Here is a 243,793-nt window from a genome sequence, read left to right as displayed (position 1 = left end):
TGCAATGAGTATCTTACTCTGAATGTTAACATTGTAACTGTAACTGTAATTTTTAAAAAAAAAATTCTTACCTGCAATCCTGTTTTCGGGGGGGTCTCGTGTCAGTTTCAGGGGGTCTCGGATCCCCCGAGTCCCCTGTAGTTCGAACACTGCCTAATTGTGATAGTTTCAGTGGAGTGGTGAGTGTGTATTTGTGCACTACTTACGCATTCAGGCGGTCAGCAATGGTTTGCCACGCTTGCTCCCTTTGTTTTTTAACTGTGGCAGTATTTCCTTTTTGTTTTATTTTCTCCTTCACCTCTTCATATGCTTCCATTAATAATTATTGCTCCGCTGGGGAGAAATACGCCGCCCTTGTTGCCATGGTGAATCAGTGAATCTATGATCGATCGTGGGGTCTATTTAAGAAAGCCGTGTGCAGCACTTATCCAGGATCGCTTTCACCTGGCTTAATGAATCCGTGTCTGCTCATCCTGGATTGGCCTTTGTGCAACCAACTAAGCCTGGGCGCCCATGTTTTGGATTGCTTGAACCTGGCTAAGTAATTCATCCTGGATGACTAAATCCTACTTTTGTGCAACGGGCCCCAGCTACCATGATAAGTAAATGTGTCAGTGAAGTAATGTCGTATTTCAAATAATCCAGTTTTTCACGACACTGCTGAGAGCTCCTGCAAAATCTGCCATGTGATTTGTCTCCAAACTCGGGAACTTCTTTGCTCAACACAGCATCCTGATGGCAAGTAATTAAACTGTTACAACTGAATGGTATTAGCTGACTGATCTGTGATTATTTTCATTTAAAACGTCTTCAGGAATCTAAAAATAAAATGTCCATCGCTTAGAATTCTAGAGACACATAGAAAAGTAAAACTTTAAACCCTTTTAAGCACTGAAGTACTTATTTTAGTTACCACAGAGGAGAATATTAATTTTCCTGCCACTATATATTTCTCACTTCCTGTAACTCAAAGTGATACAAGACTGCTGTCTCAGCTTGTTTTAAAAAGACTGCATGAAAATGTCCCAACGGGCTATTGCTGTTGGTTACTATGATTTCAAAAACAAGCTCACTGCAAAGAGAGGAAATATTCCATTGCAAAGTGCAAAGTACATCTTAGAATGAAAATATTTGCTAAATCCAATGACTGTAACGACTCCCAACACATGTGATTTGTATCATATTTATCCTCTTCTCCTTATCTACTCATTGGATTCATGTAAATAAACCCAATCTGCCAAGCAAGCCGTGCATTTTCCTTTAACACCTACAAACTGACTCATGCCTGCAGGCCCTGGAGCACCATGTCAGGTGGCGTCAGTGTTATGCGATGTTCACCCAGCATGAAAATGAATTGCAGTTACACTAGATTTTCAAAGCACTAAAAAACCTGCTCTAGACTGCCTTTAGTCCAACATGAAGAATCATCTCACTGAAACCCGCTCTCAGGTAATGGCATAACCACATAATTTCCAAAGCATTGCTATTTACTGCTCACCCATGAGTGGACCACATTACAGAGATAATCATACGGTGACTGCCATCTATTACCCACATGAAGAATGCACTGGCAGATTGACCTTAATTGACTTTGAGTGTAGCATCTTGTGGTAGCGTTCATCAGAAGCAACTCAATGGGTTTAGTGGTCTGTGACGAGATCTTTTCTTCCCGTTGCCCCTAATTATGAACACTGCAAAGGCCGACAGTCTGTGGAGGACTGCAGGAGGACACAAATCAAGCTCTAGACTCGTCATAAAAGCTGTTTAGGATAGACCGCGAATAACTCAATGCTCTTGTTACATTTTTGTGTGTGTAGTACTGCCGCTGAAAACCTTAAATCCACTTGTGTATTTACTCCAGTTAATCTCCGGCATGGATTCAAACTTGTGTGACCACCCTGAAGTTACAGATATCCTTTGTTTTCTCATATCAAAGCAGTTCAGAGAGCTGTACTGCTTTGTAGATGGAATACGGCAGAAGAAAATGGAATAATATGATTACAGTGTTGAAGTCTCACAGATTTAGAGTTCTTTTCTGCTGCTTTTGGCCAACATATGATTTTTTGATCAAAAATGATTGTGAAACTAATTTCAACCAGTAAATTAGAATTGAAAAAAAAACAACAACAATGTCTTTAGTAAGGCAAGGCAAGACAAGCGTATTTGTATAGCACAATTCAACAACAAGGTGATTCAAAGTGCTTTACAGACACATTAAAACAGTAGAAATAAAAAGCATAATTTAAAATTTAAATAAAAAAGAAAGAGACAAGAACGATAGATAAAATCAGATAAAATTAGTAGTTCAAATATGATTAAGTTTAGGATGTCATTTTGTAAGTGTTAAACTCACTAAACTTCCTAGTTTCAGATTATTATACGGTAATAGCTTTCATAAAATGTATTTATTTATTTAAATGTACATTTAAATTACAGCAATATGAGAAATGCAAAAATATGCAAACAATTAGTGTCAAGTTTGAATAAAAAAAATTGTTTAAAACATTGAATACAATATAAGGAAACAGTTACATAAAACAATAATAAATACATATTCGGAGGTTTATAATCACACATCTAGAAGGTCCAAAATAGATTAGAAATCTATTGATATTGGAGGGGTGACATCATTTTTGTCAGGGGTCTGGTATGCTTGATTCAAGGTAAACACAAGAAACTTGCTCAAGTGCTCAAGAAAAAATGGACCAGGCTCAGTGAATTATTCCCTATACTCCCTATGATATAGACCAGTGAGCAGTTCTAACCAACATGTCATCGGGGTCATCAGGTGGGAACGTCCTTTCATCAGTGTTTCGTCCAGTTGGGCCCACGACACCTCCAGGAGGCTAGACAGTGATCACTAGCGTCCCAGAGTCACTCCCCTAAAGCCAGCCACTGCTCCTCACACCACAACAACCATCTTTTTTTCCACAACAACAAGCTACCCCAGCCTCTCACCAACTGCACACCAGTCGGGGTGGGGATACAAACCCTAGTTTGGATAGGGGGTAGAAATAGAATAGGTAAAGATAAGCAGGAATGGGATTCAAACCCTGGTTCGGGTAGGGGTTAATGAAAGTATAGAGGGTGCCAGAGGTGGAGGAAGGACAAGAGATAAAAAACAGTTATTCCAAATTCAGACATGACTTGCATATGAAGTGAAAGCTACTTATAAAAATCTAACTATTAAATCTAGCTATACTTCTAAAAGGAAACAAAATAATTTTCAAGTAAAGGCTTTACAGATAACGGGTGTTACATTATATTGAGGACAGAACCCCATCCTGACTTCATGAATCATCACAATGATGTCACAATAAGTATCACCCCATCTCAGAGCAACCTGATATGGTAGTCCAAATTTGAAAGACTACTGAGGAAGTCTTACTGATCTTTGTTAAACTGAAGTGAAACATAATCAACTTGTTTGTGGCCTTGTACAAAATGTTCTTCTAATGTACATGGAAATGGGAAATAAATTACAAGCTAGCCTGTTTAGTTTTAAGAGGCATAAAAGTACATATTAGAAGACTAGATGAGTGGGTGATTGTGCGACATGTTTACGCATTCAGAAACAACATATTTTACCTGCAATGTTAAGTGCTTGTAAGTAACTTAGTATGACCAAATATTTTTCAATCCTTGTAGCTCTCACCAGGCTCAAGTAATGTTCATGTCTAATCCCAACCAAGAAGAGACAATGTTTCCTAGAAACGTATTGTTGGGTTTATGCGTCCATGAAGGAGATGGCAGAGTTGTAACAGTGATGTATTTTAGTCCCAACCATGACTGTTTTCTAACCCTAACCAAGTAAGGTTATTGCCTAAACCCAACCAAGAAGTGACTAAAGTGTTTTAGTAAATTGTTGTTGAGTTGCTGACTGAAAGAGAAAAAAAAGGTTGCCATATCTCGGTTTTGAACACGCATTCCACATGAAGGTTGCATGATTGAAAACGCTACAGGTCTATGCCCCGTGTCACTCCACACGCCTTGCACAGGACAAAATGGGTTTAGAAAATGGATGGATAGATAGATGAAAATGTCTTTGTTTGTTACACATTCCTCTTAATGTGACCCTGATCCATTATATTTTGAGCTACGACTCACCGATGTCAGTTAAATGACTTATTTCACTTGATGCCTGATCAGCAATGTAATGGCTCATTCTGTGAGGTTTTTGGTCACCATTTGAGAGCTGAAAAGCATGAAGTCTTCTGGGTTTATTTAGTCAGAATCTCATCTCAGTGGTTGTTTAACTTGTGATGCAGACCCCTGCTACACCCAGTTTCTATGGATACCCTGTGCTGTGCAAGTGATCTCAGCTGCCAGAGAGTCTTCAAGAGAACCACACATGTATTATCTTTTACGCTGACAAATAGGTGAGGCAAGGTGAGTCTCGTGCCTTTTTTTAAAAAAAGAGGAAAGACCAGGGAGTTCATGCAGCTGAATTAAATTGTTCTCCCTCCAGAGCCAGTAACCTGTTGTCCTTTGTCTATACATCCTGTCCTCTCCATTAGTTAATTGTGCAAAAATTAGCATACTAAACCTGTTATGTGAGAATAGGACTCACTGGAAGACGGAGCTCAGGAGTTAAATCGCTGATAAAAACGCATGCCCTCATGTGCACTTGAGACTCACTCTTTAGGTATTGCATACATCTGCCGAGCTCCTCCAGTAACCTGTGGGATGCATAGACCACTTTCTCAGCATCTTTGGCCCTCTCCTCTATGGGTAGCCATTCCCCACTGGGTCAACCTCAGAGCAGATGCTTGCTTATATGTCTCAAAGGTTAAATGTCATCTGCTTAGCACAAGGTTAGGTTCACTGAGACGGCTTCAAAGGAAAACCATTGTTGCTTGCTGAGAGGATAACATGGCGTTTATAATGCAAAAAAAAAAAAAAAAAAAGCAAATACAGACAAAACGTATGCAGGTATTTAATTAGGTAAAAAAAAAAAAGTCAAATTTATTTATCTGTAATATTTGATAGAAGCATTTATTTGGCTCTACCCCCTCGATTATGGGCTACACAATCAGGAACCTGGTCTAATTTGACCAAAGGTGTGTGTGTGTGTGTGTGTCCTCCTCGGCGAGCATGAGCTGGAGGAGAGAAGGGAAAAAAGACAATCCCTGGAGCAGTGTGTGACATCCAAACGCGCTGCCGCCGATGACCTAGAAATGGAGCGTGCGTTGCCCATCCCGTGTGCGTAAGCAGCAGCGGAGGCACTGGCTGGTGTTTACGATGCTTATTGCGTGTCAAAAGGAGAGAAGGCAATTGGATGGCTTTTTAATAAAAAGTCGACACCAGTTCCATTATCGCAAGCGATTAAAGGGGAAACCATCAAATGGAATAAATAAATAAATGCGTGGTACGTGGTGTCCTCGCGCTCATTCAAGCTCTCTCTGTCTGCGCGCGCTAAAGCACGACAAAGAATGAATAAGCTCCATATAACCCGCCACCGACGTGTGAAAAAAAAAACAGTCCCATTTCCAGCATATTGAATCGGTGGGCATGATCTTTTAACCGACCGATGCTACGGATTTAGTGCTGGTCATCAGGTCCAAAAGATTAGACAAGCGCGTGCCAAATCGGGGGGCACTCGCTCTCCTGCGCGCTCTGGCATGCAACAGACACAGCACAGCAATTTCCTTTTAGTCTCTGACAGTGCGTGCGGTAGGCGGAACCCGAACACTCCTCACATCCCACTTTTGAGAAGATTACTAGGACAATTTACTGGGAAACGCATGACAGTTACACAGCTGGGAGGGAAGGCGGACGGACGTGCAGCGAGACTGAAGAGGCAGGACAACACGCCGAGGGTCGAGACAGAGACGAACAGCGGGCGGAGGCGAGATCTGTTTGGAGATATTTGGAGTTGGAGGAGGGCACTGACACTTGGCCTGGTAAGGCACCGAGACACAGACAGCTGCTCAACGTGTTAACCTTGATGTGTATCCCCCGTGAACGTGATGTCGCCCATTGAACTTGTCGACGTTGTTCACGTAGAGTTCATTTTTAAAATCCAAAACGACGCACTTCATGCGTGCACGTTCAGCCTCAACCTCTGCGTGTATGCAAAGCAGAGGTCCAGTTAGATCGTGTTGCTTTGGTTATTTAAGTTGCAGATGATAGACCTCGTGTTTCTACCACAATATTCGGGTCCTTCTTTGGACTGCATATATAGGCTCCTTTTTGTAAGTGCTTTATTCCTTGGGGCTTATCTGTAAATCTCTAGGAATGGTTTGTTTCAGAAGTGAATAAATGTTTACTCTGCGTCCAAGAGGATCACTGTTGGAAATTCTGATGATGAGTTGTCACAGTGCGATGCTGTGCTTTAGCTGAGTGAGAGCAAACTTGGGCATAGCGTGGAATAGCTCTTCAGTGTGTCGGTCTACTCGTGAATCAGAGCTTTTCATGTGATTTTTTTTTTATTTTGACATCATAGTGACATAGCCACTGCAGACAGCCCTATCCACTTTTGTATTTTACTGCATGTATGACACTCAGGGTTAGGGATGGCATTATTTGATTGGATGCAATTTGATAACATGGATGCCTGGATTTGACAGGATCTCACAGGTTAATTTTGGAACATCACATTTTAAGTCTCACTGGAAAGGCATGCACAGCTGGCCCATACTGCTTCACAGGGTGGCTACAGGTGCCATCTGCTCTTTCTGTTTGGTCACCTTTCACTGCCTGAGGGACAAATTCCCACATTTGGTCATATGCCAATTCTAATTCAATACTAAGACGGGTGCAGGATGGCAGTTTGCACGTCATATGACGGTATAGATTTCTTACAGTGACTCCCAGAATTAATGCATTTCACAAACATCTTCATAAATCCTGCTTCGCCGGGTGTATAAAAACACTCTCAGACTGAAACACTCAGCATCAGCAGAGTTTCTGTGACCTCCAGCAGGCAGTCCTCAGTTGTTCTCTCATCCTTGATGAGTCACTTCAGGGAATTTTCTGGCCGCAGGTGAGGCTGTGACTGCTGGACTTGACAGGCTGGGGCAGAATGAGAGCTTGTGTCTGACCTGCTTGGCCTCTGCTGTTACATCTGACCGACTCCTCTCTCTGGCCCGCGTGGGGTCAATCTCTGCCCCCATCCCAGAATGAAATCAGTGTTAACGGATTCATAAAGCGTCTGCTGGCATTGCGTGTGTTGAGCTTTTGATCTGCTGAGCGATTAAAGCCGCCACTTGTCTGTGTATAAAATTTTTTACACATATACGAATGTGATTATGCTAATACGCACGCACGCTTGCTCAGTGCTGATCATTGGAATGTAGATTTAAAAGGTTGATTTAACTCACGACTACTGTAAAAATGATTGTCTTCTGAAATGTTTGCAGGGATTTTTATCATAGCGTATGCCAGTCGCCATATGTCTGTTCAACGGGAAAGTAGTATCTTCAGTTTACGACTCCTTGTCCCGCCGCCTCTCTTCTTGATTGTTAGAGCAGACATAAACATGGGGATTCCCTAAGTTCTTTTTTGATTTGATCAAAGTTTTGTGTCCCCAAGAAATTCATTCTGAGTAATGGTTTATGTCTGAGGGAATGAAAAGAAAACATGAGGGGATTTCTCAGTCTTAGATTTCCATGTAGTTGTGTGTGAGAAGAAAGAGGCGCCCCGCTGTGACTTTGTCAGTGGTATTAAACAATGAAAATGCCTGAGCCACTGTCTGGTCAAGGGGTTTAAGAGAGATCTTTGAAAACAAAAGGGAGTTCGTTTAACCCTTTCCACTATATTTGCAAATGGGCTTGTCTGGGTTTTTCTGTTGCGTTTACATTGTTAAGATAGACAGACAAGGAGGTGCAGTATCTAGGTCATGTCTGATGGTGATGAGTTCTTGTACTTTTCAACTCAAGCCGCGACACAAATAATCTTCAAAAAGTTTTTTAACATTAGTGCTGTCACAATGATTAATGACTACTTACCTGGCACCTTCCCAAAGGGGAAGGCTTGGACAGTAATAGCACATTTCTATATAATCTCTGTGAAATTTAAACACGTTATAAAATGAAAACTTGCAAAAATGTTCGATTAATTAACATTAAAAATGTATACACTGACATTATGACCCCAGTAAGTCCCCCTTTTACTGCCAGAACAGCTCTGACCAGTAAGGGTGTGTACGAAGAGCATCTGAGGGCAGGGCCGTGGGAAGTAGTTTTTAACAGGGGGTGCGGTTTTAAAAAAAAAAAAAAAAAAAAGGGGGGGGTTCTCAAACTTGTAGAATATTATGTAAATACAATAAATAGCTGTATATATCTCCTTCAATGAAATATTTTAATGAGCAAAAAACGGAGCCTTTCCTGCAATCTGACCGTGGAAATCTATCCGTGCTCGTCAACGCAAACACCCATACCATTCCAAAAAAAAGTATGCAGCCTCATCAACTGGTAAAATATTGCATTTTATTAAAGCACTAAAAATTCATGGCAACAAGGGTAGCCTATACATTAGGCCTACTGAACTCGTGTGTGATGTGTCCCACGTCAGCTCACACAGCACCAGTCGAAAGTAATCACTAACAGAACTAATTAAGAATTAACTACATGCTGCGTGGTGGTAGCTGCAATAACAGCATCGTCGAAAATAACTCAAAACTCAAAAAAATAACTATGCGTACAATACTGCTCGGCGGCAGCTGGCTTAACAGCATTTTAAAAAAAATAGGCTATATAGAGAACAGAATGTTGCTGGGCTGAACTTGTTGGCCACACCTCCATCGAGGGTCTCTGTGGATGACGAGCACAGACAGACAGACAGACAGTGGACATTAAACCAGAGGTCCCATAATATCATAAACCACGTCTCAGTCTCAGCCTCCTCATGGAATGAGCCTACACGCAGGAGCAGGACTCGCGTGCGGCACGCGAGTCCTGAGTCTTAACTTTATTTTTGTTTAACCTTTTTTTTTACTATTTTATTATGTTTATCGATGCATTTGTAATGGATGCAAACTAGCAGAGAACAGTCGAGTCTAGGCATAGGCTACATAAGTAAACCGCGCTGTCTCGCATTACGGAGTTGCTACAGATGTCAATAGCAACTTTGTAACGGTAGCCCGGAGCAGTGGCTCAGTTGGTAAGAGACGTGTTTCCGTTGCTTGAGTCGGAACGTTTGTGTTTTGAGACGCGTGTTCGAATCCCGATCGGAGGAGACTGTACAATAGGTTTTCATGAAATATATTTTTGTTAGCTCCCCACCATCTCGCAATGCACATTCAGCAGGGGGCAGCCGCACCCCCTGCACCCCTAGTTCCCACGGCTATGTCTGAGGGTGTCCTGGAGTGTCGATAGGTCTATCAAAACCTGTGAGTTGGCGTCTCTGGATTGAGCTTGCGTCCCTTAGGCTCCTTTCGGTTGCTATCTAGGAAGTTTAGAGGCCAGGTGAACCCTTTGGACATTCTTTTGTGTTCTTTGAACCCTTCCTAAGCAGTTTTTGTGGGGCCCACTGCTGCCCTGCTGGGGGGGAACTGCTACTGTAGAGGCAACCCAAACTTATGACGGCATGTGAAACAGCTACATTGGTTCACAGCACAAAACAATGCAGTTCCACAATAAAAGCTGAAAAGCTGCACAGTTTCTTTGTTTTCCTAACTCTGTCCTCTGCAGAGATGCAGCTTAAGTTTTGCTCAAGTTTCTCACTTGAGTTTACTTGGCCACGGATGCTTAGAAGGAGGAAGGAGGCGATGGCAAGCGACTTTAATTCACAGACCTTTTAAACACTCTTATCATATGTGTAAAAGCGATCTCTCGCTCAAGACTCATCATGTAAAATGTTTTCAGCACTCACTGTACTTTTGTTCTTACTCTGGGACGCCAGTGGTCATTGTCTAGCCTCCTGGAGGTGTCGTGGGCCCAACTAGACGAAACATTGATGAAAGGAGGTTCCCACCTGATGACCCCAATGACATGTTGGTCAGCACTGCTCACTGGTCTATATAGGGAGTATAGGGAATTATTCACTGAGTCTGGTCCTTATTTTTATTTTTATTTTTTCCGTTAGCACAAGTTTTTTGTGTTTACCTTGAAGCAATTCTTTACTCTTTGTAGATCATTTGCCGAAATTATATTTCTGTTGTCCCTAATGAGCCACCGTGATAGCTGAAGATAGCAACCTGGTCTTCTTGTTATTATGGGATATCACAGTGTGCGCCTCTCTGGTGTTCATGTGCACTGCATGTCTCATTAAAAGAAGGCGTCTACTCTTTTCTACTATTCTCTCACCTATGATGGGTTTTGGGTTAGATGTTAAAAGTACACGGTTGGATTAGTTTTTCATGGTGAGGTCTATATGTTGCAAAATACAGGATTAAACAGTGACAAAAAAACCACATGGTAACGGCTTACACATTTTCATGCATTCACAGTTCCCCTCTTGTCACATGAACTCGAACTGACAGAAAACAACAACCTAGGTATACGTTACCATCTCCTAATTGACAGACATAGATTGTGGCACTATTAGATTTTGGACAAGCGGACAAATATATGTTATACATGTTTTCGAGTAAAAAAAATTGTCCCTAGGAGTGAGTGTAAGTGTGTGTGTGGTCGTTTGTCTTGTTTGTCTCTGTGTGGCCCTGTGATGGATTGGCCCAGGGTGTACCCCGCCTCTCGCCCCCCCCCCCCCGGCGAACCGACAGTTGGATTAAGCGGGTATAGAAAATGGATGGATGGATGTTTTCGAGTGAGACTGGACTTTTAGGGGAATGCTGTTGCTATGTAGAGGATGTGTATGACCTAAATGTTTAGGTCGATGGCAGGTGTCAAAGTAATATCTATATGAGTGCCACGATGCTGTTTGTCCTGCAGAACTTTGCATTTTAACAAGATTAGCTGTATACTCAATGTACCTGTCAGCGGTCTTAATGTTATGGCTGATAGGCTTGGAAGCCCAATTTGAAAAAAAAACAAAAAAAAAACACTTCAGTATATAAATAGGGTACAAGTGGTTGTCAGCAGTCTTGTCACACCACTTCTACATTTTCTAAGAGCAGGAAGGTTTATCAAAGGCTCGTGGTGTGGAGAACGCGTTGAGCAATGCAATTAATGATTTGCTGCCTGAATAAGGTCGAAACCACTTAAATGCAATGAGTGTTGTATCGAGGAGTATTGGAAAATTATTACACCTTCAGAACTGAGCTGCTCAAGAATCAGAAGCAGATCAGCGTGTGTCAGGTCGGTGATGCGAGCAGGTTCCTGGATAATTGAAATTTTATTACATGCCCTGAAATTTCTACCTTGTATTACTTAGGTGTGAGTGCATATATTATTGGTTGCAATTATGCACTGCTTCCCATATTTCAACCTTCAGGTTGAGAGGCTTTTTCTAGAGGCGAGAGCATTGGTTCCAGGTGTGTGTAGAGCTGTATCAAATTACTGAGGACATGTCAGAAGGACTTAAGACTGAACAAGACCATAAAGTCTAAACAAGTTACTCCTGAGCTTCAGTTAGAGCTTTATTTTCACTCATTATTCATTGCTAGCTGTTGTTCTCTGCACAATTCTTCAGTCTAAAAGGGATTTGACTTTAAAGTCTTACACTGATCTGCTTACATTGGATGCCTGCTGTACTCAGGAGTTCTATGTCAGTAAATTTGGATTTGGACTGCCACGGTGCTGCAGCATGTGACAGAGTCAGCAGTACAATATCCACCGTGGTGGTCACACACCGAGTGGGTTGTCCTTCGAGCTGAATGAATGCATTCGTCCCTACGATGCACTCTCTTCCCCCAGCTCCATCCCCATGTGACGAGGAGCAAGCCGGAGAGAGAAGGGTAACAGAAGCCAGCAGCAGAGTGTGGCACTTTGTTTTGGTCTACATGATTGAGGGGAGACAGAGCTGGCATTGAGGAGTGTTTTGATTAGGACGGACTGTCCGGGTGGAAAGCTACTTTCTGTCTTCTTGTTCAAATTCATATACAGTTCTTTTGCGGATGCAGTATCCATAGGTGTTGGTGTTGTCCTCTGTGTTCTGTCTGCTTTTGGAGCCTTGATGCACCCACAGGTGACTGGAGGGGACCGAATGACAGATGCCGTATCATCACATGCATTGGCCGAAAGTGATCCTTATGTTATCATTTAAATTTGCAGTGTGTAACCATAAGAAAGCTCTATGACAAAAATCATATTGTTAAAAACTAGCAACTAAGTATCAATTAGTTTCTAATTGCTTTACTTAATCAATTTTGTTTTTAATACTTTGAAATGAAGCATTTATATGTATGGTTGCACCGCTGTATGGAACAACATCCATAAAAGAGACGTGGAAGAGGGGTACTGTTTAGAGGGTAATAAAGAAGAAGAAAGCGCATGAATCAGTGGTTTGTGTGATGTTTGGGTGTAAACAATTGTAATAAGGAAGATTATTCTCATTATGTCATGCTGGAACAAGCCACTGAATGCAAATCTATCTCGGCAAAGAAACAAAAACACGAAGAGGTGAAGCAAGTTTTGGACACAACCCCCCCAAGAATAAACTTTTTTTTTTCCAGTGAAGATATTGCTGTTAAAGGCCTTTGTACTGATGCCAAAGTGACTTGTTTTTCTCCTCGGCAGGTTATTTAGCCCACTGACATAGATGAAATGTGTTGCTCGGTAGTGGGTGGATGACTTCTGAGGTGGTTGCTCTCTCCAATGTGACTGCTAAAGTTCAGGAATTACAAATTTGACAAATGATGAACATTCGGTGAGTCAAAGTCAATGTGAGAATTTGTTACTTTGCTTTGTACATCACAGGAAATAAGTCGGAATTTGGAACTTTGGTTTTATTTTATTTGGGCTAATAACTGCATGTTGTATTTGCACAAAGTTTTAGAAAATACAGTGTTCTGAGCAACAGAACCAAATACTCTCCGAAGCTACAGTTTTTAGGGAATGTGCTGCTGTATGAAATCTTTTCCTCTGCAGTGTTAAGTGGCTTTTTTTGTTCATGTAAATGTTTTGCAACGTTACAAAACTCAAAGGAAGTTATTCTCTCCCACTGAAAATGCTGCTCCTGAGCTGACGGAAAAAAAAAGTTTTGTTTTTGTTCCATTCTTTACTGTGTGAGACATTTACATAATGTCTGTCTAGTGACTAATTGGGCTCACCCTCAAACAAAGAGTGAGCAGCTGACTATAAGCTCCCCCAATCAGATGATCGTTTCAAGCAGAACAGGGCTCTTGGATAGTGAGGCTGTGAAACAGGAGCTGGAACGAAGCCAAAACAAAAATATTGCAGGATGTGCAGTAGCAACATACAGTTAAAGAGAAATTGTGTTTGTTGGTTTTTTTTCTCCAAACTTTAAGGTATGTTAACAGTTAATGTAAAGATTAACAAACACAAACCAGGAGCTGATTTTGATGTCAATGATTTGACATTTAAAATTCTATTGAGTTTAGCTGTAGATCTTACACAGAGCTGCTGCAAACTGGTAATAATGTATGAGTTTGAACACAACTCTAAAATTGTATTAGCAGGCTGATATGTTCAGATCTATTGGTGGAAGTAATATCAACACTGATCATCATTTCATTTACCTAAACAAATTCAACATGTTGGACCAGTGAAGCCGACATGGTTCATGAAGCGCCATCAAAGTCAGATTTTATAATAGGGATGGTCTGTTGATCACTGAATAAGTCTCGGAGCAGTACAACAGATCTAAAAAAAATCCCCTAGAAATATGATGATCGTACAATAGGCACCACTAAGGACCACGCAAGAAAAAGAAATAAATTTTGAAGACTTTTTTCAAACCCCAACTCCAGACCCTTGAGGTCAAAGGTAACTACGGCATCTATTTCTCATTTTGTTGCTGACGACGAGCAAATTTACAATGTGACTGAGAATAAGATTTTCAAATTCAACAAATAGGTGCCAGAGGTTTTTTGTCAAGTGAAAGAACAAAGTGAGATTCGAACTATCAACTGCATAAGTAAATACATTTCTTCTGTTTTGTTAAGTACCAAACAAATGTTGTAACTGCCCACGCTTTGGTTGGATATACAGCATCTAACCTGAAGGTAGCAAGGTAGCTAACCAATGTCACAGAATATGCTTGTTTTCATTGAGAAAAGAAATGAATGTCTTGGTTAAACAAGTGTTTGGAACTAGAATGAATTGATTTTTTCCGTTTGAAAAATGTATCATCCTGAATCGTATAACACTCCGTAAATATTGGTATTGGTTCAACATAAGGCCAAGATACCAAGTTTTTTTTTTTTAATGTGTTTGCAGATTAGTGATGGATGATGTTTTTTTTGGAGGTTTCCATTGGAGACAGGCAGCTATTTTTACCCATCATAGCTCACTGCAGATTTCTCTGACTTATAAATTACCAGAAACTGAAGCAAAGAGAGGAGAGGAAATTGATTTATTTCTTGGTTGTTTTGTTTTTTTTCAGTATGGAGAAGTTACGATTTATACGTTTACGTTTCAGATTCTTAACCTATCCAATTGTGCTGCTGTTTTGTATGGATTGGGTTATTGTTATGATACTGGTAATTTATTTGTTTTAATATTCAAAGAGAGACCACAGAGCGAAGGAGGAAGGCAGACAGTGAGCAGAATTCAAATGCTAGGTTTTATGTAATACTGTTGTCTATGTTATGGTTGGGAATATTCATAGAAAACGCAGAAATATATTTTGTGTATTGTGACTGTCGAAATAAAAACCCAAAAACAACAGAAATGGCGTTTTAAGTAAGTACATATTAGAGCAAATAGGGTGGTTCAAGGATCCAAACACATACACAGAGTTAATGAAAAATTGAGAAATTAATATATAAATCACAATAGTTTTATTAATTTATCATGACGATTAATTATACTCTGTCTTTATTGGTGTTTGGGGAAATACAACAAGGCAATAAATGATTGAATATAGTGTAAATGACAAGCAAACAGCAATTGCAAGTCGTTGACATGACATCAGTGAACCACAGCCAAGTTTTTAAAAATGTCCCCAGTGTTCACCTCCAAACAACAGCACCTGCTATCTGTCAGCCTTCTCATTTTTTGTCAAATGTCTCAGTTCAGCGTGTGGACATGTTCAAATTATTTTGTTGAGAGTGCAAACCGTGTTTGCTCTTACCAGACTGACAAGCTGTCTCTTCCTGAGAGTGAGAATTTTGGCGTACACTTCTGGTGCTGCGGCAGTCTCGCAGGCCAAATCTGATTTAGCTTGGAGGACAGCATCACCATGCCAGCATTATGTCATTGACCAGGCCAGCACTCATCACCCCGTCATTATCACTGAGACAAAAGTAAAAAATGAATAGAGGACGTTTGGCATGCCAAGGTCTAAATCAAAATCATCTAAATCAACATTTTGTGTTACAAGATACTGTTGAAAAACATGCCCACATAGAATCTTATTAACGTGTCAAACATATAAAGTAACTCATAAACACCTTGATAATACCACGGCACTTAAAAAACTGATTAATGATATCGTAAATGATTGCCTTTTGGACTCCTTAGTTCTTATTCATTGGTTTTATTTAGGTACACCTCTGATGTGGTTTCTCTGTTGTCCCGCCAAGAAGTTACTATGCTTTTATCAACTAATTATAGCTAGCTGTATTTCTCACCAGCTGCAGTGTGTGTGTGTGTATGTGTGTTTGTGGTTTACACTAAGCATCAGATTTGCATGTCAGCCTCCTAGAGACACAATGTAACTCTCAACTTGGGCAAATGGAGATGCCTTCTCATAGAAGACTCGAGCAAATAAGTGGGGGAGGTCTTCGTCAGCACGGATTATGCGGATTACAGATTTGATAACACCTCTGCAATTTGAAATGGCTTTTTTTTTACACCTTTATTTTTATAGTAAAAAAAAAAAGCACGGGGGTGCTAAAATCAAGATTTCTTTAGGATCTGTAGTAAAATACAGAAACGAACAGAGAAAATAAGTGCATGAATACAAAGTAATATACTGTATTTACAGTTATGTTACCCAATCAAATTGATCGAGTAATTTGTGCTTTATAAGGCTTAAATTGTGCCACTAATACTTTAATGAGACATTTGCAGCGTGCGTTTCGTCACTTTTTTCTGCTGATGTCTTTATGGGGATATCAGCAGATAAAGGATGCTGTCAGTCTGAACATCTCCTCAACAAGACACCCCATACGTTTTCTTGTGGAAGGCTGTATTTGCATGCGCATGTGTAATAGAATCTTGTTTTCTTACATGAAGTAAAGAGTAAGCAAGACTAATCTGTGGTGGAGGTTTGTCCATTTGTCTGTTTGTTAACAGGATTATGCAAAAACAGAAAAGCATATCTTTCATGTTGACAAAGGAAGAAACCGATAACTTTTTGGTGCAAATTGCAATCACTCTTATTAGTTTTGCCAAGTATGGTGTTGACTCAGTGCTAATGTTTCTTGAAGCCGTATTTCAAGCAAAGAAACTTTTCCCAGGGATTCGTTACTTTTAGAAGGAGTGTTTTTCTGATACTCTTTTCATAGCTGGAACCATTTCCGAAAGAAAGTATCAGGGAAATAATCCAGATCCCAAAACTTTGTTGATCGGTAAGTAATGCTTTTGAGAATAACGGGACTCTTGGGGTGACAGCATTTCAAATTGATTGTGTACTCCCAGCCTCTTCTTTTTCTCTTTCTATCTCAGTCGTCAGCGTTTGATCCTTTCCATTGCTCATACATGTGATTTACTTGTACCGCACAACGTTGAAATTCAAGCATTAATATCTCTTTAATTATTGTGGGGAAGGACGGTGTGTTGCATAAGCATGATAAAAAATGAGGAGAGAGAAGTATGGTCATGAGAACACAGCAGTGAGACAGAGAAGTTAAATGTTCCCTTTTGATAGTGTCAGTCAAACAAAAACACTCACACCTCAGCACAACCCATGAGGTGTGTGCAGCATTGCCAGATTTCGATAGATGCAGCTAAAGCACTCTCTCTCTTCTCACTTCTAGTGGTGGTGATGTGTCCTTTATCTGTATTTACAGTGAATGCCTTAAACTCCTCCCTGTGACTATTTACACTTAACCACTGCCCCTCCTGCCTGTTTTGAAGCTCAGTGAGCACATTTTTCTGTGTGCTGATCGAGGTTTACTCATGTGTGTCGGGTGGCAGTATTAGAGTTAAGCCAGATTGACATAAACTGCTGTGTGATTCTATAAATAAATCTAGTTTTCAATAAGTCACAAGGCTGGTGTTCTCATGCAGGGAGTCCACGAGACACTAAAGATAATGCATCGTGCTTCATGCCCGGACAGCTGCCATCCTTGAGGTGCTGCAGTCTTGGTCACTTCTAGATGACTCACAAATTTTTTGTCATTAGAACTTTTGAATAGAAAACGTGGAAAATATTTCTATGGGTGGACCGCATATGTTAGGTTAAGGTTTGGCTTAAGCTTTGCCTTTAAAGTAAAAGTTTCAGCTCTCAAAATTTGGTGCCTGCAACATCAGTTAGGTGGTACCCGGTAAATCTGACCCAAATGTAATACATAGCTGTGTCTCTTCTAGGGTTACATCAATCTCAATGTCTACGATGTTTGTTATGATTGTCACTTCTAGTCTAATGTGATAAGATTTCCCCATTTAAACAGCTGACTTGGAGCTGAATGTTTCATGTGACAGGGCGGCCGTGGCTTAGTGGTTAGAGTTGGTCGTCCAATAACCGGAAGGTTGGTGGTTCAATTCCCACTCATTACTCATTTCACCATGCTCCCCAGGCGCTTCATGGCTGCCCACTGCTCCAGGTTGGCATCTGAGTGTGTGACCATGTGCATGTCAAACAGGTGCCAACCTGGATGGGTTAAAAGCAGAGGACAAATTTCATGTGTATGCATGACAATAAATCTTAATCTTTAAAGTGATAGTTCGGAGTAGGTTCACCCTATAATCATTTGAACCGTGACATCCAGCCAAGTAGCCCACCCAAAGTTTTTTCGATCTTGGCTGAACATCAGCTGAGTTACTGAGTTATCCCGAATAGCGCTAATGGAACCTGGCAGTATCTCCAAAATTACCACACTAAAATCAAATGGCATGACACCAAACTTCTACAGTAGTACAAATATGGTCTATCTGATCTACTACTGTAGACAACAAAGCAAGGCTGCTCAATTTCTCCATTGATAAAAATTCATAAAAAATCATGTAGAATATAGCATATACTTTGTAGTCTACAGAAGTAGATCAACCCTCATCTTACTTTGAAGCTCCCAGATCAAGGAAGTGACGTCGACGCAGCTTTAGCAGCAGAAAAGCTATCAGGCTTGTGTTGATAATAATAAACTCCTGGACTATGTACAAACTTCCAAATGCATCGTTTTGTGAGTACAGACCATATTTGTACTACTGTAGAAGTTTGGTGTCATGGCATGTGATTTTAGTGTGGTAATTTTGGAGATACTGCCAGGTTCCATTAGCGCTTGTACTAAGCTATTCGGAATAACTCAGTAACTTAGCTGATGTTCAGCTAAGATCGAAATAACTCCGGGTGGGCTACTTGGCTGGATGTCACGGTTCAAATGACCCCAGGGTGAATCTACTCCGAACTATCACTTTAAGGGAACATATTAGGGCATCAACACTGGGGGCTATTCACAGCTATAGATTTCAGTTTTGTGTTTAATCGAAGCTGGTTATGAAGCTATGGAAAAGAAATAATGAGTTTGGAAAAACTGAACAATCCCTGAACCACTTTCACCGGCTTACTTCGAACACAAACAGTTTATAATCATTTCACCAGTGGAGAGATTGTTTCTTTGACCTTGCTTGATAGTGAACATATGATGATGTGATTTAGGATTATTTGCGTGGGTGTGAAGCAAGGTTATCTTTTCACTTCCTTACATGCACCATCACCAGCTGTCCAGAGAAGTGTTACATACAAAATTACAGAGAGCAAATTATTGCGATCCTGCTTTAAACATCCAGGATGCACTGCCATGCTGACATCGCATCCTGTATAGCATTATGATCTGCGTGCATCTCACGGCAGCTTAAAGGAATCCCAGTGATGAGGAACATCTCAGAGGCTGACATACAAATCCACCAGTGAGAAGTTAATCTGGTATTCTTCCTGCTGTCTAATCACAGGGGTTCTTCATGGCCTGCAGCAGAGAAGGATATGGAATGATTGAGATGGGAGGACGGCTCTGTAAGGACTGAGAGACAGGCTCCGGGGGCAAGCAAAGTCTAATGACAGAGCTGAAGACAGCTAAAGGGTCATATTACTCCCATGTTCTGCTGTACACATTTATTTACATATTTATTCAAATGTTCAGGCTGTACGGAAAAATGGAAAAAAGAGTAAACTTTCTAATGCTTATATCTTTCTGGATGTATTTTCAGGTCCATCGCCCTCTAAAAACCATACCAACAAAATGTGCTTTTTGAGCTTTGGTATCCAGGTGGACGAGTTGGTTTAAGAATGGATATTTGGAAGTATAAATGATTCTTTTGCAGATAACAACAAAGTCAAAACAACAGTGTAGGAGATTAAATTTAGCATGGGATAGCTTGGGATTTTAATAATGCTCTAGTACACTATATTTTTGGGCCATTTGCAGTGTTACTAAGTGGTAAATGGAGGTTGATATGTTCAGGAGACACACTGCTGAGCATGACATGCTAGCATGGTGCGACTCTTGATAAGTGATAAAGTTTAAATATTGCCTTGTTAATTCAAAACCATTTTTACACTGATCAAAATCCAAGTAACACCTGCTAAACATCTGGCTTTTTAGTGCGGCGGGAACGTGTTTGATTGACATTCAGTCCCAGTAGTGGCAGGTGTTTATCGGCTTCACCTCCTATCATTATTGAGGGAAACAAAACACCCAGGTATACACACCAAATTTCAGCTGGGTTGCTGCGCTCAGGATTGCGGGTGTGGCAGAGCGTATTTTTACACAAACATACGTCTACCGACAGTAACATCTCACATACAGACTTTCAAAATGACAGTAGCAACTCTGGAACAAAAAGAGAGTAGATTGATGGATTTTACTCATCTGCAATGCAGCTGGCAGCTCACCTAAGTCTGACTGTGTGGGACTGACATCCACGATCTAGTGAAGAATCAAAAACTCGTCTAATTATTTGAGAAAGTTGTGATTGTCAAAAGGTTGTGGTCCTACACAGCCTTCAGGACACACTATAGCCTCTTTCTCATATGCTTTCTCAGGCCAGGACTGATGCACCTTCACTGCGCGTTGCTTCACACGTGGAAGTACAGAAACAGCACGGAGGAGCCAGCAAACGAGGTATTAACAGAGGTGAAGAGCTGATTCCGCAATGTCGGCTTGATGTGTGTAAATGCGCAGCGATGCTGGGCTGATCATGCCTCTGTTCTGGTTGCTGAAAGCACATGGACTGAAACACAAACAACATCTGAGTATTTACCAAGTTATCATCATTTTCAAGCAGGACCTGGAACAACCCGAGAGATCACACAGCTGCAGGTGCATAGATAGTATGTGACTCAAAATGAGATCAGTGTTTGCATACTTGTACCAATAAGATGGACAGACACTTTGGGTGTCCTTATTCTGTTTAATCTCATATGTAAAGCCAATAAAGTTGTGGCCAATTATAAAAGATTAACAAACTTCAGGAGTTTGATCAAATATTTTTGATTTTTGACAAAGCTCGATGGGCACAGGCTTTTGTATTCCTAACGAGACTAGGCTACATGGTGTGACTTCTTTTTTTTATATCTACTTTTGATATCTCTGTTTCACATTTGTCTTCCACACTTTTTGTGATGTTCACAGCTCTATTTTCTGCCTGCAGATGTTTTAGTGTTTCATTCATTAAACAACAGCATGGCATTTTCCCATAATTACACTGCATATGTCTGTGGGTGTGTGTGTGTGTGTGTGTGCGTGTGTGTGCGTGTCCTCATGTGTCTGTTCACTCTGGTGTGAAGAACCAGGACACAGGCAGATGGTTGTTCAGCACATTCAGTGAGTGTTTACTGCTTATTTCCGGCAGATGCTATGTTCAGTTGCACACGTGAAAAGTACTCAAACACAGCTTTGTGTGTGGCACGATGTGGGGTTACTCTGAGGCTTTTCACTCCTCGGTAGCTATTTTTATGCAGGAATAGTGCATGAAGTGACCTGAGCAGGTTTTGATCCTTATTTCCTGCTTCAGCGGGATGGGCCTTAATCCGATCTCCTCTTTCATCCTGATTATCAGAGGTCCCAAGCCTGAAGGTTTACGATAAAATGTCCCCTCGTGGACTTATTAGCCAGTCATCATTGATAAATATTGGCATATGTAATCTCTTATGCTGCAGAAAATCTCTTTTCATTCATGGACAGAGAGGAAGGATGACGAAATTGCTCTCTCATATTTTTCAGTACAATGAATATTGAAAAATGGCCGTGATTTGCAAAGAATGTAACAAGGGAATTTTTATTTAATATATATATATATATATATATAATGTAGCAAAGAATGTAGCAAGTGAATTCTTTGCAATTGTCTAGTTATCAAAAGCATCATGGCCATTTTTCAATATTCATTGTAGTGAAAAATATGAGAGAGCAATTTCGTCATCCTTCCTCTATGTCCATGAATGAAAAGAGATTTTCTGCAGCATAAGAGATTACACATGCCAATATTTATATATATATATATATATATATATATATATATATATATAACTACAGGCTTTGAAATTAATTAATCAAAATTAATTGCATTTTAATCGCATATACTTTATCCTTTAGAAAATTAACATTTTCAACAATATTTCAAACACAGAACATATCCCTATTTGAAATCTGAATGTAGCATGCATGAAAACACAGTATATAGAATCTTGGATGTTAAGCTGCGTTGGGCCCCCGTTAGCTTCCACGCTAGCTGCTACATGTTTAGCGTTGAGGTGATATTTGAGGCTTGATACGCTGCGGTGATACGCTAATTCCTTGTTGCATAATCTGCACACAACCACGCACTTGTCGACGCTTCCATCCGTCTGTATTTAAAAAAAAAATAATAATTATAGTGTGCGATTAAAATGCGTTATTTTTTTAACGCGCTAATATGTGTGTAGTTAATTAATCGAAATTAACGCGCTAAAGTCACAGCCCTAATATATACACATATATATATATATATATGTAAATATATACATATATATATATATATATATATATTTACACAATAAATAAACTGACAGTGATTGTAACACACACTGCAGATTGAAAGTCTGTAAATTACACTGGAGACTCAATTAGGAAAGCCTTTAAGACCACAAGCCTATTGAAATGTCATCAAGTAGAGGCAGAGGAGGCAGTATTTCAGAGTACTTGCTGTATTACATAAGCTGTATACCCCCGCTCCACACACAAACACAAAGCTTCACATTTAATTACAGAATCAAACTACACGAAAGAACAACAAGGACAAGTGCAAACAAGCACAGGAGTAAGTGGGGATGAATCGAGACGAACGATGTTATGTGGTTGGGGTATCAATTTAGGAATAACAATGAGAGAAGCTGGCTGGCTCTGGTTCCCTCCTTGTGGGATGACGTCTCTGCAGAGCTGCTTACGTCAGAGCCAGAGAACTGAGCCCCACACACTCCCTCTGTGCTGGCAAACGGATGTGATGTTTTGGACGAGGACTTGAATAAACATAGCCTCTGCTGTTGCTGTGAAAAGAATCATTTACTCCCACCAAGAGCATCACGATGTGGTATTAAGTCTTGCGTAGGATTTGGAAGTTTGGATACAAGTGGGGGGATAATTTTTTCCAAAGATAATCTTCCTTTTTTTTTTTGTCATCTGGTCCTTCTGTTGTTCAGATGTATATTTTTTTCTCTCCTCTTTTTTAGTTAGGCTCTGTAAAACTATGCACATATTTCCAGTAGCAGTTTAACTGCTGCAGTTGTAGCATCTGCTCTTGAGAAAAATGCGATTCTTTTCTTGTATGTGGAACATAATGTTCCATCGGGAAAATCAGGCTGAAGACGAAAAGACTAAATATCCTCCTATCAACCTGTTTATGCCGTGCATGATATGGAGAAAGATAACCACCAAATTAACAATGCGGAAAATTATTGGGAAACTCTGCCCTTGCTTTCTTGGACATGAACTGTTTTGAAATGAGGGAACGCAGTGTTTACTCTTGCAGGCAGATTATCACATGTTTTTACATGACATAGTGTCTAGAGACGACAGAGCGCTTCAGTTCACCCACACAACCCTACTTCCCTTTCACACCACAATGACAGCGACAGATGTTGGCTTAAAAATCAACTGTCTTTGTACTGATCCTTCTTTTCCCTCATTTTCTTGCCTTTAATTACTTTTTTTGGCTTTTCTCTAACATCTTTGACTTGACAACTGTGTTCCAATACATTCGTGAAATGGGCACAAAACAAAGATGCTTGTATTTGGGGAGATTAGCATGAACACTCTCCACAAATGAGTTTCGGCGGGTCACTTTTCCGTCGACACCACATTTTTTAATTGGGCCGTACTCTTCACCTCTGACATGCCTTATGTTGGGATTTGGTGCATTTTAAAGCAAGCCATGATGTTTTCCAAATACTTACCAAGTAGGTTTTAATTGCTTAAATCTTTTTAATCTACCAGCTTCTTTAGGACAGTTGATGTCTTTGGTTTGAAGTAAATCTTAGAAAATGGATGTTCAATAAAATAATTCTTTAGGTATGAATAATTTTTCTCTGCAGCTAAACCTGTTATTCTATTCAAAGTATTTCTTCCCCGTAGTATCCCTGCTCCCTCTTGTTCACCATTCTACAAATCCCCCCTATGAATAAGAAGTTCTGACCGAATGAGTAGATTTTCACTCAATTGTCATGTACTTCCCTTTCTGTTGCACATAATGAGTGTAGAGGACACAACTCAGGCCAATCATGTCTGCTGTTTCAAGCTCCACTGCTCAGGGCCATTGAGGAGGACCCCATGTAGCTGGACAGCCCAAGGTTGGAGTAGCCAAAGGCTACTCCAACCTCTTCGTGATTTGTAGACTCTCTGAGTGGCAGTACATTTCTGTGCAGTGATTTGTCCCACGAGGCTGGCCTTGCCTCTGCCATTGCCATCGTCAGCAGCTCTGCTACAACTGTGCATACACACAGGATACTGGCATTTGCTGAATTCAAGGTGGCATCTTTTCAATTAGAGAGTGAAATACCTTTTCAGCCTCTCGAGTGGCCTGGCAAACTAGAGCCAAGGGGGCCCGGGCAGTATAATGATGCCTGGCACAATAGTACCACTGTTCCCTAACCCGTTCCCAGGAAACCACACAACATATGCCATTGTGCACTGTGCTTTGCTGCCCAACCACGTTGCCTGGCTTTAGCCAGAGACACAGAGAGGCCTGGCTATGCAGTGAAGCTTTCACTATTGTGGTTGGTAGGTTCAGAAGACTGCTAGGTGAGGACCAGGGGTTTTTCACCTCACACTGTATTTGATGTGTTGAAATATTTTCTTCCACAAAAAGCTACCTTTAAAAGAGCATACTGTGAAGCGGAAGAGGCCTGGGGGAACAAAGGCAGCTGCGCGGCTGCCAGGAATGGTAGTACAGAAAACCCTGAGCATTGTGGCGATGTTGAACCCTTCTCAATAAAAGAGGAAACCAAGAGAAAAGTGACAAGCAGAGAAATGGAGGCACAAAGACAGCTAGAACTGGTTCGAAGCTGGTCCTGGCTGGTTCTTCTCTCTTTGTTTCAATGCTGGGTGTTCAACCATTTGTGTGTTCCTCCTTTATAGATCCCAACATGGTCACTATTATAGCTGCTGTTTATGCAGCAGAGCAAAGGAGATCATTCAGGGCTAGCCAGATAGGGGGGCTTTGGTCAACAGCATGTAGGAGATACATGTCACAGGGGCCCTTCTGGGCCCCACAAGCCAGCTGGTCAGCTAATACAACACAACAGGATACCCAGGAAATGGAGGCCTGCAGCAAAGCTGACTGTGTCATGGCAAACTAAAAAGCTCTGTTTCCTCTGAAGGAGGACCTGTCAGTTAATGTGTCAATTATTCATTGGATATGCCAAAACATCTTTTCAATGTCAACTCAGTATTTTGGGTTGGAGTTACTGTGTTTTTGTTGTGGTTACAGGAGAAGATATTGCCAGATCTCACAGTCACTCTGTTTTATATATATCTATATATATCTATATATAAGATATATATATCCATATATATCTTATATATATGGATATATATAGCTTATATATGTTCTTTTTCTTTTTTGTTGTACTCAGTACTTCTTTATTAAAAACAGCATTAGAAAAAATATGATAATGTTAAAGATAAGATAAAGTTGATTTAGTCATAGCATGTCATGCCAGTGGTCATTTAAGATCCTCCTTTTTTTTATTTTATTATTGAATCAGCATTAATAGGAAGAGCTTCTGAGTTCAATTATTGTAAAGTAATGTGAATAATCACCTGAGTACCCATAGTCCATTTAGTCATTTACCTTCCCATGTCTTTTCCTTTGTCTGACAGTTTCTTTATGGTGTTATTCAGCAAAAATTCATATCTTAAGCCTAAAGAGACATTTATGATGTCTTGCTGTCTTATGAAAACCGCAAATTTCCAATTTGTCAACTTTTTGTTAGCTATGTGCTCCGTCGTCAGCTCAGATAATCCAGTGAATTTTTGAAGGGTTTGCTGATTTTAACTGAAAATTTGAACCAATTTTCTTTCAGCATGAATTATCCCTCTTTTAATGGGATCAAGTTCAGATGACTAAAAATGTTTGTTTTCATTTGACATCAGAAATATGTCATTTTGCCATTGAATTATTGCGCAGTTTGTCCTCAGCTGTCTTTCCATTTGAAAAATGCTAATACTTTTTCTCAGATCTCCACTCCACATTTACTTATTCAGTGCACCCATGTGTCTAATGCTATTGGATTTTTATTTTGTTTCTCGCGCAGATCCCAAAAGGAAACATTCACATTCACACAGACTCCAGCACATCACTGACAGATTATTATTCACCTGATCAGATATGAGTGAGGATAAACCAACTGAGACTGTGGAAACCTCCCAGGCGGAGGTGAATGCTATTCCTAATGGGAAAGGCCACGAGCCTGGGGAGGAGATCACAGCATCAGCCAAAACACCACCTGCAGAGGATTGTGAAAAGTGAGTACTACAGATTATTACAGTGTTTGCTAATCTCATATATTCAGGGTAATCCTTTGTTTGTTTTCAATGGAAATATATTATAAATGCTGCTATGAAGGTCTTTGCTAAAAGCTCAAGCTCTGATTTTGAAGTGACGTTTTATAATAAACTTCATACAAAAAGCAGAGTGATCATTAATCAAGGCAGTAGTTAAGAGACTGTGGAAAAAGCCCCAGCTAAAGTGATATTTGACTTCCCTCTGCCTTTAAAGCAGTTGCAGTCCTCACTCCCACATTTTCCCAGGTATTAAGCCACTTGGCAGGTTATTCAGAGCATCTTGAAGAACTTTAACTCAATTTAACCTGACTTAATGAGATTGGGATGTCATCTGTTTCATGAATTCCTGTTGCTGAAGATATTATATTTGTTAAGGATTCTAGATGCATGATATGCGTAGATTTTGTGTTGATCAGATGCCTTCCTCCTGGTTGTGTGTGATGGACAATAATTAAAACATTCTAAGTGCCTTTAATTTTGCACAGTGTTGAACCGATAATCATTCTGTTTTCACGGAAAAAAAAAAAAAAATCAAGGTGCCCGTTTCTCCAGCAACCAAGAGAATCAATACACCTGATCTTCAATTCAGTCAATTCTAATTTTTCTTTGCCAAACAACACCTTAAGACACCTTAGGGCTCTTTCCGCCGTAATGTAATCACTTTGTTTTATGCTGCCTTGAAAATACTGACATGCTTACAACAAATTAAGGAAAGATATAGTATAGCAGAAAATGTATGAGTGCTGTAGTGTGACCGATTATGAGACTGATTAGGTTATCTTGCTGCCCTGGGGGGTACCTTTTATTAAAGCATCTAAAGCATAATAATTGAAGTACGGCCCACACAGCAAATTCTGGTATAAGAATAAGCTTCCAAAGAGTAAAAATCTACTCACATTGGTTGTACATGTGTGACAGACGATTAGAATCCTGCTCAGACTTGCTTGACGCACCAAAAAATATTGTTTCATGTGAAAATTACTATGCTAAACACCAATCTGACTGCTTTACATTATCTGCTTTTATTAAACAAATGCATACAGTTTAATAAATCCACAGCAGCTAGCCTTGTGCTTGGAACAATCAAGGAGCAGTTGGCTACACATCAACTCCAGAAACAGAGTTTTACCCACGAAATTAAATTTCAAACACAATTTCAGTATGTTTAACACGTTGTTCAGGAATGCTCCCTGGACAAAGGAATTAAAAAAAATAAATGAGGTGGGAAGGTACAAAATCATCATACATACATCATGCATACATATGTACCTGCTGAGCAATACAAACCACCACACTAGTGTGCAGCCCACAGTTATCAGTAAAGAATTTAGCATAAATTTGCTTACACCTTAAGGCAGGAATGTCAAACTCTGGTCCTTCAGGGCCACTGTGCTGCAGGTTTTAGATGCCCCCCTGCTTCACACCTGATTCAGATTAAATGGATCTCCTCAAAAGATTGTTAAATTTTGCACAAACAAGCCAACGAGGCATCGATCTGGATCAGGTGTGTTGAAGCATGGAAACAGCTTAAAACCCTCAGGGCAGTGGCCCTCGAGGACCGGAGTTTGACATCCCTGGCTTAAGGTATACGCAAATAAATGCTAAATTCTTGACAGATAACTGTGGGCTGCACACTATTGTGGTGGTTTGTACTGTTGCTCAGCAACGAAAGGTTTCGCTGTTTGAATGTTGGCTGTGGACATATCGTTTTCACCTTCTCCCAACCCCAACATGGAGTTTCTCAGGCTACTCTGGCCCCCTCAGTCCGGTCCAAAACATGCATGTTTAGGATTGTGAATTTACTGTAGGTGTGACAAGTTTTTCCAATGGATACAAATTATGTACCAGGACAAAAAGTTACATTTCTATTACAAGGGGTGCTGAATACTTTTTTATTGGTTCAGTTAAGCAGGTGCAAAAATGAACCAATTTTTAAAATCCAGTTCTTGTACCCTTTTAGGGTAGAGCTTTGGCAACAAAGCATATATATCTTTTGTAGGAACCATTCCTGAAGCTTGATATCTCAGTGTGTAAAGCTAGTGCTGGATAATAGAGTGATCTCAGTGCCTAATTATCATGTCAGATTGCCTAGCACTTTTTTTCTGTTAGCAGTGTTGGTGTAATAGATGCTTTGATTAAAGCTTCTCTCTCCAGCATAGAGATGATTATTTATAGATGTCCTTGTTGATGCTGTTATTATATTATGACTCTGGTTGCTGTTTTTTCCACTTTGTGCTCTCGTTGGGTGATGGATGACCTCTCTCTACACTGCTTGTAGGGAAACAGTAGCCAATAGTGCCCAGAATGCTAGGTATGTATGACACAATGATGAGGAGACTAAACACAGACATATTTTAAATGAGCTTGTATTGGTAAGAAAAAGAAAAAGGAAGAGATGGACCTTGAGTGTTTGTTTCTTCATGTGTGGTAAAACTGTTTTTAACTGTTAGTCCCCACAGAACTGAAAATACAGAATCCAACCTTCCAGCGAGCCAGGAATTCTTATCAGGCGTGGAGGACAAGAAGACGACACGCTTTACTGATGTGAGTTTACACACCACTCGGTTACATCCTATTTAAACACCACATTCTGAGGTGTTCACTGAAGACTTAACCTGTTTGCAATTCTCCACTGTCTTTGGCTGCAGTTTGAAGGAAAAACCTCATTTGGGATGTCTGTCTTTAACCTGGGTAATGCGATTATGGGAAGTGGAATTCTTGGACTTGCATATGCCATGGCCAACACAGGGATTGTCCTGTTTCTGTAAGTCACTCATTAATATCTGATACAATGAACACATGAAACTCTGATTGCATTAGAAATCTGTTTTTTCATTAGAACTCTGTATCACTCATAAGCACCTAGTTGGACAGGGATTGTCTTGCATCAGCCCTGCAGCAGACCCTCTTTATGATGCAGAAACTAATGACGCTGGGTGCATTTGATTGATAAATAATGACTCATGTTTATAGCAATCTGGAAATAATTCACCAAGTGCAATTCCAATTACAGAGGCAGAAAATAACTCCATCGTTTCTTTGTGACTGATTCTCTGCTTTCAACGAGTGGGTATGTGCATACTGTACGAGCAGTATAACATTTAAAAGCCTCCCCTGACGACTTATATGTCAATTTAATGACTCCAGGTCTTTTTAACCTTTCAGTAAAAGAGAACTGTCATACCTTATCAGCAGCATCTATTCGTTGTTAAATTGAGCCTTTTTTTTTAATCTATTTGATGAAAAGATTAAAGACACAAAACATCACCAGCATTAACATTATTAACTTGACAATTTGAAAATGGCCAGATAGTGCTCTGTGTATCATGTCCGAATCTCCTGCCTTCGAGGGCATGTCTAGGCTGCTAGCTAATACCCATGCATCCTCTTGGAATTGCAGCAAAAGGATATAGATGTGATTAATGGCATCTGGATCCCAGAAGGACACACCGGAAGCTTTGTGGCGCAAAACCACAGCTTGAAAGCCAAGACAGTGACAGGATATTAGGTTGACAAGCGTGCCCATGTAGGTCTTAACTTAGGTCTTAACTTGTTTATTTGTTCATGAGGTTTGTAGCTGTAAGACTGATCGATGTTCCTGCACGGGTCTCAGAAATAATCCGAGTTGTTTCACTAGAGGGAAATTTCTCTCCATGTCTCTGGCAGCACGAACAGTCATTCGTCTCCTTGTCTTCGTGCTGTTTTGACACCTCTTCATGATGCTGCTAAACTTAAAGGTGGCGGATGCTGAATCTTGTTGAGCTTTTCCTAAGAGATTAGAGAGCAATGGTTAAGTCTTACCTGTACATCTCTTGCCAAAATGGAAGCCATGCAGTTGGAAAAACTAAAAATACATCCATGCATAAAATTTCAATGAAAATTTGAAAACTTATGTAACTAGCCCGTTGAGAGGAGTGGCTGTTTGTGATTTAGGATTAAAGTAAGCAAGAGGGAAGATTTACCTCTTCTTCCCAGCAGTGGTGTCTGACGGATTTTTTCCCTCGTGGTAGAAAAAGCTCCTTATTTTGATCTGAGTTGTGTGACTGAGGTTTTCCAAGCTGTTTGCCATCTGAACTCACTGAACCTTCTGCCTCTAAACAGTCAGTGTCTGTGACACTGTGCCAGACAGGAGCTGACATTAACACTGCGGTCGATCAGGAGGCCTCATGTATTCACGCAGTCACATGTAAATTGGTTGTACGTGACTAAGTGCAACAGATAGGGAGCATTTATCCACCCTGTGTCTTTGTATATGTCTCCGATCTTGTATCAAACAATAGGGTAGTAGCTGATCAACACAGGCAGGGTCAGTGACATATTTGGCAAAGAAATATTGGCAATTTTTCCGTGTTCCACATTGGACTCCGGGCTTATCATCGTCCCCTTTCCTTTTTGCCACCATACTGAGTCATTCTGTCCCCCAGGCATGCTCCTGCCAGAAATATGTTTGCTCAAACAATGATAGTACAGTACATGTAACAGAAAAAGAAATACCATAGATAAAAAAAAAAGGTCAGTGTTTTGTAATATAGGTTTTTTTCTGTTTTTTTTTCAGTTTCTTTGAGCCTTTGGCTCTGATGCTGCTGCCCCAACTGATGGCTGCAAAGCAGGCCACAGATTGATAGAAGATATGTAACATCTTGGTCCAGACCCTAAAGGACCTTCTTTATGAGGACAGTCTGTTATGTCCCTTTTTGTAGACAGCCTCAGTGTTGCATTTCCAGTCTCTGTAGTCTGTATCCATCTCCCAGGTATCTGTAGTCCTCCACTTCTTCCCACAGAATGGGGATAATCTTTGGCTTATCCCCGGTCCTCCTAAAATCCAATCTTCTCGTTTTGTTTTGTTCGCCTTTAAGGAAGTTGGCCGCCCTATTTCCCCTAAAAATTGTCAAGAAAATGGGAAAATCCAGAATGTGTTTAAACACATAATTAAACCCCCCCCCCCCCCAACAAAAAAAAACAGGGCTGTATGCAGATAAAATAATTCAAATATATGTTCGCTACTGCGTTGTTTCTGTTTCCATGTGGCCTGATCCTCACGTCGCTTATATTTTCATTTGTGGGTGCAGATCAGCGGGTCGGTCGTCCGGGTCTGAATAAGAATGTTGTTGGGTGGAAATCTGTGAGCGTAGAGCTATAGTGACCCAAGTGTGTCAGTCGGTCTGACTGTCAGCAATTCTGTCCTCCTACTGCCACTTGACAAACTCCTCACTCGTAGATGTGAGCCAGACATTCTTTCACATACTTTGTAGGGAGGAAAAAAGCCAAAGAGGAAAATAAAACAAAAAAAAACTGTTACGTGGTCAAAAGTTGAAGCCGAGGTGAAAGACGGACTGCCCGGCCTTTTAAAAAGGGGAGTCAGATGGTGAGAGTGAGTGTGAGAGAGCAAAAGTTAATGTTGCTAATGGTAACAACAAATGAGTAAATAGTTGGAAAGGGACAGACTGGGAGAAAGTCATTAGATCAGTGGTCCATTCACAAAACTCTCTCGGGCCCAGGATTTGCTGCGGGGGTGAAATTCTATACCAGTCTTCAAGATAATTCTCCGAAATTTCTTTGAAAAAAAATGCAAAAATGAATCCTGCTGAAAATTTTACAATATACTCCCGAGAGGTGCAGGTGTAAAAAATCTGAACAAAAAAACAGAAAGGCCTCGTAATTTTTGTTTATGCGGGGCCGGGGAGCGTATATATGGCAAATCAAAATGAGTGAGGTTCTCTCAGGATGCGTCTCTAAACTCAGACCTGTCCAAATGGTTTGGCATTCTCACGTAGAAGGCTTTTGAGCCGATAAGAGACAGCAACCAGGTAGAGGAATCTGATTATCAAAGAAAAGATGGAGACTTACTGCTGCAGCAGAATGCCTGAAGAGGAACTGTATGTAAAAGCTGAGTTTGAGTAAGTGGAGAGATGCAAGTTCCTCTAGAGGAAAAAACAGAAAATGGTGTGAATGACTTGTGACTAAAGTGGATCATTCCACAGTGGATGAGTGGAGGAACAAAGAGGAAGATGGTTACTTCGCAAAAGGACTTTTCCTCTTTCGGTCAATCTCAGCATTGTGTTTTTCTTTTTTCTTTTATCGGCCTGTCTGGGGTGTTTGTGTGTTAGTTACTGTGACAGAGGGCAGTGGGGCTAACAGGACAACCCCTGTGGCTCAGCTGGACTAACAATCTGGTGTGAGGTGGAGCCACAGGATTTTCCAATGCGATCTATATAACGAAAACATATGCCTGCCACGTCTGCAGCTGTATAAATAGCTCACAGGGTAATATACAGTGTAAAAACTGAACCACAGGGTTTTATGTAGGAGTTTAATGTGGTCTTTGATGGGGAGGGCCGCAGTAATATCTGTCTCTTTTATGCTTGTTTCAGGTCACTCCTTACAGTGGTAGCGGTCCTTTCATCATATTCCATCCATTTACTGTTAAAGTCATCAGGTATTGTAGGTATGTAAGCAACTTGCTTGAATAACAAACATTTCAAATTTCCTTGAATGTCAGCTGATCACTGTACTCTCTGATCTGAACCACATCACCAGCATTGCTAATTTAAAGTCACTTCACAGCACAGGTGCCGGACAGTATGGACTCAGTTCATGAATAATATTCTTTTATCTTGTGGTGCTTGTGGCACAGGTATTCGTGCATATGAGCAGCTCGGCTACAGGGCTTTTGGGACCCCGGGGAAGATGGCAGCAGGTATTGCCATCACGCTGCAGAACATTGGAGGTGAGGTCACACATTATATATTTTTTTTCATAAATTCCACTGACTTTTCTGGCATAATGCTTCTAGTATTCTCTGATTTGCTTGATATATGCTATATGTATTCATTTTCTGTATTTTATTTACAGCCATCTTTATTTATGCTACACTGTACATGTATTTTTCCTCCACAGCTATGTCCAGTTATCTTTACATAGTCAAGTATGAGTTTCCTCTGGTCATCCAGGCATTTCTGAAGGTGGACAACCCTGCAGGGTGAGTGGCTATAACATAATACTCTGTGTCATGGGCAAAGTGGTACAACACACATCTTTAATATGAGACGAGAGTTTTCCACTATCGTCACGGGTAAAAACTATCCATTTAACTAGCTGTGGCCTCTTAACTTCCTGTAAGTGATCATAAATAACTTCAGCTTGTAGTGTGAAAATGCGCTGGACACTGATCATCGGATTGACCAACAAACCAAGAAGGTTTGATAAAATAACTCAAACTGTCTTGTTCAACTAAGTTGGGATGGTCTGGGACAATCTGGGAAACACCAAGACAGATCTACCACAAACTAGAAATTACTGGAACACCGGTTTCATCATCTACTTTTAACCCCTTAACGCCTATTGTCGCATATATGCTACAAACCGTTTGACTCAATCAACCAGCTGAGATAGCATCTTTATTCCCCCAATACCGGTTAGTCCATATTCACTACGACCGCAAAGTGACGGACTTATTTCCTGTTGCAGATTTATATGAATAAATATGTAAAAAAAAAAAAAGGGTGAATAAAAAAACATTGTTTTTTCACTGTTATATTACTGTGTTGTTGTTATCTTATTATTGACCATTATGCCTGGTGTTGCAAATAAGCAACATACCAAATTACGTGCCAAAAATACCAAATTGACTCCAAATTGACCAGGATACCTGTTGTCGCAAATTTGCAACATACCTAAAACGCACACAAAACATTTTTTTTTATATACAGCTATATAAATTCAGGCGTGAAGGGAGTTCCGGACCAAAGTTTAGACAAAAAAAACTATTTGGAGGAAAATTGTACACCCAGATGAATGACTTTTTTGGCCATAAACACCAGAGCCGTGTGTGAAGGAGTAAAGGTAAGGCATTCAGCACCAAGAATGTTGCCCGAGCTGGTAATTGTGGTAGTGGTAGCATCATGCTCGGGGACTGTTTTGATGCCACTGAAAATTTCAGGCTCCACAAAGCGGATGAAATAATGACGAAGAAGAACTACCTTTAGAAATGTTCAGCACATCTTCAAACCATCAGCTAGGCTATGAAACTTAGACATAATATGCCAACAGAACAGTTATCCATATCATTTTACAGCTGGTTGTGGAATGAAGAGAACAAACCTACGTTAAGTTTTTGGAATGGCCTGTGCGAACTCATGATATTAATCCTAAGTCTGATCGGTGCCGGGAAACCAAAAACGTTAACTGAGAAAGGCAAACTGCCAAGAAGAGAGGTCTCATATCCAACCAAAATACCTGCCAGAAAACCTGACAAGGACATCAAAGGTCAAGGTTCACCTTCTTAACAGAGTCAGCCATATGTTAGATGTGCTGTGTTTTCACTTTTGAGCGTGTGTATCATTTTTACCCAGTGTTGATGTTACTAAAACCCACAATTAATTCAAACTCGTGCACAAAGTTTTATTTTTATTTTGGAGGTATTATGAAAAATACTTCTGTCCCCAAAACAGAACATTTTTAAGAAATAATTGTCAAGGCATTCGTGTCCATGATGAGTAAGTGTGTAAGTATCTGATCAGAACTGTGTATATTAACTGTAAGAGACTTCCGATCCACTGAACACACATACATCATGTGGACATTTCTGCCTTTTAGTTAAAAGGAAAATACCCTCTTGCCTTTACTAATACTTGTGGTATAAGATAATTATGATGCTTTTCATTTAAAAATTATGCTAAAATGTTAAAGCTTATCATAAAGATGTCACCATGAAACACAATAGGTGTAACTTATGTTGATGAGGACACATTTACTGTTTTGCATGAAACTTTGCAGAAATTTAAAAACTATTATCCTGGAGAAAAAGTCAATGGCTCATTAAAAACATGCTAAGACCCCTTTTCCTCAAATTCTACATGCAGCTGCAAAAATATATAAGCTACATTTGGTCCGGCATCACATATGCAAACATTGCCTCCTAGAAATGAAAGAGAAAAATCGACTCATGGTACCAAAAAGTACATCATCCCATCACTCCCCAGTGGGACCTCATCCAGCCATCACCCATGCATGTCTAAAGGTTTAAGTGTCTGCAGAAGAGTCCTGTCAAGCTGTGCCAGTTGTCAGGTCTGGTGCTGTTCCGAGCAGCTGGTGTGAGAGCAGCTGCGATAGTGACCTCAGAGGAGGAGAGCCACCAAGAACGCTCGCATCAAAACACAGCTAGACTCCACAGCTGAAAATGTAAGCCGTGGGATATCAGCACCCTGTGCAGGTGGCCTCAGAGATAAACAGCACTCACTATCTTGGGTGGATTGTGAGTGTGATTTTACCCCAGTTAGAGTCTCTTCACCGACTTTTTGTTTTTCAAGGGTGATTGGGGAGGAGGAAGAGAAGGGGAGGGCTCAGTCACACAGCCCTGTGTAAAACAGGCAAATAATTTAATGCAAACTTGAGAGAAGAGTTTTGCCTCCTTCGTATTACGATGTAAAAATTGGCTTGCCTGCGAGAGTTCTGTCATACCGAGACCAGCGCTGAGATACTTCACTTGTTGCCATCAATAAAGACTTCATTTTCACTTGAATTACTCCGGTCCGTTCTTGAGCTTCCAACTAAAAGAACCGAATCTAACAACGACAAATAAAACACAAGTTCATGCACTGTGCAGGTGCGACCTGAATGGACTAGAATCAGAGCTGTTGTTGCTACCGCATTCTGCTCATAAATGTTGGTACTGATGAGCTGCCCCTGTAAGAGAAATGATAAACTGCGACAACATGCGCACATTGTGTTCTGGTTTCAGCCTGATTTCCCCCGTGCAGCAGTGTCAGATGCAGTGGGTCACAGTCAACAATCGGTGTTTATTTGAAATGACAAACTGGGCTGTCCCAGTGGCATCTCACCCTCCCAGTGTATGTGATTGTGTTGCTGAATCACCATCAATTATCCTAAAACAAATACAACCACATGCTGTAAAAAAGAATAGAAAAGAATGATACCATGATAACAGAGCAGTAGAGCGTGTATCTGTGTGTATCTATTTGGGCCTTTAGTTCAGTTGGTTTTACTGTTACTCTGTCACGCAAATAGATTTTGTTGTCTTGTATTGATTTGAGTTGAATAATACTCTATTGATACAAAAAAAATGAATATATATTTTATACGGTTTTCCTGTTGTTTTGTCCACTTTCTGCAGGAGTAATCACATGCGTCTGCTTTTGTTTATGGATGTGTGTTGTCTTTATCAAGTCTGACCCTGGTCAGCTCATTAATTACACAACACCCAAGGCTCTGTCTGTGTTTGCTCAACCATTCAGGGCACGAGAGAGTGACTAGTATGTTAATGTTGACAGTGCTGTACTGTATGTGCATCCGTTTATGAAAGTTTTTGTAGTGATTATTTGTGATTGCACATTTGTGTATCTCTCCCTGTGTGTGTGTGTGTGTGTGTGTGTGTGAGACAGTGTCCATGTGCCAGATGGCCACAGGATAGATGACCTTCCTACTTTTACATTTTTTCATTTGTATGTGTGTTCGTTGCAATAGGTTCTGCTTCACTCTGTGCCTCCCACCTGACAGAGGACAAGAAATGAATCACCCCTGCTACTCTGTTCTAAAAATAACTCCTCGGGGTTCCTTTCCTAGACATCGTTACAAGTGCATGTGGCCGTAACCGTGTGGTTGATTGTGTCAGTGGAGATTGTGTGTCATATGTTTTTTCTGAACTTCTCATACTAATCTCTTCCACTCGGGGAAAAAGTGTGATATCTTAGTTTGGCATTGGAATGTAATAACACTGTGCTTACACAATAATTACTCATAAACCAGATTTAAAGGTCCTATGGCATGAAAATAAATGGAGGCTTTTATATATTTTTATAGGCTTTAGTGGTCCCCTAATTCTGTATCTGAGTTTTTTTCCCCAAAATTCTGCCTTGGTGCAGAATTACAGCCAGTCCCAAAAATGAGCTTTCCTTAGGATCCTCAGAATGAGCTGTTTAGTGGGGGTGTGGCCTTACTTACGCCCGTGGTACCTTGCGCAAATGTTTTGTGAATCGCTATGGCACGTAGATGGCACGGCAGCCCTATGCCGTAAAACTAGCGAAACTTGTTGATATGAGCTTACTTTGACAATATGACGAACTAGTTACTGAACAACTCTCCTAACACAGTCAAACATCAAGCAAGTGCTACACAAGACACAGCAAAAAAGGCGTGCGTGAAGGGGAAAGCAGGAGTGAGGATTTTGACATTCTCATCTGATTGCTCTGGTTTGCAAAGATGCACGTAGCGCGAGTCATTTCAATCAGGGGAAAGGCAGATATCGTGCACGCCATAACACCAACAGCAGGACGGCTATCAAAACAACAAATAAGTACACAACACTCGCGTTACAGTAAATGAGGTGTCCACTCGCATACCTCATGCTATTTACCGTTACATTAGCGACAGTGACCGAGCTATTAGCTGCAGAGCTAATGACACAGACAGACTGACCGTTTTGACTCTGGAACCATGAAGGAATCATTATCCTGATGAAATGCACTGAATTTGCGGATTCATTCTTCTTCAGGAAGCTTGAAGTAGGGGGTTTTGGTCTAAAATGAGCGAGCTAACTATCTCATGGGCATGCATACACCTCCAACAGCCCAGTTGACAGAGATAAGAGTTTGCAGATGCTATTAACTGCATAGCTAACCGTTAGCTAACGTTAGCTGCTAACGATACAAACCCTTTCCTCTGGTAACAAGCTATGTAACTATACTGTACATACAGGAAAGCAACACAATAATAGAGCGTTAAATTACTTACTCTCTGGAATGAGATCCTTCCCCAAGTAAGGGGTCGAATGGAGCAGGAGATTGAAATGCGGATCGGTGCGGTGTCTGCAGTGATGCGAGCTCTGTACCAGCCCGTCGTGGTGAAGAAGGAGCTGAGCCAGAAGGCGAAGCTCTCGATTTACCGGTAAATCTATGTTCCTACCCTCACCTATGGTCACAAGCTGTGGGTAGTGACCGAAAGAATGAGATCGCGAATACAAGCGGCTGAAATGAGTTTCCTCCGCAGGGTGTCTGGGCTCTCCCTTGGGCTCAGTATTGGCCCAAGTTCTGGAAACATTCGTAGGTGAAATATTTGGCGCACACATACACAAATCTCTTTGGTTCTGTCGTCACTTTCCCAGAAAAAAACTAAATCTGTCCACTGGCTCTTTAGAGGTTCTGATGCAGGAGCTCTAAACAGATTTTTTACATCCATGTAGGCTACAGCGCAATGAGCTGGCCAAAGAGCTGTGGGCGGGGAAAGGCAGTTTTGGCATAGCCATATATGGGCTCTGGGAGGAAACAACCTCCACGTCATAAGCGGCGGCTTTCCCGATCAAGCCATCTGCATGGTCACATTTCCAAAGGCGGAGAATAATTTCCAGTGCATGGTTTAGGTCTATCGTTATTTTGAGCCACTGGGGGACCGCAGGCAGGCTAGAGGAACTCATATTAATGTTAAACAACCTTAAAAAGTGAAAATGTCATGCCATAGGACCTTTAAAATGTGTGCCACTTCCCACCAAAGAGTTGAGGTTTTCCTCACTGACCCTCACCTTCAGGGGAACAGCAGCAGGCCACGAATCTACTCATTCCAATAGTAGAAGTAATTGCGAGGGCAGATTTTTCCACCCTAAAACAGGGAAATATAGGACTCATTTCATATCGATCACACCTTATGAATATTCTGTCATTCCTCTGGCTTTTTTTTTTTTTTTTAAATAATTTCAAACTGATAAATGTGGAGGAAATGAAGGACGAGGTCTGTCTGTACGTCTGTCACGTCCATGATATCTGGTAACCCAGATGTATCTTAGCAAAGGAAAATATCGATAGCCAGTGGTGTATGTAAGCATCAATATTTACTCGTTATCCCCCTATCATCTGCCGATAAACTCAAGCAAGGCAGATCCATATTGACTCTAATTCATCCACATAATGTTCCCAATGTTTAAACTAAACCCACGTAGAAACTGGAGGAATACGTGGTGCATAATGTTACAAAAACACCAAATATGGAACATTTTAGAGAAAGCAACAACATTTAACAAAACAAAAAAAACTTTAAAATGCACTGCTATGATTCACAAAACACAACAAAGCCACAAAATGAACATTTTAAAAAGGTTGTTGGGTTCTTCAAGATGTGTGTTTTCTGATTTTTAAAAAAAAAAAAAAGTTTGGTTTACTGTGTTCTGTTCATGCTGTCGTGTTTCTGATGACGATGTTGTGTTTTCATTTTGCAGTTTTTTACCAACTGTTCTGTTTTGTGCGATGCATAATTTTCAAAAAATGTTGTTTTATCTTTAATTACTTTGTTTTCCAAAGTGTTGTGTTTTTGGTTTTGTCCAAAAATTGTTATGTTTTACACCCTAAGACCGTAAGAATTGTGTAATTGAATAATGTAAATGATAAATTGTTGAAAGAATATCATTTTGTTGGAGAATTTAGATTGTGAGCTGTTAGCAATATTGTAGATACTTTTTAATGTATGACTGATATGATTGCTGTCATCTTAAAGAGATTTTTTAATTTTATTTTTTGCTCTTTGGGTTTTTTCCCTTACTTTAAGTGTGTTTTGTGTAAAAGGTCTACAAGATTTGAAATCCACACCGAAGCAATTTATTGACTCCCACAAAACCCACTTCTCCTGACCCGAACCTCATTGCTGGCAGGCAAACTGCTTTCTTCTTTTGCTGATTTGCATCACTATGTAACTTACTTGCATTAAGCTTGCCTATCTGTTAGTTTGTCGTGCAGGTAAACAACGTAAGTTGAAAGAGGGAGGGGGCTAAAACTTAAACAATATGAACTTTTTTTAAATCCAAAGAATAGAAATCTATTCTATTGGACCCATCAGTATAACATCCCATTCCCTTAAATGAACAAAATACGGCAGCTTTAATATTTCAGGTCATTTAGGGCTATTGTGGGCTAATCAACAGGGAGGGCTGATTAAGCAAACCTTCATTGACACGACAACAGTATGGCAGTTTGTCCTGGAGAGCTTCTCCATGTCAAATCCAGTTTAATGTGCCATGTGCGCGCTGACGTGTTGCACTTTTAAGGTTCTCCTCAAAAGGTGGAGTTGAAATGTGTGCTGCACATCATCATCTTTGCTGATGGTGACTGCGGCTGATCTGCTCCATCAAAGCCTTCTACCAAATGCAAGTAGATTATGACAGCAGTACACGGTAAATAACTAATCAAGTTAGAGCGAGGCAGCAGACAGTCATCCTGGTATGTGCTGTAATATTAGCCGTTCACTTTCGATTGTAAGGTTTTGGACATTTGTAGTCTTTTTTTTTTTTTCTTCCACTTCTGACATTGTGAACGTGGGACTATTGATGCACAGCAACCTACGAAGCTAAATTCTGTTTAAATACCATTTTACAACTATGCTGTTCAGGCTCTGATCTAAAAGTGTATCATGTTTAGAAACAACAGCAGCAACTTTTTTTCTTCTTCTTAGAATGAAATAAGTTACTCAGTTTGCAACTATAAAGTGACGCCTTTTGGTCTCCTTTTGTGTATTATAGTATTTACCACAAAAACAGCCCCATAAACTATCCTAATGGCCCCCAGACTTCAGCTGCAGTTCTTTGTGTCCCGTGCTACTGTGAGCAAAGAGGCTTATTCTTATCAACTACATATTTGATTGCCTGCCAGCTGGGTTTGATTTGGCATAGTTGTGGAGATATAAAATAATCCATTTTCCAACCTTGAATTATGAGCCTTATTCCCTGTGTCCCTAATTTTCTAGTTTTTCTGTATGCTTTTCCCCTGCAGGTGCCCAGGCAATGCTCAACAGAGTGTAGATACTAAACAGAGGGGGAAATGAGCGGGGTGTTAATGATGAGTGACTTCAAATCAATACATTAATTTCTTTGTGTCTGTCTACCTCTCTGCAGTGAATGGTTCCTGAATGGAAACTATCTGATCATCATTGTTTCTGTGGCAGTAATATTACCGCTGGCTCTCATGAAACAGTTAGGTGAGTGTGTGTTCTTGTTTTAGGGGCTGCATGGAATATTAGTTCACTCTAGCCACCACAAGAGGGGGATTATACATACACCACAAAAACATTATATTTATAACTTCTGGATTTAGTCTTTTTTCATTTTTCTTTAAAAGATGGTATGCTCACGTTGATGAATTATATTGCTGTTGCAATTAAAGTGTGTAATATTGAAGGACAGACTGACGGAAATGCAACATAACATTCATATTAATGTTTTTGTTCGTGCGGAATCAAGTGAAAATAAGTAGCCGTGTGCTATTGTCAGCTTAGATTGAGCTATTTCCAGATGGCCCGGGTCCACTTCTTCCACTGCTGTGTTTCTCCAGAAGAAGGGAAGGAACAAACCAAACTCTGGCTGTAGAAAGGGCCTGTTTTGTGTTTGAAACTAATGTTCAGCCACATTAGTTTCTAATGTGGTGGTGGAAGGTGAGGCAGAGCATATTCAGGCGGCTGTAATCTGGAATTTCACTGCTAGATGTCAAGTTTCACATATTTCTCCTTTAATTCCAAAACTGAAGCCCTTAGTTTGCAAATATCAAATTAAAGTCAGGAATGTCATTTCCAAAATGCGATAAATCACGGGACACCGAGTTGAAATTCTTTGCCTCTCTTGGCTTGTTAGCATACTGCTTCACAGCATCCAGCGGCTATAGGCAGACAGGGTCTGATGAAGCCAAAGGGTTTAGCATACTGAGTTGCTGAAGGACACTTGATCTAAAAAGATGTTAGTCCCTGCCAGGGCTTCAACCTTGGCCTTTTGCTTAAGTAATAATGTCTAATTCATATGCAAGCTTTATAGGCCTTCTTGTCATCCTTTCAGTTTAAATTGATCCTTGATTTTTTTTTTTTTTTGGGGGGGGGCAGCTTCAGAAGGGGGTTTGCCGATATTTTAAACGTGCGTGTTGTTATTTGACAGCTTATTGATTTCTGTCTTTACTAACATGTTCCCTGGCAGAAGGAGAATTTTCAAAGTCAAGTCCGCTCCGCCTTTTTGCTGCCTTCTTTTGTTATTCCTTGATGACAGTTTCACTTCCTGAGATGTTCCCCGATATGTGACTTCAACTATCAACACTGAAAGACTGATAAGAGTTCACTTATCGTGCCCATGTAACTCTCTTCATTGCTCGTGTGACACGCAGAATATGTTTCACAAGGTGGATGGAGTGTCATGCAAAACAAAATAAATGAAAGGGAAATAAAAAAGAGCAGGGAATGAACAGGGTGTCAGAAAAAGGAGGCATACTGGCTGACCTTTTGCAAGAAGTCTGTCTCCTGCTGAGACGCAAAGAGCAGCAGAGCCAGTCGATGCAGTCAGGGTCCAGTAATGAGCCCCCTGCACATTAAGTCAGTTTAGTCTTTCAAACAGTAAGGTACATTTTAACAGTAAAATGCTGATTTATCTCAGTATTAAATACCTTTAAGAGGTAGCAGGTATTACATTTAGAATAAACCTGAGCGTGCAATCTGTGACGGAATGCTAATGAAGTGTTTATATTTCAGGATACCTGGGATATACCAGTGGCTTCTCACTGAGCTGCATGGTTTTTTTCCTCATTTCTGTAAGTCCTCTAATCTTTTTATGTACATATAGTGAGTGAAAACTACACATCACATCTTTTGGTTGACGGCATATTAAAATGCAATGGGACCTTCTCACCGCCTTTTTAGTATTCCCCACTCTGTCTATTCATTGCCATGGCCTAATGTTTGCATGCTGCAGTTCCAGGCTGTGCTGGTTCTCTGTCTTTCTGTGACCTAGTTTTGGCTGCATGAGCTGTAATCCATCATTGCTCTCCCTCTCTCTCTCTTGTTTCTTTTTCTTTTTTGCCCTGGCTTTCTCAGTGGCATATTTATGCCTGTCTGCATATTAATGGCGTCCCATAGCCTTTGCTTTGGTAAAACGCCTCTCATCTCTGCACTTCATAGGTCATCTACAAGAAGTTCAATATCCCTTGCCCGTTTGTGGACTTTGCATTAAACAGCACTGCCAGCGTGATGAATATCAGTGTCACAGACCCTGGTGGGAAGGATAATCCCGCCTGCATTCCCAAGATGGCCAACCTCAACTCACAGGTAGGTTTTTATAGGTCACTGTAAAAATGCAAGACCACCTGCACTGCTATGGCCACTGACAGCCCACCACTTATGTCATCAGCATGCTGCCAGAGCCTCTTCACAATCCAAGCATGGTAATCTTGGTTTGAAGCACTCAGTTGCAGTAATGCGCGGATCAGGACCGTTAATGATGTGCTCTGTGATTAAAGCATAGCTCAGAGATGGACACTGGCCCTCGCTTTGTCTGAAAAAGTTTAAAAATGACTTTGGCACTTGATTTACCCAGTGAGACTTTTAAGTTTGAACATTCTAAGTACCTTTGTCTTTAGAACACAGCAAAAACCTTGTCAGCAAGGTGATTCTGAGTGACCCTTAATCAATGCTGGATAAACTAGGACGTTACTTATTTTTTAAGCAATATCCCCTCTCAGAGCAAAAGCAAATATTCACTCCTCGTTCCTGATTTTTATGAAATCCTATCAAGTTTTGATCAGCATCCCTCTGAGATGTACTTTTCCTATACAAGCTAGTAGGACCAATCCCTGCTGCTTAGCATCTTACAAGCAAGGCATTCTTTAATAGGCTCAAGCTGGTTTGCTGCCAGGCCCAAGTTAATCACAGGAAAACAATTAGCTCTCTGTGATGTGTCTGAGGAAGTAATGGGCAGTAAAGCGTGAAGTTGGTGGTAAGACATCTGGGATGGCGCTGCTGTATCTATGGTGACCTGTTGGGGTTCATTTGCAGACGGCCTACACCATCCCCATCCTGGCGTTCGCCTTTGTGTGCCACCCAGAGGTCCTCCCCATCTACACAGAACTGCGCAAGTATGTTCTCATAATGGAAACCTCCCGCTAACTTTAAGAAGATAAGAAATCAGCTGCATAACAAAGAGGAAAGCTACTGTGTCTGCTTTGTGCTTTGCTGGTCACAACCTGGTCACACGCACTGCTTTCACTTTTTTTTAAGTGCGTTTGCATTGCTTGTGTTGTGTAGCATGTGATTAACTTAAATGCATCATCCTGCTTTGAACCACCATTGTTTTTGTGAGCTTAATTTTGGATTTGTAGTTGAAACTTTGGATATTTGTGAAAGAAAAGTAGCCGCACAGCGGAGGATGGCATTAATAGTAACTGGGCTTCAGGCTTTCTATAGAGGCATCATTGTCATTTGATGCCATGATATTCTATTTGTTTGTGTTTGTGACATCACATGGCAATATTTTCTGATTTCAGTGCCACCAAGAAAAAGATGCAGCATGTGTCCAACATCTCCATTGCAGTTATGTACATCATGTACTTCCTGGCTGCTCTTTTTGGATACCTAACTTTCTATGGTGAGGCCTGGTCCTCCTCCCATCTCTCTCTCTCTCTCTCTCTCACTCTATCTATCAACTATCATTATTCATGTGCAATTAATTTTGTTTTCATATCTACATATTACGGTTTTCCTCAGTTACTTTGGTACATTTTCTTGCAAAACAGGAAGTGTATTCCTTGAAAAGAAATGACAAACGACACCACACAATGGATTGCATAAAAAAACCTGTAACTGAATCAAAATCCCTCATCTCTCTCTCTTTGTCAGTACAAATTATTTCTGACAATGAGCATGTCAGTCCCATCAGAATGACAAGTCAGTGGGTTTATTGTTTACCAACAATCACGATCAGTCAAAATGTTTTGCCATGCTTTTAATGTAACAACGTACTTGGTATTCCCTGATGTTAAATATTAGGATATAAACGAGCAGTTTGATGTATGATATACAGTACTGCTCAGAGGAGTAGTTATTGGCCCCTGCACCTTGACTACCTTGAAGAAAAAAAGAAAAGAGAAGGAATAAATAGATACATTGACATTAACGTTAGCCCATTTAAAAGTTACCACCTTGATTTAACTAAGCAAATCAGTTCACTAAGCAATAATCTTTGGTGACTGTAGTTGGTTAGGTCAACATTTCTGAAAGATTAATACAACTCTGGACAGAACTACATGTTTTGACATATGCTTATAGAAAATATGCCATGGCAGATCTATGCTACAGTCAAAATACCATAAAGGTGGTCCAACAAAATATTAGTGTTAGAATTTCTTTTTACCCAGGTAGTGTACACCATCTTTGAAATTTAAGAGTTATTTGGCATTGTATCACACTGACCAATGCTAATTTTTCTATGTATTTGCACCTATAGTCCACGTGCAAGTACAGTTTTTGGGCCCTTAAAAAATGAATTGTTCTAAAAAATACTGGCCAGGATGAAGATATTTACAGACTCTGGTTACGGTGTCAGATTGTTTATTGCTATGTCCTTGGTTTGAAGTCAGCTTATGTCCCCCACCCTTTTGTTGACATAGCAACAGGAGATGCCAGCAAGATAGTGCTAATCTTGCCAACTGGACTTTATACATGCTTGCACAGAAATGTACAGTTACTAAAGGAGAATCAGCATGACTTATGGAGGTAAAAGGTAAGTGGTCACTGGGTTTGGACAAGACCCAATCAGACCTCCAGATGGTGAGACCGGTTTGGGAATGAAGAGGTTGTTGCAGCATAATAACATGAGACTGTAATAAGATCACCTATCAGTGCTGTTAGAGAAGTTGCTCACACACTGACTATTTAGGAGATGAGGGATGTGATGGGATTTTTTCTCTTTTTACATTTTTTGGGGGGGAAATGAAGGAGGGGAACATCCATTTGCCAAAATAACTGGCTTCATACGGACAAGGCCTTGATGCACCTCAGAAAAATGGCAAGTCATTGGTTGGTCTAACATCTGACATGTTCTCCTTCATTGTTGAAAGAGAGAATTTTTTATCAATTCAGGACTCAGGTTAATATAAAAAAAGTAATCTATAGAAATGTGCAGAAAAAACAGGCTTAATGCAGTGAACATATTCCAAGATATTTTGGTGGGTGAGAGTATTTAGCAGAGAACCAGTTTAATACCTTTTGATCAACATGCAGGTAACCGTAATCATTTTCATGAATGTGAAAGAATTTCACGAAGGAATGCATGAAGTGCACACATGACGAAGTGATGTGGAGGCTGAAGAAATCAAATTTGAGGATTCTCATTCCCTCATTTCCCCGACTGAGAAATGTACCAAAGTTAGTGGGTAAAAGTGTACTAAAACCAGACTCTTACAGACTGCGAGTGTTTAAGGTTAACCTTCACGGTACACTCTGCCCTCTAGTGGCCATTTTGTAAATGTAAATGGGCATAATTCAAAAAGCTGTAGTTACACATTATAGATAATTAATCTAACACTTTATTAAATACTTGTGCATTATTTTGTTCTTTTCCTGGTTGTTTATAATCCTCACACCTACATCTATTTCCTTGTTTTCCTCTCTTCCAGGTGAAGTGGAAGCAGAGCTGCTTCACACCTACAGCCGTATTGATCCATATGACACTTTAATTTTGTGTGTGCGTGTGGCTGTGCTCACCGCTGTTACACTTACAGTACCAATCGTGCTCTTTCCTGTAAGTAAAATTTCAACACTTATCATGCTAACTTATCATGTCCCTGTGAAGTTTTAAAATGCAGTGAAAATGTATTCTTTCATTCCAATAGGTACGGAGAGCAATCCAGCAGATGATGTTTCCCAACAAAACCTTCAACTGGCCTCGCCACATTGCCATTGCCATCGTTCTCCTCACTGCCATCAACTTGCTGGTGATCTTTGCCCCCAACATCCTTGGCATTTTTGGGATCATTGGTAGGTTGAAACTTTGAGAATAAAGGGGTTTAAACAGTTTAGACCTCCTGTATTTACAAGCTTGGTTACATTTTAAGATGAACTGAAAAACAGGAAGAAGTGTTGACTAATCTAAATGATGCTTTTACAATAATCGAGTGAGGTTTAGTCAAATGAAAAATGCACTGAAAAAACTGCTCCAGTTACCAACTGAAAGAAAAAAACCAAAAACTGAGAGGTTGCTCTTTGTCCTGCATAATTCTTGTTGTGCATATGTTCAGATTAGGGACTAGGAAACAGAATTAAGTAGTTGAACAGTGTGACAAGTGCAAAACTGGATGTGGTAACGCAGTATTTGATGATTAGGAAAGTAGATGCTGGTGTTCTGATGATGAGCAAAGACCGCGGCATGTATGTGACGTGTATCAGACTGACCTCGTATACGCCTTTCACTGTAGTTCCAGTGTGTAGGCAGTTCTGAAGAGACACTGAAAATACATCTTAGCTGCTGCGATGATGACAATGAAGGATTTTCTGTTCATTTCTGCAACTGAACGTGAGTTATAGCTGGATAACTTTCATGTCTTCCCTTTTCGAAAGAGGAGAAAGAGATATCAATCAGAGGTTCTTAGATTTGTCATGTCAAAGTCATATGCAAGATACTGAAACACAAATGTCCACTGATGCATTTATTTGTGTGTGAGAAGTGAGTGAATGGATCAATGTGAATTTTACTGTAAACCTCTTTGAGTGGTCAAGACAAGTACGAAACGTGCTATATAAATGCAGTCTATTTCCCCAAGTTCTCATTTTCGGCTGATTTACCACGATATGACCGCGTTGTGTATATTGCTCACAAACGGCAAAGGGCTGCTCTACATGTCCACGTGCATAATTTTTTTTGTATTTAGAAAATTTGGCACAATTTATATACAACAATTCTTTCTCCTTTCTGCTGTAGTGGTGCACATTTTACCATCTCAAAGGACAGATTACTTGAAAACAAAGTAGTTTATTTCTGGACAAAAAGTAATAAATGACCAAAGATGACTGAACCTACATGGAAGAAATATCCAAGACAAGCCAAATGACAAAACCCTCTGGTAAAGTGTGCACGTGTGGTTGCACATTAGACATGGTTTTTCAAACACCTGAAAAAGATAATTGCACTGTAAAGCTGTTGAGTTGCAGAGGATTAACATGGCTCAACGGTCACGTGAAGAAACCAGGCAGAGCATTATTATACATCACTTCTTTATTTTGAAATATTTCTTTAATCACTGTCTGTGTGTACTTAGTTCTATGTGGAAAAGCTTTCTGTCAGTATTCGTTAATAAATCTATTCTCCATATTTTCACCACGGTGCCAGCACACTAGCTGCGGGACATACTGAGAACTGAAGGGAGTGAGGATTAAAGAAGAATTGTTTCTTGCATAATTTAGTGCTTTGTAAATGTACTTTCCAGGTGCCACGTCTGCCCCCTGTCTCATATTCATCTTCCCTGCTGTCTTCTACATCCGTATTGTACCCAAAGAAGAGGAGCCACTGCGCTCGGTTCCTAAAATCCTGGTGAGCATCATTTGAAAATAACTGAAAAGTTTTGTATTTTCGATTAGTTCAGTTTATTCAATGGTATGAACATAGATCAAGTATCTGTAAAAGTTGCAGCTTCAGTTTATCGTACATGCTTTGTCCTGTTCATAGCTTTAGCATGTGTCTCAAAGGACCACGTGGGATCAGATCTCTCTTTCCTGCTCTATATTCAAATGAATGCATAGCCAACTAAATTCAAATAAAAAAAAAAAATGCATGGGTCCAATTTTTCAAACCTACATTTGCCTGCACCCGCAAATATCAGAATTGGAACCGACCATTTACCTGAAATTACCACATGTGACTAGCCAACAACCTCACATGAAACAAATAGTCAGTAATAGCCAGTTGTTCAAGATATAGCCACGAAACAATAGTATTGTAGTTTCCCATTACCGGCTCATGCATTACATTAATTAGACAAAACCATATAAAATATTAGAAATGATTTATTAGGTTAGTCTAGTTCCCATCTGTCAGTCATGTGGTTAAATGTTTTTTTCCAGTTTCGATTGTCTTGTCTTTGTGAGTTGTTTTGCACTCAGCTCAGGACTGAAAATGCAGAGCTTTTTTTTTTTTAAACAAATGGCATACAGATCAGTTGAGTGGGCGGCCACTGAATGTGGCTCAAGACATATTAGTGTTGACACTGCTGAATGTGGTCTGAGGGACGAGATCTCAATGTGCCATCAGCGTGTCCCTGGTGCATTTACGCCATTGCTTAGAGCAGTCCACTTAGGCTGAAATAAATGTACAAATGGTACATTTGAACAAAAACGGGGAGGATGAGGCTGAACAAAACTCACCTGACCTTGGCGATAGCGACATCAAAAATTCAACGGAAAGAATATGGCAAGAAATAAAAAGTATAGATTCATGGATGCGTTTTTTAATTTATATTTAACAGCTGTGTAGCCATGAATTAGTCGATCTGTTAGAGTTCAGAATGTAACATGTTTTCAGCTGTAGAACATCTAAATCAGTATCTCACACAATTCTGTAGAAAAAAAAATAGTATTCATCTGTACATTGTCATTGTTTTTTTTGAATTCTTAAATATTGATAGCAGCATCGGGGACAACACCAAAAATCCTTTCTTTGCCAAATTTCTCATCCTCACGAGGAAGAACCGGATATGAATGATGGGTCACCAGTCTTGATTTCACATGCATCCACATAATATTCCTCCACCCTTCTCTCCCCTCGTCCTCTGTCGCTCACTTGATCTCGTTTCTCTTGCAGGCCGCCTGTTTCGCTGGGATTGGCTTCCTGTTTATGACGATGAGTCTCAGCTTTATCATCATCGATTGGACATCGGGCAACAGTAAAGCCAGTAGTGGTCATTAAGCACCTTCCATTTGTTTGTTTTTTCAGGTTTTATATTGTTGATTTGCATCTGTGTTGTAATGTTACTGTTTTTACGTTCAATCATCTACGTTGAAGATGCCCTGTCTTTTCCATTAGAGAATATCAGCCACGGATACTAGAGTTCGTCGTGGCTCTCTAGGTTATTATAGGTCGAGGTTATTATACAGGTCACTGTACATCCTGCCAAACAACGACTGCCAATGCAGGCCAGTAAACTTTCTCGAGGAGCTGATAGTGAATTCACTCAGAGACCAGGCGTGTTGAGATTGACGGGGACGCTTGGAGGCTGTGCCTTGTGAGAAGAAAAATTCAAAACTGAAAAGCAACAATGTAGAAAGCTGCTTTCTCGACACTACCTGTGTTAAGCACGTGGCTGCTCTCACTTTCTGGGTTTTGTTCTAAGATAATCTACCATCTGCAAATTACTGCTTAGATTGTAACACACAGTCTGAGGCACCTACCTTTCAACCTCAGAATGAAATGTATCGATAAATTCTTTTAAGAGTTTTATGTCTATTACAATTATGATTATTATTCTAAGTTATTCGAGTAACTACATATTTTTCCACAATTTGCAGCTGCAGAGGAGAGCGATAATACAAGCTACTGCAAAGATGGAGGGATATGTTACAGGAGCAGTTCAGCATTTTGGGCGCTGCACTTACTTGCTTCCTCGGCGAGAGCTAAACGAGGAGATTGACGGCACACTTGTGTCACTAAATACAGTATGTGGCCAGTTAGTTCAGCTTAAAAGGCTAAATAAAATGTGAACTATTCCTTTAGGTGCGCCACCCTATCGGCCCTTTTCCACAAACTTGCGCTGCTGCTGTTTATTTTATGTCTTGGAGGTGTCAGCATCCTCACTTCTCAGTGAGCAGGGTGTAAACCCACACAGTGTGGAGCACAGTGACTACTTTTAGCATAACATTCCTGCCAGATAAAATGTAGGTGTATATTTTCTATCCTTACTTGATGAAAACCTCAGATGATGCAGCATAGACTGATTAGCTGCTCTCCAGCTCATGCTAAATGTGGCAGTCGATAGGTGATCGGCAGGTTTGAGTCAGGAACATCTTAAATCCTGTGCAGATACCACATCATGTGTAGAGTTGCATGTGTGGTGCAAAGAGTGTTTCCTTTTTCAGTATTACCACGTGAATGACAGTTGGGAATGGTACTGAAGACCACATCCATTGGATTGTACGGATGGAAGCGATAACTGCGAATAATGCTCAGTGTTTCTGATAACTGAGGCATGATGATTTGTTCCTGGAAGATTTAAAGTGTTGTTTCTGATCATTTACTGGGAGATGGATAACCAAAACACGTATGAAACGACGACGACAACAACAGGGTCACTTTCTGAGGTGCTTGGTATCAATTTGGCGACTGTAAATATTGCTGAGTCTAGCACAAACGTAAATCCTAACATTAATGGCACACACGAGATATCTGTCTCTTTAACAATCTTTAGAAGTTAGCAATAGCACTTTCTTTAGATAAGCACAACAATATATATCCATATATCCAGGTGAAATGCAACAGATTGATGTGACTATAGGGCATGCCCCGTCTGTATGACTTCTTGGCTCAGTTATTCAACCCAAGGTAGTGAGTTAGTAACGTATCAGTGGTTGTCAGACATTACTTGAAATGATTCCATTAAAGTTAGCTTCCCTGGGAGCCTCTGTGTTCATTAGTATACTCCTGGTTTGCTCCTAAGATACAGTGACTAAGTTATTGGATGTACTGTTGGAGGTCTTAAAGTGTCCGTGTTGTTTAAAAAAAAAAGAAGAAAACCCTGACTCCACTGTATTTGAACTATCGTACCGTTCTGCATTTGTGTTGTTTAACCTGCACCTATGCTCTGATCAGAAGTATAATTCTAGTGTTCGTCGTCCTCTACCATTGATAGATTAACTGTTTTTAAACTTCATGTTTAATGTGCGTGTGTCAGGTGAATCTGATTCAGTGATGAAAATGCAAGACGATTGTTTTTTCTTACATTTGTCTTTTATAATCAGTGATTTATCATCGGTGGTATGTTTTGGTTATGTCCGTCTTCCTCGCTGCTTCGGCAGACAGTAACCTACTAACTCAGAGGCGTTAATGAGCTTGCCTGCATTTCATAATTTCTAATGATAAACTCTCTTACACCAGACTACTATAAGTGCGGTATGGATAACTGAATACCGTCCTATTTGTTACTCGACGAACCTCTTTTAATCCATGTTTTATTTCATTATATCTATATATTTGGTTGTCTTTATGTATCCGTGTGCAGAGAAATCATCTGAATCAGCCACTGATGCATATATCAGTGTTTAGTGATATTCAACTGAAGTGAAGGCTGCATTTATCCCCTACTTCCTGTTCCCAGGTTGCCCCTTATTTTTTTGGTTGTATGCATCATCAAGCCATCAGGTGGATGAAATACCATGTGCTGCACGCACAAAAAAAAAAAAATCACCTCACAACATCCAAAAAAACTAGCGAGGCAACAGCATACAGGGACACGCTGTGTTAGTGGCTGATCCAAAATGATCTCTGAGGACCTCTGTTTAGATCTCAGTCCTACTAGCCTCCCTGTTCATGTGATTTCTGAAAAAGCCTATGATTGAATAGTGACATATTAAATATTGACATCGGCCAGGATTTATAAATAATGTATATATTATAAATGTATACCCTTTATATTCATATCTAGTTTATATATTGTAAATAGCAATCAAAGATTTAGTCAAATTAAATATATAAATGTAATCATTTTCAAAGTGCTTTTAAACCTTGTTGTCCTTCAATTCATGTCTATTTTCTTGTATCTCTATATATTTTAATATGTTGCTGGCAGTTATTGTACTGTAAACAATGTTGCAATAAAGATAATGGGGTAACATAACTTTGATTTATTTGATGTCTCTGATGTGACGAGCAGTGTTTGCTTAATTTACTTTATTACTTATTTGCAATTTAAATGCTAAAATAGTTTATTCCAATCTATAATTCATACACAAGTCTCATACACTCGTGTGACTGTGAAATTAATTAATTTTTTACTCGGGTCAAAGATAAGCAAACGGGCTATTGTCTGGTCGTTAGACAGCAACAGTCCACAAGGTGTCACTATAGAGCCGTGAAAAAAAAAAAGACTCGTGAGGCTCATCGAGCAACGCGATTTACTGTTAGGGTTTCACTAACAACCTAATTCAGGAATTAATGATGCAGTTTGGCTTTTGATACATGTTGAGTGTTGGTTTTGGCTTCATTCTTTCCAACTTAATTCTTTTTTTACTTTACATGTTCAAGATCGGCTGCTTTTCTCACACAATTCTATTCTCAAATAACAATCCTGACCTTAATTACTTCCATGAGCCAATTTAGACCACCATTTTCGACGTCATTTATCAGCCTAAAGCATAATTAAGTGTTGAGCAAAATTGGAGGTCACATGTACCCCCATGATTTGTGTTATTTCATATTTAATTGTTATTGTTTTTTTCTTCCTCGCTGCCTTTAAGTGCTGTTTTAAGATTGAAACTCTTACATAATACTCTCGTATTCAGCCAACCTAACACTTCCACCGCTTTGAATAAGAAATGGGTATAATCCAATGACATAACGGTGCTTAAATGACGTAAACTACTGTCATTTTTGTTTTGTACCATTGTCAAATCCTTCACTCGATGATTTTCAGTTGCTGCCACGTTCGTCTTCTTCACTTACAACATTTACTCTTTACAGAGTACTATGTATACAGTTTTGGTTATAGATCATTATGTTGGTAGAAATGATGTGTAAGGTTAAATACAGAGAAAAATGTGTTGTCTTATCATATGAAGCAGTGTTTAAAGTATTTCCGATAGATTTCAAACAGCCAAGAAATACACAGAAATACAAATTTATCTATATTAACATGCTGTCATATAATATCATTTCAAACATTATGCAATTTTTTTCTGCCAGCTGGCACTATCATGTATGACCGCTTATGTCATTTGTCAATCCATCATCTAAAAATCTTACCCCCAAATCATCAGTAAATGCACATATTTCCACCCCGAGAGCAACCGCTGGCAACCATTTTGACTACATTTCCCAAGAAACACCGGGGGTAGGCGTTTTTTTGTGTGTGTATGTTTTTTTTTCTTCCCCTTTTTCTTTTTAACTGGTGAAGGTTGGCCCTGCAGCTGCTGGGTTGGGAAGTGACGGCGCTGTCTCTCTGTTTTTGTCGGTTCGAGGGGAACTTCACGGCGGCTACGGGTGTGGCTTCAAACGTGATAAATCTCTACGCGGGGGGAAGAATGCGCAACGGCAGCTCGGATTAAGACAATATTTATATATTTATATATATATATATAGAAATGTGTGTATGAGATAGCTACTGAAGATTGAAAAAAAAAAAAAAAAAAAACCTTTGAAAAGTGTTGAGTGAGCGTCCGACAGCGTAAGTGGCAGCAGGGGGATCTGTGCGCTCGCTTTTCAACAGCTGGAATACTTTTCAACGCTGAACTTCGTTTTCGTGCGTTTAACCCGCTCTAATGATCCGCTGTGAGGACTAGCTCAAAGTCAGTCAAGAAAAGTTAGTCGTGCTTTGTTTCGGACTGATTTAAGCTCGCAAAAAAAGAAGGGAAAAAAAAGTACAAATGCTGACCGACTGACCGACCAGCCAAACGAGTTTTGGGGGATTTTCAAACGACTGCCAGGTATCAAACACCGTTCAAGGAAATTTCTCGTTTCTCATGATTTTCGTTCCCTCTCGCGGATGAACGGACTCCGTCACGTTTGTCGCAACTCGCCAAAAAGGGAAGTCGCCTTACTTCGTCGTTGAATATATATATATATATTTATATATATATATATATCTTTTTTTTTCCTGGTGATATTTTCCCACTAAACAGCAGACCTGAAGCGTGCACTGGGAACCATGGGCTGCACAGTTAGTCAGGAAGATAAAGCCGCGGCCGAGAGGTCCAAAATGATTGACAAAAACCTGCGAGAAGATGGAGAGAAGGCGGCGAGGGAAGTGAAACTGCTACTTCTGGGTGAGTTGTTTGTCACAACACCGACTCTGGTCGGCAAAAAAAGTACCTCGAATTGTGCAACATTAACATTTGAACAGAGTAGCACGCAGAAAAGTTCTCGTGCAGGTTGGGGTTTTTGTAGCCTGTGCTCAGTGTAGTATGACTTCTATATTTTCTTAAACGTGGTCTTCAGTCCCACCCAAAACGGCCAAGAGCAAGACTTTTTTTTCTCTCTTTCTTTCTTCTAAATATCTTCTAAATTATTATTTTTTTTTTAGCCCGAAGAGATAAACGTGTCACTGACACCGCAGAAATTCACATGTCAGCATGTCCTTGTGTGCTTTTGACTTAAGTCTGAGAAGTGCTTGGACACAAACACGAGGGCTGCACCGACGATGCCTGGGAAAGTTTGGAGTGGAAACAGCACCTCTGGAGTCCTGTCCAGCGAGGCTGCTTGGAAAATATAACAGCCGGTTTCATAACATGCTCAGTTTTCTTTTTTTCTTTTTTGTAAGCTTATTGGAAAGACAGTTTTTTTTTTTTTTTTTTTTAAAAGGGAGGTTAGGCAGGCAGATTTGTGAGTGTGGTTTTCTCACAGCAGGACTGAACTAAGGGGTCAGGCTTGGCAGGATCTGGTTGATAATGAGTGGGCTGGCGTTTGGATAGAGGGTGAACAGCCCTGACTGTTCCCAGCACTGGCTAGAACACACACACACACACACACACACACACACACACACAGCAGGAAGGACTGAGAAAAGGACTTTTTTTTTTTTTAGCCAGGCTTTATTGTGTCTCCCTGGTTCCTTTAATTTTCTGTTTGAGGAGTTTTTCATGTTGTTGCACACCGTACCAGCACTGAACCTGACGCTCTTTGATAGTTTAACTTTCCTGTTGGGGTTTATTTTGCTGTACGCTTGCTCGTGTCATTTTTAAAAAAAAATTTTTTTTTGTTTTCTTTTCTTCTTGCACTCATGTGAATCTTACAGAGTAAGCGGTGCAAAGAAGCGGAAAGAAAGGTTGCAGCGGTTCTCAAAGGGCCAGGATGAGCAGTCGTCATTTCACGTGGATGAAAAGTCTGCAGCGTTTTTTCTCATCTCGACTTATTTGCACTGCAAACACACCAGCCACTGCCTCGGGGGTACTCGGGTGCAGTTTATCATACTAACAAAGAGTTTGATTTTTAGATAAGTTGTTGAGGAAAAAAAAAAAAAGAAATTGTGATTTTTTTTTTTTTTTTTGTTTGTTTTTTTTTTTTTTTTTTTTTTTTTTTATTGAGCGCCTCCAGCTGAGCATAAAAACTGATTCTGATCTTGTCAACAGAGGAGTCAGTGACAACAAGGAAGCGGCTCATTTCTAGAAACGAGAAAAAGTTTGGACATCTCTCCACTTATTTCCGTTCTATAGCTCATTTATATCTTAAATGATACGGTATGTTAAGTGCGTAGATGTTTGGGGGAAACGCAGCTGCGTGTAGAAGACGGATGCAGTCACACTCTCTGGTATTTGGGTACGTTGCGTCTCCAGCCCCAGAGTCTTCCATTTTGAAGCTCAGGTTGTGAACAGCAGAGAAGTATAGACCAAACCGTCCACACATTCTCCAGAAATGGGTGAAATGGCCGTAGATTGTGTAGAACAGTGGAACGAAGTCGGTGGAACGAAGTCTGTGTCTCGCAGGCGAAAGCCCTTTAGTGGAAGCACCTGTGAGCAGCACTGCTGATGGCTGATGACTCCAGTAGATTCAAGTATTCTAAAATTGTCAACTTCTTTTGTAAGCTACTAAGTCATTATGTTTTTTTTTTATTTTTCCCAGGCCACTCAAAGATATGTACTTTTCACCAGTGAGTTTAAAGTGTGGCACCAGCTTCGTGCACTTGTCCAAATGTGGCCGCTTCTGGCTCCAAAAATTGCCCGATGGTGGTGGCCCAAAGCTAAAGCGAAGGCATCAAAATGATGGCTCACAAACAAGTGGGTGTGTTTACTGTTGCTAGGTTCAGTTTTTTGTTTTTGATAGTCTCATTAGGACAGACCTGCTTTTTTTTTTTTTTTTTATAAAAGCTTGTCCCAAGCAACAACTTGAGGAACGGCCATCTTTGGCACTTCAATGTTCTTCATTTAACGTATGAAAGCACTTAGTGCAGCTCGTGCATTTGGAAACCGTTTCTCAGGTCACCGAAGTGCGAATGAATTTGTTGTCGTGCCCCCGCTGACGAATGCAGAAAAGTAATCTTCAGTTGATACGCAACTCGCACTTTGTCTTTTGCTTTTGGCTCTTTGAAGAGGTGGCTGGCAAAGTTGTGCCCCGGGCTCGAAAGCTAATTACATACTCTGCCCTGTTGAGCAGGTTTCACGTCAGTAATTACCAATCTGGTGCGGTGAGTGACGGGTTGAGACAATTACAGGAGAGGTCTGAACCTGAACTAGGGGGGGTGTGTTTGTAAATTTGTGCTTTTTAAGACTGTGTCACCCAGGTAAGGGTTTTCCCTTCACGCATGCAGTTTGTAAAACGTGCTGCAGCCTGTGAAGCCTGCACCCACGCCGAGCGGTGACATCTGCATTCCAGTTATCTGAATGCGCTAATGGTACTCGAAAAAGTGAACGAAACAAAAATTTGCATGTGGATTTTGAACCCTCGCATGGTGTTTATATTTCCTTATGATTAGTGTATCATTTCGACCGAATAGGCTTTCATGGAGCATTGACTGAAGGATGCCTTGTTAAAGCCTACAGCTGCAGCTGAAATAACAGTCAGTTTCTTGACTGGAAGGATGTGTGATAGAGGTGTGACATCCTTCCAGGTGTGGCACAGCACACCTCCATGTGTGGCTTTCTTAGCTGTCAGCTGAAACATTGTCTCACAGCTTCCCTCATGTTAGTCGGGCGATTTTTGTCTAGTAAACCATGAATTGAACGACCCGAAGAGGGGTTAAGAATAAGCTTTCTTTTTTCATTTTTTTTTTTTTTTTTTTTTTTTTTTTTTTACGGGCAGGCACAGATGGAAATGAAAGGCCTCTGTTTGAATCAATCGTGACTGCTGTTGTTCAGCAACTTTCAGAAAGCCTGACCACAAAAAGGCTAATCAAAGTATTGGCCCTTTTAATATTTTAAAGGCTGTAAACAACCAAATGTAATTAGACATTTCCATGGTAACTGCTCAGGTTGATTGTTCCTCACTGAAAAGAAAGCTGTGTGAGATTGTTTTGTCTTGTTAGCTGTCCCCAGAGAAAGCCATTGGTTAATGTAGCAGCGAGGGATTCATGCCGTTGAGGCCCGAGCCCTCATTAACAGGAAGGAAGCGCTCGCTCACAGCCTTCCCTGCTGATTCTGGTCTTTGATTGACATCTAATATCCTCTCCGTAGGGGTAGGCGATATGGGCAAAAAAAAAAATCTCGATATTTTTTAGGATTTTCACGATAAAGATATTTTGACGATATTTTAAAAAAAATTCAAACTTGCGTTAAGATCACAATAAAATGAACATAAGCATGCAAGTCTAAGTACACACGCCTGGTACAGTGAAACTGCGAATGGCTCATTAAATCAGTTATGGTTCCTTTGATCGCTCTACTGTTACTTGGATAACTGTGGCAATTCTAGAGCTAATACATGCAAAATGAGCGCTGACCTTCGGGGATGCATGCATTTATCAGACCCAAAACCCATGCGGGGTGCCTCTCGGGGTGCCCCTGCCGCTTTGGTGACTGATAACCTCGAGCCGATTCTCAGGCTACTTCTCCCTCCGGAGAGGGAGCCTGAGAAACGGCTACCACATCCAAGGAAGGCAGCAGGCGCGCAAATTACCCACTCGGGGAGGTAGTGACGAAAAATAACAATACAGGACACTTTAAATCCTTTAACGGGGATCAATTGAAGGGCAAGTCTGGTGCCAGCAGCCGCGGTAATTCCAGCTCCAATAGCGTATCTTAAAGTTGCTGCAGTTAAAAAGCTCGTAGTTGGATCTCGGGATCGAGCTGACGGTCCGCCGCGAGGCGAGCTACCGTCTGTCCCAGCCCCGGCCTCTCGCTGTCCCAGCCCCGGCCTCTCGCTGGCCTCTCGCTGTCCCAGCCCCTGCCTCTCGGCCCCCCCTCGATGCTCTTAGCTGAGTGTCCCGCGGGGTCCGAAGCGTTTACTTTGAAAAAACTAGAGCGTTCAAAGCAGGGCGTGGTAAGGGCAGAGGACCACTGGCGCCGCACTTTATTGATTTTTGGCGATTGAAAAAAAAAAACAAAAAAAAAAACATTTTTTTTTTTTTTTTTTGCCTATATCTCGATATTGCAAAATTACTCATAGTCAAAACAACATTCACGATAATTTCGCAAACGATACATATCGCCCACCCCTACCTCTCCGTCTTCCAAAGAACACTCGAGTTTATCTCCTCTGTTCTTTGCTGTCTTAACCTTTTATTCTTTTTCAGCTTAAAAAAAATAAAAAATAAATAAATAAATAATTTTGTTAATGCTCGGCACAAACGAATGTCCTGTTGACAGCATGTAGCGTTTTAGCCGTAGTAGTAGGACGCGTCTCGGCATGATTCACTGTAAGCGCTTTAAACACACAGCGCACACGCCTCACGCTAGGCGTCCACTATTCCGGCACGTCAAGCCGTATCCAACGCATTCAATTAATTTTCAATGAAATCCGGCCGATCGTTGTCGCCGTGCTCGCAAAGCATGCTGGGATTCCGGCACGGCGAGCGGGGGACTTGCGGCACGTCAAAAAGTTGGGCTCGCTCGAAGTTTATGCAAATTTGCCACGGCAGCCGTAGTGCGTTATCCAATGACTGTAGATCATGTGATCTCCTGTGTCGGCTCAGCAGCAGCAGCACAGCAGCTCTCCTCGCTCGCAGATCCACAGCCATGGTGAAATACGAAATAATTTTCCATTGCTGACGATTTATACACATTAATTTCCCTCCAAAACTCAAATTTTTAGAGGGAGAAACTTCGGTTGGTTAAAATCACAAGTTATTTACTTTCCCCCGGAGCCCGTATGTTCTATCTACAACTTCGTATACAGGCCCCTCTGTACACACCCACTGCAGTAGCAACACGGCGAGACTAGGCATCCAATCCGGCGAGTTGCGTTGACGTGCCGGAATAGTGGACGCCTAGCCTCAGTTGTACACGGACGCATTCGCTCTGAGGCTTGACAGGCAGAGCCGTTATGTAAATACGTCGGCATACTGACTGGATGCGTGCATGCTGCCTCTGGACACGGTCAAGAAGCATCGACAGCCACCACTAATCTATAGGCACTTTACTTTAAAAAAACAAACAAAAACTGTTCATTGTGTGTGTGCATACAAACGAGTGTGAAGTGGAACGCATGCCCTTTCCTTAGACCTGTCGGCTTGACGAAGCAGAGCTGAAAAATAAAGCGAACACGCTTATTAGGACGTATTGCGACGCGCAAAGCACGTTCCGCACGACGTGTTTCAGATTCAGTTTATGACTTGGTCACCCCTCGGCCTGGATTCCACAACACGGCTCTTCGTGGTCACAGCCGAGCAGCTGCCATGTTTGCCGACGTCGGTTTCGCAAGGAGTTGCATTCGCAGCTGCTGTGATTCGCGATCAACTTGTCAAATCGGAAATGGGGCTGTTGTGATTCGTAAAGCTTTAGTACACGATTATTTGTTTGCAGGACGGGTCCACAGGAGCTACAGCCTTTTTAAAAGAAATAAATTATTCTAGATTTTTAATTTTTAATTTTTTTTTTTTAAATCAAATTTTTTTCCCCCAAATAAATGTTTTCCATCGTTTGAATATATTCAGTAAACTTGAAATAAAAGCTCAACGATACCATTCAGAGCGCCTTGTTTCAAATAATTTTTAAATTGTTTTAGGTATTTGGCTACTTTACAAAGGCTTTTCACAAAATTTCCCTTTGCAAATTTGTCTGTTGTGTGTCAGTAATTTTTAGCTGTATTTGCATGTCACTGATGAAATGCACAGTTTTAACTTTCCTCACAGGAAACACATTAAAATTCATGTAAACCCTTGGAACAATGGGGCGCGGTATAAATTGAAGGCTTCAGAATGCACCATGTGGTTGATGATCGGTATCATCGATTGGCTGATCCTGCTTCATAAAACAAATCTCTGAAATGCTACACTTGCACTTTAAATGCTTCGATTGAGCAATTTTCCCAAAGCTTGGCATCGAAGACACGGCATCGATTGTGAAGTGAGGCTACCATTTGTGAACGGCAATCATTGTGTTTGACTGCGCTTCGAAAAGGAGGGAACGATCCTCCGTCAAAACCAATTTCTCACGCCTCATCGGGTTAAAGTGATGCCATTTGAGACAGAGGAAATACACACACTGAAACACAGTGAAACGTTTTTTCTTTAAATGGGCAAACTTAAATGGTTACACCTCTTTCTGTCAGACTGCTGTGGCAGCGTTCGCTTTAAGAGTGGAGTTGCAGCGGCACGACCTTAAGTCTGCACCACAGTAATCTGTTTACTGTAGATGGTCATGTTGGATGACTGCACAAGGTGACACATTTTGTTGCCGGCCAGCCCGTGTGGTCAGCACCTCCCTCTTATTAAAGCTGGTAGCAGAGCTTAGTGAGTGTCAGGTGTAATTACAGTCGGCTCATTATGCAGAACTTGATTTGGATGGAGAAAACTATCTTGACTGACCTGTTCCCTGGGGGGGACAGCTCTGTGCGGTCAGTACTTCTTTGACAGCAGGGGACACTTTTGCACGTTCCCTCCAAAAAAACAAAAAAAAAATTCTAATTTGAAGCACACTTACTTAGCAGTTTGGATTTAACAAAACTATTAAAAGAATGAGCTGCTGCCTTGTGTTTTTGGACGACCTTGTTTACTCGACAGTCTGCACCACAGTGCTGCCCAATTAGCCGTATGACGTTCTGGATGTCAGTTCTGTGAATGTGTCTGAAGGGGCTGAATATCCTGCAATTACAGGGAGAGCTCTGAAGATAAGACCCGCTCCTACAGACTGCTAGTCTCAGCGCGGGTCCACGGAGACCGTGCTACAATATTCTCTCTTGCTCTGGAAATAGCGATATCTTAGACCGACCCCCCCCCCCCTCCACCGCTGCCTCGAGCGCACATCTCCGTCTAACTCTTACACTTCTCCTGACATTCCAGAGAAACGCTATAGCAGCGTACAAGAGAGCATGTGTAGTCTTTGTATGCAGGGTATCTGCTTTGGGTGCATCTCCCCGAATTCAACTTATTTACGGACTCCACGGGGTGTGAAGACAGGCAACCAGATTACAATCCTGCGTGCCCTTTCCTCCTGATTTGTCGGGGGGGGGGTGTTAGTAGATACTGCAGCATGTGGGCCTGCAGACTCCAGTACAGAAAGAGGAATTTGGCCATTTGCAACAGTCCACAAAAGACTGAAAAGGATGTTTTATGGATTTAAGGATCCATTCAAAGAAAATTTCAATGTAATCTAAAGGTCTTCTAGCCATGCAGATGTTTTTTTTTCTTTCATCTGCTGTGCACCCTCATAAAATATTTGATACAATGTTAGATTAGTCCATTGCAAAAGCATGCAGTGTAATTGTTGGTGCATAATACATTAAATATAGACAAATCATAGGCTGTCACCTTCTGATTAACAGATAAAAGTTGTTGGGCAGTTTCTTACGTGCGAGTCAATACAAGTGCAGTTAAAGAATTCAGGTCTTGTGACTGATAACAGCAGACCTAGACAGACCAGCAGCATTGTTTCCAGTAAATTCAGTACAAACGGGAGAAATGGTGACATGGCTGGCATCAGAGATGGAGAATCGACACATGTCGCTCAGATCACAGATTTCAGATCGGAGAAATGACTTAAGGTACCACTGATTTTTGCACAAGAACATGCAGATGTGTCCTTTTCGGTTGGCTGAAAATCTGATGGGTGAAAGTTTGTGTGGAAGTGGGAACGTCCCGACCTGTCGGGGAGTTGATTTTCCTGTAATAATGTTGGGGAATTGGTTGTTGAAATTCAAAAGGTGAGTTTTTGTTGCAAACACAGCTTAATAGAAAAGAATAAAAGTGATTGAAAATGTGGAAGTGACATAAGTTGAGCAGCATAATGATTCAAAGCATCCTGCTAAAAAGGATATTTTGCCCAGACGGCAGTCGGTCTTAGAATGCCTCCAAGTGTCCTGACCTAAATCCCAGAGAGTATCTACTTCTTTGGAGTACATCGTGGGGGATTTGAGAGGGAAAAAGTGTTGATGTGCTGAAAACTTGGCTTCTTTTCTTTTAAGTTTTAATTGATTTCTTTCCCATTTTTGCTGAAGAAGCATTTTTTCCACTAATAGTTGCCTTCTGCTTTGACATACTGTTATCTTTACTGGAAACGTCCTGGTATCTTTTGGAGCCACTGTATATTTTTCCCCTCAGGCTAGAGAAACCTTTTCACCCTTAACCGTTAATGTCCAAACATGATCGACATTGTTGTGTCAGTCTGTACAGTGCTCGCTGCAATGCTGCTTGTTTTGTCGGAGTCTTAAAGAAACACGGCTCACTCCCCAAGTTCATGACCCGTTTTCGTAGCATCACCACTGTTGTCGAAGTTGCCCTCTCGCTGACGTCCCCACGTGCCTTTGGGCGGTGGGGAGTTCGGCCTTTGGGGCTTTCTTTGCCTGACCATGCCATTAAGCACACACAGAATAAACCATTATACCCTCTTTCCCCTCCCACAATCCATTTCCTTTTTCGTTCCATGATAGGAAATGAGCTCACTTCAATTCTCCTCCATGCTCGTCGGGTTATCCTGTCATTTGTCTGTGCTGGAAGGCCCAGTGTTCCTGGCTCCCCCGGGGACCAGCCTCTACTCACAGCTCTGAGCCTATATGTGAAGGGACAGCTGAAGCACACTTTAACATAGAAAATTGCTCTGGTTTTCAGTGGAAACATTTGGTACCTAATAGAAATGTCATGGAGAACTGGATCGAACACGGACGGATGGTGAGGTCGGAATGGAAAAAAAGATGGCTGAGCGGTTGCTTTGATAATAAAGGACAAAATCATTACGGGGGAAGCTCATAAAATGCTGTGGGAAGATGGAACCAGAAGGTGGTCCATAGTTCATATTTAATGGAGCAGATTGAGCATGTATGTATGATCAGCCAGGCGGCCTCATTCAAGCACAAATGTCAGCGCTGTGCTTGTTCATGGCGCAGCAATGATTTGATCCTTTCAAACACCTCCTATCTTTTTGAATTAAGTCGTGATCTGGACTGTAGAGGACAAGCAGTGGAATTCAGGAAAGGGAACGCTGGTGACGAGTTAAGCTACATCAGTTATTTCCTCTGGCCAAAAGTCATCAATGATAGCCATGATTGTTTTTTTTAAGAACTCGATGGTTTGCTCTTGTGGTGTAAATATTAGTTTGTCAGGGAGGTTCCACTCTGCCAGATGCAAGTTCAAACTGCTCGTCGTCTCTCTCCAGAGTGCTACAGTTGTGCCTCATTTCTGTAAAAGATTTGTAGCAACCAAGTCAGGTTTTTTTTTTTTTTTTTTTTTACTGACTACTTTCACTTGATCTCACCCTTTAAATGCTTTCAACTACTGTTGGCCTTTGCTAGTCTTGTGGGCTCATCTGTGTCCGTGCTGTGGAGAAAGTCAACCAAAGTGAGGTGCCTAACATAACTTAGAACAGCAGGAATCAGTGGGAGGGGGACAGATGTCAGGTGTAGTTTCCGTGTCACATTGATTCAGGGCATGCCCCCCCCCCCCCCCGGCTTCCCCTCCATCGGGGCTCAGAGTGATAATGTTGTCACAGCTGTACTGTAAGTGAAAGGATAATTCATGACTTTATTGTTGCTCACACCTCACTGACAAATGAACAAATACATGTATTGTAATTTCTGCTCTTTCATTTTTCACAAAGTTTCAATATTTGCTTTAGTCTGTAATAAGGCGTTTATTCTTCAGTTATTTTCCCCCTGTCAAACCGAAACTACATGTTTCTGACACGACTCAACTATGATTGACCATTCATTTTAATGCAAGTCTAGCTTTGACCTCAGTGGATATTTCTCAGAGTCGGACTACATGGAGGGTTTCCATCATTAACTTATATATGATTATTTTTTGTTACTCCCTTAATTCTCAATGAACTCGAGCTCTATTAGGTTAATGGTAGACATCCATATAGTCATATTACCGGAACGAAACAATTGTGTTGCCACTCTCATGGTTTGGCTTTCAGATCACCTCAGCAGGTAGTTGTTAGGGCTGCTGAGCTCTCTTAATGGATTTGGCTTATATCGTTTTCACTGCGAAATAACTCCAGGAATGTAATAACGATTGCACAAAGACTCAAGCTGGTTGAAAAAGATTTGTCAAGAAACTCGAGTTATGATTCGGATAAAAACTAAGGATTCCCTCTTTGCAAATGACTTTGTACATCAGAGAGACTGCGCTCACTTTCCAAAACTAATCAAAATTTCCTTCTGTTCTTCTAATTATTTCCTCTGTGGGTGAAAGTTATTTCAGTTATCAAAAAAGAGCTGCGCATACGGAGAGGTAGATGAGGCAAGAACTATCACTCTTAGATCTTGTGTAAATCTTCTTATGTTCATGTTGAATTTTCATAAAGGCGCTTCATGATGTGTGTGCTGCACTTTATACTTAAGCATGTGTTGGATTCCTGTATCGGATTGCATGTATCTGATGAATTTCCCCCCGCAAGGCTTTTTCTCCATCTAAGTCCTCCCTTTTTCTTTTTTTCTTTTTTTTTTTTTTGTTACCATTTTTGATCATGATTGCAGACTGTGCCGCAGATGTAGCTGATGTCATTTCCTGTTTCTGCGCCCCCCCTCACTTCCTCTTTCAGCTGGCTGCATGTAAGAGAAGTAAATATGAGTCTTTTGTTTGACTGGTTGAGGAAACCAGCACACCCATCCTGTCAGTTGCCTGGTTCTGGTCTACAGATTGTCAACGAGGCTTTAACAAGTAACAGTGAAGATCACTTAAATAAGTCTAGTACAGACTTTTTTTTTTTCCTGAAAGTAAAAGTCCTGAAAGTAACAGGACTTTTAAAAGGTGTTTGCTATGATGCACGAGGACTGTTCTTGCTTTACTTCTCCACATACTGTATTCATCAGTGTTGTGACTTAAAGCTGGAGCATTTTTTTACATATTGCTTGAAATACTCTTCACACCCCCATTGCAACCAATTAATTAAAAGTTTTGACACAAATGTGAAAAGTTTTAGTGGCCTCTAGAATGTACAATCCAGGAAAAACACTATCCAATCATACTGAACTGCAATCTGCTCCTCCCTCCCCCTCCTTCCCCCTGTGCGCGTACCCTGCTCTGTGAACGAATTACGCGTCCAGAAGCTTGGCAGGAAGCTAAACTAGAGCCAGCTTGGCTAGCACCTAGCATTATTAAACGTATAGTTAGCATATACTAAATACTAAATACGGCAACGATCGATGCTTGCTGTCAGAACAGCGCTCGTGCACCTTCGTGCTCGTTCATGTACTCTAGAGGCGTGCCTTCGGGGGGAAAGTGAAGAAAAGGGTTGGGACTTTTGACCTGTGTATTTTCAAAATGCAGCTTCGCTGGACTCAAAATCCAGGATCTCCTACCCTACCTTTAACACACTCCTCAAGCCAAAATGATAAAAATAAGCGATAAGGATGATAATGAAAACAATAACGGTTATAAACACTCTTTAAAGAAGCAAGGCCCAGTTGAGAAATGTCAGCAAGTCCCGGGCTACACAAGCTCAGTCGTGCCGTGTTGTTGCGTATGTGGATGTGTACATTATTATTGAGTGTTTTAGTGTGGCGTATATAGATTTTTATTTTATTTTTTTTACATCTGGGATCCGGACCGGCATGTCGTCAAGTGCGACACATGAACAAGCACTAAAATGAAAGATCAATATGGTTGTAGCCAGGGGGTTTTAAACACCAGCACTTATTGAAATGCACAGGGAAGACTAGACTGCAGCAGAGCCGTCTAATAGCTCTGCCTTGTAGATCATGTTCTCCGTGGCTGTGACACTTTCTGTTATGAAATGGTGTTTTATTAGTTTTGCATGTCGAGGCCTGCTGCCGCGTCATCTCCCTGTGAAGAGTCTGCATTTGGAGACATTACAGTAATAGAACTTTTGTTGACGTGCCTATTAAAAGCCTAAAGTGGTTGTTAAAATGCTTTTCAAGTTAAATAAGTGGTGAAGGTTCTGTTGTGTTGTACAGCGCTATGCAAAGTACACACTGGAGCGCAGTATCGGGAAAGGGAGTTATTCACAAGACTAAATGTGCTCTGAATATTAAAGTAGTGGCTATTTTCTGCATAGTCATAATTGGGTTTTATAGGAAACGTTTCACAGCATAGCGATATTGATAATTGTTTTTGGTTTTTTTTTTAGACCATGGATTCTTATGACCTATTGAGAGACCCATACATATAATCTATGTTGATACATCTGGCTTTCAGTGACAATTTTTGTCTAAATGTAGAGAGAATAGAGGCTTTATGCAGGCAGAAATGCTCGTCTCACACAAGTTTTCACCTGAAATTTCCTCTTCAAGGTAGGCAGAAAATGCTGACACTGCTGCTGCTTTTCAGAGGCTCTCTCACTGAGGGGGATTATATCTCCCAGGAAGGTTCTAATCAAACCTGCTGGCAACTCTGTGGCTGCTCTCAATCTGATGCTGCTGAGTGTGCATGCGTTAGTGTGCATGCGTTAGTGCCCATGAAGTGCGTTTCATGACGCCAGCTCATGTTACTGCTTTTTGTTTTTTGGGGATCTTGAAATGAACACAACAGCGTGTATGCATACAGTTCACTGTAGTTGTGCATATATGTATGTATACTACGTACTAACAAGACTCATGGTGGATATACCTTGGTTAAAAAGCTCAGTAGCACCTCAGGGCTCTAGAGTGCGACCAATTTGGTCGCATGTGCGACCTATTTTCTCAATGGTGCAACTAAAAAAAAAATGTGTGTGCGTGTAGGTTTGAACACGAGGATCCTGTAGTCAGACAGAGAGGTGATGAACCCGTCAGATAAACAGTGGATGATGTATAGTGGGTGATAAGATGAAAAGAACGATTGACAACTTTTTCGTTAAGTTAAGGACTGATTCGTCCGAAAATAACCACAACCAATGCTCTGACACGGAGCCATCAACCTCCCACGTTATGTCAGGCCCTGGTCCGGAGCTAGCATCAGATAATGAGCCACATGCGATCGACTCTGAGCCAGAACCAACCGAAATTAAAAGGGGTAAAGTGTATACATTTCGAAGAGAGTGGCTCGACCAGATTCCCTGGTTAAGATGCAGTAAAACCGATAATATAATGCACTGCATTTACTGTAAAGTGTGGCAATAGTGCATTTGTGACTGGTTCTGATACATTTCGAATTGAAACGCTGAAAAAGCACAACGTATCTATGAAACACATTACCTGCTCAGTGTCCCCTCTCCCCGCTGCCTTTCAGCGGCAGGCAGCAGCAAACACATCATCGGACGAGGCCGAGATGATAATCAAGTTTAACGTTGCCTACCATATTGCAAAAGTTCCCTTCACTAAGTTCAAGTCCGAAATAATTCTTTAGAAGAAAAATGGCTTGAACATAAACCCGACGTACAGCAATGATGTCGCGTGCGCGCAATTTATAGGAGTCATCGCAGATACGTTGAAAAAAAAAAACGGCGTATGTGCTAATTGTGAACAGTGAGTACATGATCAGGAATGCGTCAGTGTGTACGGCCGTATCTTGAGGAGAGGAAGACCGGTGAATATACTTATATATATATATATATATATATATATATATATATATATATATATATTTAACCCAAGTACAGGAGTTGGCCATCCGAGGGGCATGTGACTGCAATGGAGGATAGTCCATAAGACATTGAGCCATGAGATGTTCAGTTTGAACTCTTAAAACACTTCAATCCAATCAATTTTAATTTAGATTTTCTTTTTATTTAATTTATCTTGAGATGTTTTAAGTTTAAATTTCCAGTCAGTGAAGCACTTTAAGCACCAACACTTTTTCAGTAAGTTTCAATAAGTAGTTTGTAAGTTAAGTTCAGTAAGTTTGTAGAATTGGGCTTCAAATAAAGAACTTTATTTTGACCAGATTGCTAGTTGATCGTTTACAAGTCAATATTGCCTATATGGACAACGATTTAAAAATAAATAAATAAAAAAAGTGAACCTGTAAAACTGCGGTGTTAAATGCAATGCGTTTGAAAATTTGGGTGCACCTAACTTTTGTGCTAGTGCACCTAAGAAAAAAAAGTTGGGTGCAACCAGTGCAAAAAGTTAGTCTAGAGCCCTGCACCTTTTTTTTTTCCTTTTTATTTTTCTAGTTCCACTTAGCATTTCATCTGAAAGCAACTGGTCTAACATTAGCGGTGATTTGGATGTAAGGAGAGTGACTGTGGGGAAATTCCCAGGGGGATTAGTTCATTGGTTCCTCTCAAACAAGGTTGGTTTCCTTGAAATGATCCAATCAGTATTGTTAAATATGTGTCAACATGCTTTCTCATACATGGTATCACTCCCAGACTTCTGAGATATCACGATCCAGAGAGTTATTCATTTCACCAGCGCGCAGCAAGGATGCAGATGTTAGGACTTTAAGTGTAAAGAGTACTTACTTTTGTTACTTTTGTAAATCCATAGTAGAATAACAAACCGCACGTCAGGCCTAACTTTTGGATCTTCGCTAGTAAATTCCATTTTAATGGCCAATATGGAAATCAGTCTTTCTATACTCTTTTTTTTTTTTTTTTTTTTTTTTTTTATTATTATTATTAATTTTTTCTTTAAAAAGTAAAATGCAACATCTGTGCCACAGGCTTGAAAAGCTCTCTTCCGTGCTCTGTTGAGTTGTCGAATGTCAGTTAGCCGGAGGTTAGGAAAACTAATAAGTTGGAAATATTATGGTCTTATCCACGTTATTAAGAATTCTTTCCCACCGACAGCAGAGCTCATTGTGGTTCGGACGATGCCTGTTCATGTAATCATTGTGATTGCGCTTTGGCAAAAATGAGAATAAGAACCCAGTGGATGCCATTTGTTGTGGGCCTTGTGCTACAGAGAAGGTGAGCAATAGAAAAGGTGTTTGAAACCAGTGAATTATTTATCCCTGCTGCAAACACAAACAGTGGCCAACTAAACAGGGCTTTTTAAAGTAACTCTTAACCTTGGTGTGGGTATCCAAAAAGATTATCACCTTTTTATCTCTTTCACTTTGATCTATCAACCTTTGAACCTTTTGAGGAAAGACTCATAGGCAGTAGCCATGCACATTATTGCTGGGTAATGACACAGAACAGTGACTGGTTATGGTAAGAAGATGATTTTACTCATGTGTGTGGTAATAAACTGTCACATTTTCACCAAAACCATCCAGTACTTTTAAGCCCGAAGACTTTTTTAAAGGAACTAAAAAGATAGTTTAAAGCAGACGGGGGGCTTCGGTCGCAGTTGCAATGCAGCACTTTCTCACCGGAGAGGTGTGGCTGTTTTTTGTTTCATTTGTCTTTTGAAATATATGCCCTCCAGAGGTGTGGGGGAATATGGCCTTGATCCAGTCATTTTGATTCTTATTTTACAAGATTCAGAATTGATTCAGAAAGTCAAAAAGTCCTTAGTCCTTTTAGCTAAGCTGAGTTGGTGTATGCTCCTTCTGACTCTCATACTAGATGGATAGGTAGACGGATGGATACTTTATTAATCCCGAGGGAAATTCAAAGTATTCAGCAGCTACATAGATGCCAGAACGCAGGTTAGTATCGACAACAAACAAAAACTATAAGTATATAAATATAGAAATGTGCTCATGTGCAAACAGTTCTGATATCCTGATATGAGTATGGGTTTAATCATGATCCTGCCTGGCCATCCAGTGAAGAGTCTGTTTGTGGAGCAGCTCAGGCACGGCAACCTGCTGCTGAACATGCTGCTCCGTCTCATCAGAGGAGTGCAAACACTCTACAGTGCGTTCACATTGTCATGTTGGCGTCATGCAAGTGAGGTGCTGCCAAAACTAGCTCTGAGTCGGTAGCTGAATTAATGTGCAGCAGGAAGACATTAAACAGGAAATGCAGCCATTGCGTCACGTTTCATTGCAAGAGAACCATGCAGTGCAGTCGACAGAAAAGTCTTTCGAATTATTATACAATTAAGACAAAAGACCCCATACCTTTCCCTTTTTTTTAAAAAAAAGAGAAATATTTTTCTCAGCTTTTACTACGGATGCAAAGGTAAAGTTATTGGTCTGCCCTGCCCCATTTTAAGTTTAACTTTCTTTGCATGCAGTGGACTCGAATAGTTTCTGAAATTAGTCTGTTTTGGACTTAAAGGGATAGTTCGCCTCTTTTGACATGACACTGTATGACATTCCATATTAGCAATATCATTCATGAACATTGACTTACCCCCTGCTGCGTCCTGTGAGCGGAGTCCCAGCTGAGTTTTGGAGTTGACAAAGGTAGTCCGGCTAGTTGGCTGGGGACACAAAAATAAAGCGTCTTGCTTCTCAAAAAATATGCGTTCAAAAGAGTAATACATTTGCATCACAAAATCGTTGTCCAGGAAAAAGTCAGACCTCACATCGCTTGGCACTATTTTTGCCTCTCTTGATATCAAGGCATCCAATGTAAACTGTGCAGACCGAAGTGCAGACCGAGCAGTAAACACCGTAACAGGTGCGGCTAGTGCTAGGTGGCTGGACGCATTGATATCAAGGGAGGCAAAAATAGCGCCAAGCGATGTGAGGTCTGACTTTTTCCTGGACAACGATTTTGTGATGCAAATGTATTACTCTTTTGAACGCATATTGTTTTGAGAAGCAAGACGCTTTATTTTTGTGTCCCCAGCCAACTAGCCGGACTGCTTTCGTCAACTCCAAAACTCAGCTGGGACTCCGCTCACAGGAGGTAAGTCAATGTTCATAAATGATATTGCTAATATGGGATGTCATACAGCTTCATGTCAAAAGAGGCGAACTATCCCTTTAAAGAGACGTTTTGAATTGAGAAATTGATTTAAGCTCAAATCATGCGATATATAAGGACACACTCCTCAGTGGCTGCTGATATTTTTATATTAGCACAAAGTCTCTATTTATGTATTCAGAACTGGATTCGAGGCCTTCATGGTGCAGATTGGCATTCATTTTAAAAGGGAAATGTCAGGACTCAATCCTGTTCTCTGCTCAGCTTACCTCTCCTCTTGTTTAACAAACAAAAATCCGTCTGATGTGTTCTTGTGGGATCGGGGACTATAAGATGAAAAAGAATAAAAAAAAAAAAAAGATCAAACTATTTTGAATGACCATTAGCTGATAACTGATGGTGGTTTAGGCTGCCATACACCTTTTCATCAGATCAACACTGTCCTGTAACCAAAATCATTTTTTTCATTTCATTCAAGCGATTTTTTTTTTTTTCTCTTTTCTTTTTTTTTCCCCCCGTCTTGCATTAATATAGCTCGATGAGTGGCTTAGATTTGAGTGCTTAAAGCCAGAGCTTCAGCTCTGTGTTAGACTGAATTAAGTTTTTATTGATATGGCATCAATCCTTGGCCAGCACAGGAACTCTTTTGTTTTTCAATTTGTGCTCACTCAGAGTGTAAGCTTGAACTCTGCCAGTGTGCATGGTCCTTTGTATTGAAACCATCTTCTGCTTTAAACAAACCCTTTTACTCTAAACAGTGCAGTTTTCAGCAGATGAGCTCAGCAAGGATTTTTCACACAAGTGCCCCAAGTAATCGTTGAAAAGTCAGATTTTAGTGTAAACTATCATGGGATGATTTATTTATCCCCACCACGATTTTAATCAGAGGTCAAGGTAGACATCGGCCACAGATTAATACGTCCACATCCAGTGGGCATTTATCCCTCAAGACGTCTGGCAACAAGCCAGGAGCCACAGTACTGATGTCCTGCTTAAAGATTCCTAAAGTGCATCCTGAATAAATGAGAAAGGAAAGCTGAGGTCCCAGAAGTCAGATGAAAGCACAAGAACACCGTCTTTGTGCTAGAGGGGAGATGACTTGAGTTTGAATAGTCTAAGCTGACTGAGGGTTGATATGTCTCTGTCAGCTAGACTTACAGTCACTGAATTAATAAAAGAATTTCAACTAGCAGTGTAGAATTTTAGCGACAGTCTGGACATGCTTTATTGTTTTCACCAAAAGATGTAGATAGGTGGAACCTTGTTTACAGAGCAAATGGAAACGAGTCGCGTTCAAGTCATACACGTGCACCCTTATCTGGGTTAATTAGTAGTGGTTTGAAAAGTGCTATTTTGACACCATTTGGTCGGACTAACATGTTTGCGTGCATTTTAAGTCTGTTTTGTTGTTGTTTTAGTGTCATGGTAACATTCTTACTTATTTCTCATAAGTGCACACAACCCCAGTCCATTTAAATCGAAACACCTCCACAGTTACAGACCCATGAGAACTCAAATACCAATGCCAGCTTTCTTGTATCTGTGCATGTGAAACATAGCAGGGACAAGAGAACAAGAGGGGTGAAGGAGGAAGGGGCCAATGGGGGTATCGGTCCTAGAAGAAGTACAGAAGGTGGTGGTGGTGGGGGGTTAGCCTTGTGTTGGAGCTGAGCAGGGTGCAGCTGAGCTCCTGGCAGGGACACAGCACTGAGGGCTTTATTGTGATTTGTAATTATGTGGTTTTCTGTGGGGCCTCAGTTTCGTGTGCTCCCACACTGAGGCTCCTTTTAGCCTTGGAATACTGAGCAGGAGAACAGAGAGAGAGGGTGGGACCAGGACCACTGCTAACTATTTTTGTTAAACCAGGAATGGGCAGGCATGCGCTTCGGAGAATCTTGAGTATTGAGCTGGAGACACAGAAGAATGCAGACTTTGAAATGGTCATTGATATTCATATGCAGACCAGACGTGTTTGAAAGAGAAAGACTGCTTGCCTCGTCTTTCCTGTCTGGAATCAATTTGTGTATGGCTAGAATGATGTTTGGACTGGAAATCCTTGCATTTGTCGACTCAAAAATTATAAGCGAGGACAAGAATGTCAAATATACATGGCTTGGGCCTACATGCATGCCTTATTCAGCAACTGAACTTCATTCCAGATATATTAGAGATGACACAACACTGGGAATTTAAGTCCAAATGTATTTAAAAGTAAACGGACACTTTAGCAGAGTTCATAAGAGAACCCGGCTCTTTGTGTCAAATGAAACATATTAGCCTTTGCAAAGCACTGTAAGGTACGGTGTGTGGAACTGTAAGTAGCTACCATAGTTTTGGATTGTTTTTAGATGGGTCGATGTTAACCAGTAGAATACCTAGAGGAATCAGCCAATTGTATTTTTTATTTATTTTATTTTTTTAAGTGGCAGAAAAACAAATGCGGTAACACACAAAACGAGAGACTCAAAGTCACTCGTACAGGTATCACCGTCTTAGACATGAATAGAAATTAAGTAACTGATGGACAGGGTGGTGAAGGAAGGAGCTTTAGGAGAGCAGAGGTGATAACACAGTGTTGATGTGTTGAGTGGATGTGCTGCATGTTTCCCCGTCAGTGGCTGAGCCCTGCCAGTTAGGTTTCAGACGGCAGACAGCTGCACTGAGATGAGGTTGGGAAATGGGTAGGAGGAGTGTGGCTGTAATGTCGGCATTTCACCCTGGTGTTACGCCTGGATACCACTTTAATTGTCGTGCCTGCGGTGCTATATTTATTAGACTCCAGATTTAGAATAGAATTTGATGTTTGTTGAGAGTTGGGAAGACTGTGTATTTTAACAGTGAATTCTTTTGAAGAAACGTTTCTAGTGTGATGTCAACCATTCTTTGTGTAGACTTGGGATTCTCTGTGTTGCTTACTCTGCCTTGTTTAAAGCGGGCTGAGCTGGAGGCAGAAGCCCGAGCACTGACTCAAACCTGCCCACAGCAGCTGCCAGTTGCAGCGGGTTGATTTCCTGTTTTTCTGCTTTTTTTTGTGTGTGTGTGTGTGTGTGTGTGTGTGTGTGTGTGTGTGTGTGTGTGTGTGTGTGTGTGTGTGTGTGTGTGTGTGTGTGTGTGTGTGTGTGTGTGTGTGTGTGTTTGTGTAACACTGCACACATTAAGCCCCACTACTCCGGATTCTCTTGCAGAGAAATCGGATCAGATCGAAGGCATAAGGGAAAGGTAAAACTTAGCCTTTGATGTGGCCAGTTAAAAAAGGATGTTTGACTAGATTTTCGCATTTTCACACCATCTGTTGTAGATCTACATTGTTTTAGCAGTTTCAGTGGCAGACCAAGGTGGTGAAAATATCTGCACTTTCCGCTCCAGTTTTAGTTGAAGACTGGGGAAATGAGGTCTTGAGACAATGGAGTCTTCTGGGGAGGGCCTCCTTGTGTTCTCTGGGGGGGCCATAAATACATCCTTTCCTATCTTTACAGGAGGACTGTTTGGTTAACATTGTAACTTCTCAATTAGAGTCTGACTCAGGCCAGGCACATGTGTAATCCTGCTGTTTTCCAAGCTGTGTGTCTCAGCGTTTTCATTGGCTCAGTCTCATGTTGTGGTTCGGGAGCAAAGACGTGGTAGGTTGGATTTGCAGTCTGGGAAGCAGAAGACTGGCCGGCATTTTTTATTTATTTTTTTTTTTTAAATTTAAATTTTTTTTTATGTATGTTGTAAAGTCTGATTCGGTGCTTTTATCAATGTGGATTTTAAGGCTTGTTTTCTCAACTGTTGTATGCTGTTAGATAAAAGAGCTCCAGTGCAGTGTGGCATTCTCTTTATGTATGAAATAATTACTTGGGTGAATCACTTTCAAAAAAAGAGAAGAAGAAATGGACCAGTTACAAAGTATGTGCAAGTACAGGCTTGGGGAACAGGAAGGGCGGGGCGGAGCTCTGCAGTGCGTTTCCTGTGAGGCAGGAAGTGAGCAGGGTCAAACTGCAGAAGCACTGTGAGTTATTGCTCTGAGCTTCTGCTGCCAAAGTCCAAAACAAACAGCTCGTTGGTGCCACACTCTTTTGTCTGATTTGATCCTTCATTCTAATTAGGCCGCTACATTCAGTTTTGTGGTTCTGGTCAGTCAGCAATGATGCTATACAGTACAAAGAAACAGTCCAACTGCTGTTTCCTAAAGAGACATTATGCAATTTACAAGCAACAGCAGGTGCTGTTAAAACCACCACAAATGTCAGCTGGCTACGTTGAGTCTTGCATCATTCTCTGTTTCCTCTCTGGCTGTTTCAGGGTCTTTAAATTGAAAAAGTTAACACACGGTCTCGGTCCCGAACACTTTTCAACACCTGTGTTGGGAAAGGTTTCCTGAAGGTTGGTGTGCAAAGTAGCTTTATCAGTATAAGGACTCAGCGTCCGTTTGTGGATCAAACTGTGACCTTTTGCATAAAAAGAGAAGAGAATTAAAGCAGCGCAGATATGGATGACTCAGCTGTTTGGTTCCAGTCTTTTCATTTTGACATTAAGTACAGGATTGGATATGAGCTATGCTTCACTTTTCTGTTTGTGTTCAGATGCGAACACACATTTACTCCCACAAAGTAATTGGAGCACACATGAAAGAACCACCAAACATTTATTCTGTTGGGCAATAACTTTTATTCAACCTTTAGATTCATATTTTAACTGTTTGACCACAGCTACAGATGGCAAGGTTCCATTACAAAAAATACACACACGGTATGAACTCAATCAGAGACACCAGACGTTGTTACAGACTTTCATGACATTCCTTTAAAGTTTAAACTAAGCTTTGTTCCAGTTCCCTTTTTCAGACTCTTACAAACTGGTGGCCAAAATGACATAACAGATTGTTTCAATAACTTGGCTGATAAGTCATCTGAACTCACGTTAAACATTTACTTATTCTAGAAATGTTGGACCTTAACAGTAACCTACTAAACCTACCTTGAGTTATTGTTTCTTTAACAGAAAAATGAAATCTGACTGAGTTGGGAGCCTCTTAATTCTGTTAGCAAGGAATAAACTGCGGTCAGACAAAGGTACAGGCTGGAGCCCTTTTCATAAATACCTGACCTAGTGGACCATTACAACAAAGATGGCTTTATTACGTTGAACAGATATTCTGAGAGATATTCCATTCTCCTTTCTGTAAAGATTTTGCCGCTCAGCTTTATTCTTTTTATTATAAATCATTCTGTTACATGAGTCACTGCCATATTTAACAGCTTACGCCTGACTACATCTAATATGACGGTGTTTCCTTCAAATCCAAACTATTTAGATGGTGTTCATTTTTCTTCATTTACAACAAGTTGGTTCACATATTAGGAAGTTTACATTACAAAGTTAGAGCAATTTAAAAAAAAAAAAAAAAGAAGCAACCTCTCAAACTAATGTAACATATCCTCCATTTGCTGTAGAATCAGCAGGATTTTCTTATTTGGCAACTCAAGTGTCCATACCAAGACACAACCTAATGGCAGCTGGGTTCTCTCCCCCACCACCACCACTACACACACAGTTTCTGCCTTAAAGCGCTCCTACATAGATCAGACTCTAAAAGAAAATGGTGCCCTCAACAGACCTCCATTCAGTCTCAGAATGAAAAGGAAAATCTATATAAAAGCTGTGAGTGACATCTAAGTTCATTAAACACAACTACAATAAATACTACACAATACCAATACAGCAGATATTAATCGGGAAATGCCATGTTGTTATTAATAGTATTGACCTACTTAAGGATCTGAAGACGCTTTTGCCCCACAGTTTGCTAGATGTACTTCTACATTTTGTAGATTGCAATTTGTGGCATATGCTGCTAAATTGGAAGGCAGGTTTGATTTGGACATATATTTATATATAGCCTATCTGTGTATATATATATTTGTCCTGTGTAGGATTTGTCATCATTACATTGTGGCATCAATTAATTTTCTGCTTCTAGCTATTCTGTTGATGTCTCTTCGGAGTGCATCATGCACAATGCACACCAACTCGGTGACCATTTCTGAAGAGCTTAAACTGCAGAACTGAAGCGTGCATGGCTACAGAGTTGCATTTTTTGTTTATCTGTTTTACTATTACCTTTTTGCCATCTAATTTTCACGTGATGATTGTGTTTTGTTTGCATTTCCTGTGATGTAGGCTAATGTCAAGGCTCTGTGTCAGCTTTCTGGCCTGTTAAAGAGCAAACTGGTTTCTAAACCTGAACCAGTTCTTAACCGCTTCTGCCGCTTGGTTCAAGTTTGTTGAATGTATTAAAAATGAACCAAAAACGGAAGAGAAAATGGATGATTGTAACCTTTTGTGAAAAAATTGATTTTAAAAGAAAAGAAAAATTGGATTTGAATACACAATAATACACACTAGAGATTTGGACTCTGCAAAATAAATATTCAGAAAGATGAAGGACTTTATCGGGTCTCTGTGAAGGCGTGGGGGGTGTTGTTCCCTTTCCTCTATTTCTTGGTTTTTCCTTTGACACTGACTTCCCTTTAAGCATTGAGTCGATTTGTGTTATTGCCCTCTTCAAGGGCGAGCTGACGATGAACATAATTGAAAATTATTTAAAGGTACTTGCTATGACTATCAGACTGATGCTCATTTTCTTCACATAATATCACAGGCACCAGCGGCAAAAAGAGACCTTATAATGGAAATGTTGTAATAGATCTGGGTGCTTCTTTTCTTTTTTTTTTTTTTAAAACTTATTACCACTGTGAAGGTGCCCTTGAGCAAAACACACAATCCCTGTTGTAGGGGCACACCAGTGCTGCTTAGTGATCATTAGATTAGCCTGTGGCTGTGCGGCGTGACCTTTTGTCACGGAGCAGCACGTTCCTGCAAAAGAGGCCTCGTGTTCTGTGACTTTGCGCTGCTTAATTCTGAGTGAGAAATTGTGGAGACGGCTACACGCTCTCAGCAGGGACGCTTCACCTCCACCTTGTGTTTATGCCATCCCTCAGATAAAGTCATAGCTCTCTGTCGCCAGGGTGCGTTGTCAAGGAAATGCTTTCATTGTTGAGAGTGTACTCTACGGCTTTGCTTTCGGGGGTAACGGTGTTAATTAATGAATCCATGTTGTCTGGTCATCTTTGAGCCAATGTTTGATGACCTGTTTGTGCATCTCTGGTTCAGCGACCTTTGATTGCCCACGTATGGATAGCGTAGGGTTTGAGCTCTCTGAGTTACTATGGCAATTATCTGTGAAGCCGAGTGTGTTTTGAAAGCAAACAGGTCTGTTTTGGCACAATAACAGGCTGGAAGGATGTGACTGACGGCATGAAGGTGAACCCACGCACGTCTTTTACATGTAGAAAAACAAACCGTTCTAACCTGGTGGTGTTGTTTTTTTTTTTTTTTTTTTTTAAAGGTTTGACCATCTGTCCCCTCTGCTATGATTATTTATAGATGTGATATTAACTATGATACTTAATTTGTTCATTTCTTTTCTTACTAATTTCACAGCTTGATGGGTTTCAGCTTATTCTATCATGCTGAGTGTTAGGGGTGGGCAAAAAAATCGATTCATGTACATATCGCGATTTTTTAATGGGATGATTTTAAAAATCGATTTTTCTCCCGAATCGATTATAATACGTCATATCCGTGTCCAGAAAAACTTCATCAATTCATTACATTAAGTTATGTTAAAAATAGCCTACATTTGTGCTGTGTGGACATTTGAATTCATTTTGTAACTGTAAACTTTAAAAAATGCTGTACATGTTAAGTACCTCTTTTTGTCTGAGTTGAAATAAATGTCAGCTGCTGGATTGACTGACACAGACTGATGTGTATCAGGGAACGACATTCATTCTAGGAGTGTATGATTCGACTTGTTTGTTTTTTAAGGAGGAAGAAAATTGCAATAACTAATTATATCGAATCGCAATACTTGTAGAATTGCAATTATCAAGAATCGGGACACAATCGAATCGTGACCAAAGCATACATATTGTCCCACCCCTACTGAGTGTGTGTGTGTTTTTTTTCTTTTTTTTCTTTTTTCTGGTCACCAGTATCACATTTTCAGTTGTTCCCAAAGTAAGGAGAGCCCAATAAAGAAAAAAGAGCTTCGCCCAGTTTTCTCTTAAGCGGTCGCTGCCGATTCTCCTAGTTGAAATCCTTGAACTTCTTGGAAAGGAGCCGGTTTTCTTACTATTGCTAATTGAAACCATGACATTTCAGAAAGAAATTGTCACAAACACAGAAAACCCCAATTGTGCAAGCTTGTGTAGTCAACACTGCACAAGGAGGCGTTGAGAGAAAGTGCCTTCTTGTGTCCTTGCCAGTGCTGTTTATCCAGCAAAACAGTGAGTGGACATGTACCTTTTATAAAGTAGGAACAAGTTCTAGTGAGAATATATATGCTGGGCGGGTTAAACAGTCGAGTCATTGCGACAGAAAGTCTTTTGCGGCCCTTTCATTCTTTGGTGGAAAAACATGGGCTATTTCCTGAATTGTGCTTTTATTCACTCTCATACTGCTTTTATTATAAAATACACATAGTAGCTGACATGTTACCACAGAACTGAGACACTGCTTTAAGGTTTCTTGTGCGTATTTATGCACGAGACCATAGAAATCTGTCCTCCTATTAAACTCTCCTCCCGATTACCATTTCTCGTCTGAAGCCAATTTTTTACAATAGAAGAAAAATAATTTTATTTCTTAAAGTACCGCATTGGTTTGTTGGCTTAATAAATTGAAAATACAGTTTTCAGAGTCGTTTTGAGGTTGAACTCGGTTCCAGCTGCCGACACTGGTAGCAACACCAGCTCTGTGCTTTACCACACACCCTCCAGAAAACATTTCAGCAAGTTTCAGCGTCTCTTTCTAACCGAGCCTCTTTTGCTCCGTCTTTTGGAGTCCGTGACGACAACTCTGGTCAGCTGCAGGGAGGAACCTGAAAGGAAGCGGGATAAACAAAAGGAAAGCGAGCTGGACAAAGCTTCAACAAGGCTTTGGTAGACATGCTGGTTTGGGGGCAATGTGCCCAAACAAAGAGCTCTCTGTGAAAGTGGCAGTGCTCCGTATTCCTGTGGAGTTCTCGTTCTGCCACACAAACACAGATTAAATCTGCACACAGAGTGTAGTACGCAGGGATGGATTCAACTTGACACATTTTCTTTTCCTCAGTCTCCTTTTCTATTTGTTTTCTTTTTTTTTTTTAAATGAGTCATCCCTCCGATATCTGTAGTCAGAGCCAAGCCCAAACAACACTCTTCATATCTAAATGCTTATGCTGCGTGTACACCAAGAGCGACCTACGCTACCTGAGCGCCGGAAATCATTATTTCTCTATGGAGGGTGAGCTACCTGCGCTACCAAAGCGGATTCTCCAGTGGCGAAGCTTCCTGAGCGACCAGAGCGGATTCGAGCGATTAAACTCCAGCTAACTTTATGGTAATGAGCTATGACGCGTTTCGGCGAAAACCAATGACAATCCACAGATTGTAGTGGTCCGACAATCCGCGGGGTTCGCGGAAACAGATGTGTAAACTTTAGTTCCTATCCAAACAATAGTCGTTTAATCCTGAGACTGTTGCAATTGCCGTGTCGAGTGCTTCAATACAATAGTGTAGTAACCCCACGTATACCTTTCTCACTGCAATTAAGTTTTATTTCGGATTTATTGCGGATTTTATTTCGAATTTAGTTTCTTTTTCACAGCTGCCTCTGCTATTCCTGCTCTTCTCAGGTGTACCTAATGTAGTTTTACATTATTTGTAATGTGATGTATATTTTGTATAACAAATTGTAAATTACAACACGTTTCTTTGTGTCCCTGGCCTCACTTTCCTCATTTTTTTTTTTTTCCGCGGGGGTGCTGCACAGCCGCGGGGCCTTTAAGAATTGAACATTCTAAATGTGACGTCACGAGCTACCAAAGCTACCAAAGCAAATTCACAAGAGAAGCTTCTCCAGCGACCTCCGCTACCAGGTAGCAGAGGTCGCTCTTGGTGTACACGCAGCATTAGTGTTAAGAGCACTCATTGATTTAAAAACTGAATCACTGCAAGTATGTATTCAAAAACAAGTGAAGTACTTTATACTTACCTACTGGCTGAGGGAAAAGGTGCTGGTTCTTTAAACTGCATCTTTTTCCAATTGGCACGTCTATAATGTCAGAACAGTCTACTTTGATTGATTGCTTTTTGTTGGTCAGTCAGTACATAATTGTTTTTTAAATGTCAAAAAATGGGGAGAAAAAAAAAACGTGTCAGTGACCGAGACTTCCCTCAGATGACTGAATTGGTACTTTTCTTTTTCTTCTCCTTAATGATGCAGCAAACTCAGTTTTCTAAGCTCATTTCGGTCTGCAGCCTGCACCTATAAATCTCCACCTTAGCCCAAAATGTCACCATTAGGCTGCCGCAGACATTAAAGCTGCCGTCGGCAGGTTTTCAAAATTGCGAGTCTAAAGTCGGAAAATTCGAACTGACACAACTTTCAGGTCCCTCCCCCAACCTCTAACAAGCTCCGAATCGCCCCCCAAACCCCTCCCCCTCTGTGGACGAGGTTGTGCACGTGAGTTCATACCAGTGTGAGCGCACACAAGCTGGGGCAGACTCACGCTCAGCAGCGTGTGCACAAGCTGTGATTGACAGGTAGGATTCCTCCACCCTAACGTGATTGGTTAAAAACAGCCGGGAGCGCTCGGTTTTTGCAAGCATGATTACAGGCTTCAGAGGGAGCTACAGATTTCGATATTTTTCCTAAACAGCCTATTTAATATTCTACTTCCAGAATCCCATGACAGTTCAAGCTAATATGACTAAAAAAAAGTTGCCGACCGCAGCTTTAACACATAGACAAACCTCTCTTTAACTTCAGCTTTAAACGTGGATTTGTGCATTGCCCTCTTAACACATTGACTCCCAAGTCACGTAAAACTACGTTTTTACTGCCCATGCGTTGGCTCCCACATGGTAAAAATTCGTTCTTACGTTTTTTTTTTATGGATTCTGAATCTATACATTCTAATGCACATTCTGTGTGATTTTTGTAATTATGTGATGAACAGAACTGACATAGATGGCAGTCAAAAACTGGTGTCATCATCTGGACATTTTGATCATTACGCCAATGGCTTTGCGTCAACTCAAGAACAAATTTGATAACGCTGCATTGATTGTTGTGCATTTCCGCATTTTGTCCAATCGCACATAGGGCTGTCGCGATAACCGCAAAATGCAATCACCGCGGTGCTGAGAGGACCTCCGCGGTGCGTGTCCAGGCCACCGCCACCACCGCCCACCGCACGCCCGCTTGCACGCGCAGAACAACTCGAGAAACTAAAAGAGTTTTTAAGACTGCACAGTAGATACAAAGCGACTGACAGAACTGATACTCTTTTTAAGCCAGCACAGTAATAATGATACATTGTATATTCCCCGCAAGGCAGGAGAAACACATTAACACAGCTAGGTGCCGCGTTTCTGTCGTCATCTTTGCATATAGGCACCGCACACGCACACACGTCTGCATGCTACTCGTTGTGGTCTCATTCTCCCTCAGCAGCTGATATTACAAGAATATGCCTACTCAGTGTCGTAGCAATAGAAGTTAAAATAAAATGCAGTGGCCTACCTTTATCTCGGCTTTACTCCTCTGCCTAGTCCGGACACTTTATGGCTTTGAATCTTCCCTTATTATCCATGTTTAACGTTGTAAATGCGACCGTCTAATATCAACAATAAACTAGCTTCCAAAGAAACACAGCTTGGTGTGCACATTTGCTGTTGGTCTGTAGGCCTATTTAAAAAAAAAAAAAAAAAAAAAAACATTAAAAAAATGTGCCGTGCCAGAAATAAGCTCTAACAACTTCGCGGAAACAGTTAAAGTTCAGCTTGGGTTGGTTGGTCGGCGGCAGTCTGTTTAAAAAAAACTGTATCCCGGACACGTGAGCTCAACTGCTGCACTGATCTGCTTCGTTTTTCTCCGTCATTACTAAACGAAACGTGTGCAGGTCTGCAACAATGTTGATATTTGCCATGTGGCACTGGCAACAATGTTGCAGAACTGGGGTATGCGCTGCTTGATCTCCGCTATGTTGGTCTGTGAGCGAGTAAATGACAGGCAAAGCAAAGTGAAATGTCAGAATCGCTGGGGAAAAAAGCCGGATTATGCGCTCGATTTTCATCTAACATTGCATGTCGTGGAAAGTAGCCTAATGAACAAAAATGCGATATCACCGCATACCGCGCTGTTGAGTGGCAATGAGTCACCGCGGTGGGAATTCCCTCACCGCGACAGCCCTAATCGCACGTGTCGGTTTCCAGAGGGTGACGGTAAAGTAACATAAACAAACAACAAGAAGGAGAAGAAGACACGCGACAAGTCTAAGGAGGCGGTCTTATGAACAGGTTAGCTTTGCAACATGCGACACGACGCAAATCCTCTGACCCGGATAGTATCTAAAGTGCGACAGGCTGAAAGAGCGCACGTTTCACAAAAGCCCCGATATCTCAGTTTGTTGTTGATTTTGGTGGATACCCGCCTTGGTTTAGCTAAGGATAGCTCGCTAATGGCGGCACCTAGAGACACGCAGTTTTGACCCACAAAGAGTTTAAAGTCTCAGCTTTCAAACGAGCCATAACAAGTGGCCCTATCACATAATATGCTGTGACTGTACAAAAAACGTCAAAAAAAATGGTTTAGGACGCTGGGATTCTACGACATAATCCTGTAAAAACCGCCGGTATTCAATGTGTTAAGAGGCTAGAGTTTTGAGATTTAGCAAAAGTTGATGGTGCTAAAGAAATAGTTTATCAGCCCACGCACTTGCTAAAAGTTGGCCGTCTTGTGGAGGCGCACCGTAAAACTGTTCCGTCCATTTTTAGGTTATTTTTTCAGATGCCTCGTATCAATTAAGTGTGCAGCTGTTGAAAACGCAGTGGTAGAAAAGGCTGTTCACTGAAATGCGGGATGCTGCAAGCTAATTTCTTTCATCGTGTACTGGCATAACGTACACATGCCTGCATGATGTCTGAAATGATGGCATACGAGGAATATTGATGTGAAAAAAGTCTTAAAAAAAGTTTCTTATTTTTTAACATTACCCTAAACAATGCATTGCCACTTAATACCTAAATCAACACTGAAATTCCCTTTTTTTTTTTTCGTGTCTTAATGCACCAAATTACACGATTGCGTTAAGGATAAAGCTTTGAGCACAGATGTTTGACAGCTGCATACCTTGCAGAATATACGTGCATATTTCCTATATGTTCTTTTTCGTGTCATGGCACTATAATGTTTGACTTAAGGAGGCCATGAAGCAGCAGATCGGCAGAAACGCCTCAAAAAATGTCTGTTCCAGTAGTTGGAGGATAAAGAGTCCCTGAAGTCCTGACGAGTGGCAGAGGAATGGCAGATGTTGCTAAGAAGATTTTCTATAGCGGCTTACATGTATTTAAAGACAATCATATAAGAGTGGTGAGCTAAATCAAAGGTTATTTTGGTTTCAGTCGGAGAAATGACAGAGAAATTTGTCATTATTTGCTTTTTGGCTTAGTACATTTGCCATTTTATTTGTTTTAGATCGCTTATTTTATGAGCAAGTGACTGAGAATCCACGACACTGTGCACCCAAAGTGGCTGTATGAGCACTGTATGATTGTCAGTGGCTGAGGTGGTACTATGCATTAAAAACTAACCACAGGATTTCCTGTTCAGTCACCATGAAAGCAGTGCAGGTAGCGCCGTTACTTTACTTCCTTTTTTTGGGGGGGAGGAGATGTTGCTTTTCTTCAGTCGCTTTGCAGCTTGATAAAACGAGGCGTGTTGATTAATTGGCAGTTGATTTGTATTTGCTACACGACAATTATCTGGGAATTATTTGGTGGCGTACAACAGAATCAATTTCAAAATGATTCGATAAGCGTGCAAGAGAATATGACCCAATGAATGTTTGTATTTAGAAATTTGTGTGTAATGGAATTTTGAAAATGTGTGAGAACCCTGTCAGCGGTAGTTCATCACACCTCAGGCTGACACAAATTCAGTTATTTGTTCCTTCATGTTTCGTCATTATTGATGAGTGTGGTTTTTGGCCGGACAGCTTCCTGTTAAGTGAGACTTACTGTGCTCTGGAAGACGAGTTCAGACCAGTTTCTTTCCCTCCTCGTTTTCCTGGTTGCTGTATCGGTGAATGTAATTGAGCATTTATCTACAGTGAAGGCCAAAACGAGCACAGAACGCACTCTGTGCCGTTGAAAAACGACAATTAGATTAGAGCTAAAATTGTATAAAAAGACTAATCAGTCCGCACTTCCTCTGCACACTTTTCACAGTAAAAGCCTTCCTAATAAAGGAGAAAATCTCCGCTTAAAGTGACCCGTAAGATTCAAGCAGTGCGATTCGATTCAAACGTTTAAAAGCATTTTTTTTTCAGCACAGAAAACCTGTAGCTGGAGATGAAAATGATTTCTTATGACTCAACTTGGGCTTTAAGATTTAGCTTGATTGAGACCTGAATGATTGAAGGTTTTCTTGACATTTGAGGGCAAAAAAGAGTGGAGACGTTACTTTGTTTCCCAATACGAAATTATTAGAATAATGCACATAAGAATATGTTTTGCTTTGCCACATTTTCACAAATAATTAATTTAACCGGAACACATGCAAAAAGTCCACACTTTCAGTTTCAGCTCCTGCATTACAATTACAGTCAGCAGAGATGTATTGAGATTATCTGATTAAGAAATACACCATAGAGACACTGTCATTCACATTTAACTTAGTATTCTGGACTTCATGCTGTTGTGCATGACTCTAAGACTGTTAAGATGATGATTTGAACTTCAGATATGTCCCACTGGCTTCCTGACAACCCTAGATCTTGCCTCAGATTCATTTGCATAAGTGTTTATTTGACATTTCAGAAATAATCACAACCACGTTGTTGAAGAGAATTGGTAGGACACAATTTCAGCTGTTCTTCCATCATTATCGGGTGCGAATGATTTGTCTAAATCAGAAAGGAACTAGTTTGGGACCTGGTTAGGCTGTGTCACCAGCAGTCGTTGCTTGTTAGTTAGTTTAGGGCTGCCGTGGCTCAGTGGTTAGAGTCGGTCGTCCAATAACCGGAAGATTGGCAGGTTCGATTCCTACTCTCGCCACTCATGTGATGTCCGTCCACCTCCTTGTCGCGGCTGAGGTGCCCTTGAGCAAAGCACCGTACCCCCATACTCCCCGGGCGCTGTGAATGGCTGCCCACCGCTCCAGGATGACAAATTTCGTGTGTATGCATGACAAATTAATGGCAGTTTGACCGGAGGGGACGTCCAGTGATGAACTTTGAGAGAAATCAAGAATCTTTTTGGATTTAAATGGTTCAGCAGGTGAGCCTGCAAACCAGGGTTGCATCCTCAAAGGACATGAGCAGTCTCAATGTACTTTTATCGATAACTTTTAGTCAAAATTTAGACAAAACATGCTTATTTTGATATTGCAAATTAAGCTTCTAGCATGGTTGCCCACGTCGCGGTTTCGTGCCGGCAATTTATAGTGGCGCGAGTCGATGCGCCAGTAGTTGCAATTTTCTCCATCACAGAGGTGTCGCTGCTATGTAAAGGTTACCGCTAACTACTCTTCAACGACTAAAGTGGAGAAGAAAACAATGCCACTGTCATCAATGATACTGCTGCAGTATCTGGAAGATGAAATGCTGCTTAGAAGCCGGCGAAAAGGCGACAAAAGAGAAAGATTACTTGCATAATAGCTAATTAGCCTGCAGAAGCTGAAATTTCAATAGGTGTGTTCTCACCATTATAGTCTGATATAGTACTTAGAATATTGTTATAGGACTTTTAAGTGTATTGTGTTACCTTTTCTTTGTTTGTTTGTTATGAAATAGTGTGCTTCTATGGGCACACTTCGGAATTATCGTTACCTTTCAGGATGCTATAATAATAATAATAATAATAATAATAGATCGGTTTTATTTAGAGCTTAATACTCAAAGCTGCTTCCAATGAATACCAGTGAATGAAACTACGGCAAATTCCTAACGACATCATTTATTTACAAATGATTGCACAAAGTATTTTAAATGTCAACCGTGAGCCTGTTTTTGAGTTGGTCCATCTGGTTTGTCGTTCTCAGCGAGCCCCAAGTTACAAATTTCGAATGGTGCACGACAACGCGCCGCACCGCCTTTTCAAGCCGCGCGCCAGGCGGAAATACCATGTGCCGTGAGCGACGCATCAGCTATAAATCTAGCTTTAAGCCTGGTTTATAGTCGGTGACGCAACGCAAGACGCAACGCAAGCCCTTGCGCGGTTGCAAGCCCCCCCTTGCGTGCTTGCGTGTGTCACCTCAATTTTCTAAACTTTACGCAAGACGCAAGCACAAGCCACTGGCTGTGTTCGAAACCGCCTACTACTTGAAAACGGCATACTCATCGATCAGACAGTATGCAGAGCGTTTACACACAGTGCACTTCACTCCTGTCCGAGCCCAAATCAGCCGGCCTGAAAAGCTGATTTCCCTTAAGCTATAAACTCTGTAAATATATAACTTTAGCAACATTTGAAACATTTTCAGGCGAGAAAGTAGTCGTTTAGACCCCCAAGGTGTTGAAAATCTGACAAAATACCGGCTATTTACAAGAAGAAGAAGCATGAATCCACTCGAAGAGGTCCTGGCGGTGAATTTGCTTTCATCGTAGTAGGCTTGTCATTGAAAAAACCCGCTACTCCACCTACTGTCCTGGCGGTGAATCGCCACGCAGCACACGCAACCGCCGACAAAGCAAAATGAAGTATAAACGTCTCGAGCCATTAACATACGCGCAAGACGCAAGCGCAAGGGCAGTTAAAAGAAGTATAACTCAGCCTTTAGTAGTTAGAAGGCTTAAGTTTCAGTGATGCTGTTCGTGGTGTAGAGCTGCTCAATCAGTGCAGTATTTTGAAATGTACAAGTTCTGGTCAGAGAAATCTCAGGTGTGACTCAACCATGTATGCTTTGCTTTCTGCTGTCCAAACCTGCAGAATGAGTGTAGGAAACGGTACGGTATAGCTTTTTTTTCTTTAGGCTTCACCATTTTGGTTTGTGATGGAGTATCTTAAGATGCTTACAGACATTTCACTTGCAAGCTTTTTTTTTTTTTTCTTCTTCTTTCCCCTGTTGTTTAGGAGCACTGCATCCACACCTGAGCCACACGTAAAGGGTTTTTTCTTTAATGTTTGGACAGAATCGCAAGGTCATTTAATTTATTTGTTCCATTTTTTTTCTCTAACCTGCTGATGAGCTCCATTCTTATGCCATGAGTTTAATACCCTGCAGTTTTTTTTCAGTGGCTGCAGTGGGAACTGGATGCCTGTCAACATTGTCAGTACTGTAGAGCTGCATTAAAAAACTTTTAGTTCAGTTTATGTTAAATGTGTTGCACTTAAAGGAAGTAACTAGTATTTTAGGGAGTATTTTCCTTCATGAAGATGCATGTCACCTCGGTGAGAGGTGTCAGTAAAGCAAGCCTCTGCATGTACGCTTTGAGGAAAATGTGCAAATTGTTGAGAAACCTTCTATCGAACCCCTCCTCTTTTCATTTCCTGTACTCTTTTTCAGCCTGCAAGTGAAGGTTGCTATAGTGATGCAGAAGGAATAAACTTCCTGTCTTTTTTTTTTTCCTGTGGTTAATTGCAGCCTCTTCATCTCTTTTCTTCTTGCACAGTTGGTACTTGGTGTTATGTGTATTCTGTTCATTTATTAACGAAGCTCACTACAGCATAAGGTACACAGACGAAAATAAGTTTGCTTCACTCGCTCAAGATGCTTTCAGAGCATTATTTTAAATGTGGGATGAAGTATTTCCCTTATCGATAAATTAATTTTCCTGGATTTTGATAAAGGTGCTTTAGTGAGATTGCATTATACTGAACTGTCATGGAGGGGTTAGCATCAAGCAGCACAGCTGGAATTCTGATCTTTTAGTGTTGTGGATGTTAAAGTCTTCCTACCCAGCTGTTAAAATCACTTTCTTACTCTGAGTTTTACTAACTGTTCGGAAATATTCGGAAATCTGTCTTTATCAAAACCTTAAGGTGTAGGATTACCCTGTGTGCCATAATTTACTTCAGTGTTAAGTCATTCCAAATAAACTAAGTGCACTTAAGAGGAAATCAGGTTATCTTTGCAGAAATGAATTAGAAATGATGTCTCTGATTGATTGTTGTAAATAGCCTCGCGGTTTTAACTTGAAAACTTTTTTCAAGTTCAACTTTTTTTTTTCTCTCAACTTGTTCAGTGTAATTATAACATTTACAAAATATACATGTTTTTCAGTTTTTAAGTCTTTCTTTAAAGTGAATCATAAGGGATGGAAGGCTTTAACTGATAGTTAAACTTGGATTCAAGTCACAGGGCCTCATTTAAACTTGAGATGAAATGCTGAGCGATGGTGTTTGCTCTGGCCATGTCAGGTGCAGTGGTCTGGTCAGGCCTTTCATGTCTACCAGCTTCAAGGCCAGGGCAGCATCTTTTTTTATTTATCAGGGTATGGAGGGGTCAGTCGTCACAGGCAGCCTTGGTCGTCTGCTCTTTGATGGATGGCCTTTCAGTTTGGAATAATTACCCCTTCCCAGCCTGAGGTCTGGTGACTTTGTGCACAACAATCTTCACACGTAGGTTTGCAAACCTAAAGATATCGACTATACTCTTAGATAAATTGAAATTTATGCAATATTTGTGCTGTAAATGGACACTTTTTACTCAACCTGAAGTAACTTGCAGTGAAATTTAAAGCTTGCCTTGGTTTTGTGGAGGTGTTTCATTCGGTCTCATCTCACTTCAGCTGTTGTCGTCTTTTGAGTTTCTTAGTTTAGTTTCTTTATTTTCCATCTAAACATTTTCTTTGTGTCTTTACATTGTCTTTGAATACCTGAATGTATTTCCAGATTCATAAAAGAGTGAAATAATATAATCAAACGTACAAATAGTGGTAGTTTGCCAGTCAGATTTTGATTGATGTGTTTCTGCCCCTGTCGTCTCAGTCCTCACAAGTATGAAGTTAGGATTAATTAGAGCTTTCACTGGTTGGATAAATCACTGTGTTGTTGTTATCAAGTTGTCTGACATGATATTGTTCACATAACTCTCATAAGGACTGTGGTCAACTTGTATTTCAAAATAACAACAAGGAAGTTGGAGTGGGTGACTTAAAATGTTACTGGTGAACAGTCACAACTGTTTCCGATCATGTATCATTCCTTTGTTGATTGGTTTTACAGCGCACAGTTTAGTCCCTAAGATTTAAAGGCGATCGATAGCGTACTGCCATCAACAGTTTTGATTTTGTCTTTACTTTTTAAACTCATGCAACTTGATTAAAATTGTGGAAGTCTTCAATATATTGTTACTTAAACATCTTCACATCGGAGTCTGTCTGGAATAACAATGTACAAACAAAACAATGTTCAAGAAGCTTCTGATCTTATTTCATTACTGAGCCTGCTGCGATCCACATGCTCTCACCATGCTTCTTCCACAGCTCCTTGCTCATATTGTGACACACCAATCCATAATTCATTCAACCTTTCTCTCTCATTACTCTGTTTGTGGACCTCCACAAATGAATGTGTTTTTTTGCGTCTTGAGTACAAGATTTGTGCAGAGGGGAGGCTGGTAATGGAGCCATATATAATGCATCAGAAGTACATTTTCCTGTTGCTTATGGCACATGATTCAGTAAATGCTCCTGAGCTGAGACCCATCTCACTGCGTGACCCTATATTCTTTCATCTGAACCTGCTGGTGGTTTAAAAAAAAAAAAAAAGGGGGGTGAGGAAAAAAAAACACATCTGTTCTATGATACATTTGCACCATATAGTTGCATTTGTTCTCTTTCTTTCTATATGGTCTTTAAGCTGAAGAGGATGCTCATAGCTTTGCTTGTCTCCTTGAATGATTGATTGAGTGAAGGGGCTTCTGCTGTGATGACACTCGTGGTTTTCTAGGTGACACAAAACGATACAGGATGAGGCTTGACACAGCAGCGGGTGCATTTACTTCATCCCCATATTAATCCGACCGAGACCTTCTTCTTAAAGTGATACTCCGGAGTAGATTCAACCTGGGGTCATTTGAACCGTGATATCCAGCCAAGTAGCCCACCCTTAGTTTTTTCGATATTGGCTGAACATCAGCTGAGTTACTGAGTTATCCCGAATAGCTTCGTACAAGGGTTAATGGATCCTGGTCCGTATCTCCAAAATTACCACACTAAAATCACATGCCATGACACCAAACTTCTACAGTAGTACAAATATGGTCTGTACTCACAAAACGATGCATTTGGAAGTTTGAAAATAGTCCAGGAGTTTATTATTATCAACACAAGCCTGATAGCTTCTCTGCAGCTAAAGCTGCGTCGACGTCACTTCAGGGAGCTGGGAGCTTCAAAGTAAGATGAGGGTTGATCTACTACTGTAGACAACAAAGCAAGGCTGCTCAATTTCTCCATTGATAAAATAATTTCACAACTCAACAACAAAAAAAAATCATGTAGAATATAGCATATACTTTGTTGTCTACAGTAGTAGATCAACCCTCATCTTACTTTGAAGCTCCCAGATCAAGGAAGTGACGTCGACGCAGCTTTAGCTGCAGAGAAGCTATCAGGCTTGTGTTGATAATAATAAACTCCTGGACTATTTTCAAACTTCCAAATGCATCGTTTGGTGAGTACAGACCATATTTGTACTACTGTAGAAGTTTGGTGTCATGGCATGTGATTTTAGTGTGGTAATTTTGGAGATACTGCCAGGATCCATTAACCCTTGTACTAAGCTATTCGGGATAACTCAGTAACTCAGCTGATGTTCAGCCAATATCGAAAAAACTGCGGATGGGCTACTTGGCTGGATGTCACGGTTCAAATGACCCCAGGTTGAATCTACTCCGGAGTATCACTTTAATAAGACACCGCCATGTAAACATTTTCTGATCACCTTAACCCAAAATGGGTCTTTTTTCAAAGTAAGCAACAATCAATTTAAGCTTTTGATGATTTGACTCGGTATCTTCTTATTTTTATTCACGTGCCACACAGGCCTGTCTCGATCATATGAGATTTTTTTTTTTTTTGTCTTTAGTTCCTCTGTTTACCAAATAAACAGTCGGTGAAGTCCATGTTGCTGTTTTAGATGATGGAAAATATTCCTCATTTACTTTAAGAGAAAATACGTCTTTTTAAATAACCAACTGACTGAACTGTGTTTTTATAGGAGAAGTAAAACTTTTTCTGCTGTTATCAGTGATGAGACAACTGTGGCCTGGGAGCCTCCTCTCATCTCTGCTCTGTCAAACGGTTTCAAAGCTACAATTCTGCACTGAAGAAATGAGGCAGAGATACCAAGAGATCAACCCAAGAAAAGCATGAGCAAAAACACCATGATGGCGCAATTTCTAGTAGATTGTGGCTGACTTGGAGTGACATCCAGTTGATCTGAGTTTCATGTTGGGTGTTTACACGTCCGCATTTTTAGTGTTGAAGGTCGTATCATTGATGAGAAGTCATTTATTTGAAACCCTCCAAACGTAACTTCACTCTGGTCCTCCGTCACGGTCTCCAAAGGCTGTCCTACTCTTCTTCTTTTTCTTCTTCTTCTTCTTCAACTTATTCTCACCTCAGTTGATCCTCTCTCCCGTTTCCTATTCATAATGGTTAGCTGTACCACTCATCTCACTGTTCTATTAGTGTCTTCTAAAGAGTCTGATCTATGCTTTCCCTGAGCCTCACTGGCTTTACCTCCGTTATGTGGCACCTTTGTTTTCTGCAGCCCAATCCCAGTTCCTCCCTTTGACCCTACCATTGATTTAGCAAAAGTAAGGTGCCCTTCATATGCATTGTCCATATGCATTGTCAAAAAGGTGCTTGAGAAATATTACATATTGTGCATCACTTTTTTTTCTTCTATCCAGTGAGGAGAAAAAACTGTTGCCAGGGTGAATGATGTGCAAGACGGGGCTCGAAGGTTCCTCAAAAGGCTGAAAATGAGTGCACTGTAATAACAGGCCGCCTTTCTTCCCACTTCAGCTTTACAGCAAATCCCATCCAGAATACTGACACATGACATCCCCTCACTGAGGAGCCTGACACCACCATACTGTCTCCCTAAGGAGGGGCAATTTTTGTCCTAATAGCCAGCCAACCATGTGAAAGTCAAAAGATATGAATTTTTTTTTAATCTTTTGAGTTTTAAGGGAAATTGAGATGAAAGGTTGGAGATTTGGCTCCATCAACTGTTTGATCTGTTGTCAATATTTGAAAAGGTAAGGCAGCATCTGCAGGAAGGTAGAAGTGTCGAGGGAGCTGCCAGCCCGTCAGACGGCCAGCTGCTGTCTTTCTTTTTTTGTCTTTCACACCCTCATCTCCCTCAGCGTCCACGACTAGTGGAAGAAGGACGTCTGTACAGCATCTTTGCCTTCAGGAAGATGCAGCTTGTTGCTTTGTGGCTTTTCAGTGCGTCTTTGACCTGTGATCTGTTGTAAAAACAACATTTTTACAATTTACTGAGTTATACAGCGATAACCTATTTAGACACAGTTTATACTCATTTTAATTTACACGCTTACAAAGACTGTGTCTGTTTCTTTCCTCCTCTGCTCTGCCCTTTATTTTATCAAACTCAAGGTGGTGTATTATTAATGCAGCTCTCCTGTAACTAATGACAGCTGGACTCGCGCAGCTATCACGGGGCACATCAGGTCCCGTTGTTTCATGCTCATGAGTCCACAAACAAAAGGATTGCAGATGCAACTTTTACTTTTGGTTTTCATGACTTTTAGAATTTCTGGTTTTGAATTATTTATCAATTATAACCACAATCAGAGCTTTGCCTCTGAAACCATAACACATGCATAAAAGATGATGTAGCTTTCATACCGATACTGTGTTTCCACAAATCTGGTAAGTACATACAGCAAGAAATATCCTCATGCATGAAACCATGTGCACGGCAGATCACGTGCACATTTCCTTTATGAATCCCAATAAGCATGACATTATTTCTGATAAAGGAGACTGTGCAGAGTGCAAGTGATGCAAGGTTGGCGAGCAGAAATCCTGAGCTGACTACACATGAGGAGAGAGTGGCTGCTATTTTACCATTTAAAAATCCTTATTTATGCATAGTATGCAGTCTGGATAAAGCAACACAATGTAATGATAACTATTGTCATAGATTATGAAGTGGAAACAAGGGAGTCTGTTGCCAGTGAGACGCCACAGTGAGTCCATCCGAGTCGAACAGACTGAGAGGAAAAGAGGAGAACCATCAAAGTGCGTGCAGCATTTCAGTGGCAGCTGACTGTGCATTCCCGCGGGGTGCTGCTGCGTCCCCAGCCTTGATTATGGATGGCTGGCTATTTGGTCAGGTCCTTACAAATGCTGGAGTCAATGAAATGATTAAAACTATTAAAGAGATTTGAGGTACTTGGAGAAACAAGCTGTGCAATGGACAGATGGATCTGTATTATAAAGCCATTCTCATTAAGAGACGACAATAAAAACGTAGAAATGTGAATGGCAACACATGGATTAAAAGAAAACTACATTTAATATAGTACAAGCTGCCCTGTGAAGGACTGACTAGCTGTCCAGGGTGTAACCCGCCTATTGCCTGGTAGGCACCAGCCCTGGAAATACTAAAAGTATGGAAATACTTTTGATTTGAAATATTATCATTGTATGAATTTAAAGAAAATACCAGGATGAATATTTTTATATTGCCATCCTGTCCAAAAATGCCAGGAATGATTTTTTTTTTTTTATTATTATTTATTCTTTTTAGGTTATCTTCCCCAGTTTTAATGTTGAAGACTTTTGTTTGTGACATACATAAAATGCATAAATGCAGCACATATTATATTGCAAGTATTTTTGATCAACCTTTGTGTTTATCTGAATAACCTCAACTCAACTCTGGAACAAAGTCTGATAATAACTGTGATAATTCATCAGCCAAATGCATGAATCAGGCAACCTAAATAAAGAACAAAAACTGTTCGCCCAGGAGAATGCTGACAGTAAGCAAAATAAAAATGCGTTATATCTAGAATTGTACATTTTAAAGGGAAATACTCAGCGATGACACATGGATTTTGGCTCCGTCACTTAGCTCTGGTCTAACCTCTCGTACAATCGGTGCACATACTCGAGGTGCAATCGGCCCATCCCTCTGCCGTGGCAACAGTTGTCACAGTGCTGTCCAGACTAGCTCCTTGCCCGAGGCATTGTGGCCATCTGTTGGACGAGAGTGACACTCTGTCCGTGGCTCTCAATCGGACAAATATGTCTGTGTGTATGTACATATGTGTGTGTGTGTTTTTTCATTCTTGAGCGCACACGTGTTTCTGCAAGCTGCTCCCATTTCCTCCCTGGTTGGCTCTGAGAATAGGAAGTGCCACATGTGTCTCCCAGAGAGCCTCTGGTCTCAAGTCCAGATTGGCACATTTCTCAACATGTAGCTAAGAGGAACAGGCAGCACTGGACCACTTGCGATTGGTGTGTAGGCGGCGAAGGACAGCGGGAGGAAGAGTTTGAGAAATGATGGCAAATGAAATTAATTAGATTGTAGAATAAAGCCAATGAAGCCATGGGCTATCAAGTGATGATGGCTTTTTTTTTGTATGTGTGTCTGTGTGTGTATTAGTGATGTTGGTGTTTGCCAAAAAGCTTAATAAAGTGCAACAATGTTCTGTCTCACTTGAGCAGAGTGTTGAGTTCAGCCAGTTCAGCACTTGCATTGTATCTTCCCACTTCTTCTCGACATCTTTGTTTGAGTTCCCAGTGGTCGCGTTATTTCTTTAATCAACTTATTGCGAAGCGCTTCGTCACTTTGTGTTTCCTGTGACTTAATGGGGAGACTTTGAGAGTTCTAGCGTCTCACTGTGTTGCTTCTTTCAGTCCCAGTGTGTCTCAGGTGGTTGAGAATGAGAAAAGAGACCGTGAGAAGTCTCAACAGAGTGAGAAGTGATGTCTAACAGTCAGACAAGCCCAGCATGCGCTGAACTAGTATTTATCAACACCCTAAGGAAAAGGACGGAAAAATTGTCTCAATTTCTCGACGTGGATAGGGATTTATTTTTATATATATATATATATATATATATTATATATATTTTTTTTTTTTGCCTCACGACACCCAGTGTTCGCCTCTGTTGTCTTCAGAGTCGAACTTTAAATATAAACTGGTGCACACTTGACTTTGAGCCAAACAGCCAAGATATTGATATATTCAAGATATCTGTTTTGAGGTGGGGACAGGTAGGACCAGAGGGCCTCCATTCATTACAGACTATAGCCGCTTTCGGACAGAGCCGTTCGAAGAACGCAGTTATCAGAACTACCCTCCTCGAATTTCGTTCTGATAACTATCCTTCCCCAGCGGAACTGTTTCAGTCTGCATTCGCACATGAGTCGGGACCAGGTCGGGACTGATGCGTCGCGCGCAGCCGTCTGCGTCAGTGACATGTTACGTTAGCCGTTTAGCGCCACATTCGACAACAAAATAAAACAAAACAAAACCCGGTAAAAGTAAGGAGAGGAGAAAAAACACCACAAAGAAGCTAATATGGAGAGCGGGGAGGCCACCGTGTTCATGGTCTGCATGATGGTAATATTAATCATGGACGATCACATCAGGCGTCTAATATCGAGGCTGGAAGAGCTCACAGAGAGAGTCAGGAGACGAAGGATGGAGCGCAGGCGATACTTTTTCATTTCATGAAGGAAGAAAGGAGAGCAGAGTGCCGCAGACAAAGGAGATGACGTGTAAGTTTAACTTATTAAACGCGCGCCGGTTGTGTCTGTGTGGTATGAGGAAACATTTCAGCCGTGACAGCATGACATGGGGCGTAGCTACCGACCACCAAACACCTCCGTCAGATTCGTTTTATAGAACCATGAAAAGACCCGACCTCGGAGAAGGAGCTAAATGGTTATAGGAACTAAGGGAGATAGCCCCGAGTTCCTGTATGTCCGAATGCGGGAGAAAACGGCCCCGCGGATTAAAAGGTTATTAGAACTGCCAAAGGTTCCTACAGTCCGAAAGCGGCTTAAGTGGACAGATAAGCTGGACATGAAGAAAGAATTTGTGTCAAAATATGGGAATAGTCTTTCTCTCTCTCTGGAGTTTTAATACACATTTCAGTGATATGTTTATGTGCATCAAGGTTCAATATGGCTACCTAACACAATCACAGCCTAGCCCAATTGCACAACAAATATTTTGGATACATTGAGAAGCTTGTGGAAGCCGTTTCTAAGGGAGCGGTAGCGTTAAACGACACTGAACAACCATATCTACAGAGTGAGCGCACAGCGCTACAGACCCCCTGTATGCTTGTTAATGCAATGCAGCAAAAAAGACCTGCATGAAAAACTTCAAATGTTTAGTATGAATGTATTATACCAGAGAAATTTGAGCTGATGACAAACTGTTGTATAATTCTACTTTTTCTGTTTCTTCCTATGGTGCAGTCGTACTAGATTAGTGGTAGTGGTGCCACTGACTGCCACCTTGGTGCTGCAAACCCAAGAAATCTCTTCCTCCGAGTTGATGAGTTTTATGTTTCATTCGGCTTGAATTTAGAATCTGCTCACAGTGAGAATGGCGGGGCTAATCAAATTGGTTAAAGCTCGGCAAAAATGAAGTTTGTCGGATGTTAAAACTTAAGTACCTGCAGTTAAATGGTTTATGTCATTGAACCGTAGCAGCGGAAGTGAAAGAAAACAGTGGAGAACAAACAAAAACCATAGCGACTGCAACAAATATGCAGAATGAGCACCTTCAGCCCAAATTATTGGAGATTTATGTAGTAATTGCGATGGGCCTCGTAACGCCGACCTATAGGTTTGTACATTTTACCAATAGTGTATTTGTGGCTCTGATGTTGAAGTCTGTCACTGTGCTTATGATGTGGAACATCCTACAGCTGGTGTATGAAGTTGTCCACCACAGAATGTGATTCATCCAAAGGCCGGTTAGCTTAAAACCTCTGAAGCGATTCAACAGTTCCATCATTGTCATCCACCTCCCCCAAATCACTGAGTCCTTTCATCTCTGAAGTTCAAACTGATTAAGATGATACTTTGGACATTTAAGATTAAAAAACAAACAAAACAAAAAAACATTTTTGTACCACAAATGGATAGAAAGTGATTATCTTAACTTCCCAGTGTTGAGAGTGGAGTTGGTGACATCAGATCTGATGGATCTATTGATTTTTACCCTCTGGGCCGCTTTGGCACCCAGCCCAAACAGGCACAATGTAAAACAGGAAGAGAGGCACCAGTCTTGTTCGAATATTTTCTTTTTCTTAGATTTCTTGTCATCAATTGCTGATGGACAGATGGACAACATTTCTCACCCCAAACCTTCTGCACAGATTCAAATATGGATCTGCTCTATAAAAAAAAAAAATTAAAAAATGTCATTCACTCCACTGATAAAATCCTCATCAGGCATGCTTCCTGATATCCTTATTTTTCCAGAAATATCCTTGATTATCAGGTTTTCCCTGACATCAGTGTTTGTGAATTACCTTCAAATCCTGTTGTCATAGGCTGAGGAAATCTTAGGCTCTTTAAGGAAACCAAGAGTATAAAGTCATAAAGACTACTTTGGAACTCTTAAAATGCACCAAAATGGAATACATCTTGACTCCTAAGTGCGTATTTTCTGCACTCATTTCACGGTGCAACATGGTCCTCCCATAAATGATGAGATTTGACTTCTTCCATCGTGTTCCCTCGAGCATTTTCTCTTCCTAGTGTCTCTGTGAAGAGATAGCCTTTGGCTTGCGGAGGCAGTTGTCCTGCTGCTTGAAAAGAAGCAGAGCGGTGTGAATAACTTGTGAGCTTATAGCGCTGATTCTAATGGTCCAGGCCTAAACACCAACAGCGGGCCTGTGTTCTCAGCCAGTAGGGACCCACACTGCTGCCTTTGTGTCCTGCTCCCAGTCCTACCAGGACAGGTCGCACTTGCCCCAAACACATGCACATCTATTCACACACGTAGTAAAAGCCTTAATGCCCCGGGGGGGGGGGGCTGTTCTTTGAAACATTTACATTGGAAAGTCTTAATGCATAAAACTGGATGGTCCCCCTTTTTTTTTTTTCCACCCCCATATATGTCTAGACTTGTCCATGTCGTCTTGCTTGACTGAGTTGCTAAACTCTGGAGACGTCGGAGCATGACAGGAATTCCCACAGAAGAGCTGGCTGGCACATTTTCTCTCCCTGTCATGTTTCATCACTGGTCAGCTGTTGGAGTTGATGGAGCTTTGTCAGTTTGTCCCTCGGATTGTATAATAAAGTTTTAAAACCTAAGTAGAGCATATGTTAGCTGTTGAAAGAAAAGTGAGTATGCCAGCATTGTGGGTGTATCCAAACTTTTTGTTGGTTCTTAATATTGAAGCTGTTGGTCCTGTTTGTTTGTTTCTTTTAGATTTGATCAGTAAACCAGGTATCAGAATCATGCCCAGTTGGAAGCAGATTATGCCAAAAGGCCAATTAAAGCTTGTATCACCCAAGAGGAATTCTAAGCTTTTGACAGAAACGGCTGTGCTATATGCCATTTATCATGTCTTCCGTGCCAATACATATGTGGTTTCAGCTGACTCGAATTAAGAACACTTAGTGAAGTTATTAATGTTACTAAGGCAAAGTTCTGCAAAGGGTTTAGCACTGAAACACTAGCTGCTGGAGCAAACAAAATACAACTGGAGAGCGGTAGAAGTAAAGAAATCTCCCAAGTGTCCTTTGTTCCGCATTAAGCAAACGGGCTGCTTACTGGGGATCAGCCACTGATGAACCAGAACACTTGCACAGAGAGCTGTGTTTGGGCACAAAGCACAGAAAACAGAATCAGTGGGTCTCATGATGCCTATACGTCATATAAATCAGTAATTTGCCTCATGAACTTTGTTAGTTAGATTAATGAACCCAGCAGATACTATGAGGCCACAGCACTTTATTTTTTCTTCTTGAATTAATGACTAAAAAGGATCAATGTAATCTTTCCTATAGCAGTTTGTGCTTCTGTTTCTATTAGCATATCTAATGTGTGAAGTCGGTGCATCCAAGAAGGAGCCCATTCGCCCATTGTAATTGTCATGTGACCAGCTTCAGCCTGCTGCAGCTGGACTCCAGTTAATCTTGTGGGCTCCCTGGCACTGGTGTCCCTGGCACATTCTGTGTCGGTCCCACCAGTCACATTGTTACCCATCAGTAATCAAACAATATCCTGAGTCTTGCTGAGAGATTTGCAAATTCCCTGCTGCTTTTCCTAGTACTACACATCCTCATGCTACTACTGGCGGTTTTCCAAGACACATAAGTGACCGTTTGATCTACAAATTCCTCCTCATTTTGTCAATTTTCAACACCTATGTGCCAACTTATCTAATTGAAATTAAGTTGGAGACTCGATTGGCAGCAGTCTGTGTCCACACTCTTTGTCCTTTTGAGTCGGAGTCGACCACGACTGCCGTACATGTTGCCCTGTTACTTGGCAGTGGCCAGTGTTGAATTTCCTGGAAACACAACGTTCTCTCATCTGCCTTTTGCACAAGTAGTGCGATTCCTTTTTGCTGCTTTCAAAAATGTAAATTAAATGCATTAGAGTTTCTTTTATTTTAACTTAAGTTGTCATGTTAGTTCTGTTTGCTTTTAGAGAGGATTTATTTATTTATTTATTTTTTTTTTGGTGTAGTGTTGATGCTGAATGTAGCTAAAAGGACTCTTAGTCTATCACTTGGTTTGTAATTGTGTCTTGTGATGACTTTTTGCCATGATCTCTAGTCACCAGAGAGTGTTGTTTTGCAATGTACATGTTGAAATCGTGTGCGTTTGTGTGTCGGTGCTGCTTTTACTATCCAAGGTCCCTGAGAGTTACGGTGATAATGCAGCTTTAGCCACAGTGGGCAGTGTGAATGTGACAGAATTATTGGTGTCAGTCCAGCTGCCATCATCACAAATGGGGAAAATTCAGGCTGAGTTACTGTCACAATGTTTCCTCCCAGAACCTTGCGTTAATGGCTCGAGACGTTTATGCTTCATTTTGCTTTGTCGGCGGTTGCGTGTGCTGCGTGGCGATTCACCGCCAGGACAGTAGGTGGAGCAGAGGGTTTTTTTCAATGACAAGCCTACAACGATGAAAGGAAATTCACTGCCAGGACCTCTTCGGCAAGTCTCTCTTCGAGTGGATTCATGCTTCTTCTTCTTCTTCTTCTTCGCTTTGTACCTTGGCATTTGAAAACAGCGGTCTTTTATTAGGGGATGAAACCAGAAGATGAACACGCCGCCAAATGTGATATAGATAGTGGCTTGCGCTCGCGTCTTGCGTGAAGTAGAAAATTGAGGTGACACACGCAACCGCGCAAGGGCTTGCGTTGCGTCTTGCGTCACCGACCATAAATCAGGCTTTAAGGGAACAGCTTGCTATCGTTTAATCATTTAAGTGTTGTCATCAAGGTAAGTGCCAAACATTGCCACTCACCTCTAATTGTTGGCAGCCTCAGGTTCTCTGGGCAAACTCCAAAGGGCATGTTTACTACTTTTAGGAGAGTCTGTGTGGGTGTAAGAGCAAACCCTGCTACTTCAGCCATGGTCGGTCAGATTCAGCAATGGTTGTAAGGCAAGGCAAGGCAAGGCAAGGCAAGGCAAGGCAAGGCAAGGCAAGGCATCTTTATTTATATAGCGCATTTCATACCACAGGCAACTCAATGTGCTTTACATAAAGACAAGGCATTTAAAAGAACAGCATAAAGCAGCAATTTAAAGAGGGAAAAAAAAATAGAATAAAAATTAAAAACACAGTTAAAAGCAATCAAAGAAGAGGGGACAAAGAAAGATATAAACTCAACCATACGCACACCGAAAGAGAAATGTTTTTTAACCTGGATTTAAAAGTGCTCACAGTTGGGGCTGATTTCAGTTCTGCTGGTAGTTTGTTCCAGTTGTGTGCAGCATAACAGCTAAAAGCTGCTTCACCGTGTCCAGTTTGAACTCTGGGCTCCACTATCTGACCTGAGTCAGCAGATCTCAGAGCTCTGCTGGGTTTATACTCTGCTAGCATGTCATTCATGTATTCTGGACCTAAACCATTCTGTGATTTGTAGACGAGTAGCAGAACTTTAAAATCTATTCTGTATCTGACCGGGAGCCAATGTAAAGACTTGAGAACTGGGGTGATGTGATCTGATCTCTTTGTTCTGGTTAAAACTCGGGCTGCAGCGTTCTGAATGAGCTGCAGCTGTTTGAGACTCTTTTCGGGGAGTCCAGTCAGAAGACCGTTACAGTAGTCAAGTTTGCTGGAGATGAAAGCATGAATCAGCTTCTCCTGATCTGTTTGGGACATGAAACCCTTAATTCTGGATATGTTCTTAAGTTGATAAAAGGCTGATTTGGTGACTGATTTGATATGATAGTTGAAGGTCAGGTCTGAGTCTATCAGCATGCCGAGGTTCCGGACTTGGTCTTTAGTTTCGAGAGACAGTGACTCAAGATGTTTACTGACAGCAAACCTCTTCTCTTTGTTGCCAAACACAATGACCTCAGTTTGTTCTTGATTTAACTGAAGGAAATTTTGGTTCATCCACTTTTTGACTTGCTCTAAGCAGTCGCACAATGACTCTATAGGACTGCAGTCATCTGGAGACAGTGTGAGATATATCTGTGTGTCATCTGCATAGCTGTGGTAGTTGACTTTAGAGTTCTTCAGAATTTGACCCAGAGGCAGCATGTATAGAGTGAACAGAAGGGGTCCAAGAACTGACCCCTGAGGAACTCCACATGTCATAGCCACTCGATCAGATTGATTACTTCCAATAGTCACAAAATAACTCCGCTCCTCCAAGTAGGACCTGAACCATTCTAGGACTGTCCCGCTGAGTCCTGCCCAGGTTTCTAACCTGTTCAGCAGTATACTGTGATCCACAGTGTCAAATGCAGCACTAAGATCCAACAGGACCAGAACTGACACCTTGCATGAGTCAGTGTTCAACCTTATGTCATTTAACACTTTAATAAGAGCCGTTTCTGTACTGTGGTGAGGTCGGAAGCCTGACTGAAATTTGTCAAGGATTCCACTGGAGTTCAAGAAGTTACTGAGTTGATTAAAAACCACTTTCTCAACAATCTTGGCTATAAAAGGAAGATTTGAGATGGGTCTGTAGTTGGTTAAAATGGAAGCATCCAATGTTGTCTTTATGAGTGGCTTGATGGCAGCTACTTTTAAGGGTTTAGGAAACGTGCCTGATTGAAGTGAGCAGTTTATTATTTGTTGCAAATCTGTTTGGACAGAGCTTACAATAGTTTTAAAGAAGTCAGATGGCTTTGTGTCAAGACAGGATGTTGATGGTTGTAGAAGTGTGATGCCCTCCTCTTTGTTTTTGGTGCGAGCTTAAATGGTCTCAAGTATTTAAATCCCATATTACAACACATTTGTATTTTTAATGCTTCAGTCTAAGCGACATTTAAATGGATTAAATTTTACATGACTTGTGTGTGAGGTTGGCTTTACAGTCACACCAGTGACGTGGGTTTAACCAGCTGAAATACAACAGAAAAGTTTATAATGGTATGCATGATTTATTAATGGCTGAGTATTCTATCTGTATTCGGGCAAAATAACCACATTTAAATGGAGCGCACTTTGTCCATTTCTTTCGAATCAGCCAGCATCTTAATTGTTCTCCTTTTCTTAAACGGGAAATCCGTTTCCAGTGTTCCCTTCACGCTCAGTGCTGTGAGCCAGGCGGAGCTTTTCTTTCTCTCCCTCCTTCTCCGTTTTAACAATGTGGCCCACAACCTGAGCAGCAGCATAAGTTCGAGCCAAATCATGGTATGTTTTGTAAATCTTTATCGGTGCGGGAAGTCGGAACTTCCCAAACATGAGGCTGTTGTAACAGTTAGACTGTCACAATGTGTCTGCGTGTTTGAACAGAAACTCCTTTTCCCCTCGTTGTTCACTCAGACTGCTGAGACTGGGCCTTTTTCTTCTTTTCTTCCTTTTACATTTTGTAGCAATTATGAACTTCTATTCAACTTCAGTAACACCCCTGCACTGTCGTAATCTTTGACTTTTGTCATTTCAAGGCTAGATACGTTTCGGTTTATTAGCCAATCTGAACTCCTGTTCCACAGAAGAGTCGGATCTGACAGCTGTCTGTGGAAAATTTCTGGCCTTTTGCTGCCCAGAGGCTTCACTGTGCATGTGCGTGCTTCATGCTGCGTAGTTGTGTATTTTGAGGGTCATCCCGGAAAGACTTCACCCCAGGCTAGTACGAATGGAGGCTGTACTGACAGGCACCCCTGGGTGTGTGTGTGTGTGTGTGTGTGTGTGTGTGTGTGTGTGTGTGTGTGTTGATTCCTTGTGGTAGGCGAGCTCTCTCCAGTGGCCTCAGGCTGTTAGAATAAACACAGCAGATGATAAGAAAGCCCATATGCTGTCAGTACGATATGTGTCCATTAAAACATTGACCACAATAAACTAACTTGTCTTGAAAGAATAAAAGGGGAGATTCTGGTCGTGGGTTTGTGTTCATTCAGGTATTGCAAATGTCTGGCATGTTCCTGCTGTGAAATTAAGGCAACACTGTACTGCCCTCAGATTTCAGACTATAGATTCAGCTGGCTGGCTTTTAGCTAAAGTAGCTGAATTCTGCAGGTAAGCAGTGAGGGAGAACAGGAGACTGGTCAGGATGAAAATGATCTGAAGCCAAAGCTCTTAGTTGTAGGAAGGGGTGGGGGGAGTGAGACAAGAGTTCACATGTGAGACATCCTTGCTGGCAGCCTGTTTACATTTTTCTGCTAACGGGAGCGTATTTTTAACCTCTGCCTGTTTTTGTTCTCTCTGCAGGTGCTGGAGAGTCAGGGAAGAGCACCATTGTGAAGCAGATGAAGTGAGTGACTACTCATTGTTTTGCTTTTCCTCCCATCATGAATGCCAGCGTAATGTTTTAACAGATCTAGTAATTATATAATTGGGTTTCTGGATCCTTGCCACTATTTATGTCTGAGCAGTTTGTATTGCATAAATGTCTGAAGCACTTATTTCCAGTACAGACAAAAATCCCATTGCATAAACTGTGTTTCCACGTACGTTTATGCACATTCTTCAAGTGAAACTTTGTCCTTGGCTGAATTAGAAACGCAGTGAATCAATAAATATTTCTGCAAAAATAATCCATTTCTATGTGAATAGATCTAAAATAGTCCAATTTTCACACTTAAGTGATATTGAGAGAATTGGTCTGAGTAAGGCACAGTGCCAAACATCGATGAATAAAACAGTCACCAGGAATATCAATTTTGGCTTTAAAATCATTTGAAAATGAGTGCTCGGTGTTCTTTGCTCTGAGATGCTGGCGGCGCGTGTCCCTGAGTCTGTTTTAACCAAACCAAACGGCTCAGATGTGAAGCCACAAACGAACACTGAAGCCCAAAAGTACTTTGCTCTCTCTCACAGTTGTGGATGAAGTTACCAGCAGGGTTTGAACTATGCAACTTACACTCACTTGTGGCCATGTTCTGCTGATGATGCAACACCAGATATCAGCCTGATGTGAAACATTGTAGACACGAGCGGGACAGGGAGAGAATAGAGACGCAGTACTACTAATCTGAGCTGAGTCCTGGAAATCCACTGTCTGATGGTGTCGGTGATCTCCAGCTCCTCATCACTACGGCTCTGCACAGAATCAGTCCAATGAGTGTCTACTTACTGTAGTTACTCTATTATGTGTTACTACATTCTGCCGTGCAGATGTGTAGCCCTCTAACCTTTGCAGTGGCTCTTTACAAAATGAATCCACAGTGTGTAACTGTAGTAATTACCAGCACATACTGTCTCCTAACAACTGCACAACAACATTGTTAACATAGATCTTCAGTCCAATGAGCATAAATAAATCTTATTGAAAGAGGAGATGTGTGGCCTACTTACATCTTGGGCCCCACTTGTTAGATTTGCTTTTCACAAAATGAATCTAATTCGTTTTCGTCTCAGAACTCCTCAGCAATTTCCGCTGATGACCCAGTTTCTAGCATCCAGGACAGATGCATTTGTGTAATGAAGGCTGAGTAGTTAGCTAGATAGTAGTCAGATACACAGCTAGATGACATAATTGGCTAGTTTCAGGCTAATGCGTTGTAGACCCATTCATAACAATGGAGTGTTGGGATGGTGTTGACTTAAATATGTTACTCTATTGCGTCATGGAGTCTATTTCCAACTCATCCACAAAATATTGGACAGAAAATTGATTTGGAGGAAAAAAGACAACAACAGGAAAAAACTGTTCAACAGTCAGTGCAGCATGGTTTTCAGAGTGCAGCAACCTTTCGTGGCTCTTATAACTACTGGAAGCAGTTGACCTGTTTTAATTGTGTCTGCACCACAGGAACTGTGGCTGATTGTACATCCCAGAAGATACTTTTTAGCTTCTACTTCAGAGTTTTTGTGAGGGGAACTGTGTGTGAAGCGGGTCTTCTGTGATTTGTCCAAGTCACATAAGTCTACAGTGATTAGTTGATTGGACATGTGGAACATCGATAATGTACTTGAACTATCAGAAGTGCAAAGTTAAGGACTTTGGCAAATTTGGTTGGTTTGTAGATCACCTTTATCTGGTAATTTATAAACCTCTTTACTCTGAATTTTTAATCATAAACTGTAAGGTGTTGATGCAGAATTCTTCCACACTGATCTCTTGGCTTTGTAAGTTGCTTTTTTTTGGTTTTGCTGTTGACCTGTATTTGGCCAATTTCTGAAAGGTTTAGCTTTTTCACTATTTGGGTGTACTCCAAAGTCACCATAATCTGTGCAGCATTGTACTATGATATGGATTTAGAGGCAAATAACAAAGTATTTTCTTTTACATAAATAATTTCCAAAGACTGTTAACTAGTAAGCTACCGAAGCAAATTGTAGTTTAAACTGAATAAATAAAACAAATGATAAAATGAATTACGACTGTCGTAATAATGGTGTTAACATTTAAAAAAAAAAAAACAACAAACTAGTAAATGTACATTTACAGTTGTGCATTTGGTGAAATAAGAGAGATACAAGTGGCTGATTCGGGTGATGATGCTTCACAGATAATTTGTATTGTTTGTAAGAGGGTGAAAACACCACAGGCTTTCAGTCATTTTGGCCGTGCCTCACTGTGCTTCACAGGGAGCTCGCTTGAATTTGAATTAGTTCCCATTCAGCCCACCACACAACCTCTGAACACTTTTGGCTGTGACACACCGAGGGGAGATGGTTCAGTTTGGTTTCCATCCCAGCAGCTTCTTTCTCAGCCTCGTGCTTTTTCAAACCCCCTCTCTCTTACTTTTCATGTCCACGCCTCAATAAGGAAAGTTGAGATTTGTTTTAGCATCTTCGAGCAAAAGACACAAAAACTTGAATTGCGTCTCGTTTGTCCACCTAGCAGTGCTTGTGCAGAACTTGATGTTTCTTAAATGATTGATATCAGTTAAATGATGACTCGAAATTTTGACAAAATGGTCGAAAAGATGATTGAGAGAGAACCAGTTAAGATGCCTCATTTGTTTGGCATTTAATAGCATCGATGTTTCATACATACTTGACTAAACTTCAAACTTGACATGAATTGTGCTGAGGTTGTTGTCTTTTTTTTTTTTTCTTTTTTTTTTCTTTTTTTTTTGACATCCCCCTACTTCTCTTTGAACTTTTCCAGGATTATTCACGAGGATGGCTACTCAGAAGAGGAGTGTAAGCAGTACAGAGCGGTTGTCTACAGTAACACAATTCAGTCCATTATGGCCATCATCAAAGCCATGGCCAATCTCAAGATTGTCTACGAGGATGCTGCCAGAGCGGTAGGTCTCATTCTCTGTGACTGCGAGGCATGAATGAAATGATATTGGGAATGTTACCGCCTGAAGAATGTGTGGGGCTCCTCTTATCAATATTTTTGTTTGTTTGTTTTCTTTTTTTAATTCAGGCATAGGTTTACGTGCTTCACCATTCCCATGTCATTTGAACTCAGTTTGAACTGTTTCAGTGGCTGAATGCTGAATTATTTACCAACAAACCTACAGTGAACTTGCTAAGGGACAGTTCACTAAAGCTGCACTCAGTTCACTCATTTTGGAGGAAAAGAAAACAAAAAAAAAACTCAACAAACTTTTAACCTACCTTTGTCTTAACCGCTCAAATTTATCCGAGAGGATCTGAGGCAGCAGAACTTGTGCCGATCTCTTAAATAAGGAGTGATCATTTCTACTGGGAATGTGAACCCTCAGGAGCTGCTGCTGAAGATGACATTTGTAAAGACGTGCGTTTCCTGACCTCGCATAAGTCAAAGTGTGTCTGCTAAAGCAGCCCGTAAACAGCCACCTTTCAGTGGGGCCCCACCCAGGAAGTGGATAAGATCGCAGAAATGAAAGTCAGGCGTTACTCATGAGAAGAGATGAAGAGAAAATTGCATTCCTTCCTCTTATGTTTCACCACCGTGATTCATGTACTCCATTTTCGGAGTTTTATCTAACAGCGATGAAGTTTATTAAAAAATGTGTTTGTAGTTTTGTTGGCCTTCCTTCTCCGCTGTCAGAAAAACTCCACCAGATGTCACACATTTCTACTTGCCTTGTTTGTTTCTCAGGCTTTTAATTCATGCCAAGGTTACTTAAAGTATGCAAGCAAGGTTACGCAGATTTTAGTTAAATGTGAAAAGAGCCTTTTGCCTGCACAGTGTGTGTCAGGATTGACTCTGCATGGCAGATTCTGTAGGATAGATTCTAAAGTTTCACAAATTCCTGCGTTTGCTTTGCACCTTCTCCCCTTGGGGGCTTTGAGCTTTGAGCATTTCATATACCTGATTTTAAAAGAAAAGGTAACAACGAGAGGGAATAGCTCTTATTCAACTGTATTATATAATCAGCGTGTCCCAGAACTGCCTTGTCCCATCTTTTCATTTGTGTGTTAAGAATACACTGTCATGTCTGGCAGGAAATGAAGGCATGACTATGTATGCAAGGTCCCCAAATAGTTCTCAAATAGCACCTGGTAGTCCTATTGACTTACCAGTAATGATAGCTTTTCTTCAATTGTCTAGATGGCTCATAAAGACTTCCACCAAAACCTGAGAACTTCTTGTGACTCATAATCACCTAATTTCAGGTCAGATTTGCTGACACGTTCGTGTCTGTACTGCATGTCTGTTTTAAATACTCTTTTGATTTTTTTTCTTTTTTTCTTCTCCAAGATCTCTTTCACTTTTTAAGCCTCTTCAGTTTTCTAGTCCTGACATATTTATGTGGGATGTTAACTTTAACAGAGACTGGGAGTGTCCGTGCAATGTTACAGTTCCAGGTTTTATTATGATCTTTATCTTGCCTGTTCTTTGGCCTGTTTAAAGTGATACTCTGGAGTAGATTCAACCTGGGGTCATTTGAACCGTGATATCCAGCCAAGTAGCCCACCCGCAGTTTTTTCGATATTGGCTGAACATCAGCTGAGTTACTGAGTTATCCCGAATAGCTTCGTACAAGGGTTAATGGATCCTGGTCCGTATCTCCAAAATTACCACACTAAAATCACATGCCATGACACCAAACTTCTACAGTAGTACAAATATGGTCTGTACTCACAAAACAATGCATTTGGAAGTTTGAAAATAGTCCAGGAGTTTATTATTATCAACACAAGTCTGATAGCTTCTCTGCTGCTAAAGCTGCGTCGACGTCACTTCAGGGAGCTGGGAGCTTCAATGTAAGATGAAGGTTGATCTACTACTGTAGACAACAAAGCAAGGCTGCTCAATTTCTCCATTGATCAAATAATTTCACAACTCTACAACATAAAAAATTCATAAAAAAACATGTAGAATATAGCATATACTTTGTTGTCTACAGTAGTAGATCAACCCTCATCTTACTTTGAAGCTCCCAGCTCCCTGAAGTGACGTCGACGCAGCTTTAGCAGCAGAGAAGCTATCAGGCTTGTGTTGATAATAATAAACTACTGGACTATTTTCAAACTTCCAAATGCATCGTTTTGTGAGTACAGACCATATTTGTCCTACTGTAGAAGTTTGGTGTCATGGCATGTGATTTTAGTGTGGTAATTTTGGAGATACGGACCAGGATCCATTAACCCTTGTACGAAGCTATTCGGGATAACTCAGTAACTCAGCTGATGTTCAGCCAATATCGAAAAAAATGCGGGTGGGCTACTTGGCTGGATGTCACGGTTCAAATGACCCCAGGTTGAATCTACTCCAGAGTATCACTTTAAGGAGAGACGATACAGCCATAGACTGTATGAAAGGGCCCCGGTGTTCTTCTTCATTGTGTTCTGAATCCAGGAAGGAACAGTTTATCACTCATTTGAATGACCACCTTATTGTGTACAGTAAAGAGTACCATGTAGAGCGCTACCTGTGCTTCACCTACTGGGACCAACCCCTGAGATGGACTCAGATAATGGTTAACCAATTCATGGAAGTCTGCCCTCAGTAGCCAGTGTCAAAAGTTTATGTAAGTCATTGTCCAGTGTTAAACATAGAGGGACAAGGGTCCAATGCTGCTAGTCAGTGAGCTGTTGCGACATTTTGATTATATTCACATTATTGTACAAAATGCTTTCAGTTTTTTTTTTAGTTTTTTTTTTTTATAAATATTCCATCCAGCTGGTGTTTGTCTTGGCTAAGCAGCAGCTTAGGTAGTTTAAAAGGGGGAAGAATTAACCTGAAAGCCGTGTGTGTGTAAAGCAAACATTGCTTGCGGTTTAAGTAACGTTCCTTTAACTCGAATGTCCAAGGTTACAAAAAGAGTCTTTGCAGCATGACTTATCAAGAGGCAGAGCAACATTCACGTAAACTCCCTGCTGACTCATCACATGTGCAATGGCTTCATGTTAGGTCATTTGATTGCACCCTGATTGTTCTTGTCATTCAAAAAAGTTGGACACATGATTTAATCACATTTTATTTGCTTGTCTGTTCCTTCCCCTTTCATACTATGGAGTGTGTGCGGATGCAGGAACTTCAAATAAGAAGAAAGAACAACGTGCAGCGTTTTTTTTTTCTTTTTTTCTTCTTCTTGACAAATTGACCAGATTTTTCCAGCTACCCAGTTTCAGAATCAGCTAGGCAGATGTTTGCATTCTTTAAAAGGGGAATGACACACGGATGGCTTGAATTTGGTGAAGCAGCACTCTGATAATCGCTGAGCCCATCCGATTTATTTTGGGAAAATAAGTTTGAGCAGTCTAAGGAATTTGCTGCTCTGTTTTTCTTTTCTTTTTGATAGTTGGTTCCATAGTAGATCGTGAAGGGGACTTTGCAGTTAGAAGGAATGAATAGTCATTGAAGTTTTGTAGCTTAGTCTTTTTTTTTTTTTTAAACAGTTCCGAACTATTAGCATCTCACAAAATGCAGTCTGGTCCTCCACTTGCCCTTTAGAGAGAAAGTCCTATGCAATACATCCTCGTCCTCATCACCTCGCTGCATTATAAAGAAAACATATATTAACTTATAAAACTGTTTTATTCTGTAAGATTCTTGTTACTATCGACACAAATATGTGCGTGTGTGTTTGTCTTCTCTCAGGACGATTCCCGCCAGCTGTTTGCGCTGTCTGCATCTGCAGAGGAGCAGGGTACCCTGCCAGAGGACTTAGCTAACATCATCCAACGACTGTGGGCGGACGGTGGCGTCCAGAGCTGCTTCACACGGGCCCGGGAGTACCAGCTGAATGACTCTGCAGCCTAGTGAGTTACCAGCAGGATTGTTTAGTCTCAACATAGCTGTGTAAAATTTTCACTAACTAGACTTTCATTATCTCCAGAAAAGTCATTTTGATCTACACATCACCGCTACAAATCTGTTTTTTTTTTTTTTTTTTTTCTGTGAATAATTGAGGGTCACTTTGACTGTTACTATAAGGAGTCGTTGGACTTTATTAGCCACTTTAATTTAGTCTGGGATGATCCAATGTACAGTGTGCTGATCATAAAACAACAAACATTGAAACTTCCCAGCTTTTAGAGAATTGAACCAGCTCTTTTTACAGCTGTCACTTTAATACTTCTGTGTCAGTCCACTCGGTTAAAAAGCTGCTTCTGTCTTCTTTTTTTTCTTTTAAAAACAATTTTTTTTTTTACAATCGCAGCTTAAAGGGATAGTTCGCCTCTTTTGACATGAAGCTGTATGACATCCCATAGTAGCAATATTATTTCTGAACATTTTCTTACCCCCCGCTGCGTCCTGTGAGCCGAGTTCCAGCCTCGTTTTGGCATTGACAAAGGTAGTCCGGCTAGTTGGCTGGGGTCGCGAAAAAAAAGCGTTTTGCTTCTCAAACAATATGGGTTCAAAAGAGTAATACATTTGCATCACAAAATCGTTGTCCAGGAAAAAGTCAGACCTCGCATCGCTTGGTGCTATTTTCTCTCTACCTTCGTATCACCTTTGTCAACGCTAAAACGAGGCTGGAACTCTGCTCACAGGACACAGCAGGGGGTAAGAAAATGTTCATAAATAATAATGCTAGTATGGGATGTCATACAAGAGGCGAACTATCCCCTTTAAGCATTCATAAATAATGAAGACACAAATGTTTTGTCTTGCAAGTGGATTTGCCTTTAAAGACCGGTTGTGTTGCTTATCTGCAGCGGCAATCCAGTCTGTCTCAGTCTCTCTGTGAAGGTCTTAATTACCTCAATGACCCTCTTCTATTGAGTGCTCCATTTGCTGGCCACATGGTTCTCATCTACCAGTGTAATAACGGCGAGAGCTTGAGGCAAATGTGAGACACTCTGGTAAGAGGTGAGAGGTGGTTATCTCTCTAACCCCTCAGGGATGCACTGCTGCTCCGATATGAAAGTCTAGAAAATACAAAGCCCTGTTCACCACCATCTGCCTACAAGCTGCAACAGGAATAAATTGCTCTGATTGGTGTCTGATAATTCAAGGCCTTTGATAATACTATGACACCTCCAGATTGTGCTGTAAGCCATCGGGGGAGTGTTAAGGGTTTCACAAATGGCTGCTCTGCAGTCGAGGCAGTATTTAACTCCTTGGGAGAGTGACATTGCTTTGCGTTTGTGTTGGCTTGTGTAATCGCAGCTCCTCCACCTCTGCTTCTCAGCTGTTGTTAAAGCTGAGGGGACCTGGAAACACACTGTGAAAACAGTTGGGAGGCTGGACAATGTGTAGTGTTTAATCCGGAGCTAGCGAGGTTGATATAAAGGAGGACAACACGAGTCTCTCACTGGACCCTAAACCAATGTCGGAGCACCTGAAGAGAGCCAGAGAAAGGAAGGGAAAGATAAAGTGTGAGAGAAGGAAGAGTCATGCCTCCTATTACCACTGCGATAATCTCCCACTAATCTTTACTCGTACTGTGATTGTACTTTGTGCTGCAGATTTAGCCCGCTTCAGTCCTGTCTCTCAGTGTTGTTTACACGACAACCGTATTAAACATGCTCCTATCGTGCCAGTATCTTACGCATAACCATTCTTTTTCCTTTGAGCCTCTGTCACTCTGAGGTTGAGAACCACGTTCTATATCTCTTAAGGGCTTATGAACACAATGACCCAATCAAACGCCGGGAAGTCTGGCGTGTGCTCTACGAAAGCAGCCTAAAGCTCTCTCTGTGGGGAGTGGGACTATGATTAAACTGTCACACACGTGGTATGAAGTAGTAGTATGAAGATTCAAATATTTGCACTTGGGCTGTGGTGTGCCTGGGATTACATAGTACCAAGGTTTGTTTGTTTAGTTTTTTTTTTTTCATTTGTGCACTTTTTTTCTGCTGCTGCATGCTGTGTCAAAAGACCGAGGTGAACTATGGTTGCCCTCCAGCCTTTTGTGTTGAATCATAGCGAATTAGTTGAACTGAAGTTAGCCTTTTCATATGCAGGAGCTCAAAAGAGTATTGTCTCAGTATTCTGTGGGTAAATTTAGTTTCCGTCTCTTCCAGAGCGTAAGCCTGTGATTGTTTGTCAGAAAACACTACAGATACCAGAGTTATTCATCACGCGTCATCTGTTTCTCTGACCTAAAGCTGCAAGTAGAATATCATACATAAAAAATGTTCCACATGTGTCCCAGTTACAAAGAGCTTACTCGATTTTGGTCAATTTGTAACTCAAGGCTGTTTTTGTGGCTAATATGGTAAATATAGAAATAATGTAAAGTATCTGTATTTGACAGCCTGATGACTCCGTGATTATATTGTATTGTTATAAGATTAAGAGTCGGTATTTAATCGTTCCACATTTAGTGAGAATGAACCATTCTCTTTAATCATCTTTGTCCTGTTGGAATTTTCAGTGCAAGTGTGAGGAAAAACCAATAACTCTTCATCTTGCTTCTTACCATCGTGACATATCTAAGACTATTTCCCTTTCTGAAACAGACGGCAGTGCTCTGAATCTGTGTTTGAATGTTTGTGTCTGCCCATCAGCTACCTTAATGACCTGGAGAGGATAGCTAAGCCGGACTACATTCCCACACAGCAAGATGTGCTGCGGACCCGCGTCAAGACCACAGGCATCGTGGAAACACATTTCACCTTCAAGGACCTGCATTTCAAGTGAGCCTCTGCCCCCCCGTTTGTCTCACAACAGCTTATCCTCATCTTCTGAAACGCTACGAAAATGTTTGTGAAACTTGATTGTGCAGCTCAGTGTTTAATTTGACCTGCAAAAGAGCCACTTCAGATTGCACAATAACAGCCACATGTTTGATGAGTAAAGACTTAGTTTGACGATCCTCCGGTGACAAAAATTCATCCTCGAGAATGAGCTACACCAAAAAACACATCTTTTATTTTGCTTGAGCATTTTGAAGCATTGCTTTAGCAATTTACATGATAAGTGTGCATCCAAGATGGATGCCATCAAAGCAAAATGGCAAAATTGTCTCATCACGAGGCTTACTCTGTTCACTTTGTTTTAGGAAAAGCTCGCTCATTAAAATCTTAATGAAAGCAGTCGTGGGGGGGGGGCGGCGCATCTTGGGATTTGTGATAAACAGTAATGTCTCTCATTTGAAGATTGTTCCAAAGCAAATGAGAAAAATTGTGTTTTTGTGCTCATCAATCAAGTATTCATACCGGCAATATTTTTATGCCTGTTTTGTCGGCTAATAACAGTTCCTGTTCTGGAAAAGTGATAAATATACAGGTTTTTATTTCTCACATCCTCTGAAGTGTTTCTCATTTCAGCAGCTGATCTGAGGTTAACTTTAGTCCAAAAAATCCAGAGGATCCGTTCCATTACTGTGTGACACGGGGTACTTCAGGCGTGCTCATATTGCTCAGTCTCTGGAAAAAATAAGAAAAAAAATAAGGAAATTGTTAGTGTCGTGCAAACTGATGAACATCAACATTTCTTGTTGAATATTCGACATCTAAAAGCACCAAGTCAGACTTAACTTTAGTCTTTGATCACATTCACAGAAATGAGCGTCACTGTGTGCTCTGGCATGGAAAAAAAATGTTCAGATCTCTGCGGTGACACGGCGCATAAATCTGTGACGGACATAAACCTAACCCAGCCAGAGATGTTTACCTCCTGCAGCCTCTTCAGTGCTGCACTGCGTGATTTCCAGTGTGCGACTTGTGTAAGCAGTGCTGGAGATGAGTGCCGCGTTGAGGTAAACGGTCTGAAGTGTGTCACCGTTACACCGAGCTCTGCTTACTCGGCCTCGAGCTGGTCGTTCTGTGAGAGGGAAAGTGCTGCTGGAATGAGCCAAACTCTGAAAAATGAAAACGGCTTTGTAGGAGAACTGACGTGTGATGAAAAAAGTGTGCCGGTCTAAGATGCCTCAGATGGTCATACGCTTTTCCCCTTAGCTGTCAGCTGATTTTCTCCCTTTTGATACTGGATGAAAAAAAATCTGGTTTGGTGCAGATGAGAATCCTCTCCTCTTGTCCATCTAAGTCTTCTCTATATTCATGAATAAGTCATACAGGATCTTAGAGGGAAAAAAACCTGCCTCTGCCATCCCTAACCTTGTCTTAAGCCCTCCTGTTACCACAGCAACGGCACTCTACTAAAATGCCAGCAAAAGCCAGGGAAATGATGGTGCCTGAGCGGCAGACATCCTGTCCTGAAGACAGGGTTTCAATGGAGCGACCTTGTAGCAGTTTGGATGGTCTGTCAGTTTGAAAAAGGGTTGTTTCTTCTACGCCCAGGCCCATCTGTTGTCTCATTAAAAACAACATTCTTACATTGCGTGCTTCCGTGCAGGATGTTTGATGTTGGAGGCCAGCGGTCAGAAAGGAAGAAGTGGATCCACTGCTTTGAGGGAGTCACAGCCATCATCTTCTGTGTGGCCATGAGTGCTTATGACCTGGTCCTGGCAGAGGATGAGGAGATGGTGAGTGAAGCTTCTCTCTTAGATTTCAAACAATTTCTTCACTTGAATTTCCATTGAAAAGGTTTACATGGGAGGGGGTGGGCAGACTTATTGCCTTTCTGTGGCCTTACTTTGCTCTCTAATAATCTCTTCATCTGCACATTTGTGCCCGTCCAAACCCAGAACCGGATGCACGAGAGCATGAAGCTGTTCGACTCCATCTGCAACAACAAGTGGTTCATAGAGACGTCCATCATCCTGTTCCTCAACAAGAAGGACCTGTTTGAGCAGAAGATCGCCCACAGCCCTCTGACCATCTGCTTCCCCGAGTACTCTGGTATGAAAAGTGCAACACAGACCCACAGAGCTTCTCTCAACTACCTTAACAATGCAGAATCATTTTGAAAACTCTGTGTAAAACAATTGATATGTATTTTGTACTCGTCACGCCACAGAAAAACCTTCAGTTCCGAGTACGTGTGTTGCTGCCCACCATTTGCAGTACAGATTCTTCAGCTTGGATTTTCACTCTGCTTTTTCATCTCGTCATACTTAGAATATTTAATCAAGAAACAGGAGCTGTTCTTGAGCTTCTGGCGTACAGGGAAGATGCATAACTTGATATTGTTGGCTAGTTGGTAAATTGCTGGCCTCCGGTATTTCTACTGTTATAGTGTTGAGGTGAGGTCATGCTGGGTGAGGTCATATAAAGTGTGAGAACTCTGTCAGTGAGCAAAGTTAGGCTAATCTCTGGCCCACCCAGAAGAAATCTGGAGAGCAAAAATGTTAAAAACCCGCTTTGAGTGTTTACCTCCACATTACAATGCCACATAATTCACTCTTTTTTTCCATAACTTTGGCCTTAATTTGTTTTTATGAAGCTTTTAGAAGCAAGACTCTGAATTGGAGCTTGAAATATGTTAAATATCGACAGTAGTGTGTTAAACTTTCGCCTTCTCTCCTAAAACGAGACCAAAGTTTTAGGCCCCTAGTTTGTACCTCTTTTGGTTTAGCACTCTTATTAAGTCTCACAAATGAGCAGTTCTTTGATTCCCTGGCAGTCTCTTGGAAAAACCCAAAGGTTCTACTCCAACCAACTCCTGCTGTTCTGAAAGTTTTTCCAAAACTTCTAAACATCTGGTGTTAATGGAGGATTTACCTCTGTTACCAAGGTGCTGTCCAGGCAGCTGCAAATGGATGACATCAACACATTTGTTATGTAGAAATATGAAATTATATTGAAAGTGAACATCAACAGAGACAAATATAAGTGATCATTAGTGTAAGGACTGGTAGATGTAATGAATGTGAGAAAGATGTGTTGTATGATGTGGCTTTTTTGGCTTTTTTTCTCATATTTTTGTGTCTGGATAGTTTCAGAAGTCTGGCGGTTTGGGACATACTCTTCTATTTTGTCTTTGGCTTTGAGCATTTTTCAGTCGTCACCTGGTATTTTTTTTTTTTTTTTTTTTTTCATGGAAAATGAGGCTTTCTCTGTGGCTCAGATGGAATAGTAGCCTACCGCTACAAAGAGATGCAAACTGTTGCCAGGAAAATTCCCGCATACTGATCCAGCACTGAGGAAAACAACTGGACCCGCTGAAATGAGTTTAATTGGTTGAGAAAGAATGCAACTGTCTCGCCGTATCAGACGACTGCTTTTACACGAGTTTTGCAGAGCGACGAAGCTCGTCTGAGATTTTTATTCATTTATTCCCCCCCACCCCCGTTTCTCAGGTCCCAACAAGTACGAGGAGGCCCAAGCTTACATCCAGACCAAATTCGAGGACCTGAACAAGAAGAAGGGCAGCAAGGAGATATACCCCCACTTCACGTGCGCCACTGACACCAAGAACGTGCAGTTCGTGTTCGACGCCGTCACCGACGTCATCATCAAGAACAACCTGAAGGACTGCGGCCTGTTCTAAAAAAAAAAAAAAAAGGAAGTCCAAGAAAGAGTCAAGGTGAGCGGAAAGAATGGACTCAAAGGGGCTCGGACCTTCTCGTGGGTCGCGCAATGAAGCCTGTAAGAAATGACTGACTTGTGCGTTTGTTCTTGTCTGTGTCGTTGTAGATTACTTGAACAGTTCTGACGACCATAGAGACGGGGGAATATACATACATCAAGAATGACTGCACTGTCCCACCACGATTCCTGCTTCGATCTGCTTTTTATAAAGACACCTAAGAGACTGTAAACCTGACGGGCGTTGCAGATTTTCTTCTACCGCTGATCCAGTCGCTCGTATTGTTGTATTTGGGCTATGACCACAAAAAATCAACATGAATTCTATTTTTGTTCTCTTGTTTTTGTTCTTCTTGTTCTTTTTTTCTTTTTTTTTTTTTCAATTACTAGAGGAGGGAAAGGCAAAAACGTTTTTATATAAATGCATACATGTTACTTTTAGAGATTCTGATGTGCAAATGATTACACTTTTAATCACACGAGACATATTTTTTAAGAGATGAAGCACAGGCACGGACTTATAATACGATTGATAAAAGGAAAGTGCTTTTTTTTTTCTTTTTTTTTTTTTTATTAAATAATGTTTACATCAGTTCATCATTCATAGCCTAACCATATATTACTCTGCATGACTCCCCATGACAAATATTAGCTGTGTAATCTGCACAAATTATCTAACATTCCTACAAAATGATGGAAAAGGAGAAAAAAAAATGAAAACAAATTAAAGAAAATTGAAAAAGAAAAAATGGCTTCACCTGCAGGGGGAAATTATGGCAAAAATTCTAACATATATTTAAAGTATGTATGTACCTAACATCTATCACTTTTTATAGTACCTTTTCTCTGTCTATTGCAGTATGTTTGTGCCTTTTACTTTTGTTTACAGCCAGTTCCTATATATATGCTTTCAGTACTGTTTGACCTACCGTGCGCCTATATTTTCCTTCCATTTTCCTGCCTAGCACCTATGAATATATAGTGATTATTAATGAGAGACAAAATCTAATTGAGAAAAAGGTTAGTGTTTTTGGTAAATAATAAAATGCTTTAAAAGTCCTATATGATTTAATTTAAATAAAAGTAGACATCACTTGACTCTTGCATAATGTTTTCTTCTGTCTTGTCACGTGTATATTTTCCCACAAAAGTATGTTGTTGTTTTTTTTAATTTTTATTATGTCAGTTGTTATCTGAACAGTTGGATTGATTTCCCATGTCATCGTGACAAAAATAGATGCACACAAACAGCTTTGACACTGGTCAGAATTGCACCGCTGTGGCCGATTTTTACTGTAGTCATTTAGCGTCGTGAAAGCAAGTGAAGGGACGCTGTTGACACACGGAATCGAGAAACTCTGCTGTGGGTTTTTCTTGAATGCTTTCAGGTCGGTGTCATTATGTCTTCTGCCAGGGAAGAAAGGGAAAAATCTTGAATTAACAGCAGTGACATAAGAGACACTCACTAGCTGGTCACAGATGGGAATTTTCACCGATCTTAAAAAATAAATAAAATAAAAACGAACACAGCGGTTTCAACAGATGCTATATATAGTTGATTTTACACTACATCACCTGACATCTGTTGATTATTTTGTCACTGTTTTATCAAACAAAGAACGTTGGTGTTGCTCTGCGTCATCTGTGACTCAAAACTCTACAGATCTAACCCCAAAATGCCAACTGAAGCAGCCAAAATGAACTAATAAGATTCTCAAGAGATGTTGGAAGGGTGCCTGCCCGTATAAATGACTAACTTTGATAGGCACACCTCTAAACATGCTTAAGCTGCCATTTAAATTAATGTTTTTATTTTGATTTGCTAACATTGTAGAACTAAGCTGCACGGGTTAGGCTATGGGATGGTTCATTTTGAAAAATCATATTTCCATAGTTCTTTAAAAGCCTGACTCGCCTCTCTTTAACTTTTTTTTTTTTTAATGTGCAAATGTAATGCCCAACTGTACGCTATGAAACAAGTCTGATGTTTGTTTTAAGTTCTGAAAAGTGACCTGACCTCTCCTTCAGGATTTCTCCTCGACTCTCCAGAGCGTCCTGATGTCTGCTGCAGGTGAGACACTAACTGCTCATAAATACTTCACACAACCTTTCTAGGGCTTTTTATGCCTTTAATGGACAGGACAGCTCAAGAGAGAGGGGGAAGACATGCAGCAAAGGGCCGTCCGGCGCGGGACTCGAACTGGGGCCAGCTGCAGCGAGGACTGTAGCCTCTGTACATGAGGTGTCTGCTTAACCCACTACGCCACCGACCACACCACACACAACCTTTCTTCGGGATAAAAAAAAAATAATCCCTATAAATTCACACCAACTGAGCCACCTTTCCCCCTTGAATCAAAGCAGAAACGTAATAATACAACAGTCAGAAGGTACACATTCGTGTTCATCTACTCGTCAACATTGGCTACTAATCCACTGGTCAACCTAGATGAACAGCACCACCTCTGGAGTGCCTGTTTTGTGTCATTAACTCCTCGTTTTACTGCTCTTTCCACTTGAAAAATAAGGGTGTTTTATTCCTTTGGTTCGATGGTTAAAGACTTGTAATAAAGCCTGCTTTTGATTCTTGGAAAACTCATGCTGCCACAACACAGATATCTGCAGAGTGACACCGCCACCTGGTGGACATTTAATGTGTGTCATTGACTTTTTCATCAACAAATATTTGTTCCATCTTTACTCCTCATCTGCTTGAATTTTCTCTGACAGAGCTGCTGAGCGGCCTTCATATGTGCAACTCATTTAAAACTTTTTGAGAAGTTTGGTTTGTTTAATGAAATAATGTGAGAATAGGTTGGAGGAACATCTTTCTATCGGTGTCCAGGCACCGATACACAGTGACTGTGAGGAAGATATTTTGACAAGACTTTTTTTTTTTTTTTAGGTTTCTTATATTCATGATTTATGTTTAAGACCAATGTGAAAGATCTTTTCACAAAAAGAATTTGCAGAGTTGCACATATCCCCACTGTTACAGTGTGCTTTATGTCTCATTTGGACCCGGCAACAAATCAAGTATCAAGCGGGCCTTCATTAACAATGCTAATTAATGATGTTCAGCTTAATGCTCCAAACCTTCCCCAGACACAGCCTACCTTCCCCCCTTTTAGATATCCCCCACACAAATGATGTTCTGAGACTGATGAGGAACAAATGATGGTGAACAGAACACAACTGCACACACACACACACACACACACACCTGCTGTTAGTTGAGCTTAATTTATTCAGTAAGATTTTCAAAAAGGTGTTCATGTGGAAAAGTGTGCATGTTCTCTGTAGCTTCTGCAAGCATAAATGAGAACAAAATTGTAAAAGTCTGTGGCACGTTATTCATCTGGCATCTAGACCCAATGTGTACACGGAAGTGTGTCATTCGTGACTTTGTTGACACGGATGAATAGGTTGACCCGCTAAAGGCCTCGAGCTACCTATTCAGTCTATTTTTCAGAACATGCTCATCTATCAGTTATCCGCTTACAGTTAGCTCCAACACTTCATCCGTCAGATTTTTATTCTTTGATTCGTAGTTAACCGACCTGATGAGTTTTTTGGTTGTTTTTTTTTTATCAGGGCTCAGAGTTGACTGGTTTTGCTGAGAAACCTTCTGTCTTTGTCTGTGGTTTTTAACCAAACCAGATGATCCAATCAGTGGCTGCGGCTGCTCTTTACCCAAAACGGCTTCTCTAGAGGGCGCTGCAACTCAACGTCTGAACGCTGTGGCACTACAGCAGCTCAGCCCACCAGTGTAAGATTTCAGTTTTCTGTGTATCTAACAGTAAAACAGGGATGTTAGGCTTTCAGACATTTACATTTCTTAAATTGTGGAAAGAAGATGGTGGGTTTTTGGTATGCTGAGATGGATTTAAACCATCTTTGATGAAGACTTTTGAAGGATTTTTGATAGTTAAAAGATGAAGTGGCACAGTTTAGAATCAAAGCTACAATTAGTTTTCAAAGTAACAGGGAACACATTACTTAAATCTAGAAACAAGGGACATGTGTTTAACATTTAAGGACATATCGAAGGACACACGAATGATGTCTTTTTTTTGGGGGGGGGGGGTTAATAATCTGATGGCATTTGTCAACCGAAAACTCACCACCAGTATTATTATGGAGAAGGGAATGAACAGGCTCTGACCTTAAATTACACTGATTTGTTCAAGTACCAACTTGTAAAATAATGAAACGCATTAAGGCTTCAGGAGAGCAACGGAGGAGCATATCGAAAAATTGTGTTAGGGCCGCTGGACTGGAGTGGAGAGCTATTGGTGTACGAATGCTTAATGGTGCCTCCTTTTTATGCAGACAGAAGGTTCGTGTGACAGAAACAATAGACTGCCCTTTGTCAGATGACTGTTTGCTCTGGATGGTAGTTTTATAGTGAAGCTTATTCTTATTGGTATGCAACACAAATGATAAAAGCACCCAATGTGCAGAAAAGTCCAAATGGAAAAGCAGTTTGATGGACCTGCACTGCACCGTTTCAGAGAAAGTAAGTGCTGAGACACTTAGAAGACCCTTAAATTATAACGTGAAAGGTTTTATTTGACATGTTCATCTATGTTGATGTCCACATTGGTTCAGCAGGTTGGGACATGTCACAGGTACTTGTATGCTAATGCTGGACTTGATGTGAAGACATATCTGCGCCTAAACAGTAGGCCGTCAGAGCTGGATTACTCCCAAACAGCGCAGGACTAAAGCATTCCTCTTGATCCCATCAGATTTGCATAAACATTCACTCTCTGAATAGTGTGAATGGAAAGTGGAGCACCGAAACGACTGCCGGGGTTACAGGCTCAGTGTCATTTATGGTGCAGATTGTAACATTTACATTTGGGCATTTTGTTGACACTCTGATCCAGTGATGAACAATCAGCCATGAGCAGGACTGATGGTTCAATCTGCTAGAGTTGCAAGCAGACAAAAAGAGTGTCAAGGTTTAGAAATAAGCACGTTAAGCTGAGGAAAATAATCTAAAAAGGGAAAATTGTACACTAAATGTGCTGCATTTTAACACAGGTTTAGATAAGCAGCAGTGCATCATGATGGGATTAAAAGAAATACAGGGAGGCATTTTATTCACTGCAAAAATTCACTGATGTCAGCATTTTGAATGAGAATATTCGCCGCTTTTTAAACTGAATATCCAATAAAACTCTATTTGAAATTGTAAGTTGAGCATCTTAAATTTAATTAACAGCTGGAGATACATCACACAGCAGTGAGATGCAAATCTATGGGGCGCTGATTTCATGATATTTACTGGTCTTTATCTTTGAACAGATACCATCTTATGGAGTAAAATTCATCTTAAAGACACTTTCTGCAGACAACTCTCCCTCATGCACCCTGTCACCTGACTGAATCACATTGATCTGAGGAGGTAATCCTTATGAGATGTTTCGCACTCATTCCCACCAGCAGGAAAACAAATTCGGTTTCTTCAAATGAGGAAAAAAAAAATAGCCTTAGGTTATAATTAGGAGGGTATACTGTATATATCTGCATGTTTTTGCAGTAAAAAGGGCTGCACAAAGAGCTGCTACGTTTGCAAATGTGCTCTGAGCGTCCTGTGCGCTGATTGGTTCATTCAGACAGCACTCGCTGTTGACTGGCCGCTGAGCGCGGAGCTGAAAAAGCAGCGAACAGCGCTGAAGTTTCCACTCCGCACATCAGCCTCAGCTCACGCGGTCTGAGCCGGGAGGACTTCTGAGCAGTTCTGTCACACCTCAAACGAACCGAGACTTTTCCCGACGACTTTTTGAACGGAGAGTGTCACATTACAAGTGAGTGTGGTGTTGCGCTCTCGTGGAATGTATTTGATATGATGAGTATTATGCTGTTGTGGTTTCTTTTGGAGGAACTATTACTGATTGGTTCTTTATTGTAAATCTGGTCCATCATTTGTTTTGCAGGAATTGAGAATTCCAGATGAAAAGAAAAGAGATGGTGAGTTTCCTTTCTGTTACTTTCTGAATCTTTTTTACTTCTTTCTTTAAAAAAAAAATCTAGATTTGATTACTTTTATAAGTTATCACATTAACAAGCAGTTGTATCAGGGACTTTTAACACCGCATTTTGTGTTTCTCCGGATCACAAAATAAAATGTAAACACTGAACTCAGTTGAGTTTATTTTGTACATCAGCAGTCTGGTAGTCTTGATTCAGCATATGGGGTCAACATCTGCCACAGCTCTGCAGCAGGAGGCTGAGCAGCCAGTGATGCTCAGATGCCTTTTCACCTGTTAATAATCTTCTGTAGTTTCTGGATATGCTTAACAATGAAATGGGGACACAACTTTATTTCTTTATTTTTTACGAGAATCTTAAAATCTGTGATCTTTACGATGAAACATGTTGTAGTTTTGAGCTGTAGGCTTGATACGTTTCCCACTTTGTTTTTCCACAACATTGCCCCTCAGGTACAAGATCTTGCAACATCTGACAGAGTTTGGTCTTTTTTTTTTTTTTCATGGACAGTGCAGACTCAGTGAAGAAGAGGGCACAATTCAAGTTTGAAGGATAGGAGTGTGCTGTTATGTTGTTTGGTGCTGGATGAGCTTGCGTTGTGTTCAGGTGCCTTGCTGTGCTGGTCGTGCTTACATATCTCTTGTTATGGCAGTGCCACACATAGCTGGAGGTCTCAAGCACAGTCTGGGAGTTACAGTTTTGCTGTTTTATAAATGACCTACAGCCACATGGAAAGGCAGTACATAAAGCACATAGTACGCTGTAGACTGAAGCTGTAAAAGGTCAGAATAACTTGCTTTAATGAGAAAGTGAGACCATGTGTTCCTTTCCTGTTCAGTCCTACTCTTAAACTTTCTCACATACGCTGTCACATGATCTCTTATTCCCCTGTTTGAGTTTGAGAGTGAAGCGCCGTCGCTCACTGGCTGCTTCTGACCAATCAGGAATTGTGAGTCGTAGAGGAAACGGGAGTATTATATTCCCCCTGAGTGTGGCTGGTGAATTTCATGCTGCACCCTTAAAGAGGCAGGACCCCGGGAGCTAAATTAGGATTCCACAAGACCCCACTTTCTCCTTGATGTACTGCAGATGTCTTTGCTTTGAATTTGTCTCGCTGTAGATAAATAGTTCAGGTTTGGCATGAACACAAATCCACAAATTCTGGTATAACGACACGTGTCTGGTCTTTTCAATTGAATCCCTTCTGTGTCAATGAATATAGGGCGTTCACGTCAGTTGTTGGTGTGGCTGAATAAATTAACGGACAGATAAATATGTTTTGTGTTGAGATCTGCTTGTTGAACAACAACAGGTAAGCTGACCTGCAAGATTACAACAAAAGAAAAGGTGTTCTTTCATTGGTTGGAACTTGCACCAAACAAGCCTGAGCGTGCCCACAAAGCAGTCCTTGTGATCTCTTGTTATTCATAACTCCTTTCTGCAATAGTTGACTAGAAAGGCGTAGCAATTTATAGTCATCTGACTTTGTAAGCTTTATTCACCATTTGATGAGTCTTCCTCTCTTGTCTCCTCAGCTTTGCTTACGTGACTCAGGTGACTGCTTACGGGAGCAGATGCAGTACATGATGAGGTCCCTGCAAGATCTGAAGCAGCTGCGGAAAACCTGCCCTGCAGCCAGGCAACCCCTCGGCCCACTCAGTCAGCTCCCAGCCTTAGCACGCCACTCCGCAGTGGCTCGTGCTTGTCAGCAGCGAGCGCTGCGGCGAGAACAGCATGTACGCCTGCGGATGTCCGAAGCCAGCACGGCCAGCACCTACGACTCTGCCTGCTGCTTGGCGAGTCCTCTGGAAGAGGAAGATGAGGAAGATGACTCAATCAGCCAACTGGGCCTTAGCCTCAGACTGGGCCTGCAGTCTCCCAGCAGTCAGAAGAGTTTGGAGTTTGATTCAGGCTACTCTGAGGCGTCCTGGCAGGACGACGGGGTGGTTCTCAGGAGGACGAGGAACGTACGTGTGTCCTCCTCAGCCTGCCTGCGCACAAACAGAGCGCAGAGTGGACGTATTCGACCCAAATCCACATCTGACGCCTGTCTAGAGAGGTGGACTTCGTTTGAGGTCTGTGACCCAGAGGACTGGACAAACTCCTTGTTGACCAGAGGACGCAACCGGCAACCTCTAGTTCTGGGTGACAACAGCTTTGCGGACCTCATACAGAACTGGATGGACTTGCCAGATTGTCCTGAACCCACTGAACTTAAGCCAAATTCAAGACAGAGACTGGGAAGAGGCTTCTTTGTCAACATGAGGAGGAAACTGTTTGGCTTTTCTAAGAGTGTGGAAGACAGAGTGAGGATGAGATCCACAGACGGGTCTCATCTCAACAGAGCTGCTAATGCTCCCAAACGTCTGTCCTGTCCTGTTGTGGCATCACAAGCTAAAGTCCCCTTCTTTCACCAGTCCCACTCAGGCATTAACCAGCTAGACGCAGACTTCTCCCACTTTGCCGCTCTCATGAAGTCAGGCAGCCGACAGCCAATAATATGCAAAGATATCATTGGCTACATCTGACACAACTTCACGTAAAGCCATGACTGGACAATCCTCAGAGTCACTTTATTTTTTATATGACTGTTTTTTTCCCCATGTTTTATTTGCTGTGACTGAGCAAATGGAAATAAAGATGTTCTCATGATTTATACTCTCCATACTGCTATTTATGTTTTTTTTTTCCACATTTTGCATTTTACAAAGAAAATGTGTTGGCTGATATCATTTTGAATCCCCAGAGTTATTGGAACACACTTTTTATGCGAATTAAGCATCCAGCGCAGTCATCTGAGCTTCACAGGCTCCCCGCCGCCTCACAGTGATGAAAGGAGGCTTTTGCCGTCTGAATGTGGGTTCACCATGTTTTGATGAGAAATTTAACACTCTGGGTTGTGTATTATGGAGTTTTGTAGCTGCATGGCTCAGCTTAACTGATGCTTAATAAAATATATTAATTGAAAACATGATGACAGATGTGCAGACTTTTAGATTTTGTGTTGTCCATTTTTAGAATACATTTAGTTCAGTGTGGGATTCGGTGTTCCCATGAAAAGTTCTGCTCTGGCTCAGGAGAAAGTGTAATCCTTTAAGAAGGACAAGAAAACTATTTACAGGCCAGAACCCAGAGGCTGTGTCAACACAGAGTGCTGAGTGTCCGATGAGGTAATTCTCCATGTGTCTGTGCAGTTAGAGGTGAAGAGAAGCACAGCAGCTGGTTGCAGATGGAGCAGAGGTTTACTCTCCTGTTTGCCTTGTGAGGCGTGACGTCTTGTTAACAGCTCCCAGCCTCATTTAACCTGCTCGATGCTCTTGTTATGGAACCAACTCAACCACACACGTTCGTTAATGGTCCAATTAATTCCGGGCTCGCCACGGATAGAACACAGTGGCACGTGCACCGAGATAAGCTAATGATCACTTCACCTTTGCCTTTACAAATTCACTTTGTTCATTAATTCAGTGGGAAAATATCACTGGACAGTATAAAGATAAAGCAGGGATTTCCCATGCTCCCTGCTGCAGCAAGCCTCACCAATCATGCCTGCTATCAAGTATAAAAGATGTTCGAAAAGAGAGATGGTCCTCTCCTGGTGTCATTTGTCTAAGGCATGTTTTCTGAGGCACACTGCTGAGCATCCAGCTGGAATGTAATGAACTCCTCAAAGGACAGAGTAACAACACTCACATGACACTGAGCGTTTAACAGTGTTAACATCCCTGTTCTTAATGTGATATTATGCATTTTGCAGCCCTCATACTTTTACTCCCTCTGTGAAATGCAAGCCACGGGTTGTGAATAAAAAAAGGGGAGCTAAATGTTAGACTTGATCCCCTGATGATGTCAGGTGACTTTAACCAAAGTAGAGCTCTGAACACTTACTGCAGATATGAACTCTTGAAAACCATCTGGGGACTTACTGCTGCTCACAAACACATTCCATGCTGGGCCACCGCTTCATTCTTCTCATGATAAAAATCTGTGTCATTCATCAGGTCACCCGAGGACAAGAGTGTGCGACATGTCATACTTGTGGTCCACCCAAACAACTGAAATCCCTGATAAAGGCGTAACTACTGTGAGTTAGAAAGCTTTCACTGCTGGCGTCTGTGAGCTTTGTCCCTTTTGCTACTTTAGTTGATTTCAAAATGGCTTAAGAGTACAGTTTGTTCACTAATGCAAAGTATTTTTGAAATAGACTTACTTCGAGAACTATAAACAATGAAGGATGTCCCGCCTACTTCCACCAGACAGCATAAATAGCATTCACGACACTGATCGAGAGCAGATCTGTTAAAGAATCACAAACTTACTGGGTGGCCCAGTCAAACACAGCAGCATGTCTTCTGTTAATTAGAAGTTTAGCTCTGGATTTGATTCACACTCCCCACAGGTGGGTCTGTGAGCACGAACTGGTGCTTACTCATTTCACCTTCGATGTAATTATCCCTCTGTGAATTAAAAGAAGTAAATGGACTTTGTGTAAAATTTTGGCAAACTCGGAAGCTCTGTTGTTCTTCTTTGTTGACAGACACCAGCTCTGATTCGGGTTCTGACCTGCGAGACTATGGTGTTACTTTCACTGGAGTCTATACTCAGGATAATTGCATGGCACACTTAGAAAAGACTTTACATACTGTAGATCTCGGCTGACAGCTTCAGACATCATCTTGTAGACTTTGATGACCACACCAGCGCTCACCCCGCAGGATGCTGGCTGCACTCACTCAACTGGCCTGGTGAAATGTCGCATCACATGTTTATTTGAGGATTTTTTTTCTTCTTCTTAACGTTAAACTATTCCTCATCATGACTGCTTACTGCACTCATGTCAGTTAATAGGAGAGAGGGACAAGTGCTCAGGTGAAAATGAGTGGATGATGAACAAAAAGTGGTTGAAAGTGGTCAGAAGTTGAGAAATAACCACGGGTTGTGACGCTCTTTGTTGGGGAAATTAAAGCTCAACAATTTTACCTCAACAGAACTGCTTGATTGGCCTGTTGAACACTCAGATGAATAGAAGCCATTGGTGAGCCATGTGACCCTTATTTGCTTTTATGATGTTTTATGATGTAATAAAAAGACCTTGTGACTTTCTGTATTGCAAAAACCATGAGGGACGCCTTTGTCTTTCCAGCTTTTACATCAAAGAACTGCTGACTCTGATTACATAGATCCACAGTTCATTCAACACATTGTGAAACAGTGTAACTTGAAAATTCCAATTGAAAGGCTTCATGTGATGTTTTAGTCTTTTTCTGGGAGCAGCTTGGCAGCATGCGATGCTTCCCGAGAAGGCATGTTTCCATTTGAGAAGCAAGCTGCAGGAGTGGGTAAAATAAGTGGCAAAAAATGCAGCTGTTCAACCACAACCAGTAGATGATGAGATATCAGGTTACAAACAGGGAACGTATGAGATTTACATTTGATTCTAGATTGTTACCGACGAACTGACTCACTGTGGTGGTTGCGTAACTCTGAGTTTCAGGGATCCATCCAAACTGAAAGTGCATCATCATCCACAGATGATGACAGACTGTTAAATTGTGTAATGGTATTTCTGCGCTGGCTTCTTTAAAGAAACGGCTCCGAAACTGTGTGAACTTTAAAAGACTTGAGTTGTGTCTTGGACCGGTGCCCAGCAGCATTTGGCTTCTATATCTGTCAAAGAAGCAGATGGTGATTAAAAGTCTGTCTGCTGCACGGCCAGGAAAATGTTCTGTCACAGACAGATTGAGTATCAGTTTACCGAAGGGGGACTCCTCTCATGACTGCGGAGACATGTACCCCCATATGCAGCCTCTTCCTATTAACCTATTAAGACTGGGACAGGAAGGGAAGAGTGGGGGTGCTCAGTCTGACAAAGACTGGATGTGATTGATGTTCTTTTTTTATTTTTCTTTCTGCCTTTTTTTTGGCCATGAAATGTCTGAGTAAATAAAACCAGAAGAGTTGAGTTATTTGTTGCACCTTCTCTGCTCTTAGTAACTACAGACAACGTTATAATCCGGACATAACTGAGAATAAGCCGTTATATCACTACTTTCCTTGTTTTGATAGTTGGATAGATGCAAACATTTACCTTACTGACTTCAAAGTGTGTGTCTGATACTAAACTTATCAAAAGTCACTTGGTTGTTCTTCATGATCAGGGCCTTTCATTCATGAGACATGTGTTCATTTCTCATTTATAGTTAAACTGACCCCCAACTGGAGAATTCTATTATGGTCCCTGATGTTCTTTCTGACTGCAGCTGGAACACGGGGGAATCAGGAAATCATCAGACAAGCTTTATTTGGAAATCACACAGCTGTTTTTTCTTTTTCTGCTTACTATAAACTGGACTGTTAGGTTCATGGGAATCATAACAGTTGAGATGACACAGGCAAAATATCCCAGGAGTCTTTTGCTTTGGTTCTCATGGCCAAACAGGGCCCCTCAGGTCAGACCCCACTTCCTCTGTTCAGTACAACACATGGCTTTACGAGCAAAACCCACAACCCCATAATATAAATAAAACTGCCTCATTAGAAGCTGAAAATGCAAACTGTTAGGTGCTAATGTCAAGAGTAGCTGGTTGATCGATTTTTGTAAAATGAGGGAAAGTAGTTTTATCTGCATCAAATTTGCACTGAGACAATAATTTATACAACTGCATCGAAGAGAAGAGACAAACATTATGGAACACAATCATGCAATTGCAAAATATCATTTTGTATTCCAGTTCCACCTCTTTTTGGGAGCAAATAAAAAAATCTAATCATCACGTAAAAGATATTTATGACGCACTGTGTGCTGTCCATGTACGTCTGATTCTTCACATACACGCTCGAATGAAGGTTTGTTTTCCTACCATGAGGCTATTCTCTAGAATGTGGCGAATTTTCTTTGCCATTTCTTCTTAGTTTAAATTAGCTGTGCCTGTGAGTGTGGACCTGCCTGAGCTTGTGGTTGTTCACACACACATTTGGCACAGTGACATGATCGCGGGCCTCTGAAAGAACCTGCGGTAAGCACATTCACCAAACCTGCAAACGTGACTTCTCCCCTTTCTGCCGTGGAAAAACTGAGAAAAGGGCCGCAGTAAAGTAGATGGAAAAAACATCAGTCCCCTCCGGAGACTGTTTTATTTTTTTCGAATACTTTAGCCTCACTTTTCGGTGATTCAGTCAAGCAGCCATTTCTCCTTTAATCGAGACAGGGCCTGCAAGGTTTCCTGCAAAATGAAATTGGCACAAAGGATGACACTTTTCATTGCTGCTTCTATTCATATAGATCACAGAAGACTTTAAAACGTTTAACTCTACTATCTTGCAGAGCTGCGAAGGTTTGAAAAGAGCACCAATAAAAAAATACAAAGAAGACTTTCCAAAGTGTTGGGAAGATGCCAAAGCCACAAATTCTCTACATTCCTTCGTGCTTTTGCTGTTGAAGTATGCGAGGGAGAGAGAGGTCCTGAGCTTTCAGAGTCCACTCACAGGCACATGACCCTCTGTGGTAATACTGCCACAGCATCATCTCCTGCAGCCCCACTAAGTCAAACACACACTTTCCCTGCCAAACACAAACAGTCTCACTCACATACTGTTCACAGAGACATTCGAGTTTGCTTCCATACAATAGGGACACAAAGTGACGGTCCATAAAACAGCTTCGCCTCTGTAGAACGTTCCAGACACCAGCCTGAAGATTTTAAATCAATACTCCAACTAACTCCTCTCAGACCATTTGAAATTAATTCGATTCAGCCACCCTGATTTTTATAAATGTCTTTATAAACAGAAATGTAAATAAATGGCATACATACATAAATCCACTGTCTACCTCTGATGTTGGCTCATAAAAGAGCCTTTACACCCAGAGTAACCGGCATTTGACCTTCTGTGAAACAGCCTTTGGGTTTTGAAGGGCCGACAAAAAGATGCCCATTTTTGTTCCCATTACTCATGAAAGTATCTCATGTGACTGACGTTCAAATCCCACGAAAGCAATAGAGCATCTGTCTCTGAAAGTGTTGCAGACGCAGGAAGCAACACAACGCAGGCTCGAGCAGCGTGGGAGTGAGCACATTTCCCCGGCTCATGATCGGATGAACTTAAGGTGCAAAGAGATAAGAAGAGGTAGGAGACATGTGCCCTGCACTATGAGGGGAGGGAAGAGAGGGTCCAAAATGCAGATGAAGAACAACATAGCAGAACAAAGGATAGGTTTGTCTCACCACTCTCAATGCAATGACGCCATTTGAGGAGTAATCAGAATGCAAGCCTGATGGCACAATTGGCCATTCTGCTGAGCAGGAAACTGAGGTCGGAAGAGCGACCTTGATAAGTTGTCCTCCTGCGGTGCCCCACAGCATGGCTGTGCCACCAACTGTCCCCGCTCAGCTCCAGACAGAAAAGCTTCATTAGGCATTTGCACAATGGAGTCCTTCTCCAGTCTTAAGATGGGCTACACTGACGAGACAGATAGAAAGCAGACATTGTGTGCTTTCAAAGACTTCTCAGTCTCCCGCTTCCTCCCATTTTTTTCCCTCTGACTTTTTCACTTCCTGCAGACATCCCCCATCCCCATCATCTTAATGTTGTCATGTCAGCTCAGTCCACTTTAATAGAAATCATAAGCCATTTTACAAACCTCCCAGAATAGGCCCCTGCTGGTATTTGTATTTGTAACCTGGTGTTCTTGTTATTTGGGTGATTCATTTACAATGACTGATTTGTTAGTACGGATGATTGGTTATCATGACTGAACTTATTTAGTGACCTCTTGATACAGGCCAGAGCTGGCTGAGTGTAAATAGAAATGTTGAGAAAAATGAGAGAGAACGTCCATGGAGGTCATGCAGTTGCACACAAATTACGATCATAGCACTCCATTGGTTGTTTGTTTATGTTTTCAGAGATTTATTTCTAATAAGAAAAGCTGTTGTTTGCTCAATATCAACTCTACTGTTAACCCCCATTTCGAAAGAATCTTGACATCATTTAAGCATTGTGGCTTCAGTCCAAAAACCTTCATTAAAAACAGATGGTGATGCAGTGAGTAACTTAGCTTCACCACTTTCTTTTAAACCACTCCATCACTGTGTGGAAAACTGGAACTTCAGGGAACTGACATCTGAAAGCCATTAAAACAGGTCCCCCAAAAAAGACTGTAAACTGTTACATGTTAAATTGAAATCATGCTTCACAGAAGATCAGCTAGGCTGAATGTTGGAATGAAGAGCATGTCATCATGTGGGTAAAGAGAGTGTCAGAGGCTGCAGTTAAAAAAACCATGTGAGAGACTAACTACCTCCCTTGAAAATAGAATTATATATCTATTGGAAGTAAAAGAGTGGAGGAAATTATGGACATTGTTGTAGACATTGTGCATATTTTAGAGAAACAAAAAGAAATCTCTGATGACGTCTCTTCTTTCAGCGTTGCATTTAACATCTCCTAACATCAATATCCTGTGCTTGAAGTAATAGTTTTCCAATTTTTCTCTTTTTTTTTCTCTTCCAATACACATACATGTATGCTTTCATGATGATAATGTCGTTGAGATAAGCTGGAAACTTTGTAAGAGAGAGCATGCAGCGGCACATTCTTCCTCCAGATTTGTCACATGCTGAGGCTCATGCAGAGGCTCTCGATGGGACATTTAAATGCATAGGGTACCCCAAAAGCATTATTGTGCACCATGCAGCTTATTGGTTCATAACCACTTCCTTCTGGATAAGAAATTTGACAGTGACAAACAGCAGAATTGAAATGGATGAACCGAACTTCCCTCCAAAACCCGACGGCTGTTTAGAAAACTAAACTGTCCATTACAATGTTTTGTCTTTTAGTGTTAGAAACATGAAGTAAAAGTCATTCGAGTCCAACCTTCAAATTTTTGTTTATCATTATTTCGTAAAACCTAAAATGCAGAAATGTTTCCTGAAAACAATGATGCAACATGTGTGTAGCTAGGAGACCTGAAAGGACCAGTCCGGTCTCACCAGAAAACGTGCTATATTCGAGTTTATCTGCATTTAAAAAATCTTCCCTCATTCAATCTATAGGTGTCTGCTTTGGATAACGAAGGTATTTTACTGAACTACAGAACATGTTGAAAAATGGCAACTCAGGAATTTCCTCAAAGGTCTTTGTGGAAAGACACTTCAAGGTGGCCCTGCCTGTCATATACAGTAGCCGTTACTGCGGCTGCCACAAATCCTCAGACCCTCATAGGCTAACATTGAAAGAAAGATCAGTTTTTAATGTTGTTTGTATAGATGGTGCGTTCAACTTGTGTACAAATAAAGCACAAACATCTGCGAATCTGCCAAATCTTTCAGAGCAACAACTGCAGTGAAAGCTTTTAGCTGGTAGAAAGGCCCCTGTGTCAACACGGCCCAGTGGAGGTGGGCGACTGCTGTCACCAGATGGCTGCCTGCTGCACCTGGACTACTGTTGATTTTAAACAAAGCTGTCAGTCCTAATGCAGACCGCATGACTGAGTGAACGACCAATGGAGTCAAATATTAAACTCAGAGTTGTCATTCTCCGCTCACCCTCTTTCACCTCTCCTTTCAGCTGCCCTGACGCACACTGCGCATATTGTCCACTTCTAACAGGCTAATGTCCATTCAGTGCTGATTGGTATGAAGCTATTTCACATTGGAGCAAAGCAATTTTTTTTTTTTCACAGCTTTCAAGCTTAAACGTGCCTGTTCTTTTTGAGAATTTTTTTCTTTGCATAAATCTGACATATTTATGTGGGGTATAGTCTTAAGTTCATTTGTGTTCTTGAACAAAGTTGCTGTACAAAGAGCCAGTTGAAATCTCCAATAAAGCACAAGTACAGGTGAGTGTGAGCTGTGATTACTCAGTTACACAGTTAGTAATCCCCATTGTTCAGTAAAGTCCACATAAATGCAGATGTTCAAAAAGAGAATTAATTAACGTATGTCACGCTATTACATGTTTGGACAAGCTGAGTTCCAGAGGTATACGGTACAATACAACATTTTCAAATTTTTCAAACTACCAAACTGTATAATTATCTTTAAGGCTGATGATAATTTGAATTTTCATTTTTGATTGATCATATATATCAAATTCTGAGTCTCTGTTCGTATTCTTTACTCTGTTCTTGCACTCATCCAAGGTAAATAATGTATGAATAAGGTCAAAGTGGAATAACAGCTTCAAAAACGTGTCAACAAGAACCAGTCCCGTACTTTCGTAACCAGTATTTCCAGCCACAGCTGCAAGAGTCTTCGACTTTAGTTGAGATCAGTTAGTTGAGTCAACGGTGCACGACAAAGGGAGACTGGTTGAGTCAGATTAGTCATTCTTTGCCTTAACAGTTACAGTAACTGGTTATCTTAATTTTTCAAGCACGCACTTTAATAAGAGCCACACTTGTGTATAAAAAGGGCAGTGACAGGGACAGTAGCATGCAGTCACGGGGTGTCTATTATTGTTGGGACCCCTAATTGGTGTCATCTGACAGCAGCATTTAAGACCAAATTAAAGACCTTTGCTGGCTAATTTGATGAGGACTTAAAGTCTTACTGGCAAGACCAAGCCCATCCCTTGACCTCAATTCTTCACAAAGAACCACAAATAGGCATGTAATTGTAATAAAAGTTCAGAGGTTTATTTTTTTTAAAAGATAGAAAACAAGGTGTCATTCACATTTTACAGCATATCCACAAAATATCAGGAGACAAATCTGTCATATAGTGCCACTGGAGCAGAGCGGGCTCAGTGGTAGGCAGTCTAGCTGGAATACACAGGAATGCGGTTTCCTCAAGACGTTTGCTGTTAAATGAGGAACAATCTCGATATTTATTGACCTCGACACCTGTCAGTATCATAAATTTAGAAATAATCTACTGTCCTTCCTCCGCAGGCTGTCACTCCCTTTGTCGTGTTCTTTAAAGAGGATGTGGATGGCAGCAGGATAAAAGACTTCGATGATGAGTCAGGAAATGGGATGGATTTCTCGTGCACTCGAGGCAGTTGGAACCTGGAAACTCTTTATATCTCTTTAGACCAGCTGAACCAGCCCTACAACAAGGGAAAACGGCAGGCAGGATGCAGCGTGAGAAAACGGTTAAGATCAAGGATCAGTGCTTAGCAGAAAAAGGCCAGGCCTTCATTATGGTGCAGACTGAAAGGAAAAGGAATGTCAGTTAGATTGCCGTGAAATCTGAACAGTCATATTCAACACAGGATGAATCATTCTAACCTAACGCCCATAGCTTTCCTCTATCACCACCATGTGGCTGCAATTGATTTATTTGTGTCCTTGCATTAAATAGAAAAAAAAGAACGATGACTGATGCATTGGGTTTGAGTAAACGTCTCCATCATCATTAATTGAATTGCAATAAACTTTGGCTGAGACTTCTGTAATAAGTTAGCTCATAAAATTACAATTACTTTGAGAAGTGTGATTATTTTTCTTGTTGCACCATCATAAAGGCAAGACTTATATGTTTGTACCAATTATCATTTATTGTTTTATCCCATCCCATCAGCTAAAGCTGCAGGCTGCAGTGAGATGAAATTTAGATTTTTGAGGTAAAGTCGTGTGAAGGGCAGCACATTTGCACGACAATAGAAAAATCTAATTATTGCATTAGTCAGACCAAAGCTGCAGTTTTTAAAAGCATGTATACATATTATCTGACGAAAAATCATGCAAAATAATGCTTCTAAAAACCTTACTAACACACCCGGATAATTTGATTGGGGATTTAAGCCCTCCAGCATGTATACACTAAACTGGAGTCAGGTGGGCCGAGCTGCACTGTGAATGCTTTCCATCACTGTTCGTGCTCCAGTTCAATCTTTCTGAATTTGTTTTCAAAGATCCTTGGATTTGTGTTCTAGTCACTTCCTGTTTTATTTTGTAGAGCTTCCCCTTTGTTTGCTCTGTTGCGTTTTACTTCCTTTTCTGTGTCACACCTGGTTTTAGTTAGTGATTAACTCTCACCTGTTTTCAATCCCCTTGTCACTCCCTCAGCATATATACTCCCAGTCTTCAGCTGGTCCTTGTTGGATCATTTCATGTTCAAGTCTCCTGTGTTCTGTCTTTGGTGGATTATTGAAAGCTCCTTAACCATCTGCCAGCTGGGCCTCACCTATACTCCTGAATTTGGGTTTCAATGGATAGTGTAGTGGTAAGATTGCTGCCCTTCATGTGGGTGACCAGAGTTTGAATCCTGACCTCACCCCCTGCATGACAGCTACTACCTCCAATAGGGGTCCTTAGGCAAGACCCCCTTATGTTACCTGTCTACGTGGGATATGAATGTAAATCGCTTTGGATTAAAGCCTCTGCCAAATGCATAAAAATAATTTAAATATTTTTCTATTTAATTTTATAGATGAGTTAACACATCAGAAATTATTATTGAAAATCAAACCCCACTTTTCTTTTTGGGGCTGTCGCTCTGCTCTAATAAAATGTATATTTCATGACTGCAGTGACATCCAACTAAATGTCTTAATCTTAAATTATGATTCGCATGAATTAAATGCAATGTGCAGGTAGGCTTGCAAAGCAACAAAACATTAGCATGCTGACGTTATGAGCACGTTAGCATGGTTACGTTGGCACCGAATTGACAGAACCAGGGAGCTAAAATACAGCCTCATTGAGCTTGTAGCACGACAGAATATTACATCCTTTTTTTTAAAATATTCCTGTTTATGGAGCAAAACCTTGTGCATTTGTTTCAGCTTGTGGAAATGGACATTTTGAACCAATTTTGTTTATTTTGTACCAAACAATACTCCTCTGAGATATTTGTAAGCATCAATAATGATAATTTGTTTTCCTTGTATACTATTGTAACTTGAGGATGGGATCTTTGATACGGAAGCATGAAAACACACCCACAGACAGACGATAAGCTTGTGACATCAACCCCTTTGACCGGGGCAGTTGTGTGGCCGTAGGGCTGAACAGTACAGCAGCTTTTACATCTGCCAACAAAGACTGACCACTGTGTTGCTAATTACTGTGCCATCGAGCTCTGTCACCTCTGTGGCCCCTTGTGACTTGTCACAACCCACCCAGCACACAGCCATTACCCCTCCCCCAACCCCAGTGTCTGAAAGGAGATCTTTGGCTCTCTTGAGGAATATTAAGATGTGCTCAAGATAAGCTCTTGTTACACGCCATTTAAAAAGATTGCCCGCCCTTATTTTACATCACTATAGGCATTACCTAAAGCAGGTCCACGTAGTACTGTATTAGCCCCTGTTCACGCCTGCATCAGCTTATCGGTGCCATTGATCAGATAAACACTGCATGATTTAATGGAGCTTCAATTTTCTGTTCCAGTTTTCTCATCTGTTCACTTTCTGCATTTCCATACAAACATATACATAACTCTAACAAGAGCAAATAGACCTCAGACAACGCTTGTGTTTACATTGTAAAGTAAGGCCGTGCTCTTGGCAGGCTTTCAGCAACGTGCACAGTGCAAGGCTGAGTTTGTGTGTCGCTTGGCACAGATGAAACACTCGGTCACAGCAGCGATTAAAATGCACACACTGAGTGGGAAACATGCTGTGTTTTTACTTTAGATTAGATCATAGATGGATTTTTCTTGCTCCGGGTGATGCATTGCCCTTAAGTCATGTTTTTTTTTTTTTTTTTTTTGAGTTTGCAGTTACCCCTTAAATATAGCAACAAACTTCTCTTAAGAGGAAGTTTGAAATTTGTCCAAATACCTTGATTCATGTGCTCCTGCCAGCATGATGAAGCCCCTCATGTCATGAAATTTTATTTCTATGCAGGTGAGCGTAAAAGTGCTCACGGCTAAGTGGGCTGCTAGAACATTGGAAACTCCCTCCGGACCAAAAAGCTTTTCATCAAAGTGAAAAAAATAAGTCAACATTTCCATTCATATAGAAAAAAAAAAAATCAATAATGATTTACGTCAAGATGCCTCTTTGCCTCACCTGACCTGTGTGTCGTTGCCCTGGTAACTCGACATGATGTAAGTACTACTGCTAACTGAGGCCCTTTTTAGAGTGTTTATGGGATATTGAATTAAAAATTTAAAAAAATATATATTTTTATGGTGTTTACCACCAGATCTGAACACATTTTAAGGGATAATTGAGAGATTTATGAGATGCCTGGAGAAACGGCAGTTAATGGTGTTTTAGTAGTATTACAAGAGAGTAAAACTGCTAAGTATAGGGAACAAATTGAGCACCAACAGCTTGTGCCAGTGTTGAGCTGCTCAAATGTAACGAGAATTTAATGTTTTAAATGGGCTAAAACCCAACCTTACAGATGAAGAGGAGACAGAGAAAATGATTCCTTTAAACGCACCACTGCTGACTATATGAAACAAAATCACTTAGAATTTTATGTATTCATGGCTTCATTTGATTGAGAAATGTTAGCTGTCATGACGCACAATGTGTTGCTTAGTCATAAGCGCCTATGATTCGTCAGCCTCACTCTGTGCCCGACTACAGCTGTGATACTGAGAGGTGATAATTACAAATGATCCAGTTGTGAGAATTTCGGCTGTCAGCAAAATGTTCCTTAATCTGATACACCCCTCATAAAAGAAAATGATATTTTACAGCGATGAAAAAAGGAATCGGGACAGGAATGTCCTGTATTAAACAAATTTAAAACTGCATGGTCATCATATAAATGTACGTCACCGGGAGCAGTCTGAACTGCTGCCACTGATTAGATGCTAATAGCATTATCAAACTGGCTTGTTGAACTCTTTTTGTCCAAAGAGATGGATACTGTGCTCCTTTGTGTTCAGCTGCTGTTCTCCACATGCTTCCTCCCAATAGGGCTGATGTGATCATTTGCCCCACGACCACATTCCGCCTCTGTAGCCCAGCAGGGAGCAGTGGGGCAATCCTTCAAAGCTGTCTCCAGGCACTTCTTCTGAATGATAGAGCTTTCATGTCCCATCGTCACACCCCTACACAAATCTACTCTTGACCGTTCCATATTCTCTGTGCGTCTCCCTGTCCAACTTTCATTATCTTTCATGAATCATCTGAGGACACACTCTCTCTCAGAAAAGACACATAGCCACCGGGCATGTTACGATGCCACTAACATGATTTAAAATGACCTGTCATTACTGGTTTCTAACAACTAAATTGTGTGTGTGTGTGTGGGGGGTGGGGGGTGGGGGTTGGGGGGAGGGGGGGGGGGGGGGGGGGGACACATGGGATGCTCCATTTTTACAAAGTTGATTATTGTTATTCTCAAAACATACTGAGGTCACTGCTTTGTTGAAGTCTTGGAAGGGTTTTTCTGGAACCAAGATGAATTAAAAAAAAAAAAAAGAATTTGTTTTGAAGTCTTGCTACAGTAATAGCATGATAAAACATAGTATATCATTATCTACAAAAAAAGTTTAACTTTTTAAGCCTTTCATTGCTCTTCTGTTACATGTGACCTGTAAATGTTATCCACTACGAGACAATGAACCACACTGTATTGTATGGTCCCATTTTCTAAAACTGTACGATGGCAGTGGTATATTTCCATTAAGTTGGGACAGGAGCAAGTTTAAAATTGTGTTGCTTCACCTTTTCTTTAACCAATGCTCTGGAAATGTTTTTTTTTTAAATGAGAAGGAGAATATTTCAGAAAATAAAATGTTTTTCTTTTCTTACTTGATAGAATATCGGTTGCTCAACAGTTTGTTGCCTCCTTTGATGTATTTCTCATTTCATAACAACCCAAAATTAATCGGTGACTCACATGACTTTTAAAGCTATTTTCAAATTTAGATTTTTGAGAGGTTGGACTCCGACAGAACAGCCACTTATTATATTATATATGTTATATATTGTCCCTCTTTTTCTTTCCCCCAACATGTGAGAGTTTTATCTAGCATTCGTGTCCATTGTCAGAGGTTTTCTTGAGCTCATGCACTTTTTCCACTGCAGAATCGTATCTTTCAGGGACCAATTCAGCGTTTGTTTTCAGCCTTGTTCCTTGTATACAATTAATTTATTTTTTTAGATTCCCTGTCTTTAATGATGCTATGTATTGTAGATTATGAAGTCTCCACATTATTTGCAATTCAATGACAGACTCCACCCACACCTTTCCCTCTGAAAGTAGTGGGATGCTGTATATGCCCAAGCATGACGTTCCACCACTGCCTCATCATATTCTTTGGCTTTAAACTTTCTGCAATCCCTCGCTGTGTCTTGTGGCATATTTAATGTTTTACCATCTGGTGACATATTGATCTCTTAGTTGTCTTTTCTAATGGAGAGCCACTGCTGTCTCACTGGCTGACTTGTATGATTGAAGAAGCTTAGCTTAAGTTACTCTCAGCTTAATGTTGAAAGAATGAACTGAATCCCTGAAAAGCTTCAGTCGGCAATGAGGAGACACTTGCATATCCACACACATCATCTATCAGTTTGTACAGTGCACAGAATTCTTCCACAGAAGGTGGGGTTGTTCAAATTAAAAACAGGAGCATCTTCTACCTGGACAGGTCTTTTCATTTGCAGGAGTGTTTTATGTTGACTAATGACCTCCAAACATCATCCACAAGCCCATCTTTCATGCACTTTGTACGTTTCAGTGACCGACTGCACTGTTTGATGAAACATCTGGTTTGGGGTGATGCTCTTTGGTCTTTCATGGCCTCTGTGAGAGGCCACATCAATGGAAGGGATGATAAATCTGAACAATGAATGAGCCAGTAAAGCAGGCAGCAGGGGTTCGACTGTGCAGGCTACAGGAAGTGTGGCTCCTCTCGACCCCTGAACCCTGAGGTGACATGTGCCCTTCAGTCTGCTCTCTGATCTGATCTCTTTGACGCCCAGATGTGAAACAGTACAGTGGACAGAGTAATGCAAATATCAGTAACCTAATAAATTATTTTAGAAAGATTGTTGACTACGAGAATATGGATTTCTAATTTCTTGGTTGAGAACGGGCACATTAAATATCAACTGACTAATGATAACTGACCAATAAAAGGAAAAAGATAACCACATAAAATATTGACAGCAGTGTGAAACATTAAATAAAACTTTTGTAGAGCAGATCTTCCACAAGATATTTAAAGGAATTGTTGATTATGAACTTTCTTGCTATAAGCTTGATGAGAATATCCGGCCCAGTCATTCAGAAAAACGCTGTACAATTACATAATGAAAAACTACTGATGAACACAAGTCTTCTACTTTTATTTGTTTGTGCTACCCAGCGTGGATTTTTAAAAGAAGCATTCTCGTTGCATCCATCATGCTTTGTATGTTTATCCATGGGGGCAGGAGTCTTGGTAATCCAGGAAAGAGATATTTTGATACAGTATGTTAGCCCGAATACTTTGTTTAACTTAAGACTGCTCCAGCTTGTTCTTGGGCTTCCAATAAAAGAATCGGGCTAACAGTATGTACTTACAGGGCTGCACAGTGGTGTGGTGGTTAGCACCGTTGCGTCACAGCAAGAGGTTTCCAGGTTCAATTCCCAGCTGGGGCATTTCTGTGTGGGGTTTGCATGTTCTCCCCGTGTATGCTTGGGTTCTCTCTGGGTACCCCGGCTTCCTCCCATCACCCAAAAACACACATGTTTGGTTCATTGGTGACTGGTCCCTAGGACCGAGTGTGAGCGTGTCTCAATTGTCTCTGTGTGGCCCTGTGATGGACTGGCAACCTGTCCAGGGTGTATCCTGCATCTCACCCAATGGCAGCTGGGATAGGCTTCAGCCCCCCTGCAACCCTAAACTGGATTAAGTGGGTATAGAAAATGGATGGATGTAGATACAGTGTCAGTTTTAACTCTAGTCCTGATGGTGATCAATTTGACTTCAATTTGTAAGCTTAACCACTTGGTTTTGGTTTGTAAATCCTCCAAAACACCTGAAAGCAGAAGGAAATGACAACTTAAACTCAAAGTGAAGTTTTAAAGTTGGCCTACAGTTACTTTTAAACAACACAGGTTGTGATGGGAAGTGGATTCGGATGAGCTTGCCATCAATACCAAATCCCTCTGACTGTGGACATTGTCACCTGTTAAATATAATAAATAAACTTTCCTCACATGGCAATTTCACAAAATGTCTTCAGACTTTAGCAACTCTATGCCCAGTACCACAAAGAAAATGAGAAGATTTTGTCTCTGGGCATGAAGAAAAAGCTGGGTTTTTTGGTTTTTTTTTTTCCTTCTTTTTTGCAACTGTGTTGGAATATCAGTTCCACTCTTCAAACCGTCCTCTCGGTTCAAAGCTGAAGCCAACAGCTGGTTAGCTTGGCTGTGCATTTGAAACAGTAAAAGAGGTATGCGTCAAAGGAAACAGATGCTGCAAACCATTCCAGAAATCCCATTTCCACCTTATATGTTGTAATTCATGCAAAAGCAAAACAAAAGCAGTCATGGGTAGCATCATAGAACCTGTTTACATTTCTGCCATATCATATCTGACATTGAAATGCATCCCCCATGAGTCCTCTGTAAACACTTTGTGATCAGATCTCAGTTACCTGCGCTATATGCAAATAAACACACAGCTGACATCACACAGTAAAATGTCAGCTGAGCAACAAATGCAAATTCTGCATGATAACGTTTAGTTTCTGAACTAAATCATTATTCAGACATCAACCCGATTCAGATTTGCCTGAGTGACTTTTTTTGCCAGAATCATTCATGAATATTTCAATAAGTTTGGTTGTGGAACAGTTACTACGTGGTACAAGTAAAAGACTATAAGATGAATTATTGGTGGTCATTCTGGGCTCGGTGCCATCTTAATGCAAGAATTATTTAGTTTGCTCGTGAGTTTCATATCTAATGGAGAGATGAGACATTCCTTGTGCCAAAACATAAAATGTTTTTCATTTCTAATATATGTTTGCATGCATTTTTCTGCAAGGGTGGGGACCTTTTATTAGAAGCTTGGTAGTGAAATGAGGATTTCATCTCGAACACCACGATTCCAGTCTTCTGTGAGACATTCTTATTCTTTGTTTTATTTTCATTGATTAAGTTTAGGAACAATAATGACTTCGCTGTGTTAAGGAAAAGATCACGGTTAGGTGTAAAAACCCAACTCTTAAGTTAAAAATAAAGCAAACTGTCCAGCGGGGCAAACATTTAAAATGAAGGTGATCAGTGAAGATCCTGTCAGTATGTGAATTTACTAAAATAAAATAAAAACTACACTTGAATGTTCTTCCAAACGCCCTCTTTAACACTTGGCTGGTGCCTATCAGTAAACAAAACTGACTTGTTAACATCATTAAGGGAATTGGTTTTTACAGCAGTTTGGCACTTTACTGTTGTAGCTGACAGTTGTACTGCAGTGCAACTTCTCTCAATTAGTGCAGAGCAGATGTCATGCTCGTTGAAGAAGATCAATAGTGCCAGTTGTAGCCAAGTCTTTAGTGTGGCCTGGCATTTTACAACACGGGCTTCTGCAGGTCACTGGGACTTCAGTTGTTAATGATAGGAGCAAGAAGTGTGGCAATAAGAGTATAAGAAAAGAGGGACACAAAGACACCACTCGAACTAAAAGGCGCCTGCTCACCATGACCTCTGAGACCCTAAGAGCTGCCCTTTCACAGGGTTTCACAGTCTGCAGCTCCGTAGCACACGAGATGCTGTGACCAAACAAACTGAGTTTGGTCCATATAAGGAGAGGACTGAAGAAGCACTGAAAGCTGCTGAGCTTAAACAGTGTTGTTAGCTCCTGCTAGTCCTCCCTATGGGCAGACATTTACAGCAGCTTGTCTAAACAATAGCAAGTGAGGCAGACGTGGAAAGTAAAGGTTTTACATTCACACCATATTTGGATGGAAGTGACAGCTGTGGCTTATCGTTCTGTCTCTTAGTTTCCCTCAGCACCACCATTTTTTTTTTTTTTTACGACAGATATGGAGACGCCTTCCATTCTGTTTGAAAAAAGCATGATAGAATCACTTGTAATGGTGCACTGAGCCCTGCTCAGCAGGAGGTAATATTTCTATATCAAGCTTATTGAGGGAGTAACTCTGCTGCCTCTGGAGCCATTTTTGTGCTTGAACTGGCACAAAATGAAATCTGGTCTCTTCTTAATCGCTGTTTTTCTAAAGTATTGGGCTGCTCTCCCAAGGAAGAAATGCATCCAACATATTTGTTTTCATTGCAAACCTCTTTGTAAAACTTACAGGCATCAGGGAAATGAAAAACATGCTGTTTTTCCAGCTTGAAAATGCCACATAGTCTTGTAAAGGAATCTGATAGAATTTAGTTTCACTGTGAAGAGCTCCAAACTTTAATTTTGTTGAGTGGATCACAGCTGGATTACACCAATGGTCAGCTCCCTGCCCCCCAACCACCCATCTCTTATTTCAGGTTTTTCATGTGGTCCCACACCTGATGGTGAGTGGATGTGGAACTGGGATGTAATCGCGTTCATACAGCATACCCTGTCCAATCAGGATAATTGGCACCAGACTGCAAACTACAAAGGAAGGGTTGAGCTTGGAATTTTTCCTCTTTCCTTGGCTCTTCTAGGGCTTTATTATTGCATAGTTGGGCTGAAAGAATGCGCTGGTATCCATTAAATCAGAGCTAAGCTATTTCCTGAGGATTTCTTCTCAAGTGATCACTTCATTATTTCCGCGTGATCACTCCGTTAACAAACTACACGATAACAAAGTGTGGAAGGCACTGCTGGCTTTTAAAAGTCTGATGCTTAAAATGAGATTACCTTAACATTAGTGTTGCTTCACAATTTATAGACATGGACATCTAATATCAGCTCATTGCTGCTAAATGCCGGTATCAAACTGTTTTATACATCAACTTGCCCTGCACAGTGTATTATATTGCACACTATGGAAATAACACTTGATTGTAGGAAGAATTGAAGTAGCAAAGTGACTACACACCAGGCAGGCCAACCCTTTTCCTTATTTCTTGCCATGCATTATTGAATATATCTTCCCAAACACACAAGCAGCCCAGTCCCACAATACCACATGAGATAGTATGTTTGTCCATGTGTCCAAAGTGTAGTAGTGTCACAGTAAAGGCATTGACAGTGTGAGATGGTAATGTTTTAAACTGAATGTTGTTGCGTATAGAGCAGCGTTCAGTACACCACCATGATGTAATCATTTATGTATGAGAACTTAAGCTTAACCATGTGCTTTTTATGCCTAACGCTAATCAACTGTGACTGATGGCAAAGTTAAAAATTCCAAAAAGTTGATGGGCAATATCGAGTCAAACAGACCTCAGTCTTGGTTTGCTCGCATTGTAATCCACAGTGAATGCAACTGTCCACCCCTCCTTCCTTTATTAGAATTATATAATTATAATTATAGTTATATAATTATATAATATGTTATTATTTGGTAATAATTACATTTCTGAAGGTTTCATGCAAATAAAGGCAAGTTTTCTCCGCTCTGAGGAGAAAACTTAGCTTTGGACGTAGCTGACGTAGCTCTGGACATGTTGTGCTCTTTCTAATTTTCCATTACACGTTTTGATGGGAAAGCAACAATTTTTGGAACATTTTATTTTTTTATTTACCTGTTATGGTGCGAAACCATGCCAACAAGAAAATTGTTTACATGTGCAAGCAGCTTTCCAAACCCAAGTAACCCAAAACCCAAATAGGGTTGTCAAGGAACCAGAGTGGGCAAAATGGAGAGAAAGGAAGAGGAAGTTTAAACTGTTTCTTTCTTCAGTCATCACTGGCAGACGTGGTGCAGGAACATATTCTGGACTCCACTGCCTCTCTTAACAGCTTTCAGACAATACAGGCAAACAGAGTCTGCAGATAGAGTGGCAAAAGTAAAGAAGTTTTTCTTTCTCAACAATTGAATTCCTTCAGACAATAATAAACTATCATTCAATTCCATTGAATTAATGTTGCAATTTGCAAAGAAAATGTATGCAGTTAGCATTTTTAATGCTGGACCATTCTTTTCATAATGTTGGTAATTTACGAAAGATATGGTATGCTGTATTCTGTCAGATCCAGCGCTGATCTAAATGTAGTCGGTGAGATGTTGGTTTTTGCTGCAAATAGTAGTGTTGTGGTGGGTTTTTGCAGATTATCCCCCCCCCCCCTCCTGACATCCAAGTGTGAAAAGCTTTGAATTGCTGTTTGGGACTGGACCCCTTTCTCTGAAACTACGCCAACAAAATGGGAGCAATGTGCACTATGAGGTTCACGTGGAGGTGATGAGCTGCAACACGATAAGGCAGATGGAAAAACAAGATAAAAAATATGCAGAATGAAAACAGGAAATTAAATCTAAATATGTAAGGGAGACATATGCCCTTGTAGCTCATCTGTTTTTGCTTAAGATCACTTTGCTGAATTGAAACAATTTGCTTACGTTTGCATTGCTATTTTGAGCAGATATGTGATATTTACAAAGGCCTCCTTATCTTAAACAAATTCATCAATGTTTAGCCTACCAGATAAGGAACACTAAAATGTTAGTTTTGACATTGTTTGTTGAGACAGAAAAAAAATTCAGCTGGAAAAATATAATAAGAATTACTGTGTTAGATGAGCGATCCCATCTCAATGTGACTGTAGAGCAGTTTTGTGGTATGGGGATCCTGGTTTGTGGGGAGAGATCCAAGCTGCTCAGCTGCTCTCCTCTGTACCAGAATTTAATCACAAGGCCACAGCAAGGAGAAACTCCCAGTCTGAACCCAGAGAAAAGCATCTGGTTTACCACAGCAGAGATTCTCATGTTCAAATATAGACAGGAGCAGACGCACAAAATGACGAAGAGGGCACATTCTTTCCCAGCAGAAACTTACAGCCCACACCCTGAATCTATGTCCAAAAATGTTTGGCCCTGTGGCAACCCTGTAATTGAAATATAATGGAAGTAAAGGCTTTCTCCTGCCAACCCTTTTTAAGGCTTTGTGGACACACTCACCTTCTCCCACATGGAAGGGCTAGAGAAGCCTTTCCAAAGCACACAACACATGAGTTCTCTCTCCCGGCAGTTTATTTCTGTCCTCAGTGGGTTATAGTGCATGCGGGTGTACATTCATGCATTTGGCTGATGTCAAGGGTGTGCTATAACTGAAGCATGGATGGAGTTATGGCATTGTAGGAATAACACAAGATCCATTTGGATAGTTGTTATGAATAATATACGTTTGGGTGGCGGGAGAATGCACAGTGCACCCACATCTGCCTTGACTTTCCAAGATACAGCTCACTGCTAAGTTGCTAAGATACCTAAGGCTCATTGAGAACACCTGGAAGGTACGATGAGGACAGGCCCATCAACACGCAGGTCAAAAGACATGCAGTTGGCAGCACACAGCAGGGAAGTAGAGGCTGAGATGAGGATTAGAAAGATACAACATACACCAAGATGAAAAGGTTTAAAGTATTTGTCAAATGCTTCCTCTGACAGTTTAAAAGCATGAAAGTACATTGGGCCACAGAATTACAATTTTCTACGGAGTTCCTGTAGTCGCCATTGATGATATCTTTATCTCTCATGCAAACAACACAATTACATTTATTTTTTCATAACAATATGAACAATTTTATTTCTGAAAGACCCTCCACGTAGTTAAACAAAGCATTACTGCAGTCAAATATTTTGAGACTGTTAATCCCATCAGGGCTGCTCTAGCGAGGACCGATTCCCTTTTCCAAAAAGCCTGCGACAAGGGAAATTATGGTAGACCTTATTCTTGTTTAACTTTGTCCTCTGCTTGCTCTCTTTGGCCACTTTAAAATGGTGAAAGGTAAACAGTTGTCTCCAGAGATGTAACTGTGCAGCCCCTGGGGATGCTGCCTGCAGTGTGGGGGGTCCAGCCCTTGGCACACTTTCCTTGACCCACGGGTTATCACCATGGTGATCTTGAATACAGCACCCTTGAGAAATGATGGCAGCTACTGGGTAATACCTGGAGAGGTTTAAGCAAAAAGAAGTCCAAACCTTTGTTGTTCTGGCATTTTATGTAGTCATATGAGGAAATAAAAATAACAATGTAAGATGTATTTTAAAAAATGTAACTATCAGAAATCAGTTAATGAAGGAAATGTTCATGTTTTGAACTGCTCCTCCAGGACAAGCCTCTTAGTAAATGGAAATGTGTTCTTCATAAAGAAGGATGAATGAGTTCTTGATAGCAATAATTTTTTTTAGTTTTAGATCTGAATACTAAACTAAACTTAACGCTGCAATTTCAGTGTTGTATAATAATGTGTCCTTGTGCCTGGATGTGCACAATCTGGACACACACAGCAGAGAGATTGTTTGGGTTTAGTTCAAGGTCAGTTCGATTTTTCCTGACAGTTTTATATATCCAATAGTCGACTGGCTGCGAAGACCGTGATGCCCGGATGTTAAGGTCTTCTGATTGAGGGTTTAAAAGCGTTGCGTGACGGTGTGTCGCATGCTGTACTCATGTTTGGACCCCTTGTGGTTCCATCTGACCACTGCTCTGCGTGGACCCTCACTGAACTGCAGAGGTTGGGATAACTCCTCCACCCAGGCAGGCTCCCGTGTGTTGACATTTGAAAAACCAAACACCACTCAGCAGTGAAACATGAGCCCTGCATGTGAAGGAAAGGCAGGCGGTTTGGTGAAAAGAGTGGGGGAACAAAAAAAGGAAGAAAAAAACAGCACGGCAGGGAAAAAATATGTGGTCGTAAAAAAGAAAAGCTAATGAAGGAAATACCCCACACTCTGTAAGATGAGGGAGATGAGTTTCAAAGCTGCCTCTCCCACAGTTCCTTCTTCCTCCTCTGTGTGCAGGGCAGAGCAGCTGATGGTCAGTTTCAGCTGGGCTTCCACTCAAATCAACTGTCAGGGAAAATCTGTTTCCAATATGGGTGTTTCCTGTGACTGCAGGAAACAGGCCTCCACACAAAGCGAGCTTGTGTGGAGAAGCCCGTGTAGTTGCTGCAGTCCTCTCCCTCCGTTTCTGCCCCAGAGCCTGCTGCACCACTTGAATCAAACAGAACCCTTTACAGAAATGCCAAATAGACGGACAATGCAAAGTCAAGCCTCGTCTCAGTGACAGACATTTTTATCAGTGATCATGTTTTATGATTAATATTTCCCCCTCTGTGTGGACACTTGCAATCGCACTTAAATAATTTGAATCTATCTTGAGACAAATATTTGATAGCATCTCAAATACTTCTGTACACAAAGCGAACCAGACACATTTTGGGTTTTCAGCAAATTGTACGTTTATTGACGGAATTGTGCACGTTTCTAATTCAGATCTCGCTGAGTCACAAAGTATAGACACCCCTTAAACAAAGAAATCTTACAGTGAAGAACAATATTAGTCCTTTCTGTACACGGTGACAAGAGCTCCCATAAAAATCTGACATTAATACTTTCATCCCCACTGCTTGATCCACTAATTCAGAAATCCTTGCACAAGAGTGTCCCGAATCATATTTCTGATCCAAAAACCAAAAGCATAACACAATATATACCCCGGGAGACACTGTCATCGCACCCACCGCATACCAGAACAGGCTTTAAGGCTCCAGGCTCGACCCACAGGATGTGCAAAGGAATCAAGGAGGCTTTTCCTGCTACTTAAATCAACAGAACCAATGCTTGCTTGTGCAGACCTTCAAATTTGCAGCACTGGCCAAGATTTATCTCGAGGGTCAAGGTCGGATGACTCGACTGTTTGTACAGATAAAACAGGACTACCTTGTAAGCTACTATGGTGAATGATCTTTAAAAGTGACATTTTCTGTGATTGTCTTTATGCTTTTGCAGATCCTTTTAATTGCTTTAACTCCTACCGGCCACATTGGGACTAAGGAGCATTCATCCTATAGGACAGCTAGACCTACCGGAAATGCAGCAGTGACAGATCCAGGACAGTGGTTGAACAGGGGCCACATTTAGAGAGGCCAAGAAACAGTCTATGAAGCCGTGCTGCTATATGTTGCGCAGAACATAATCTGGAATGGTCCTACTAAAATAACAACTTACCTCCATCACCATGGCATCACCATAATGGAAGCATCTCTGAAGCAATGGCACCTTCACACATTTGAAAGTCATCTATGACAGAGGCACTGATGCTCCCCCATACCATCACAAATAGTGTTTTGTTTTTTTTCATCTTTTGCTCATAACAGGCTGGATCTTCTTTCACATATTTTGCACGAGATGCTTTTTTTTTATCTTGTAAGATGGGAACTGAAAGAAAAATCATGACATGCCATGCAGCTCAAAAATCATCTAATCTGACGACAGAACATGTGTCCTCCATCTTTCTGTCCATTCGAGTTGATATATGGCTTCCTCTTTGCGTAATGCTAGTTACATTGCTGTATTTCTGCAATGGTGGACTGCGTTTAATCAAACTTTTTTCTTTTTGAAATCTTTATTCATTTAGTGCTCCCATGCCCATGTGGCCATATAAATCATGGTGGAATGGTTGTTTCTGGCATAGAGCCACCTGAAGGTTACACTAAAACAGTGGTTTCTCCTTTACACATTGAGAAATCCTAGACCTCCTGAATCTTTTGACACTTGTATGCTCTGTAGATATTGAAAGCCCAGTCCTCTTGCTGTAATTTTTTCTTCTTCTTTTCTTTTCACTGATTCTCTGCTGGAGTTTGGCACAAAGATGTGAGCCATGGCTCATCCTTGCTTTGAAAGATTAAGCCTTTTATACCCAATCCTGACACACTCACCTGTCACCATTTATCTGCTGAATCTTCCAGAAGAGTGTTGCTTGTACTTTCTATAAACGTTTAGTGTAGTTTTGTCTCTGTCCTAAACTACAGTGTGTCAGCCTCATTAAAATTTAGATATGCTTATACTCTATATAAATTTAAAAAAAGCTAGCCTGTGAGAACTGTCTTTTAATTAAAAGTTCAAACCAATTAACAAATGTTAAAACAGTTAAACATGCTTAGAGCCTGCCCTGTTTATAAGGGATGGTGCCAAAGTTTGAGCAGATTAAAGGTCATTAAATCTAGAAGCAATAGAAACGGCTAGGAAAGGAGCTAACATCTCATGGATCAGGGGGCATCCTAAGGACACTTTATTATAGTGTAGTAAAGTAGCATAAAGTAAATATAAACTAAAATATTCAAAAAGGAAAAGTATTTGATGTACAACACACAAAAGAAATGGTTAAGTTTTACAGTCTTTATTTATGATAAACACAGCACTTTAAGGAGAAAAACAAGTACAATTCAAGCCAAATCAAAAACAGTCCAAATTAATCAAATTATAATAGAGTGAAATACAATTATAAACCAATTACATCCAGTTATTGTATTTTCTCATAAAAAACTAGGATTCAATTAAAAACTTGTCCTCTCATAGTGGCCGGAGGGTGGGATACTATCAATTAAAGACCGGCCCCCCACAGATTGTAATGTTCATATCGAAGATGAAAATTTTCAGTTTAAACCACTTTTGTCTTGTCAAAGAAAATATTTAACCAAAGTGGCAGTGTGATTCTATTATTTCGAACCACTTTGAATTAGTCTGGAAGTGGTTGCATTAAGTGTTCATGCATATATTTCTTAGTGAAAATCCTTCTAAAAACAGGAAAGTTTGTGTCCGATTAAATTCAAAAGAGATTTTAACTTAGCAGAGAGTGGTAAGCGTTTATTAACTGCTTGTCAAGATAATAGTTTAGTTGGCTTGTTCACTACTTTGTTTGTTCTCTCTCCATAATCCACCGCAAAAGTTTAACTTTTACAACATACTCAAAATACTAAATGTATACTAAATACTGGTGGGGAGAAAAAGAAAGATGACCGAGTTTGCACACCTCCTAGAGATTACGAAGTTTCTAATAGTAACTAATGTCTTTCTAGTTGATGCACATTTGAACACACAGATATGTGTGGTAAGTGCAAATATAGTTCTTTGAATTTTCAAGTATACAAGTTGACTCTCAAAAAGAAATAATCATTTATTTTGAGTATTCTTGCCAACCCGCCAGTTTTTGGGTTATTTACAGCATACTGTTACAGTTCTGTGAGAGTTTGAAGATTTTGCCAAAACGCCAGAATTTAGATGTTGGCTTATAGCAACATTGAAGTGAACAGGTTTGGTTGGTTTTCACATGGTGTTGTAAATGAAGTTGAATGATTGATGTTTAAATATATCTATGTTTTCGCTATGTGTTTAGTCATTGTCATTTCCACAACAGCTTGTCATTTCCATCAGAGCACATATTTTTCACAAAATTCCCAAAAATTAGTCAGCTCATATTAAAATCATGTTTACATTTATTGATGACTTGTATTACTTTCTGTAACAAACCAGATTATTAATTATTTACAAGGACCTACCCAAAGTAATATTGCATTTCACACTGTGAAAAGTACAGTTCAGCATTTGATACTTAGGACAGTTAAAATAAAGTCATTCAAAAATTAATTATTGTTATAAATAGTAGTAACTGTTACAACTAGTTAAGCTAATGGTCCTAGAAAATTCTAGGATGTTTAAATTATTGCACTGTTTATTTATATGTGTTAAATGAAATGTGGTGGAAATGACATTTGTTTATTCCGGGTCAGATAAAATGTGAAAAATAACAATTAGTCTTGTAAATTTAGTTTGAAATCTAATGGGTCTCAATACTACTGGTTATTTAAACATATGAAGCTGTGTGAGTTGAATTTGTATAATGTTTTTTTCACTCAACTTCACAAGGCCAAAAGTACACATTTTCTAAGAATCACCCATATATGCACTTTTCTAGATTTTGTTTTGAGATATTAAAACTAACATGAGGCATTGTTAAAAGAAAAAAAGAGAGACAAATTATTCATTAGAATTAGAAATATGGCCAGTCACTAATACAGGTCTGAATCCTTAAGCTGTTAAAGTGAATTAACAAACCGGGGCTTCTATTTGAGGAAATACGATATATCAAATTCCAATTGATTTATTACATGGCAGTTCATAAAAGGTAGTTTAGCTAAGAAAACTAATGGACTGCATTGAATCTTAATTTAAATTCAGTCCCCCCTCCTGAGCATGCACAGGGCGGAGGGCGACAGTGGAGAGGAACAACTCCCTTTTAACAGGAAGAAACCTCTTGGCAGAATCAGGCTTAGGAAGGATCATACACGGCATTTCCCAATTAGGTGGCCTCCTCATCTATTGAATTCATCCCCTGAATTTTGTAAAAACAAAGCGGATTAGCTAAATAAACAAATCACTGTAAAGTGTGGCAATATAATGAGTTCTTAAGAATGTTTTCAGGAAAACTACAGAAAGTTTTTAACTTGCATAGATAAAAAAAATTCCCTGGGTGCACTTGTAATATATCTGTTAGGAGATTGGCTTTTTGTGATGTGTCCAAGTGTCACATGGGTGATGGAGACCGGACAGGACAGACAGATGACTAAATTTGTTTGGTTACCAGAAAAACACCAGCCATCACCTGCACAGATTTGTGAATTTTCCTGAGGGAAGAAAGGGAAATAAGTCAGTCTTCAAAAATAAAACTATTTAGTCAATGTTGTTTCACATTAAACACTAAAAGGTGAAAAAAGAAAAAACTTTTTAAAATACATAGTGACTGAATAAAAAATGACCTGAATCACTCTTTGCTGTTTTACAAATGAAAACATCCCGCAGAGAAATCTCCAACATGTAGATCTGTCCTGGGGCCAAAATGCGTTGGAAGATAAGTCTTTTAAAACTCTAGCTCCTGAACACACAATCGAGAGGACACATGTAGTTAGTCTCTACACAAGTAAAGCACAAGTATGATTCCTATGAAGGCTGTGAGGGGTTAACTTACCTTGCGATCGCATGGCAAAGTTTGGTAATGTGTCTGCCAGAGGAAAATAAGTGTCCATACTCCATATGCTTTTTAATAGATTGCAGTTCCTGATTGACTTCTTTTAACTGAAACTGCATGTATCCATTTCCTGAAACACAGCCCAATCAAAAAGTTAGTATTTTACTTAAGTATTAAAAAACAACTGAAGAAGGAAGTATGAAGATTACCAAAAACCAGAAGAAGTAAGATGAAGAGACAGCCGGCGCTCTTCACTGGAAAGCTGCGGATTGTTGGAACTACCGAGAGACACGGAAAGTTTAGAGCTCGATATCAAATTAAATGTGAAACCTATCTTTCTCGTATAGAACAGTGTTTACAAGAGACTGGTAATCCTTACCCTTTATTTTTTGTGAGCCCTTGAGCTTGTTTCCAATTTGGCGATGACTGGTAGTTAAACATATCCACGTTTTCCACGTTCTGATTTTTATTTTCATTGCTTCTATTTATTCTTGTTCTCCTTTGAGAAACCCTACAAAACAGAACAGGAGATTGTAATGTCAGAAATATTGAAAGAGAATTCAGAATCAACATATATTGATAAAGTCAAATCTTTCTGACCATATTTTTTGATGTTGCCATACTTTTTATTACACAACCATTAGATGATGAATTTCATGGCAACTGTCTGCATACAAATTTGTACGAACAAATAGTCTTTATCCCACAAAACTCACAAATAAATGCACAAGATGATACACAGCTACAAACTTAATATTCTAATGACACTGATAGTTTAGGTGTTAATCACCTCTATAGGCTTTCTGCTGCCACTTATTTTTTTCTTGTGTTCGTACCAATGCTTTGTGGTGTGTGAGCATTGCTTAACTGTTCCGTCTTTTCTGTTGTTTTCTGTTGCAGCACTGCTGCACAGTGTTGTGTTTGGTTATGGCCATAAAATTCCAGTTTTGTGTAATTCAGAGTTGATGTGATTTGAAAAGGACAAGACACGAAAGCCATCCAGTTCTAACTAACACCTGTCAAAAACAAATGCCAAAATGAAAATAGATTCATCATTGTCATATAACATTGGTGAGCAAGACACTAAAAGAAAGCTTATATAGTTCCCACTCTAAAGTCAACATGATGATAAAAAAACATTTGTAAAACACTAAATGTTATTTTAGAGAAAACTGCTTTGAAGAGAGATGTACACGGCTGCTGAGAAGTTCAAGCTGTTACTGAGATGCATTTTCTTATCTTGTGAGATGGGAACGGAAAGAAAAATCATGACACGCCATGCAGCTGATGTGATGCTGGCCTTGAGCTTCGCCCTACAATAGAAAAGACACAAATGGACTGCTTTTGGACTGTTTTTTTTTTTTTTTTCCCAACCACAACTTGGAGCTCACTTGACAGGGTCAACGTTACCTAGAGTATCCATTGTCCAATTTTACAAAAGACTTTCAAACTTAAAGAGAGTGTTGGGAGTGTTGGTTTTGGTGACATGATACTGTAGACACATTAAAGCCTTTGTTATAATAGACTGTATTCCACTTAAAAATGTTCCAGACTATATCAAATTAGAGAATGAAATGAAACAAGAACTATCTATGAAAACAAAGGAGGCCACTCCCTTCCAAACAAGACCAGTCTGCTTTGATTATCCAGCTACATCGGACTGTGCAAGCACTACCTACCTGTTCACACAAGTGCTACTATCTTCAAAATCACTTTTTTTGGTCATTTGTATGAATAAGAGATGTGTACTGTATGTCATATAAAAACAGTTAAACATCATATTTGTTTTCATAGGAACTTTAGTATTTTGATATTAAGGCTTTTCACGTTCCATACAACTCCTCCAAAGGAGCGTGCAGCTAATTCACCTGGTAAGGTTTGTGCTGATGTTATTCTACTAATATATTCATGTTATTTTTCTTCATCTACTAATTCCTTGTTGCTAAGAGAGCACACGTTGCCACATTCTCCATGACACAGTGTGTTCAAAGTGCCTGATCTAGACTTGGCCAAAGGATCACATGTCAGCAATGAGCATTTACGGTCCACCAATTCCTGCATGCGCATATTTTATTCGGAACTTCCTTTTGTTTCAATGCAGTGTCCCTTTTAAGCAAAACAGAAAGAAAGGATATATTCGCATCAGCCATGCAGTGAAGCTCGAAGTACTCTTCCTTGATTGGTCTGCCATGTCTTGCTGTTGTCCACAGTCCTTGGACAGCTTAAACTGAGAGTGCTGGTAAAGTGTAACGGTCCTCTGCAGGCTGGTGCTTTCCTCTTTGGGTCATTAAGCTCACAGAGCTCAGCCAGGCTCAACTTTGACTGAGGGAGCGATAACTCTGTGCAGAGATGCTACGCAGAATAACTTTACTCCAGCTCGCTTTTTAAAACATGCCTCTGGACATACTCTTTCAGTCTGAATTGACCCTAACTAGCACTGGGTTCATATCACCCACCCATCACCTTATTTCTGTAAAACACGCTGCACATGGAGGGAATACCAAAACACTTTCCCAGATGGAAAAATGAGGGCCACTGTGACCTCTCGCTTGACTCTTTTTCCAGTGGAGCTGAGATGCTTGATGCAGATATGCTTAGAAGTGTACAGATGTGTTTATGGGTGTGTGTGTGTGCGTGTGTGTGTGTGTGTGTGTGTGTGTGTGTGTGCAGCATTTGTATGTAATGGGGATCCTCGTGACCGTGCCTATTCATATGTGTCATGCCTCCATCTGGATCCTGCTTTCTGAGCACATGCCAGGTAAGTCCACGCCGGGTAACAGAATACAGGCACAGATGATGAGCTTTTACATAACCTGTTGTTTATCTGATCCTCCACGCAAGGTCAAGAGACCGAGACTGTGGGCTCATATACACACACAGGCTTCCTGAGGGTGCTGGGAGAGGGAAAAACAGTCACATTTGTGTCACGCACCATGCAAAGTCTCTTGACATTTCCGATTTCATGTCAGAAATTCGAAGACTATATCCTGACACTCAACATTTTGGTAAACTTTGATATAGTGAAGGTGAGAAGCTTTGTGACTGATAAGTAATGGAAAGCAGGTGAGTATCACTCAGCCACTCAGTCGCTGGAACAAGGTCACCAGAGGTTGAAGAGGAAGAGGTCACTCTACCCCAGGGGGCTGATGAGAGTGGGGGTGAAAAACCTGAAACACAAGGAGTCGGTTTTCAATTAAGTCACAGCTCAAAGTGTCACGGGGATTTATAGACAGTCTGCTGGTTTGCTATAATATGAAACTAACCCAATCCATCTTTTCATCCAAAGCTCAAAGGAATCAGAGAAAGTTAATGTCTCTGTCAAACCTGACCTCCTCTCGTGTAGGACAAACCATGATTGTTGCATTCCTCCAAATAACATTTTTGTGGTAATTTCTCTCCCTGATTAGCACATAAACACTAATGCACAGTTTTAGATGGAATGGGCCAGACTATTTTTATACTCTCAGATTTGGGCCACCTTAGAAAAAGCTGTACAGTAAATCTGAAACTGTTCAGCCCAAATGCTGACTTGGCCCAAAAGTAGACAAATCACACTTCTTATATTTGTTTTGTGTCCCCGTACATGTTATTAACATGGGCTCGCATCAGCAAGCATGTTTTTAATACCCCCAATATTTGATTAATTAACTAGTACATCCCCTCAAGTTGTGACATCTTGTGCTATGACTTGAGTGAACAGTTGGATCTGAGGACAGCTGAAATCCTAACCTGTGCATTGTTTTTATATTGCGTATTTTTTTTCTATGTTCTATTTATTGTGTATGCTCTTCACAGCAAAAAAAAGCACAGAGAGAAACTCAGAGACGGAATCAAAGACGGAGATATTAACAGGAAAACACAGGAGATAAAGGGGCAATATTCGGGGAAACTTCTCTTGCACTGATAGATCGAAACTCAGATATGTACACCAGATGGTGGACATGCTCAAAAACAGTGCTCTGATGATGAAAAGCACAATAGTGAAGTTAACATCTACATTATACTTTCTCCTTCCAACTCATTTGGGTTCTGGACAAATCGGAATTTTCTGTGCCTGCTGGTTCATATCAGAATTTTACCGGAAGTGATAAACGTGTCGGGCATTGTGAAAACATTTAATAAACGTCTGTGCATGATTACGCTCCTTTGCAAAGCTGCAAAAAACAAGGCTGGAGAGAGACCAAAAAGTTGTTTTCTATTAAACAATAAGCTGAAGTCATTTTGAGACCATCAGTAAGCTGTGTATGTCTGTAACTTTATTCATCATGTGGGTTACTCATTAAAAAGATTAACCAATTTCACTTGAGTCGACTCCTGTGAACCCTTCTTCCATCTTATGTAGTATTTGTATTAAAGGACTATTAGTTATCAGAGGTTCAGTGAACAAAATGTCATTAATGTCTGTATTCAGAGCACTCATCACAGTAGAAAGATTGAAATATAGTCAAGATGTGACTTATGCAACGTAACTAGAATGAGTGACAGATGAACAACAGTGTTTTTCCTCACACGGTGTTGTTTTATCAGAGATGACACTGAAAGTTACATTACTATAGAAAACAGCAAATATGTTCATCCTTGTTTGAGGAAGAGTTCTTCTAAATGCTTTTGGGCAGCAGAGTGAAACAGTTATTGACAGCAGAGCTTCCCCACAGCAGCAGAGCCAAGCATGACATTGATTAATCAAAAGGAAACAGATAGCGTCTTCATAGTCTAGTCTCTGAGGACTTAATGATTGCTTGAGCTGAGCTGGCGTGGGAGGGCAGTCGAGGCAGACTTATTCTTGGGGTTTCTGCATGACTGAGTTTTGGTTCTTTCTGTTTATTCAGACATTGCACCATCCTGTATGAAGTATGTGAAATGTGCCGGTCAACAACGCAAGGACTTTATTTTCATGCATACACAGATCATCTTTAACACCGTGACGCAAACAAAATCATTTTACGTGTTAACGAATTCAACAATGCGAGTGAACCCAAGTCCAGAATGTGTTTCACAGACAAATTATGGGTAACATGTTCCCAGAAGTTACATTTCACGAGAGAAGAAGAAGAATATAAAGGAGATCAATTTCAAGCTTCGGGAGCCAGAAATGTGATTACTTTAAATGAAAGATGCTGCACATCTATCAAACAACTGAAAAATCAGTATTACGGCATTAACAGTCTGAAATCATTGGAAAAATGTACATATATACTGAGTGCGAGGGCATTCAAATATATGTAGATAGTTGAAACATTTCTTTTAAGTATAAATTAGCTGCCTTTCAGTACAATAATTCTTCATGCAAAAAAAACGCCAGCTCTGCTCTCACTTCTGCTTTCTAAAAAAAAAAAAACTGATTTGGCTTAAGGCTACACCTATCACGCCAGCAGAGGATGTCCATGATCTGGGGTGAATGGGTTGGAGGATAAAGCACACACTGCAGAGAAATTAGACAGGTTGTCAGCTGAGTGTGCAGCAGGGCTTTGGCATCCAGCCCTTCTCTGCGGTCTTGAAGAGAGGAGTGCAGAGTGGAGGAGTGTGTGAGCAGTGCAAGAAGGGGTTGAGACATGGTTTCCTGTGTGTATTTCCTGTGTGTTTAATGTGCAGCTCAGGGCCAGGGCCTGTTTCCTGTGTGTGATGGGTGCCAGGCCCAAAGCCCCAGCACCTAGACAGCACACCATGCATGCAGAAGTGTGACAGGCCAGGCAGCCGGTACATGCATCAGGACAGTTTGACAGGCTTTAAAGATATAAACAGACTCCCAGAGTTACAAAGTTTACAAAATGTCGCTCTTGAGAAGCAGACACCTCTGTCCTCCCTCTCTCATTCTGTCTCTGTCTCTGTCTGTCTGTATACTTTTTACAAGAACCCCAGAATTCAACCTGGAGAACGAAGAACTTTTGATGAATACTGTAAGAGAATGAAGATATGGCAAGTGATTAAGCACATTGAGTTTATTACATTATACATTTATTTGATTTAACCAAATAACTGTAGATTAATGCAAATGATACTGATTTTTTGTTTGATTTTGTGTTTATTTATCACAGCAAGACAGAACATTTGTTAACAGGAGTCCCTAATCTTCAGGATGTAGTGTATGCAAAAAGCTCAAGCTCTGTCCTTGGTAACATGACAAATGTGCACTCATTTCTCTAAAATCAAAGCTTAAATGACGGACCTTTCTATCTTTGTTTCACAGAAATACGTCACATAACCACAATCCTCTAATACTGCATTATATGGTGGAGGTATGTGAAGTTCTGGCACAACGGAGAGTGAAAAGCTTCTCCCCAACTCTAGTTTCTATCAATTTCTGCCCTAGGCAATCAGAGAATATATATCATATTAATTCACACATCCCTCTTTTGCTGATCTCTATAACAACTCGCAGAGTTTCAGTAATGCCACAACAAAGCTCTTAAACACGGACTGGTCCAGGCTAGCTAATAAGAGTATGTGCCATCATGTAGAGCCAAATTAAGAGGTTGTGGTCAGTTGCAACAGAAACAAGCTGTTCACTCATCCAACAGGTACAGCAGCAGAACATTAAATTTTGATTCCTTTTGGTGAGATAACCTCATTTGTTCAACAAAGTCTAATTTTAGCTCTGCATTTGATTATAAGCACCAGTGAGAGCATCTGGCATTTCAGCTGCTAAATGCTTTGCTGTGTTCACCAGTAAGTTGCTAACTTTGTCCATCTAACGATAAAAGAGGCAACACTGAACCAAAATGATTAATGAGCTGTAAAGTCCAAAAAATCTTTAGAGCTGATGGAATCAACTTAAAGTGATCCCTTTCAAGCTGAAGTAGCCCATTAACTTGATTGTTGATAGAAAAACATTGATTGTAGTTGCTTTTAAGATATCTGGGCTGCTTGTGTATTTTTAGCCTGTTTTGAGGTGTGTGTTTGGCCATGTGCTGGAGTGTCTGTGTGGGTGAGGCCAGTAGCGCAAAATGACAAAACCTCACTCAAGAAAACGGAGCATGTTTGCCCAGTAAGAAAAGCCTAAAACACACAACCAACACAAACAAGGATGGTGAACAGAAGGGAGGACAGGTGGGAGGTAAAAGACGGGGTAAAGAAACTAGAGAGAGAAAGAGTGGAGGGAGGGGTTGGGACAGACATGATTGCAGCTGTTCATTCACCGTAGACAAGTTCAGACACACACACTGAAACTGTGACGCAGTAAGTCAAACTTACTGGAATTCTCCACCTTGTATGTGTAAGTGTGTGATGAGGATGATATGTGTGCATTTACACAGCTGTGACATATTCTTGTTGTAATAACCGAACAAAAGCACCTCTGGACTAACATTAGGCTTCAAAAACGCACATGAACATGGACACAGCTGGTGGATTACACAGTTTGTGTATGTATGCGATGAACAGCCAAGAGACGGGGTTAAACGAGTCCATCAGACACACACGGATAGGTGAGCCAGACTGCCTCCAACGGGGAGGCCTCCATGGAAAGAGGCTGCCAGTCCTCTGTCATCACTTTAGTACATCAGGCCGGCAAATGCAACGCCAACACAGCTTATTTGTCTGTGCAGTAAAATATCAGGCCAGAGATAAGAGGCAGAACTTTTAAAGTGAGGCAGAGTCGGTAAGGGAATAAAGGATGGCTGAAATATGAAGCCTGGAGATAAGTACAACCAGACGTACAATTCTTCCATATTCTGTTGCATATTTTTGAAACGTTTCACCAGCACACTGCTGCAAATGTCCAGTTACACTCTCAATGTCCACAGCAGTACAGTACGCTCAAATGATTTGAAGTCATTGTATCATCAGATACAAACGAAGAGCCAATCACAGATTTATGACGTTTTAAATGAGTGATTTCAATCTTGGCTTACTGGTTACATAAACAAGTAAATAACAAGGCACAAATATCTTAATAAATAGAGTCTAAATATGATCATTCTTTGTCCTTTATTACCTGCTATTTACACAGGAGATACACAGATAAACTACCAGAGGTCACCGACCGACTCACAAACATGAGTCAGTTGTAACACTGTGGTGTGACATGTTGCAACTGAGTGAGTGGAAAATTCTGTCAGATTTGAAGAATAGATGGATATTGAAAAGAATTGTTAAGGTGTGAATAGTATGAATTCAAAAAAGAGAAAAATACCAGTTTGATGGATGGGTGATTTGTAGGGTACGATCAGATGTCATCCTTGGGAGCCTGTATTTCATGTGGCAGTCGGTGACAAACTCCCTCTGATATATGAACCATATAGAAATAATAAACCTGGGGAAATCTCCCACCATTTAGCGCTCAGCTCTTTTGTTTACATTTGTCCATCCATCAGTTCAATGGAGGGATGAAAGTTGCCATTTTCTGAAATGTCTTTTGAACCAGTGTGTTTGTGTGTGTGTTCCTAAGAGGGCTGAATGGACTGCAGGGGGAAGTCTATGTTATTATGGACAGAAAAAAGACCAGGCTGGAGTCTATTCAAAAGGCTCTTGCGAATAGAAAAGACCTCTCACCCATTACGAGGAATCCCCAAAGCCCTTTCTATATTTTTCCTCAAGCATCAATACATGCTGTTGACCACAGAACTCATTTATCAGAGGAATGAAAGAAACACATCTTAATGGGTATGTTTATCATTATTCTATATAGGAAAGAAGGAATTGTATTCCTTTGCTCTCACAAAATGCATGAGTAATAAAAGCACAGCAGCGGCTTAGTGACCAGCTGAGAACTGCAAACACACGGCATAATGATGGATCAATAAGTCATTAAAACCTAGACTGAATTTCACAAAATCATTAGGATGGGCTGGAACAGGGACTGTTTCATCCACGCCTTGCCCTATTATTGTTCCATGTTTGGAGTTCACTGACAAGTCTGAACACGAAGGTGGCAAAACCCAGGAGGGTGGAGAAGCAAAATCAGTGGGTGGCTGGTTTGACAGAGGAATCTTTCAACCAAACACTGTACGAGATTACAGAGGGTTATAAATGCTTAATTGTAATTGTTAATTTGGTAACAGGCATCAAAATGTTTTGCTGGCCAGATGATAAAAAACCCCAAACAAAACATCACTCTTTTCCTGAGCTGATTGGACAGATGGACTTGTGTTTGCATTAAACAAAATGTCACAGAGATTTGGTTTTTAACACTGCTGTGTTGTAGAACAAAAGCTTGACATTCTGCTTTAAGTCACTAAATCCTCTGTAAGCAAAGTGAACTTTGATATTTACTGTATGAATTTAACAGGAGGCACTTTGAGATTTCATCAACACTGTTTCATGTCGACCAAATTATGAGCTCGTCTTTATTGAGACTGTCTGGCCGAATCTCTGCTGCCCTCTAGGGACAATGTGGCCGTATGATGAGTTTCCTAAAGCTCCTTCATGCAGAAGTGTTCTCAGCTTAGTCATGTCACCTCTGCATATTTATTTTAGTTTTCCTTTTTGTGCAGAGAGGATTTAAATCAGGCTTTGATCCTGCTGGCATACTGATTTGATGAACAAAGTTATACAAGTGATTCACTCTTATAAAAGTACGGAATTTGGCTTGAGATGAAAAGAAAGTCGTTGCCATGTGGTCCCCTCTGCTGGCTGTGCAGCATACTTCACATCTGGCTAAAAGGAGACAAAAAGAAGAGCCTTTCTCAATCCAGTGACTTCAGAGCAAACATAACATATCAGACTTTGATAGCTTTTTTTTCTTATTATAACTGCCACATCGCTCCCCTGTTCCTCCCTGAATGTGTCCCATAATTTCCTGTTCTGTCAGACTATTGGGATACTTCTGAGTTTCCTGCTGAGTTTGAATAAAAACCTACTAGTGTTGACTTCATTATCACCATGATAATGATGATGACATTGCTGCTGCTGATGATATAAAAAGTAAGACTCTTATTGGTTTATTCACGCAGCATTATATTTAGGTGTTATGTGAGAGAATAAGTGCGCATGCTTCCGATACATATTGGCCATTAGGTACCTACTCTGACTACCAGCAGGCCTTTGTACATTCATATTTATGGAGAAAACATCGTTATGAAGAGTGCACCTTAACAAAGACAAAGACACTTAATTCATTCATTCATTAACTGCATTTTAACTTATTTACCCTTTACAGTTACTTGGTTAGGTTTAGGCATGAAAACTTGTTAGAAAGGGCGAGGAATCAAAACTACCAGGATATGGTTGAGGAAGGATCATGATTTGAGTTTAGATATATCATATCCAATTGCTACTGTTAAGTGCATCATTTTGTTAGCTGGTTTGGTGATGTGTCAACACAACAATTCATGATATGAACCAGCAGGCACAGCAAGTAATAAGCTGGCAAATTCTCCACTGAGAAAATCTAAACAATGCAAGATTGCCTGAGTTTACATACAAATGCACTTTCTAAAAAAAACACACAATTTTGTGTCTCAAAAGCAATAATACAGGTAAATATACTGGGATCTAAGAAGGCATCGCATTTGAAGGCCAAGTTTCTGTTCTTTATTTTCAAATTAAAATGTCAAACCACAGAATGTCAAAGCTCCATTTACAGTGTATCATGATTACTTGTGTACATTCAGTTCCAATCTATGTGAGAATGGCTGATGTATTCTCAGAGATAAAAACTGAATTTGTACCTCCACCCTGGAACACTAGAGGACCTCAGAGGGTTGATGTGTTTATACTTCAGCTTTAGTTACCTTCACATGAGACAGATGGGTTTGTTAGAAAACCTCAAAAAGTCTGTTTGGGACAGCGCAGTGTGAGGATTTTCTTAGTCATCTGTCTGAAAATCTGAGAGTCGGGATTATAGTCACTAATCACTCCCCATGAACAAAACCTCAACATTTCTAACCAGTGACTAACACCATCTAACTTTGTTATTTCCTTAATGTTTGCTTGTGTTACAATATCCACGGTGGCATCCTCAGTATCACAGTTGCAGGAAAAAGGTTCTCCAGTCTATGAATAACCGAAGACATGACCATACTATTGATCTCATTATCTATGCTTAGCATAAGCATCTGTGTGCAGAATATTTACAGCAATAATCTAAACTTACAAAACTGTAAGTCCAAATATAAAACATTCAAGCTTACGACTTCTCAGAAGAAAAAAAAAATGTGATTGTTGTTTCAGAGACATGGAAATCTACAAGGAAGGTCAGTGTGTTTCTGCACACGTGCAAACAGAGCAACACAGGCCTAAAGAGCAGAAGTCTGAGAGCCAACCTGCTCTTTAAAGCCTGTGAAACCCAGTTGTTATGGAGAGTTAAAATTTGACAGATAAAATGGTATGATTTTAGGAAGAAAAAACTTTGGGACCACACCCTAAGTGTGAACATGTATAATTCCTGAAATACAATTAAATGATACCACTAAGTTTTTAACTGTGGTTTTTAGCATTTGCAGGCAATGCCAGGAATGTTTTTTTTTTTTATCAAAATGGGGAAAGGATGTTCCTTTGTAACTCCTGCACCAGAGACTCTGAAACGCAGAGATTAAAGAGAAATGGGGCTAAACAGCTGCTCTGTTATTGTTTCCTGAACTTTATTTATTAGGGATGTGAATAAGGCTGTCACATTTGTTTAATCCTGAGGTTTTGCCTTTAAACCCTTTTAAACATATCACATCCTCCAGCCTGGAATAATGATGCCCAGAAAGTGCAATTAGAGAGGAAATAAACATCCAAACCAGACAGGGTGAATCATCAGATGCACTGCCATGACTTATGCAAGAATGTTCAGACACGCTGGCACTGTTATTAGAAAGTTGGTATTTACATCAGCTGCAGCATTGTCTGAATCAAAAATGCTTCCTCTGCAGGCCGGTGAGAACACAAAAGGAGCAGCGATTTGAAAAAGTGAAGTTCATTCACAATGGAGCAGAGATCAGTTATCGATATCAGTTCAGTAGTGACAACATGCTTCTTTACACATTATGATGTTGGTGGTAGGTCAACAAATGAGTTCCGAAGCAATGAAAAGCTTGAAGTCCCAATGTGAAGTTATTACAAAATTACAAATGGAATAAAAAAATGTGTAAAGTTGCTGTTTCTAAAGCCAAGTAAGCATCACATGCATACTTCTCATTTTGAATACTAAAATGTCATAGGTTAAACTTTATCTTTTTGCATTGGGTGAAAATGCAGTTTTCAAATGCAGCTGGGTGTGAGAACCAAAAGGTTAGAGTCAGAAGAGCAGGTTGGAATGATAACAGAACACGATTTCATTTGAACCTTTGTGTATATGGGCCTGATGCCAGCAGAGCAACAACTGTAGCGTCTCACCTCTTTAAGTCTGATCACTTTCTCCAAAAGAAGAAATAATAAGAATAACCTAATGCATTCCCTTCTGCAAAGAGCATTATTATTAAAGCCTTTTTTTGTGGCTTTAAATACTTCCAAAGTAGAGCACTAAGTCGACCCAGTTTTCTAGAAAATGTGTTATAGGGATGTTTGTCCACATATCTAAAATGTAGTAGTGTCACAGTCAATGGTTATTTTGAGATTTTGGCCTTGTATCGAATAGGCTGATGTTTTGTTTAGGGCAGCATCAGAGTCATAGGCTGGGAACTGAAAACCAGGAGGATTAAAATTGTTACCGGTAACAATGTGTACTTTTCTAATCCTGACCATGTATTTGAATATCTAAACCTAACCGTGCAAAAGGTGAGAACGAAGCAAAAAAAGTTAGGTGACAGGAAAACACACAGGGTAAGACTTCAATTAGTTATCATTTTTGAGTCAATGGGCTAATGCCCACATATCCAGCCCTTCTCCTCCTTATAAATGACAAATCAACAGTTTCAGCAAATGCAAAAGTGCAAAACAGTGGAGATATTTCTTAGTCCGTCAGTCAGGTCGTGGGGGGGCTGGAGCCTATCCCAGCGGTCATCGCCCGAGAGGCGGGGTACACCCTGGACAGGTCGCCAGCCCATCACAGGGCCACACAGAGACTAACAAGACAAACAACCACACACCACTTAACCTAACATGCATGTTTTTGGACAGTGGGAGGAAGCCGGAGTACCCGGAGAGAAATCAATATCCATATGTCCCATTATATATTTAAAGCATTGGCTTTTTAAGGCAACAAACCTTTTAAAAAGCTGAAATTGGTAAAAAAAAAAAAAAAAAAAAAAAAAAGTAAGAATGTGCACTTTACTAACACAACACATAGATTAAAGCAACATGTCCATATGCTTCGTCACCAGTAGCAGTTAGCAAATTTAGCTTAGCATTAGGCCCACTGAGGACACACGGAGAAACAGCTTGCCTGGCTCTATGAGACAGTCTGCCTGCGTACACCTTTAAAAATCACAGGTCAACATGCTGCATCTCATCTACTATACCAAAACAGAAGTGACCATGTGTCTTGATGTTGAAGATGTTTTTTTGGTTTGTTTGTCTGGTACCATTAATCTTTAACTCTTCTGATTTTTACAGGTTTTAATCCTAGTCCAGACTGTGTAAAGATAACGTCTGATATACCCGACTCATTATTGTAACTAACTAGGCCATTCCATGCCAGACTCAACCTTTCCCAATTTTTGATGGATTTTCAGGAGGAAAAAAAAAAAGAACTAGAAAGCTGCAAGCAGCTGTGAGCGGGACCGAGGTGTGCGTACGTTGGGATGTGCGTACGTTGGGGCATGCGCTGGACGCTGGAGCCACAGCTCTCTTTCATATCACAAACGGCATCACACGATTTTCACCGCCTAGCCACGCCCACACCGTTCAGAGTTTGGAAAAGTTTCTCCATGATTCTTTCCCCCCATGTCTTAAGAGTAACCTGGCCAAGTTTGAAGGTTTTTGCATTAAATATGTAGGAGGAGTTTGATCAAATGCGAGGTGTGGAAAAAATAAGACGTTTCCGACCACCAGCAGGTGGCACTATAAGTGGATGTCACTATGATAATATGTACGCGTTCAGGCTGGGTCCAGCATTCCCCGTATGAAGTTTGGGACAGATTGGATAATGTATGTGGGAGTTATAAGCGACTTCATTTTTTGTGGCACGTCATAAATTTGAGGCGTTGCCACGGCAAAGCCCTTTGAGTTTGAAAAAGTTTCTCCATGATTTTTCCCCCCATGTCTTAAGAGCTACTTGGTGAAGTTTGAAGGTTTTTGCATGAAATCTGTAGGAGGAGTTCTATCAAATGCGAGGTGTGGGGAAAAAAAAGACGTTTCCGACCACCAGCAGGTGGCGCTATAGGTGGATGTCACTATTTTATATGTGAGCGTTCAGTCTGGGTCCAGCATTTCCAGCATTTACCGTATGAAGTTTGGGACAGATAATGTATGTGGAAGTTATAAGCGACTTAATTTTTTATGGCGAGTCATAAATTTGAGGCGTCGCCACGGCCACGCCCTTTAAGTTTTGAAAAAGTTGGCCAATAATTTTTTCCGCCCATGTCTTAAGAGTAACCTGGCCAAGTTTGAAGTTTGTAGCATTAAATATGTAGGAGGAGTTCGATCAAATGCGAGGTGTGGAAAAAAAAAGACGTTTCCAACCACCAGCAGGTGGCGCTGTAGGTGTATATCACTCTTTTATATGTGTGCGTTCAGACTGGTTCCAGCATTCACCGTATGAAGTTTGGGACAGATTGGATAATGTATGTGGGAGTTATAAGCAATTAAATTTTTTGTGGCGAGTGATGGCGAGTCATCAAACTTTGAGGCGTCGCCACGGCCACGCCCTTTAAGTTTTGAAAAGGTTGGCCAATGAATTTTTCCCCCCATGTCCTAAGAGTAGCCTGGCCAAGTTTGAAGTCTGTAGCATTAAATCTGTAGGACAAGTGTGATCTTATGCAAGGCGTGGAATCGGTCAAAAATGGCACGAAAACGCACTTTCCATCCAAAATGGCCGCCTTCCTGTGGACGTGGGACCATGGTGGCATGAGACTTTTTCGTGCGTCTGGGCATGATGAATGAGTGTACCGAATTTCGTTGTCCTACGCGAAACTAATCCTATTAAGGGGACCATTTTAAAGCATTATAGGGGGCGCTACAGAGTCAATGAGCGACTCCCAAAAATATAAAGTTTAGATTCTTTCATGTCGTCGACTGGCGGGTGGTGCTCGCAAAATTTCCTGAGTTTTCGCATACCTTTTGCAAAGAATAAGAATAATGGAGAAAAAATAATAAACCTTACAGATACAATAGGGTCCTTGCAGTTTCACTGCTCGGTCCCTAATAAATAGAAATAAGGAGGATACTATTATGCTCTTTGGGCCAAATTTCTGATATTGTCAACTGAAACATTACTTGGTTAGAGCTTCGTGATTTTTGCAGGGTCACATAGAATTAAAAGAAGAATTCAACTGGTTTGGAATTCATCACCATTGTGATGAATGGAACGTTGTCTTCAAATATGAAAGAGACATTAAAGGGATAGTTCGCCTCTTTTGACATGAAGCTGTATGACATCCCATACTAGCAATATCGTGCATAAACATTGACTTACCCCCTACTGCGTCCTGTGAGCCGAGTTCCAACCTCGTTTTGGTGTTGACGAAAGTAGTCCGGCAAGTTGGCTGGGATCACAAAAATAAAGCGTTTTGCTTCTCAAAACAATGTGCGTTCAAAAGAGTAATACATTTGCATCACAAAATCGTTATCAAGGAAAAAGTCAAACCTCACAATCGCTTGGCGCTATTTTGTCTGCCTTCGTATCACTGCCCGCTGCCGTCTGCCGACAGCCGCGCCTTTTTCACGGTGTAGACCGTGCAGATCAAAGTGCAGAACGAGCAGTCCTCTGCTTCGGAAACCCCGTGAAACAGAAGCGGCTGTCGGCAGGCGGCAGCAACGCAGTAAGTCAATGTTCATAAACGATATTGCTGGTATGGGATGTCATACAGCTTCATGTCAAAAGAGGCAGACTATCCCTTTAAATTGTCGTATTTTGTGGTTGCTTATAACATGCATTTAATCTTTCCATGTTTGCATTAGTCATTACAGTCAACTCATCTTGAGCATTATGTTGTACTTCTCTGAACACGTATTTTTTCAAATGTTATGCTTTGTTTAGTGTTCCTCTTTTTTATCTGCCCTACTTCCATAACCCTCCTCTGTGAAGATGTGAAGATGGTGTGAGAGTAGGTCACAGCACTATTTGTCACCTGGACAGGTGGTATTTGAGAGGAAAGCTGCAGGCAATTTAGGATTAAAATGAGAAAACCTTCTTCTCCAGGAGAAGGTGAGACAGCTCATGAATTCCTGCCTTGTAATGAGGTCAACCATTCCTCCATCATGTCTCTGTGCCAAAGCCAGATTTGTGTTCTACAGGATAACTCAGAGCAAACAATCTTTCAAAGCTTGAACTCTGTCTCAGACAACCCAAGCCTAAGCGGATTTGTCTTTTGTCAAAATTTTCACTCAGACATGTATACACAATCAAAGAGAAAAGTAAACAAAAAAACCAAAACAAGTCCATTCATACACCCTTTTGTTAAAATGACTCCGTACAAGGAGAAACATTACACTGTCCTCCCTACTGTCACTCATCTTTAAATCAAGCTGAAAAATCTCAACAAGCTCAGCAATGAGTGGAGGATGAAGGAGAACTGTCAATCACTAAGAGAGCACAGAAAACAGACGTCACGTCATCATTTAGTCCCTCTGCATTCTTCTTTTAATGTTTAAAACAACAGCTCTAAAATGCGATGCCAAGTAAAATGTTATAAATTCGACTTCTAATCTAAAAGTTGTCTTTTTTTTTATTTATCTGATGACCTTTTCATCAAAGCAGATATTATCTTAATAAACTATAAGGGAACACTTTTGTTAATAGAGATATTGTTCACACGCTCCAGATATTCTCCCAGAGTGGCAAAGGTTCATATCTGATCAGCTGTACTGAAATGATGATTAATGTAAAGAACTCCCTCCTAATAAAACACGTTTGCACTTGTTGATAGCAGCTTGCTTGTAGAAGCTCTTTCTTGAATATTACAAGTTACAGTTCCTGCCAACTTCACATGTGCTTCACCAGGTCCTACCGCCCACTTCTTTAGACTAAACCACCCCAGGGATAAGCGATAGAATCACAGAAATTGCCCTTTGTTTGTACAGTATGTTTTAGATGCTCACTTTTACACTCACATCTCCCACCTATGATACTCTACAGATAATAACTCTTTTCTCTTCCACTTTCCTTCATTCGGGTTAGCGAAAAATGCAATATGGCTTTTGGCAAAGCACAGTTTTACATCGACATACTCAAATTCTCCATGATCAGTACACCCATGGTCCACAGTGAGTGGCGAAAAAACAATTCCATCTCTAAACTTTGAGATGTCCTGACTGCTGCACGACCAGAATTCGGCAGGTCTGGGAATTCATGCCATGCGCCCTCCAGTCAGACCTTTTAGTCTTTTACTGTTGCAGCTCAGTTCTGATTGAGACATCTATATTGTTGCTAACTAGCAGCAGCCAAAAAAACAGTGTTTTTTCAAGGAGATCATAGGCTGTATTCTCGTGCAGGAATTAGTTTTTACAGCAGGAGCATAGTTATGGTTTCAGTAATGTTGACTGACTCAAAAGAGCTGCACAACACATCTGCCTTGCACGGATTTCTGTGGACCTCTGTCTGTCTTTCTGCCTACATGTTTACTCGAGTCTTTGTCTTTCTCTCCCTCTAAAAATTTCAGAGACACTAGACTTTTACTCATTCCCTGATAAAGAATAGATTCAACCAAATAAACTGTTCACGCAAGCGTGTTGTAAAGAAAGACACTTGCATGAAATTCTGCCACATCGCATGTTTTCAGTTCCTCTGCAAGGAAGAGATTACATAGCAATCATACACCTTCATATAGAGCCCCTGAAGAAATACCATTCAAGGGTGAGAATTAGCATTTTTACTGTTCTAGCTTCACGTACAAGAACCAACATGAGTAATTGGTGATAAGGTCACTGCTAGAGGGGGCAGAATGAGCTGAGGAGGAAGAAACCAAAACGATCACACCGTCATCTGCTTTAATAAAAACACGTATTACTGTGTGTGAAGACGGCTACATCTTGCAACCAACCCAACCCTATAGCAGAGGCATTATGGAATATAAATGTATGTGGTTCTCTCTGCTACACTTCAAATTTTCAGCAGTTTATAAACGTGTTATCTATTTCATTTTGTCTTGACAAAAATAAAAACACTAGTGTTGATTAAATCATTTTCCTCAATAATTTGTAATGTGAGCATATGGTTTCCTTTTGGGCGTTAATAATGCATCGTTCAGTTAATTTTAAAATAAAGAACAACAATCCAGTCCCAAAAAACCTCAGCGTTCCACTTACTACACTGGTGAACACCTCGATGAGCAGTGATGTGGTTGACTTGAATAAAATGCAAGGATTTAGAGAGATTCGCTAAGGATGTAATTACCAACACTGCAGCTATTGTGCAGAGGGCCTCAGTTGCTGCTTTGGTAAGAATGAATGGCAGACTTATCAGATGTAGCAGTGGGAGGCAGCTCTGTAGTCAATGCCAAGGAGTCTAATTGTGTTCAGCCTCACAGAAGAAGGTGAGTGACTGCTTTTCGCAAGAATATCAGGAGGTACGTGTTGAGTTATTCTGACAGACTTCTAATGTTTATGAATATCTATATTTGTATGTAGAAAAGAAAAATGGCACAAGAAACCTGATTCTGATTTAATCGGTGGTTGCATGTTCATCAAACCTAAACAAACACCTGTGAAACCATTCTAATGATTGATTTTGCTGTACACTGGAGGGGTTAAACGCGAGTTATATAAAACTTTTAGATATCAGGATACTTTTAAAACCATGAGTATAAACGGGACAGAGGACAGCAAGGGAAGATGCATGGTGAAATTCTGACTCTGCTACTGAGAAAATACCCAACTGCATGTACAAAAGCAATACCTGTTGTTCAAATAAAACTTATTCCTACTAAATTGTTTTGTTTCTCTGATGGTATAGCATACAGTCATGGAAAAGGGAAACTATTCTTTCATTTCTAAGGTTTTACTTATCAACACATGATAAAAAGGTCCTGTGATGGACTGGCACCCTGGCCATGGTTTACCCGACTTTTGCCACATGGCAGCTGCAGGCTGATGGCTGGACATAATAAAAAAAAAAAAATCATCTGAGCCGTATCAGGTAAAGGTAAGTACCTCAGATGAACAACGCATGACATGTTACAGAGTGTCATTATTTCTTCAACAAAAAAAAAGAAGCCAACATGTAAAAACAGCTTCCATAGTTCTGTGGCTTGGGGTTGTCAGGAGAAAGCCTCTTCACTTTAAACAGAACATTGCAACACAGTCAGGTTTGCAAAACTGCATCTGAACAAACCACAAGACTTCTGGAACGTTGTCCTTTGGACAGACGAGACCAATGTGGAGTTGTTTGGTCGACAATGATCCCAAACACAGCAGTAAATCTACAACAAACAAAAGGATCAAGGCGTTGCAATGACCCAGTCAAAATTAAAGAGTCAAAATCCAGACTGTAACCGTTTTGAAAGGCTGTGTTGGGACCTTTGCAGTGTGCATAAAAGAATACTTCAGTGATGCAATGTTGTAAAGAAGAGTGGGCCAAAATGCCCCCGTAACAATGAGAAAATGGAAATGCCACACAGAAAACAGTAACCTGTGGATCTACAAGCTACTGAATCATGGGGTGTATGCAGTTTTTTTTCACAAACTGCCTCTGAATGTTATCTTAGATCGCTGAAAAATAAATGATGACACAATTCAATGTTGTGAGATGTTACTGTTAATCTTAGATTGTATTGACCTAATTCGAAGACCTGGTAAGGACCAGGTGATTTCTGATTATGTCCTGATAAATAACACCACAGAACTGAAAGAAAGTGTTCTTTTTCTTTTGAACGGGACTGTGAAGTATTTTATGCCCACGATAACCCCGCGAGAAGGGCAACATGGAGTTACTGTAGCCTATTTGGGAAGCCTGTAGCACGGGCAAACTACTTTGCAAATGTTTCTGAACATTAATAAAGCATTTTGATTGGATGAGCCCACATTTTCAAGCATTTTCCCACTTTTATTTGTGTGTTGTTGACAGGTGACACTTTTTCACACAAGGCATATTTATGTATTTATTGTATTTAATGTATGTATGTATTTAATGTATTTAATGTATTTATTTATTTAACATGACTCAATAAAAAAAAGAAGAGATGTTATTAGTAAAATTAATTTTGGATTCAGAATCTTGTCGTGAGATTTGTCTTTCACGACACACTGACAAAATGCATTGATTTAACATTTTAATATATACAAATATTATGAGTTAAACGTGTGCAGACTTTGATTTATTTCTGATTACTACTATGCCAGCTGATCACTTATCAATGGCACACAGTATGACCGTAAATAACCCAAACTGCCTGAAATCATGAACCAAAATCCAGTCCCACCCGGAGAAGTATCTAAGTTACTGCACAAAGTTCCACATAAGTTGATCGCAGTCAAGCAGTGAGGAGGGATGAGGTTGAAAAAAAAATAGAGAGAGAGTGTTGAGGAGGACTCCCCTACAGGCATCCGAACAAGTCTGGACTGTTCTGCTGCTGCTTGTGTTCAGCTCTCACTGCGAAGCAAGGCGGCTGCCTCGAGACTCAGAAACAACGTTCACAGCGCTGACAGCACCTTGCAGGGATGCAAAGGCTGGAGTTTGGTTTTTGAGCTGGTTAGTGACCGTGGCGTCGCCTTGAGCTATTTGAAACTTTGGATTTGGACTCTGGGGACTGTAAACACTGTGTGGCCCCACACTGCACGCACAGCCCGGGCTGGATATGTCACAAGTGGATAGGTGAACAGCGGCAGGCAGTGGTCTGTGCACGGAACAGACATTTCCAGGTAAGATGTAGACAATCGGCGCTAGATGAGAGTGATGGCAGAACTTTATGGTAACCCGACTGTTTGTTTGAAGTTACGCAACTTAGATTGATCATTTTTGGCGCACCCTTCCGATATCGTGCATTCCCAGTAGAAAAATACTTACCTTTGAGCAAGACCAGGCAGAACATTCGTCACTTGATTTTCACCTTTTCTAAAAATGTAATGTAGGCAGAAATAATAATTGAATAATAACTTTCTCTGAGGAAATCGAAATAAACTACTGCATTTTAATCCTCTGCCTTTGCAAACTGTGCCTCACAGCACAGGACTGCATAGTGATGTTGACCTCAGCTGAACTTATTTAGCACGAAGGGCAAAGATAGTCCATGATGCTGCACAGAAGAAAGGAATCTCACTCCCCCTCATCCTCCCTAGTGACACTCTTTATTGTCTTTATTGGTTTCATTTAACTTATCTGTTCTACATATGGGTGCATCCATGTCTTTGTTGTGCTTTGGCTCACAAAAAGCAAAACCACAACAAAAAAAAGCTCAACTAAAAATTTGTGTAAACTCTGAGGGGATCAGACTCTTCCTCCCTGTCTTACCTTCACTCCCATACTGTCTCTATTTTGTTCATTGCAAAGTTGCTGCTATGCTTGGTGAAGTTTTTGGCATGCCGCTGGCAATGGTTTACTACTAGAGCAGAGATTAGTTCACATCTCCTGTGTGCCATCTATGTAGAACTTCTTCTGCTGGTTACTGTTTTGGCTTGATGTGTTTAGTTTTATTGTCTTTGCTTGAGGAATAGAAATGGAACATTATTTCAAGGTTTTCATTAGAGTAGCACCTGGTCATTTTGATGATCACTTTAATTGTCATTCTGCTGTGTTCACAGTTGGTTAAATCAGATATTAGACAGGAGAAATGGACTTCCTCAGTCTTTATTTCTGTTCTTGAAAGAGAAGGATAGCCCTTTGAAGATGAATGAAGTCATTTACCCGATTTAGTCCATCTGGCTTTTGTTAACAGTAATGCAAAACTTGTGAAATGCTGAGATAGACCAAAGCACATTTTGAAATTCGTTCCGTTAGGGTCATCGAACATCCTCAAATGCTTGTGTTTTCCAAACGTATGTTTACTTTAGTTGAAAAGACAATTAACGTCGGAAGTAAGAGATATTAAACTTGATTTGAGAGGTTGTGTGTGACTGGGTCAGTCTTTCAGATGGCCTTGGAGTAGGGCTCTTCTGTTCTCACCAGCCGCTGCTTCCACGTACCAAGAACACAAAATCCTGGTCTGTGAGAATTTTTTCCAGTCTTTGGTAATTTACTGTGACACTTCACCCCCCTTTGACCCCTCCAGCCGCTTGTCCACTCATGTCACAGTCAGTCTGAACTAGTGTTATGCTGGGGTAGCCTGGCTCTACACAGTTCTGTACTCTGTCACATTGCTGTGGCCTGCTGCCCCCCTGGGAGAATGGCATCCCTACTAGACCAAAACTCTGTGATCTTGCCTGAGCCTTAGCTCAACTTTTAGAGAAAAAAAACACAGTCAGCCTTTGTATAGTGCCCACACATACTGTGGGATGAGTCCTAAACTACTTTTCCTATTTTTTGATAGTGCTGTTGTATACACAGTGAGCACGGTTAAATGCACAGTGGGGTTGAGCTACATTTAAAATTCAACCTGGCCATTTATTTGGACCACTGTCCTTGTCCCAGTGTACATGCACAGGGGGAAATTGAGCAATTGACCAAAGTATGCCAGAAGTGGCTACACTGTGGACTGTGTGAAGGAAATCTTCAAGACATTCTGCTGCTGCTAACTTTCTCTATGGTCGATCGGGATTTTGTCAGATAACGCTGCAGTTACAAAATCGGGATTTTATTAGAGCAGAGCGGCAGACTGGAAATGTTTTAAGCTACCGCGAGCTGACACATAGTTTTAACGGGCTTATTATCAGTCACATTTTCTGACAAAAGAACCAGAAAAATATGTGAATGTACGCAGCTTTAGTTGGAATTATATTTCTGCACACTTATGCTTTACTGTTTTTACTAAAAGATTAAAAAAGATGAAACTTTGGACCATGCGTATCTTGTCTATGCCCATTTGACTCTAGCTGAGCATATACATGCAGGAGGGGTTTGATCCCAAACTGTATCATCTGGCTGTGTTTGCCAGGCTTCTAAATGCTTGATTTTGCACAGTTTTGGTAGGACTAACGCATGCATTTTAAAAGGTTCGGTGCCATGCAAACATGATCAATGTTTTTTGCTCCACACTTGGATCCTGTAGAGGAGGGCTATATGAAGCCGATGGCTACTGTTTCTTTGAACCTTTAACCCATTTGATTGGTTTGTATCCCAGGTGCCCGTCATAGGTGTGGTCATGCCTTTGAGCGAGTTTCTTCATCCTTTTAAAATCCCAAATCTGAAAGACACAGACACTTTTGAATGAAAAAGTTTGGCTTATGATCTGTCAGTGATTATTGAAACAATAGATACCAGCAAGGTAGTGTGTGCACTCAGATTAGTTCAGGGCCCGAAGAAGAGTAAGGCATACTGTGGGACTGGCAGGAAGAGGAAGAACTGGGTGGAAATCTGTTGTCAGTGATTTTTTTTTTCAACATTCTGCTGCTTTAAGAGTCATCTGGTGTTTTCAATGCACCTCATATCATTACTACCATTAAATTATAATCTGTTAAGTTAGCCAAGATGTAACTACATAAGGACAGGCCAAAGAAATATGGTGTGGTCTCAGCACCTGGCTTACAAAACCAGAAATATTCAGCTGATTGTTTCATTAGATTTTATGCAGGAAAGAGGAAAATAACATGAAACGTAAGCAAGCTGATGTGGTTTGTCAGGGGTTAATTGTACATAATTTAATTTTATGGGTGTGGAAATTTTAAAATAAATAGTCTTGAAAAGGGAAAGGGAGATTACATTTGGAACGTATTACGTTTTATGTGCCTGATGAAGAAACCAAAACCTCCAACTGTTGGGTGTTTGGGCTCTGCATCTTTTTAAGGGAGCAGACATTTGTGGGTAATTAGGAGCTTTTTCTTGCACAGTGTGTTTCTGCTAATCAGAATTGGATGTTGTGATAAATGCAATATAGAAATGCAGTCACGTGAAAAAGAAAGTGCACCCTCTTTCAACTAGAGTTATAGGTTTACGGACTTTGCCAGGTTCTAAATTAAGATATTACAACTTCAGTTAAACTATGACACAATATATCACACTGTATCAACTTTTGTTTAACAAAAACTAGCCAAGCTGTATGTTGAAAAGAAAGTGTTTGCCTAGAAAAACAGACCAAAAGCAATTGTTTGCTCAAACTGTATACATCCTCTGTTTCAATAGCTTTGTAGAATCACCTTTAGCAGTAATAAATTTAAGTATTTAATTAAATTTCAATTCAGTTTTATTTATATAGTACCAAATCACTACAAATGTCATCTTAGGGCACTTCAAGGAAACAATACAATCCAAGCCAATTATAATCCAATTCCTTACATTCCAAATTAGTCCAGTTCATACATACAGAGCTAATTCAGAACGTAGCCGACGGAAACCAACAGATTCCACCGAAACTTCTCTTAGATCTGATCTTCCATCCTGAGCGTGCACGAGGCGTCGATAGATCAGTAATCATTCATGTGTGACATTATCAGTCTCTCACATTGGTTTGGAGGAATTTTGGCCCACTTTAGCTGATTGAGGTTTACAGTAATTTGTTTATGCGCTTTCTTGATGTCTCACCACAGCATGGACCATTAACTATCACCTGAACCAACTTTTTTCTGTTCTGCCACTCTATTGTAGATTTGTTTATGTGTTTGGGATCATTGTTCTGTTGCATGGACCAGTTTCGGCCAAGCTTTAGCTGTCAGACAGGTGGCCCAACATTTGTTCATTGAACATTGTTCGAGAATTATTTCACTTTGTTCAGATCTAACTTTGTAAATCTAAGCCCTGTTGCCATGCTTTCTTCAGAGAGAAGAGGCTTTCTCCTGCTAACCATTCCAAATGAGCCATACTTCAGTTCAGTTCAGTCTTTTTCTAATTGTACTGTCATGCTAACTGAGGCCTGTAGAGTCTGAGATGTAGTTTTTGGTTTTTTTGTAGTTTTTCTAAGCATTACATGGTCTCACCTTGGGTTGAACTTGCAGGGACGTCCAATCTTGGGAAGATCTTGAATGTTTTCCACGAGTTAACAATTTTTCTCTCTGTTGAATGATGGACTCCAAAGTTTTCTGAAATATCCTCAGAATGCTTCTCGGATTGATGGGCACAACAATTGCTTCTCCGAGATCATTGCTGATGTCTTTTCTCACTTACGTTGTGTTGACACACACATGAATGCTAACTGTCAAAACCTATGCTTTTATAGAGGGGATCACACATAATCACTGTTAATCAAGTGCATTTAATGTGCAGCACCTGGCTGCTACTTACCGTCTTTGGTCCTCTGGAAGCAATAAGGGTGTCCTAAGTCTTTATGACTAGTTTTTTTAAGTTAATACACAGTGTAATATGTCATGTGTTGTTGTTCATCACAGGCCGTATTTTCTGTTCCATATTTTCCATCCTGAAATTTAAAGCTAGAGATTTGAAAGAGGACGTAAGTTCTTTTTATAATGACTGTATCATTATTACAGTGGCTGAAATCATGCTTTAAGTAAATCAAGATGTAATCAGTGAGCATCAAATGTGTTGCCAGATGGGTTTTGATTTGTTCATATAGATCCAGTTCATATAGTAGGCGTTTCTGCAAAGATCCCCTTTGCAGTTTGATACTTAATGAATAGATAAGTTATTCATCTTATCATCTAAAAGAGCTTATGAGCCAAAAAGTCAGACAAGTTTTCCACAAGTTAGATTGCTCCTTTAAAATGCAACATTGAGAATAATGACTGAAAAAGTGTATGAAGGCTGCAATTGCAAATATTTATAAAACATTAGTTATGGTAAATAATTCTATTGCAGTTTTCCTGATACTTGAAACCTCACTGTGTGACAAGAAATTGGTAAAAAGGCAGAAAACTTCATTATTTTAACTTCACTGATTAAGTTTTCTGCTCGCTGTGAATGTTGTTCAGCCTGCCAGTGTGTATCAACTACATCTGCCTTACATGTGGTCTACTTCTGACGTTGACTCTGCTGCTTTCAGTCTGGTTTTAGTCAGTGATCCAATAAAACAGCCACCGTGAAATGTTCTTTGCATTCCCATACAGTCGCTGAAAATCCCCTCTGTCTGTTATCCTCTGATCCCCCATATACATTTGGCTTCATAAACTTATATGGCCTCTCATGGTTTTGTTCATCACATTGTAAGCTCAATATAAGTGCTGTAGCTCCTCAGAGTAGATCAGGTGTGTTTGGCTCAACATCTGGCAGGTATTTTCAGTGGCTTCTGTTTCATTCATCACTGTTGCGAGTTAACGGGTTGGACGTCAAAACAGGGCTGCTATGTTAAGCATAAAGGATCACCTTAAACTGACAAAAGCTGTCACAGAAATTAGGTAACAAAGACAGATTTGGTCATAACCTATAAGAGGTAATTATATTAGAAGAGAAAGATCTGCAATGTTTATGGCCGAAAGAACAGCACAGTTCTGTTGCATTTCGTATCATGTGTAAGGATCTTGCATCTGCCTTCCAGACGCACAATAACCAAAGACAGATACAGGGAAAACAAGTTAAAAGTATTTTTTGCTCAAACTCCAAGAGCTGATTACACTTGAATATACAGAAACATACAGTTTTGGCATGTTGCAAAGATAGGCCTTTCTGAGTAATTTTAGGCCCTTTGTTTATCTGTACACTAGGGCAAATATTTATTTTAGAATGCTAAATAATTCTGTATAATGTACAGCAAGCATCGGTTTGTGTTTCTTTGTATCTCTTACACCCGAGTCTCCCATCTGTGATCTAAGAATGTAAAAGTTCTGCATGCTGAAAGGTTTTAATCCAATATTTGAAAGTCTCAGTTGATTAGTGGGACATGAATAATATTTATTTCAATCCAGTTCTTGTGTGACTGTGAATTATGACTTACAAAGTCTTTACATAATCACCTGCAATTACCTGAGTAATTGCTCAAGTCATTTCCATTAATCAGTATACAAATGCATTAGCCAACAGTAACAGTAGTAAATGCACCATCACTTTGAGCAAATTAAGTCAATTTAACACCCAATAACTGAACAGGAGGATAAATGTAAGATTTACTGCCTAAATGCCAATGGTGCTAAAACTGATCTATTACTAATGACACTTGAATAGATAAAGACAATAAACTCTTTGCTAGACAATCTATAGTTAGTACTGAGTAAACACTGTATTGTACAAATGTCACATCAACAGATAATCAGGTTTTAGTCCTGTAATCAAGAGTGAGCAGGTTATCTACGTCTTTGTATATCTGTTTTGTCAGATCAACATGCTCAGAGTTTATCTTCCATTTATCTGACCCCATTCTTGGGCCCAATAACATTCAGCCAAACTAATGGCCAAATGGTCAAACTAATGCTGTTTTTGCCACAGCATGCAGTAATGTCACAGAGAATGACTTCCATCTGCGGTTTAACTTCTGGAACCATAATTATTGATAACAGATGTTAGAGAACCACCAAGGAAGAGAAGAGTAAGATGAGTGGAAGAGCCACAAATAGATGATATGGCCAAATTTTATTAAATTTATTCTTCTTAACTCTGCTTTTTATTTTAAGGTTGCAGGTCAAAGTATGTAGAATATTATAATCATATAATTATTATTACTATTTGTGTATTTATTTATTTGGATTGTTGAATGAGAGGGTTCATGAAAATTTTTCATTGTTGGATGTGATTATGTTTTCACTGGCTTCATTTTTGAGATCATTATCCATGGTAATACTAACACCTTATGGAACTTCTCTCAACCTGAGATAATCAATTTTGAATTTTCTAATCAGGAAACAGTCTCACATCGGAAAGGGCAAAAATGGGCTCGAATGTCATAGATAGCAAACTGTGTTGCTGAATGGTCTGTTGTATGAACACCAGGAATGGTATGAAGAGGACACAGATGAGCTCACGTAGCCATCTGAAGCCATTTCCAATGGCTGCATATTAGAATAGGTAACTGGGGTTAAAGCTTCAGTTATGGATGGAAGAGAGTTGTTCACAGTACTGAAATGTTAACAGTCAAGATTTCTAAATGTATAGCATGCAGATGAAGCTTAGAGCTGAAGCAGACTGGCGTGATAAAAGATTTCAGCTGGTTGTCAGACAGACTTGTAGAAGATGAAAACATGTTGAAAGTATTGAGACTGGCAGGCAAGTAATCAAAGATACTTTGAGCAGGTATGGGCTGGAACAATGATTAAAACTGTAGGCAAACACAAACAATCTGACAAATAACAGAGCTTCACAACTCAACATACGCTGCTGAGAAAATTACTTATGGCTTACAGCTGAACAGGAAAGTGCTAACATCAGATAACCAACAGAAACAGAAATTTCAATGGTGATAACTAGAAAGTAGCTGAACTGAAACAGAACTGGGGCTAATTTGACTTGAGGACAAAACAGGAAGTGTTGGAACAAAAACAAAGTGTGCAGGAATATATCATTCAAATATTTCCCATATTAGTATTACATAAGTCTAGCACATTCTTTTATTCAAAATGACTTATGAATTAAAGACACATTGGGGGCAATGTGTCTTCAGTTTGTAAGGGTTCAGATGAGTGGCTTTAGTTCTAGTCTGCCAGTTGATGGTTCAATTCCTGCACCCCACGTTTCCTCTGATGCATCCATTGGTGTGTGACTGTGTGCGATATAGAAAAAAAGCATCGCATAGCTGTAGCTGTAACACTGTTTAGACTAAGCTGTATGAGTGTGGGTGTGAACAGCTAAATGTGACTTGTAGTGTAAAAACACTTTGAGTGGTCAACTAAACTGATGAATTGCTTTATAAATGCAATACATTTACCATCTAACACAAATATCCTTAAAAATGTACACAGGGAAATAGAGTATTGCTACCACTCTACCTCGTGGGCTACAGCTACCCATCAAATTGGATTGTTAATTTTAATAGAAATTTAATGCCAGAATATCACAAGGTTGTGTTTTGTTTGCACCATTTTATATTGAGTTTAAGATTGCATCTTTAAAGGTTTATCTTCCCTCTGTGTCCAGGTCGTGAAGATGTGGAGCTGGGTTTTCACTGTGACTGTCCTGCTGTCATCCATGACACAGGCTGAAGCTCAGGGTAAAATGCTCATGCAGTTTTGACTTTTCCTTTTGCCAAAACAGAAAACTCACACCTAAATTTTGATAGTCCAGTGTGTAATTTACAAAAGGAATAACCTCCTCTTTTAATTACAAAATGATTTACTGAGAAATAGGTAATATTTATTTTCCTACAGCCTCAAATAAAAGGCTTTTTTCTGCAACCATGTATGTTGCTGTTACACTGGAGGGTACTTCGATTTTTAATATTCAATACATAGACACAATTTTCTCACCCTCACTTATATTACTGGTAAGTTATTGATAGAGGCAATAAATAATATCTTTTACAGAAAAAAAGTTTTGAAGTTTGGTGAAAACTGGGCTCAGTGAATCCCCATCACTGAGTAATCGAGGGTATAACGGAGGGATTGCTTCATCACTGTAGCTAATTATTAAGGTAAAAAAGTTGTGTCAGCCATGTTTTGTGATGAAATACAATTTATCAAAACATTATCATTATTTTTTTGAAGGCACATCATGTTTTTGTGTGCACAGCATAATTAAAAACAGGTTGATATAAACAGAGTTTATATTCGTAGGCAGCTATGGGGAGCTTAAAACTTGCACGTCTTATGAAAGCTGTATTGTGGTTCATTTTTAGTTTCTGACCGACTGATAATGCCACAAGCACAGTAATTACATTCCCGACTGACACTGACATAAATCTTAATCTGTACCAAGAGACCTAATGCTTTGTGTCTGTTTATGTCTACAAATTAATTAATGTGCTCCTCCTGTCTATTGTTCATCACTTTGCAGGCAGATGTAATAATTTGCAAGCGTCAGATATTGTTTTCCTGGTTGATGGGTCCTCCAGTATTGGCCGAGCAAACTTCCTGCAGGTGAAGGGCTTCATGGCAGGAATTGTGAAGCCATTTGCCGGCTCTGTCAGCGAGTCGGGTATTCGGTTTGGGGCTGTACAGTACAGTGACACCTCAAGGTGACTGGCAAGATTAAAAATGACCTCACTTCTACACTGCATAAACAGAATGACCTAATCCTGCTCTATACTCTTTCTCCAGAGTTGAGTTCACCTTCAATACATACCTTAATGGCACAGAGCTTGTCAATGCGGTGCAAAATCTAAACTATAAAGGTGGGAACACACGCACTGGAGCCGGTCTCAAGTTTGTCGCAGATAATTTCTTCAGCCCTGCTTCCAATCGGGATGTCCCAAAGGTTTAAAAAACAGCCATCTTATGTTTTATCATTATATACTGGCTACACTAGAGTTGCCAATTCTACTTTTGGGTCCTCTTTTGATTTCAGGTCACCATCCTGATCACAGATGGGAAATCACAGGACAATGTGCAGGAACCAGCACAGAAGCTGCGAAGTCTGGGAGTGAATGTTTTTGCAGTTGGTAGGTGTCTTATCTGCAGTTTCTCACCTTCTAGTCAGAGGGAGGAATCCCTCATGAAGTACTGTGATATATTTTTTCCTTGCCAACTTTCTGTGGTTTTCAGGCATAAAGAGTGCAGACAGGAATGAACTGGCTCAGATCTCCTCGCAGCCCAGCAGTGATTTCACTTCTTTTGTTGGGGACTTTAGACTGCTGAACACTCTTCTTCCTCTTGTTAGCCCTCAAGTGTGTTCTGTAGCAGGGGGCGTCTATGCAAGTGATGGTATGTGTGGTCATCACAAATTAGTATAAGTGCGTTGAAATCACAGCTGCAACTATGTGTCATGTCAGACTGTAAACCTACATTTCTCTCCTCTCCTCACAGAGGCGTTTTCTGGTCCATCCAACATTCAGTTCACAGGCCAGACGACCGATTCTCTTAGGTTTCGCTGGAGTCCCGCTGGGGGCCCTGTGAGCGGCTATGTGGTCCAGTACGTGCCGCTCTCTGGCTTGGGTCAGCCAATTGTAGCAGAATTACGTCAGGTGAGTCAAGGTTTTAAAAGATGTTGTGTTGATGCACAGCAGTGGGAATCCCAAATCAACAATGCTTTGCCACTGAAACATTGAAAAGCATTCAGGCTGAGTAAAAACATGTCTGGGTGTTGGGTGGATCGTTTTCATGCTGACACTGTTGAGATTAAAGAGTGGCAGTCTGAAATTCTGTGGCAGGCGTGATGATAACTGAAGAATGCCAAAGCTCAGCCATTTTTCGTGAGGAAAAATGAGGAAGGAGCGTTTACAAAGATGACGTTTATCTCTCCCTGCAGGAGACTGTTTCTGCTAGTCAAAGGACATTCACTGCACGAGAGCTCAGGTCAGGAACAGACTACCTGGTGACTGTCATCGCCCAGTACCCTAACAGTGTGGGAGAGTCTGCTTCTGCCAAGCAGCGAACAAGTGAGCGATAAAAAAAGAAAAAAAAGATAAAAAATGAAAAAGACAAGTTGTCAGCTGGAAGATAACTGTCGAAACTCAAATATAGCCTCTCGTTTGTGTACATTTCTCTTCACACAGGATCATTGCCAGGTGTCTCCAGTCTACGCTTGGTTCAGGCAGGCTTCTTCTCTCTGTCCGTGGGGTGGGATCAGCCCTCATCTCCAGTTCAGGGCTACAGACTCACATATGGTCCACGAGGTCAGCGCTCAATCATTTATTTTTCTTGCCTTTCTCTCTGCTTACTTGCTGATTTGAGTTTGGTTAAAACTTATCTTGACATGTGCAACAAAAACTAAAATGTTGTTCAATTGTTTTGACAACGTAATCTTCTCAAAAACACCAACGTTGGCAGACTGAAGGATTTCAGCAGCGCTGAAGTAGGACAGATGTTACAATAGTCAATAACACTTGACTTGTTGGTGGCAAGTTGGAACCATGTCAAGAATGTGTTGCAGTTTGGGTTGAGTATGATGAACATGACTTTCTCTAACGCCAGATTCCCCCTAGGTGCAAGCTCTGAATCAGGATTTTTCACTGTCTTAATCATTTATTTAAACATTTATTTTGCATTGGTTGAAAAAAATCAGGCCAAAAAGAAGCTTTTAACTCACATCAAAGACTGTCAGTAATTCTATCCTTACATTTTTAAAGACAGGGTGTGTCAGGAGGGCTGGGAGATTACACCATGATTCAGGAAAGTAAAGTGGCCCCTGAGGGCAGATATAATATCTCTCACTGAACATGTTGCAGGAGTACCGTTTGCTAGAAAAATCTCACTCTAAGCTCATCCTCTGACTAGTAATCCTGCTACTTGTGATAATAGCTAAAAATGGTAGAATGGATTTTACACATTCACCCCTCAATCTGCATACGATTCTCTACAATGAAAAAGTAGGAACGAGTTGCACTGTGTTGTTTTTATTATAAAAGACTGCAGACATTCTATATATTCCCTCATCACAATCCTTTCTAGCAGATTTATGGACAGTTCACTTGACCTCTTTGGCTTTTCAATCTATCAACTGAACGATCTTTACACAAGTTTGTCTCTTCCTTAGTTATTTGGGTAAGGTTCGGGGGGCATACACAAAAACTCTTCAAGCTCACTACATTTGAAAGCAGAACATACAGCAATGATGGACTACCATATTGATACACTTTTTGCTCTCAGGTGAAGTCTGACATCAAGTCCCATGTTTCAGACCTATTTTGTGGTGCTCTTAAGGCATTAATTGGCCTTTTGTTTTCGTTTGCCCTGTCTATTGAGTAGGTCAGCCAGCGACTCAGCTGTTGGAGCAGTCACTGTCTGCAGACACCACAACTGTCACCTTGGAGTCACTTCAGCCGGACACAGAATACGTCATCAACCTCTACCCCTTGTTCCCACGAAACGCCGCATCCCCGTCTACCCTCAATGCTCGCACACGTGAGTCACTCGTGTTTATTAGTGCCATTGTCACTTTTGCATAGTCACAATGAATGCTCATAGTTGTGTTGGCGGGTACAGTATAATGCAGTTCTACACTTTGTTAGAGATACACAGAATGGAGCAATATTCTTTCAGCTATTACAGAGTTCTTCTAATGATGCTGTCTCCCTTTGGTTGGAATGGCTTTCAGTGTATTTCGCCAAATATTATTAACAGTGGCTATATGTGCTCATGCCTTTGCATGTTTTAGTGCGCCTGGAGGCAGTTCAGCAGTTGTCAGTGGAGACGGAGTCAGAGGGCAGTGTTCGTTTACGATGGAGAAGCGTCAGTGGTGCACAAGCGTATCGTTTGGTTTGGGGACCATTTACAGGTCAGAATAAAGGAAATATCAAGCGACATCTTTTATTTCTGATTGCGTTTCTTTCGTTACAAATTTGCATACGTTTCTGTTTTTCGTATCAACAAGGTCGTAATGTGGAGACTGTGGAGGTTACTGGTGGCAGTGAATTCTACACGTTGTCCAGACTGCAGCCTGACACTGAGTACATTGTTACCATCATCCCGCTGTATGAACGCAACATTGAGGGCCCCATAGCAACGGCCAGATTCAAGATAGGTAAGTGTGCTATATGTTACAAAACGTTAAGAGCAAGAATGTTCTAACATAACATAAATTTGTTAATGAAACAGTGTAAACAGTTGCTAGTGATTAATTAGAAAATCTGGGACACTTCACTTGAAAATGGCAAAGTTTTAAACTAATGGGTGCATCCATCCATCCATTATCTTCCGCTGGTCCGGGGATCGGGTCGGGGGCAGCAGCTTAAGCAGAGAAACCCAGACGTCCCTGTCCCCGGCCACTTCCTCCAGCTCTTCTGGGGGGACCCCGAGGCGTTCCCAGGCCAACCGAGAAACATAGTCTCTCCAACGTGTCCTGGGTCTTCCCCGGGGCCTCTTCCCAGTGGGACGGGCCCGGAACACCTCACCAGGGAGGCGTCCAGGAGGCATCCTAACCAGATGCCCGAGCCACCTCATCTGACTCCTCTCGATGCGGAGGAGCAGCGGTTCTACTCCGAGCCCCTCCCGGATGACCGAGCTTCTCACCCTATCTCTAAGGGAGAGCCCAGACACCCTGCGGAGGAAACTCATTTCGGCCGCTTGTATTCGCGATCTCGTTCTTTCGGTCTCTATCCACAGCTCGTGACCATAGGTGAGAGTAGGAACATAGATTGACCGGTAAATCGAGAGCTTCGCCTTCAAGAATTCCACTCTGGAGGGCGGTTTCACTTTTTTGCGTTTTCATGCCCCCAAAACGCCGTTACCATCTAAACGATATAGTGCATCCGCAAAAAGGTTTTGCGTTTTTAACCCGTTTTCCTTTCCGTGTAAAGTGCCCCTCACCTGACCATCGTGTGGATCGTTTAGGTGACCAACATGTTCATGACAGTCCAAAATGTGAATGATTGGATCTTGTGACCAAAACATGGTATCTTTCCTCATTCAAAGCCTCATGATTTCCTTGACCTGGATGACTGAAAATCCACACCAACATACTACAGCATCAAGTGTTCTGAATTTTTACGTTTAGATATTTAAACAATTCTTTTTCTAATTAGTAATGTTTTTGTTTGATCGAAATGGAAACGTGTACAAAGCAAAACGGGACAATATTTCAACATTGCTCAGTGCATAAAAACAGCTTTGTAGCTCTGACTTGCACCTCTTCAGAAATGTAACTTCAACCTAGACGGCTGTAGGCTGCAACAGTTTGCATGCTATATTTACACGACAGGTCGCAGTACTGCAATTTAATGCATCTGTAAAGTAAAAATGTGAACTGTGATTGACTGTAATTATAGCAGGTTTGTTACAGAAAGGGGCAGAAAGCAGAGGAGATGGCCAGCAATCTTTACCACTGTTTGTCTCTCTTGCATAAAGCCTACATATGTTACTGTTTAGGTCTGTTTGGAGAACATTTTGAGCACACCTACGCACTTCTTATACTCACGCTCACAAACACATGCACGCACACATACCATTTGCCTCTCGTGAGTAATGCCCATATGGTGTCACTTCAGTGTTATTTGACTGAGGCTGAGTCACTGCAGGGCCAATCTGCTGAGCAGAGAGCTGTCTGGAAGGATTGACTAAAAACTTTGTGTGGTGCATTTTTGCTATCAAAGAAAGAAGTGCTTGATGTACTCAACACCGCAGCAACCTAAACTTTGGCTGGGGATTTTCCTCACTTGTTTGTTTATGTGCATACCAGTGGTTTGGTGTGTGTTTGACCTTTTTTCCATTTCATACTGAAAACATGCCGACATTTTCGGTCATTAGTGATGCCCACATAGAATTAGGATTGAAGAACAATGTATTAAACAAGGCTAGACATTCAAAGATTAATCTTTGAACTTTAATTTGGGTGGTTTGTTTCTGCTTTTTTTTTTTGCATTTCCTAACAACATCAAACAAAACAACATGTTATGAAGTGAAATGTTGAGGTTACTAGTGTATATTCTAACTTCTTCCTGTCAAGCTGCCATTTAAATGTTCTTGTTTTCTTGTTCTTTAACCAATGAGAGCCACAGCAGACACCCAGCTTTTTTTTTTTCACTGATCTTTGTTCACCCCAGTTATAATAATAGACCTGTCAGCATTAGAGAGAGAGTGTTTGTCTCACGGAGCCGGCTATAATCATTAGGTGTCCACTACTCTCACAGCCTCAATGCAGACGTGGGGTTTTATGTCTGAAATATAAACTTTCTGTCAGTTGTTCATTTGTGCAGTTTTGGCACCTGCTCCACACAGTCACTTTGGTATAATTCCACAACAGATTCCTAAATCCTGAAAGGGAAAATGACCACGTTTTGACATGGATATGTGCAGGATGGGAACGTGAACACTGAAATTTTTGTGACTAGCTGTTTCACAAATGAACTGAAAGTGCGAAGGAGTGGCATGAATGTTCAGGATCACTTTGGCAGTTAAATCTTCAAATTTAATGTCCTGCACTCATCATGGAACAGAAGGACCTTTTACAGGAAGCAAAAACCTCTGAATATACAGAAATGTGTTGTCCTACTTGGAAAAATGTCTCTCCTTAAGCATTTTTTGTTGATTGATTGATGAGATAAGAGCTTCACCTATTACATATTACATTATTACTTATCGATGTCATGATGTGTTCCTCTTAGAGCGTCAGGAGCAGCAGATCCTCAGAGCAACTACCACCAGCCCCTCCTCAATACGCCTCAACTGGAGACTCATTCAGTCCTCTCAAGGGTACCGCCTGGAGTGGAGGGAGGGGGAAGGTCAGACGAGCATCCAACATGGATGCCTAAACATTTATTTGTCGCACTGGTGCTCAAAACTTACGAACACAAATGCATTATGTTGAATACATACTGGGCTGGGCAGTGTGGATAGTTGCCTTGTCTGTCACCAATATCTGAAGTAAGGTAGTACACAAAGTATTTTCAGTCATCGATTTGTGATTTTGATTCTATATTTTCTAACAAGATAGTCAGTGACGATTTGATCTTTTTAATTCATTTTCTTTGTGTTCGTGCAAAAAGCCTAAAGCTTGAGAGCAAATACTTTCTCAGTTGGGAATTTGAGCCTTGGAGCTAAATTTCAGCAATTTTTGAGATTCTTTCCACGCCTCATCATCACTCACTTTTCCCTTTTTTTAAATAAATGGTTGAGATGTCCCTTAGAGGTTAAAGTATCACAAATTTTAAAATCAAATGGCATAACACATACTCACATTTAGCATTGCATACCTAAACAGAGTGGTAGAGGTGATGCAGGTTTACTTCCACAGATATTTGACAAGATACAGTATCGTCTCTTGAAAATGTGCTCTGCCAAACAGGAAGGCAGTACATTAAAGTGTTAAGATGCAATAAATTAAAAGTATTGAAATCTCATCTTGGAGCATTGTTCTTCGCTCCAGGAGGTCGTGTCCAGAGGCAGTCGTTTCCCAGAAGCACCACCAGCCACGAGCTGACAGGCCTACGAGCCAACACAGAATACCTCATCACTCTGTACACCCTGTTTGATGGCCGAGAGGAGGCCACACCGGTCTCCACCACATCCAGAGGTCAGCCCCAACCTCTGAACTTACTTTGGATGGACTTATGGTTAATTTTTAATGATTTTTGTGCTTGTAGCATTTTATCATGAGTCTGTTTAACCTGTAATGATGCAGAGGAGCAGCCGGTAGGAAAAGTGTCCAACCTGAGAGTGGTGGAGTCTTTGGGCAGCACAGTCAGACTTGGCTGGACCGGTGTAGCTGGGGCCACACAGTACCGAATCATCATCCTAAACACAGAGGGTACAATGATTTTCATCAGTATTGATATTTCATTTTCATCTTTGTTGCTCATTTATAAATGAAAACACGATTGCAAGTGCTACTTCTGAATGCATCACATCATGTCAGTGGGAACAGAGGAAATCCAAATCATCCCTGGAAACCAGACAACTCTTGACCTCAGAGACCTGACTGTTGGAGTGTCGTACGGTGTCAGTGTCGTAGCACTGGTGGGAGAAAATGAAGGAGAAACGGTTACAGTCTACATTAAACCAGGTGAGATGACTGCTGTGTACTGTTCTTCACATGTAAACACAACTTCAGATTTACATGTCCCTTTTCTTTTGTTGCCTGCCAGTTTCGATATCTGAAAAATGTACTTATTTTCATGGAATACTTTTTTCTGTAGATTTCTTGAGGATGTCAAACACAGATGCCAAAGTGTTGATTATCTTTGAAAGCTATAAGCCATAGATGAACCTTTTTCCTATCCCTGTTATAGTAATATACATGTCAGTTTTGAAATACTTAAGCTACAATATAAATATTCTTTCACATTAGGCATGTTTCTCTCTTCATTGCAGAGCAAGGTGCGGGTCGAGTGACCAATCTCAGAGTAACAAATGCAAACAGTCGGAGAATTCGAATTGCCTGGGAAGGCGTTGCTGGGGCGACAGGGTATAGGGTAACTTGGAGACAAGGCAGCAGTAAGTGTTAAAGTATTTTGTCAGAAACTTTGTTGTTTTGAATGCTCCATTGTTATATTTGCCTTGTAAATCTTCTACATCAAATATTTTCATGTGAGCGTTAACAAAACCAGCTATGGATTTTTTCATATCAACTCTTCATTTTTGGGGCTTGTACTAATATTTTTGTGCATTTTTAGTGTTTCAGTGTTTTATTACCTTACGTTTTGCCTTGCAGATGTGGAGCAATCCCGTGTTCTCGGAGCAGAGGTGACTGCCTTCACTATAGACGGCCTGCAGCCAGATGAGGGTCTGGTAATTGGTGTTGCTGTTGTGGTTGATCAACGTGTTGGAGAAGTGGTCACACTGTCTGCACGGACTAATCCCACTAATGGAGCATTGCCTGGACTTCGCATCATTGATGTCTCAGCTCAGAGGATACGCATTGCGTGGTCACTTTCTTCTCGGGCAACTGGATATAAGATCTCTTGGCGTCGTGAGGATGGTAAGGAATGAATTTAACAATGATCGATGTAACTTGAATGTAACAACAACTGTAAGGTGTATCCAAATACATAAGTGCTATGATGAATACAACTGTAAAAGCTTAGTGTGTTTCTTTTCCCTTTTGCAGGAGTTGAAACAACTCGTAATGTTGCCTCCGACGTTTCCTCTTACACCATTGACGGGCTGCAGGCAAATTCAGCCTACACTGTTCAAGTCTCTGCGCTCACTGGCTCTCGAGAGGGAAGTCCTTCCACCCTGAATATCCGGACAGGTATGAATCATTCAAATAACTATTGTGGCTATTGTTGAGAATATCTCTGCTGCCAGAAGAATCTGTTGTAAATAAGAAATTGTTAACGTTGCCCATACTGGCAGAGTCAGATCAGTCAATAGTTGGGACTGTGACGTCACTGCAAGTTCAGGAGAGCCGAGGAGAGGTTGTCCGAATCTCTTGGGTTGGTGTGCAGGGAGCAACGGCTTATCGTGTGTCTTGGAGAAGAACAGATGGTATGTCTATTGTGGCCTGTTGATTATCTTTGGTAGTTCATGTCCATCTATCAGTTGTCATTACTGTTTCTGAAACCTTGATTCTTCATCACATCCAAAATCAAAGTCTTAAAAAACTTCAACAAACTATTAACTTCTTAGTATTTCCTGCTCGCTTTATCTTACTCTATTGCTTCTGAGCCCCGTTCTTCAGAAGCCTCACTAAATTTCTGTCGTGGACGATAAGTTTCAAAGTGCTTCTCTTTACTCACGAAGGCTCATATAACCAGGCCCAGTTCTGCCCGACTGCACCACATTGCTTCCCATAACCTCTGCTTCGCTAATGCCAAGCTTCTGTCTCCACCACTCAGGGAAAATCATATGACTTGGGGTGACAATGAATTCAACACAGCACCCTCCCCCTAAACAGATCCAAGACTAAACCGATCGGCTCAAAAAGTCTTCTCAAAACTCACCTTTCCACAGCTGCTTTTGATGTGCAACTCATTAATCCCTCTCAGCGATCATTGTAACCTCTTAAAGTTGGAAGAAAAGTCTTTTTTACGGTAACCGGGTCTGTCTTACCACTACTTACTGCTGCTATATTCTGCTGTAGGTGGAGAACAGAGGAGTCAGCTGGTGGGGGGAGATGTGACAGCAGTGGATGTAGACCAGCTTGACCCTGGAACTCAGTACGAGGTGCAGGTCATGGCTTTAGTTCAAAACAGAGAGGGAACCCCCGTGTCTGTCAGAGTCACCACACGTGAGTCTTGTGATCCTGTATTCGAACACCGTTTTTTTTTTGTATTCCCTGAAATCAAAGGAAGTTCACAAATGCTGCATAAGGTCAAATGTAACTTCTTATAGTTTGTCTCTGTAAGATGTAAACTAATTGTAAACCCTACTCTAAGATAAAATAGTGGTGCTTTACCAAATACAATATTCTGTAATTTGACAAATATATTAATGACTGTGTCCTTGTGCACAGCTGGTTATAATACCCCACCTACCACAGTATCTGCCACAACCTTACGAGTGGCAGAGGTTACCCAGGATTCTGTACGGCTAGGATGGACTGCCCTTCCGGGTGCCACAGGATATATTCTGCGCTGGAAAGAGGAGACAGGTGAGCCATGTCATTATACATGTCGGTCATTTTTTTGTTTAGACTCTCACATCCTCACTTTGTTAAAGAAGCTCTTTCACTGATACCGGTTTAACTGTGGCTATTTCTCAGATATTGGTCGAGGTTTGTCTGTTACGCTGCCTGCTTCGTCCAGCTCTTACGTGGTGACCGGGCTGCGTTTGGGCCGCCGATACAGATTTACAATACAACCCACCTTTGCGACTGGAGTGGGAACGGAAACCTTTGTAGATGAACGCACTGGTAACAAACTGACACATGCTCTATCATGTACTTACTTTAAAAAGAAACACCTGATATGTACTCATCTTTGCAAACCGCAGTGTGTGTGGGAGGACGTCTGGATGTAGTGTTTCTGGTGCCTGCATCCACCGATCGGACTGGCCTGGCAAGACCTCTGCGTGAAGTCCTGACAAGTGTAGCAGGATCACTCGTCACTATTGGACCCCGTGACTCACAGGTGCCGTTGATGAATAAGTCTCAAAACAGCACATGGCTAGATACAAAGCTGATTGCTCTTTGCTGGCACTGCCACATTTTCTTTTAATCTGCCCATCTTGGTTATCTTTTTAGGTGGGGGTTGTAGTGTATGGCTTTAGACCCAAAATATGGTTCCTGCTAAGCCGCCACAGCAGATCTGACACACTGCTACAAGAAATCCAGTCCATACCCTTTGATGAAAGTCCAGGCAATAACATTGGTCAGTGTTTTTTTTTTTCTCTTTTTCTCTGTCCCCTCTGGTGGTTCATCATCTGTGTTCCTGCTTGATGTTATGCAGTGGCTGTCGTGACATTCCCCGTTTCCCTCTGTAGGTGAGGCGGTGACATTCACCCAGCAGTACCTTCTCACCTCCCCGGCAGGACGGAGACCTCGGGTGCCTGGTGCTGTTGTTATCATTGCTGACAGAAGATCTACTGACAACCTCACCCTTGCAGCCAGCACTTTCAGAAGCACAGGTGTGAGGGAGCTGACCAGAGTTCAGTCACATTCGCTCAAATTTAAAGTGACACCTGCGTTTAACTTGATTGAATGTGACTACCTGCTGTCAACAAAGATCAGCGTAGTTTGGAGATTTTAGTTTAAAGATTTTAGCCCGAAAGCTTTCTTCAATCATTGTCCCTTTGATGTTCATTTATAAATAACTGTAGCTTTATACCAACTCACCCTCTGACTCACCCTCTGACTCAGTGTGTGCTAATTCTGTGACTTTTTCTTGATGACTTGTTTTGAGTTCTTTCATGCGGCTTTGCAATCAGAAGCCTTCTTGAGTGTGTGATTAAAGAATTAAGCTAAACATCAAAAATGCCAAAAGCCTTTACGCAGGAGTATGCTGCACACACTACACACACAAAACCAACCAGTCCCTCTGTTCCTTGACACAAATCTGTCGGTATGTGTGCGCCTGCAAGGTGTGACGGTGTTAGCAGTGGGTGTCGACCGAGCAGACACCGAAGAGCTGCGTCGTGCTGTGACAGATCGCAGCACCCAGAACATCCTGTATACTCGCGATGCAACGCGGCTCAACACTGATCTGGCTGCTGATTTGGCAGACCTCCTCTGTGGTATAGCAAGAACACCAGAGGTGAGAAGTAACCTGGTATAAGCACATGTTTGTTCAAAATCCTGTTTATCAAATTAGAGTGAAGCTTGGCGTGATCTGTTAACTTTTTACTGTGCAATTATAAATTGCACATTTTCCACTTTACTCAAAATATGTTCCACAGATAAAAAGCTGTCACACTGTAACCAAATATTTATTTTGTGTTGTTCAGGTGGGTCCAGGTACAGACCAGTGCACCGTTCAGTGTCCTCAGGTGAGTAATTCTGTGCAGTCATGTTGTATTACAGTGTCTGGGACCTGCCATCACAGGTTGCATTTCTTTGGACAGATTCAGTTTTAGCTCTCATGAATAAGGCATAAAATGATATGATCGCCAGAAACAACAGCTTCCTTCCTCTTCTGTTCCTTTTGTCTTGCTGTGATTTCTGAATTAGAATAATCATCTCATCCATGTCTTTTAGGGGGAGAAGGGAGATCGTGGCGAGAAGGTACAGTGAAGTTGTTCAAACACCTGTTTCTACACACATATTGTAATTTGTGCAACCAGTTTGTTTCCAAAAAAACTAAAAAAAATTCAATATTTTGCAAATCACCTTGCCAACTAACCTAATTAGTGTCCGCATCACTAATAATCATCAACAGTTTTTTGTTGCACCTGTCCCAACCTTTCTTTGAAACAAGGTGCTGGCAATAAAATCAAATTCAACGTAAATATTTGAAAAAATAAAATAGTTTCCTAAGTTCAGCATTAGATTTTTTTTTGTCTTTGTCAGGTTATTTTTCCAGCCGTTAAATCGTCTCTTTTGTTTGTTTCCACAGGGTGAGAGAGGCAGAGAAGGTTCAGACGGACGCAAGGGGGAGCCTGTGAGTCAGTCACAAATAGTGGTCTCAATGATTCTAAGTAGCATTACAGCAATGTTCCTGTTATTTTTAATTGATATTCATAATGATATTGTTCCACCATTGTGTCCACTAATGTTTATGTGATGTAGGGCCGTGATGGTTTGCAAGGGAGAGAAGGCCCAAGAGGTCCTGAAGGACGCCCAGGTTCACCAGGACAAACTGTCTCTTTAGACCCTTCTCTCGGGGTTAAAGGGGAGAAAGGAGAGAGAGTAAGTACAGCGGAGGTCATGCCGATATCATAAAAAGCTGACAGAATTACATACAATTTATTTTGTGCTCAGGGTTTCCCTGGTATTGATGGAAATCCAGGGTTGCCAGGACGACCAGGTTCTCCAGGAAATGCGGGTGTCCCAGTAAGTGCAGTGCATTTACTGGACTCCACAGACTGCACATTTTCGTGCTCTGGTTTTAGTGCGAAAATGACAAAAATATCATTGCATCTGTCTTCCTCAAGGGTTCACAGGGCCTACCTGGAGTTAGAGGAAACCAGGTGAGTAACCTGCCTCATGACTTGCGGACTTGTCTCGTGGATGTCTGAATAGTGCTGCTTTTTGTTTTTTTTCTCTTATTTTAGGGTGACCCAGGAGGATCAGGTCCATCAGGGTCGAAGGGTGATAAAGGTGAAAGGGTGAGTTAAAACACTCGACTATTTCTCAAATCCTCTATACAATTGTTTGTTTAGGACAGTTTTTGTGCTGACTCGAAAGAGACAGAGAATAAAGTTATTTGTGTCTGAGCTTTGTGCATTTTTCCGATGATGCAGGGTGAACCAGGTTCAACTATATCTGGCGGGGGTCTTCCAGGGAGGAAGGGAGAACCAGGCATCTCAGGAATACCGGTAAGCAGTGAACAAGAGTCTCACTGTCTAGATACAAATGGTCAGAAAGTGATAACAAGAGACATTTCCAGTGTTCTGTAATGTGTTTTAAATGGTCTCTGTGATTGTAGATGTCTCACTCAAACCTTCCACACTCTTAACGTTACATGATGTCTGTCTGCAACAGAAGGGTCCAATGGGGTTGTGAAAACGTCATGGTTGTATTTACGGAACAATCATCATTATTTTGCGTCTTGTATCAAGGGTACTCCAGGTCGAGCGGGCAGCGACGGGGCGAAAGGGACCCCTGGAGTTCCAGGGACACCAGGTCAGGATGGTCGCCCAGGGATACCAGGAACACCAGGGCTTTCCATCAAGGTTGGCCTCCCTCACTTCTTTGTAAATGAAAGGCATTAACAGTATATCAGTAATGATCTCACCTGCATGTTCAAGAAGAAGTTTTTCAAATCTACACAGAAGGCAAGATTTTTATTTGAACGCATGAATGTCTCTTATGTGAGCTTACATGTCCTCAAATACTGCATAAAGAAATGACATGCACGTGAGAACATTGTATACTTGAATGGGCAGTTGGAGTCGTTGGCTGTTTGAGATGGAGGCAGTAAGTACATATATGTGGAGTCAACATTATGGTGTTAACTTGAGCGGACGCTGGTCACACTGAACCACACTGAACCACACTGGTCAGAAGAGCTTTCTGAGTGATTCGTGAAGCGGTATGTCAGTGCTTTCATTGTACTCGAGCAGACTGTCAGTGTGGTTTTTAAGATGAAACTGTTGTTGTCAGAATCATGCACATGGTGGTAGCATTGAGCCACCAATCCTTCTGTGAAGACTCAGCCCCTGAGGCTCTTGTTTGTGCCAGAAAATCAATTCTTCTTCATCATTTCTGTTATGCAATGTCATTTCTAATGGATGTGGCTAATTTTAAAGGATCAAGAAATGTTATGCTCAGAAAACACAACAACAAAATATGATGATGAAAATAGATTGGTCGTGGATGTAGATTCCTACTCTTTACTGTCTCTGGGTAAATATGTTGATTTTATCTAATGTCTAACGTCCACCTTTTTGAGGACCTCCGAGTCAGCGAAAAAACAGTTGTTCTGGTATTTAGTTGCTGAGACAGATACTGATGACATTTCTAGTTCACGCATTACGTGGCAGTTTCTCTTAAAACTCACACAGTTCATTTTAGTATTTACTCTCTTTCCCACACTACTAGTACTGCAGCATTTTCAATGTGTTTCTGTGTCTTGTTTGCAGAATAAAAACATTTTAGTGAAACGCTGATAAAGCATTTACAAATGACTTTATCAGAGCAATGCTGCTGGTGGCCACCATTATATGTGTGGTTGAGATATTGCTTTTTTTTTTTAGACTTAAAACATTAGTTGAAAAGACTCTGTCTGCATATTCTGTGTTTGTGTCGGGAGGTCTGTTCTGCACTCAATGTTTAGTGTGGGTTTATGTTTCAAATAAAAGGGACATCAGCTTTTACAGATCACTGCAAGACATATCTTTGCAGACATATCTCTATTTATTGCCCTTCTGAAATAATCATTGTCAATTATCTCAAAATGGCCCATCTATCACTACCACAGAGGTCCCACTGGGTCGGCGCTGTGTTGGCAGCACAATGGGGACCTACATAGAATTATGCCTGTGGTTCTGAAGTTCTGGCAGATATTTGTATAATCTTGTTTTCTCCTTGGCTCAGTGTTGTCATTGTTTTTCATTTACTTCAACCCATAAAGACCTGAAGTGACCTGGAGACTTAAGACTCTTCATGGGTAACAGTGAGACACTATTGTATATGAAAAGTAGAGAGGTGGGTTGTTTGCATATGAACCAACGTATGGGCGTCTATGTTCACACATGATGCATTTTTGTCTCTGGGGCTGGTTGTGACGGAGTTGTATTTTTTCCTAAAGACAGTGTTTTTTTCTATTTCCTCTTGCTCTTTAATCACAATATATCACTCCCTTTCCTTTTCCCACAGGGAGATAAGGGCAGCCCAGGAGAGAGCGTGAGTCACACCATCAGAAACATGACCTCTCACTGCAGAAATATCCGAAACGGGACACATACATAACGATTCTCAGTTGTTATCTCTCTTCACTGACAGGGCCCTCCGGGAGTAGGCAGCGGGGTGGCTGTGAGGGGCGAGAAGGGCTCCCCTGTAAGCACTGTCAATCACTCAGAATGTGCTGACATGTTAAGTTAGCAGGTGAACTTTATATGCAAAGAAGTAATATTTTGCATTTACTAATTGCTTCTTTTTTACTATCAGGGTAATCCGGGGCCTCCGGGGGCTCAAGGTCCGCGAGGGCTTACAGGACCAGAGGGCAGGAAGGGAGACAAGGTAGCTGCAGATTGATTCAGCTTCTGAGTGCTCTAGCAATGTGAAGTGTTTATTTTAAAGACATGACTTGTCTTTTGTTTTTCAGGGGGATGGTGCTGTTGGGTTGCCAGGACCTCCAGGAAAGCAAGGAGAGTCTGGGGACAGGGTAGGTCAGCCTGAAGACAGTTTGAACAGGATTGCTGATGATACAGTGTGATGATAAATCTGTCTTTTTTTCCAGCAAATCCCAGAAAGCAATGATAGGACTCGCATCAGTTAAGGCTGCACAATCCAAAACCTATTTAAAAAATGATCTCCATCTGGATCAGTGGTAGACGATCATCCCGTCTTACAGAGTGCAGAAACGGTTTTGTGCCCAACTAGATTTCACGATGTAGCGGTGCCACATATAAGGGAAGAAGACATCAGTTTTTGGAGGAATCTCATAAAGTTGATTTGTGCATCTGTGGTTGACAACCATCAGCACTCGCACAATAAATATCAGATTCGCCATAAAATAGTTAAACAACCAATTCAGTATAGAGTAAAACAATACTTCAGGTCATAAAAGTTGTGACCCAAATGGATAAATGCACAGTTGCCAATTTATTTGATATGCTCCTCTGCATCACAATTCAAGAATTGTTAGCAAATAAATGGAAACACGGAGGTATTACTCACAGCTTAATCAGTTCTTTCTTCATCCCAGGCCAATTTTTTTTAGAACTCAAGTGAAACAATCTCTTTTTTTATTTCCTGCTAATTAACTAAGACACCGGATTAAGCAAAATCAAGACTTTAACTGCCTCAGTGGAATTGCTCATTTTCGGTTTTAAGCATTTTTCTCATGTTTTTCAGGGTCCCCGTGGGCCTGCAGGGGAAATTGGCGGCAAGGTAAGATAACGCTAATAGAAGTAATTTCTGTTGTAAGGTGCAAAAAGAATATTGAACATCTATGAACCATCTTTACTCTGGACAGGGCGACCGAGGATCGCCGGGTGAGCCTGGATCACAGGGAGACAGGGTGAGTCACATGATATGAGACTGAGCCAAGTACGTACCTGTCTGTGAATGTGTGTGCATGCTCACGTGGCACAATGACTGTGGTCCATAATCACACAGCAACCGGGTTTAGTTGTCACTTTTTCCAGAGGGAAGATGAATAATAAAAAAGGAAATGAAAATGCCAAACAGTGGTATTAACTGTCTGAGTCAGCTTCTATAATTTCGTAAAAAGCTTTAACAAAGTTGGTTTGAAAAGGGTGGAGACACATTAGGCCCTCATTATATCTCAGTCCAATGACAATATGGGGCAGAGGCTCGTGTTCCAACACGAGCTGAAAGCTGTTATGCTGGCTGCGGGATATATTTACTCCTTTGATGAGGTAGACATCTTGTTGTGAGAGAGTTTCGTCAAAAATTGTGCGCAGCCCTTTTTTCCCCCAAAGTTATTGTTTTTATATGTGTGCTAAGAGGACCTGAATGCTGTAAATTTGTTCTATCGAACAACTGAAGCATGTTTACGTTTGAATAATTTAGAAACTTTCAATCCTTTTTCTTTTAAAGAAGTTGAGACACAGTAAACAACATAAATCAGTGAATTGCAAATCCTATACACCCTCTATGTAATTAATGTTACATATATTTTGCTAAACCAATAATAACATAATAACATAATACTGATTATCCTATTTAATTAGTAGAGGGACAACATGTCAAATATTAAAACTGAATTTTTTTATATTTACTGGATCAAGTAGTTTTCAGTGAGTGACTGAACAAGCCAGTTTAGCTGTTACCCCGAAGTCATGATGTTGCAATATGTGCAGATTGTGGTTTGACATTTTCTTGCTGAAATAATCAAGGCCTTCCCTGAGAAAGACTGTCTGGGTCCCTGACTTGGCTGTGTCATTCAGCCACAATGATGTCAACTGTTGAAGTGACCCTTGCCATGGGGCACCAATGCTGTCCCATAATATTACACATGCCGGCGTTTCTGCTTGGTACAAATAACAAACCGAATGGGGGCTGTTTTTTTTCCTTTTCTACATCATTAAACATTAAATGTTCTTAGATTCAAAGAAACCAGCAATGCTTATAGAACTTGTTCATCGAAGTTTGAGATGCTCTTCATTTGTGTAAACATTTTGCTCGTGTTAATAATGAACCTAATCCGTTTTACCGACTATCTTTTACCTCTACAAGTACTCAAATATTTAGTTTCACCTAATTCAACTTTTTTTTTTTTTTTAAACAAACAGCTGGTATCAATTTTAAAAGAACAATGTCTTAGTTCCTGCATTTGATATATTGTATTTGTATCATTTTCAAAGCGTTATATGGTTAGCTCATTTGAAAATCCCTCATTCAGTTTTTCAGTTACATTTTGTACATTGTACACGTTGCACTTTAGATGCCAACATCAGTTTCTTAATGACCTCACCTTTCTTCCATGAGTACAAGCTACAGTTGACAGTCAGTCAAAAGTGGGGATTTTTTCTTCTTATTTTGCTCAAATAAACCTGGAACAGTCGCCGATCAAGCAGAGAAGTTTCACTTTGAAAGTTTGAGATGAATTTGAACTTTGGTGTCCTTGTAGGGGGAGAGAGGATTGGTTGGTGAGACCGGGGAGAGGGTGAGTACAGCAGTGAAGCTTTTAACTGTTGGCATCTTTTGTTGGAAAGGGGATTTGGGTAGTTTTTGAATGACGTTGTCTTCTCAGGGGGACCCGGGGAAGCCAGGGAACCTGGGAGCGCCTGGGTTGAGGGTGAGTGGCAGACTGCGGTGTATTAATGCCAAGTGACATTTGTGGGCCTATTTGTTTCCTGGTGCGCATTGGGAACAAAGAGTATATATATATGTATATATGTATGTGAATAGAAAAATATAAATGAGTGTTTTCATTTGTTGCCAGGGTTTACCAGGACCCAGCGGTCCAACAGGAGAAAAGGTAAGACTGATTGAATTAAGCACAATCTTACGAGAAGCATCAGGTCAAGAGGAACGTGATTCCATCATTGAATGTTTCATAATCTCGTTTAATGAATTTTCCAACCAAAGATCAAAGAACAAGTGAACATTTCTGTTTCCAGGGAAATGAAGGTGCACGAGGGGAGCCAGGCAGAAGTGTGAGCACTCAGATATGAGTTTTTTTTATCTCTCCTTTTTATTTTGGATATTTGCTTTATGTCCATGGTGTTTTTTGCATATGATGATGAGTCTTCCTTCTTATATGTAAATCACCCAGGCTACAAGTTTACCAGGAAAGAAAGGAGAGCAGGTAAGATATAAAACTCACTTTGTTACGCAACGTTTTAGTGAAGCCACCTGGGAGTGTTCGGGTTTACCTCTTTGCTGCTCCTCCCGCAGGGGCAACAAGGAGTCCCCGGGGTAGACGGTGTGAGGGGAGAGAAGGGAGAGTCGGGACAAAGAGGAGAGAGAGTGAGTGAGCAACTGCTGAATGGAATCAAGCTTTGGAATAACATGGCAGAAAAATTCTGTTTGCATCCAAATGATTTATTTTTTTTGTCAATTTACAAGGGGCCTCCGGGTCTAGGAGGGTCAGAATCTGGTGGAGCTAAAGGAGAGCCAGGAGAGCGAGTGAGTTGCACGACTACAAATGGCACAGTCACAATGTTTCAAATAAATTCAATTCAGTTTTATTTATATAGCAGCAATATATATAATTTCAAGGCACTTTGAATATACAGTCCAATTCAAGCCATTTATAATCCAATAACATCAAGTGAAATTATTCAAATTATTCAAATAAGATTTAATTCAAGTCATAGAATGACATTTTTTTAAACGTTGCCCAGCCAAGGAGACCAACAGATAGCATTGAAACTTCCCTTAGATCCTTTAGTCCTGCCTAAACTGGTTTGAGGTTGAAAGGAGAGAAAAGAAGAAGCAACAAGCGCTACAACATAAGGCCAGGAATCCCTGGTGAGAAAGAGAAACACAATAAAACGATGTCATATGTACATTAAGAGTAATGGGAATAGATTCAGGAAAGGTGCTCAGTGCATTATGGGAAGCGTCCCAGCAGTGTAGGCCTGTAGCAGCATATGTTTCAGAGTCAACGCTGCCATCCTTCACGATAAACTTTATGTTTACAGCTGCTGTGATAAATTCCTGTCTTTAACATTGTTTATTTGCGAAAAATTCCTTTGTGACACCTGAGCACCGGAGACGTTCAGGCAGTCTGGTCCAGAGAAGTCTGTGTCCTCCCATGCCACCTCTCCAGAACTTCTCTGGAACTTTTCAGGAGTCCAGAGCCTGAGTGAAAACAGCTTGAATCATGGCCCCAAACCCCTCAAATAACGAACGTATAAAACATGTGCTTTTCCTTCAGGGACTTCCAGGTATTAGTGGGCGACTGGGTGACAAGGTGAGGAGCCTGCGTTGCCTTTTTTAGCATTTATTTATTGTTTGTGTGCGTTTGATTGTTCAACTAGAGATCTCTACTGTTTGTTAGGGAGACCCAGGTGAAGCAGGAGAGAGGGGAGTGAGCGGGCGCCCAGGAACCCCAGGAAAGTCTGGTCTCCCTGGAAAAGAGGTCTGAGTGGTGTACAGTATTTGGTCTTTCTACTCTCCAGTCTGATTTGGACTATGCAGACAAGCAAGCAATTTTAGTCATACAATCTTTTGCACCATAGGTAGATAGATAGATAGATAAATAGATATCTTTGCTCTCAGAGCCCCTAAACTGTGGAAGTAGCTCATATTGACATTGTACAGATCATTTTTTGCATTAAGCTTAGCTAAGCAGTCTTTGTTATTGCATGTTGCTGTCTGTGTTGGAATAAGAAGATGACGGCCTGTTAAACTCTTGTATTCTTTCCACCATGCATCTCTTTCTTATGATGATAGATTTGAGGTAAAAGCAAAATGCCTTTCAGCACCGACGGCATGTGTGCTGCTTTTTTTTCTTCTCCTGTGTGTATGTTCCCATTTCTGAATTAAAGCCTTTTTTTACAGGGAGAGAAAGGAGAGAAGGGAGATGAGGGCACACCTGTGAGTATGATCTGTTTTCTCAAATACTGTCCATTTCCCCATCTAGTTTGCTCAAGTGATTTTAAGTGATGTGATTCTCATCGTGCATATTTTACAGCAAAAAAAAAAAAAAAGCATTTTGTCATAACAGTTAAAGTGCAGATATGACGGTGTCAGTGTCAGTGTCTGTCTGTTTTTTTCATCAGGGAGAATCTGGACTTCCAGGGAAGTCGGGAGAAAGAGGGTTGCGGGTATGCCCTTTTTTTCTTTTTCAGTTTAGCTGTCACATTAAAGCTTTAAAACTTCCCAGTTACATCTAGCATTCTTATTGACTCCACACTCAGGGACTTGCTGGTCAGTCAGGACGACCAGGAGAGAAAGGAGACATGGGAGACCCAGGAGAAAATGGACGAAATGTAAGAGATACATTCATGTTTCACTGCACAGACAGTTTTTCAATATGCTCTCGTACCATTCCGCTGAGGCAATAAGAGAGGAAATGGTGAGGAAGGTTGGCCTCTCAGCATCTTTATTGATCTGTGTTCGATCACAGGGCAGCCCTGGACCCGCTGGGCCGAGAGGAGAGAAAGGAGAGCAGGTACGCTGTCTGTTTTAATTTTACAAACCGCTCGTATATCTTTAAATCTGTACTCAGTGGATTCACACACTTCCTCACTTCCTTCTCCTTTATAAGGGACTTCAAGGGCCTCAGGGACCACCGGGCAAAGTGGTACGTTTGTCCTATATGTTTATGTCAGAAAAACACAACACAAAAGCAATTTAGCAGATTTTGTTCAGCCTCTGCTATGTTTCTTCACCATTGACTGAACTATTTATAATCAAACTGTGATAGATAGTGCAGAGGAGACGGAGCTTTATGTGATCTTCTGTGTTTGTTGTCAACAGGCTGATATCCAGGGCCAGCTAAAAGGGGAGGGAGGAGAAAAGGTATGTTCTCTTTCTGTGTATTTGTGTGTATATGCGCAATAAAGCATCCTATGCAAATTTCACGAGTTGATATAAAATGTTAATGGGGTGGCACAGCTAAAAAAAAAAAAAACTCACTGTGATCTGCAGGGCGACGCTGGTGACCCAGGAGAGCATGGCAGCAAAGGTCAGAAAGGCGAAGGTGGGACTCCCGGAGCTCCAGGCCTTCGAGTGAGTTTGCATCATGCTTGCAAATTGCAAATGCTTTCATGGGGATCTGATATTCCACTCTACTCTATGTACACCTGTATGCACCCCGACCCTGTGGATTCTGTGTGGATTTGTTGTGCATGACTGATGTGACTTCATGTTCTTTTCCTGCTGTCTGTAAAGGGTCCAGAGGGACCACGGGGGCCCGCAGGTACAAGAGTGAGTTTGCTCTCTTCTTTACTTCTCAAAACTACAGTAGAAATCTGTTACTTTTTATTTTTTTTATTTTCATCGCTTCTCAAACACAATCGAGTTAGTTTCACTTTTAATGTTTCCAGGGTGACGCAGGAGAAAGAGGAGCACCTGGAGACAAGGTTTGCAATTGATTTATGTCCCCGCTCCGACCGTGCTCAACTGGCCCATGTCATTTTATTAAGACGGCAGAAAATAGTTTTGAAGGATAATTCTCTTTCCAGTGAGCGGCACGTCTCGCCGTCTTTCATTCCATCAGGTTCCCTACAGCAGATTTCCTGCAGGATAAACTGCTGTAGGGAAACAGGGACTGGTAGAGAGCTTCATGGCAAAAATTAAAATAGATTTATGATTTGTTTTTCTCCAAGCACAATATAAATGAATGCTCTAACTCACTGTCTTTGTGTAATCAGGGAGAGAGGGGGGCATCTGGCTTAGATGGGCGCCCTGGCCTGGATGGTAAAGCAGGTGCTCCAGGACCTCCTGGACAGAGGGTATCTGATATTGGTTCAAATGATAAAAGCTGTTGTATGTACCCATGTGTATAGCAGGTCAGCTCTATTTGTTTCATCTCTGTTACAGGGTGACTCTGGGAAACAGGGAGACTCTGGGAGAGATGTAAGTGTCCTTTCTCCAGAAATCATACGGATGTTTTAGGAAAAAAAAAAAGAAAGGTCTCTGATTTGTTTAGTCACAAATGATTTAAAAACAGATGCTTTAATTTTAGTTGCGCTCACTTTAGTAATGAGACTTTGATAAGTGAACGCCTTCCCTGGTTTAAAGCTGTGTGCACCTGAGGCGTAGATGCTGCAGAGGGCACTGTGGAAATATTGAAATCCTCTCATTACTCGTGTGGCCTGTTGCATAACCCAGCTGTGGGGAAAGATGTCTTCAGGCCAGTTCGGTTTCACAGGAGACTGTTATGTAATATCGACCATAATAATGATTGTTGAGGCATTGAACTGCTATAAACTTACAGTTTAGACTGTGAGTGGTGTAACACGGACTATCTTTTGCACATTACTTTTTTCTTTTGGTTACGATCTTAAACTAAGGTTGCACAATCCTCTCTGAAATATATGTTGGTCTGTTCTGCTAGGGTTTACCAGGACTCAGAGGCGAGCAGGGTCCCCAGGGGCCAGTTGGGCCTCCAGGCAATTCAGGGACACCTGTGAGTCCACTCTACAGCACACAAGCTTTTAGATTGATATAATTCCTTCCCCATCGCCCTTGAATTGTCTTTCCACTCTCTTTATGTTTTTTGAGACATAATTTTCTCAAATGGGGATTGTTGATATTTTTCAGGGTAAAGCAGGTGAAGATGGAAAACCTGGCCTTCCTGGCAAAATGGTAATTCTTACTGTCCTAAACATAGTTTTCTCGTGTTTAGATTCATTCATTTTAATATTGATGTGACTGCTGATTCTGCTCAGCAAGAGTGTGAATGTTATGAGTTACCTGTGGGTTTATTTTTCTCTCTGCGTACATCTGTTATCGTCTCTTTGGTGATGGCCACGGTGCAGTGAACACCACCTGAGAATGATGTCTTCTGATCAAAAGCTCTGCAGATATTTATTACAGGGCCTACATAATAGTTGTCCTTAGTGAGTCACTGAAGTGGTGGAACTGAGCGGTCCTGCAGTAGGCTGGCCATTATTCATTGTGTAATGCATCTTGTGTCGACTCACAGGGCGAGGATGGAGTGCCAGGTGAAGATGGCAGAAAGGTCTGTGACTGTTTATCGGTCTCTGTGATTATCTGGCAGGATGAATGAAACTTAGCCCTGTGAGCGTTACTCAGTGGAAGAAATCTGAACTGACCAATGTGAAATGAGTGTATTTGTGAAAACCTTTTTAGGAAAGTTTAGACTTTTGAAAATGCGGCATCTCTACGTTCTTTTTGAGCCGCTTTTATTTCTCTATGACACGCCACACATAAAAATTTGACTACAAACAAGCAGCCGTTTTTAAATATGCAGGATTATTTCTGAAGTTTGTGCTCGTTATGTCTGGATTCCTCTGGGAACCTGAACACTGCTGTTTCTAATTTTCAGGGGGACAAAGGAGAAGCTGGAGCAGCTGGAAGAGATGTCAGTTTTACAAAACCCCTTTCATATAATTACCTCTCTAATGCGTTTTTATTGATAGTTTGTTTCTACGCTGCACCCACTCTCGTTGCACCTCTCCCTCCTGTTTTGCTCATGTCTTCATTCCTTGTCAGCTTTCTTTCCCGCTCTTCTGTGCACCCCCTCAAATGTCCATTTATCAGCGGTAGTTTGCTCTGAGTTTGACATCACACTCTCACTCTCTGCTCAATCAATAGGCTTCTTAGAAGCGGCCATATAGATTCGCCAGCTTGATGATCAAGCTTAGCCTTTAAGGGAAGCCACTTCTGAGAGGAATCCAGAGGGGCGCCAAATGTCACAGTGCTGTTTTCATGTGCAAATTCACATTAATTATCTCTTGAACATCAGTGGAGGGGTGGCAGCACCCACCTGCTTTGAGTTTAGAGTTCACCTTCCTCTATAGTGCAGTAGAAAGCGACTCTGTCTTAGAGTGAATCTCTGTTGTGTAATTGCTTGTGATTTTTCAGGGCCGGGACGGGCAGAAAGGGGATCGTGGTCCTGCCGGGCCTTTAGGCCCCGCCGGTCCCTCGGGAAATCCTGGATTGCCCGGCAGCGTCGGTCCTCCTGGACAGGTGCGAGTGACGCAGACATCTGTAAATAACACAAACATATTGACATTTTTGCTGATTGATGCATTCTCCCTCAGGTTGTGTATGTAAAAGGAGCTGCAGCTTCACCCATCCCAGGTCCACAGGGGCCCCCAGGAACGCCTGTGAGTCTCAATGCTTCTCCTGAAATTCACTTGTGTATTTTTCACACACATGATTGGTTTTTGTAAGTATCGCTCACTCACCAGTCGCTGTGAGCTGCTGCGTCTCTCCCAGAGTGTCTTGATGTTTTTATTGCCTTTTCTCTGTCCTTCAGGGGGTCCCTGGAATTCCAGGAGCCCTGGGATCTCGGGTGAGTAGCAGCTGTTTTTGCTGTTTGCTTTCGATCAATAATCTTTGGCTCGGTGATTTTTACCTTCTCTCTTGTCCCAGGGGGATAGAGGTCTGGCTGGCACCAAAGGCGATGCTGTAAGTCAAACTCACCCCCCGACATCGTTAAAGTGTGAAATCGAGATTTCACATGTTTTGCGTTGAACCTTTGATTTCTTGTTAATGGTAGGGAGACCCAGGAGAGGATGGAGCTCCGGGTAAACCTGGGACTGCAGTGGTACGCAGCAAATCGTATCATGTCATGAAATTCTTAATTGTTTGTGTTTTTTATACTTCTGCTTTTCTGTTTAATAATGTGTTTGCATTTCACCGACCAGGATGTACAAAAAGCTCTGGCAAGCCTCGGTATTCTGGTAAGTGGACTGTTCCTAGTCTCTGCTGTCATTTATGCATTTTCACATGTTGTGCTTTTTAATACAAGGATAGCAAATAAAGACAGACAGATAGAATGACATATCTGTGATGCTGATAAGAACTGAAAGGCCATTTACGCCATTAATAATGCAATAATCCTAACAGTCTTAATCTCAGCCATACCCATACCATTAAGAGTCAAAATGTTATTGTTATAAAACTGAAAGTATCATCAAACCGGTTCACCTGGATTTAGTCCCCACATTCTAATGCAATGTTGAGTCACTCATTTAATATTCTCATCTACTTCCCTATTATTTGACGATATATTTGCCCAGCCCTACTTTTTACACTGGTCAGGAAACCTGCAATTGCACTCACGTATGGCTTTTGAGAGCAATTTGACATTTTTTTTTAGTTTTTCGGCATTTACTCCCGTGTCAGATGACAAAGGGTTTTATTGGCTCTTTGGCTCAGACTGATGGAGACGCAACACCCAGGTGCATGTGTTCATATTTGACGATTCCTGGCCAAACTTATCTTAAAATAACTTTCAGACTTTAAGTTACTGGACTCGGGACAGGAACACAAAAGACTGTAGCCATCGTATATTTTTTTTTTAAAGTTTTTTTTTAACACAAATTTGTCATGATCTGCCTTCAACTGAGGTCTGAAGCATGTTACAGTCGGTCATCTGCTGCTGAAAGGTGCGAAGCCTTTCCATTTAGGATTTTTCTCCTTCACACAGGCATCTGACCTGAAGGTGGTTGTGGACAGGAAAGACACACTGCTGGCTCTTTCGGCGCTAAAGCCACAGAAGGGTGAAAAGGGAGACCGGGGTGAATCTGGGCTGAGAGGTCCATCAGGTGCAGATGTAAGTGTAGAGACTTCCAGTCAGATCAGAGAAGTCCACATGGAGCAGTTTGTTTTAATGTCTACAAAGATGTCAGTCTACTGAAATCTTCCTCCTCTTTTTTTGTGTCCTGTTTCGCGTCAGGGTGCTCGTGGTGTACCGGGTGACAGGGGAGCCAAAGGGGATCAAGGTGAGCGAGGGCTCATGGGACAAACCGGCCCCCCAGGAAGAGCCATCGGTGAACGAGGACCAGAGGGACCAGCGGGGCCTGCTGGAGAGCCTGGCAAGCCAGGAATACCTGGCTTTCCTGGAAGAGCTGGAGAGCTGGGGGAGAGTGGAAGACCAGGAGAGAAGGTAAAGAAGAGATCTGGTGAGAGAAATGAGGATTTTCTCTTTGATTCGACATGGGTCATGATGTCATGTGAATCTTTATTTCAGGGGGACAGAGGAGAGAGAGGTGACAAAGGAGAAACTGTAGGTATCTATGCTCGATGCGAATAAAGGACTTTTATGATTTTTGCTGTAAGCTGAGAGTTTTCTATTTTTTTTCAGGGTAAAATCGGATTAACAGGACCAGCTGGCCCACAAGGTCAAAAGGTGAACATTTCTAGCTCTAGTTATTATTGTGGTATAACTTTTTATACACGATATAGTAAATATAGATAAAGAGCTGAGCTCAATCTATTCCTTGTAGGGAGCGTCTGCTGATTCAGTACTGGCTGGTTCCCCTGGGCCCAGAGGCCCTCCTGGACTTGCAGGACAGAAGGGAGAGCCTGGTGCTACAGGACCATTAGGACAAAAAGGGGACCGGGTAAAATATGCACAGAATATGAAAACACACGGAGGTGTCTAACTTTATGTTTCTTAATACAAATTATCTCTAATGATATGTATTACAGGGTTTTGTGGGACCTCGTGGTGAAAAAGGAGACAAAGGGGAGTTTGGTGAGAAAGGACGTGATGGCTCACCGGTGAGATGGCTCCCAGTTATGATTCAATTATAGGTTTAATGTAGCAAGCAGAAACACAGTTTATTGAAAGTGTGTTTTGTTCGTCAGTGAGGTAGGTATAAAGCAAATTGACTATGTTTTAAGTTAACCTTTGCAAAGCAGCTGCTTGCTGAAGCTCAGGTACTCTTGACACTTCCAAAGAGACCCTCTCTGTGTGTGAGGGTTGTAGCTGAGTGGACCTGATTGAGACGAGAAAGGAGGGCTAGTTTTTAAACAAATAGATATACTTTCAGTGCATTTTGTATTCCTGAAACTGCATCATTACATTTGCAGTGACAACGAGGCAACCAATTCTATTTTCCTCTGGGAAAAGGGTGCAGGGACCCTTGTCCCCCTCGGATCTTCCACCTAAAGCTATAAACTTCTGCAGCTGTAGCAATAAAGAGTGTTCAAACTTTTATATTTTCTCACTATAATATTGAAGGATAACTGCGGTATTTTCAACATTAAGCCTCTTTTCTGAGTCGTCTGCAATGTTTTAGAACCCCCCTCACCTCTTTTTTTGTTTTCTGCTGTCTCCAGTATTTGCCTAATTTTGATTCTTCTCAACCTGCTTCAGAATGGCAAGTCGTGTGCATGTCCAAAAAGGTCCGTAAAAGCACCATAAACGTCCGTTCATGCTCGAACTATTTTCTTAGCCACCTCACAGCCGTGGATAAACTTCCGCTCAGCAGTTCGTCCGTAGGCCAACTGAGCGACTGGACTGCAGCTAGGTATTATCCTGGTTTGCATTTCCGGTGCGAGAGAACTACAAACATCTCCTCTTTCCGGTTTCGGTGGCGGAGTAATATCAACGAACATCCAGGTTTCAATAGAACTCAATTGGATTTACAAAATGTCAAATAAAACACGACAGAAGCAACTTTTCGCAACGAAATTTGATATGGATTACCAGTGCACACCAGTAACCACTCCGGTGAGTTGATGATTTTGAAAACGGACGTTTATGGTGCTTTTACGGACCTTTCTAGACATGCGCATGACTTGCCATTCTGAAGCAGGTTGAGAAGAATCAAAATTGGGCAAATACCGGAGACAGCAGTAAACATCAAAAAAGCGGTGAGGGGGTTTCTAAAACATTGCAGAAGACTCAGAAAAGAGGCTTAATGTGGAAAATACCGGAGTTCCCCTTTAAGCTTGTGCCAACTCATAGACTGAATATAAGAACTCGAACAAGCAACTAGGCAAGGCAATTCAAAGTGCTTTATAGCTACATAAAATCACACTAAATAAAATCATTAAAACATAAAAATAATCATTAATTAATTAATTAATTAAATTAAAAAGCGAAGAGTGCAGATAAAATCCTTTCAGGTGTCATATGCACAGCTAAATAGAACTGTTTTCAGCCTGGATTTAAACATTGTCAGAGTTGAGGCCTGTCTCACATCTTCTGGAAGACTGTTCCAGATGTTAGGAGCATAAAACTGAAACGCAGCCTCACCTTGTTTAGTTCTGACTCTGGGCACCAGCAGGAGACCCCTCCCTGAGGTTCTCAGAGCCCGAGTTGGTTCATATGGCTCTAACATGTCAGAGATGTACTTTGGCGCTAGACCATGAAGAGACTTGTACATAAGCAGAGCTGTTTTAAAGTCTATTCTCTGAGCAACAGGAAGCCAGTGCAGAGACCTGAACTATGATGTCACCCACTAACACTGACTAAGCATTTGCCCGCGTCAGCTTTGGATCTTCTGGAGCCAGAAGTGACCAGAAGGGTGGACCTGGAGACTAATATTTAAAACCCGACTGGATAGAAATATCCTAATATGATGCATGACTATTAGTTATTTAGGACCCCAGCACCTAAAGTTTGTGATATTGTAGTGTTTATATTTTTTCAAAAGAAGCAGTAGTACTCAAAATTAGGCATTTTCAGTGTAACAAGATAGAATGTCTGGAAGATCAGTTGGAGGGGGTGTGCAAACATAGATGTAAACGTGGCATTTTCCACATGTTCAGATACACGTGGTACTGAAATCAATACAAAAAAGTTATCAAGGTGCCTCAACTTGACCATTCTTGTTACATTCTGGATGTATTGTGAAGAAAACGCAAATATTTTGACCACATACTTTTCGTCCTGCCTCTTTTGTTCTCTAGACAGACAGTCCCCTCCCCCATTCCTCATATTTCCACCCTGTGAGAGCACATCTGCAGCGGAAAATGTCTGAACCTAACACCTTTGGTGTTTATGCGTGAAAACAACATTTGGCTGATTATATCACCTGTCCGTCAAGCAGCACCTTAAAAGCTTGGTTATTTAAGGCTCCGCTGAAATCTACGTTTTTAATCTTAAAAAAAGCAGAAGTGTGGTAATAATATTCTGTCACATAATGTACGTTCTTTTCACTTAAGTCATAGCAAGAAACTGAAGCATATTTTTAAACCAACTCCTTTATGGTCTTACTCAGTTGTCAGATGTAACAACATGTGATCTGTAATTTCAGGGATCGCCTGGAGAACCGGGAAAACCTGGTCAGGATGGGAAACCGGTAAGTGGAGAACTCAATGTGGGCTAAGATATTAAGGTGGAATTCCAATCAACAGTCCTCTATGTTTGCATTTTCTTTAAGAGCTTTGATAAAGCAATGACTTGTGTGAATATGTGATGAACATTTGTTTCAGCAGACTTGGTGAGTGTCTTTTTTTTGCTCATAATTATTAAAGCAATCATATACTGTACAGCAAATAATAGAATCTGCTGAGTTAATGCATATTTGTCCTTTTTCGATTTACAGTAATGTAATCTAAGAATGATTGTTAGCTTTTTGAGGAATATGAAACCAGTGAGATTGCAGATTCTGATAAAAGACACAGAATTTTTGTCTTTTCCTTTTAAGACATGTTCATTGATAAGTAGAAGCCTCAACACAATGCTGGGAAGTTCTGTAATTCACGATTGTCTGTGTAGCTGTCGGTAAATGTATGAAGAAAAAAGGCGAGATATTAGGTACTTCCTCACACTTTTTTATTTTCCTTCCCGGCATGTTGGAGCAGGGCTCAGCAGGGCCTGCTGGTCCCCGAGGCCAACCAGTGAGTAAACAGTAACCCAGTCTGCTTTTCGGGCCTGTTCTGCAGAGTTAAAACCACTGGGTTGGCTGTGAGCACAAAGCAGATTGAGTTTGCCTATTCGCCCCTTCCAGCGAGGCTTCATAGCAACTCTTTATTTGCAACTCTGCAACTAACTCCTCACTCTCTCCCTGTCTTTCGTTTGTCTTATCTCTGTCCATTTCCTTTTCTGTGTTTTTCTCGTGTTTCAAATCTGTTCTCCACCCAACTGTCCCCCCCCACCCTGCTGCCATCCTCTTTTCGTTGTCTTTCATCCTCTCCAGGGCATGCCTGGGTTCCCAGGAGTTCTTGGCAGACCGGTAGGTTCGCTGCTGCTTGCTGGCATGCTTAAGCTCAGCGGGTTGGGAAACCATGTCACGTATGAGATACAAGTGGGAGTGGACCAAAGTCACTGAGATGCTTGAGGCTTATGGTTTAGACAGCAAGTAGCTTGAAAGGTGCAACAAAAGGAGCGTTGCCTATCATCAGGATGCACACACTGTGATGCGCCTCCCAGGTCACTGCTTTAATCTTAATTCATTTGCATTGGAAGCATCCATCTGGGAGTTGAGGTTTGGGATAAGAGTCAGAACCTTGATCGGTTTCTCATTAAATGTCCCCAAACTATCTCTGTCAAACTCATGAGTTGACTTCTGAAGTTAGAATTTAAATTAGTTTTAAAACATCACAGATTTAATGGAGATGAAAAGAAGTCAGACGACATCCCGAGGTGGAGTGCCCTTCAGGATCCAGTCTACAACAGTGTGTGTCTATGTGTGTGTGTGTGTGTGTGTGTCTGGAGCTGGGGGTGGGGTGGGGGGGGTACTCCAAAAGTACTTACTGTTAAGTCTGCTTATCGTGCATGCAGCTGTGCCTGGTTTCTGTCTGCTTATCCCTTGCACAGCACTCATTGTCAGAGCTTAACATGCAAGTGTTGACGTTGTTGTTGACCATCTGTTTGTGTTGTCCTCATGTTTGTGTTTGTATATTTATGTCTCCTAATGAAAAACTGTCGTCAAGTCATCTGTCTGTTTATGACGTTCTCTATGTTAGAAAATTGTTTTCTATATGTTATATATGTGTGTATATACACACACATACATATATATACATATATATATATATATTATATCATAATATAACATATATTCATATATATAAAATATGATAATTCTGTGAAGGCATTCCTTTAAGTATGTTACAATTTTACATTCTTTAAAAAAATCAAACTGTTTATTCCTTTTTTTTTCATTTCTTGCTGAGAGTTAGTAAAAAAAGGCCACTGCTATCCATAGACTGAAAATAAATTACGAAGCCTTGAGTTCGGCATTCGATGGTCACCGTCTCGGCCTTTCTTGCGTCAGAGGTAATGGTATTTTGGATAAGAGTGCAGAGCTTAGAGAGACGGAGCTTCTAAAAAATGGGCAAACACACCCTGATAATCTGATGTGGGATTCAATCGCTTTTCTTTTATACCTTCAACTAGACTTAAATGGGCCTAAACTGCCACGTCATCTGACAAAAATCACCATTTAGGTCAATTAAAGCCAAGGTCTGTGCAGTGAATTTAGCTATACTTACATGTAGGATGATCTCTCACTGAGTGGGAGTTAGAAGCAGCAGATTTTCTTGAATATTTACTAAGACAGTCCACAGCTTTGTGGCGTTAGACATACTTTAGTCAGTAACTTGATTTCACTCCCACGTATGTGGACTAGAATAAGGACGGTGAAACAGTTATATGGCACGATCGAGCTCTAATCGTAGTTCGACTTAACAGTGCATGTACGGTAACTCTGCTGTTTGGTGTTGACATCTTAATACTTTTATACTTTACTACTATAGACAGAAAACTATACCAATTTTTTTCCAGCCTGTGCTACTACCAGAATTTACCACTAACGTTGAGTTCAAGACTGGAAGCAGATAGCCTGACACTAATTAAACATTTTATAATCTCTCATTTGTTTAATTCAAAATGTGGCGACCAGGAAAAATCCATTTCATGAATAACATGTGTATTATTCACAGCTAACTCTCATCAAGAAAGCCAATAACTGTTCCTTTGTGTGTGAGCTGGAGTTAAACATTTTTTGTAAGGTGACTGCATTCATTTTTGCTCACAGGGAAACCCAGGAGAGCCTGGCATGAGGGGGCCAACTGTAAGTACGACATGCACGAAAACGTATACACACTGACAGTCTCTTATTAACAATTAATAGCAGGAGTTTAAATGTTGATGACATGTTTTTATCAGGGCCCCATGGGTCCCAACGGCCTGCCGGGTCAACCAGGTGTAAAGGTGGGTTCACTGCATTTTCAAAAGTGTTGCTATGCTATGCTGCACGTACAAAGTCTGGTGTTGTTTCTTTTCTTTTTTTTTACAAAAACTCCTTTTTTTACAGGGTAATCAAGGAGAAGCCGGCATCGGTGTCCAGGTAAGATAGCCGAGGTTCTCTTTTAAAGCAGACATTCAATTGTCTTCGTATCCAATCACACAGCTGTCAAAACATTTGAGCTGTACTACGGATATGCTGTGTTTGAGTTTATTTCTCCTCCCCGCAGGGTCCGCCTGGTGCTCAAGGGAGCACAGGTCTGCCAGGACCACCGGGTCCTCCAGGAGCTGTGGTACGTGTTGCCATCAGTCACAGCTTCCCTTCAGAGAGAGATGCTTTCATGTTTTCTCATCAAATTTCATTGAAAGCATCATGCTGTGTATCAAAATATGTTCCATACAGCACTGTATTTGCTTGTCCCTGCAGGGTCCGCAGGGCCCCCCGGGACTGTCGGGGCAGGTGGTGAGTATTTAATCCCTTTCTGGCTGCTGCTGCTGTTGCTGCTCCGTAGAGCAGAGTGAGAAAAGGAGAAATTGGAATAATGTTTTGTCCCTGTGTCGTTTCACTAGTAACTGAAAATGTGAAGGTAATTAAACAGAAATGCTAAAACATCTGGAACAAGCATTGATTGATTAATGGCAGCTTCTGCTCCATTTAGTTGTTTTTCGGGCAACATTTAAGTACACGGTGCTTACATTTTATCAACAGAGGCCACCATTTTCAGCCTCTCTTCTTGCTTTTAGTATGATTTGCTGTGCCTGCTGGTCTAATTAGAACGAATAGAATAACATGCAAGTACATTATTACCATGATACATTGTAAACTAAAAATGTGCCTCTGAAGTGATGCACTGATTAGAACCAAACATAAAATACCAGAAGACTGATTTTTAGGGAACTCATTAGAAAAACAACACGTTGTGTGTTATTGTTATCCGTTGCATTGTTGATGGTATGAACCAGCTGGATTATGTGCAGTGTTTCCGGATGATTAAATCAAAGAATTGAAGACAAATAGGTAATTAGGCATATTTTGAGTGACTAATGTTCACATGCAAATGTGACTGGATGTATTTAAAAAAAAAAAGGAAACAAAACACTGCATGTATCAGGGTATTTGCTACTGCTCAGGGTGAAGCAGGTAAACCTGGGGTTCCTGGAAGAGACGGTGTCCCTGGTAAAGAAGGAATACATGGATTATCAGGAAAGCAGGTACTCTTTATGTGTATCTTCTTGTGTAATATGTACCTGTGGTGTGCAATACGTTGTAAATTTAAGTCCTCTTCAGTGTTAACGTTGTGTAATTTGTTCTTCAGGGTATCGCTGGACCTCCAGGTCAGACTGGCTTAAAGGGGGAGCAGGGAGACAGCGGCCCTCCAGGGAAGGTGAGAGCTTGGTCTATCTACTGAGCAGCCTCAGGTTAAAAGGACGGTTGATGCTGTTGCTTTTAGATTAGGATATTATCCCACATATCCGCTGCACATCCACATCTGCTGCAATCACATGTAATGCATACAGGAAATCATCCATGGAATAAATTGCTGTTCGCAAGTAAAAAAAAAAACATTAGTGCTATTACAAGCTTTCTACTGCAAGAGTAATAGCACTAGATGGTCCTTTTCAGTGTCTTCTTTCAGCAGCTGTAATAAGGCTGCTGTTGACTTTACCCCAAATGGTGCTTCAGATAAATTCCTCTGCAATTTCCAGTCTTCCTGAAGCCCCACTCTTTGTCCCTCTGTTTGTATTTGACATTTTAAAAGAATGTCTGACGTTTCGCCTCTGTTAGCACTTATCTGCAGCACTCTCTGAGTCATGAAGCTACAGGAAGTAAGAAGGCAAGAACTTCATATACCTTAGAAACAGAAAGAAAGAAAACTATTGAATTCACCACTTTGGCCAGAATCAGTAGATTTGATATTTTGTTCGTGCATAGTTAGGTCAAGCTGCGATATTAGCTCAAATAAGCCATTTAATTGGATTACTCTCCTTGTCCCAGTGAGCATGCATGGGACAGGACTGTACACAGTTTATTGACAGATGTATGTCAGACTCTGGTATGATAGTTGGGGATATGACTTCTCTTGGCTTTTTAATTTTTTGTCCCATTGAATGTATATCTGCAGCAGCAAATAAACTCCCAAATTCATTATCTAGGGGTGTTTGTCCGACAATGAAAAATCTGACTTGGTCAATTTTTAACGTGTTATTTAAAAGTCCCTTTTAGAAAGTAAATGTTTTTGTTGAACTAACACAACAATTAGATTTATTTTTGTCATATCAACGTACTGAATGTCAGGGTTATTTATTCCGGAAGCTGTTAGCACTGTAGCTGCTTTTAAAGTAGGACTTATTGAGTTGAAATTGACCATTGAAACTCCATCCAAACCCCCTCAGGTTTCTACACAAAGAAATAGTTGATGCTTGGGATTATTTCTGTGTTACTCATATTAAAACCTTGCCACTGACATTGTAATATTTTTGCTTGCCTAAATCAGTACTGGAATGACTGCAGACATCTGTTAGGGACTGGCTTGACATAAAACCTGTGCCAGTTCTGTGAGGATCTCAATTATGTCAGCTCAGTAAGAGTGAAAATGACAGAGAAGGTCACTTTTTTATTTTTGCACTGCATCGCATTTTCTCAGATCACATCATCATTGTCGAAAGCCTTACTGTGATTGTCTCTGTTTGACTTTTCACTGGAGACTGTTCAATCTTTACATATACTACACATAAAAAACACTGCTAGCAGACAATCTAACATCAATCTTCTTTATCATGTTACATAACCTTTTGATGAATTACTTCTGACATGCATTCAATACTTTCTCCAACACAGAGACAGCAGATCCCTTTTTGTCTGAAGCACAAGCCATCAAACTTCATAGCCTGGAGCGTCACTTTTTGTGATGCAAAACATGTCTGTCTGGGTTGCTGCTGGATTTTATAATGTTACACACAGAAGCACCCTCATTTACAGGCTACTCACACTTAAAATCAGTGTTTTCTGAGCCATGAAATATTGCATCTTTCAAAAAGAACACAAACAAATCTCCCTGTTGTGTCTGTTATCACCTTTTCTTTCACATCTTTATTGTTTCCAGAAGTGCTTGTTGTGCCAAATATATTAACATTTTTGTAAATGTTTGCATGTAAACATTATGACATTATTGATCTTCCTGTCAGCTGCACAGTGTTTCCTGGTGGGTAGCACCGTCACCTCACAGCAAGAGGGTTCCTGGTTTGAATCCCGGCTGGGGCCTTTCAGTGTGGAGTTTGCATGTTCTCCCCGTGTATGCGGGGAGAACATACACGGTACCTCGGCTTCCTCCCACCATCCAAAAACATGCATGTTAGGTTCACTGGTGATTCAAAATTGTCCCTCGATGTGAGTGTGAGTGAGTGTGCATGGTTGTGTGTCTCGTTTGTCTCAATGCGGCCCTGTGATGGACTGGCGACCCATCCAGGGTGTACTCTGCCTCTCGCCCAATGACAGCTGGGATAGGCTTCAGACGAAAAAATGGATGATAGTTCTGTTTGATCAAATGTACTGAAGAAAAGCTTCTCTCATAACTCACTCGTGTGCATCACAGGAAGAGCTTATGGCAGTTGATGATGCCACTTTTTACTTCTCTAGCTTTTACAATGTTTATATTTAGAGAAATGCTTCTCTGTATTCTGGTGCAAACCGCCAGTTTTGGGAAATTTGGAAAATGGAAATTAAGAACCAAATGCAGTGATTTCCAAGTAATCTAAACTCAAAGGTCACTCGAAATAGTGCAAAAATATCATATCAAGTGTTGAAACTGAATTTTTTGTTTGTTTGTTTTCATTTTGTTAAAGAAATATGTGCTCATTTTGAGTTTGACATCAACAGGATGTTGCAGCTGTCAGCGGCGTTCACTTTGAAATACATCCCCTCTTCTTTTTTGTAACACTCCTTTGGGAACCAAGGAGACCTTTCTGTAGTTTTGAAAGTGTTTTCCCAAAGTGTTGCTTGATAGAGGTCAGGACCTCTTTTTCTGCACTGTTCGTTTTAGAGTGCACCAAACATTTTCAGTGGTTGACAGCTACATGTGTAGACTGCAGGCAAGTGAAGCACTGAGAATATGGAACTTCGGACTGGCTACTTGCTGATGTTTTCTTTGGACCATCTAGTTGATTATAGGAATGCGGAAAATTGCAAATCATTGCATTTAGTTTTAACATTAACATCATGTTCAGTGTCCCAGCTTTTCTGAAAACATTGTTGGAATACATGACAATGTAGTTTATGCTCATAAGTGACAGCATGTTTACAATAACTGGAATGATGAATGACTAACTCTTCAAGTTGCTAAATAACTCATTTTTAAAGAAGTGTTATTTAAACATCTCAAAGCTCAGTCTCCAAAATTTTAGGAAGTGCTTTAGTTCCATATCCCACGACAGCAAAAAAAAACTACTTTTACGGAGACTTTATACTTGCTTGAGTGAAGTAAACCCATAAAATACTTCCAGTGGTGCAACCTTTTCTTGAATATTACACCTCGCAATTGAACATAGAGATTTGCAATGTAAAGTAGTGCCTTTACGTCTAACACACTGATATTACAAGCCGAGCCAGTACTGCTGTGATTGAATGAAACTCATTTGCATGGAGAGCACTGGAGAATGAAAAGTAAAAGAACACCGACTGATGGATTTTTTTTTTTCATCTTGTTCCAAAGACAATTTCTAACTTATTTCTGTCAGGATCTTTAGGTTGCCAGAGTTGTTGTTTTGTCTCCACTGGTAAAGTGTTTCTGAAGAAAAACATCGAAAGATTGTGCTTGGCTTATGAGCATCTCACTGTTCACCACCAGTCCTGCTGTTCATAATGTTGACATGAGTCATGATGACATGTGCCTTGAACAGCTCCCCCACTGCTGACAACCTCAGGTTCAGCACTGTGGACAGAGGCACAGTGATACTGTCAGTGAGTTCAACTGTTTGATAAATGAGCAGCCGACACTGGTCCATCTGCTCGGATCTCCTCCGCCATTTGTTGTCACATACACACTCATTACACTGACTTACTCTTATTTCCTGGAGACTTACCCTAAACTGTAGCCAGAGCTACCGCTTTCCTCAGCCCTCATACCATAACCTTAACCTAAGTTTGCCCTACTCTTAAACAGAGTCTCTATGCTAAAATGTATTGATTTACTGTGAGTTACTCTTAAGATAGAATCATGCCATTGTTAACTTAGTCTATGACTAAGCAAAAATAGGTTTTTGGAGTGTTATCATTTAAATGATTTCATAATGTAATGATTAAAAAAAACTAACCTAATATATTCATATACATCACTGCGTCTAAGAATATCATAATTTTTTTTTTTTTTTTAAATAGCTCTCGTAGCGAAGTGCTTTTTTTAGATACTGCAGATAACGGGGGGAGAATAATAATATTAACACAAGACTTGTGTTACTTAAACAAGTAGATGTGCAGTAAGTTTTGCAGTTTTGTATGAAAATTCTTGATTTTTTTTTTTTAAACACTGCTCCACTGTGAAGTCATCAGCAGCCAGAGAAGCCTGTTCAGCGAGAGGCTGCTTCTCCCAAAGTGCAGGACCAACAGACTGAGGAACTCTTTTGTCCCCTGTACCATCAAACTCCTCACGGGTGGGGGGGGTGGGGGGGGTGGGGGGGTGGGGGGGGGGTGTAACAGAAGGACAGAGGGACTGTAGGACAGGTGGCAGTTAGCCGGTCCAACTAATGTGGTATAATATCTGTGGTGTGCAATAATCTTCCTTTGATAATTTTAATCTTACTTTATACTTAAATTTATATACATATTATTATTTATTATTATCACCATTAATACTATTATTACTATTTTCATTACTATTACTAGTATACTAATATTATAACATTACTATTATTATTATTATTATTATCATTATTATCTTTATACGGGTGCTGGTGTTGGGTGTTTTCCACTGTTGTGTCCTTTATACATTTCTGTATATAAAAGTGCTAAGTGAGATGGAGATTTCAATTTCCCTGAGGGAACCTCCCAAAGGGATTAATAAAGTTATCTATCTCTCTATCTCTATCTCTATCTCTCTCTCCCTCTCTCATCAAGACTTTCTATGTTTAGCAGCTTGAGATGATAATGATAGGGCTTTTATGATGCTGAATGCCAGGGACTTTAAGTATCCAATTATTTTTTTTTTACGAATAATAACCCATATTGTTCATGGTTATATTTATATTGTTCTGTATTCTTACAGGCTGTGGCTGGACCTCCCGGAATTAAAGGAGAGAGGGTGAGTAACTGTTGGTGCTGACTTAAAAGTAGCTAATCGCTGTTTCTTTAATCATGAAATTGAACAGTTGCTCACTGCAGCTGACAGCACTTCTCTGGTTCTGCCTGATGCAGGGTTCACCTGGTCAAACACTCCCAGGCACAGCTGGAGAGCAAGGTCCACCTGGCGAAAAGGTGAGCGTCACCAAACCGAAGGCTTAATCTCAGTCAATAGCATGTTGAGTGCTTTTCCTTTACAATTGTGTGGCTGAATACGTGACTTCTGACATTCAGGGGAACAGGGGAGACAAAGGTCCTGCTGGCATCAAGGGAGAAAGAGTGAGTACCACTGTGGTGCAGAGCAACACGTGTATTTAATGTTTACCGAACAACGTGATCACAATGTGTTATCTCTCTGTCATACCAGGGAGTGGCCGGTGAATCAGGAGAGCCTGGAGAGGATGTAAGCATTCAGCTTCCACTGCCTGTTTGTTGAATAGATTCACACTGTTTTGACTTGTGCATTTTACCATTGAGTATGGTTTTATTGTGTACAGAATACAGACAGATAAAAACACCCAACCTGGGGACTTTTTCAACCTGCTCTATGAAGTTACAAGAATCAATGTTGGATAAAAGTCTGCCCGTAGTTTTACGGCTGATGTTCACTTTATTTCGTGTCAGACGGGCTTAACAGATTGCATTTCTCTGTACGGTTTGCGTGTAATGTGAGTGCGCTACTGCACCTGTGAAAAATGCTTCACTTATCCGAGCCATCTGTGGGAATGAGTCCCACTTGAACTTCTGCTTTAGTGGCGTGACATTTCAGTGATACAGCTTTTAAACAAAGACATGATAGGTGATGAAACAAGTAAATGTATTCATTTTTTTTGATGGTGTTGAGTATTGAACATGAGAATCCCTTTTATCAAGCTGATTTACATAAAGATGTGTTTTATATTGTAATCCAGCAGTGTGATTTAAGGCTCTTTACCTCTATGCAAAGATATCATCAAGTTTAAGCTGCTGTTTTTTTTTTTTAATCTGATAAGATACACAGTTCAAAATCTACCAGAAGAATATTTCTTCTAGCAGCATCTTTTTGTTTTACATGCAGGGGCCACAGGGATCTCCTGGGTCGAAAGGAGATAAGGTGAGCTTTTGTCATGTCCTTAATTTACTTGTCTGAATTCAGACACATTTCAACGTGACAGTAATGACAAAAACTGTGCTGCAGGGAGAGAAAGGCATTGGACTGGCAGGTCCGCCGGGTCGTATTGGGCCTCTAGGTTTGAAGGTGAGTAACAGCATGTGTTTTAGCAGATAAAGATCTATGTTTTTATCTGTCCAGTCATAGTGTGACTTATTGGACATGCCCACAGGATAAAATCTCTAATTGCATTCCAGGGAGATCCAGGGCTTCCTGGTCCAGCTGGTCCTCCAGGGCTGCAGGGAAAGTCAGGGGATCCTGGGCTGGTTGGTGTGAGAGGAGAAAATGGACAGTCAGGACCTCCTGGAGTCCCAGGGGAGAGGGTTGGTGGATAAAAAGAAATGCATGCTTCATATTTATCTTAATCGGTCTGGAAAGATTTACAAATATCCTGCTCCCATTTTCAGGGTCTCCAAGGATTTGCAGGACGTGCAGGAAATGCTGGCGCTCCTGGTCCTCCTGGACCTCCTGGACAGGCAGTGAGTTACTGTTCTTATTACACTGTTATAAGGCTTCCTAAGAGCTTCCATATAAATCTTTGATGTTGGCGAAATTTGTGATTAATGTGAGTGATGTTCTGTTTTCTAGGGCTCTCCTGGTACTAACGGGGTCAAAGGGGACAAGGTGGACTATCCGCAGTGACACACACACACACACTATTTCTGAATGTTTTTCGAGGGGTATTGATATCATTTCTGTTATTAGGGGGAAGTTGGTGTCGGCATTCCTGGGGCAAGAGGAGAGAGAGGAGATCCAGGACCCAGAGTGAGACATTGGTTACACCAGTCACTGGAGCTTGTGTTCTTGTGTGAATTTACCTTTAGAAAAGAAGAAACTGACATTGGTGTATTTGCACATCTTCTTTTGCCTGTTGTATCTTAGGGCGAGGAGGGTCGATCTGGCTTGGATGGGGGGAGAGGACCATCAGTAAATATTGAAAGCTTCCATTTTTATGCATCACTCAGTCTGTCAAAGGCACAAAGAAAGCGCACAGGCATAAATCATATAATTACTCAATTGAATAGCCAGGACGCAAATGTGTTTCCTGGACTGTAAACAACCTATGAATTAGGTCTGTCCCTTTCTCACAGTGTCACAATTTTAAAGCAAGTCAAACTTTAACTTAATCTAAACTAACTTCACTACTCAAAGAGTCCTGACTTTGTTGGGATTTTTTTGTGCCATTTCCTGGGATTTGTTGTCTAACCTGGAAAAACTCACACGTATGCAGAAACATTCACACTGTAGTCATTTTCACTGTTGAGCCATACAAGTACACAGTGTGTGTGTTTGTGTTTGTGTGTATCCATCAGGGTCCATCTGGGATTAGAGGCATTCGGGGAGAGAAGGTGAATACTAGCTATTCTTTTCCCATTCGTACATGTCATCATGTAGCTCATCCCCTGAGCGTTCTGCTCATCTAAAGTAGCGAAACAAATTGAAATGCTTGAATGAAATGTTTTACTCTCAGTCCCTTTTGTTTTGTTTTTTCACAGGGAGACGGTGGGCTGCCAGGTGACAAGGGAGAGAAGGTGTGTGCATTTTAATATCCGATAAGCCCTACTGCCGCTCATTCTTTTGCTTTTGCGTGTTTTTATTTGTAAAGAGAAATAGATGGAAAAATGGAGAATAAGACTCCTTTTTGTCAACGGTGGCTGTTTTGAAACGGTGCTTTCAACAGAATTATTCAGCTCAAAGCAGGAGGAATATATGAATACACAATACTGATGAGCTGCGATATTTAAAAAGTCACACGGTGTAAGAAAGGATACCAAGATAAAAATATTCCGAGTGGTTTTATTATCTTTAGGTGTGCGGCCAGATGCTGACAGCTTTACTGTCTCTTACAGGGGGACACTGTGCTGGTGGGGGGACCTCCTGGAGAAAAAGGCAACAAAGGAGAAACAGTTAGTCGACACCAAAATCCCCCGCAATGCTTTTTTTTTTTAGTAATGTACCATATATGGGTTTTTACTTCTGATGGATTTAACTGATGTTTTTAATCAGAGTGACAGAGGACCCAAAGGTACACAAGGAGAAAAGGGGGTGAAAGGTCAAGAGGGTCCAACAGGACAGCAGGTAAATTTAGCTGCAGGTTTGTTGATTGATGGGTCTATATAAAAAAAAAATAACTCACAGACGGTTGGTTGTCTTAGCTTCTTTGTTCCATTCAGTTACAATGTGAACTCATTCATTTGGTTTGCCTGATTACTGTTGAGGATGGTGCGTCGAGGGGTTGTTCAACCCAAATCAAATCAGTTGGGATTTAACTTTGAAAAAGTTCCAAACTTTGTGATATATAGTGGTATTCCAGTGACCAAAAACTTAAAACAAAATGTAATTTTAAAGACTTAGATTATCAATATCCTCATTTCGATATTTGTGTTTATTTGACATCAGGGTCAGCAGGGAGAACCTGGAGAACGAGGATCCACTGGATTCCCTGGAGCCCGTGGCCCTGGTGGACAAAAGGCAAGTGACAATGTTCCTTGGTGATTCTTGTGATTAAATCAGCATCAGTTTTACCACCAGATCTGTCAGCTCAGGCTGTGATTTAACTGTGTATTTACTGTAGTATTGCTTTATCTCTGCAGGGAGAAGCAGGCCAACCTGGAGTACCTGGTGAATCGGTTAGTATTTTTTGCTGATCTCTGTTTAGATTTCTCTCTTTAGTGGATCTGAGGAGGTATAATGTCTTTTTTTTTCTTTCAGGGTTTACCTGGAAAAGATGGACTAGCAGGGTATAAAGGGGGCAAGGGAGAAATTGGTATCATAGGAACGAGAGGAATCAAGGTAATTTCTTTTTGTGTATGAGTGCCTGTTCATTCATTACATATTTCATACTTTCAGTGTTTTTCATGAGTGGGTGATGACAGTCACCACTAGCTAATAGCATAAAAATATGTGACTCCGGAGGATTAACACAAATTGTGTCACACAAATACATGCAGAATATTGGCTTTCAACCCAGCATTATGATGATTAATGTACTAAAATTGGGATTTTGCTGTGATTTAACACCCATATCCTTTCACTTCATTCATTCATTTGAATAATGTCTCATTTAATAAACAAATTAAAGATCAAAGTTGGCGTTTTTGTAAAGGCGTGGTGGCAGACTAGGCTTTTTGTCTCTTTATATTTTACTTGATTGAATCCTCTAATCTCAGAAAGGCCTTGGATGGGATGTGTGCGCATTCTAGGCAGGAAATGCACCTTTCAGCATTTCGAAGCAATGGTAGAGAGTTGTGTGTATGGTCATTTCAAACAGCTTGTCAATACAACAGGTGAGAACACTTTATTGTCTATAGGCTAACATTTAAGACGTGTCACTCTCAGTGCTTAGTAAAACCGACTGAGCAACTGCCTTGGAAGGTATTTAATGGTGAAAAGTACTAGGAGGGCAGTATTTTCAAGGTCAGTATTACTGGTAGAGTGTCTTGTGTTTGCCTGTTCTGGATTCTGGTCTGGAGAGCAGATTTTTGTTTTTGTCATTGGGTTGAAAGTAAGTAAGTTGAGGGGATACATACACACTTTTATTAGATATACTTATTAGATGTGTATATATATTAATTGATTGATTGATTGATTGATTGATTGATTGATTGATTGATTGATTTCAGAATCAAATCTTCACTGTTTTAATGTAATTGTGAAATGTCAAATTTATTACAAGTCAATCTAAAATATCTAAAAACATCTGTGTACAGCCAATGTTCATCATGTCCTTGTGAAAGTAATACCAGTGTGAGATGTAAAACTCTGATGTGGCTGGGGTGGTCCGTGGAGTAGTGGGTTGAGCAGGCGCCCCATGTACAAGAGGCTATAGTCCTCGCTGCTGCTGGCCGCATCGGACAGCCCTTTTCTGCATGTTATTCCCCCTCTCTCTGCCCCCTGCTTCCTGTCTCTCTCCACTGTCCTATCCAATAAAGACATAAAAAGCCCAAAAAATTACTTAATAAAAAATAAAAAAAAAACTGTGGCATCGGCACTGTGTAGGTGGATTTACCATGACTGGGCTTGACGTCATCAACATTCTCGGAGCGCTCTGCAGCTGTATATCCTATTTTACTTTTGCTCGTCGTTACTGTCTGAACACGTAATACCAGGAAAAAAACTGCATCCAATACTGTGTCTTACCCGCTGTTGATGGAAACTTCCTGCAAGGTGTTTTATGTTCATGGTGTGTGTAAGTGCTTTCTGAAGTGCCTGAGTGGCAAGTAAAAGAACAGTCTGTATGGATGGGCTCCATGCTCGGGTGCATTTTTCCCCCCACTCAATGACTCACAATCTTCTTTTTTTTTTATGTGTATATGTCGATGATGATCTTTGTGTTTCCAGGGTGACCGCGGACCCAAGGGGATCTGTGGAAGCGATGGACCCAAAGGAGATAAGGTGAGCCGGTGAGACATAGAAATGGTAAATGGAGGGGGAATATAGGTGCTGTAGACATGAATAAAGTTTCATGGTGTTCATTTCATTCTTATTGTTTCAAATAATGGCAGCGATGACCAGCTAATGGTATGTGAGACTGCCAGTTGGTGAAATGATAGTCACTCTATCCTTTAGATGTGTTCACATAGTGTGTATGTGTTCAGGGGGATGCTGGGATTCATGGACGATCAGGCCTGCCAGGGAGAAAAGGGGAGCAGGTACGGTTTATATCTGCTGAAAAACAGGCATTATAAGGCGTATAACATGGATTGGTTGTTGTCAGGCATTCTGTTTGTTTTCCAGGGGGATGTCGGACCTCTAGGGGCTCCTGGGAACCCTGGAAAAGAGGGACTAGTTGGCCCCAAGGTATTATACAATACTCGTTTTTGGGTTTTTTTCGTAGGAAAATATTCCAAATTCACTATATAACTATTTTTCTTTGTGATTATAGGGCGAACGTGGTATCGACGGAGTTTCTGGACCCAAAGGGAGTCAAGGAGAGAAAGGTGAACGGGTGAGTCTCTAACTTCAGCCACTGCTGTAGCAGCACAATGTCATACATAAAGATCTTAAGGTAGACCACACGCTGTGCCTCATCTCCATATTCATACATCCTCACTGCAATACACGAAATGTGAAATCCACAGTTAAAAGTGTCTATGCTTCACACAGGGACCGCCTGGTGTGCCTGGTCCTCCTGGTTCCAGAGGTGTGGATGGGCCCCCCGGCTTGACTGGCCTACAAGGACCAGCTGGTGTTAAAGGCCCTGAGGGGCTTCAGGGACAGAAGGTGACTTTCTTTACTTTGACATCGTGATTGTAGGTCCTTCTTCGTCACTTAACTTATCTATAGGTGTAGAGGTCTTTTAAATGGAAGATGAGAGAGGATAAAAGCACTTCAGTAGTCCCTTGTTACAACGATGACAGCATCAGCTTTGACTGTGCACAGATTTGATGGTAATCTAGCAAAGAAAGGGACTGTGCAACAAAGATAAGAAAAGATAAATGCATCATTTACATCACCACTCTCACAAAACAGCACTAGTCAGGTCTCTGAATGGTGTGGTGGCAACAAAGATACAACTTTTGACAGTTTTGACATGAGAAGTATGATGTAAAGACTGATATGAAAAGATTACAATCTTTGTATTTCTCTCGCCTTTTCGGTCCTCTTTCTTCTTCACCTGGCTCATTTTTTATTGCTTGGTGTTGCTTCATGACGATTGGCATTTTGATAGGCCCCAAGTTTGACTGGCTTTTCTGCTTCATCTCCGACCTTGTAGTTAAACAAGATCTATTTGACTATCTATTTGTATTATTTTTAAAAAGAGCATCATCGAGTATGTGACACAATGGTGCAGAGAGCTCGGTTCAGAAATGAGATCATGAGTTGCATTAGTTGCGTATACCTTAGTTATGCCTGTGATTTGAACTAAGTAGACATTGATATAAAGTCACAATCACTTTAGGTCATATCCTCTTTTATTACACAAACACATATCACCTGAAAATGGTTAAAATCAATTAGTATTCAAGGTAATGTGGTTAGGAGTTTGATTATATGCGCTGTGCTCTGTTTGGAGAGAAAAAAACAATGTGATAACATGGGATGAGGGTTTTCAATGACAGCATGTTTACAGATGATCCATGCAAGGGAGTGGGACAATGCTGTTTAGAGAAGTTACTGACAGTGCTTATCACACTACAGTGTATGTGCTGTGTATTACATTGTTTGTTTTGTCTGTGTGTGTCAGGGGGAGAGAGGTCCAATTGGTCCTGCCATGGTCGGTCCACGTGGCGTCCCAGGGATCCCAGGGGAGCGAGGGGAGTTGGTCAGTGTCACGCTTGTCTCTTTACAAACATCATTAATGGGGCAGTACTGGCCGAGGTCGGGAGGTTCCAGTGCCCCTTGTTTAAAACAAATAAAGTGCACTTTAAATGTGAAATGTTAAACTTCTTTTCAGAAAAGCTGCATCCTCCTGTTTCATTTTCCTCGTTTAAGCTTTGATTGTTACTCCACCTGATCTGAGTCGAAGAAAATAAGTCACTGGAATCCTCTCTGTGGGTGATATGCATCTTAATACCTGTCCATGTTGCAGGGAGAGATGGGGCCAGATGGAGCCAAGGGAGACAGAGGAGAGCCAGGCATGACGGTCAGTGCGGGATCCTTACCTCGGGGTCCAGTCTGAAGACACCAAATGGCACATACACACACGTCCACAGAGTTGATATTTGGGTTGTTTGTCATAGAGTCGTACCCTGTTTGTCCTCTGTTTTGAATTCAGGAGGATGAGATCAGACAGTATGTTCGCTCCGAGATGAATCAGCACTGCGGTGAGTCTTTCATGCAGCTTGTGTTGCTCATTTGTAACAGCATTGTCCCAAAGTTGAACATCACATGGTGATCACATAATGTGTGAGTCACATTCTCAGCTAAACTTTATCATGAACTTTTTGAGTGAAGCTGTAGAATACAGCAGCGGTGACTCTTAAAACTGACCTTCATTGTTTCATCTCTTTCTGCTTCCCTCCGGTCCATTTGTCTGATCCTCAGCATGTGGAGGTAAGTGTGCCACCCAACTGCAGCAGAAAAAAAGAGGGGCGCAGAAGGGCTGCGATTTAACACGAGTCCCAGCATTATACTGTCGCACATATGCTGCTACAGAGTCTGTAGCAGCATATGTGTTAGAGAGCATATGCTTGTTTAGCAACTTGTTTGTTGCTAAATTAGTGGGTAAAATGGGAATTTATTTTAACTAAAGAAAAAAGGTCAAGTAATTTCCTTTGGTTGGTATTCATTAGAAAAAACTGAAGTTTTCCCAGGTTTTTCTTCAGATAGACTTTCAAAGAACTTAAGGCCCCATGCATTTGTCCTGTCTTAAAAGGATAGTTTGCCTCTTTTGACATGAAGCTGTATGACATCCAATATTAGCAATATTAGTGCTGTGTAGACCATGCAGACCGAAGTGCAGACCGAGCAGTCCCCTGCTTCCGAGCAGTAAACACCGTAACAGGCACAGCTGTCGGCAGGTGGCAGCACGCAGTGATACGAAGGGAGAGAAAATAGAGAAAAAATTTTAAGGCAGCAATAATTAGCATTTCTTCCAATAAAAATAGGCTATTAATAAAATGCTACTAGTTAAAGAATTCCAAAATGATCAACAAAGTTTAAATATGTCTCAATTGTATCCATATGTTTGATGTCTGAGCTGGTAATGGATGCAGGAGCTCATCAGTGTTATGCAGCAGCAATTATAGCAGGATGAGATGTGACGCTGAGGCGGGCTGCTGATGAATATGCAGCATTACAGAAAACGTGGCCAAACCAAATTTTCCTTCATGTTTCATTAATGTATTATTGCCCAAGAAATGTCTTCCTATTTCAGAATGAAGAACTCAGTTATGATTTTAATTTTCAGTCTTCTGTCGGGTCAAAAAAGAGTTTGACCTGAATGACACAAGTCTTTACAGCCGTGACTTGAGTCTTTAAAGGATTACAGCCTAGTTTTGTCAGGATTGTCCCACTTTGAACAATCTTGCAAACACTGTTTGAATTCTTTCAGCTGGTGTCTGTGTTGGATTGGTGGAATGATGTTTGTGGTGCTTTGGGGGGTGTTGTTGCCTCATGTGTCTTAATGTTATGCAGGTGGTGATTGAAAGTTTGTGAAGCTTCAAGAATTTCTGCTTAGATATGACTGAAACATAATCAGATTTTCACACAAGTCCTAAAAGTCATTTAAAAAAAAAAAAATCTACAAAAGGGAAACAAAAATATTACATTTGTCATTTATTTATCATCAAATATTGTCCGACGTGACATATCTGTGCGAGGCAAACGTCTGCGAACCTTTGTTTTCTATATTTGATGTGACCCCTTCTTGCAGTAATAACTGCCATTAAATTATTCAGGTGAGTGTTGATCAGCTATATTTTAGACCTTTCCTCTGTACAGAAAAGCTTCAGTTTTCAACATGCTCTCTTCATTTCCTCCCGCATCCTTTTTTTTTTTTAATCAGATTAAGGTCAGGGTTTTGGCTTTGTCATTTAAAAACATCGACTTTCTTCTTCTTTAGCAGTTCTGTGATAGGCATGTCTGCTTGGTGCTGTATTATTTCATGACCCATTTTTTTTTATAGCGATCCTGTTCAGTTACAGAAGTGCTGACATTGTTTCCTTTAGAATTCACTGATACAATTTCAAATGCATTATTCCATCAGTGATTTGCACTTAGACCTGTTTAAAAAAAACATTGATAGAAAACAAATTAGTCAGATTTCACCTTCCAATCAACTGATAATCCAAGAGGTTCACACACTCTCTTATGATGTGCGATAACGGCTAATTTTCCTCGGTAAATAGATTGAAGTAATTTTTTTCCATTTGTTTGATTAGGTTCTTTTAAAGCACTTCTGTGAAGATTGAAGCATTTAAGGTCATATTTATGCAGAAATAAAATAAAAGTTTAGAGACTTTCAAACACCACATTACTACCAGAGTGTCCTGTCCTTCCCCTTTTTACATCATTTTGCTTCTCTGCCCCCCTTTCCTCCTGTGTAATACTCCAATGGTCCCTCTTGTTCTCCGAATCCTCCCTTTGCTTCTTTGGCGCCCCTGTTTGCTCCCCGCCTTGTCCGGCTCTCCCAGGTTCAGGCCTCGAAACTCGGTCCCAGCCCGCAGTCAGGGCTCAGCCTGCAACAGAGCAACAACTGGTACTGAAGGGGGAGAAGGGTGAGTGTTTCCTCCATTGCTCTGCCGTTGGCCTCAGTCTGTTTGTGTGTGTGCTTGCCTTAACAAAAAGTTAAACTTGTGGTGCTACAATCGAAGATCTCTGCATATTCGGTGGTTTTCTGAGCAAGAAAACAGAGAACTCCATTTGTGGCCCACCGACAAATAATGTATTTGTCGAATTGTATATAGACAAATACAGCTATAGCGTGTCTATTTAGCTGACTCTGTACCTTTACTTGTTGGCTTTTGTGCCGATGGAAAGTTTTCACATCCTTTCAGCTCTTCCACAAAAACAAGTTTTGGAGTCTGTAACTAATTCCCATTTCCAAAGGTATCAGAACCTCTACTGTCAAGTCGTCAGAGCAACTTTTGCAGCATTGGCAGTCTGAGGTCTTCTTGGGAATGAATTTAATGGCTTTGTTTCTGCTTCCAATTCTTCCGCCAGTAGATAAGCATTTGGTGGCTCATAGAAAAGTCATGATCCAGCGTAAATTCTTCCATCATATATATTGGCGTAATAAAGTGTTGAAGACACTGTGGGTCTTTTCCTGCGTGTTTTGTTTCAATTTCTAAGGTTCATGTTAAAAGTTGTTTTGAACAAAGCCAACATTTAACCATTATATTTTCCATCACAGTACTGTTATGTTCTATATGGTTTTTCTTGTGGTCTTAGAGCACCTACTTAAGATCTAAAGAGGGCCTCTCTCCTTGAAATGTTTCTACAACTTGAAATGATTCCATCTGTGTCTAACTGAATTCATTGGACATACTTATAAAAGGCACATATTTGCCTTTAAGAGCTCAGATTTGAGGATGTATATCAGTGTGAAAACCAAATGAAAGGGTAGACATTTTTCTGTAAACCTGCAACACAAATTCATGTGAAGGCACAGATCTGGAGGAGGACACTAAAGCATTTCTAAAGCATCAAAAGTTCTGTCCATCAAGAGCCAAACAGAAATTTGGTATGAGGGGCCTTTATTTGTCAAGTAAAGAAGAAGCCATAGTTCCTGTAAGTGTACCGTCATTTAGAACTACATTGCACCAGCACTCAGTGTCAAGTGTCAACATATTAACATGAACTGTACGTGAATGCACTCCAAAACCCTGGTTTTTGGAGAAGCTGTGTGTTCACTTATGATAAAAAATAAATAAATAAAAAAAAAACAGATTTTAAATATTTTGAAAGTGTGACACATTGTAAAAATGTGGGAAAACTTGAACATTTTTTTATGGTGCTGTATGTTGTCAAGGCCATTCAGTCTATCTGCAGGTTGAACAGTTTCAGAGTCAAGTGAAGGATTTTGACCTGTGGGATGCTGCTCCTCCTTCAGGTCGTGAGCTGCATGTGGTGGTGAACACCAACGACCCGGACTACGAGCACATTTATTCCATCGAGGCCCTGGACGACCCTACGGATGAGCTGCTCTATTTCTCCACGCAGTCAACCAACCACACTGATGGTATTTGGGGTTTCAAACAGTAAAATAGTATAACAGTGGCACAGTCTGTTTTTAGGAATCTTTGTTTGTGATATTAGAACATTGTTTCGTCATTGATCTAACTCTTGTAGCGTGTCAAATGTTCGCTCATGTCCACAATCTAGTTGGAGCTTGTGGAGTGTCTCATCTTAAGTGTCTGCATTTCAGCAACAGCACAGACTGCAGCAAGCACACACGCCATCCTGAGACTTTGGCCGTTTACTCTTAACAGTGTAGTCAGTCCCAGTCCCCTGCTGTCATACTACTGTGTTTCTCTTATTTCCACTGGCTCGATTTAATGTATTTGTTCCGTATGCTGTGCGACTGTGTGTGCCCGCGCTTTGGTGTGGATGTTTTTGTGTGCGTCGGCAGGTGAGGATGACAAAAAGGATTCTGAGAGAACAGTCAAAGTCGAACCAAAAAAAAAACCAGCGAGCGCTCAGAAAACAGCAAGAGTTGATGGTCAGAAAACAGTCAAAGTTACACCTCTGACAGCAGGGAAGTCCAGAACAGTCAGGTCCACGAGGAGAGTCAAAGGGGAAGGTAAACCAGCCCGTGCGTTGCTGTCCTGTTTGGGGGATACATTCAGGGTTAATTCTGCCATCATGCTTGTCTGGTATCTGGCTCTGTCTGCATGTCTAAGGCTGCATTGGCTGTTTAGTTGTTGACTTGTTTTTGAACATTACTATAAATATAAATTCATTAGTTATTTGTGACTTAAAAAAAAAAGAAGAAAGCATGCATTCTGTTACATAAAAGCCAGAAGAAAAAGATGAACACATTTGTGCCAATGTGTTGTTTTGCCTAAATAGGCATTGACTGGTTTGGTGATTGGAGTGACCATGTGTGTTTGATTTGGGTTCAGTGGCTCCTAATTCTTCTAATTCTTCTCTGCTTCTTCTCCAGTTTGTACAGTCTGCTAGTCTCTCTTTCTGTTTGTGTTTGTACATGCCCACCACTCGCGTGTGCGTCTGTGTTCCGCAGATCCAGCAGACCTGTGCCTGCTACCCATGGATGAGGGGAGCTGTGGACGATACACTCTGCGCTGGTACTTTAACAGTCAGGTTCAAGCCTGTAGGCCTTTCATCTATAGTGGCTGTGAAGGAAACGAGAACCGCTTCCTCCACCAGGAGGAGTGTGAGGAAGGGTGCCTTGGCAAGGCAAAAGGTACAAAAGAAACCACATGAACTTGTTCATGTTTAACATTTCAAACTAACAAATGGTCACAAACTAACAAGTGGTCTGTTGTGCAGGTCTTCATCCTTCAACGATGGTATGATGATTGTGACCAGCTCATCTTCTGCCACAGGAAGGCATTTAAATAGATTTTATAGAACATTTTGTCAAATATCAGTGTTTTTGTTTATTTATTGTTTCTTTTACCTCCTTCCCCCAAAAGACAAAATGTTTTCTTGAGACTAAAAATACTGCAGTAGTAAAATTGCAGGGACTATCAGACACACACTTTGATTGTCTGGCGCATCTGCTGCTCCTTGAAAAAGTTGAACAATTCTTAATATAACCTTCCATCCCAAGCGACACAAGCAAAGCAAAGCAACACACCCAGAAATCAATTCAGCAGTGCAAGACATCACCCCATCCAACATTAATGACAAGCGAGACTGTTGACTCATAATCAAACTGCTTTGCAAATCCAAGAGAAAATACAAGGGAAGTCCAAGTTATTGATGTGCTTCCACAATTATTTCTCCTATAGTTATGGTCAGAGGTCTGAATGAGTGTCATGGCAACATTTTCAATTATTTCTATTAAGTCTTTGTTTTTTCTAAGCAACACGGGTCAAAAGTATCTGCACGGCACACTGAATATTTGGTGGACAGAAGACGGTAACACTGATGTTACATTGAAGGCCTTTGCCTTGGTGGTTCCTGTGTTGTTCCAGACCATCCAAAGCAAATTCCTCCCAACTTAGGGTAACAGTCATGTGTCATCTTCCAAACCTTCTTAGATTAACTTGTTCTTTCACAAAGCTGTCGTTAATTGGTGATCTTTGAATCTGCGGTTGTTTAGAAGTGGCTCTGAGAGACCATCTTGACTTGTAAAGCCACAATCTTCTTTCTAATATCTGCACTGAGTTCCTTGGACTTGGACACTGAGTGCTGGACAGCAAACCCTTGTTTATGATGGCCCAGAGAAGCTACAGTTGAATTCTTTTCTCATAATCACTATGGGGATGTTAAGAACCTTTAGGTACATTTTTTTCAGAACTACTGATTTACTGAGCTGCGTGAGTGTATGAATATTTTTACCCTTGTTTGTACGACAAATATTTCAGAGAATTAATTAAATAAAACATGTGCCAGGACTTTCATTATTATTATTATTATTACTTTTTCTATTGAAGTAGTATGCTATCCAAACAGTCTGCCTGAGAGAAAGGACTCTTCAAAGAAACAATGAAATCCCAATATGTCATGACATTCAGGTGTATGATGTATGTGTGCATTTATCAAGCAAAACCGAACAAGGCAATTCAAATCAAAGAGAAAGTACACAGGAGGGGAATTTGTTTCTGCGCCATTCTTGCACTCACGCAGTGGAGTAATGACAAAAGAAATGGGTCTAAAGTCAGAAATCACATGAAGGTTCTCTGTCCGAATAGGAACACACTGCATTTTGTAAAATGACGGGACTACTTGTTTTCTGAACTTTTAAAGGACCATTTAACTGACTCTATACTTCTTGATAAAGTAGAAAATTTAAGTGAGTTTTGGGTTCTGAAAGCACTGATCTAACTGATCATCTGATCACTATTTCATGTCCTTCAACAAAGAAACAACTTGCCAGCATTAAGAATGAATATTCTGATTTGCCATTCCTGCTTTGGTGAGACAGTAAGCTGGTAATTTATAAGAAATCCCATCTTTTCGATGAGGCAGTTTGAGAGGCAGCTGCTGCAGACATTGCTGCGTTCTTCCAAAAGTGAACTCATTTAAACTACTAAAAATATAAGCTATCTGCAAAGCATGATGTTAACGTTTACCCCGTTTAAAATGATCCCACTCTTAACAACAATCACATAGAATGTTACCTGTTTACTGTAAATCATAAATATAGTCTGTATACAGAAATTAAGCAACTAGTTTATAGACTTGGCTTCAGTTTTTGTGTATACGGTATGATATGATATACTTTTTTCTTTTCTGTTAAGTAACGTAATTTAATCAAAAAGACTTGTATGCCCTTCCAAACATTTTAAATACTCAAACTGCAAGTTTCCTAATGCTGGGTATGAGTCTTTTTACATGCACAGCAGTCTCCAGGTTTTGAATCTTTTTCAGGTTTTTATCATATTTCAGATATGATCGCATGGAATTTGAGAAATCTAGGTATTCATATCTCTGTAGTCACGGTCAGTAAAGAACCATGGTTTCTGATCCTCTGCGTACAGTTGAGTTTAATCTTTCTCATCATCCCAACCATGATGATCTTCACCTGCAGAGAATGTCCAAAAATCCGGATGCGATTTTTACATACCACAGTATCCTAGTTTTTATCAGAGCACATACCCATGTTACTCAAAAACCATGGTAAGACCTTACATAGAGCTCTGAAAGAAAGATGTTTATGAATGTTCATCACTCCAAAAATCCTATTACAACCAACCAGGACACTAGTGACTATGTAAATGGAATCTATGCAAAGAATGAAAAGCACTTTTTTTCTCCTGAATACGACATGACATTCTCCCCAAAACTCGTTACACTTATTAAAACGTAAATAACTATGCAAGTGTTTATATACTGAATCATTACTCTCTAATTTGTATTGAATATGAAGAATGAAGCACAATATTCTTTTGTACATAATATTTGTATTATTTTGGGGAAGGTTGTGTTACTTTCATGACTGCATGTTGACCTGTCAGAGAAAAGGTGCTATTTTTAAAGTCATTTTTTATACTGCGTGTTGAAGGTGTAAGCTTGTGTATTTGTGCGGTGCAAACCTTTCTCTTTCTGTAGTATTACGGATTATCTTAAAGAGCATTTCTAATAAACCAAGAGTCTGAATAAAAACAAAGTTTGGCGTATTATTTTGTTTTTATAGTATTTGTTATAGTTTTAAAATCTTTACTCTGGCTTCCAGTCAGTCACAGAATAGATTTTAAAAGCCTGCTGATGGTTTACAAATCCCAGAACGGTTTAGGCCCAAAATACATCTGTGATATGTTCAGAGAATATAAAGCCAGCAGAGCTCTTAGATCCAAGGACTCAGGTCAGCTGGTCCAGTCCAGAGTCCAGACTAAACATGGAGAAGCAGCATTTAGCTGTTATGCTGCTAACAAGTGGAACAAACTGCCAGTGGAGATTAAACTTTCACCAAATGTAGACATTTTTAAATCCAGGTTAAAAACATTTCTTTTCTCATGTGTCTATGCATGAAATATCTTTTAACTTATCTAGACTGTTGCTTGTTTTTAAATGAATTTAAATGATTTTATTTGTTTCTCTTTATATTCTTTTATGTATTTTTAATGCTTCTTACACTCCCTGCTGCTATGCTTTTATTTTATGTAAAGCACTTTGAATTGTTTGTACATGAAATGTGCTATGTAAATAAATTTGATTTGATTTGATTCGATAATCCCTTTAAAAGTGTTCAAATGTAAATGATATTTGGCTAGTTTACATTCACAACACATAACATTTACATGTGTCTTTGGAAACTGTGACCTTAGCTGTCTGAAAAGATAGGATCAGATAGGATTTGAATAATCCTTACATGTTTTTTCAATGGAAAAGGTGACGAGGAACAAGATCAAGTGTGTGTGTGTGGGTGTGTGACCTATTAGATGTTCTAATTTCATCAGCAGATTTTATTAATGAGAGGATTTTCCGCTTGTTGGCCATGACTCCTCCTTCCCTGAGTGTATCCATGCTCGCTGTTCCCGGCTGATTTCCCCAGGTTGGTGACACACTCAATCCTTGTCATCCTCATTGCACTCCTCCTAGCTTCACACAGCTTCATCAACTTCCATACCTCTGCCTAAATTCATTTCAAAACGTATCTCCATAATCTCATCAAACTGTACGCTTTGTGTTGGTGGAGGATGTGTGTAACAGCCGTAACAAATCAAGCACACTTTTTCAAGGACATAATTTTGGCATGTTGTCAGATTTGTCTCAAGTTTTGAGTTTAAACGGTTGAATTAATACGCATAAACATTTGCAAAATACACCGTGCGGGCAAGGGCTTCGATGACATTCTGAAACCTGTTGAACTGTGTGAGTTCAAACCACACAGCTGTTATCTTTACTCTGTGCAAGGCGGCCAAATCCTTGCAGACCAAACTGAAATATATATTTGTGGATGTTTTGAGCACTTGAGTGCAAAGATTCCTTGCCTTGATGTAGCGGGCCTTACCAAAACAACTGACTGCTGAGACATAACATAGCAATACTTTACCTCAGTAAATAGAGTTAATATTGAAATAAGAAAACTGTCCATTACAACTGAAAGTCCCAAGAGGATTTGCTTGGATATTTACGACACAGGAATTATTATATATAGAACTAAATTAGCTTACAACATCAACAATAACGGCACTCATTTGGGCTAGTACTACAGTGGGAAATTATATTTTTACTGAAATAATATTATTGATTAGTTAGTCTTATATTTATAGCATCCAGTATTTCATGGTAACAGTAGCATTTTTAGAAGCTGATACAGGTATTGTGTACGTTCACTGAAACTTAATTAGAACACTGATTACAGTAAACGGCATTATTTTTCCTATGAAATGTAATGAAGGGAAAAAAAATGGAAAAACTACAAGGACATTACAAAAAGACAAAAATAGCTCAGGGGTAGGTTTACCTGTGTTCAATAATATGGAGTTTGCATTAGGATTTCCCATATAGGGAATTAAGCTTTACCCCACTCTGGAAACCCATCAACTATAATGTAATGACTTTGGTTCCTAGGACAATGGCCAAGATTTTTGGGCTCCAGGTGGAGCCTGCAGACATCATTGTCTGAATGCAAATACATTTAGAAAAAAACTAATACAAAAACTAAACTGACATCTGACAATAGCTAATGGCTGCTATATTGACAAAGGCACATAGCATCTTTTGCTCTCTACGCCACTGTTTAAATGCATTCAACTAAACCCTGCTCAAATGTGTGTCAGCACTTCTTGGACAAAAAAACCCCAGAAACCAATAAGCTTTATATGAAAACCTTGTTTCTAGCATATAAATTCTGCATATTCCAATGCAGATATCTGCTCAGACAGATTAGCTATGCATGAACCATTAAAAAAAAAAAAAAAAAAAAAAACTGCCCCAAAGAACTCGACAGAAAATTCACAGCCCACATACTTTTGGCCAAAAATTGTGTTTACAACAACAACAAAAACAAGAAGAAATTAACTCTGTTGATGCATGCTTGTCTTTTTTTTTTTTTTTTTTTTAGAAGAGACTATTCAGAAAACTATAAATATGTTCAGTATGAGCCGGAAAAAAACTACATATGACTGAACTTTTCTTTTGCATTAAATATGAATGTCCTTAAACACTTACATTTCAAAGCATCAGCACCTAATTATACCACAGCTTGAAGCTGCCCTCACTGCCGCACTGAAGTTTCATCATCCATCCGACTTAATAAATGTCATAAATAGATTTATAACTGACCTACACTGTTTTGTCAGATTTGTGGGACTACTATACTAATACTATGCTAAGAAGACATGAAAACTTGACAGTACGTTTACAGTGTGAATTTAAACACTTGCCATATTATTTACTCCAGTTTTTATCTCAACTTGCACAATTCCTTGTGTCTGTTTTCTGAAGGATTGTGTGTGTGTGTGCCTGTATATGTGGGTGTGTGTGAATGCTTACTGACACACACACAAATGTTTCATCATGATTTGTGTGCTACAGATACATTTCACATCCTAAAAATAGCAGCCATCCCTGATTTCAGCAGCCGTAACCAGTCAGCTTTCAGCGAGGCACCAAAGCCTTTTGAGCTGTCTCACAAGCCTTTGAAAAGACGTGAGGATAGTAGC

At 40.7% G+C, this 243,793-nt stretch overlaps 4 protein-coding genes across 9 annotated transcripts; all 4 read left to right on the top strand.

The window, feature by feature from the left end:
• Positions 1-5,402: 5,402 nt before the first annotated feature.
• On the top strand, positions 5,403-52,768 carry LOC142377140 (sodium-coupled neutral amino acid transporter 3-like). Of its 6 annotated transcripts, XM_075460956.1 has the most exons (20): positions 5,404-5,903; positions 19,083-19,210; positions 19,338-19,430; positions 20,173-20,251; positions 25,918-26,128; positions 28,446-28,478; positions 28,618-28,711; positions 28,816-28,931; positions 32,539-32,612; positions 32,802-32,894; positions 33,065-33,146; positions 41,055-41,137; positions 42,665-42,723; positions 43,091-43,237; positions 43,964-44,043; positions 44,452-44,552; positions 46,582-46,706; positions 46,798-46,942; positions 48,388-48,491; positions 49,758-52,768. In XM_075460956.1, the coding sequence occupies exons 5-20, from the start codon at positions 25,992-25,994 to the stop codon at positions 49,860-49,862; spliced, it is 1,578 nt and encodes a 525-aa protein (XP_075317071.1). In that variant the 5' UTR covers positions 5,404-5,903; positions 19,083-19,210; positions 19,338-19,430; positions 20,173-20,251; positions 25,918-25,991; the 3' UTR covers positions 49,863-52,768. The 6 variants fall into 6 exon arrangements, with proteins under 6 accessions (XP_075317072.1, XP_075317071.1, XP_075317070.1 ...); XM_075460955.1 differs by having other exon boundaries at positions 19,083-19,430; XM_075460957.1 differs by lacking the exons at positions 19,083-19,210; positions 19,338-19,430; positions 20,173-20,251 and having other exon boundaries at positions 5,403-5,903; positions 25,990-26,128.
• A 1,288-nt stretch (positions 52,769-54,056) lies between these two features.
• On the top strand, positions 54,057-120,270 carry LOC142377139 (guanine nucleotide-binding protein G(i) subunit alpha-2-like). The gene is made up of 9 exons (XM_075460951.1): positions 54,057-54,925; positions 105,727-105,769; positions 108,575-108,716; positions 112,451-112,611; positions 115,309-115,437; positions 117,098-117,227; positions 117,390-117,543; positions 118,944-119,170; positions 119,281-120,270. Exons 1-8 carry the CDS (start codon positions 54,808-54,810, stop codon positions 119,132-119,134), a joined length of 1,068 nt encoding a protein of 355 aa, XP_075317066.1. The 5' UTR covers positions 54,057-54,807; the 3' UTR covers positions 119,135-119,170; positions 119,281-120,270.
• A 4,602-nt stretch (positions 120,271-124,872) lies between these two features.
• LOC142377808 (PAK4-inhibitor inka1-like) lies at positions 124,873-128,111 on the top strand. Its single transcript, XM_075462126.1, has 3 exons — positions 124,873-124,988; positions 125,118-125,151; positions 126,708-128,111. Exons 2-3 carry the CDS (start codon positions 125,134-125,136, stop codon positions 127,698-127,700), a joined length of 1,011 nt encoding a protein of 336 aa, XP_075318241.1. The 5' UTR covers positions 124,873-124,988; positions 125,118-125,133; the 3' UTR covers positions 127,701-128,111.
• A 48,394-nt stretch (positions 128,112-176,505) lies between these two features.
• col7a1 (collagen, type VII, alpha 1) lies at positions 176,506-240,770 on the top strand. Its single transcript, XM_075459984.1, has 119 exons — positions 176,506-176,755; positions 184,935-185,007; positions 185,790-185,970; positions 186,053-186,209; positions 186,300-186,393; positions 186,497-186,655; positions 186,758-186,915; positions 187,200-187,329; positions 187,447-187,566; positions 188,639-188,794; positions 189,048-189,167; positions 189,264-189,413; positions 191,992-192,108; positions 192,753-192,899; positions 193,008-193,133; positions 193,242-193,388; positions 193,697-193,819; positions 194,037-194,303; positions 194,433-194,576; positions 194,681-194,812; positions 195,408-195,554; positions 195,780-195,917; positions 196,029-196,178; positions 196,259-196,395; positions 196,509-196,635; positions 196,748-196,891; positions 197,345-197,517; positions 197,708-197,749; positions 197,958-197,984; positions 198,316-198,360; positions 198,489-198,608; positions 198,681-198,752; positions 198,854-198,889; positions 198,974-199,027; positions 199,163-199,237; positions 199,481-199,594; positions 201,240-201,266; positions 201,366-201,419; positions 201,531-201,602; positions 201,688-201,747; positions 202,440-202,475; positions 202,561-202,605; positions 204,181-204,216; positions 204,304-204,348; positions 204,496-204,531; positions 204,674-204,709; positions 204,829-204,861; positions 204,951-205,022; positions 205,122-205,181; positions 205,936-205,971; positions 206,059-206,139; positions 206,562-206,597; positions 206,783-206,827; positions 206,921-206,992; positions 207,130-207,174; positions 207,271-207,306; positions 207,483-207,524; positions 207,654-207,734; positions 207,897-207,932; positions 208,052-208,087; positions 208,379-208,459; positions 208,548-208,583; positions 209,065-209,136; positions 209,271-209,315; positions 209,656-209,691; positions 210,019-210,054; positions 210,558-210,662; positions 210,737-210,802; positions 210,955-210,990; positions 211,071-211,106; positions 211,198-211,245; positions 211,346-211,381; positions 212,131-212,256; positions 212,380-212,589; positions 212,674-212,709; positions 212,788-212,832; positions 212,930-213,046; positions 213,135-213,206; positions 215,693-215,737; positions 216,578-216,613; positions 218,420-218,455; positions 218,551-218,595; positions 218,699-218,731; positions 218,859-218,921; positions 219,056-219,091; positions 219,760-219,840; positions 219,945-220,013; positions 224,886-224,921; positions 225,035-225,094; positions 225,194-225,238; positions 225,327-225,362; positions 226,017-226,052; positions 226,137-226,196; positions 226,307-226,432; positions 226,517-226,588; positions 226,698-226,733; positions 226,815-226,874; positions 226,992-227,036; positions 227,423-227,458; positions 227,606-227,641; positions 227,960-228,016; positions 228,117-228,188; positions 228,510-228,581; positions 228,704-228,739; positions 228,822-228,902; positions 230,451-230,504; positions 230,708-230,761; positions 230,847-230,909; positions 230,995-231,057; positions 231,216-231,332; positions 232,297-232,374; positions 232,642-232,695; positions 232,828-232,876; positions 233,097-233,105; positions 235,187-235,270; positions 236,605-236,733; positions 237,124-237,294; positions 237,736-237,918; positions 238,005-240,770. The coding sequence occupies exons 2-119, from the start codon at positions 184,944-184,946 to the stop codon at positions 238,028-238,030; spliced, it is 9,270 nt and encodes a 3,089-aa protein (XP_075316099.1). The 5' UTR covers positions 176,506-176,755; positions 184,935-184,943; the 3' UTR covers positions 238,031-240,770.
• Positions 240,771-243,793: the final 3,023 nt, after the last annotated feature.

This window comes from Odontesthes bonariensis, chromosome 3 (assembly GCF_027942865.1).
Source record: "Odontesthes bonariensis isolate fOdoBon6 chromosome 3, fOdoBon6.hap1, whole genome shotgun sequence".
In the NCBI taxonomy this organism is placed as follows: Eukaryota; Metazoa; Chordata; class Actinopteri; order Atheriniformes; family Atherinopsidae; genus Odontesthes; species Odontesthes bonariensis.
This window is presented reverse-complemented; position numbering and strand designations above follow the sequence as displayed.

What these genes read in the sequence shown, in the direction of transcription:
- LOC142377139 (XM_075460951.1), top strand. Translation starts at nt 54,808, where the DNA reads ATGGGCTGCACAGTTAGTCAGGAAGATAAAGCCGCGGCCGAGAGGTCC. An exon ending in TGGCAGAGGATGAGGAGATG is followed by an intron (nt 117,228 to 117,389) that starts GTGAGTGAAGCT and finishes GTCCAAACCCAG; the next exon opens with AACCGGATGCACGAGAGCAT. An exon ending in CTGCTTCCCCGAGTACTCTG is followed by an intron (nt 117,544 to 118,943) that starts GTATGAAAAGTG and finishes CCCGTTTCTCAG; the next exon opens with GTCCCAACAAGTACGAGGAG.
- col7a1 (XM_075459984.1), top strand. Translation starts at nt 184,944, where the DNA reads ATGTGGAGCTGGGTTTTCACTGTGACTGTCCTGCTGTCATCCATGACA. An exon ending in CAGCACTTTCAGAAGCACAG is followed by an intron (nt 196,892 to 197,344) that starts GTGTGAGGGAGC and finishes TGCGCCTGCAAG; the next exon opens with GTGTGACGGTGTTAGCAGTG. An exon ending in TAGGAACGAGAGGAATCAAG is followed by an intron (nt 228,903 to 230,450) that starts GTAATTTCTTTT and finishes TTGTGTTTCCAG; the next exon opens with GGTGACCGCGGACCCAAGGG.
- LOC142377140 (XM_075460952.1), top strand. Translation starts at nt 20,161, where the DNA reads ATGCTTTCTCAGGCCAGGACTGATGCACCTTCACTGCGCGTTGCTTCA. An exon ending in CCTGCAGAGGATTGTGAAAA is followed by an intron (nt 26,129 to 28,445) that starts GTGAGTACTACA and finishes CACTGCTTGTAG; the next exon opens with GGAAACAGTAGCCAATAGTG. An exon ending in ACAGGGATTGTCCTGTTTCT is followed by an intron (nt 28,932 to 32,538) that starts GTAAGTCACTCA and finishes TGCTTGTTTCAG; the next exon opens with GTCACTCCTTACAGTGGTAG.